Genomic DNA, 288,358 nt, shown 5'->3' on the forward strand with positions numbered 1-288,358 from the left:
GTGTTCTCTGCCACGTTATTTCTTAACACCAGTCATAGTGATTCTACTTCCTGATCTTTAAAGCCAAGATTCTTTCTTATTACTGTCCTGATGTCATCCTTTATTATAAAGGCTACCCCCTCCTCCCCTCCTTTTCCATTCTACCTGTCTTTTCTGAATGTCAAGTACCCTGGAATATTCAGTTCCCAGTCTTGGTCACCTTGCAACCACATCTCTGTAATGGTTATTAAATCAAAGCCATTTATCTTTAATTGTACCACAAATTCATCCACCTTGTTATGAATGTTTTGTGCATTCAGATAAAGACCCTTTAATTTTAATTTTTTACCATTATTCCCTGTTTTCACCTTATTCACTGATGCACTTTTACTGTTAAACTCTCTGGGCAAGATTTTCCACTTTTTTTGCCCACTTAACGCCCATTTTACCGCTGAAATGACGTATAACGCCCAGATATCGCCCATTTAGCCACAAAATGGAAACTGAAGGGCAGTTTTCGGACGCTTATCGCCGAGCGTTACTTTCCACATGTGCGTAACTCCGGAAAAAATATTACCGCCCGCCCACTTTTTTTGGGTGGAATCATCAGAATGGGCGAAACCAACGGCCATAATATCACCCAGCGTTACTTTCCGCACGGAATTAACGCCAAGATTCAATAATACTGACCGCCCACTTTATTTTGTTGTAAAGATCACATTTGCCGAAACTAACGCCCAAGAGATCGCCCAGCGTCACTTTCACCACCTCGCATACATCTCGCCCACAATATCGCTCGCCCAAAAAACGCCCAGAAAAAATGGAACTGTTCTGAACTAAAGCCAGCAGTGTGGCTGCCATTTTTAAAATCGCAGGTCACTTCATCCAAAAGGCTACTTCAACTTCGGGGGAGTTTGGATTGACTCTGGAGTTCTTCTCAGGTGAAGTGACCATCTCAACAGACATATTTTCAGACTCTGGACTATTGGGGCTTTACTCTAGGTGTATTTTCGTGAGGAACTTATTGCTTCTGATCAATCGCTATTATTCTTTGATTGCAAAGGGGCCAGCCATTTCTCAGCCTGCATCGATTAATACGCAGATGCTGCAGAGTGCAGATGGCTCAATGTGTGATGCACATCATTATGTCCCCAATTTAAGACGTGCAAGAATGAGGAGGAGGGCCAGACCATACACACCCTGCACGTACATGGAAAAGAGGTCTTACCTCGACGTGTCTGACCACACCTGCCTTCGAAGACTGCAATTCCACAAGTTGGTGATCAATGTGAGCTCATCAGGTCACATATGCAGCCTGCCATCAGGACATCAGTGTTGGTCGAGGTCAAGATCACTGCTGCACTGTCTTTCTAAGTGTCCGGTTCCTTTCGGGCCTCTGTGGTCGAGGTTTCCCCTCTGTCTCACCATACCACCCATCGCTGCATTAGATAGATCACGGAGGCCCTGTACGCGCGAAGGATGGACTTTATCAGCTTCCCCTTGACCACGGAGGCTCAGACTGACAGGGCTGGAGCATTCTAGCGCATTGCTAAGTTCCCCAGGGTGCAGGGAGCTATACAGTGCACTCACATCACCATGCGAGCACCTTCTCAGGACCCAGAGCTTTTTCGTAACAGAAAAGGATTTCACTCCCTGAAGGTCCAACTAGTTGTCGACCACAACCAGATCATACTGGCAGTGAATGCCAAATGTCCGGGCACCTTCGACGAGGCTCACATCCTGTGTGAGAGCGCTGTCTCTGACATGTTTAACAGTCAGCCACAAGGACAATGCTGGATGCTTGGTGATAACCGATGTGACTTAGTCACCTGGCTGATGACCCTCCTGCGTGACACCCACACCGAGGTCGAGAAGCGATACAACCAGAGCCACAGAGATACACGCAATGTGGTCCAGAAAACAATAACTGTGCTTAAGCAGCACTTCAGATGTCTGGGGCACTCAGGAGGGGAGCTACAATACAACTCTGAGCAAATAGGTAAATTCATGATCGTGTGCTCCATGCTGCACAATCTGGCTATCAGGAGGGGACAAGAATTGCCAGAAGGCACTGATGCTCCACCTCAGGAAAGAGAGGAAGAGGACGACGAGGGGCTGGACGCTGATCGAGGGCCACACAATCAGGCTCCAGACCGCAGGAAAGGGCCCGTGGTGGCTACATAGCTGCAAGAATCTTAAGTGAGGAACTGATATCTGAACGATTTGCCTGAAAGAACATTGCTGTGAGTGGCAATGCTGTATGTGTGCAGCTCAGACATCAATGGTGCCCATCATCTTGGTGCCAGTTAAAGTTTACGTTGATTGAAGTTAAGTTTTATTTAACCCTTTCATGTTAAGGAATCACCAGTGTGTAACGGTCCAGCTATCTGAGACAATACGCAACAAGGTTATGTTCAATAAAAAAAAAATTATACCAACATTGGTCTGAAATCATAAGTATCATGGGCAAAAACACCCAACCCCCACCCGCACCCCACTTTTTCCACCGTTGACATCAATCAAATGTTCAACATGGCCAGCAACACAGAATACAAATGCAAAGCAGGAGGGTGGTCCCCTCCCCCCATACATTACAGCAAATTGCATACACCCAGATGGAGATATAACACAGCCATCACCTGCGGACATGCATCTCACTTTCCTTCCCCCTCCTTCTTCTCCCCACCTCTACCCCTTCCCCTCCTCGCTCCACGGCACCTGGCCGAAGAGCTCCTCAGGTGGTGCCTCATTGGGGGGGGATGAAGACAGAGGCGGTGGTTGTACGGGTACAGGAGTGAGGGGTGCCGAGGGGGGAACATTCTCTGATGCAGAAGCAGGATCTTGGTCCTGCCTCTCATCTGTCGTTCACAGTGGTGGGGCGGAACCTGGGGTGGAGTGCCACGCTCTGGGACCACTGGGAGGCCTGTGCCAGCAGTGTTCCTGGCTATCGCATCCAGGGACTCCACCATCCGCGAATGTACTCAGTCATGGTGGCCAGCTGTTGGGATATGCCCCCCAATGCTTCAATGAGCTGGCCACCAATGTCTACAGTCCTCCTGGACAACTGTACCATCTCTCCGCGCTCATGTCGCGCTCGTGGGCCAGACCTGCCGCGTCCATGAAACCTCCGCAGGGTCAACGCTATTCTGGGGACAAATGGGGTGCACTGTGGCGAGGTGCTTGGGGCCAGTACCTCCAGAGTGGAGGCGGGAATGACCGGAGGAGCACCAGATGGCCTTAGGATGGAAAGGCTTCTGGAGCGTGGCGATGCAGGTTCCTCGAAGTCCGTGCTCTCATCCGTCGAGAACAGACCCATCGGAGCTCCTCAACACCAGATGTAGGATCGTCCGGAGAGTCGGGCCCCACGCCCCCACCTTCTGGCCTCTGTGGCCTTGCCTGGGACCGCGCTGCTGGCTGAGCTGCAAAACACAAATGAGGTTATTAGAGGGGAAGGGGGTGCTAGGGTCACAAGGTGAGTCCAGCGCTACACACAGCATATGCACGACAAAAGCAGCACCGCTCTCAAAATCATCACATTTCATGACCATCAACACATTCTGCATTGCTGCAATGATTTTCATTAGGCCAGCATTATTTCAAGACAATTTTAGAAATCATCTATCATATATACAACTGTTCAGATATGAGTGGATGTGGCATCTATAGACTTTACATGACGCAATGGTGTAAGCTTTACTCACGTGGCATCACTTCAGGGTCTGCAGATGCATCCGTGGCTGTCCGGAGGTGCTTCTCCACGAGTGTGAGCACCCGCTCCTCCATGTCAGTGATGTCATTGGGGACTGGTGGCCCCCCACCCGTTCACCTCTGCACGGACCTCATCGTCGATAGTTTCTTCTGTAAAAGGTACCAGCACGACATGGCATGAGATCATTGCGTGATATCATTGCTAGGTACTGTCATAGACAGTGATACAAGACATAACCGACAGATGTAATCATAATTATTATGATAATTATCATTCTTTACCTAAAGACGTAAACCATGACCGCAGGCTTTGAGTACATCACTCCCGGTAAAAGTGAAAGACCTCACATCTGATGATAGTCACTCATGGTTCTTACAAATCAAATTATATAAATACATAAGTACATGTAAATAAATGTAATACTCTTACGGATCCCACAAGGTCGTTCCATCGTTTGCGGCATTGGTTGCCCTCACACACCTCGTCGGTCACCGACAAGACCACCTCTGCTATCTCGGTCCATATCTTCCTGTAGGTCTTCGGGGTGGGCTTCCCATGCCCTCCCTGTGTCAAATCATCCCAGCGTAACACGACCTCCTGCAGGAGGGAGGCATTTGCCTCGTCCGAGAACCTCCTGGCTCTTTTGCGCCCTCCAATGTGCTCCTCTCCCACCTCACTGCTCTCTCCAGCGTCAGTCTCCACAGTGTGCTGTGATGCCTCCTCCTCTCCCTCCATTATAGGCCAAATATGTGGCTGGCAACAGCTAATTTTTGTTTCCCTATTTGCTCTAAAGCTCTAAACTCTCCCTCCTTTCTCCCAAAGCAACCACACCACACCCACACATGCCTTCAGTCCCTCTCAGCTCCCTCTCTCTCTGTCTCCTCTTCTGCACATGTCATGATGACCCATGACCTCCTGAATCGCGGGAATCGAGCGTTGCCATGCCATTGCTAAGGACAGTGACACTTTATGGCAGAAGGTCAGCGAGATTTAATGCTACCGCCCATTTCATATCGCTACACGCCCAATTTCAAAAATGGAGAGTAGGAGCTTTGAGAATGGGCGAGAAGCCGGCAATCTCAAAACCCATTTTTACCGCCCACACTGGAAATAACGCCCATTTTTGGGTGATCTGCACAAAAGTGTAAAATCTAGCCCATGCCCCTTGCTGGCACACTCTGTTTATTTCTACCCAAATCGCTACACTGCTCCATTGCTTTGGATTATCACTCACCTGACCCTAACCCCCTTTTTAGTTTAAAGTCCTCTCTGCAGCCCAAGTTATTCAATTCGCCAGGACACTGGTCCCAGCCCGGGTTAAGTGGAGATTGCCGCAATAGAACAGTTCCCTCTTTCTCCAGTACTGGTGCCAGTGTCTCATGAATTGAAGCCCTTTACTCCCACACCACACTTTGAGCCACGTATTTCACTTTCTGATCTGCTTGTCCCTATGATAATTTGCACCTGGCCCAGGTAACAATCCAGAGATTATTACCTTTGAGGTTCTGCTTTTCAATTTGGACCCTAGCTTCTCAAACTCTCTCAGCAGAATCTCATTCCTAGTTCTCCCTATGTCGTTGGTTCCTGCATGGACCACGACAACTGGATCTTTCCTTTCCTACTCCAAATTCTTCTCCAGCCGCAAGGAGATATCCTTAATCCTGGCACCGGGCAAGCAACACAGCCTTCAGAACTCCCGATCGCAGCTGCAAAGAACAGTTTCTAGCCCCTGACTATACTATACTGTTCCCCTACCACTACAACATGCCTCCCACTTGAATAGCCTCCTGCACCATGATGCCGTGGTCAGTTTACAAAAGTGGTGAATGTGTGAGGGTGAGGTGAGGTGAGGTGAGGGTGAGTCGTGTTTGATAGAGTTTGTTGGTAGGTGAGTGATTAGAGTGTGGTGCATCGAGCAGTTGTGAGACTAGTGGTGCAGATGGTGGTATGTGGCAATTGAAGATGACTACTCATGTGAGGTCATTAAACTTCTTGACTACTCGTGTGAGGTCATTAAAGTTCTTCCTGCACTGCATCCACGTCCTCGGGGCAACACTGCTGGAATTCACCACATTGGCTATCTGCTCCCATTGTACTTTTGTCTGTTGCCTGGAGGGCCTCCTGGCCCCCTGTGGAAAGATGACTCTTTCCTCAAATTGATCTCCTGCACCAAGGCCTCCAGTGCTGCTTCGGAGAACCTCGGTGAATGCCCTCTCCCCTGTTGTGCCATCATGATTTGAGATTTTGCACTCTCTTCCTCAGCCAGTTGAATGATGATCTGCAGGTAGAATGTACCTCCCTTTAAGAGATGCAGACTGCCTTTAAGTAGTGCAGGCTAGCTTTAATTGCTATTAGCCTCGCATGCTGAGCATTTAGCCACTCAGCAGCCCGTTCAGTGTTGGCCACAAACATGCGAACGAGAAGGCAGCACGAAGTTCCCATGCTGCCTGCAGTCCTCCGAATGGGCATGGATTGCGAGTGCATTGTGATCCCCGCACCCGTTTTCAGGCACTAACGAATTTCAAGGCCAAGGTGTTTTTTGATTCGCCACCATTACCAGCAGCATTGAAAGCAACTGAGTCGGCATTGCTCAGATACCATCTTACACATGGCAATTAAACATCTCAATCTGAATCGTTCTCTATCCCTTCCCCCTTTCCCCACCCGAGTATAAATAGATAGTAATTGTAATCTCTTTGCAGACTGTAGTGTTCCTGCTGCTGCATCCGGATTGGGAGTGGATTATAATTTGTGCAAATAGCAACCATTGTTATATGATTCACTTATAATGCTATTTGTACTCTTGAAATCAATCAATATATACCAATATAAGGTTGTGTAATATGAATATAACATAGGAGATATAATATAATTGAGGAAATAAATGGGCAATAAATACAAATGTTTACAAACCTAACATAACAATTCAATTTAGTCATATATAAATCGGATGTGTGCAAGCACTTTTTTAACCAGATTGCATCTTATTCTGGAACTGATTAACAATAGAATAGCTGGCACTATTATTCATATTGAATTAGAAAGAAAGAAATAAAGCTGTGGAAGCTGGGACATTGAATAAATTTAAGACAGAAATAGACAGTTTCTTAAACGATAAGGGGATAAGGGGTTATAGGGAGCAGGCGGGGAAGTGGAGCTGAGTCCATGATTAGATCAGCCGTGATCTTATTAAATGGCGGAGCAGGCTCGAGGGGCCGAGTGGCCTAATCCTGCTCCTATTTCTTATGTTCTTATGTTAAGAAAGACTTGCATTTAAATAATATCTTTCATGACCTCAGCTTACAATCAATGAAGTACCTTTTTTGAAATTTAGTCGCTGTTTCAATGTAGGAAACGCAGCAGCCAATTTGCACACAGCAAGTTCCCTCAAACAGCAATGGGATAAATAAAAATTTAGGGCTAATACTGTATCACAAAATTCTTCTTCACACAAAGAATAAATAAGATGTGGAATAAATTTCCAGATAGAGTTGGGGGGATGAAATTCCTGGGATCATTTAAGAAACAATTGAACCCTATAATGGGGGGCTTTCAGGTGTTTCTGGAGGAGTGAATTAAGATGGTCCGAATATCATTCCGCTCCAGAATCATTGTCCGATCTTGTAATCTGTGCTGTTGTTGATGGTTCATCCTCTGATCCTTTTTCTTTCAACTCAGGGCTTCCTCAGAGCATTGTCTTCTCACCCACTCTTCCTTCAGCTGCGGACTGCAGGAAGATATCAATCAATTGGTCAGGTGGACAGAACAGTGGCAAATGGAATTTAATCCAGAGAAATGTGAGGTAATGCATTTGGGGAGGGCTAATCAGGCAAGGGAATACACATTAAATGGTAGGATACTGAGAAGTGTAGATGGACAAAGGGACCTGGCAGTACATGTCCACAGATCCCTGAAGGTAGCAGGCCAGCTAGATAAGGTGGTTAAGAATGCATACGGAAATCTTTGCCTTTATTAGCCGAGGCATAGAATGCAAGAGCAAGGAGGATATGCTTGAACTGAATAAAACACTAGATGGCCCACAGCTGGAGTACTGCATGCAGTTCTGGTCACCACATTACAGGAAGGAAGTGATTGCACTGGAGAGGGTACAGAAGAGATTTACAAGGATGTTGCCAGGAATGGAGAATCTTAGCTATGAGGACAGATTGGATAGGCTGGGTTTGTTTTCCTTGGAACAGAGTAAGCTGAGGAGAGACCTCATTGAGGTGTATAAAATTATGAGGGGCCTAGATATAGTGGATAGAAAGGGCCTATTTCCCTTAGCAGAGGGGCATAAATTTAAAGTAATTGGTAGAAGTTTTAGAGGGGATTTGAGGGGAAATGTCTTCATGCAGAGGGTTGTGGGGGTTTGGAACTCACTGTCTGAAAGGATGGTAGAGGCAGAAACCCTCACCACATTTAAAAAGTGGATGTGAACTTGAAATGCCGTAACCTACAGGATTACAGACCTAGAGCTGGAAAGTGGATTAGGCTGGATAGCCTCTTGGTCGGCCGGCGTGGACACAATGGGCCAAAATGGCCTCCTTCCATGCTGTAAATGTCTGTAATTCCATGATTCACATCAGTGATCTGCTTCACCTATCATCCAGCACTATTGACTGCTTACCAATGAATCAATCTACATTAAACACGTGCTTTCAGATCACAACCTCCAGTCCTCTCACAATGCAATGGCTGAATCACAACAGCTTCATCTCCTCCATGCCTTCAATGGGTTGAGAATCCTAACGCTCAGACCTCTTACTCTCTGCTTACACCTCCATCACCTGCAGCATATCTACTCACAATACTCCGCTCCCTTCACTCTCCTCAAATCACCGCACCACACTTCACTCCACCTCCTTCTCACACACTCTGCACTATTGCAAGATTCATTTCCCCACACCTCACATCTTACATACAACACACAAGCTATTTGACCATGACAGACATATTCTCCAAACAAGGATGTCACAACATGCAGTAGGAGGCTGTGATCAGAGGAGGTGGAGCCCGCTCACACATACAATCATACAATCAGAGAATTTTACAGCATGGAAGGAGGCCATTTCGGCCCATCGTGTTTGTGCCGGCTGACCAAGAGCTACCCAGCCTAATCCCACTTTTCAGTTCTCGGTCCGTAACCCTGTAGGTTACAGCACTTCAGGTGCACATCCAAGTACTTTTTAACTGTGGTGAGGGTTTCTGCCTCTGCCACCCTTTCAGGCAGTGAGTTCCAGACCCCCACCACCCTCTGGGTGAAGACATCTCCCCTCAAATCCCCTCTAAACCTCTTACCACTTACTTTAAATCTATGCTCGCTGGTTATTGATCCCTTTGCTAAGGGAAATAGGTCCTTCCTATCCACGTTATCCAGGCTCCTCATAATTTTATACACCGCAATAAGGTTGCCCCTCAGCTTCCTCTGTTCCAAAGAAAATAACTCCAGCCAATGCAATTATTTCTCATAGCTAAAATTCTCCAGTCCAGGCAACATCCTCGTAAATCTCCTCTGTAGCCTCTCTAGTGCAATCACATCCTTCCTGCAATGCGGTGACCAGAACTGCACACAGTACTCCAGCTGTGGCCTATCTAGTGTTTTATACAGTTCAAGCATAACCTTCCTGCTCTTATATTCTATGCCTTGGCTAATAAAGGCAAGTATCCCGTATGCCTTCTTAACCACCTTATCTACCTGCCCTGCCACCTTCAGGGATCTGTAGACTTGCACTCCAAGGTCCCTTTGTTCCTCTACACTTTTCAGTGTCCTACCATTTAGTGTGTATTCCCTTGCCTTGTTATCCCTCCCCAAATTCATTACTTTACACTTTTACAGATTGAATTCCATTTGCCATGGTTCTGCCCATCTGACCAGTTGATTGATATCTTCCTGCAGTCTATAGCTTTCTTCTTCATTATCAACCACACAACCAATTTTTGTATCATCTACAAACTTCTTAATTATATCCCCTACATTCAAGTCCAAATTATTGATATATAACCACAGAAAGCAAGGGACTGAGTACTGAGCTCTACGGAACCCCATCGGAATCAGCCTTCCAGTCACAAAAACACCCATCGACCATTACCCTTTGCTTCCTACCTCTGAGCCAATTTTGGATCCAACTTGCCACTTTGCCCTGAATCCCATTGGCTTTTACTTTCGTGACCAGTCTGCCATGTGGGAGCTTATCCAAAGCTAACTTGCTAAAGTTAGATACACTTCATCAAATGGACTACCCTCATCAACCCGCCTTGTTACCTCCTCAAAAAATTCAATCAATTTGGTCAGACACGACCTTCCCTTAACAAATCCATGCTGACTGTCCCTGATTACTCCATGTCTTTCTAAATGAAGATTTATTCTGTCCCTCAGAATTTTTTCTAATTTTTTTTCTCCACAACAGGCTGACTGGCCTGTAGTTACTCGGTCTATCACCTTCTCCTTCTTTAAACAGCGGTACAATGTTAGCAGTCCTTCAGTCCTCTGGCACCACACCTGTAGCCAGAGAGGATTATAAAATGATGGTCAGAGCCTCTGCTAGTTCCTCTGATGCTTCTCTTAACAGCTTGGGTTACATTTCATCTGGGTCTGGGTATTTATCCACTTTCAAAGATGCTAAACCACTTCATATTTCCTTTCTCACTCTGTTTATTTCATCTAATATTTTGCACTCCTCTTCCCTGATTGCAATATCTGCATCGTTCCTCTCTTTTGTGAAAACAAATGCAAAGTATTCATTAAAAAGCATACCCACGTCTACTGCGTCCACACCAGGTTACCCTCATTGTCCCTAATAAGCCTTATTCTTTCTTTTGTTATCCTCTTGCTCTTAATGTATTTATAAAACATCTTTGGGTTTTCCTTGATTTTACTTGCCAATATTTTTTCATGAGCTCTCTTTGCTTTCCTAATTTCCTTTTTTATTTTCACCTCTGCACTTTCTAACTCCTCCAGGGTTTCTGCAGGATTGAGCCCTCGGTATCTGTCATAAGCCTCCCTTTTTTTCTTTATCCTACCCTATATGCCGCTTGACATCCAGGGGGTTCTAGATTTGTTAGTCCCATCCTTTTTCTTTAAGGAAACATATTTGCTCTGGACCCTCAGGATCTCCTCCTTGAATGTCTCCCACTGCTCTGACATTGATTTACCTTCAAGTAGCTGTTTCCAGTCCACTATGGCTAAATCTAATCTCCGCTTAGTAAAATTAGCTTTTCCTCATTTGAGAACTTTTATTCCTCGTCTATCTTTGTCCTTTTCTATAACTACCCTAAATCTAACTGAATTATGATCACTAGAACCAAAATGCTCTCCCACTGACACCCCTTCCACCTGCCCAGCTTAATTTCCTAAAACTAAGTCCAGAATCGCCCCCTCCCTTGTTGGGCTTGCTATGTACTGTCTAAAAAAGTTCCCCTGAATGTATTTTAGGAATTCTGCACCCTCTATGCCTTTCACACTAATTCTATCCAAGTTAATATTAGGATAGTTGAAATCCCCTAATATTAATACCCTATAGTTTTTGCACTTCTCAGAAATGTGCCTACATATTTGCTCTTCTATCTCACTCTGACTGATTGGGGATCTATAGTCCACTCCCAGCAGTGTGATCGTCCCGTGGTTCTTCTTCAATTCAACACATATGGCCTCATTTGATGATCCTTCCAACATATCATCCCTCCTCACAGGTGTAATTGTTCCTTTAATCGATATTGCGACCCCCCCTCTCTATCTCGTCTTAAAACCCTGTAACCAGAAATATTGAGCTGCCATTCCTGCCCTTCTTTCAGACATGTCTCTGTAATAACTATATCATACTCCTACAAGTCTATCTGTGCCCTCAGCTCATCTGTCTTATTCCCTAGACTCCTTGCATTGAAGTATATAACATTAAGCACTGCCAAACTCCCTTGTTGTCTATTTTCTAGCCTTTGTTTCCTCTGCCTTCCAAACTCGCAAACTAATTTTCTGCCTTCCAATTCCAGCTTTACTCCCCTCCCTACTAAACCTATTCTCAGGTTCCTATCCCCCTGCCAAGCTAGTTTAAACCCTCCCCAACAGCACTAGCAAAAGCAAGGATATTGGTCCTGGCCCTATTGAGGTGCAACCCGTCCGGCTTGTACAGGTCCTACCTCCCCCAGAAACGGTCCCAATGCCTCAGGAATCTAAAGCCCTCCCTCCTGCACCATCTCTCCAGCCATGCATTCATCTGCTCTATCCTTCTATTTCTATACTAACTAGCATGTAGCACCAGGAGATTACTACCTTTGAGGTCCTGCTTTTTAATCTCTTTCTTAGTGCCCTAAAATCTGCCTGCAGGACCTCATCCCTCCTTCTACCTATATCAGTGGTGCCAATATTGACCACGACCTCTGGCTGTTCACCCTCCCCCCTCAGAATGCCCTGCAGCCGTTCAGTGATATCCTTGACCCTGGCACCAGGGAGGCAACATACAATCCTGGAGTCATGTCTGCTGCCACAGAAACGCCTGTCTGTTCCCCTAACTATCGAATCCCCTACTACTATAGCTCTTCCATTCTTCTTCCTGCCCCCTGTGGAGCTGAGCCACCCGTGGTGCTGTGGACTTGGCTCTGGCTGCACTCTCAGAGGAACCATCGCCCTCACCGATATCCAGAACTGAAAACCGGTTAGCGAGCGAGATGCACTCGGGGGACCCCTGCCCTACCTGTCTGGTCCTCCTTGTCTGTATGGCAGTCACCCATTCCTTCTCTGGCGGTCACCCATTCTCTCTCTGGTTGCACACTCTTAAGCTGTGGAATGACCACCCCCTGAAGTGTGCTATCCACAAAGTTCTCAGCCTCGCGGATGCACTGCAGTGAGGCCAGCCACTGCTCAAGCTCCGAAACCCGGAGCTCGAGCGACTCTAGCTGGCGACACTTCCCGCACACGTGATCGTCCAGGCCACAGGAAGTGTCTAGGCCTTCCCACATGGCACAGGATGTGCATTCCACAGGACTGAGCTGTCCTGCCATGCCTCTATTTATTAGATTAACTAAAGTTTTTAGTATACCTCTCTGCCCTAACTTAGAGAGAAGAAATGCGACAGTGACACTCACCAACCAATCACTTCCCTGCTGTTCTGTGACATCCCTCCTTGATTTTTTTTGTTGCTCTATCTCCCCGCTCTTGGGCATCTACTGGTCCTTATACCCACGTCCTCTCGCTGCTCTCACAATCAGCTCCTTCCCTGGTTGTGACTTCACTTTAGCTGTTTTGCAGTTGTTGCTTTTGTTGTTGTTGTTTTCCTTTTATCCCCACCGCTGGTCCTGCTCTCGCTGTGTTCCTATTTTTTTTTCATTACCCTCTCCCCGTGGAACAATGGCTTGGAAATTCCAGCCTCCCGGGCCCGTACGGCGTGTGTATGGACCCGGGAAGACATTGGAAAAGCCGGTTTTCAGCGCACAATGCTTGACAGATCCAGTGCATATCGGGAATGAGGACATTTGTACGGGCAGGATTGCAGGATTTAAGCATATCTTGCCCAGCAAATGTCCTCAAAATTCTTGCGCCTGAAAAAGCAGGTGTATAGCCCACTTTTACAAGCGCAAGTGTTTAAAAACATACATAAACAAAACAAAATAAAATTTAACAAACGCATTTTATTGTTAAAAACCCTGTCCACTTTGGTAAGTTTATTTAAAACCAAAATTTAAAAAACTTTTTTAAAAATCGGATAAATATATATTTTTTATAAGACATTAATAACTTTTATTTAAATGAATCTTAAATATGTCGTGTATATTTTCTATTTGTCATTAGTGTTTGGGTGTTTGGGGGGAGGGTTGTCAATCATAATAATGGGAGGTCCAACTTACGGAGTTCCTATTATTATGAATGAGAAAATACTGTACCTTGATTGGCTGTCCAGAGCCATGTGATTCCAGCTCCAGCTTACGGGCGTCTCTAAGTGCACACGCTGCGACGCACAGGGAGTGAAGGCCTCAGGATCGAGATCTCGATCGGGGGCAGCAGCTTCAGGTAAGTGCGCACTTTTTTTCCATTTTTCAGTCATTTGCCCACGGGAAGACTCGACCGAGATTTCTAGCCCAATATGTGCTGAGCATCACGGGCGGGGGAGAGTTACGGCCGTGGAGAGCAGCAACGCTAGAGGAGATGTCGCACACCCTCATCCTTACTTCTATCTCACTCTACGCATGCTGCATGACAAACTACAACTGCTTTCACCAGCCACTCATCTCTCTCTGCTCTCCCTTCATACTAAAAGATAACCCTTGTTTGTCTCTTTCATTTCAGGTGCTGAAAATGTGGTCACCCCTCTGCCATTTCAGCCTTCCTGAAGATGCTCCATCACTCGATCTGACACTGGCACCACGTGTACTTTACAGGCTATAGTAGAGGAAGGGTCTTCCCATGGTGAATCGTCGCTCACAAGTGTGCAGGAGCTAGGGCAGGGAATAGAATACCACAAGTGCCCGTGCACCAGAGGATGGAATCACATACTCGCTCTGCTGCAGAGGACGCAGACTCGATACCCAATAAGGGGTGTACTGCAAAGTTCCTCCTTCCCGATCCAGGCAGCAGCAGAGATGCTTGAGCATCCTGTCTGCTCGATGGCATTTCTGGTAGCGGCATGGCTATCGTTGTGGGCCAGTTCTGCAGTTGTTTCAGCCGTGGCTCAGTGCTAGCACTTTTATCACTGAGTCACATGGTTATGGGTTCAAGTGCATCTCCAATGGCTTGAGCACAATATCTAGGCTAATCACCAAATTCAGTACTGAAGGAGTGCTGAATGGTTTGAAATGCTGCCTTACGCATGGGATGTTAAACCCAGATATCTGCCCTCTCAGCTCGACATTAAAGATCCCATGGTATTATTTTAAAGAAGAGCAGGGGAGTTCCTGGCTAATATTTATCCCTCACCTAACATAATAATCATTTCCCGCACCTCTGCTCTCACCGCTTCCCCTCCCTCTCAGAACCACGACAGGGCTCCCCTTGTCCTCACCTCTCACCCCACCAGCCTCCACGTTCAACGGATCATCCTCCACCATTTCTGCCACCTCCAGCGTGATCCCACCACCAATCATATCTTCCCCTCCCCTCAGCATTCCGAAGGGACCACTCCCTCCGCGACACCCTGGTCCATTCCGCAGTCACCCCCAGCACTCCCTTCCCTTCCCACGGCACCTTCCCGTGTAAGCGCAGGAGATGCAACACCTGCCCTTTTACCTTCTCCCTTCCCAATGTCCAGGGCCCCAAACACTCCTTCCAGGTGAAACAGCGATTTACTTGTACTTCTTTCAATTTAGTACACTGCTCACGATGTGGTCTCCTCTACATTGGGGAGACCAAGCGTAGATTGGGTAACCGCTTTGTGGAACACCTCTGTTCAATCCGTAAGCGTGACCCCGAGCTTCCGGTCGCCTGTCACTTTCATTCCCCGCTCCACTCCCACTCTGACCTCTCCGTCCTCGGCCTCCTGCACTGTTCCAATGAAGCTTAACGCAAGCTCGAGGAACAGCACCTCATCTTTCGTTTAGGCATTTACAGCCTTCTGGACTCAACATCGAGTTCAAAAATTTCAGACCATAACCTCTGCCCAATTTTGGCTCCCTCCCTCCACACCCACCCGACCTTATGTTTTTTTTCTCTCTGTCTCCAATGGCCGCTGATCATTATCCCACTATTCACACCCTATCTAGACTAATCTTTTCTAACTTCTGTCATTACCATCTCAATTCGGTCCATCATCCCCTTTGTCTCTCTAATCTCTCCTGCCTTCCACCCTATCACAGACCTTCCCTTTTGTTCATTCCTCCCCTCCCCCTTTCAGTGCTCCTCAAGAATCTGTTCTTTTCGAACATTCACCAGTTCTGACGAAGGGTCACAGACCTGAAACATTAACTCTGTATTTCTCCCCACAGACGCTGCCTGACCCGCTGAGATTTCCAGCACTCTCTGTTTCTATTTCAGATTCCAGCATCTGCAGTATTTTGCTTTTGTAATAAATTAATTATCTGGTCATTATCAAATTGCTGTTTGTGGGACCTTGTAATTTGCAAATTGGATGCTGCAGTTGCTACATTACAACAATGACAGCACTTCAAAAGTACTTAATTGACTATAAAGAGGTTTGGGACATTCTGAGGTCATGAAAGGTCCTTGAGTAATGTCTGAAGGGGATACCCCGTGTGGCCTAGTAGCCAACCTTTGATCTGATAGCCTAGTTTGAATAAAGGCACATTGTGGATGATGCAGATGAATGAATCAAGACTGCTGTGAGGAAACCGGGTACTGACCTGTATGATGCGCTGTGGTCACAAACAAGTTGGACATTGCGGGAGTGCCATTCCTTTTTATTGATAAAGATGCCAGAATGCTGATAGGGAGCACCCAAAACAGTATTTGTGCAGTCGATGGCACTTTTGATCTTAGAGAAGCCGACAAGAAAATCCTGCTTTGCTCTGTTCACTGGGAAAGTAATGTAGATGTTTTTCTAGGTGTACAGAGCCTCAGTCACCTCCCTGATACAACAGTAAGCAACAAACTGGGAGATGTCGCTGATGTCACCTCCCACACCCTGAATCAGCCCGTAGCATAAAGGTTAAGAGCCACAGTGACCTTAACAGTCACATGCCGTGCTGTCCATGCTCTGGTTTGAGGCTCGATTGCAGCTGAAGCAAGTGACATAGTTCAGTGATAGCCTCCTTGGTGGAGCAAAGGTGCCTGAGATACACCGTTCCAACCAAACTCAACGCAAGCTCGAGGAACAGAACCTTATCTTTCGTTTAGGCACTTTACTGTCTTCTGGACTCAAAATCCAAGTTCAACAGTTTCATAACGTAACCACTGCCAATCTTTGGCTCCCCTTTCCCTCCGTCCACCCTCCCCTCCCACCCCCCCCCCCTCGAGCCTGTACCTTTTCTCTCCTTGTCTCTAATGGCGGCTGGTTATTATCCTGCCATTCACACCCAATCTTGACTAATATTTTTCTGACACCTGCCATTATCATTTCAATTTGGTCCATCATCCCATTTGTCTCTCTAATCTCTCCTGCCTTCCACCCTATCACAGACCTTCCCTTTTGTTCTCTCCTCCCCTCCCCCTCTCAGTGCTTGTTAAGAATCTGTTCTTTCCGGACACTCTTCAGTTCTGTCGAAGGGTCATCGACCCGAAACGTTAACTCTGCTTCCTCTCCACAGACGTTGCCTGACCCGCTGAGATTTCCAGCATTTTATTCCAGATTCCAGCATCCACTTTTGTGTTGCCTGAGATATTGCTCTGGAGTGAAGCTCATACAGGAGAAGTGCTTCCTGAATAACAGCATGGTCTCCTGTGCAGTATTCTCCTCCTCCCTCTTTCCCAGCTGCTCCTGCTCCCTCCTCATTTCTTGATGGCTCCCCCTTGTCCTACAGCCCCAAAGGCAGACCTACCAGACCACCCGTGACTAAAATAAAAGTGTTTTGAAAGAAGATAAAAGCAGTCAGCACCAGCAAGATGTTATTAGCAAAAGTCACAGAGCAGCAGAAAATAAGCAAAGAAACTCCCAGAGGTTAACTAGCAGCAAAAAGGACCATCTATCATCGAAGCTGTGTGTAGTGAATGTGTCCTTTAAATGGCACTGGCGGAGGGTCTATGCTGCCTGTTAGCACAGAGTGTTGCTGGACAACTATGATTTATCCTACAACATGTGTACGATCCTTATTGTAAATTATAATAAGCATTTTAATACTTGTGGTGCATGCCCTGGACACCTCTGGAGGAGCGGGTTCCGAGACTGTGGGTGGTGCCCTTCCTTCACGGAATGAGCACGTGCACACCACCCATCGCATTGGGCCATTGGATAAAATGTGCACTGAATTTCTAGGTCCATGATGATAACCTGCTGAGAGAGTATTCCAGGGGAGCCCAATCAAATAACTCCTTCCACCTTCCACCCAAACAAAAACAAGACGCAGAAAAGGCAGGTGTTCAGCTCCAGTCCAGGAGTGATCAGCAGACCCAAGCATATTCCCTGCTCCCAGAAGAGAAGCTGCAGATGAACATTTCCAGTTTAAAAGGAGAGTCACCCTAGGCTGATTTATTAGCCCTAAACAACTATTTAGAATTTTACAGCAGAGTACAGGTCATGTGGCCCAACGGGTCCATGCCAGTGTTCATGTTCCACATGAACCTCCTCCCACCTTACTTCATCTAAACCCAGTAATATCTCCCTCATGTGATTCTCTAACCTCCCTTTAAATGCATCTACGCTATTTGCCTCCACTATACCTTATGGCAGCGAGTTCCATTCCATCCACTCTCGAACCACTCTCCTGAACCTTTACTAGATTTATTAATGATTCACTTATATTTATAGCTCCGAGTTTTGGTCTCCCGCACAAATGGAAACATCTTCTCTACGTCTGCCCTATCGAGCCCACTCATAAGTTTAAAGATTTCTATCAGATCACCTCTCCGTCTTCTCTTTTCCAGAGCCTCAGCCTGTTCAGTTTTTCCTCATAGTTGGACCCTCGCAGTTCTGATATCATTCTTGTAAATCTTTTTCCAATCTTCTCCAGTGCTTCTTTATCCTTTTTATAAAATGGAGACCAGAACTGTAAGTATGGTCTATCCAACGCTCTATACAAGTTTAACAGAACCTCTCTGCTTTTCAATTCTATTCTGCTAGAAATGAACCTCAGTGCTTTGTTTTCATTTTATGGCATTATTAACCTGCGTCACTACTTTTATTGATTTGTGAATCTCTACCCCGAGATCCTTTTGCACCTCTACCCCATTAAGGAACATAGAAACAGAAATTTACAGCGCAGAAGGCCATTTCAGCCCATTGTGTCCGCGCGGCCGACAAAGAGATGCACGGCCTTTGGTCAGCAGCCCTAAAGGTTGCATATAAACCTATGAACAATGATGGAAAGGCAAAGAGCACCCAGCCCAACCAGTCTACCTCACACAACTGCAACACCCTTTATACTGAAAGATTCTACACTCCACCCCAACCAGAGCCATGTGATCTCCTGGGAGAGGCAAAAACCAGAAAAAACCCAGGCTAATTTAGGGAGAAAAAATCTGGGAAAATTCCTCTCCTACCCATCCAGGCGATCAAAACTAGTCCAGGAGATCACCCTGGCCGTATTCTATTCCCTGCAGTACTTACCATTATATCTGTGCCATCCAATTACCACTTCAAGTGCCCATCCAACCATCTCTTAAAAGTAGTGAGGGTTTCTGCATCCACCACTCTTCCAGGCAGCGAGTTTCAGATCCCCACAACCCTCTGCGTAAAGAAGCCCCCCGTCATATCCCCTCTAAACCTTCCACCAACCACCTTAAAACTATGCCCCCTCGTAATAGACCCCTCCACCAATGGAATTATACCCTTAGTATCCACTATGTCCAGGCCCCTCAATATTTTGTACACCTCAATGAGGTCTCCTCTCAACCTCCTCTGTTCCAATGAGACCAAACCCAGCCTATCCAATCTGTCCTCATAACTAAGATTCTCCATTCCAGGCAGCGTCCTAGTAAATCTCCTCTGTACCCTCTCTAGTGCAATCATGTCCTTCCTATTATACGGTGGCCAGAACTGCACGCAGTACTCCAGCTGTGGCCTAACCAAAGTATTATACAATTTAACCATAACCTCCCTGCTCTTATATTCTATGCCTCAGCCAATAAAGGCAAGCATTCTGTATGCCTTCTTAACCACCTTATCCACCTGGCCTGCTCCTTTCAGGGATCTGTGGACAAGCACTCCAAGGTTCCTTTGTTCATCTACACTATTAAGTGACCTACCGCTTAATGTGTATACCCTTTCCTTATTAGCCCTCCCAAAGTGCATCACCTCACACTTCTCTGAATTAAATTCCATTTGCCAGTGCTCTGCCCACCTGACCAGTAGATTGATATCCTCCTGTAGCCCATGTCTTTCCTCTTCATTATCAACCACACAGCCAATATTAGTGTCATCTGCAAACTTCTTAATCATACTCCCTATATTCAAATCTAAATCGTTGATATATACCGCAAAAAATAGGGGCCCAGTAACTGAGCCTTGCGGGACCCCACTGGAAACATCCTTTCAGTTACAAAAATATCCATCAACCAGTACCCTTTGCTTCCTATCTCTAAGCCAATTTTGGATCCAACTTGCCACTTTGCCCTGGATCCCATGGGCTTTAACCTTTATGGCCAGTCTACCATGTGGGACCTTCTGAAAAGCCTTGCTAAAGTCCATATATACTACATCGTACGCACTACCCTCAACAACCCTCTTGGTTACCTCCTCAAAAAAGTCAATCAGGTTAGTCAAACACAATGTTCCCTTTACAAATCGGTGCTGACTGTCCCTAATTAATCCTTGCCTTTCCAAATGCAGATTTATCCTGTCTTTCAGGATTTTTTCCAATAATTTTCCCACCACTGACGTTAGGCTGACAGGCCTGTAATTACTCGGTCTATCCCTTTTTCCTTTCTTAAACAAGGGTACTACATTAGCAGTCCTCCAATCCTCTGTCACCATGCCCAGATCCAAAGAGGACTGGAAAATGATGGTCAAGGCCTCTGCTATTTCCTCTTTTACTTCACTCAACAGCCTGGGATGCATTTTATCTGGGCCTGGGGACTTATCTACTTTCAAAGCTGTTAAACCCCTAAATACTTCCTCTCTCACTATATTTATTTCATCCAGACTATCACACTCCTCCTCCATAGCAGAATCTGCATTACCTCTTTCCTTTGTGAAAACAGATGCAAAGTATTCATTAAGAACCCTACCAACATCTTCCGCCTCCACACAAAGATTACCCTCATGGTCTCTCATAGGCCCTAGCCTTTCTTTAGTTACCCTTTTACTCTTAATATATTTATAGGACATCTTAGGGTTTTCCTTAATTTTACTGGCCAAGAATTTCTCGTGCTCTCTCTCAGCATTCCTAATATCCATTTTAATTTTGCCTCTTAACTTTCTATGTTCCTCTAAACATTCTATAGTATTTAGCCTTTGGTATAAGCATCCCTTTTTTTCTTAAATTCTTATTTTCCAAGGAGCATATGGCCTCCTTATTTCTGTTTCCAAAATGCTACCTCTCACTTACCGATAATAACATTCATTTGCCAGCTACACATCCATTCTACAAGTTTATTAATGTCTTCTTGTATTTTGTCGCAGTCTTCCACAGTATTAACTACACCCACCTATTTAATGTCATCCCCAAATTTTAATATTCTACTTCCAATTCCCGAGTCCAAATCATTTATATAAATAGTGAACAACAGTGGTTCCAGCACCGATCCCTGTGGAACATTACTTCTGACCTTTTTGCCGGTCTTCCTTCCGTATCCTTTCTAAATATGTTGTATCTTGCAATATTTAACTGCCAATCCTGTTCTTTAAGCAGTCATGTTTCAGTTAAGCCAGCCACTTCCAGCACCTAATCCAGCCAGAATGCATCACTCCTTTAAGTGGTGCAGGCTGGCTTTAAGTAGTGCAGGATAGCTTTAAGTGGTGCTAGCCTCACACGAACTTCGTCCCCCTTCTGAGGCTCTCTGGTTCCTCGCTATGAATTATTGCCTACAGGTCCCCTGTTTTCTTTAGGATGCTGTGTACATTGCTGTACAGGCAAGTTAATTTGTTTCTGTTAGTTTTTCCTCTTGATTTATTTTTAAGTTGTTTTATACTCATATTTAATCATTTTATCTGTTCCCTGACCATTTATATTACCCTTATTCCTTTCCTTGGTCTGACCTTTACTCTCATCAATTTCTTTTACCTTTAGGCTACTGCTAGTTCTACCAGATCCCTCCCCCACCTTACTGATTTAAAGTCTTGTCTACAGCCCTCTTTATCCTTTCCGCTGGGATCTAGGTCCCATACCGGTTAGGTGGAGCCTGTCCCAACGGTACAATGCCTTCCTGTTCCAGTACTGATGCAAGTGTCCCATGACCAGACTTTCAGCCACACATGTATCTTCTTGATCTGCCAATTAACATGAGGCTCGGGTAGTAATCCTGAGATTGCCACCTATAGGATCTCAGTCGTTGACTATATTCAAAGCTGAGATCAGTAGATTTTTGAACAAAAAGGGAATCAAGGGATATGGGGATTGGGCGAGAAAGTGGAGTTGAGGATGAAGATCAACCATGATCTTATTAAATGGCGGAGCAGGCTCGAAGAGCAGTATGGCCTACTCCTCCTCTTATTTCTTATGTCCTGCTTTTTAGATTAATTCCTAGCTCCTGCTCCTGTCTTAGCAGGACCTCTCTGTTCTTCCCTATGTCATTAACCCCAACAATTGGATCTGCCCCCTCAATTTCCAAGTTCCTCTTCAGTTGCTCCGAGATATCCTATACCCAGGCACCAGGTAAGTAACACATTCTCCGCGACTCTCAGTCGTAACTGCAGAGTGCCTATTCATCCCCTAATTATCCAAACTCGTAAGACTACAACCTTTCTGTTTCTATTTTGACCTCCCTCCCCGCTTTGGACTGCTTCTTGTTCCACGTTGCCATGTTTAGCATTCTAGCCATCCTCTCTGCAGCCTTCATCCTTATCCCCACAGGTAGCAAGTACATCATCCATGGTGATTGTGCACTGACTTCTCTGCTGCCCCAAGGTTCCCCTTACCCTACTGACTGACAGTCCCACACCCTTACAGGCAAAAGATTCCGACTACCCCATTAGGGATGAAATATGAGCTGTCAACATTGCAATGCATGCAAGAGAATTCACCATTACTTTACAGCATTTGGCTGGTGCAAATATTTAAACTTATCTGGTGTGGAGAATTAAGATTAATGCGCTAACAATATCATGTGTTGCCAAAAGTTACACAATAAAATATTCTGAAGTGGATGCAACAGGTGTCAAATCGTTTCTTTTCCTACTGAAGTCTAACATCCTGTTTGAGGTTGTTTAACCACTTCTCTAAATCCTTTCTATTTTCAAGATTTATTTCAATGTTTTGACAAAGCCTTTTCAAAGGAATGTATGTTTCCTTGTAGTCCAGGATATTCATACTACCCAGAGCAAACAAATCCAGTTACACAACAGCTGGAGAGTACGCAGGGCTCCAGGGAGGGGTCAGGCCAACCTATGCCATGACGTTTATTTGTGTTTATTTTCATTAATATCTAAAAATGAAAAGGGCATTGAAATAAATACAGAATCTTTATGACAAAGCTGTTAAGAAATTTATTTATGTAGGTTGCGTTCCAGAAGAACTTTATCACACTGCCCTTTCACCATGAGAATCAGATTTGAATCCCATCCAAACTTTTTCTTCTGCCAGTTGTAAGGGAGTAAAGGGAAATGTCTCAACTCAGTTCCCAGGGAGCAACAGACTCCAGCACAAAACGATCCATAATTCGGCCTGAAATTGGCAATTTCATTCATCGTAGATGTAGGAAATGCAAATTTCATTGTCGTCCGAGTGCAATGCTTCTCTGAAGCACATTATTGAGTACCTAACCCATGCTGTACCTGCCCTGGGAGTGTTTGATGGGGCAGTGTAGAGAGAGCATTACTCTGTATCTAACCCGTGCTGTATCTGCCCTGGGAGTGTTTGATGGGGCAGTGTAGAGGGAGCTTTACTCTGTATCTAGCCCGTGCTGTACCTGCCCTGGGAGTGTTTGATGGGAAAGTACAGAGGGAGCTTTACTCTGTATCTAGCCCGTTCTGTACCTGCCCTGGGAGTGTTTGATGGGGCAGTGTAGAGAGAGCATTACTCTGTATCTAACCCGTGCTGTACATGCCCTGGGAGTGTTTGATGGGGCAGTGTAGAGGGAGCTTTACTCTGTATCTACCCCGTGCTGTACCTGTCCTGGGAGTGTTTGATGGAGCAGTGGAGAGGGAGCTTTACTCTGTATCTAACCCGTGCTGTACCTGCCCTGGGAGTGTTTGATGGGACAGTGTAGGGGGAGCTTTACTCTCTATTTAACCCGTGCTGCACCGGACCTGGGAGTGTTTGATGGGACAGTGTAGAGGGAGCTGTACTCTCTATCTAACCTGTGTTGTACCTGCCCTGGGAGTGTTTGATGGAAAAGTGTAGAGGGAGCTTTACTCCCTCTGTATGTAAACCGTCCTATACCTGCCCTGGGAGTGTTTGATGGGACAGTGTAGAGGGGAGCTTTAGTCTATATCTAACCCATACTGTATCTGCCCTGGGAGTGTGTGATGGGAAGTGTAGAGGAGCTTTAGTCTGTATCTAACCCGTACTGTACCTGCCCTGGGAGTGTTTGATGGGAAGTGTCGAGGGAGCTTTACTTTGTATTTAACCCATGCTGTACCTGCCCTGGGAGTGTTTGATGGGACAGTGTCGGGGGAGCTTTACTCTTTATCTAACCCGGGTTGTACCTTCCCTGGGAGTGTTTGATGTGACAGTGTAGGGGGAGCTTTACTCTGTATCTAACCCGTGTTGAACCTGCCCTGGGAGTGTTTGATGGGACAGTGTAGGGGGAGCTTTACTCTGCATATAACCCGTGCTGTACCTGCCATGGAAGTGTTTAACGGGGTAGTGTAGGGGGGGCTTTACACTGTATCCAACCCATGTTGTACCTGCTCTGGGTGTGTATCATGGGATAGAGTAGAGGGAACGTTACTCTGTATCTAACCATTGCTGTACCTGCCCTGGGAGTGTTTAACGGGGTCGTGTAGAGAGAGCTTTACTCTGTATCTAACCCGTGCTGTACCTGCCCTGGGAGTGTTTGATGGGACAGTGTAGAGGGAGCTTTATTCTGTATCTAACCCCGTGTTGTACCTGCCCTGGTAGGGTTTGATGGGACAGTGTAGAGGGAGCTTTACTCTGTATCTAACCCGTGCTGTGCCTGCCTTGGGAGTGTTTAATGGGACAGTGTACAGGGAGCTTTAATCTGTATCTAACCCGTACTGCACCTATCCTGTGTGTGTTTGATGGGACAGTGTAGAGGGAACTTTACTCTGTATCTAGCCTGAGCTGCACCTGCCCTGGATGTGTTTGATGGGACAGTGCATAGGTAGCTTTACGCTGTCACTAACCCGTGCTGTAACAGCCCTAGGAGTGTTTGATGGGACTGTATAGAGGGAGTTTACTCTGCATCTCTCCCGTGCCATACCTGCCCTGGGAGTGTTTGATGCGATAGTGTAGAGGGAGCGTTACTCTGTATCTAACCTGTGCTGTAGCTGCCGTGTGTGTGTTTGATGGGACGGTGCAGAGAAAGCTTTACTCTGTAATTAAACCATGCTGTACCTGCCCTGGAAGTGTATGGTGGGGCAGTGTAGAGGGCGCTTTACTCTGTATATAACCCGTATTGTACCTGCCCTGGGAGTGTTTGATAGGACAATGTAGAGGGAGCTTTACTCTGTATCTAACCTGAGCTGTACCTGCCCTGGGAGTGTTTGCTGGGACAGTGTAGAGGGAGCTTTACTCTGTATCTAACCTATACTACACCTGCCCTGGGAGTGTTTGATGGGACAGTGTTGGGGGAGCTTTACTTTGTATCTAACCTGTGCTGTACGTGCCCTGGGAGTGTTTGATGGGACAGTGTAGGGGGAGCTTTACTCTGTATCTAACACGTGCTGAACCTGCCCAGGAAGTATTTACCGATTCGTGTAGAGAGAGCTTTACTCTGTATCTAACCCGTGCTGTAATGCCCTGGGAGAGTTTGATGGGGCAGTTGTGAGGCAGCTTTACTCTGTATGTAACCCGTGCTGATCCTGCTCTGGGAGTGTTTGATGGAAAAATGTAGAGGGAGCTTTACTCCGTATCTAACCCCGTGCTGTACCTGCCCTGGGAGTGTTTGATGGGGCAGTGTAGAGCGAGCTTTACTCTGTATCTAACCCCGTGCTGTACCTCTCCTGGGAGTGTTTGTTGGGGCAGTGTAGAGGGAGCTTTACTCCGTATCTAACCCGTGCTGTACCTGTCCTGGGAGTGTTTGTTGGGGCAGTGTAGAGGGAGCTTTACTCCGTATCTAACCCGTGCTGTACCTGTCCTGGGAGTGTTTGATGCGATAGTGTAGAGGGAGCGTTACTCTGTATCTAACCTGTGCTGTAGCTGCCGTGCGTGTGTTTGATGGGACGGTGCAGAGAAAGCTTTACTCTGTAATTAAACCATGCTGTAACTGCCCTGGAAGTGTTTGGCGGGGCAGTGTAGAGGGCGCTTTACTCTGTATATAACCCGTATTGTACCTGCCCTGGGAGTGTTTGATGGGACAGTGTAGAGGGAGCTTTACTCCGTATCTAACCCCGTGCTGTACCTGTCCTGGGAGTGTTTGATGGGACAGTGTAGAGGGAGGTTTACTCTGTATCTAACCCGTGCTGTATCTGCCACTGGAGTGATTGATGGGGCAGTGGAGAGGGAGCTTTACTCTGTATCTAACCCGTGCTGTACCTGCCCTGGGAGTGTTTGATGGGACAGTGTAGGGGGAGCTTTACTTTGTATCTAACCCGTGCTGTACCTGCCCTGGAAGTGTTTGATGGGACAGTGTAGAGGGAGCTTTACTCTGTATCTAACACGTGCTGTACCTGCCCTGGGAGTGTTTGATGGGACAGTGTTGGGGGAGCTTGTCTTTTTATCTGACCCGTGCTGTACCTGCTCTGGAAGTGTTTGATGGGACAGTGTAGCGGGAGCTTTACTCTGTATCTAATCCGTGTTGTACTTGCTCTGGAAGTGTTTGATGGGACAGTGTAGCGGGAGCTTTACTCTGTATCTAATCCGTGTTGTACTTGCTCTGGAAGTGTTTGATGGGACAGTGTAGAGGGAGCTTTACTCCGTATATAACCCGTGCTGTACCTGCCCTGCGAGCGTTTGATGGGACAGTGTAGAGGGAGTTTTACTCTGTGTCTAACGTGTACTGCACCTGGCCTAAGAGTGTATGATCGAACAGTGTAGAGGGAGCTACTCTGTATCTAACCCCATGTTGTACCTGCCCTGGGAGTGTTTGATGGGGCAGTATCGAGGGAACTATTGTGTTCCTAACATAGCTGAGGTTGCACACAGGGAGGTTAAAGTAACAGTGACCTCAGTCTTTATTAAGACACCCCAGAGTGAGGAACAGGCCTTAGGTCGGCTTATATACAGTGCTCCCAAGGGATGCTGGGATCCCTTGGGACTTCAGGGGATGCGCTCCCTGGTGGTGGAATTTGGTAGTGCATGCTTTACAGATACACAACATCACTCCCCCGGCTCAAAGTCAAAGTGAAAACTATTCACAAGGTGAGGCGGTCGGGAGCCTTTCTTTCCCTGGTGGACCGCCTCGGTACAAATGTCCGTTGTGGTGTGTTGGCTGTGCCCTCGCTGTTGTTGGCCCTGCAGGGCTGCTGGGTGAGCCTGGCCTTGCTGGGCTGTTGGGCATGATGGGTTTGATTTCCTGGTCTGGCTAGGTGTCGTTGATCCTTTGGGTGTGTGTTGTGGGCTCGAAAAAGGTGGTGTCTGCTGTGGGTTGTTCAGGGCAGTCTGAACCGCAGCCTTGTTTGATCCAGGTGTTTTCTGCAAATTTGTCCATTGTCTAGTTTGACTACAAACATCCTATTCCCTTCTTTAGCTATCACCGTGCCTGCAATCCACTTGGGACCATGTCCATAGTTTAGCACATACACAGGGTCATTCAGATCAATTTCTCGTGACACAGTGGCGCGGCCATCGTTTACATTTTGTTGCTACTGCCTGCTCTCTACCTGATCATGCAGGTTGGGGTAAACCAGCGAGAATCTGGTTTCAAGTTTCCTTTTCATGAGTAGCTCAGCCGGGGGCACCCCTGTGAGCGAGTGGGGTCTCGTGTGATAGCTGAGCAGTACTCGGGACAGGCGGGTTTGGAGTGAGCCTTCTGTGACTCATTTGATGGTTTGTACTGCCCGCTCTGCCTGCCCATTGGAGGCTGGTTTAAACAGGGCCGAGGTGACAAGTTTGATCCCATTGCGGGTCATGAATTCTTTAAATTCAGCACTGGTGAAACATGGCCCGTTGTCACTGACCAGTACGTCAGGCAGGCCGTGGGTGGCAAACATGGCCCTCAGGCTTTCAATGGTGGCGGTGGCGGTGCTTCCCGACATTATTTCATATTCGATCCATTTTGAAATAGCATCCACCACCACCAGGAACATTTTACCGAGATACGGGCCCACATAGTCGACATGGATCCTCGACCATGGTCTGGAGGGCCAGGACCACAAACTTAGTGGTACCTCTTTGGGCGCGTTGCTTAACTGAGCACACACGCTGCATTGCCGTATACAGGTCTCTAAGTCGGAGTCGATACCCAGCCACCACACATTACTCTACCCGGGTTTGTGCTGTGGAGATCTGAGATGAACGTCTCCCTGCACTTTTTTGGTAGCACTACGTGGTTACCATACAACAGGTAGTCTGCCTGAATGGACAGCTTGTCCTTTCGCCGCTAGAACGGCTTGATTAGCTCTTGCATTTCAACGGGGATGCTGGTCCAGTTTTTTACTAGGGACAGCAGAGGATCTTGGCTGGTCCAAGTCCTAATCTCGCAGGCCATGACAGGTGATTTATCATTTTCAAACGCTTCCATGACCATCAACAAGTCTGTGGGCTGCACCATCATCAACAAGTTTGCAGGCTGCGCCATTTCCACCACCGTGGTGGGCAATGGTAGCCGACACAGAGCATCTGCACAGTTCTCAGTGCCTGGCCTGTGGCGGATGGTATAGTTATACGCTGATAGCGTGAGTACCCATCTATGTATGCGGACTAAGGCATTAGTATTTATCCGCTTGTTTTCAGCGAACAGGGATGTGAGGGGCTTGTGATCGGTTTCCAGCTCAAATTTGAGGCCAAACAGGTATTGATGCATTTTCTTTACCCCGAACACACACGCTAATGCCTCTTTTTCAATCATGCTGTAGGCCCTCTCGGCCTTAGACAAGCTCCTGGAAGCATAAGTGAAAGGTTGCAACTTCCCCGCAACGTTAGCTTGTTGTAATACACACCCGACTCCATACAACAACGCGTCACATACTAGCACAAGTCTTTTACACGGGTTATACAATACAAGCAGCTTGTTGGAGCATAAAATGTTTCTGGCTTTCTCAAAAGCAATTACTTGTTTTTTTCCCAATACCCAGTTCTCACCTTTGTGCAATAACACATGTAGGGGCTCTAAAAGGGTGCTTAACCCGGTAGGAAGTTACCAAAATAGTTGAGGAGTCCCAGGAACGACCGCAGCTCCGTGACGTTCTGTGGCCTGGGCGCGTTCCTGATAGCCTCTGTCTTGGCATCTGTGGGCCAAATGCCGTCCGCCGTGATCTTTCTCCCCAAAACTCCACTTCTGTTGCCATGAAGACGCATTTCGACCTCTTCAGCTGCAGCCCTACGCGATCCAGTCGCTGGAGGACCTCCTCCAGGTTTTGTAGGTGCTCGGCGGTGTCCCGACCCGTGACCAATATGTCATCCTGAAAGACCACCATGCGTGGTACCGCCTTGAGTAGGCTCTCCATGTTTCTCTGGAAGATCGTTGCAGCCGACCAAATTCCAAACGGGCATCTGTTGTAGATGAACAGTTCCTTGTGCGTGTATCTAACCCGCGCTGTACCTGCCCTGGGAGTGTCTGATGTGGCAGTGTAGGGGGAGCTTTGCTCTGTATCTAACCCATTCTGTACCTGTCCTGGAAGTGTTTAACGGGGCAATGTAGAGAAACATAGAAACATAGAAAATAGGTGCAGGAGTAGGCCATTCGGCCCTTCGAGCCTGCACCGCCATTCAATAAGATCATGGCTGATCATTCAACCTCAGTACCCCTTTCCTGCTTTCTCTCCATGCCCCTTGATCCCTTTGGCCGTAAGGGCCATATCTAACTCCCTTTTGAATATATCTAATGAACTGGCCTCAACAACTTTTGGCGACAGAGAATTCCACAGGTTAACCACTCTCTGTGTGAAAAAGTTTCTCCTCATCTCGGTCCTAAATGGCTTACCCCTTATTCTTAGACTGTGACCACTGGTTCGGGAACTCCCCAGCAACAGGAACATTCTTCCTGCCTCTAACCTGTTCAATCCCGTCAGAATTTCATATGTCGCTATGAGATCCCCTCTCATTCTTCTAAACTCCAGTGGATACAAGCCCAGTTGATTCAGTTTCTCCTCATATGTCAGTCCTGCCATCCCAGGAATCAGTCTGGTGAACCTTCGCTGCACTCCCTCAATAGCAAGAACGTCCTTCCTCAGATTACAGGACCAAAACTAAGCACAATACTCAAGGTGTGGCCTCACCAAGGCTCTGTACAACTGCAGTAAGACCTCCCTGCTCCTGTACTCAAATCCTCTAGTTATGAAGGCCAACATGCCACTTGCCTTCTTCACCACCTGCTGTGCCTGCATGCCAAACTTCAATGACTGATGTACCATGACACCCAGGTCTCGTTGCACCTCCCCTTTTCCTAATCTGTCACCATTCAGATAATATTCTGTCTTCCAGTTTTTGCCACTAAAGTGGATAACCTCACATTTGTCCACATTATACTGCATCTGCCATGCATTTGCCCACTCACCGAACCTGTCCAAGTCACCCTGCAGTCTATTAGCATCCTCCTCACAGCTCACACCGCCACCCAGCTTAGTGTCATCTGCAAACTTGGAGATATTACATTTATTTCCTTCATCTAAATCATTGATGTATATTGTAAATAGCTGGGGTACCAGCACTGAACCCTGCGGCACCCCACTAGTCACTGCCTGTCATTCTGAAAAGGACCCGTTTATTCCGACTCTCTGATTCCTGTCTGCCAACCAGTTCTCTATCCACGTCAGTACATTACCCGCAATACCATGTGTTTTAAGTTTGCATACCAATCTCTTGTGTGGGACCTTGTCACAAGCCTTTTGAAAATCCAAATACACCATGTCCACTCTACTAGTTACATCCTCAAAAAATTCTAGAAGATTGGTCAAGTATGATTTCCCTTTCATAAATCTATGCTGACTTGGACCGATCCTGTCACCGCTTTCCAAATGCGCTGCTATTTCGTCTTTAATAATTGATTCCAACATTTTCCCCACTACTGATGTCAGGCTAACCGGTCTATAATACCCCGTTTTCTCTCTCCCTTCTTTTTAAAAAAGTGGTGTGACATTAGCTATCCATAAAAACTGATCCAGAGTCAATAGAAGGTTGGAAAATGATCACCAAAGCATCCACTATATCTAGGGCCACTTCCTTAAGTACTCTGGGATGTAGCCTATCAGACCCTGGGGATTTATCGCCCTTCAATCCCATCAATTTCCCGAACACAATTACCTGACAAATAAGGATTTCCTTCAGTTCCTCCTTTCCCCAAACCCTCGAACCCCTAGTATTTCCGAAAGGTTATTTGTGTCTTCCTTAGAAAGAGCTTTACTCTGTATATAACCCGTGCTATACCTGCCTTGGGAGTGTTTGATGGGACAGTGTACAGGAAGCTTTATTCCATATCTAACCTGTACTGTACCTGCCCCAGGAGTATTTGATGGAACAGTGTAGAGGGAGCTTTACTCTGTATCTAACCCCGTGCTGTACCTGCCCTGGGAGTGTTTGATGGTACCGTGTAGAGGCAGCTTTACTCTATCTAATCCGTGCTCTACCTGTCCTGGGAGTGTTTGATGCGACAGTGTAGAAAGAGCATTACTTTGTATCTAACCCGTGTTGTACCTGCCCTGGGAGTGTTTGATGTGACAGTGTAGAGGGAACTTAACTCTGTATCTAGCCAGTGCTGCACCTGCTCTGGGAGTGTTTGATGGGACAATGTAGAGGGAACTTTACTCTGTATCTAGCCTGAGCTGTACCTCAACTGGGTGTGTTTGATGGGACAGTGTAGAGGTAGCTTTACTCTGTATTTAACCCGTGCTGTACCTGCCCTGGGAGTGTTTGATGAGATCGTGTTGAGGGAGCGTTACTCTGTATCTAACCTGTGATGTAGCTGTCGTGTGCGTGTTTGATGGGATGGTGCAGAGAAAGGTTTACTCTGTAATTAAAAACCATGCTGTACTTACCCTGGAAGTGTTTGGCAGGGTTGTGTAGAGGGAGCTTTACCCTGTCTATAACTCATGCTGTACCTGCTCTGGGAGTGCTTTACGGGGCAGTGTCGAGGATGATTTACTCTGTATCTAACTCATGCTGTACCTGCTCTGGGAGTGTTTGATGGGATAGTGTAGAGGGAGGTTTACTCTGTATCTAACCCGTGCTGTATCTGCCCTGGGAGTGTTTGACGGGACAGTGTAGGGGGACCTTTACTATTTATCTAACCCGTGTTGTATCTGCCCTGGGAGTGTTTGATGGGACAGTGTAGAGGGAGCTTAACTCTGTATCTAACCCGTGCTGTACCTGCCCTGGGAGTGTTTGATGGGACAGTGTTTAGGGAGCGTTACTCTGTATCTAACCCGTACTGTACCTGCCCTGGGAGTGTTTGATGGGACAGTGTTTAGGGAGCATTACTCTGTATCTAACCCATACTGTACCTGCCCTGGGAGTGTTTGATGGGACAGTGTTTAGGGAGCGTTACTCTGTATCTAACCTGTGCTGTAGCTGCCGAGCGCGTGTTTGATGGGACGGTGCAGAGAAAGGTTTACTCTGTAATTAAACCGTGCTGTACCTACCGTGGAAGTGTTTGGTGGGGCTGTGCAGAGGGAGCTTTACTCTGTATCTAACATGTGCTGTACCTGCCGCAGGAGTGTTCATGGGACAGTGTAGAGGGTGCTTAACTCTGTATCTAACCTGTGTTGTACCTGTCCTGGGAGTGTTTGATGGGACAGTGTAGACGGAGCTTAACTCTGTATCTAACCTGTGTTGTGCCTGCCCTGGGAGTGATTGATCGGACAGTGTTTAGGGAGCGTTACTCTGTATCTAACCTGTGCTGTAGCTGCCGCAGGAGTGTTCATGGGACAGTGTAGAGGGTGCTTAACTCTGTATCTAATCGTGTTGTACCTGTCCTGGGAGTGTTTGATGGGGCAGTGTAGAGGGAGCTTAACTCTGTATCTAACCCGTGTTGCACCTGCCCTGGGAGTGTTTGATGGGACAGTGTAGAGGGAGCTTAACTCTGTATCTAACCTGTGTTGTGCCTGCCCTGGGAGTGATTGATCGGACAGTGTGGAGGGAGCTTTACTCTGTATCTAACCCGTGCTGTGCCTCCCCTGGGAGTGTTTAATGGGACAGAGTAGACAGAGCTTTACTCTGTATCTAACCCCTTGCTAAAAACTGCACTGGAATTTTCGATGCGACAGTGTAGAGGGAGCTTTACGCTGTAACTAACCCCTGCTGTACCTGCCCTGCGAGTGTTTGACGGGGCAGTTTAGAGGGAGCGTTTCTCTGTATCGAACCCGTGCTGTACCTTCCCTGGGAGTGTTTGATAGGACAGTGTAGAGAGAGCTTTACTCTGTATCTAACCCATACTGTACCTGCCCTGGGAGGGTTGGATGGGACAGTGTAGAGGGAGCTTTACTCTGTATCTAACCCATACTGTATGTGCCCTGGGAGTGTTGATGGGACACTGCACAGGGAGCTTTACTGTATATCTAACCTCTTGCTATACCTGCACTGGGAGTTTTTGATGGGACAGTGCAGAGGGAGCTTTACTCTGTATCTAACCCATGCTGTACCTGCCCTGGGCGTGTTTGACGAGGCAGCGGAGGGGGAAATTTACTCTGTATCTAACCAATGCTGTACCTGCCCTGGAAATGTTTAATGGGGCAGTATAGAACATAAGAACATAAGAACATACGAATTAGGAACAGGGAGTAGGCCATCTCGCCCCTCGAGGCTGCTCCACCATTCAACAAGATCATGGCTGATCTGGCCGTGGACTCAGCTCCACTTACCTGCCCGCTCCCCGTAACCCTTAATTCCCTTATTGGTTAAAAATCTATCTATCTGTAATTTGAGCCCATTGAATGAGCTTGCCTCAACTGCTTCCTTGGGCAGAGAATTCCACAGATTCACAACCCTCTGGGAGAAGAAATCCCTTCTCAACTCAGTTTTAAATTGGCTCCCCCGTATTTTGAGGCTGTGCCTCCTAGTTCTAGTCTCCCCGACCAGTGGAAACAACCTCTCTGCCTCTATTTGTCTATCCCTTTCATTATTTTAAATGTTTCTATAAGATCACCCCTCATCCTTCTGAACTCCAACGAGTAAAGACCCAGTCTACTCAATGTATCATCATAAGGTAACCCCCTCATCTCCGGAATCAGCCGAGTGAATCGTCTCTGTACCCCCTCCAAAGCTAGTATATCCTTCCTAAAAAAAGGTGACCAAAACTCCACTCCAGGTGTGGCCTCACCAATACCCTATAAAGTTGCAGCAGGACCTCCTTGCTTTTGTACTCCATCCCTCTTACAATGAAGGCCAACATTCCATTCGCCTTCCTGATTACCTGCTGCACCTGCAAACTAACTTTTTGGGATTCATGCACAAGGACCCCCAGGTCCCTTTGCACCGCAGCATGTTGTAATTTCTCCCCATTCAAACAATATTCCCTTTTACTGTTTTTTTTTCCAAGGTGGATGACCTCACATTTTCCAACATTGTATTCCATCTGCCAAACCTTAGCCCATTTGCTTAACATATCTAAATCTCTTTGCAACCTCTCTGTGTCCTCTACACAACCCGCTTTCCCACTAATCTTTGTGTCATCTGCAAATTTTTTTACACTACACTCTGTCCCCTTTTACAGGTCATCTATGTATATTGTAAACAGTTGTGGTCCCAGCACCGATCTCTGTGGCACACCACTAACCACTGATTTCCAACCCGAAAAGGACACATTTATCCCGACTCTCTGCTTTCTGTTAGCTAGCCAATTCTCTATCCATGCTAATACATTTCCTTTGACTCTGCGTACCTTCATCTTCTGCAGTAACCTCTTGTGTGGCACCTTATCGAATGCCTTTTGGAAATCTAAAGACACCACATCCATCGGTACACCTCTATCCACCATGCTCGTTAGATCCTCAAAGAATTCCAGTAAATTAGTTAAACCTGATTTCCCCTTCATGAATCCATGTTGCGTCTGCTTGATTGCACTATTCCTATCTAGATGTCTCGCTATTTCTTCCTTAATGATAGTTTCAAGCATTTTCCCCACTACAGATGTTAAACTAACCGGCCTATAGTTACCTGTCTTTTGTCTGCCCCTTTTTTAAACAGAGGCGTTACATTAGCTGCTTTCCAATCCGCTGGTACCTCCCCAGAGTCCAGAGAATTTTGGTAGATTATAACGAATGCATCTGCTGTAACTTCCGCCATCTCTTTTAATACCCTAGGATGCATTTCATCAGGACCAGGGGACTTGTCTACCATGAGTCCCATTAGCCTGTCCAGCACTACCCCGCTAGTGATATTGATTATCTCAAGGTCCTCCCTTCCCACATTCTCGTGACCAGCAATTTTTGGCATGGTTTTTGTGTCTTCCACTGTGAAGACCGAAGCAAAATAATTGTTTAAGATCTCAGCCATTTCCACATTTCCCATTATTAAATCCCCCTTCTCATCTTCTCAGGGACCAACATTTACTTTAGTCACTCTCTTCCGTTTTATGTATCGGTAAAAGCTTTTACTATCTGTTTTTATGTTTTGCGCAAGTTTACTTTCGTAATCTATCTTTCCTTTCTTTATTGCTTTCTTAGTCATTCTTTGCTGTCGTTTAAAATTTTCCCAATCTTCTCGTTTCCCACTAACCTTGGCCACCTTATACGCATTGGTTTTTAATTTGATACTCTCCTTTATTTCCTTGGTTATCCACGGCTGGTTATATCTTCTCTTACCGCCCGTCTTTTTCACTGTAATATATTTTTGTTGAGCACTATGAAAGAGCTCCTTAAAAGTCCTCCACTGTTCCTCAATTGTGTTTCCAGTCTACTGTGTTTCCAGTCTACTTTAGCCAAATTTGCCCTCATCCCACTGTCGTCCCCTTTGTTTAAGCATAGTACGCTCATTTGAGACACTACTTCCTACTACTAGTAGAGAGATCTTTACGCTGTATCTAACCCGTGCTGTACCTGCCCTGGAAGAGTTTGACGGGATAGTGTAGAGGGAGCTTTACTCTGTATCTAACCCCGTGATGTACGTGTCCTGGGTGTGTTTGATGGGATAGTGTGGAGGTTGCGTTACTCTGTATCTAAACCTAGCTGTACCAGCCGTGGCAGAGTTTGATGGGACGGTATTGAGAAAGCGTTACTCTGTAACTAAACCGTGCTGTACCTGCCCTGGAAGTGTTTGACGGGGCAGTTTAGAGGGAACTTTACTCTGTATCTAACCCGTGCTGTACCTGCCCTGGGAATGTTTGATGGGATAGTGTAGAGGGAGCTTTACTCTGTATCTAACCCGTGCTGTACCTGCCCTGGGAATGTTTGATGGGACAATGTAGAGGGAGCTTTACTCTGTATCTAACCCGTGCTGTACCTGCCGTGGGAGTGTTCATGGGACAGTGTAGGGGGAGTTTTACTTTGTTTCTAACTCGTGCTGTACCTGCCCTGGGAGTGTTTGATGGGACAGTGAAAAGGGAGCTTTACTCTGTATCTAACTGCGCGCTGTACCTGCCCTGGGAGTGTTGGATGGGACTTCGTCGAGGGAGCTTTACTCTGTATCTAACCCGTGCTGGACGTGCCTAGGGAGTGTTTGATGAGATAGTGTAGAGGGAGCTTTACTCTGTATCTAACCCAGGCTGTACCTGCCCTGGGCGTGTTTGACGAGGCAGTGTAGAGGGAACTTTACTCTGTCTCTAACCCATGCTGTTCCTGCCCTAGGAATGTTTGATGGGATAGTGTAGAAGGTGCTTTACTCTGTGTCTAAACAATGCTGTATCTGCCCTTGGAGTGTTTGATGGGGCAGTGTAGAAGTAGCTTTACTCTGTATCTAACCTGTACTGTACCTGCCCTGGGAGTATTTGATGGGGCAGTGTAGAGGGGGCTTCACTCTGTATCTAACCCATGCTGTATCTGCCCTTGGAGTGTTTGATGGGGCAGTGTAGAGGGAGCTTTAATCTGTATCGAAGCCGTGCTGTATCTGCCCTGGGAGTGTTTGATGGGGCAGTGTAGAGAGAGCTTTACTCTGTATCTAACCAGTGTTGTACCTGTTAAGTCCTGACTCTAATATACTGATTTACACAAGACACACGCTGAAGTCAAGGTCACTCAGGACCTGCACCTTTAGTTCCAGCTCTCCAGTGCTGCACTTGCCTGAGACCTCCCTTTATATACCACAGTGGGACAGGTATGGAGTGTCTCCTGCAAGTGCACCCCTGGTGGCAAGGTCTGCTTATTGTTACAGGTCATATCCAGTTACAGTCATGTATGGCATGGTAAGATACAGTTTTATACAGTAACGTGAGATACATGACATCACCCTCCCCCAAGGTCTTATTGCCTTTATAGATTCAGTCTCTCAGGTGGTCTGCGCTCTCGCGTGGAGCGTCTTAGTTGTGGTTCAGTTGTTTGCCTTGGTGCCTGTTTTTCGTTCAGTGTGATTGCTGGTATCTCGCCTGGGCTGTCTGTTTCGTTCAGTATGATTGCTGGTATCTCACCTAGGCTGTCTGTTGAGACTGCCCTTTCCTCAGGTTGTTCCACCTGTCTGTCCACCAGGTGTGGTGTGAGTTCCACATTGTAGTCTGCCTCTGGTTCTTCAGTGTTATCAGGGAATCTACTTTTTACTTGGTCTACGTGCCTCCAGCAGGTTTGGCCATTGTCCATTTGTACAACCAGTAGCCTGTTTCCCTCTTTGTCTGTTACTGTCCCTGCAAGCCATTTGGGACCCCTGCCATAGTTTAGCACAAACACTTTGTCCCCTATCTCATTCCACCTCCCCCTCGAATTTCAGTCATGGTACTCAGTTAGCTTTTGATGCTTAGCCTCAACAATTTCATGCATGTCTGGGAGGATTAATGAGAGCCTGGTCTTTAAGGTTCGTTTCATCAATAGTTGCACAGGGGGAACCCCAGTCAATGAATGCAGACGAGATCTGTATGCCAGCAGCAGTCGCGACAGGCGGCCCTGCAGCGCGGGACCTTGGATTCTGAGCATGCCTTGTTTAATGATCTGCACTGCTCGCTCCGCCTGGCCATTGGAGGCCGGCTTGAAAGGTGCCGCCTTAACGTGATTTATACTGTGAAATTGTGAAATTCTGCGCGGGTGAAGCATGGACCATTATCACTGACCAATATGTCAGGAATGCCGTGCGTTGCAAACATGGTTCTAAGGCTCTCCACAGTGGTGGAGGTGGTGCTCGAGTTTAAAATGGTGCACTCGATCCATTTTCAAAATGCATCAACGACTACGAGGAACATTTTGCCCATGAATGGGCCTGCATAGTCTACATGCACCCGCGACCACGGTTTGGTGGGCCAGGGCCAGGGGCTTAGGCAGGCCTCCCTGGGGGCATTACTGAGTTGGGCACAAATGGTGCAGCGACGGACGCAGAGCTCCAAGTCCGCGTCAATGCCAGGCCACCAGACATGAGATCTGGCTATGGCCTTCATAAGGTCGATCCCCGAGTGCTCGCGATGGAGCTCCCAGACAAACGCTTCCCTGCCTCGTAAGGGCATAACCACTCGGCTGCCCCACATCAGGCAGTCTGCCTATAGTGAGAGTTCAAGCATGCGCCTATGTAAGGGTTTGACTCCCTCGGGGCAGGCATCCTGAGCCTCTGCCCAGTCACCGGTTAAAACGCATCTTTTAACTAGAGATAACGTGGGGTCGCTGGTCGTCCAGGCTCTGATTTGGCGAGCTGTCATGGGCGAATCTGTGGAGTCAAAGGCTTTGATTGCCATGACCATCTCACAGTCCTGTTCGTCGGACCCTTCTGTGGTCGCCAGGGGTAGCCTGCTAAGCGCAGTGGCACAGTTGTCTGTGCCTGGTCTGTGCCTTATCGTGTAGTTGTAAACCGCCAGCATGAGTGCCCACCGCTGAATGCGCGGCGAGGCGTTGCCATTGATTGCCTTGCACTCAGATAGTAGGGACTTGAGGGGTTTGTGGTCGGTTTCTAACGCAAACGTGGCCCAGAAAAGGTATTGGTGCATCTTTTTGACACCGTACACGCACGCAAGCGCCTCCTTCTCTACCATACCGTACCCGCGCTCCGCCCGCGAAAGTGACCTAGAGGCATAAGCAACGGGCTGCAATTTACCCGCATCATTGACTTGCTGTAAAACGCACCCGACCCCGTACGCTGACGCATCACACGTAAGGATTAACTTTTTACCTGGGTCAAAAAAGCCTAAATCATTCTTGGAACACAGAGGTTGCGTGCCTTATTGAAGGCGCGTTCTTGGGTGTCCCCCCAAAACCAATCGCACCCCTTTCTGAGTAGCACATGGAGAGGCTCCAGCAGCGTGCTCAAGTTCTGCATAAAGTTCCCAAAGTAATTGAGAAGCCCGAGAAAGGCGCGCAGTTCCGAGACATTCCGGGGCCTGGGTGCCAGGCGAATCGCTTCGGTTTTGGATTCGGTTCGGCAGATTCCATCAGCGGCAATCCTTCTGCCCAAAAATTCAACCTCAGGCGCGAGAAACAGACATTTGGATTTCTTAACTCTTAGGCCTACCCAATCCAATCGACTTAGTACTTCCTCAAGATTGCGGAGATGAGAGTCGGTGTCCCTGCCCGTGCTGAGTATGTCATCTTGAAACACAACCGTTCCCGGGATGGACTTGAGCAGACTCTCCATGTTGCGCTGGAATATAGCAGCTGCTGACCTGATGCCGAATGTGCATCGATTGTACACAAAAAGGCCTCGATTGTGAGTTTTGGTCTGTTGCTTTTGTGCGGTCACAGCTGTTCAAATTGTTGAACGCTCATGAGGGATTGACTGGCCCCCGTGTCCAGTTCCATGTTATCCCGTTGAGTAGAACCCTCATCATAATTGGAGGCGTCTTGGTGTAAGAACAGTAGACATTGATCGTGTTAACCCGCTGTACCTCGGCGTCCCGTGCACTGTTCAAACCATCTTCTGGTCCAATTTCCGACCCTTCCGATTCGTACACCAGCCGAACTGCTGTTTTTCTGCACATGCAAGCCAGATGCCCTGTGTCGTTGCAGTTTCTGCAAACGGCATGCTGAAATCGACACACCCTGGTTGAGTGCCTTCCCCCACATCTCCAACACAGACCGTTTCCATTGTTTCCGAAGGATGAGCTGCGTCTGGCTGATCTCCCTTGAGCTTCTCTCAATCTGTTGTTGTGGGTTGATGAGGTGTGATCGGCTGTTCATGTGGCCCTTGATTTTGATGGCTTCTGGCGCCACTGTCTGCTGTTGAAGGCCTGCTCTCCTGCCTTTGTCTGTGTGTGGGGGTAACGGTTTGTTTCACAATGTGAACCCCTTGTTCCGATGCCTCGTTGGTTGTCGTACCCGAAGTATAGATCAGCCTCATTTCTTCTTCGCCTGCCAAGAACGTCTGTGCGACCAGTGCTGCTGCCTTTAGAGTCACGATCTTAGACTCTATAAGCTTTCGGAATAAGCCTGCGTGGCCTATTCCTTCAATAAAAAAGTCTCTCAGTACTTCTCTCCTTAGTTCATCGGAGAACTCACATAAACTAGCCAGCCTCCGAAGTTCCGCCACGATGTCGGGTATGCTTTGGCCCACACAGCGTCTGTAGTTGTAGAACCTGTGTCTGGCCATGTGTAGGCTGCTCGCTGGCTTCAGGTGGTCTCTCACCAGTGTGCTCATCTCCTCAAACAACTTGCTTGCTGGTTTCTCGGGTGCCAGCAGGTCTTTCAGTAAAGCGTATGTTTTCGAGCCACTGCTGGTCAAGAGATGGGCTCTTCTCTTGTCTGCCTTATCGTCGCCTAACCAGTCTTTGGTCACAAAGCTTTGCTGGAGCCTTTCTATAAAGTCATCCCAATTGTCTCCAGCATTGTATTTCTCATTTGAGCTGTTGGTAGCCATTCTGTGGATTCTGTGATCATAAGAACGTAAGAACATAAGAATTAGGAACAGGAGCAGGCTATCTAGCCCCTCGAGCCTGTTCCGCCATTCAACAAGATCATGGCTGATCTGGCCGTGGACTCAGCTCCACTTACCAGCCCGTTCCCCATAACCCTTAATTCCCTTATTGGTTAAAAATCTATCTATCTGTGATTTGAATACATTCAATGAGCTAGCCTCAACTGCTTCCTTGGGCAGAGAATTCCACAGATTCACAACCCTCTGGGAGAAGAAATTCCTTCTCAACTCGGTTTTAAATTGGCTCCCCCGTATTTTGAAGCTGTGCCCCCTAGTTCTAGTCTCTCCGACCATTGGAAACAACATCTCTGCCTCTATCTTGCCTATCCCTTTCATTATTTTAAATGTTTCGATGAGATCACCCCTCATCCTTCTGAACTCCAACGAGCAAAGACCCAGTCTACTCAATCTATCATCATAAGGTAACCCCCTCATCTCCGGAATCAGCCTAGTGAATCGTCTCTGTACCCCCTCCAAAGCTAGTATATCCTTCCTTAAGTAAGGTGACCAAAATTGCACGTAGTACTCCAGGTGCGGCCTCACCAATACCCTGTACAGTTGCAGCAGGACCTCCCTGCTTCTGTATTCCATCCCTCTCGTAATGAAGGCCAACATTCCATTCGCCTTCCTGATTACCTGCTGCACCTGCAAACTAACTTTTTGGGATTCATGCACAAGGACCCCCAGGTCCCTCTGCACCGCAGCATGTTGTAATTTCTCCCCATTCAAATAATATTCCCTTTTACTGTTTTTTTTTCCAAGGTGGATGACCTCACATTTTCCGATATTGTATTCTATCTGCCAAACCTTAGCCCATTTGCTTAACCTATCTAAATCTCTTTGCAACCTCTCTGTGTCCTCTACACAACCCGCTTTCCCACTAATCTTTGTGTCATCTGCAAATTTTTTTACACTACACTCTGTCCCCTTTTACAGGTCATCTATGTATATTGTAAACAGTTGTGGTCCTAGCACTGATCCCTGTGGCATAACACTAACCACCGATTTCCAACCCGAAAAGGACACATTTATCCCGACTCTCTGCTTTCTGTAAGCCAGCCAATTCTCTATCCATGCTAATACATTTCCTCTGACTCCACGTACCCTTATCTTCTACAGTAACCTTTTGTGTGGCACCTTATCGAATGCCTTTTAGAAATTGAAATACACCACATCCATCGGTACACCTCTATCCACCATGCTCGTTATATCCTCAAAGAATTCCAGTAAATTAGTTAAACATGATTTCCCCTTCATGAATCCATGTTGCGTCTGCTTGATTGCACTATTCCTATCTAGATGTCCCACTATTTCTTCCTTAATGATAGCTTCAATCATTTTCCCCACTACAGATGTTAAACTAACCGGCCTTTGGTACCTGCCTTTTGTCTGCCCCCTTTTTTAAACAGAGGCATTACATTAGCTGCTTTCCAATCCGCTGGTACCTCCCCAGAGTCCAGAGACTTTTGGTAGATTATAACGAATGCATCTACTATAACCTCCGCCATCTCTTTTAATACCCTGTGATCAAGACATCCTTGACCCTTGCACCAGGGAGGCAACATACCATCCTGGAGTCTCGGTTGCAGCCGCAGAAACGCCTATCTATTCCCCTTACAATTGAATCCCCATCACACTTTTTCCTGCCCTTCTGTGCAGCAGAGCCAGCCACGGTGCCATGAACTTGGCTGCTGCTGCCCTCCCCTGATGAGTCATCCCCCTCAACAGTACTCAAAGCAGTGTATCTGTTTTGCAGGGGGATGACCGCAGGGGACCCCTGCACTACCTTCCTTGCACTGCTCTTCCTGCTGGTCTTCCATTCCCTAGCTGGCTGTGGACCCTTCACCTGCGGTAAGACCAACTCGCTACATGTGCTACTCACATCATTCTCAGCATCATGGATGCTCCAGAGTGAATCCACCCTCAGCTCCAATTCCGCAACGATGACCGTCAGGAGCTGGAGGCGGATACACTTCCTGCACACGTCATCGTCAGGTACACCGGAAGTGTCCCTGAGTTCCCACCTGGTACAGGAGGAGCATATCATGTGACCGAGCTCTCCTGCCATGACTTAACCCTTAGATACACTTAAATTGCTAAAGTTTACTCACTGTTATCGAAGAGACAAAAGAAAAACTACTCACCAATCACCAGCCAATCACTTACTCCCTTGGCTGTGATGTCACCTTTCTATTTCTTTCTACTTCTTTTTTGCCTTCTCCCTGTAGCTGCATAAGTTGGGCCTTTATAGGCCTCTCGCCGACCCCGGACTCACGCCTCAGCGACGCACCTCCCGACCTCGCAGCCTTTTATTGGCCTCTCCACGCACCTCCTCGACGCTGCTCCCGACTCAGCGACGCACCTCCCGACCTCGCAGCCTTTTATTGGCCTCTCCACGCAGCTCCGACGCTGCTCCTGACTCAGCGCGCAACTCGTCGCCACTGTTAAGCCCTGACTCTAATGTACTGACTTACACGAGACACATGCTGAAGTCAAGGTCACTCAGGACCTGCACCTTTAATTCCAGCTTTCCAGTGCTGCACTTGCCTGAGACCTCCCTTTATATACCTCAGTGGGACGGTGTGGAGTGTCTCCTGCAAGTGCACCCCAAGTGGTAAGATATGCTTATTGTTACAAGTCATATCCAGTTACAGTCATGTGTAGCATGGTAAGATACAGTTATATACAGTAATGTGAGAACATGACAGTACCTGCTCTGGGAGTGTTGATGGGACAGTGTAGGGTGAGCTTTACTCTGTATCTAACCCGTGTTATACCTGCCCTGGGAGTGTTTTATTGTGTTCCTAACACAGATGAGACTGCACGCAGGGAGGTTAAAGTAACAGTGATCTCATTCTTTATTAAGACACTCCAGAGTGAAGAACAGGCCTTATGTACAGTGCTCCCATGGGAGGCTGGGATCCCTTGGGACTTCAGGGGATGCGCTCCCTGGTGGCGGAACATGGGAGTGCATGCTTTACAGATACACAACATTACTCCCCGCCAAAGTCAAAGTGAAAACTATTTACAAGGTGAGGCGGTCGGGAGCCTTTCTTTCCCTGGTGGACCGCCTCGGTACAAATGTCTGTTCTGGTGTGTTGGCTGTGCCTTCGCTGGGCTGGCGTGTTGTTGGCCCTGCAGGGCTGCTGGGTGAGCCTGGCCTTGCTGGGCTGTTGGGCATGATGGGTTTGATTTCCTGGTCCGGCATGGTGTCGTTGATCCTTTGGGTGTGTGTTGTGGGCTCAAAAAAGGTGGTGTTTGCTGTGGGTTGTTCAGGGCAGTCTGTGAACCGCAGCCTTGTTTGGTCCAGGTGCTTTCTGCAAATTTGTCCATTGTCTAGTTTGACTACAAACACCCTACTCCCCTCTTTAGCTATCACCGTGCCTGCAATCCACTTGGGACCATGTCCATAGTTTAGCACTTACACAGGGTCATTCAGATCAATTTCCCGTGACACAGTGGCGCGACCATCGTTTACATTTTGTTGCTGCCGCCTGCTCTCTACCTGATCATGCAGGTTGGGGTGAACCAGCGAGGGTCTGGTTTTAAGTGTCCTTTTCATGAGTAGCTCAGCCGGGGGCACCCCTGTGAGCGAGTGAGGTCTTGTGTGGTAGCTGAGCAGTACTCAGGACAGACGGGTTTGGAGTGAGCCTTCTGCGACTCGTTTGAGGCTCTGTTCGATTGTTTGTACTGCCCGCTCTGCCTGCCCATTGGAGGCTGGTTTAAATGGGGCCGAGGTGACATGTTTGATCCCATTGCGGGTCATGAATTCTTTAAATTCAGCACTGGTGAAACATGGCCCGTTGTCACTGACCAGTATGTCAGGCAGGCCATGGGTGGCAAACATGGCCCTCAGGCTTTCAATGGTGGTGGTGGCGGTGCTTCCCGACATTATTTCACATTCAATCCATTTTGAAAAAGCATCCACCACCACTAGGAACATTTTACCGAGAAACGGGCCCGCATAGTCGACATGGATCCTTGACCGTGGTCTGGAGGCCAGGACCACAAACTTAGTGGTACCTCTCTGGGCGCGTTGCTCAACTGAGCACACATGCTGCATTGCCGTACACAGGACTCTAAGTCAGAGTCGATACCGGGCCACCACACGTGGGATCTGGCCATCGCTTTCATCATTACGATACCCAGGTGTGTGCTGTGGAGATCCGAGATGAACGTATCCCTGCCATCTTTGGGTAGCACTACACGGTTACCTGACAACAGGCAGTCTGCCTGAATGGACAGCTTGTCCTTTCGCCGCTGGAACGGCTTGATTAGCTCTTGCATTTCAACGGGGATGCTGGACCAGCTCCCATGCAGTACAGTTTTTTACTAGGGACAGCAGTGGATCTTGGTTGGTCCAAGTCCTAATCTGGCGGGCCATGACAGGTGAGTTATCATTTTCAAACGCTTCCATGAGTATCAACAAGTCTGCGGGCTGCGCCACCATCAACAAGTTTGCAGGCTGCGCCATTTCCACCCCCGTGGTGGGCAATGGTAGCCGACTGAGAGCATCTGGACAGTTCTCGGTGTCTGGCCTGTTGCGGATGGTGTAGTTATACGCTGATAGCGCAAGTGCCAACCTTTGTATGCGGGCTGAGGCATTAGTATTTATCCCCTTGTTTTCAGCGAACAGGGATGTGAGGGGCTTGTGATCGGTTTCCAGCTCAAATTTGAGGCCAAACAGGTACTGTTGCATTTTCTTTACCCTGAACACACACGCTATTGCCTTTTTCTCAATCATGCTGTAGGCCCTCTCGGCCTTCGACAAGCTCCTGGAGCCATAGGCGACAGGTTGCAACTTCCCCGCAACGTTAGCTTGTTGTAATACACACCTGACTCCGTACGACGATGCATCACATGCTAGCACAAGTCTTTTACATGGGTTATACAATACAAGCAGCTTGTTGGAGCATAAAATGTTTCTGGCTTTCTCAAAAGCAATTACTTGGTTCTTTCCCCATACCCAGTTCTCACCTATACACAATAACATATGTAGGGGCTCTACAAGGGGGCTTAACCCCGGTAGGAAGTTACCAAAATAGTTCAGGAGTCCCAGGAACGACCGCAGCTCCATGACGTTCTGTGGTCTGGGCGCATTCCTGATCGCCTCTGTCTTGGCGTCTGTGGACCGAATGCCATCCGCCGCGATCTTTCTCCCCAAAAAACTCCACTTCTGTTGCTATGAAGCCGCATTTCGACCTCTTCAGCCACAGCCCTACGCGATCCAGTCGCTGGAGGACCTCCCATCGATCCATGACCAATATGTCATCCTGAAAAACCACCGTGCGTGGTACCGACTTGAGCAGGCTCTCCATGTTTCTCTGGAAGATCGCTGCAGCCGGCCGAATTCCAAACGGGCATCTGTTGTAGATGAACAGTCCCTTGTGCGTGTTGATGCAGGTGAAGCCCTTCGAAGGCTCCTCCAGCTCCTGTGTCATGTAGGCTGAAGTCAGGTCGAGCTTGGTGAACGTCTTGCCTCCTGCCAGCGTCGCAAATAGGTCGTCTGCCTCAGGTAGCGGGTATTGGTCCTGTAACGAGAAACGATTAATAGTTACTTTATAATCGCCGCAAATCCTGACCGTGTAATCACTTTTGAGTACTGGAACAATCGGGCTGGTTCACTTGCTGAATTCCATTGGGGAGATGATGCCCTCGCGTTGCAGCCTGTCCAGCTCGATTTCCACTCTCTCCCTCATCATGTGAAGTACCGCTCGCGTTTTGTGGTGAATGGGTCATGCCTCTGGGACCAAGTGGATCTGCACCTTTGCCCCGGAAAAGTTTCCAATGCCTGGCTCAAAAAGGGAAGGAAATTTGTTAAGAACCTGGGTACATGAGGCCTCATCGACATGTGATAGCGCTTGGGTGTCATCCCAGTTCCAGCGGATTTTGCCCAGCCAGCTCCTTCTAAGCAGTGTGGGACCATCGCCCGGGACAATCCAGAGTGGCAGTTCATGCACCGTGCCCTCGTAGGTGACCTTGACCATGGCGCTGCCCAGGACAGTAATAAGCTCTTTGGTGTATGTTCTCAGTTTCTTGTGGATGGGGCTCAGGGCTGGTTTGAGTGCCTTGTTGCACCATAGTCTCTAAAACATCTTTTTACTCATGATGGATTGGCTAGCGCCAGTGTCCAGTTCCATGGCTACGGGTAAACCATTCAATTTTACATTTAGCATTATAGGTGGACATTTCGTCGAGAATGTGTGCACTCCATGTACTTCAGCATCTGCCTCCTCTCTCTGAGGCTAGAAATTGCTTTGATCCACCATGGCCCGATCTTCCTCTGCCACATGGTGGTTAGCAGGTTTTGCAGAGCTTGCAGCTCGTCTGCAAGCTCGTTGGAGGTGCCCCATTGTTCCACAACTCATGCAAACATACTCTTTGAAGCGGCATGAATAGGCTGAATGGAAGCCTTCACAACGCCAACAATAATTGCCTTGTCTTGCATTCATCCTTTGTTGCAGACTCTGAGTCATCTGGGTCACCTGAGGACTGCTGGCAGTTGCAGACCCGTGGTTTCTGCCCTGTACATTTCTGCTCGCAAACACTATTCCAGTTAATTTATGAACATTGCTAGCACTTGTGTGCTGAGAGATTTGTTTGGTGTTATCACTGGTGGACATAAATGCCTGTGCTATCGCAATGTCCTTGCTGAGGGTCGGTGTCTCTACAGTCAAAAGTTTTCATAGGATGGTCTCATGGCCAATGCCCAGTACAAAGAAGTCTCTGAGTATTTGCTCCAGGTAGCCATCAAACTCACATTGTCCTGCAAGTCCTGGGTGTCATGGTACATCAGTCATTGAAGGTTGGCATGCAGGTACAGCAGGCGGTTAAGAAAGCAAATGGCATGTTGGCCTTCATAGCGAGGGGATTTGAGTACAAGGGCAGGGAGGTGTTGCTACAATTGTACAGGGCCTTGGTGAGGCCACACCTGGAGTATTGTGTACAGTTTTGGTCTCCTAACCTGAGGAAGGACATTCTTGCTATTGAGGGAGTGCAGCGAAGGTTCACCAGACTGATTCCCGGGATGGCGGGACTGACCTATCAAGAAAGACTGGATCAACTGGGCTTGTATTCACTGGAGTTCAGAAGAATGAGAGGGGACCTCATAGAAACGTTTAAAATTCTGACGGGGTTAGACAGGTTAGATGCAGGAAGAATGTTCCCAATGTTGGGGAAGTCCAGAACCAGGGGACACAGTCTAAGGATAAGGGGGAAGCCATTTAGGACCGAGATGAGGAGGAATTTCTTCACCCAGAGAGTGGTGAACCTGTGGAATTCTCTACCACAGAAAGTTGTTGAGGCCAATTCACTAAATATATTCAAAAAGGAGTTAGATGAAGTCCTTACTACTAGGGGAATCAAGGGGTATGGTGAGAAAGCAGGAATGGGGTACTGAAGTTGCATGTTCAGCCATGAACTCATTGAATGGCGGTGCAGGCTAGAAGGGCCGAATGGCCTACTCCTGCACCTATTTTCTATGTTTCTATGTTTCTAAGTCACCTTAGCTCGGCGACGTAGCTTGCCACTTCCTGACCTCCAGATTGCTGGCACGTGTAGAACCGATACCTCGCCATCAGCACGCTCTCCCTCGGGTTAAGATGCTCCCGAACCAGTGTACACAGCTCCTCATACGACTTATCTGTGGGTTTCACCGGAGCCAGAAGATTCTTCATGAGGCTGTAGGTCGGTACCCCACAGACCGTGAGGAGGACCGCTCTCCTTTTTGCAGCGCTTCCTTCTCCGTCCAGCTCGTTGGCTACAAAGTACTGGTCTAGCCATTCGACATAGGTTTCCCAGTCCTCACCCTCCGATAACTTCTCCAGGATGCCCACAGTTTGCTGCATCTTTGCGTTGGATTCGTAAACTCGTCGCCAGTTGTTGTGTTCCTGACACAGATGAGACTGCACACAGGGAGGTTGAAGTAACAGTGACCTCAATCTTTATTAAGACACTCCAGAGTGAGGAACAGGCCTTAGGGGCCGGCTTATATACAGTGCTCCCAAGGGATGCTGGGATCCCTTGGGACTTCAGGGGATGCACTCCCTGGTGGCAGAACATGGGAGTGCATGCTTTACAAATACACAACATGTTCAAACATATAAAACTTAACGCCCCAAACACAGTGCTGCTGAATTTCGCCCCCAACCTCTCTTTTTCCACCGTGTTCAACTATTTTCTGCCTCCGACTCCATTGAAGCCACTCAAGTCTAGCTTTATAGGTATCTTAACTGCCCTCTGAAATGGCCTAGCAAGCTACTCAGTTATAACAAACCGCTACAACAAACAAAAATAAGAATAAAACCGGACGGACCACCCGGCATTGATCTCGACAACGGCTTCGGACACAACAACAGCACACCCAGCCCAGTCGACCCTGCCAAGTCCTCCTCACCAACATCTGGGGACTTGTGCCAAAATTGGAAGAGCCGTCCCCCAGGCTAGTCAAACAACAGCCTGACATAGTCATATTCACAGAATCATACCTTTCAGCCAATGTCCCAGACTCCTCCATCACCATCTTTGCCAATGTCCTGTCCCACCGATAGGACAGACCCACCAGGGGTGGAGGCACAATGGTATACTGTCGGGAGGGAGTGGCCCTGGGAGTCCTGAACATTGACACCAGATCCCATGAAGTCTCACGGCTTCAGGTCGAGCATGGGCAAGGAACGCTCCTGCTGATTACCACTTAGTGCCCTCCCTCAGCTGATGAATCAGTCCTCCTCCATGTTGAACACCACTTGGAAGAAGCACTGAGGGCAGCAAGGGCACAGAATGTACTCTGGGTGGGGGACTTCAATATCCATCATCAAGAGTGGCTCGGTAGCACCACTACTGACTCAGCTGGCCAAGTCCTGAAGGACATTGCTGCCAGACTGGGCCTGCGGCAGGTGGTGAGTGAACCAGCTCGAGGGAAAAAACTACCTGACCCTGTCCTCACCAATCTGCCCATGACAGCATGGGTCGCAGTGATCACTGCACAGTTGATAGAGAATTCAAACAGGCTGCATACAGCAGTCTGTGAGAATTCACAGACCCCCAGTCAGAGCTGCTACGTGAGTGGGAACATGTTGCATTAAGTCATCAATCAACTTGACATTTTAGGACCTTTGGCAGCGAGCCAGTTAAAGGTTAACAGAATAGCAATTGAGCCAATAAGGTCAAAGAAGGCACGTTCTTTTCTGTAAACTGATCAGGTATAAGAACAGCCATTTTGGCCATGCGTTCTCAGAAAGACAAAGGACTGGCAACCAGCCAGAAGCTTGTTGCTGCTGCCAGAATAAAAGTTATGTTAAAAATACAACCGGAGTTCGCATTTCATTGAAAATGAAGAGATCTAACAATTTTGGCGTCACGATCAGGATCGCTGAAGGAAGAAACTGAATTTTGGACATCGGACCTACATACTGAGGTAAGGACTCCTCTTTATAAAAGTCCTCGGTCAAAAGTCTAAATTCGCCTCTCCTTCTACGCGATTCCGAAAGCCTCCGGTTTGCAAACCCTCCGGTTGGTAATTGGCTCGAGCTCCCATAGACGTCTAACTTCGGCGGTGTGTTAGTTAATTAATCACCGAGCCACTGATCAGCTGGAAAGCCTATGACTCGAGACACCAGTAAAGAAATCAGTATTATGGCAGCAGGAGATAAGAGCAAAGAATTGCCTACAACTGTTAAAGGCGGGCGGGCACCACCTGAGGTTTCAATAGATGAAATCCTCCAACAGTTGAAAGAATATAGAGCAACAATTCGACTTATCTAAAACCTGTATTAAGATCGAACAAAAGTACGGAACCTCCAAAGGACAATGGTCCTTGGACGAGATTAAAAAGGTCTGGGGAAAAACGACCCGTATGAAAAATAAAGGGCGAATCAGATGGTCCCTAGCCGTTATGGGACAGATCCGACATGTTCCCAATATGATAGGGACCTGACCAGTACAAAGGACCAATTGCAAGCTGTTTGTGCACAGCTGCGACAGAAAAGACTTGACCTTGAAAAGTCGGAGGCGGAAGTTAAAGATCTTAAAGGTGAAATTAAAGAATGGAAAAAATCATTAGGTCAAGAGACAGTAATAGGAAAAGGAAAATGTATCGGTCAATTCCCAGGGTACCCATGTTTGGATAAATTAAAAGTGCAAACCCGAGGACACGACCGAGGAATAGATACGGATTCTGAATCCTCTGATGATATAGGATAGGAAGATGAAGAATTAGGGGTGCGCTTTGCCCCGTTTAAAAAAAGACGAGTTGTAGTCAAATCAGAAGAGACTGCGGATGAGGACGGAACCAAAACAATGAAGAAAAGGGTGTATGCAAAATATTTAGTTCATGATCCGGCAGACCCAGAGAAAATTGATAAATGGTCCAAGGAGTTGCCCAATCCAAAGAAAGGGGGAGTGAAAACGTGGGACCAATTGGATCGCTTAAGAAATCTATATCAACTTCATCCCTGGGACGGAGTGCAAATTTTGACCATAATGGTGCCAAAAACCCAAAGAAGAAAATTGCACGACAAGGTAGAAGAAGCTTTGGGGCAGGATAGAATAAAAGGAAAAGGAGGTGGGGTAGCATTGCTGGTTAAAGAGGAGATTAATGCAATAGTTAGGAAAGACAATAGCTTGGATGATGTGGAATCTATATGGGTAGAGCTGCAGAACACTAAAGGGCAAAAATCGTTAGTGGGAATTGTGTACAGACCTCAAAACAGTAGTAGTGATGTTGGGGAGGGCATCAAACAGGAAATTAGGAGTGCATGCAATAAAGGTGCAGCAGTTATAATGGGTGACTTTAATATGCACATAGATTGGGCTAGCCAAACTGGAAGCAATACGGTGGAGGAGGATTTCCTGGAATGCATAAGGGATGGTTTTCTAGACCAATATGTCGAGGAACCAACTAGGGGGGAGGCCATCTTAGACTGGGTGTTGTGTAATGAGAGAGGATTAATTAGCAATCTCATTGTGCGAGGCCCCTTGGGGAAGAGTGACCATAATATGGTGGAATTCTGCATTAGGATGGAGAATGAAACAGTTAATTCAGAGACCATGGTCCAGAACTTAAAGAAGGGTAACTTTGAAGGTATGAGGCATGAATTGGCTAAGATAGATTGGCTAATGATACTTAAGGGGTTGACTGTGGATGGGCAATGGCAGACATTTAGAGACCGCATGGATGAATTACAACAATTGTACATTCCTGTCTGGCATAAAAATAAAAAAGGGAAGGTGGCTCAACCGTGGCTATCGAGGGAAATCAGGGATAGTATTAAAGCCAAGGAAATGGCATACAAATTGGCCAGAAATAGCAGCGAACCTGGGGACTGGGAGAAATTTAGAACTCAGCAGAGGAGGACAAAGGGTTTGATTAGGGCAGGGAAAATGGAGTACGAGAAGAAGCTTGCAGGGAACATTAAGGCGGATTGCAAAAGTTTCTATAGGTATGTAAAGAGAAAAAGGTTAGTAAAGACAAACGTAGGTCCCCTGCAGTCAGAATCAGGGGAAGTCATAACGGGGAACAAAGAAATGGCAGACCAATTGAACAAGTACTTTGGTTCAGTATTCACTAAGGAGGACACAAACAACCTTCCGGATATAAAAGTGGTCAGAGGGTCTATTTAAGGAGGAGGAACTGAGGGAAATCTTTATTAGTCGGGAAATTGTGTTGGGGAAATTGATGGGATTGAAGGCCGATAAATCCCCAGGGCCTGATGGACTGCATCCCAGAGTACTTAAGGAGGTGGCCTTGGAAATAGCGGATACTTGACAGTCATTTTCCAACATTCCATTGACTCTGGATCAGTTCCTATGGAGTGGAGGGTAGCCAATGTAACCCCACTTTTTAAAAAAGGAGGGAAGAGAGAAAACAGGGAATTATAGAGCGGTCAGCCTGACCTCAGTAGTGGGTAAAATGATGGAATCAATTATTAAGGATGTCATAGCAGCGCATTTGGAAAATGGTGACATGATAGGTCCAAGTCAGCATGGATTTGTGAAAGGGAGATCATGCTTGACAAATCTTCTGGAATTTTTTGAGGATGTTTCCAATAAAGTGGACAAAGGAGTACCAGTTGATGTGGTATATTTGGACTTTCAGAAGGCTTTCGACAAGGTCCCACACAGGAGATTAATGTGCAAAGTTAAAGCACATGGGATTGGGGGTAGTGTGCTGACGTGGATTGAGAACTGGTTGTCAGACAGGAAGCAAAGAGTAGGAGTAAATGGGTACTTTTCGGAATGGCAGGCAGTGACTAGTGGGGTACCGCAGGGTTCTGTGCTGGGGCCCCAGCTGTTTACATTGTACATTAATGATTTAGACGAGGGGATTAAATGTAGTATCTCCAAATTTGCGGATGACACTAAGTTGGGTGGCAGTGTGAGCTGCGAGGAGGATGCTATGAGGCTACAGAGTGACTTGGATAGGTTAGGTGAGTGGGCAAATGCGTGGCAGATGAAGTATAATGTGGATAAATGTGAGGTTATCCACTTTGGTGGTAAAAACAGAGAGACAGACTATTATCTGAATGGTGACAGATTAGGAAAAGGGAAGGTGCAACGAGACCTGGGTGTCATGGTACATCAGTCATTGAAGGTTGGCATGCAGGTACAGCAGGCGGTTAAGAAAGCAAATGGCATGTTGGCCTTCATAGCAAGGGGATTTGAGTACAGGGGCAGGGAGGTGTTGCTACAGTTGTACAGGGCCTTGGTGAGGCCACACCTGGAGTATTGTGTACAGTTTTGGTCTCCTAACTTGAGGAAGGACATTCTTGCTATTGAGGGAGTGCAGCGAAGATTCACCAGACTGATTCCCGGGATGGTGGGACTGACCTATCAAGAAAGACTGGATCAACTGGGCTTGTATTCACTGGAGTTCAGAAGAGTGAGAGGGGACCTCATAGAAACGTTTAAAATTCTGACAGGTTTGGACAGGTTGGATGCAGGAAGAATGTTCCCAATGTTGGGGAAGTCCAGAACCAGGGGTCACAGTCTAAGGATAAGGGGTAAGCCATTTAGGACCGAGATAAGGAGAAACTTCTTCACCCAGAGAGTGGTGAACCTGTGGAATTCTCTACCACAGGAAGTAGTTGAGGCCAATTCACTAAATATATTCAAAAGGGAGTTAGATGAAGTCCTTACTACTCGGGGGATCAAGGGGTATGGCGTGAAAGCAGGAAGTGGGTACTGAAGTTTCATGTTCAGCCATGAACTCATTGAATGGCGGTGCAGGCTAGAAGGGCTGAATGGCCTGCTCCTGCACCTATTTTCTATGTTTCTATGTTTCTATGAGCAAGAATTAGACGCAGGGTGGGAGGCGATTTAAACACTGGCTGCAAGCCTTCAGTCCAGCTAAGACAGACTGGGGAAAAATTGCAGCCTGCCAACAGAAAGGAACAGAGGAGGTCCTGGAGTATGACGAGCGGTTTAGATGCACGTGGCTAGAACATTCGGGTATGAATAATACGGATGAGGAAATGGATGAACAAGTGTTTGGACCCCTGAAAGTAGCTTTCGTAGCAGGTCAAAGCCGGAACTGTCCAAAATGCTTAAGGTAGTGTTACTGGACTGGGAAGGGAGAGGAACTACCTTTGCTGCATTGGTGGATCGATGTAAACAATTAGATCGGGATATGGGAGCTAAAGTTCGAGCTGTACAGGCTATTCCAATAAACAGTCATTCGGAAAATTACCCGGAAAATGTCATTATTTGGGAAAGAAGGTCACTGGGCCAAGACGTGCAGGGCAAAACAGCAAGGTCACGGCCGGGGAAGAGGACGCAGCCAGGGATACAATTCAGCCAACAAACCAGGCTTGTCACAAGATAATGACCTCATCGAAGCATTTAAGCGACTGACAATACAACAACAGAAGGAATTACTTGGGATAGCAAAAAACGATAAGAGCCCACCCTGGCCCCCCTCCTCGCACTAATACAACAAAGGGGAGATGGTCTATATATAACTGTGAGAGTGGGCGAAAAGGATGTGGACTGTCTTTTAGACACAGGGGCGGAATTAACATGCTTACCCCTACAATATGGAGACTTTTTGCTGTTGGATGGTAGGGCACGTACAGCCTGTGGAGTTGGGGGCCATAAAATGGAAATTAAAAGGACAACAGCGGTACTTATAGGGCTGGGTCCACATGAACTAACCACGCCAGTCTGGATAGGCCCAATAGATCAACCCCTTTTGGGAATGGACGTTCTAATCCAAGTAGATTCATCGTTGCATTTCGAGAATGGTCGGATGACATGGTCAATTAGAACTTTGAAGAAAGAAGAATTGAAGGAACACCCGATATGGGCTAAAGATAAGAACGATTGTGGCCTACTCCAGATGGAGCCTGCGGCATTTACCGGGACCAAGCCTCCATGCACTAAACAGTATCCCATCAGTCCAACTGCCATCGCGGAATCTTACCGGTTATTCAGCAATTGGAGAAACAAGGGGTGCTTATTAAAACGCATAGCTCCTCCAATAGCCCCGTGTGGCCGGTACAGAAATCTAATGAGACTTGGCGTTTGACTGTCGATTATAGGAAAGCTAACCAGTGTATTGATCAAAAAGCTCCTTTGGTCGCAGATCCCTCCACCATTTTTAATGCCCTCAAACCGGAACATAAATATTTCTCGGTTATAGATATGACCAACGGATTTTGGCATCGGAGGTTCGACAGTGGTTTGCTTTCACGGTCCAAGGACAACAGTATACTTGGACCCGGTTACCGCAGGGTTTCCACAACAGCCCTACGGTATTCCACATGGCTTTACAAAGCCATTTGCGAGAATGATCTGCCCTGTCATCCACAGTCATCCAATATGTAGACGATATCCTGCTAGCTTCAAACACGGAAGAACAGCACGAACAAGATTTACGAGCTTTGCTGGACCACCTTCGGCTGAAAGGACATAAAGCCAGCATCGACAAAGCACAAATATCCCAAGAAGAGGTTGTATACCTGGGACAAAAGATTTCACAAGGAAAGAGAGAACTTACCCAGGATAGAACTGCAGCCATTCGGGCTGCTAAAAAACCCACCAGGTCAGGAACTCAGGTCTTTTTTGTGATTGTGTAACTTTAACAGAAACTGGATTGACTCCTTCACACAGCTTGCTCAGCCATTGAATGATATTTTAAAGGGGAAACGTGCCTCTAAAGAAACCATCACCCTCACTAAGGAACAGCAAGAGGCCTTCCTGAGTTTGAAAACGGCTTTGTGTTCGGCACCGGCTCTGGGAATCCCCGTCAGTGGTAAGCCATTTACCCTGTTTGTCCATAAGGAAGAAGGATATATGACAGCTATACTGACACAAGAACATGGGGATCGGCAAAGACCTATTGGCTATTATTCGGCAAAACTGGACGTGGTAACCCTCGGAGGGGAAGTTGCCTAAGGGCCATGGAAGCTACATGTCGAGCGGTAATGATCACTGCGGGTCTAGTCCTCAACCAAAGGCTGATTGTCAAGTGTCCCCACACCGTACACGCTTTGCTGTCTATGAATAGAATGTCTCAGGTGACGGATGCTAGATGGACCAGCTGGACAGCAGTTTTGGAAGCTCCTAATCTCCATATCGCCTGGGCCAGCCCGGTTAATCCCGCAACTATGCTCCCGATGTCAGAATCGTGGGAACAAGAGGGGGGAGAATGTGAAGAGCATGACTGCGTGGAGATTTTAAAAGAAACAGAAGAAGCAGCCTTAGCAGCAGAGGAGCCTCTGCACAACCCAGACCTCATCCTGTTTACAGATGGTTCCTCCTTTGTTGACAATGGTACCAGAAAAGCAGGTTGGGCAGTTACAACCTTATATGAGATAGTGGCAAAAGTATTTTTACCCTCAGGAACGTCAGCACAACAGGCCGGGTTACGGGCCCTGTCAGAAGCATGTCGAATAGCAGAAGGACAGACAGCTAATGTCTACACAGATTCACATTATGTTTTTGGAGTCGCTCACGACTTTGGTCTGTTATGGCGGAAAAGAGGATTCCTCACTGCTGCTGGTACACCTATCCGAAATGGAAAAGAAATCCGAGACTTACTAGAGGCCATACAATTACCTAGCCGACCAGGCAGCTAAAGATGCCGCCTCACAGGGCGCTCCCCCAGAAGAACCAACACAGATGTGCAGATTGAAAGCACTCAGGACTCTGACACGGGACCTTCAAACAATGCAAGGCGAGTGCTCCCGAGAGGAAAAATGGACATGGATTGAGGCAGGAATTAAGCTATGTGAAGATGGTGTCTGGAGACAAAGAGTTACCGACAAGCCAGTCGCACCACAAGCGCTTATGCCTTTTTTAGCCCAACAGATCCACTCGTGGGGACACTTGGCCTCACAACAGATGACGGCACGGTTCCAGAAAAGCTGGTGGGGTCGGTGATTTAAAAAACATGCCCAGCTGGTAGCAGACCGCTGTGTGGTCTGCCAGAAAAATAATTCTGGACCCATCACGGTAATGCCCGAACTGAGGCCCCCTGCCCCTGTCGGACCATTCCAGCATCTGCAGGTTGATTATATATCTCTTCCTTCATGCCAAGGATACACTAACATTCTTGTCATGGTCGACAGATTCTCTAGATGGGTAGAAGCTGTCCCAACTAAAAGAGCCACAGCCAATCACACTGCAAAGGTCTTGTGTAAGGATTACATTCCCCGATGGGGAGTCCCGAGTAGCATTGACTCAGATCAGGGAACACACTTCACAGGTGCTGTCTGCCAAGAAGTCTGTAGGTTACTGAAAATTTACACTGTCCTTATCATCCACAATCATCAGGACAAGTAGAGCGAATGAATCGAACTATGAAACAACGGCTTGCCAAATATCACCAAGAAGGAACATCATGGCCCCAGGCATTACCAATAGTGCTATGTAGTATTAGGGCAATCCCAAACAGAACTACAGGTCTAAGCCCATTTGAAATTATAACAGGAAGACCCATGTCGCTGCCAGGAACTATCGATTTACGGAAAGCTGATGTTCACTTAATGAGTGACACTTTGTTATCATACTGTCAGAACCTAACCAATGCTATTAGTACTGTTTCCCAACAGGTATCGGCAGCTTGGAATAATCCACCCGAAGGAGGACATGACATCATCCCGGGAGTCTGGGTGTATGTGAAAAAGTTGTATAAAGAACCTTTGGGTGCCAAGTGGGAGGGACCTTATCAAGTGTTATTGACCACCCAGGCAGCAGTTAAAGTCCAAGGAAAGAAAGCCTGGATCCACGCCTCACACATTAAATGAGCATCCATAACTGAAGCTGAAATCTAGTAAGGACAATTACTTTTGCCAAAATGTATAAATTTACTGTATTACTGACTGTAGGTATTCTAGGCATTTGCCTACTTCTTACTAGCCGACCCTCTGCACGGAAGGAAAATAGTAGAGTAGCAAGGGAATTACATGTAAATACCTTTTTATATATGTCATACATTTATGCCAAACAAGGTAACATTTCTAGTTGTTGGGTGTGTACGCATATTCCTATTCGCTCAAAGGGAGGGATTCCCTTGAGGCCAGTTCCCTTGAATATCTCGGAAATGGCTGAGTGGACAATTAATCAAAACAAAACAGGCACTGCGTTTCAGGATACGGAAAACTTGGCACGTAAATGGAAGTCAGCAGGTTACAATCTGACTACCTTTGAAGGGGGATACCAACCGTGGTACAATAATTTGAAACGGCCCCCATTTTTTGTTATCACTAATACAACGGGAATAGGAAGACCAGGGGAATCGGTCTGTCTGATTAGAAACATCAAAGGAGGCCAAAATATGGGGTAATGTAATTGCTCCCGGAATTATAATGTAATCAAGCCACGGAACCGTCCAAACTGGGCCAATGTGGGAATTTTTAACGTAACGGGGATTCTGAATAAAACAGATGGAAAAGCCTGTTGACAAAGAAACAGCTGACATTCATTGCCTATAATGGCACCTATTGGGTGTGTGGCCACAAGGCCTACCCTTGGCTGCCCAGAATTGGACGGGATCCTGCTATTTATACTACATTGTGCCTTATATGTATCATAGAAAGTCACTGTCAGAACATTTACACTGTTCTAAGAGAGCTATCACAGAAACAGAGAGGTTCTTTGCCATTCTGATCCCCAGGTATGGGACCGCCAGACTGGCAAGGGAATCCATTAACATGGCATCCGTTGTGGAACGGGTAGCCAATGATACCTCAGAGGCCCTAGTTAAAATCAATGCAGAAATGGTAGCAATCCGCACAGTCGCCCTACAGAATAGACTGGCCCTTCATTACATCCTGGCTGAAAAGGGAGGTACTTGCGCCCTACTTGGAACTGAGTGTTGCACATATATCCCAGATAGCTCCGAAGAAATTATCCACTTAGCGGTGCATATCCAAAAGGAGGTAGAAAAACTTAAGCAGCCCCCATCATTCACTTTGTGGAGCGGAGCCACTGAATGGCTAGGTTCAATAGGAACTTCATTGGTGGAAGGTTTAATTCTATTTGTTGTAATTATTTTACTTTTATATTATTTGTTTATGTTTATTAAATGTTGTTGCGACCAGGCGGCTGTAGCTGCTGTCCCGCAGGTGAGACATCTTGCAGGTCCCAGCAGACCGTTTGTACATGGCACAGGTGTATGTTATACTTAAGAGAAGGTTGGTTTGCTGGTTGAATTAAGATACTGATTTGGATTAAATTGGAATAAGGTTAATTAACCTACTAAAACCAGACTTCCATTGTGGCCACGATGGAATTCGGGTTGGTGTACATTTGTGTGGAAGCTACTACTCCGGACATGTGGCGAAACACATCAACAAATTTTAGAAGGAAACTCTATTAACATGTTTGAAATTATTTTGCAGAATGTTTAACCAGTGATACCTGATGTTTTATGATTCAGTTTGTGAAAGAATCAAAGGGGGGATTGATAGAGAATTCAAACAGGCTGCATACAGCAGTCTGTGAGAATTCACAGACCCCCAGCCAGAGCTTCTACGCGAGTGGGAGCATGTTGCATTAAGTCATCAATCAACTTGACATTTTAGGACCTTTGGCAGCGAGCCAGTTAAAGATTAACAGAATAGCAATTGAGCCAATAAGGTCAAAGAAGGCGCGTTCTTTTCTGTAAACTGATCACGTATAAGAACAGCCATTTTGGCCATGCATTCTCAGAAAGACAAAGGAACTGGCAATAAGCCAGAAGCTTGTTGCTGCTGCCAGAATAAAAGTTATGTTAAAACTACAATCGGAGTTCGCATTTCATTGACAATTAAGAAATCTAACAACAGTCTAACGGGGTGGCCCAGTCACTCCTATCAGTCTTCACTGAAACTGTTTTTCTCCAACTTATCTCCTGCTCCATATTGAGTGTTTGTGATGTCTCTTCGTCTACCTCCATATTAAATCCTTTTGAATATTTCCTCCTCCATATTTAGACTTTAATAATGTCTCCTGCTCCATATCCAGCCTATGTGATGTCTCCTGCTTCATTTCAGCCTAAATGATTTCTCCTCCTCTTCCATATTGAGCGTTTACAAACATACAAACAATGACGGACAGGTAAAGATCATCTGGTCCCACACAATTGTGATATCTTGTGTATCACAACTTATACATTTCATCCCACGCCAAACCAGGTGACCATGTGATCTCCTGGGAGAGGCAAAAAAACAGATTGAAAAACCCGCGCCAACTTGGGGAAAAACATATGGGAAATTCCTCTCCGACCTATCTAGGCGACCGAAACTAGTCCAGGAGATCACTCTGGCCATTAAATTCCCTGTAGTACCTATCTTCTCTGTTAAGTATGTAAACTTTACTAGTATGTAAGACTTGCCACCAGGGTTGCAGCTGTTGGAGACCCAGGATCACCTGCACACCCCGGGCAAGCAGGTATAAAAGGCAATCCACCATGCTGCTTCCTCACTCTGGAGTTACATTAAAGCGACCAAGGTCACAACAGTTTGAGCATACAGTATACAGTCTTTTGGCGTTATTCTGAACATAACAATTGGCGATGAGTAACAGATCACGAACTTTCACGCGGTTATGGCTGCCATTGGTATTCTTGAGAGATTTGTTGAGGGTGATGATTGGGAAGCCTTCATTGAGCGTCTTGACCAGTACTTCGTGGCCAACAGAAGATACCGCGGTCAAGCGCAGGGCGATTTTCCTCACCCTTTGTGGGTCCACGATATATGACCTCGTCAAAAATCTGCTAGCACCGACGAAACCAATGGACAAGACATAAGCAGAGTTGTGCACGCTGGTTTGGGAACATCTCAAGCCGAAGGAGGGCATCTTAATGGCCAGGTATCGCTTTTACATGCACCATCGATTCGAGGGCCAGAATGTGGCAAGACATCACCGACGTAAGAGGCCTTGCGGGACCGTGCGAATTTGCTGGATTTTTGGGGGAAATGTTGCGGGACTTTTTCGTGCTTGGAATTGGCCACAAGGTCATTCTTCGCAAACTGCTGTCTGCCGTATCCCCAGATCTGAGCAAGGCCATCACAATAGCCCAGGCTTTCACAAACTAAACAGATATCTTTGCAGCATCGAAGCTCACTGGCAAGTACTGTGCATAAAAAAACACCTTCAGCAGGCAGAACTGTACATGGCAGGGCCTACATGCCGCAGAGGCCAGGCCTAGGATGACTCTGAGTCCACTGTGGGGTGTGAATGCGAATCCATTAACATGTTGACGCTGCAGGAGCAATCATAGAGCCCATCAATGTCGATTCAAGCACTACGTGTGCAAGGGCTGTGGAACAATGGGGCATCTCCAGTGAAAGTGCAAACGTACTGCGACTCACCACGTGCCAGAGTCAGTAGGAGATGACTGATCCGGCATGGATCACGCTGAACAAGTAAGAGAAGCAACTCAATCCAAGGCTGAAGAGGAAGTGTATAGGGTACATACCTTCACCACCAAAAGCCCTCCGGTAATGTTGAAATTCAAATTAAACTGTATTCCAGTTTCCATGGAATTGGACATGGGGGCGAGTCAGTCAATTATGAGCTAGAAGGCTTTTGAGAAACTGTGGGGCAACAAGGCACAAAGGCCAAAACTAAGCCCAATTCACACAAAGCTGAGCACTTACACAAAAGAGCTCATACCAGTCATTGGTAGTGCGGCAGTGAAGGTATCGTACGATGTGCATGATTTATCACGATGGATTGTACCAGGCGATGGCCCAACGCTGTTCGGCAGAAGCAGGCTAGGCAAGATCTGATGAAACTGGGACGACACCAAAGCACTCTCTTCGATGGATGACGCCACGTGCGCCCAAGTGCTAAACAAATTCCCGTCGTTATTTGAGCCAGGCATTGGCAACTTCACAGGCGCCAAAGTGCAGATCCATTTAGTTCCTGATGCATGGCCCGTTCATCACAAGGCCTGAGCGGTTCCATATATGATGCGAGAGAAAGACGAGAAAAAGCAGCAAACCTGAAGACTGGGAGGTAGACTAAGTTGCTGTGTTACACAAATAGACTAAGTTGCAATGTTACACGGATAGACTAAGTTACATTGTTACACGGATAGACTAAGTTGCAGTGTTACACGGATAGACTAAGTTGCAGTGTTACACGGATAGACTAAGTTGCAGTGTTACACGATCCGTGCAAGTTACAGTGTTACACGGAACGACTATGTTGCAGTGTTACATGGATAGACTAAGTTACATTATTACACGGATAGACTAAGTTACAGTGTTACATGGATAGAATAAGTTACAGTGTTACACGGATAGTCTAAGTTGCAGTGTTACACGGATAGACTAAGTTGCAGTGTTACACGGATAGACTAAGTTACAGTGTGACATGGATAGACTAAGTTGCAGTGTTACACGGATAGCCTAAGTTACATTGTTACATGGATAGACTAAGTTACAGTGTTACGAGGATAGACTAAGTTGCAGTGTTACACGGATAGACGAAGTTACAGTGTTACACGGATTGACTAAGTTGCATTGTTACACGGATAAACTAAGTTACAGTGTTACATGGATAGACTAAGTTGCATTGTTACACGGATAGACTAAGTTACAGTGTTACATGGATAGAATAAGTTACAGTGTTACACGGATAGACTAAGTTGCAGTGTTACACGGATCGACTAAGTTGCTGTGTTACACGGATAGACAAAGTTACAGTGTTACATGGATAGAATAAGTTACAGTGTGACACGGATCGACTAAGTTGCAGTGTTACATGGATAGACTAAGTTACAGTGTTACATGGATCGACTAAGTTACAGTGTTACACGATCCGTGCAAATTACAGTGTTACACGGAACGACTATGTTGCAGTGTCACATGGATAAACTAAGTTACATTGTTACACGGATAGACAAAGTTACAGTGTTACATGGATAGATTAAGTTACAGTGTTACACGGATAGACTAAGTTGCAGTGTTACATGGATAGACTAACTACAGTGTTACACGGATAGACTAAGTTGCAGTGTTACACGGATAGACTAAGTTGCAGTGTTACATGGATAGACTAAGTTACATTGTTACACGGATGGACTAAGTTGCTGTTTTACACAGATCGACTCAGTTGCAGTGTGAGACAGATAGACTAGTTTGCAGTGTTGCACGGATAGACTAAGATGCAGTGTTACATGGATAGACTAAGTTGCAGTGTTACATGGATAGACTAAGTTTCTGTTTTACACAGATCGACTAAGTTGCAGTGTTACACGGATTGACTAAACTGCAGTGTTACACGGATCGACTAAATTGCAGTGCAACATGGATAGACTAAGTTTCATATTACACAGATAGACTAAGTTGCTGTGTTACACGGATAGACTGAGTTACATTGTTACACGGATAGACTAAGTTACAGTGTTATACGGATAGACTAAGTTTCTGTGTTACACGGATAGACGAAGTTACATTGTCACACGGAGAGACTAAGTTGCTGTTTTACACGGATAGACTAAGTTACAGTGTTACATGGATCGAATAAGTTGCAGTGTTACACGGATAGACTAAGTTGCATGTTACACGGATAGACTAAGTTCTGTGTTACACAGATAGACGAAGTTACATTGTTACACGGATAGACTAAGTTGCTGTTTTACACGGATAGACTAGGTTGCAGTGTTACATGGATAGACGAGGATGCAGTGTTACATGGATTGACTAAGTTACAGTGTTACACGGATAGACTAAGTTACAGTGTTACATGGATAGAATAAGTTACAGTGTTACACGGATAGACTAAGTTGCAGTGTTACACGGATCGACTAAGTTGCTGTGTTACACGGATAGACAAAGTTACAGTGTTACATGGATAGCATAAGTTACAGTGTGACACGGATCGACTAAGTTGCAGTGTTACATGGATAGACTAAGTTACATTGTTACACGGATCGACTAAGTTACAGTGTTACATGGATAGATTAAGTTACAGTGTTACACGCATAGACTAAGTTGCAGTGTTACATGGATAGACTAACTACAGTGTTACACGGATAGACTAAGTTGCAGTGTTACACGGATAGACTAAGTTGCAGTGTTACATGGATAGACTAAGTTACATTGTTACACGGATGGACTAAGTTGCTGTTTTACACAGATCGGCTAAGTTGCAGTGTGAGACGGATAGACTAGTTTGCAGTGTTGCACGGATAGACTAAGATGCAGTGTTACATGGATAGACTAAGTTGCAGTGTTACACGGATAGCCTAAGTTACATTGTTACATGGATAGACTAAGTTACAGTGTTACGAGGATAGACTAAGTTGCAGTGTTACACGGATAGACGAAGTTACAGTGTTACACGGATTGACTAAGTTGCATTGTTACACGGATAAACTAAGTTGCAGTGTTACATGGATAGACTAAGTTGCATTGTTACACGGATAGACTAAGTTACAGTGTTACATGGATAGAATAAGTTACAGTGTTACACGGATAGACTAAGTTGCAGTGTTACACGGATCGACTAAGTTGCTGTGTTACACGGATAGACAAAGTTACAGTGTTACATGGATAGAATAAGTTACAGTGTGACACGGATCGACTAAGTTGCAGTGTTACATGGATAGACTAAGTTACAGTGTTACATGGATCGACTAAGTTACAGTGTTACACGATCCGTGCAAATTACAGTGTTACACGGAACGACTATGTTGCAGTGTCACATGGATAAACTAAGTTACATTGTTACACGGATAGACAAAGTTACAGTGTTACATGGATAGATTAAGTTACAGTGTTACACGGATAGACTAAGTTGCAGTGTTACATGGATAGACTAACTACAGTGTTACACGGATAGACTAAGTTGCAGTGTTACACGGATAGACTAAGTTGCAGTGTTACATGGATAGACTAAGTTACATTGTTACACGGATGGACTAAGTTGCTGTTTTACACAGATCGACTCAGTTGCAGTGTGAGACAGATAGACTAGTTTGCAGTGTTGCACGGATAGACTAAGATGCAGTGTTACATGGATAGACTAAGTTGCAGTGTTACATGGATAGACTAAGTTTCTGTTTTACACAGATCGACTAAGTTGCAGTGTTACACGGATTGACTAAACTGCAGTGTTACACGGATCGACTAAATTGCAGTGCAACATGGATAGACTAAGTTTCATATTACACAGATAGACTAAGTTGCTGTGTTACACGGATAGACTGAGTTACATTGTTACACGGATAGACTAAGTTACAGTGTTATACGGATAGACTAAGTTTCTGTGTTACACGGATAGACGAAGTTACATTGTCACACGGAGAGACTAAGTTGCTGTTTTACACGGATAGACTAAGTTACAGTGTTACATGGATCGAATAAGTTGCAGTGTTACACGGATAGACTAAGTTGCATGTTACACGGATAGACTAAGTTCTGTGTTACACAGATAGACGAAGTTACATTGTTACACGGATAGACTAAGTTGCTGTTTTACACGGATAGACTAGGTTGCAGTGTTACATGGATAGACGAGGATGCAGTGTTACATGGATTGACTAAGTTACAGTGTTACATGGATAGACTAAGTTGCATTGTTACACGGATAGACTAAGTTACAGTGTTACATGGATAGAATAAGTTACAGTGTTACACGGATAGACTAAGTTGCAGTGTTACACGGATCGACTAAGTTGCTGTGTTACACGGATAGACAAAGTTACAGTGTTACATGGATAGCATAAGTTACAGTGTGACACGGATCGACTAAGTTGCAGTGTTACATGGATAGACTAAGTTACATTGTTACACGGATCGACTAAGTTACAGTGTTACATGGATAGATTAAGTTACAGTGTTACACGCATAGACTAAGTTGCAGTGTTACATGGATAGACTAACTACAGTGTTACACGGATAGACTAAGTTGCAGTGTTACACGGATAGACTAAGTTGCAGTGTTACATGGATAGACTAAGTTACATTGTTACACGGATGGACTAAGTTGCTGTTTTACACAGATCGGCTAAGTTGCAGTGTGAGACGGATAGACTAGTTTGCAGTGTTGCACGGATAGACTAAGATGCAGTGTTACATGGATAGACTAAGTTGCAGTGTTACATGGATAGACTAAGTTTCTGTTTTACACAGATCGACTAAGTTGCAGTGTTACACGGATTGACTAATTGCAGTGTTACACGGATCGACTAAATTGCAGTGTAACATGGATAGACTAAGTTTCATATTACACAGACAGACTAAGTTGCTGTGTTACACGGATAGACTAAGTTACATTGTTACACGGATAGACTAAGTTACAGTGTTATACGGATAGACTAAGTTTCTGTGTTACACGGATAGACGAAGTTGCATTGTCACACGGAGAGACTAAGTTGCTGTTTTACACGGATAGACTAAGTTACAGTGTTACATGGATCGAATAAGTTGCAGTGTTACATGGATAGACTAAGTTGCATGTTACACGGATAGACTAAGTTCTGTGTTACACGGATAGATGAAGTTACATTGTTACACGGATAGACTAAGTTGCTGTTTTACACGGATAGACTAGGTTGCAGTGTTACATGGATAGACGAGGATGCAGTGTTACACAGATTGACTAAGTTACAGTGTTACATGGATAGAATAAGTTGCAGTATTACACGGATAGAATAAGTTGCAGTGTTACACGGATCTACTAAGTTGCAGTGTCACACGGATAGACTAAGTTGCAATGTTACATGGATAGACTAAGTTGCAATGTTACACGATCCGTGCAAGTTACAGTGTTACACGGAACGACTATGCTGCAGTGTTAATGGATAGACTAAGTTACATTGTTACATGGATAGATAAGTTACACTGTTACATGGATAGACTAAGTTGATGTTACACGGATAGACTATGTTGCTGTATTGCACGGATAGACTAAGTTACATTGTTACATGGATAGACTAAGTTACAGTGTTACATGGATCGAATAAGTTGCAGTGTTACATGGATAGAATAAGTTGCAGTGTTACATGGATAGAATAAGTTGCAGTGTTACACGGATAGACTAAGTTGCTGTTTTACACAGATCGACTAAGTTGTAGTGTTACACGAATAGACTAGTTTGCAGTGTTGCACGGATAGACTAAGATGCAGTGTTACATAGATAGAATAAGTTGCTGTGTTACATGGATAGAATAAGTTACAGTGTTACACGGATAGACTTAGAAGAAGTGTTACGTGGATAGACTAAGTTACATTATTACACGGATAGACTTAAGTTACAGTGTTACATGGATAGAATAAGTTACAGTGTTACACGGATAGTCTAAGTTGCTGTGCTGCATGGATAGACTAAGTTGCAGTGTTACACGGATAGACTAAGTTGCAGTATTAAACGGATAGACTAAGTTGCAGTGTTACACGGATAGCCTAAGTTACATTGTTACATGGATAGACTAAGTTAGTGTTACACAGATAGACTAAGTTGCAGTGTTACACGGATCGACTAAGTTGCAGTGTTACACGGATCAACAAAGTTACAGTGTTACATGGATAGAATAAGTTACAGTGTTACACGGATAGTCTAAGTTGCATTGCTCCACGGATAGACTAAGTTACAGTGTTACATGGATAGACTAACTTACAGTGTTACACGGATAGACTAAGTTGTAGTGTTACACGGATTGACTAAGTTGCATTGTTACACGGATAGACTAAGTTACAGTGTTACATGGATAGACTAAGTTGCATTGTTACATGGATAGACTAAGTTACAGTGTTACATGGATAGAATAAGTTACAGTGTTACACGGATAGACTAAGTTGCAGTGTTACACGGATCGACTAAGTTGCAGTGTTACACGGATCGACAAAGTTACAGTGTTACATGGATAGAATAAGTTGCAGTGTTACACGGATAGACTAAGTTGCATTGTTACACGGATAGACTAAGTTACAGTGTTACACGGATAGACTAACTTACAGTGTTACACGGATCGACTAAGTTACAGTGTTACACGATCCGTGCAAATTACAGTGTTACACGGAACGACTATGTTGCAGTGTCACATGGGTAGACTAAGTTACATTGTTACACGGATAGACTAAGTTACAGTGTTACATGGATAGAATAAGTTACAGTGTTACACGGATCGACTAAGTTGCAGTGTTACACGGATAGACTAAGTTGCAGTGTTACATGGATAGACTAAGTTACATTGTTACACGGATGGACTAAGTTGCTGTTTTACACAGATCGACTAAGTTGCAGTGTGAGACGGATAGACTAGTTTGCAGTGTTGCACAGATAGACTAAGGTGCAGTGTTACATGGATAGACTAAGTTGCAGTGTTACATGGATAGACTAAGTTACATTGTTACACGGATGGACTAAGTTGCTGTTTTGCACAGATCGACTAAGTTGCAGTGTGAGACGGATAGACTAGTTTGCAGTGTTGCACGGATAGACTAAGTTGTAGTGTTACATGGATTGACTAAGTTGCATTGTTACACGGATAGACTAAGTTACAGTGTTACATGGATAGACTAAGTTGCATTGTTACATGGATAGACTAAGTTACAGTGTTACATGGATAGAATAAGTTACAGTGTTACACGGATAGACTAAGTTGCAGTGTTACACGGATCGACTAAGTTGCAGTGTTACACGGATCGACAAAGTTACAGTGTTACATGGATAGAACAAGTTACAGTGTTACACGGATAGACTAAGTTGCATTGTTACACGGATAGACTAAGTTACAGTGTTACACGGATAGACTAACTTACAGTGTTACACGGATCGACTAAGTTACAGTGTTACACGATCCGTGCAAATTACAGTGTTACACGGAACGACTATGTTGCAGTGTCACATGGATAGACTAAGTTACAGTGTTATACAGATAGACTACGTTTCTGTGTTACACGGATCGACAAAGTTACATTGTTACACGAAGAGACTAAGTTGCTGTTTTACACGGATAGACTAAGTTACAGTGTTACATAGATCGAATAAGTTGCAGTGTTACACGGATAGACTAAGTTGCATGTTACACGGATAGACTAAGTTCTGTGTTGCACGGATAGACGAAGTTACATTGTTACACGGATAGACTAAGTTGCTGTTTTACACGGATAGACTAGGTTGCAGTGTTACATGGATAGACGAGGATGCAGTGTTACACAGATAGACTAAGTTGCAGTGTTGCACGGATAGCCTAAGTTACATTGTTACACGGATTGACTAAGTTACAGTGTTACACGGATAGACTAAGTTTTTGTGTTACACGGATAGACTAGGTTGCAGTTTTACACGTACAGACTACGTTACAGTGTTACACGGATACACTAAGATGCAGTGTTACACAGATAGACTAACTTACAGTGCAGCACGGATAGACTACGTTTCAGTGTTACACAGACAGACTAAGTTGCAGTGTTACATGGGTAGATAACGTTACAGTGTTACACGGATAGACTAAGTTACATTGTTACATGGATAGACTAAGCCGCAGTGTTACACAGATAGACTAAGTTACAGTGTTACACGGATAGACTAAGTTGCAGTGTTACACGGATAGACTAAGATTCTGTGTTACATGGATAGACTAAGTTGCAGTGTTACACGGATTGACTAAGTTACAGTGTTACATGGATAGAATAAGTTACAGTGTTACACGGATTGACTAAGTTGCAGTGTTACACGGATAGAATAAGTTGCAGTGTTACGCGGATAGAATAAGTTACAGTGTTACACGGATTGACTAAGTTGCAGTGTTACATGGACAGACTAAGTTACATTGTTACACGGATAGACTAAGTTGCTGTTTTGCACAGATCGACTAAGTTGCAGTGTTAAACGGATAGACTAGTTTGCAGTGTTACACGGATAGACTAAGTTACAGTGTTACATGGATAGAATAAGTTACAGTGTTACACGGATAGACTAAGTTGCAGTGTTACATGGATAGACTAAGTTACATTGTTACATGGATAGACTAAGTTACAGTGTTACACGGATAGAATAAGTTACAGTGTTGCACGGATAGACTAAGTTACAGTTACACGGATAGACTTAGTTGCAGTGTTACATGGATAAACTAAGTTGCAGTGTTACACGGATAGACTAAGTTGCAGTGTTACACAGCATAGAATAAGTTGTAGTGTTATACGGATAGATAAAGTTACCGTGTTACATGGATAGAATAATTTGCAGTGTTACACGAATAGAATAAGTTGCAGTGTTACACGGATCTACTAAGTTGCAGTGTTACACGGATAGACTAAGTTGCAATGTTACACGGATAGACTAAGTTGCAGTGTTACACGATCCGTGCAAGTTACAGTGTTACACAAAACGACTATGTTGCAGTGTTACATGGATAGAATAAGTTGCAGTGTTACATGTATAGACTAAGTTACATTGTTACATGGATAGAATAAGTTACAGTGTTACACGGATAGACTAAGTTGCATTGTTGCACGGATAGACTAAGTTACAGTGTTACACGGATAGACTAACTTACAGTGTTACACGATCCGTGCGAATTACAGTGTTACACGGAACGACTATGTTGCAGTGTTACATGGATAGACTAAGTTACATTGTTACACGGATAGACTAAGTTACAGTGTTACACGGATCGACTAAGTTGTAGTGTTACTCGGATAGACTAAGATGCAGTGTTACACGAATAGTCTAAGTTATAGTGTTACTCAGATAGACTAAGTTGCAGTGTTACACGGATAGACTAAGTTGCTGAGTTAAATGGATACACTAAGTTGCAGTGTTACACAGCATAGATTAAGTTGCAGTGTTACATGGAGATACTGAGTTCTAGTGTTACACGGATAGACCAAGTTATAGTGTTACACGGATAGACTAAGTTGCTGTGTTACATGGATAGACCAAATTGCAATGTTACATGGATTGACTAAGTTGCACTATTACACAGATAGGCTAAGGAGCAGTGTTGCACGGATAGCCGAAGTTACATTGTTACATGGATTGACTAAGTTTCTGTGTTACACGGATAGACTAGGTTGCAGTTTTACACGTACAGACTACGTTAGTGTTACACGGATAGACAAAGATGCAGTGTTACACAGATAGACTAAGTTGCAGTGCAGCACGGATAGACTACGATTCAGTGTTACACAGACAGACTAAGTTGCAGTGTTACATGGGTAGATTACGTTACAGTGTTACACGGATAGACTAAGTTACATTGTTACATGAATAGACTAAGCCGCAGTGTTACACAGATAGACTAAGTTACAGTGTTACACGGATAGACTAAGTTGCAGTGTTACACGGATAGACTAATGATCTGTGTTACACGGATAGACTAGGTTGCAGTGTTACACGGATTGACTAAGTTACAGTGTTACATGGATAGAATAAGTTGCAGTGTTACACGGATAGACTAGGTTGCAGTGTTACACGGATTGACTAAGTTACATTGTTACATGGATAGACAAAGTTACAGTGTTACATGGATAGAATAAGTTGCAGTGTTACACGGATAGAATAATTTGCAGTGTTACACAGCATAGATTAAGTTGCAGTGTTACAAAGAGTGAGTAAGTTCTTGTGTTACACATATAGACCAAGTTACAGTGTTACACGGATAGACTAAGTTGCTGTGTTACATGGATAGACCAAATTGCAATGTTACATGGATTGACTAAGTTGCACGTTTACACAGATAGACTAAGTTGCAGCGTTGCACGGATAGACTAAGTTGAAGTATTACACGGATAGACTAAGTTGCAGTGTTACATGGAGAAACTGAGTTCTAGTGATACACAGATAGACCAAGTTACAGTGTTACACGGATAGACTAAGTTGCTGTGTTACATGGATAGACCAAATTGCAATGTTACATGGATTGACTAAGTTGCACTGTTACACGGATAGACTATGTTGCTGTATTGCACGGATAGACTAAGTTACATTGTTAGACAGATAGACTAAGTTACAGTGTTACATGGGTGGAATAAGTTGCAGTGTTACACGGATAGACTAAGTTACAGTGTGACACGGATCGACTAAGTTGCAGTGTTACATGGATAGACTAAGTTACAGTGTTACACGGATCGACTAAGTTACAGTGTTACACGATCTATGCGAATTACAGTGTTACACGGAACGACTATGTTGCAGTGTTACATGGATAGACTAAGTTACATTGTTGCATGGATAGACTAAGTTACAGTGTTACATGGATAGAATAAGTTACAGTGTTACACGGATAGAATAAGTTGCAGTGTTACACGGATAGACTAAGTTGCTGTTTTACACAGATAGACTAACTTGCAGTGTTACATGGATAGACTAAGTTACATTGTTACACGGATAGACAAAGTTGTTGTTTTACACAGATCGACTAAGTCGCAGTGATACACGGATAGACTAGTTTGCAGCGTTGCACGGATAGACTAAGATGCAGTGTTACATGGATAGAATAAGTTGCTGTGTTACATGGATAGAATAAGTTACAGTGTTACACGGATAGACTTAGAAGCAGTGTTCCAGGGATAGACTAAGCTACAATGTTACACGGATAGACTAAGTTACAGTGTAACATGGATAGACTAAGTTGCTGAGTTACATGGATACACTAAGTTGCAGTGTTACACTGATAGAATAAGTTGTAGTGTTCCACGGATAGATAAAGTTACCGTGTTACACGGATAGACTTAGTTGCAGTGTTACACGGATAGACTAAGTTTCAGTGTTCCAGGGATAGACTAAGTTGCAGTGTTACACAGCATAGATTAAGTTGCAGTGTTACATGGAGATACTGAGTTCTAGTGTTACACGGATAGACCAAGTTGCAGTGTTGCACGGATAGACTAAGTTGCTGTTTTACATGGATAGACCAAATTGCAATGTTACATGGATTGACTAAGTTGCACTGTTACACAGATAGGCTAAGTTGCAGTGTTGCACGGATAGCCTAAGTTACATTGTTGCACGGATTGACTAAGTTACAGTGTTACACGGAACGGCTATGTTGCAGTGTTACATGGATAGACTACGTTACATTGTTACACGGATAGACTAAGTTACAGTGTTACACGGATCGACTAAGTTGTAGTGTTACATGGATAGACTAAGATGCAGTGTTACACGGATAGACTAAGTTACATTGTTGCACGAATAGTCTAAGTTATAGTGTTACTCGGATAGACTAAGTTGCAGTGTTACACGGATAGACTAAGTTGCTGTGTTACATGGATAGACCAAATTGCAATGTTACATGGATTGACTAAGTTGCACTATTACACAGATAGGCTAAGGAGCAGTGTTGCACGGATAGTCGAAGTTACATTGTTACATGGATTGACTAAGTTTATGTGTTACACGGATAGACTAGGTTGCAGTTTTACACGTACAGACTAAGTTACAGTGTTACACAGGATTGACTAAGTTACAGTGTTACATGGATAGACTAAGTTACAGTGTTGCACGGATAGACTAAGTTACAGTGTTGCACAGGATAGATTAAGTTACATTGTTACATGGATAGACTAAGTTGCAGTGTTACACGGATAGACTAAGTTACATTGTTACATGGATAGACTAAGCCGCAGTGTTACACAGATAGACTAAGTTACAGTGTTACACGGATAGACTAAGTTGCAGTGTTACACGGATAGACTAATGTTCTGTGTTACATGGATAGACTAAGTTACAGTGTTACATGGATAGACTAAGTTCCAGTGTTACACGGATATACTAAGTTGCAGTGTTACACGGATAGAATAATTTGCAGTGTTACACAGCATAGATTAAGTTGCAGTGTTACAAAGAGTGAGTAAGTTCTTGTGTTACACATATAGACCAAGTTACAGTGTTACACGGATAGACTAAGTTGCTGTGTTACATGGATAGACCAAATTGCAATGTTACATGGATTGACTAAGTTGCACTTTTACACAGATAGACTAAGTTGCAGCGTTGCACGGATAGACTAAGTTGAAGTATTACACGGATCGACTAAGTTGCAGTGTAACATGGAGAAACTGAGTTCTAGTGATACACAGATAGACCAAGTTACAGTGTTACACGGATAGACTAAGTTGCTGTGTTACATGGATAGACCAAATTGCAATGTTACATGGATTGACTAAGTTGCACTGTTACACGGATAGACTATGTTGCTGTATTGCACGGATAGACTAAGTTACATTGTTAGACGGATAGACTACGTTACAGTGTTACATGGGTGGAATAAGTTGCAGTGTTACACGGATAGACTAAGTTACAGTGTGACACGGATCGACTAAGTTGCAGTGTTACATGGATAGACTAAGTTACAGTGTTACACGGATCGACTAAGTTACAGTGTTACACGATCTATGCGAATTACAGTGTTACACGGAACGACTATGTTGCAGTGTTACATGGATAGACATATTACATTGTTGCATGGATAGACTAAGTTACAGTGTTACATGGATAGAATAAGTTACAGTGTTACACGGATAGAATAAGCTGCAGTGTTACACGGATAGACTAAGTTGTTGTTTTACACAGATAGACTAACTTGCAGTGTTACATGGATAGACTAAGTTACATTGTTACACGGATAGACAAAGTTGTTGTTTTACACAGATCGACTAAGTCGCAGTGATACACGGATAGACTAGTTTGCAGCGTTGCACGGATAGACTAAGATGCAGTGTTACATGGATAGAATAAGTTGCTGTGTTACATGGATAGAATAAGTTACAGTGTTATACGGATATACTTAGAAGCAGTGTTCCAGGGATAGACTAAGTTACAATGTTACACGGATAGACTAAGTTACAGTGTAACATGGATAGACTAAGTTGCATATTACACAGATAGACTAAGTTGCCGTGTTACACGGATAGACTAAGTTACATTGTAACACGAATAATCTAAGGTATAATGTTACTCGGATAGACTAAGTTGCAGTGTTACACGGATAGACTAAGTTGCTGAGTTACATGGATACACTAAGTTGCAGTGTTACACTGATAGAATAAGTTGTAGTGTTCCACGGATAGATAAAGTTACCGTGTTACACGGATAGACTTAGTTGCAGTGTTACACGGATAGACTAAGTTTCAATGTTACATGGATAGACTAAGTTGCAGTGTTACACAGCATAGATTAAGTTGCAGTGTTACATGGAGATACTGAGTTCTAGTGTTACACGGATAGACCAAGTTGCAGTGTTACACGGATAGACTAAGTTGCTGTTTTACATGGATAGACCAAATTGCAATGTTACATGGATTGACTAAGTTGCACTGTTACACAGATAGGCTAAGTTGCAGTGTTGCACGGATAGCCTAAGTTACATTGTTGCACGGATTGAATAAGTTACAGTGTTACACGGATAGACTAAGTTGCTGTTTTACACTGATAGACTAACTTGCAGTGTTACATGGATAGACTAAGTTACATTGTTACACGGATAGACAAAGTTGTTGTTTTACACAGATCGACTAAGTCGCAGTGATACACGGATAGTTTAGTTTGCAGCGTTGCACGGATAGACTATGATGCAGTGTTACATGGATAGAATAAGTTGCTGTGTTACATGGATAGAATAAGTTACAGTGTTACACGGATAGACTAAGTTGCAGTGTTACACGGATAGAATAAGTTGCAGTGTTACACGGATAGACTAAGTTGCTGTTTTACACAGATAGACTAACTTGCAGTGTTCCAGGGATAGACTAAGTTACAATGTTACACGGATAGACTAAGTTACAGTGTAACATGGATAGACTAAGTTGCATATTACACAGATAGACTAAGTTGCCGTGTTACACGGATAGACTAAGTTACATTGTTACACGGATAGATGAAGTTACAGTGTTACACGGATCGACTAAGTTGTAGTGTTCCATGGATAGACTAAGATGCAGTGTTACACGGATAGACTAAGTTACATTGTAACACGAATAATCTAAGTTATAGTGTTACTCGGATAGACTAAGTTGCAGTGTTACATGGATAGACTAAGTTGCTGAGTTACATGGATACATTAAGTTGCACTGTTACACAGATAGACTAAGTTGCAGTGTTGCACGGATAGCCTAAGTTACATTGTTGCACGGATTGACTAAGTTACAGTGTTACACGGATAGACTAAGTTGGTGTTTTACACAGATAGACTAACTTGCAGTGTTACATGGATAGACTAAGTTACAGTGTTACACGGATAGACTTAGAAGCAGTGTTCCAGGGATAGACTAAGTTGCAGTGTTACACAGCATAGATTAAGTTGCAGTGTTACATGGAGATACTGAGTTCTAGTGTTACACGGATAGACCAAGTTGCAGTGTTACACGGATAGACTAAGTTGCTGTTTTACATGGATAGACCAAATTGCAATGTTACATGGATTGACTAAGTTGCACTGTTACACAGATAGGCTAAGTTGCAGTGTTGCATGGATAGCCTAAGTTACATTGTTACACGGATTGACTAAGTTACAGTGTTACACGGATAGACTAAGTTTCTGTGTTACACGGATAGACTAGGTTGCAGTTTTACACGTACAGACTACGTTACAATGTTACACGGATAGACTAAGATGCAGTGTTACACAGATAGACTAAGTTACACTGCAGCATGGATAGACTACGTTTCAGTGTTACACAGACAGACTAAGTTGCAGTGTTACATGGGTAGATTACATTACAGTGTTACATGGATAGATTACGTTACAGTGTTACACGGATAGACTAAGTTGCAGTGTTACACGGATAGACTAAGGTTCTGTGTTACACGGATAGACTAGGTGGCAGTTTTACACGGATTGACTAAGTTACACTGTTACATGGATAGAATAAGTTGCAGTGTTACACAGATAGACTAGGTTGCAGTGTTACATGGATTGACTAAGTTACATTGTTACATGGAGAGACGAAGTTACAGTGTTACATGGATAGAATAAGTTGCAGTGTTACACGGATAGAATAGGTTCCAGTGTTACACGGATATAATAAGTTGCAGTGTTACACGGATAGAATAATTTGCAGTGTTACACAGCATAGATTAAGTTGCAGTGTTACAAGGAGTGAGTAAATTCTTGTGTTACACAGATAGACCAAGTTACAAAGTTACACGGATAGACTAAGTTGAAGTATTACACGGATCGACTAAGTTGCAGTGTTACATGGAGAAACTGAGTTCTAGTGATACACAGATAGAACAAGTTACAGTGTTACACGGATAGACTAAGTTGCTGTGTTACATGGATAGACCAAATTGCAATGTTACATGGATTGACTAAGTTGCACTGTTACACAGATAGACTAAGTTGCAGTGTTGCACGGATAGACTAAGTTGCAGTGTTAAATGGATAGACTAAGTTACATTGTTACATGGATGGACTAAGATGCAGTTTTACACGGCTAGACTAAGTTACAGCCTTACACGGAAAGACTAAGTTACAGTGTTACACGGATAGACTAAGTTACATTGTTACATGGATAGACTAAGTTACAGTGTTACACGGATATACTAAGTTGCAGTGTTACACGGATAGACTAAGTTACAGTGTTACACGGATAGACTAAGTTGTAGTGTTACACGGATAGACTTCGTTGCAGTGTTACATGGATAGACTAAGTTGCAGTGTTACGCAGGATAGACAAAGTTGTTGTTTTACACAGATCGACTAAGTCACATTGATACACGGAAAGACTAGTTTGCAGCGTTGCACGGATAGACTAAGATGCAGTGTTACATGGATAGAATAAGTTGCTGTGTTACATGGATAGATTAAGTTACAGTGTTACACGGATAGACTTAGAAGCAGTGTTCCAGGGATAGACTAAGTTACAATGTTACACGGATAGACTAAGTTACAGTGTAACATGGATAGACTAAGTTGCATATTACACAGATAGACTAAGTTGCCGTGTTACACGGATAGACTAAGTTACATTGTAACACGAATAATCTAAGGTATAATGTTACTCGGATAGACTATGTTGCTGTATTGCACGGATAGACTAAGTTACATTGTTAGACGGATAGACTACGTTACAGTGTTACATGGGTGGAATAAGTTGCAGTGTTACACGGATAGACTAAGTTACAGTGTGACACGGATCAACTAAGTTGCAGTGTTACATGGATAGACTAAGTTACAGTGTTACACGGATCGACTAAGTTACAGTGTTACACGATCTATGCGAATTACAGTGTTACACGGAACGACTATGTTGCAGTGTTACATGGATAGACTAAGTTACATTGTTGCATGGATAGACTAAGTTACAGTGTTACATGGATAGAATAAGTTACAGTGTTACACGGATAGAATAAGTTGCAGTGTTACACGGATAGACTAAGTTGCTGTTTTACACAGATAGACTAACTTGCAGTGTTACATGGATAGACTAAGTTACATTGTTACACGGATAGACAAAGTTGTTGTTTTACACAGATCGACTAAGTCGCAGTGATACACGGATAGACTAGTTTGCAGCGTTGCACGGATAGACTAAGATGCAGTGTTACATGGATAGAATAAGTTGCTGTGTTACATGGATAGAATAAGTTACAGTGTTACACGGATAGACTTAGAAGCAGTGTTCCAGGGATAGACTAAGCTACAATGTTACACGGATAGACTAAGTTACAGTGTAACATGGATAGACTAAGTTGCTGAGTTACATGGATACACTAAGTTGCAGTGTTACACTGATAGAATAAGTTGTAGTGTTCCACGGATAGATAAAGTTACCGTGTTACACGGATAGACTTAGTTGCAGTGTTACACGGATAGACTAAGTTTCAGTGTTCCAGGGATAGACTAAGTTGCAGTGTTACACAGCATAGATTAAGTTGCAGTGTTACATGGAGATACTGAGTTCTAGTGTTACACGGATAGACCAAGTTGCAGTGTTGCACGGATAGACTAAGTTGCTGTTTTACATGGATAGACCAAATTGCAATGTTACATGGATTGACTAAGTTGCACTGTTACACAGATAGGCTAAGTTGCAGTGTTGCACGGATAGCCTAAGTTACATTGTTGCACGGATTGACTAAGTTACAGTGTTACACGGAACGGCTATGTTGCAGTGTTACATGGATAGACTACGTTACATTGTTACACGGATAGACTAAGTTACAGTGTTACACGGATCGACTAAGTTGTAGTGTTACATGGATAGACTAAGATGCAGTGTTACACGGATAGACTAAGTTACATTGTTGCACGAATAGTCTAAGTTATAGTGTTACTCGGATAGACTAAGTTGCAGTGTTACACGGATAGACTAAGTTGCTGTGTTACATGGATAGACCAAATTGCAATGTTACATGGATTGACTAAGTTGCACTATTACACAGATAGGCTAAGGAGCAGTGTTGCACGGATAGTCGAAGTTACATTGTTACATGGATTGACTAAGTTTATGTGTTACACGGATAGACTAGGTTGCAGTTTTACACGTACAGACTAAGTTACAGTGTTACACAGGATTGACTAAGTTACAGTGTTACATGGATAGACTAAGTTACAGTGTTGCACGGATAGACTAAGTTACAGTGTTGCACAGGATAGATTAAGTTACATTGTTACATGGATAGACTAAGTTGCAGTGTTACACGGATAGACTAAGTTACATTGTTACATGGATAGACTAAGCCGCAGTGTTACACAGATAGACTAAGTTACAGTGTTACACGGATAGACTAAGTTGCAGTGTTACACGGATAGACTAATGTTCTGTGTTACATGGATAGACTAAGTTACAGTGTTACACGGATAGACTAAGTTCCAGTGTTACACGGATATACTAAGTTGCAGTGTTACACGGATAGAATAATTTGCAGTGTTACACAGCATAGATTAAGTTGCAGTGTTACAAAGAGTGAGTAAGTTCTTGTGTTACACATATAGACCAAGTTACAGTGTTACACGGATAGACTAAGTTGCTGTGTTACATGGATAGACCAAATTGCAATGTTACATGGATTGACTAAGTTGCACTTTTACACAGATAGACTAAGTTGCAGCGTTGCACGGATAGACTAAGTTGAAGTATTACACGGATCGACTAAGTTGCAGTGTAACATGGAGAAACTGAGTTCTAGTGATACACAGATAGACCAAGTTACAGTGTTACACGGATAGACTAAGTTGCTGTGTTACATGGATAGACCAAATTGCAATGTTACATGGATTGACTAAGTTGCACTGTTACACGGATAGACTATGTTGCTGTATTGCACGGATAGACTAAGTTACATTGTTAGACGGATAGACTACGTTACAGTGTTACATGGGTGGAATAAGTTGCAGTGTTACACGGATAGACTAAGTTACAGTGTGACACGGATCGACTAAGTTGCAGTGTTACATGGATAGACTAAGTTACAGTGTTACACGGATCGACTAAGTTACAGTGTTACACGATCTATGCGAATTACAGTGTTACACGGAACGACTATGTTGCAGTGTTACATGGATAGACATATTACATTGTTGCATGGATAGACTAAGTTACAGTGTTACATGGATAGAATAAGTTACAGTGTTACACGGATAGAATAAGCTGCAGTGTTACACGGATAGACTAAGTTGTTGTTTTACACAGATAGACTAACTTGCAGTGTTACATGGATAGACTAAGTTACATTGTTACACGGATAGACAAAGTTGTTGTTTTACACAGATCGACTAAGTCGCAGTGATACACGGATAGACTAGTTTGCAGCGTTGCACGGATAGACTAAGATGCAGTGTTACATGGATAGAATAAGTTGCTGTGTTACATGGATAGAATAAGTTACAGTGTTATACGGATAGACTTAGAAGCAGTGTTCCAGGGATAGACTAAGTTACAATGTTACACGGATAGACTAAGTTACAGTGTAACATGGATAGACTAAGTTGCATATTACACAGATAGACTAAGTTGCCGTGTTACACGGATAGACTAAGTTACATTGTAACACGAATAATCTAAGGTATAATGTTACTCGGATAGACTAAGTTGCAGTGTTACACGGATAGACTAAGTTGCTGAGTTACATGGATACACTAAGTTGCAGTGTTACACTGATAGAATAAGTTGTAGTGTTCCACGGATAGATAAAGTTACCGTGTTACACGGATAGACTTAGTTGCAGTGTTACACGGATAGACTAAGTTTCAATGTTACATGGATAGACTAAGTTGCAGTGTTACACAGCATAGATTAAGTTGCAGTGTTACATGGAGATACTGAGTTCTAGTGTTACACGGATAGACCAAGTTGCAGTGTTACACGGATAGACTAAGTTGCTGTTTTACATGGATAGACCAAATTGCAATGTTACATGGATTGACTAAGTTGCACTGTTACACAGATAGGCTAAGTTGCAGTGTTGCACGGATAGCCTAAGTTACATTGTTGCACGGATTGAATAAGTTACAGTGTTACACGGATAGACTAAGTTGCTGTTTTACACTGATAGACTAACTTGCAGTGTTACATGGATAGACTAAGTTACATTGTTACACGGATAGACAAAGTTGTTGTTTTACACAGATCGACTAAGTCACAGTGATACACGGATAGTTTAGTTTGCAGCGTTGCACGGATAGACTATGATGCAGTGTTACATGGATAGAATAAGTTGCTGTGTTACATGGATAGAATAAGTTACAGTGTTACACAGATAGACTAAGTTGCAGTGTTACACGGATAGAATAAGTTGCAGTGTTACACGGATAGACTAAGTTGCTGTTTTACACAGATAGACTAACTTGCAGTGTTCCAGGGATAGACTAAGTTACAATGTTACACGGATAGACTAAGTTACAGTGTAACATGGATAGACTAAGTTGCATATTACACAGATAGACTAAGTTGCCGTGTTACACGGATAGACTAAGTTACATTGTTACACGGATAGATGAAGTTACAGTGTTACACGGATCGACTAAGTTGTAGTGTTCCATGGATAGACTAAGATGCAGTGTTACACGGATAGACTAAGTTACATTGTAACACGAATAATCTAAGTTATAGTGTTACTCGGATAGACTAAGTTGCAGTGTTACATGGATAGACTAAGTTGCTGAGTTACATGGATACACTAAGTTGCACTGTTACACAGATAGACTAAGTTGCAGTGTTGCACGGATAGCCTAAGTTACATTGTTGCACGGATTGACTAAGTTACAGTGTTACACGGATAGACTAAGTTGGTGTTTTACACAGATAGACTAACTTGCAGTGTTACATGGATAGACTAAGTTACAGTGTTACACGGATAGACTTAGAAGCAGTGTTCCAGGGATAGACTAAGTTGCAGTGTTACACAGCATAGATTAAGTTGCAGTGTTACATGGAGATACTGAGTTCTAGTGTTACACGGATAGACCAAGTTGCAGTGTTACACGGATAGACTAAGTTGCTGTTTTACATGGATAGACCAAATTGCAATGTTATATGGATTGACTAAGTTGCACTGTTACACAGATAGGCTAAGTTGCAGTGTTGCACGGATAGCCTAAGTTACATTGTTACACGGATTGACTAAGTTACAGTGTTACACGGATAGACTAAGTTTCTGTGTTACACGGATAGACTAGGTTGCAGTTTTACACGTACAGACTACGTTACAATGTTACACGGATAGACTAAGATGCAGTGTTACACAGATAGACTAAGTTACACTGCAGCATGGATAGACTACGTTTCAGTGTTACACAGACAGACTAAGTTGCAGTGTTACATGGGTAGATTACATTACAGTGTTACATGGATAGATTACGTTACAGTGTTACACGGATAGACTAAGTTGCAGTGTTACACGGATAGACTAAGGTTCTGTGTTACACGGATAGACTAGGTGGCAGTTTTACACGGATTGACTAAGTTACACTGTTACATGGATAGAATAAGTTGCAGTGTTACACAGATAGACTAGGTTGCAGTGTTACACGGATTGACTAAGTTACATTGTTACATGGAGAGACGAAGTTACAGTGTTACATGGATAGAATAAGTTGCAGTGTTACACGGATAGAATAGGTTCCAGTGTTACACGGATATAATAAGTTGCAGTGTTACACGGATAGAATAATTTGCAGTGTTACACAGCATAGATTAAGTTGCAGTGTTACAAGGAGTGAGTAAATTCTTGTGTTACACAGATAGACCAAGTTACAAAGTTACACGGATAGACTAAGTTGAAGTATTACACGGATCGACTAAATTGCAGTGTTACATGGAGAAACTGAGTTCTAGTGATACACAGATAGAACAAGTTACAGTGTTACACGGATAGACTAAGTTGCTGTGTTACATGGATAGACCAAATTGCAATGTTACATGGATTGACTAAGTTGCACTGTTACACAGATAGACTAAGTTGCAGTGTTGCACGGATAGACTAAGTTGCAGTGTTAAATGGATAGACTAAGTTACATTGTTACATGGATGGACTAAGATGCAGTTTTACACGGCTAGACTAAGTTACAGCCTTACACGGAAAGACTAAGTTACAGTGTTACACGGATAGACTAAGTTACATTGTTACATGGATAGACTAAGTTACAGTGTTACACGGATATACTAAGTTGCAGTGTTACACGGATAGACTAAGTTACAGTGTTACACGGATAGACTAAGTTGTAGTGTTACACGGATAGACTTCGTTGCAGTGTTACATGGATAGACTAAGTTGCAGTGTTACGCAGGATAGACAAAGTTGTTGTTTTACACAGATCGACTAAGTCACATTGATACACGGATAGACTAGTTTGCAGCGTTGCACGGATAGACTAAGATGCAGTGTTACATGGATAGAATAAGTTGCTGTGTTACATGGATAGATTAAGTTACAGTGTTACACGGATAGACTTAGAAGCAGTGTTCCAGGGATAGACTAAGTTACAATGTTACACGGATAGACTAAGTTACAGTGTAACATGGATAGACTAAGTTGCATATTACACAGATAGACTAAGTTGCCGTGTTACACGGATAGACTAAGTTACATTGTAACACGAATAATCTAAGGTATAATGTTACTCGGATAGACTAAGTTGCAGTGTTACACGGATAGACTAAGTTGCTGAGTTACATGGATACACTAAGTTGCAGTGTTACACTGATAGAATAAGTTGTAGTGTTCCACGGATAGATAAAGTTACCGTGTTACACGGATAGACTTAGTTGCAGTGTTACACGGATAGACTAAGTTTCAATGTTACATGGATAGACTAAGTTGCAGTGTTACACAGTATAGATTAAGTTGCAGTGTTACATGGAGATACTGAGTTCTAGTGTTACACGGATAGACCAAGTTGCAGTGTTACACGGATAGACTAAGTTGCTGTTTTACATGGATAGACCAAATTGCAATGTTACATGGATTGACTAAGTTGCACTGTTACACAGATAGGCTAAGTTGCAGTGTTGCACGGATAGCCTAAGTTACATTGTTGCACGGATTGAATAAGTTACAGTGTTACACGGATAGACTAAGTTGCTGTTTTACACTGATAGACTAACTTGCAGTGTTACATGGATAGACTAAGTTACATTGTTACACGGATAGACAAAGTTGTTGTTTTACACAGATCGACTAAGTCGCAGTGATACACGGATAGTTTAGTTTGCAGCGTTGCACGGATAGACTATGATGCAGTGTTACATGGATAGAATAAGTTGCTGTGTTACATGGATAGAATAAGTTACAGTGTTACACGGATAGACTAAGTTGCAGTGTTACACGGATAGAATAAGTTGCAGTGTTACACGGATAGACTAAGTTGCTGTTTTACACAGATAGACTAACTTGCAGTGTTCCAGGGATAGACTAAGTTACAATGTTACACGGATAGACTAAGTTACAGTGTAACATGGATAGACTAAGTTGCATATTACACAGATAGACTAAGTTGCCGTGTTACACGGATAGACTAAGTTACATTGTTACACGGATAGATGAAGTTACAGTGTTACACGGATCGACTAAGTTGTAGTGTTCCATGGATAGACTAAGATGCAGTGTTACACGGATAGACTAAGTTACATTGTAACACGAATAATCTAAGTTATAGTGTTACTCGGATAGACTAAGTTGCAGTGTTACATGGATAGACTAAGTTGCTGAGTTACATGGATACACTAAGTTGCACTGTTACACCGATAGACTAAGTTGCAGTGTTGCACGGATAGCCTAAGTTACATTGTTGCACGGATTGACTAAGTTACAGTGTTACACGGATAGACTAAGTTGGTGTTTTACACAGATAGACTAACTTGCAGTGTTACATGGATAGACTAAGTTACAGTGTTACACGGATAGACTTAGAAGCAGTGTTCCAGGGATAGACTAAGTTGCAGTGTTACACAGCATAGATTAAGTTGCAGTGTTACATGGAGATACTGAGTTCTAGTGTTACACGGATAGACCAAGTTGCAGTGTTACACGGATAGACTAAGTTGCTGTTTTACATGGATAGACCAAATTGCAATGTTACATGGATTGACTAAGTTGCACTGTTACACAGATAGGCTAAGTTGCAGTGTTGCATGGATAGCCTAAGTTACATTGTTACACGGATTGACTAAGTTACAGTGTTACACGGATAGACTAAGTTTCTGTGTTACACGGATAGACTAGGTTGCAGTTTTACACGTACAGACTACGTTACAATGTTACACGGATAGACTAAGATGCAGTGTTACACAGATAGACTAAGTTACACTGCAGCATGGATAGACTACGTTTCAGTGTTACACAGACAGACTAAGTTGCAGTGTTACATGGGTAGATTACATTACAGTGTTACATGGATAGATTACGTTACAGTGTTACACGGATAGACTAAGTTGCAGTGTTACACGGATAGACTAAGGTTCTGTGTTACACGGATAGACTAGGTGGCAGTTTTACACGGATTGACTAAGTTACACTGTTACATGGATAGAATAAGTTGCAGTGTTACACAGATAGACTAGGTTGCAGTGTTACACGGATTGACTAAGTTACATTGTTACATGGAGAGACGAAGTTACAGTGTTACATGGATAGAATAAGTTGCAGTGTTACACGGATAGACTAAGTTCCAGTGTTACACGGATATAATAAGTTGCAGTGTTACACGGATAGAATAATTTGCAGTGTTACACAGCATAGATTAAGTTGCAGTGTTACAAGGAGTGAGTAAATTCTTGTGTTACACAGATAGACCAAGTTACAAAGTTACACGGATAGACTAAGTTGAAGTATTACACGGATCGACTAAGTTGCAGTGTTACATGGAGAAACTGAGTTCTAGTGATACACAGATAGAACAAGTTACAGTGTTACACGGATAGACTAAGTTGCTGTGTTACATGGATAGACCAAATTGCAATGTTACATGGATTGACTAAGTTGCACTGTTACACAGATAGACTAAGTTGCAGTGTTGCACGGATAGACTAAGTTGCAGTGTTAAATGGATAGACTAAGTTACATTGTTACATGGATGGACTAAGATGCAGTTTTACACGGCTAGACTAAGTTACAGCCTTACACGGAAAGACTAAGTTACAGTGTTACACGGATAGACTAAGTTACATTGTTACATGGATAGACTAAGTTACAGTGTTACACGGATATACTAAGTTGCAGTGTTACACGGATAGACTAAGTTACAGTGTTACACGGATAGACTAAGTTGTAGTGTTACACGGATAGACTCAGTTGCTGTGTTACACAGATTGACTAAGTTACATTGTTACATGGATAGACTAAGTTACAGTGTTACAGGGATAGAATAAGTTGCAGTGTTACACGATAGACTAAGTTACAGTGTTACACAGATAGACGAAGTGGCAGTGTTACACGGATAGACTAATTTGCTGTGTTACATGGAAAGACCAAATTGCAATGTTACATGGATTGACTAAGTTGCACAGTTACACAGATAGACTAAGTTGCAGTGTTGCAAGGATAGACTAAGTTACAGTGTTACACGGATAGACTAAGTTACAGTGTTACACGGATAGACTGAGTTGGAGTGTTACATGGATAGACTATGTTACAGTGTTACTCGGATAGACTAAGTTGCTGTGTTACTCGGATAGACTAAGTTGCAGTGATACACGGATAGACTAAGTTACAGTGTTACACTGATAGACTAAGTTACCGTGTTGCATGGATAGACTAAGTTACAGTGTTACACAGGATAGATTAAGATACATTGTTACATGGATAGACTAAGTTACCGTGTTACACGGATAGACTAAGTTGCAGTGTTACACGGACAGACTAAGTTACAGTGTTACTCGGATAGACTAAGTTACAGTGTTACTCAGATAGACTAAGTTGCAGTGATACACGGATAGACTAAGTTACAGTGTTACACGGATAGACTAAGTTAGAGTGTTACACGGATAGACTGAGTTGGAGTGTTACATGGATAGACTATGTTACAGTGTTACTCGGATAGACTAAGTTGCTGTGTTACTCAGATAGACTAAGTTACAGTGTTACACAGGATAGACTAAGTTGCAGTGTTACACGGATAGACTAAGTTACAGTGTTACTCAGATAGACTAAGTTGCAGTGATACACGGATAGACTAAGTTACAGTGTTACACTGATAGACTAAGTTGCTGTGTTGCACAGGATAGACTAAGTTACAGTGTTACACAGGATTGAGTAAGTTACAGTGTTACATGGATAGACTAAGTTACAGTGTTGCACGGATAGACTAAGTTACAGTGTTACACAGATAGACTAAGTTACAGTGTTACTCGGATAGACTAAGTTGCTGTGTTACACAGGATAGATTAAGATACATTGTTACATGGATAGACTAAGTTACAGTGTTACACGGATAGACTAAGTTGCAGTGTTACACGGATAGACTAAGTTGCAGTGATACACGGATAGACTAAGTTACAGTGTTACACTGATAGACTAAGTTGCTGTGTTGCAGAGGATAGACTAAGTTACAGTGTTACACAGGATTGACTAAGTTACAGTGTTACATGGATAGACTAAGTTACAGTGTTGCACGGATAGACTAAGTTACAGTGTTACACAGGATAGATTAAGTTACATTGTTACATGGATAGACTAAGTTGCAGTGTTACATGGATAGACTAAGTTGCAGTGTTACACAGATAGACTAAGTTACAGTGTTAACTGGATAGACTAAGTTACAGTGTTACACGGATAGACTAAGTAACAGTGTTACACAGATAGACTTAGTTGCAGTGTTACACAGGATAGACTAAGTTGCAGTGTTACACGGATAGACTAAGTTACAGTGTTAACTGGAAAGACTAAGTTACAGTGTTACACGGATAGACTAAGTAACAGTGTTACACGGATAGACTTAGTTGCAGTGTTACACAGGATAGACTAAGTTGCAGTGTTACACGGATAGACTTAGTTGCAGTGTTACATGGATAGACTAAGTTGCAGTGTTACGCAGGATAGACAAAGTTGTTGTTTTACACAGATCGACTAAGTCGCAGTGATACACGGATAGACTAGTTTGCAGCGTTGCACGGATAGACTAAGATGCAGTGTTACATGGATAGAATAAGTTGCTGTGTTACATGGATAGATTAAGTTACAGTGTTACACGGATAGACTTAGAAGCAGTGTTCCAGGGATAGACTAAGTTACAATGTTACACAGATAGACTAAGTTACAGTGTAACATGGATAGACTAAGTTGCATATTACACAGATAGACTAAGTTGCCGTGTTACACGGATAAACTAAGTTACATTGTTACACGGATAGACGAAGTTACAGTGTTACACGGATCGACTAAGTTGTAGTGTTACATGGATAGACTAAGATGCAGTGTTACACGGATAGACTAAGTTACATTGTAACACGAATAATCTAAGTTATAGTGTTACTCGGATAGACTAAGTTGCAGTGTTACACGGATAGACTAAGTTGCTGAGTTACATGGATACACTAAGTTGCAGTGTTACACTGATAGAATAAGTTGTAGTGTTCCACGGATAGATAAAGTTACCGTGTTACACGGATAGACTTAGTTGCAGTGTTACACGGATAGACTAAGTTTCAGTGTTACACGGATAGACTAAGTTGCTGTGTTGCACAGGATAGACTAAGTTACAGTGTTACACAGGATTGACTAAGTTACAGTGTTACATGGATAGACTAAGTTACAGTGTTGCACGGATAGACTAAGTTACAGTGTTACACAGGATAGATTAAGTTACATTGTTACATGGATAGACTAAGTTGCAGTGTTACACGGATAGACTAAGTTGCAGTGTTACACAGATAGACTAAGTTACACTGCAGCATGGATAGACTACGTTTCAGTGTTACACAGACAGACTAAGTTGCAGTGTTACATGGGTAGATTACGTTACAGTGTTACACGGATAGACTAAGTTGCAGTGTTACACGGATAGACTAAGGTTCTGTGTTACACGGATAGACTAGGTGGCAGTTTTACACGGATTGACTAAGTTACAGTGTTACATGGATAGAATAAGTTGCAGTGTTACACGGATAGACTAGGTTGCAGTGTTACACGGATTGACTAAGTTACATTGTTACATGGAGAGACGAAGTTACAGTGTTACATGGATAGAATAAGTTGCAGTGTTACACGGATAGACTAAGTTCCAGTGTTACACGGATATACTAAGTTGCAGTGTTACACGGATAGAATAATTTGCAGTGTTACACAGCATAGATTAAGTTGCAGTGTTACAAGGAGTGAGTAAATTCTTGTGTTACACAGATAGACCAAGTTACAAAGTTACACGGATAGACTAAGTTGAAGTATTACACGGATCGACTAAGTTGCAGTGTTACATGGAGAAACTGAGTTCTAGTGATACACAGATAGAACAAGTTACAGTGTTACACGGATAGACTAAGTTGCTGTGTTACATGGATAGACCAAATTGCAATGTTACATGGATTGACTAAGTTGCACTGTTACACAGATAGACTAAGTTGCAGTGTTGCACGGATAGACTAAGTTGCAGTGTTAAATGGATAGACTAAGTTACAGCCTTACACGGAAAGACTAAATTACAGTGTTACACGGATAGACTAAGTTACATTGTTACATGGATAGACTAAGTTACAGTGTTACACGGATATACTAAGTTGCAGTGTTACACGGATAGACTAAGTTACAGTGTTACACGGATAGACTAAGTTGTAGTGTTACACGGATAGATTCAGTTGCTGTGTTACACAGATTGACTAAGTTACATTGTTACATGGATAGACTAAGTTACAGTGTTACAGGGATAGAATAAGTTGCAGTGTTACACGGATAGACTAAGTTACAGTGTTACACAGGATAGACTAAGTTCCAGTATTACACCGGATAGACTAAGTTACAGTGTTACACAGGATAGCCTAAGTTTCGTTGTTACATGGATGGACTAAGTTGTAGTGGACACGGATAGACTAACTTTCTGGGTTACATGGATAGACTTAGTTACAGTGTTAGACGGATAGACTCAGTTGCAGTGTTACACAGGATAGACTAAGTTGCAGTGTTACACGGCTAGACTAAGTTGTAGTGGACACGGATAGACTAAGTTGCAGTGTTACACGGATAGACTAACTTGCGGTGTTACATGGATCGACTAAGTTGCTGTGTTACACGGATAGACTAAGTTACATTGTTACACGAATAGTCTAAGTTACGGTGTTACATGGATAGACTAAGCTGCAGTGTTACACGGTTAGACTAAGTTACAGTGTTACACGGATAAACTAAGTTGCAGTGTTACACGGATTGACTAAGTTACAGTATTACACGGATAGACTAAGTTATAGTGTTACACGGATAGGCTAAGTTACAATGTTACACGGATAGACTATGTTGCAGTGTTACACGGATAGACTGAGTTACAGTGTTACACAGATAGACTAAGTTACAGTGTTACTCAGGATAGACTAAGTTGCAGTGTTCCACGGATAGATAAAGTTACAGTGTTACACGGATAGATAAAGTTACAGTGTTACATGGATAGACTAACTTGCAGTGTTACATGGATAGACTAAGTTACATTGTTACACGAATAGTCTAAGTTACAGTGTTACACGGATAGACTAAGTTTCAGTGTTGCACGGATAGACTAAGTTGCAGTGTTACACGGATAGACTAAGTTACAGTGTTACACAGATAGACTAACTTGCAGTGTTACATGGATAGTCTAAGTTGCCATGTTACACGGATAGACTAAGTTACATTGTTACACGGATAGACGAAGTTACAGTGTTACACGGATCGACTAAGTTGTAGTGTTCCATGGATAGACTAAGATGCAGTGTTACACGGATAGACTAAGTTACATTGTAACACGAATAATCTAAGTTATAGTGTTACTCGGATAGACTAAGTTGCAGTGTTACACGGAATGACTAAGTTGCTGAGTTATATGGATACACTAAGTTGCACTGTTACACAGATAGGCTAAGTTGCAGTGTTGCAAGGATAGCCTAAGTTACATTGTTGCACGGATTGACTAAGTTACAGTGTTACACGGATAGACTAAGTTGCTGTTTTACACAGATAGACTAACTTGCAGTGTTACATGGATAGACTAAGTTACATTGTTACACGGATAGACAAAGTTGTTGTTTTACACAGATCGACTAAGTCGCAGTGATACACGGATAGACTAGTTTGCAGCGTTGCACGGATAGACTAAGATGCAGTGTTACATGGATAGAATAATTTGCTGTGTTACATGGATAGAATAAGTTACAGTGTTACACGGATAGACTTAGAAGCAGTGTTCCAGGGATAGACTAAGTTGCAGTGTTACACAGCATAGATTAAGTTGCAGTGTTACATGGAGATACTGAGTTCTAGTGTTACACGGATAGACTTAGAAGCAGTGTTCCAGGGATAGACTAAGTTGCAGTGTTACACAGCATAGATTAAGTTGCAGTGTTACATGGAGATACTGAGTTCTAGTGTTACACGGATAGACCAAGTTGCAGTGTTACACGGATAGACTAAGTTGCTGTTTTACATGGATAGACCAAATTGCAATGTTATATGGATTGACTAAGTTGCACTGTTACACAGATAGGCTAAGTTGCAGTGTTGCACGGATAGCCTAAGTTACATTGTTACACGGATTGACTAAGTTACAGTGTTACACGGATAGACTAAGTTTCTGTGTTACACGGATAGACTAGGTTGCAGTTTTACACATACAGACTACGTTACAATGTTACACGGATAGACTAAGATGCAGTGTTACACAGATAGACTAAGTTACACTGCAGCATGGATAGACTACGTTTCAGTGTTACACAGACAGACTAAGTTGCAGTGTTACATGGGTAGATTACGTTACATTGTTACATGGATAGACTAAGTTACAGTGTTACACGGATATACTAAGTTGCAGTGTTACACGGATAGACTAAGTTACAGTGTTACACGGATAGACTAAGTTGTAGTGTTACACGGATAGATTCAGTTGCTGTGTTACACAGATTGACTAAGTTACATTGTTACATGGATAGACTAAGTTACAGTGTTACAGGGATAGAATAAGTTGCAGTGTTACACGGATAGACTAAGTTACAGTGTTACACAGGATAGACTAAGTTCCAGTATTACACCGGATAGACTAAGTTACAGTGTTACACAGGATAGCCTAAGTTTCGTTGTTACATGGATGGACTAAGTTGTAGTGGACACGGATAGACTAACTTTCTGGGTTACATGGATAGACTTAGTTACAGTGTTAGACGGATAGACTCAGTTGCAGTGTTACACAGGATAGACTAAGTTGCAGTGTTACACGGCTAGACTAAGTTGTAGTGGACACGGATAGACTAAGTTGCAGTGTTACACGGATAGACTAACTTGCGGTGTTACATGGATCGACTAAGTTGCTGTGTTACACGCATAGACTAAGTTACATTGTTACACGAATAGTCTAAGTTACGGTGTTACATGGATAGACTAAGCTGCAGTGTTACACGGTTAGACTAAGTTACAGTGTTACACGGATAAACTAAGTTGCAGTGTTACACGGATTGACTAAGTTACAGTATTACACGGATAGACTAAGTTATAGTGTTACACGGATAGGCTAAGTTACAGTGTTACACGGATAGACTATGTTGCAGTGTTACACGGATAGACTGAGTTACAGTGTTACACAGATAGACTAAGTTACAGTGTTACTCAGGATAGACTAAGTTGCAGTGTTCCACGGATAGATAAAGTTACAGTGTTACACGGATAGATAAAGTTACAGTGTTACATGGATAGACTAACTTGCAGTGTTACATGGATAGACTAAGTTACATTGTTACACGAATAGTCTAAGTTACAGTGTTACACGGATAGACTAAGTTTCAGTGTTGCACGGATAGACTAAGTTGCAGTGTTACACGGATAGACTAAGTTACAGTGTTACACAGATAGACTAACTTGCAGTGTTACATGGATAGTCTAAGTTGCCATGTTACACGGATAGACTAAGTTACATTGTTACACGGATAGACGAAGTTACAGTGTTACACAGATAGACTAACTTGCAGTGTTACATGGATAGACTAAGTTACATTGTTACACGGATAGACAAAGTTGTTGTTTTACACAGATCGACTAAGTCGCAGTGATACACGGATAGACTAGTTTGCAGCGTTGCACGGATAGACTAAGATGCAGTGTTACATGGATAGAATAATTTGCTGTGTTACATGGATAGAATAAGTTACAGTGTTACACGGATAGACTTAGAAGCAGTGTTCCAGGGATAGACTAAGTTGCAGTGTTACACAGCATAGATTAAGTTGCAGTGTTACATGGAGATACTGAGTTCTAGTGTTACACGGATAGACTTAGAAGCAGTGTTCCAGGGATAGACTAAGTTGCAGTGTTACACAGCATAGATTAAGTTGCAGTGTTACATGGAGATACTGAGTTCTAGTGTTACACGGATAGACCAAGTTGCAGTGTTATATGGATTGACTAAGTTGCACTGTTACACAGATAGGCTAAGTTGCAGTGTTGCACGGATAGCCTAAGTTACATTGTTACACGGATTGACTAAGTTACAGTGTTACACGGATAGACTAAGTTTCTGTGTTACACGGATAGACTAGGTTGCAGTTTTACACGTACAGACTACGTTACAATGTTACACGGATAGACTAAGATGCAGTGTTACACAGATAGACTAAGTTACACTGCAGCATGGATAGACTACGTTTCAGTGTTACACAGACAGACTAAGTTGCAGTGTTACATGGGTAGATTACGTTACAGTGTTACATGGATAGACTAAGTTGCAGTGTTACACGGATAGACTAAGGTTCTGTGTTACACGGATAGACTAGGTGGCAGTTTTACACGGATTGACTAAGTTACACTGTTACATGGATGGAATAAGTTGCAGTGTTACACGGATATACTAGGTTGCAGTGTTACACGGATTGACTAAGTTACATTGTTACATGGAGAGACGAAGTTACAGTGTTACATGGATAGAATAAGTTGCAGTGTTACACGGATAGACTAAGTTCCAGTGTTATACGGATATACTAAGTTGCAGTGTTACACGGATAGAATAATTTGCAGTGTTACACAGCATAGATTAAGTTGCAGTGTTACAAGGAGTGAGTAAATTCTTGTGTTACACAGATAGACCAAGTTACAAAGTTACACGGATAGACTAAGTTGAAGTATTACACGGATCGACTAAGTTGCAGTGTTACATGGAGAAACTGAGTTCTAGTGATACACAGATAGAACAAGTTACAGTGTTACACGGATAGACTAAGTTGCTGTGTTACATGGATAGACCAAATTGCAATGTTACATGGATTGACTAAGTTGCACTGTTACACAGATAGACTAAGTTGCAGTGTTGCACGGATAGACTAAGTTGCAGTGTTAAATGGATAGACTAAGTTACATTGTTACATGGATGGACTAAGATGCAGTTTTACATGGCTAGACTAAGTTACAGCCTTACACGGAAAGACTAAGTTACAGTGTTACACGGATAGACTAAGTTACATTGTTACATGGATAGACTAAGTTACAGTGTTGCACGGATATACTAAGTTGCAGTGTTACACGGATAGACTAAGTTACAGTGTTACACGGATAGACTAAGTTGTAGTGTTACACGGATAGACTCAGTTGCTGTGTTACACAGATTGACTAAGTTACATTGTTACATGGATAGACTAAGTTACAGTGTTACAGGGATAGAATAAGTTGCAGTGTTACATGGATAGACTAAGTTACAGTGTTACACAGGATAGACTAAGTTCCAGTATTACACCGGATAGACTAAGTTACAGTGTTACACAGGATAGCCTAAGTTTCATTGTTACATGGATAGACTAAGTTGTAGTGGACACGGATAGACTAACTTTCTGGGTTACATGGATAGACTAAGTTACAGTGTTACACGGATAGACTAAGTTGTAGTGTTACACGGATAGACTCAGTCGCTGTGTTACACAGATTGACTAAGTTACATTGTTACATGGATAGACTAAGTTACAGTGTTACAGGGATAGAATAAGTTGCAGTGTTACACAGGATAGACTAAGTTGCAGTGTTACACGGATAAACTAAGTTGCAGTGTTACACGGATAGAATAATTTGCAGTGTTACACAGCATAGATTAAGTTGCAGTGTTACAAGGAGTGAGTAAATTCTTGTGTTACACAGATAGACCAAGTTACAAAGTTACACGGATAGACTAAGTTTAAGTATTACACGGATCGACTAAGTTGCAGTGTTACATGGAGAAACTGAGTTCTAGTGATACACAGATAGAACAAGTTACAGTGTTACACGGATAGACTAAGTTGCTGTGTTACATGGATAGACCAAATTGCAATGTTACATGGATTGACTAAGTTGCACTGTTACACAGATAGACTAAGTTGCAGTGTTGCACGGATAGACTAAGTTGCAGTGTTAAATGGATAGACTAAGTTACATTGTTACATGGATGGACTAAGATGCAGTTTTACACGGCTAGTCTAAGTTACAGCCTTACACGGAAAGACTAAGTTACAGTGTTACACGGATAGACTAAGTTACATTGTTACATGGATAGACTAAGTTACAGTGTTACACGGATATACTAAGTTGCAGTGTTACACGGATAGACTAAGTTACAGTGTTACACGGATAGACTAAGTTGTAGTGTTACACGGATAGACTCAGTTGCTGTGTTACACAGATTGACTAAGTTACATTGTTACATGGATAGACTAAGTTACAGTGTTACAGGGATAGAATAAGTTGCAGTGTTACACGGATAGACTAAGTTACAGTGTTACACAGGATAGACTAAGTTCCAGTATTACACCGGATAGACTAAGTTACAGTGTTACACAGGATAGCCTAAGTTTCATTGTTACATGGATAGACTAAGTTGTAGTGCACACGGATAGACTAACTTTCTGGGTTACATGGATAGACTAAGTTACAGTGTTAGACGGATAGACTCAGTTGCAGTGTTACACAGGATAGACTAAGTTGCAGTGTTACACGGATAGACTAACTTGCAGTGTTACATGGATAGACTAAGTTGCTGTGTTACGCAGGATAAACTAAGTTACAGTGTTACACAGGATTGCCTAAATTACATTGTTACATGGATAGACTAAGTTGCAGTGTTACACGGATAGACTAACTTGCGGTGTTACATGGATCGACTAAGTTGCTGTGTTACACGGATAGACTAAGTTACATTGTTACACGAATAGTCTAAGTTACGGTGTTACATGGATAGACTAAGCTGCAGTGTTACACGGTTAGACTAAGTTACAGTGTTAAACGGATAAACTAAGTTGCAGTGTTACACGGATTGACTAAGTTACAGTATTACATGGATAGACTAAGTTATAGTGTTACACGGATAGGCTAAGTTACAGTGTTACACGGATAGACTATGTTGCAGTGTTACACGGATAGACTGAGTTACAGTGTTACACAGATAGACTAAGTTACAGTGTTACTCAGGATAGACTAAGTTGCAGTGTTACATGGATAGATAAAGTTACAGTGTTACATGGATAGACTAACTTGCAGTGTTACATGGATAGACTAAGTTATAGTGTTACACGGATAGGCTAAGTTACAGTGTTACACGGATAGACTATGTTGCAGTGTTACACGGATAGACTGAGTTACAGTGTTACACAGATAGACTAAGTTACAGTGTTACTCAGGATAGACTAAGTTGCAGTGTTACATGGATAGATAAAGTTACAGTGTTACATGGATAGACTAACTTGCAGTGTTACACGGATAGACTAAGTTACATTGTTACACGAATAGTCTAAGTTACAGTGTTACACGGATAGACTAAGTTTCAGTGTTGCACGGATAGACTAAGTTGCAGTGTTACACGGATAGACTAAGTTATAGTGTTACACAGATAGACTAACTTGCAGTGTTACATGGATAGACTAAGTTGCTGTGTTACGCAGGATACACTAAGTTACAGTGTGACACAGGATAGACTAAGTTACAGTGTTACACGGATCGACAAAGTTGCAGTGTTACACGAATAGTCTAAGTTACAGTGTTACATGGATAGACAAAGTTACACTGTTACACTGATAGACTAAGTTGCTGTGTTACGCTGAATAGACTAAGTTACAGTGTGACACAGGAGAGACTAAATTGCAGTGTTACACGGATAGACTAAGTTAGTGTTACACGGATAGACTAAGTTGCAGTGTTACATGGATTGACTAAGTTGCTGTGTTACACGGATAGACTAAGTTGTAGTGTTACACGGATAGACTAAGTTACAGTGTTACACGGATAGCCTAAGTTGCAGTGTTACACGGATAGACTAACTTGCGGTGTTGCATTGATCGACTAAGTTGCTGTGTTACATGGATAAACTAATTTGCAGTGTTACACGCATAGACTAATTTACATTGTTACACAGATAAACTAAGTTGCAGTGTTACACGGATAGACTAAGTTACAGCGTTACACGGATAGACTAAGTTACAGTGTTACATGGATAGACTAAGTTACAGTGTTACACTGATAGACTAAGTTACAGTATTACACCGGATAGACTAAGTTACAGTGTTACACAGGATAGCCTAAGTTACATTGTTTCATGGATAGACTCAGTTGCAGTGTTACACGGCTAGAGTAAGTTGTAGTGGACACGGAGAGACTAATTTTCTGGGTTACATGGATAGACTAAGTTACAGTTTTACATGGAAAGACTAGGTTGCAGTGCTACACGGATAGACTAAGTTACAGTGTTACATGGATAGACTAAATTACAGTGTTACACGGATAGACTGGTTGTAGTGTTACACGGATAGACTAAGTTACAGTGTTACACGGATGGACTAAATTACAGTGTTGCACGGATAGACTAGGTTGTAGTGTTACACGGAGAGACTAGGTTGCAGTGTTACACGGATAGACTAAGTTGCAGTTTAACACGGATAGACTAAGTTGCAGTGTTACACAGGATAGCCTAAGTTACATTGTTTCATGGATAGACTCAGTTGCAGTGTTACACGGCTAGAGTAAGTTGTAGTGGACACGGAGAGACTAATTTTCTGGGTTACATGGATAGACTAAGTTACAGTTTTACATGGAAAGACTAGGTTGCAGTGCTACACGGATAGACTAAGTTACAGTGTTACACGGATAGACTAAATTACAGTGTTACACGGATAGACTGGTTGTAGTGTTACACGGATAGACTAAGTTACAGTGTTACACGGATGGACTAAATTACAGTGTTGCACGGATAGACTAGGTTGTAGTGTTACACGGAGAGACTAGGTTGCAGTGTTACACGGATAGACTAAGTTGCAGTTTAACACGGATAGACTAAGTTGCAGTGTTACACAGGTAGACTAAGTTGCAGTGTTACATGGATAGACTAAATTACAGACTAAGTTGCAGTGTTACACGGATAGACTAACTTGCGGTGTTACATGGATCGACTAAGTTGCTGTATTACATGGATAGACTAAATTACATTGTTACACGAATAGTCTAAGTTACAGTGTTACATGGATAGACTAAGCTGCAGTGTTACAGGGATAGACTAAGTTGCTGTGTTACACGGATTGACTAAGTTACAGTGTTACACGGATAGGCTAAGTTACAGTGTCACACGGATAGACTAAGTTGCAGTGTTACACGGATAGACTAAGTTACAGTGTTACACGGATAGCCTAAATTGCAGTGTTACACGGATTGACTAACTTGCAGTGTTACATGGATCGACTAAGTTGCTGTGTTACATGGATAGACTGAGTTACATTGTTACACGAATAGTCTAAGTTACAGTGTTACATGGATAGACTAAGTTACAGTGTTACATGGATAAACTAAGTTGCAGTGTTACACGGATAAACTAAGTTACAGTATTACACGGATAGACTAAGTTACAGTGTTGCACGGATAGACTAAGTTGCAGTGTTGCACGGATAGACTAAATTACAGTGTTACACTGATAGACTAAGTTGCTGTGTTACGCAGGATAGACTAAGTTACAGTGTTACACAGATAGACTAAGTTGCAGTGTTACACGAATTGTCAAAGTTACAGTATTACATGGATAGACTAAGTTACATTGTTACACGAATAGTCTAAGTTACAGTGTTACATGGCTAGACTAAGTTACAGTGTTACACTGATGGACTAAGTTGCTGTGTTACGCAGGATAGACTGAGTTACAGTGTGACACAGAAGAGACTAAGTTACAGTGTTACACAGGATAGACTAAGTTACAGTGTTATACGATTATACTAAGTTACAGTGTTACACGGGATAAACTAAGTTACAGTATTACACCGGATAGACTAATTACAGTGTTACACAGGATAGCCTAAGTTACATTGTTACATGGATAGACTCAGTTGCAGTGTTACACGGCTAGATTAAGTTGTAGTGGACACGGAGAGACTAATTTTCTGGGTTACATGGATAGACTAAGTTACAGTGTTACATGGATAGACTAAGTTACATTGTTACACGAATAGTCTAAGTTACAGTGTTACATGGCTAGACTAAGTTACAGTGTTAGACTGATAGTCTAGGTTGTAGTGTTACACGGATAGACTAAGTTACAGTGTTACACGGATGGACTAAATTACAGTGTTGCACGGATAGACTAGGTTGTAGTGTTACATGGATAGACTAGGTTGCAGTGTTACACGGATAGACTAGATTGCAGTGTTACACGGATAAACTAAGTTGCAGTGTTACACGGATAGACTAAGTTGCAGTGTTACATGGATAGACTAATTTACAGTGTTACACGGATAGACTAGGTTGCAGTGTTACACGGATAGACTAAGTTGCAGTGTCACATGGATAGACTAAATTACAGTGTTACACGGATAGACTAGGCTGTAGTGTTACACGGATAGACTAGGTTGCATTGTTACACGGATAGACTAAGTTGCAGTGTTACACGGATAGACTAGGTTGCAGTGTTACATGGATAGAATAAGTTACAGTGTTACACGGATAGACAAAGTTGCAGCGAAACATGGATAGACTGAGTTGCTGTGTTACACGGCAAGACTAAGTTGCTGTGTTACATGGATAGACTAACTTACAGTGTTACACAGGATAGACTAAGTTTTAGTGTTACACAGATAGACTAAGTTACATTGTTACACGGATAAACTAAGTTGCAGCGATACATGGATAGACTAAGTTACAGTGTTATACCATTGGACTAAGTTGCTGTGATACACGGATAGACTGAGTTGCCATATTACATGGATAGACTATGTTGCAGAGTTACATGCCCCTCAGAATATGTCACAATGATTGTGGTCGGAGTCTTACCGCGAGTGGATGCCTCCAACCTGTAAAATTTCTGCTAATTTACCTGGTTTAGCGGGAGGTTTGGAGATTTATGGTCCTGGGCCTCTCCGCGAAGGCATGAGTAGAGACCCACATATTCCAAGGATATAGGTGCTTCGCGCGCATCCCTGGGATCATGTGGTCCGGCCCAACCAATCAAAAAAGGGGTAGTTACATTCATTATGTTGAGTTCCGTATCACCATAAGTATGAAAGAGATTACCACCCAAAACACACAAACACTTAAAATAGATTTTTTTGAACATCACCTATTGATCAAATTAATCAAAATGGACATTAATTAATTGTTTAAAACAAAAATTTTATTTTTTTAAAAATAAATTTACATATTTTAAAGGGTGTAAAAATAAACTTGTGTTATTTAGTAGGATTTTAAATGTTTAAATTATTGCCTGCTTTTATCAGTCGGAAGAATTTCGAGGGCATTCGATGGGCAGAAGTTGGGCAAGTAGACCAACTCTCCACCCGCTGCACTTCCGGGCGTATGCACTCTGTCAATCTTGACAGATCGCACGTTCTAGTGTAGCCAGACGTGCTTCACATATCTAAACTGGGAACTTGCAGGGCCCGCAGGCATGTGTGCACCATGTAGGTGCCTGTAGAGGCTGTAAATTCAGGACCATCGTCGCAGTTTCAAGTTGATAACTAAGTTAGTGTTACATGAATTATCTTTATCACTGAGTTACATGGACAGACTATGTCACAACATTACGTAGATCATCATCATCATAAGGCAGTCCCTCGGAATAGAGGAAGACTTGCTTCCACTCCTGAAGTGAGTTCTTTGGTGGCTGAACAGTCCAATATGAGAGCCACAGTCTCTGTGTCACAGATGGGACAGATAGTCGTTGAGGGAAAGGGTAGGTGGGACTGATTTGCCGCGCGCTCTTTCCGCTGTCAGCGCTTGATTTCTGCATGCTCTCGGCGTTGAGACTCGAAGTGCTCAGCGCCCTCCCGGATGCACTTCCTCCACTTAGGGCGGTCTCTAAGCCAGTGACGCCCAGGTGTCAGTGGGGATGTCGCACTTTATCAGGGAGGCTTTGAGGGTGTCCTTGTAGAGTTTCCGCTGCCCATCTTTGGCTCGTTTGCCATGAGGGAGCTTTGGAAGTCTCGTGTCTAGCATGCGGACTATGTGGCCTACCCAGCGGAGCTGATCAAGTGTGGTCAGTGCTTCAATGCTGGGAATGTTGGCCTGAATGAGATCGCTGATGTTGGTGCGTCCGTCCTCCCAGGGGATTTGTAGGATCTTGCAGAGACATCATTGGTGATATTTCTCCAGCAACTTGAGGTGTCTACTGTACATGGTCCATGTCTCTGAGCCATACAGGAGGCCAGGTATTACTACAGCCCTGTAGACCATGAGCTTGGTGGCAGTTTTGAGGGCCTGGTCTTCAAACACTCTTTTCCTCAGGCAGCCGAAGGTGTCCAGGGCCGCGCCATGGATCTTGATGACTGGGAGCAAGTGCTGTGCAGTGAGGACAGGCTGGTGAAGGACCTTTGTCTTGTGGATGTTTAGCATAAGGCCCATGCGTTCGGATGCCTTAGTAAATATGTCGACTATGTCCTGGAGTGCAGCCTCTGTATGTGCGCAAACGCAGACATCGTCCGCGTACTGTAGCTCGACGACAGAGGTTGGGGTGTAGCCTGGAGATGGCGCAGGTTGAACAGGTTCCCACTGGTTCTGTAGTTTAGTTCCACTGCAGCGGGGAGCTTGTTGACTGTGAGGTGGAGCATGGCGGTGAGAAAGATTGAGAAGAGGGTTGGGGCGATGATGCATCCCTGTTTGACCCCGGTCCAGACGTGGTGGATCCATTGATATGGTTCACGGCCTGCATGTCGTTGTGGCTCAGGCGGAGGATGGTGACGAACTTTTGGGGGCATCCGAAACGGAGGAGGTATTAAGTTGCAGGACTACATGGTTGGATTGCATTGCAGTTACATGCGTAAAGTGCAACATCCCCACTGACAACCTGGGAGTCCCTGGCCAAAGACTGCCCTAAGTGGAGGAAGAGCATCCGGGAGGGCACTAAGCAACTCGTCGCCGAGAGCATGCAGAAATCAAGTGCAGGCAGCAGAAAGAGCGTGCGGCAAACCAGTCCCACCCACCCCTTCGCTCAACGACTATCTGTCCCACCTGTGACACAGAGACTGTGGCTCTCGTATTGGACTGTTCAGTCACCTAAGAACTCATGTTAAGAGTGGAAGCAAGTCTTCCTCGATTCCGTGGGATGATAATATCACATTGTTACAGCATTATTTGGGTGCACCATGTTTTGACTGCATTATTTTTGGGCAGACGATATCGCAGCATTATTCTGGTACATTGCGTCTCAGCGATATATGGATAGTCTCTGCGATCGGGCTGTAAATGCAGGAGTCCAGGATGTGCTAAACAGAGAGTCACTGCAACAGATGCAGAATGCACAGATTTTCGCGATAAGATCCACCCACTGTATTGGAAGCAGTCATTCATGTACATTGAAAGTACGTATAGATAACATCCCCTTTCCAACCACACCTCATAATAAATTTTATGGCCCTGAACAAATGGTTTAAAAGGTGCGATTTCTGTTGAGGTGAGCTTGCAGTTTTAGCCATCATTGGATCCGGTCAACCATGGGACCGTGGAGCATAATTATATGGATACTTAGCTGGGCTGCTTCATATACGTTCTGTGTGGAAATCAAACATGGTGAGCTTGAACGATTTGAAAAATGTACTCTTTCGGAGGGCAGCAATAATCTGTTTAATTTAGCAGTGTAGACATTGGGTTTATAAAAGATGAGGAGTAGACAGTGATATGCAAAGATTCATGGAAAATGAGGGAAGAGTTTTATTTTACTGATCTCATTGTGTGTATTGAGAGTGCAAATTGCAGCTATTTCTCAGTCTGAGTTTTTCTACATGATTGCTCAATGTTAAACTTTGTATTTTGCAGCCAGACTACCGAACCACAGAGATCATGTCTGCAGCACCTGGGGAAACAATCACTTCAAGACCTTCGATGGGGATGTTTATAAGTTTCCTGGAACTTGTGACTATAACTTTGTGTCTGACTGTAATGAGCAGTATGAAGATTTCTCCATTCAAATTAAGCGCACCGTCACCAAGGGGCATCCCAAACTACATTCCATCACAGCAACAATCAAGGATATTGAGATTTATATGACACCCAAAATTGTGGTCATCAATGAAGCTATGTAAGTGAGATAGTAAAATATTTTGAACTGAATATATATTTAATGTCAGTGCCTGGGCAGTACATAGTCACAGATGGCCTGTGTTACCCACAGTTTGACCCCAGCTATAACCTACTCAACAAATTTCTACTTTTAAAAACCTTTTCTCTCTCTCCCTTATGCTCCTCCTATCCTGAAATCGCTAGGGTAGATTTTTTTTGCCAATTTATGTTTCAATGGGATGAAATTTGCACAGGTTCTATTTTGGGTGTGTGACCAGATTACTGCCCATACGGTGATGATCAAAATTCATCTCGTTGCCTCCTTGCTGGGTACAGTTCTGTGGACCCAGTAACTGCTCCCAAATGGCCACTGTTCTGTGTGAGCCAAGACATGAATGCCAGCAGGCTACCTGACCAACAGGCATCAGAGTGAGCCTAATCCAGCTGAGATTAGCTAACTCAGCACGGACCAGATATGACATTTCGCAACTAGTCCGTGTGGCTCAGTTGCTCACTGCGACACCAGAAAAGCCCACAAACAAAAGCCTAATGTTTAATGTTCAAATAATGATTCACTCTGTCTTTCACACAATATCTTGTGTTTCCAAACTTAAAATGTAAAACAAGTACTGCTAAAGGCTATGTTACTCCTGTTACTCCCGGGTTTTGCTTTACTCTGTATCTAACCCCGTGCTGTACCAGCCCTGGGAGTGTTTGATGGGACAGTGTAGAGGGAGATTTACTCTGTATCTAACCTGTACTGTACCTGCCCTGGGAGTGTTTGATGGGACAGTGTAGAGGAAGATTTACTCTGCATCTAACCCATGCTGTACCTGCCCTGGGAGTGTTTGATGGGACACTGTAGAGGGAGATTTACTCTGTATCTAACCTGTGCTGTACCTGCCCTGGGAGTTTTTGATGGGGCAGTGTAGAGGGAGATTTACTCTGTATATATCCTGCGCTATGCAACTTCAGCGATAGGGCTAGGGAAACCCCACAAAAACATACATGCTGTTTACTCCATTCTTGTGGGAGCCATTTTCCCATAAATGGTAAATCTCACTCTTCTCTACTCCAACATTATATTTTATTGTCTTTCTGAGCAGCACTGCTGCCTCTGACTAGCAAGTGCCTCTCTAAGTGAGGGAGCTAATTTAGTTTAATATTTAGATCTTATACTGCATGTATATGTACTATGTAAACAATGATAGGGCCCAAATTTCCCCAGGAGTTTCTGGAATATCTTTATAGTTGCAAGTCTGGCTATTTAATTTGCGCCAGTGTAAATGAATTAGTTAGGTTTTTTTTTAAGGTTTTTTTTCAAAAGGAGGCGTTACCAGCCACTTACATTTGTTTTGGTCATTGAAGCAAGTTTGGCCAGCTAAAAGTTGGCCAAACTAACTTAGGCCAGCGTAAGTGGGCACTCTTGTACGTTCAGAAAAACCTTGCGGTGACTTAAGAAATCAGCGCAGGCAGCCAGAGATAGGAGGGGGAAGGGGACCTTGCAAAGCACTAACCACCTTCACAACAACATTAAAGATGCATAAATACATTTAAAGTACAAAGCACTAAACAAAGCAGCACATTTGCATCAAGCACAAAACAAAGCACAAAAAGTAATAAGCAATTAATTAACAAATAAAAAATAGAAGTAACCCTGCACCTAAAGCACCAAGACCAAAGTAATAAGCAATCAATCAAGGGAGTCCATTCAGCCAGGGCTAGGGACGGTGTGCTTCGGGCCCCTCCCACACAGCCTGCAGCGCACACTCACAGATTCGGCCTGCCAGGAGCTACTGGCACATGTGCACAGACTCTAGCGCGCATGTGCAGAGGTCCCGGCACTGTTTTCAGCGCCGGGACATGGCTCCGCCCCCAATCCACTGGGCCACGCTACACCACCACCGAGGTAGAGGCTGGGGAGCGGCCAGAATCGGGAGGAAGATTTTCAGCGCGCTTGGAGACGGACAAAAGCGGCGCACCTCAGGTGAGGACACCAGAAAAAGGGGTTGGGGAAATTTGAGCTCATAAACACTGAAGCAGCTGGTTAGACTTCCCACATCTTGTTCTCTGATAGAATCAGTATATTTGTGAAATATTTCAATACATTTCTCATTATCATCCTAAAGAGGAATATCTGTAGATAAGCAGCTAGTAATCAATGTTAGCATTAGTGTTAACAAATTATTCAATGACCTTAGGCTTGCCTACTGCTTAATCAGCACATTTATTAATGAATCTCAATATGACTTTACAACATTGTGTAAAAATGCACATCTGCAGATCCTGTCACACTCAGTGATGCTCTAATGGCTGTGACTGCAGCACTAAAATACAAGTAGCGACCTATTGGTGCCAACTACACTGATACCTGGGTTGAGACTACCCAGCCTTGTTTCACTTCAGACTATTTTAGGCAGCAACAGAGGAGCCTTTCATCTCATCATTCCGAACTGAATTTGGTCTTGGACCTGGGAGGTGAAAAGTCAACGTGCTAAACTGTCACATCACCTTGTACCCTGGCAGAAGTTGTTTCTGAAGGACAGGTAGAAACATAGAAAATAGGAGCAGTAGTAGGCTATTCGGCCCTTCGAGCCTGCACCACCATTCAATAAGATCATGGTTGATCCTCTATCTCAATACCATATTCTCGCTTTTCCCCCATACACCTTGGTGCCTTTTGCAACTAGAAATCTATCTCCTTCTTAAATATATTCAGTGACTTGGCCTCCACAGCCTTCTGTGGTAGAGAATTCCAAAGGTTCACCACCCTCTGAGTGAAAAAATTTCTCCTTATCTCAGTCCTAAATTTCCTACCCCATATCCTGAGACTGTGACCTCTTGTTCTAGACTACCCAGCCAGGGGAAACATCCTCCCCGCATCCAGTCTGTCCAACCCCATCAGAATTTTATATTAGGTATTACAGTAGACTTTGGGCCTTAGCAATTGTCTCTAGTTTCAGATCTCCATCGGTCAGCATCATGCAGGAAGTCTAGTCATACGTCTTTAACTGATGTTTTTCAGAGTCTCGCTCCCTTACTTTGGACCTGGTCTGTATGTAGAACGAAATGCTCAGTACACTAAGCTCTATGGAAAATTTGGGTTGACTCTGATGTGGAACAGAGAGGATGCTCTTATGGTAAGTTCAAACATTGGAGAAAGTTTTAAAACGAATTCCATTACTGTAATGAGTTGCACAAATTTGTACAGTGACAGATGTGAGTAACCTGCAGGCAGGGGGAACACATAGAAACATAGAAAATAGGTGCAGGAGTAGGCCATTCGGTCCTTCGAGCCTGCACCACCATTCATGGCTGATCATGCAACTTCAGTACCCCATTCCTGCTTTCTCTCCATACCCCTTGGTCCCTTTAGCCATAAGGGCCACATCTAACTCCCTCTTGAATATATCTAACGAACTGGCCTCAACAACTTTCTGTGGTAGAGAATTCCATAGGTTCACAATTCTCTGAGTGAAGAGGTTTCTCCTCATCTCGGTCCTAAATGGCTTACCCCTTATTCTTAGACTGTGACCCCTGGTTCTGGACTTCCCTAACATCGGGAACATTCTTCCTGCATCTAACCTGTCCAATCCCATCAGAATTATATATGTTTCTATGAGATCCCCTCTCGTTCTTCTAAATTCCAGTGAATATAAGCCTAGTCGATTCAGTCTTTCTTCATATGTCAGTTCTGCCATCTTGGGAATCAGTCTGGTGAACCTTTGCTGCACTCCCTCAATAGCAAGAATGTCCTTCCTCAGATTAGAGACCAAAAATGCACACAATACTCAAGGTGTGGTCTCACCAAGGTCCTGTACAACTGCAGTAAGACCTCCCTGCTCCGATACTCAAATCTCCTCGCTATGAAGGCCAGCATGCAATTTGCTTTTTTTACTGCCTGCTGTACCTGCATGCCTACCTTCAATGACTGATGTACCATGACACCCAGGTCTCGTTGCACCTCCCCTTTTACTAATCTGTCACCATTCAGATAATAATCTGCTTTCCTGTTTTTGCCACCAAAGTGGATAACCTCACACTTATCCACATTATATTTGCATGTGCCATGCATTTGCCCATTCATCTAACCTGTCCAAGTCCCCTTGCAGCCTCTTAGCATCCTCCTCACAGCTCACACTGCCACCCAGCTTAGTGTCATCTGCAAACTTGGAGATATTACATTCAATTCCTTCGTCTAAATCATTAATGTATATTGTAAATAGCTGGGGTCCCAGCACTGAACCTTGCATGACCCCACTAGTCACTGTCTGCCATTCTGAGAAGGATCCGTTTAATCCCACTCTCTGCTTCCAATCTGCCAACGAGTTCTCTATCGACATCAGTACATTAACCCCAATACCATGTGCCTTAATTTTGCACACTAATCTCTTGTGTGGGACCTTGTTAAAAGCTTTTTGAAAGTCCAAATATGCCACATCCACTGGTTCTCCCTTGTCCACTCTAGGAACATAGAAAATCGGTGCGGGAGTAGGCCACTCGGCCCTTCGAGTCTGCAACACCATTCAATAAGATCATGGCTGATCATTCCCTCAGTACCCCTTTCCTTTTTTCTCTGCATACCCCTTGATCCCTTTGGCCGTAAGGGCCATATCTAACTCTCTCTTGAATATATCCAATGAACTGGCATCAACAACTCTCTGCGGTAGGGAATTCCACAGGTTAACAACTCTCTGAGTGAAGAAGTTTCTCCTCATCTCGGTCCTAAATGGCCTACCCCTTATCCTAAGACTGTGTTCCCTGGTTCTGGACTTCCCCAACATCGGGAACATTCTTCCCGCATCTAACCTGTCCAGTCCCGTCAGAATTTTATAGGTTTCTATGAGATCCCCTCTCATCCTTCTAAACTCCAGTGTATAAAGGCCCAGTTGATTCAGTCTCTCCTCAGATGTCAGTCCAGCCATCCCGGGAATTAGTCGAGTGAACCTTCGCTGCACTCCCTCAATAGCAAGAACGTGCTTCCTCAGATTAGGAGACCAAAACTGAACACAATATTCCAGGTGAGGCCTCACCAAGGCCCTGTACACTGCAGTAAGACCTCCCTGCTTCTATACTCAAATCCCCTAGCTATGAAGGCCTTTTTCACTGCCTGCTGTACCTGCATGCCAACTTTCAATGACTGATGAACCATGCCACCCAGGTCTCATTGCACCTCCCCTTTGCCTAATCTGCCACCATTCAGATAATATTCTGCCTTCCTGTTTTTGCCACCAAAGTGGATAACCTCACATTTATCCACATTATACTGCATCTGCCATGTATTTGCCCAAATCACCTTACCTGTGCAAGTCACCCTGCAGCCTCTTAGCGTCCTCCTCACAGCTCACACCGCCACCCAGTTTAGTGTCATCTGCAAACTTGGAGATATTACACTCAATTCCTTCATCTAAATAATTAATGTATATTGTAAAGAGCTGGAGTCCCAAGCACTGAGCCTTGCGGCACCCCACTAGTCACTGCCTGCCATTCTGAAAAGAATCCGTATATCCCGGGTCTCTGCGTCCTGTCTGCCAACCAGTTCTCATCCATGTCAGTACATTTTCCCCAATACCATGTGCTTTGATTTTGCACACCAATCTCTTGTGTGGAACCTTGTCAAAAGCCTTTTGAAAGTTCAAATACACCACATCCAATGGTTCTCCCTTGTCCATTCTACTAGTTACATCCTCAAAAAATTCCAGAAGATTTGTCAAGCATGATTTCCCTTTTATAAATCCATGCTGACTCGGACTGATCCTGTCACTGCTTTCCAAATGCGCTGTTATTTCATCTTTAATAATTGATTCCAACATTTTCCCCACTACTGATGTCAGGCTAACTGGTCTATAATTAGCCGTTTTCTCTCTCCCTCATTTTTTAAAAAGTGGTGTTACATTAGCTATTCTCCAGTACATAGGAACTGATCTAGAGTCGATAGATTGTTGGAAAATTATCATCAATGCATCCACTATTTCTATGGCCACTTCCTTAAGTACTCTGGGATGCAGACTATCAGGCCCCGGGGATTTATCGGCCTTCAATCCCATCAATTTTTCTAACACAATTTCCTGCCTGATAAGGATATCCTTCAGTTCCTCCTTCTCATTAGACCCTCGGTCCCTTAGTACTTCCGGAAAGTTATTTGTGTCTTCCTTCATGAAGACAGAACCAAAGTATTTGTTCAACTGGTCTGCAATTTCTTTGTTCCCCATTATAAATTCACCTGAATGTGACTGCAAGGGACCTACGTTTGTCTTCACTAATCTTTTTCTCTTCACATATCTATAGAAGCTTTTGCAGTCAGTTTTTATGTTCCTGGCAAGCTTCCTCTTATACTCTATTTCCCCCCTCCTAATTAAACCCTTTGTCCTCCTCTGCTGAATTCTAAATTTCTCCCACTCCTCAGGTTTGCTGCTTTTTCTGGCCAATTTATATGTCTCTTCCTTGGATTTATCCTTAATTTCCCTTGTTAGCCACGGTTGAGCCACCTTCCCCAGACAGGGATGTACAATTGTTGAAGTTCATCCATGTGATCTTTAAATGTTTGCCATTGCCTATCCACCGTCAACCCTTTAAGTATCATTTGCCAGTCTATTCTAGCCTATTCATGCCTCATACCATCAAAGTTACCTTTACTTAAGTTCAGGACCCTAGTCTCTGAATTAACTGGGTCACCCTCCATCTTAATGAAGAATTCTACCATATTTTGGTCACTCTTCCCCAAGGGGCCTTGCACAACAAGATTGCTAATTCGTCCTTTCTCATTACACAACACCCAGTCTAGGATGGTCAGCCCTTTAGTTGGTTCCGCGACATATTACTACTAGTTACATTCTCAAAAAACTCTGTTTGAAGATTTGTCAAGCATCATTTCCCTTTCATAAATCCATGCTGACTTGGACATTACTTGTGTCATAAATTTTAAAAACTATACAAGGCGAGACCTCTATGGTTATTATGAGCTCACCATACAGTGTTTGGACTGAGGATCAATCCGAGGTATGCCATAATCCTGTGGAGCCAGTACATTGTGTAACTGTGAGAATATTTTTATAGTATATACAGTGTCTGTAATATACACAGGCCTGCTATTATGTATAATATACACTGGGTCTGTTTTTCTCTATAAATAACAGTGTCTGCTATGCTGGATACTATAAATAACACACTATTATTGTAATAGGTTTGCCATTCTCTACAATATACACATGCTCTGCTGTTTTGTGTAGTACAGAGGATATGATCGTTCTCTGGAATGCATATAGGAGTTGCTATATGTTGTGTTTATTATGTGGTTGTGCTTTTGCTATGAAGCAATGCACAGGAAATGTCCTCCCTTGTGATTAGTGAAAGAGTGTAGTTACTTCTCTATAAATTGGAGTGCTGGATTACACAGGGCTCACTCTGTACTTCAATCCAAAGGATGTGGGCAGACAAAAAACATCCTACATACGACAAGTGTATCATTCCTACTCTCATGTGTAAGGAGACTCTGAAAGGTACCTTCTGACTGCCTTTGGTGGTCATCAAAGCCAGCCCGCAGAGGATGAAACCACTGGTTTATTTGAGACAGTAAACTAACTAAGGGCGTACAGACAAGATTGGAAAGTGCAAGGGCAGGAAGAGCATCCAATCATTGTGCTTCATGTGGGAGCCAATAATGTCAGTAAAGACAGGCCTGAATTTAGGAGATTAAGAAACAAACTTCAAAGAACAGGACTTCATGGGTGCTAAACTCAATTACCTCCCCATCTGTGCACTCGCATGGGGAATGACCGGAAAATTAGGTAAATTATTGTAGGGCAAAAGGCGAGGTGTCAGGAAGAGGGAGTCCATTTTGTTTGGCATTGGCATCAATTCTGTGACAAATGGGAGCTATTCCATAAGTACGAGCTACATCTGAGTAGGTTTCTCCAGGGGTCCTGCACAACAGCCAGTCTGATTGACAGGCTACTTGCTTGTCGGGCGGGGAATCCTGTGGCACAAGGCCATAGCCTTGGAGCAGGTAGGTGTAGTTGTGGTGGGGGGGTGGAACTCACGGAGAGAGGGGGATGGCACAGAGAGATTGTGGGTGGGGGGTAACAGAGAACGTGGTGCTGGGGTGTGGAGCTCATGGGGGAAGCACAGCGAGATTGTGGGTGAGGGGTAACAGAGAACGTGGTGCTGGGGTGTGGAGCTCATGGGGGAAGCACAGAGAGATCGTGGGTGAGGGGTAACGGAGATCGTGATGGTGGGGATGGGTGGAGATCATGGGGGGGGGCGCAGAGAGATCGTGGGTGGGGGGGTAACAGAGATCGTGGTGTTGGGGCATGGAGCTCATGGGGGAAGCACAGAGAGATCGTGGGTGAGGGGTAACAAAGAACATAGTGGTGGGGTTGTGGGGGGGTGAGAGATAGTAGGTGAGGGAGTAACGGAGAGATCGAGTTAAATGGGCAAGTGACAAGATTTTTAAACTAGGATGGAAGGGGAGCTGAGTTAAAAAAAACAAGCAGAACCAGATGCCAGAAAAGGGGGAAATCGATGTGAATAACAATCATGCAGAAAACAATTTAGCAAGAGTGATATGGAGTAGAGGAATAAAATCAAATAGAATAGATATAAACAGGGAAAAGACTGGTGAAGATAGGGGCTAGCTTGGACAAAAAAAAGCACAGAAAAAGGAGTCGTGTTCAAAAAGAAGCAAAATAATAAATATAAAAATACATGTATTGCAATGCACAGAGTGAGATAACTAAACTGGAGGCCTGGAAACAATTATTTTACAGGAAGATCTGCATCTAATCGCATTAACTGAAACCTGGCTGCAAACTAGGCAAGTTTATAATATAAACTATATAACAGATTTAGGAGGGATAGATAAAATAAGGAGGAGATGGCAATATTGTTTAAAGAGGGAATACAGAAAGGGTTGATGTCGACAAAGAAGGAGTATAACAACAACAACAACAACAACAACGTGTACTTATATAGCGCCTTTAACATAGTAAAATGTCCCAAGACGTTCCCAGGAGCATTATAAGAGAAAAAATTTGACACCGAGGAGAAATTAGGGCAGGAGACCAAAAGCTTGGTCAAAGAGGTAGGTTTTAAGGAGCGTCTTAAAGGAGGAAAGATAGGTAGAGAGGTTTAGACAGGGAGTTCCAGAGCTTAGGACCTAGGCAACAGAAGGCACAGCCACCAATATTGAGCGTTTATAACCAGGGATGCTCAAGAGGACAGAATTAGAGGAGCGCAGACATCTCGGGAGTTGTAGAGCTGAAAGCGATTACAGAGATAGAGATGGATTTGAAAATAAGGATGAGAATTTTGAAATTGAGGCGTTGCTTAACCGGGAGCCAATGTAGGTCAGTGAGCACAGGGGTGATGAGTGAATGGGACTTGGTGTGAGTTAGGACAAACGCAGCCGAGTTTTGGATCACCTCTAGTTTACGTAGGGTAGAATATGGGAGGTTAGTGTAAGCGGTTTTGATCCAAGCCCAATTGCTAGACAGACAGTTCGAATCGCCCCAGCCTTACGAAAGTTCTAGACCTGGGAACTGTTATTCAGAGTGTAAATGAAATGAATCACGGACAGGAATGCTTTGGTGAAAAATCCCCTGATTTTACGTTTTAAAACCCCAGAACTGTAACCCTTGCTGCGTGTCACAGTTCTCTTCTACAGAGACAAGACATCAGTGAAAATGGCTTGTTAATACATGGTTGGGTTCCACTTCACGAGACGTTACAAAAAAATACCGCGCACATTGCACCGTACAGCACTGACATGTGGTAACATATTACAAAAATCACAAGAGCACATATCACGCAATACAGAGTGTGAAACTCTAACCAGAATATACAATACACTTGCTTACAGAACTTTGCTATATTACAAATTTTAGCAGGGAGAAACCATCATCAACATACATCAATTACACCTCTCTGGGTCGATCTCACACCCTTTGCCACTGCGCTTGGAACATCTGGCTCCGTCGCTTGCAGCTGATGTAAAACAAGTAGCCTACAAGCAACAATTGTATGATAACAAAAGCATGGGAACAGACGCGGATCCAGGGAGAAATCTCTCCACGCAGACCAATGTCCCACCACGGTGGCGAGACAATCCGCTTGATCTCCTCCCCCAGTTCTACTGTCTTTTGCTCTAAAGTGTAAAAATGTTTCTGGGAGAGCTCAACGGTCTTTATTAACTCAGTGAGGTGTTCCGGTAGAAAAGGGATCGGGTACTCGAAATGCTCCACATAGTCCTGGAGATGCGTAAAGGTTTTGTTCACAGTGAGGTGAATGGTCGAGGGTTTGCTCTTGTGCCACTTGAACCTCAGCCTTGAAACAAAAGCTGCTGTCGCTCACTGGACACCACATGCCTTGGCTGTACCGGTAGTGGAGCGCACTTGTGGTGACACAGTATGTCCCACTCCCCACGTATGCTACCTTTGGAGGTACGTGATCTGATGCCATCACTTCCATGGTGCAATTGATAGGTTCTGCTCCTGCAGAAGCAAATCCACATTCTGATCGAGCAAAAGCATTCAAGTGCTGGGGACACAGTATTACATGTGCACACTGGCTCTGGCATCAGTGCCTGTCATAGCAAGCTCCCACTTTATAACATACAGCGGGACCGCTTTAAAACGAACACGCACTCTTCCACAAATGACTCCGATATTCCCAACCCTGTATAACGGTGCTGGCTGGGGTGACCGCCCATTACCGGCATCCATACTACAATTCTCATCGCTGCATGGTTAGACCGCCCACAATCTACAGGGTAGGCTTCAGAGTCTAAACGAAGCTGGCACAAGCTCAATGAATTGCTATACGGGTGCAGCGCGGCGAGATGCTTGTTGCTTAACCATGAAGGGACGCAACCTTGCCTCAGGTCCCTCAGGTTACTGCGGCCCTCGCCCAGCAACCATGCTCCATACAACATACATACCTCATTCCGTGCAGCCTGCTCCGAGGCGTTCCTGTCCTCCCGTATCAAATCATTAACAGTTTTAGCATGCCTCTCCAGCTCCGCAATGACCTCCTTTAAATGAACGGTCATTGCCTGGTCCTCATGAATTTCTGAACCCACCACTGTGTTCTCTTCCCCAGAATCTTATGCAGTTCATTCTTTAACCCAGTGATCTGCATCTGGAGTTTTACATTATCCATACTATTAACAATACCCATTCCTGTACTGAACGCCGTGGCTACATCGTTCCAGGTCCCTCTTCTCTTCCTCCCAGACCCCACACTATTCCCAACATTCAGATCATAAAGCTGGTCTTTATCTACATTTCCATAGTCCAGTTCATAAAACTCCTGAAACATCACTTTTAACAGAGCTTCATAAAGCTTCTCCCTCTTCTTTGGGCACCACACAGGCAGGTGGACTTCAGTCAGGTTCAGGATCACGGATGCCACGGAGTAGTGGACATTCTGAAACAAAACTTTGTCAGTAGGGATTAACACCAACCCATTCCCCGGACCCCTGGTGGTGGTGGGACACCTATCTACAGTCGTCTGTACCATCGGGGCTCTGGGCGGGGGCTATCTGGTGTATGAGATGAGCTCTATGACATTGATTGTGTTCGGGGGATTTGGGATCACACAGACATTGGGACTCAAACCCACACAGACAAACAATGTAGGCTGGGCTTCAAACCCACGCAGACAAGACATTGGGCCTTGAACCCACACAGACGCTGGGCCTGAAACCCACACAGACAAGACATTGGGCCTTGAACCCACACAGACACTGGGCTTCAAACCCATACAGACAAGACATTGGGCCTCGAACCCACACAGACACTGGGCTTCAAACCCATACAGACAAGACATTGGGCCTCGAACCCACACAGACACTGGGCTTCAAACCCATACAGACAAGACATTGGGCCTCGAACCCACACAGACACTGGGCTTCAAACCCATACAGACAAGACATTGGGCCTTGAACCCACACAGACACTGGGCCTCAAACCCATGCAGACAAGACATTACATGGTTCCCTTGTTTCTCCTTCCACCACTTCTCCCAACACACTCTCGTATCTTTGGCTCGATTCACTCCTATTAAGACAAAAAAAATGAAAGAAAAATCTTTTGCTCTATTGGGGCCACCCCCTCACAGGTCCTTCTCCAGTTATTCACATATTTTTCATCTTTAAATCAATTTAGCTAAGTCAAATTTTTAATTTCACAAAACCCAAGTCCAGCCTTTGTGATCTAAATTACTGGAGTTCACACAGCACTGCCCCATACAGGTTCAAGTTCAGCTACTCCTTGAGGTCATTTCCATATAAATCAATTACACCTCTCCAGTAATTGCCTGCTTGAAAGTAAAAGAAAAGAACATCCATTGTGGCCTTTCTGTCCGCCCAATGGATTAATTCATCCAGCTGATTTTCCCTTACGGTTACTGAGGGAAAACATCCACTCAAATATAACTTCAAATTTTACAAATGCTGGAATAAATATTTCACTCTTGACAAGGTGTTGCTTTCTGCTTGTACAGAGTGTTACCCTTTTTTTTAAAGTTTGACAAACACGCATACTAATGCATGGTAACACGCATACCAATAGCTTACACATTACAATGGTTCTCTCTTTCATACATAATAGCAGCACACAGCCTTTTCCACTGGTCACATTCTTGAATTGGTCGGAAATGTTTTATTTTAAAAATACCAAATATATGTGATTGCCTCATGTCCAGAACTAGAGGTTTTTCACACAATTTAAACCAATCAAAGTTCCACCAAGGCCATAATGAAAGTTTGGGTTTCCCAGGTTAATTAACCTCAATAATTCCAAATTAATTCAAACCAATGTCAAACTAACCAGTGCCAGGTGAAAAAACCTATACAGACACACACACACTTAAAGACAAGTTACAAACCATCCACATGCTTTTAACTTTACCATTCACACTGAAACATCAGAGGTTTTTGGTCCAGCATTCCTCCACCCGTGCCCATAACCTGCTGTAAAAGGTCACTAACATTTATACTGGGCCGTTGGCTGCCTTCCTTTTTGGCTCCGTTTTGCCTCAGCACCCTCGTAACCTGGCTTCCCTCCTTTCAGGAGCCTACAATTCCTGCTCCAGTATCCCAAATTCCCACATTTATAGCACTCTTGGGATTGACCCGCATTACCTTCGTCTTGTCTCCATTCTTTCTTTTGTCTAACCTCTTCTTTAACTTCGTGCACTCTACTGCCCCTGCGTCTGACTGTGCCTCGGATTCCCTGAGTTCTGCCTCTAACTTACCAACCTGCTCATCTAGCAGTTGGACTTGTCTTTGTAGACAGACGAGCCATATCACCTTTTCAATGTTGCACTTATGCTCCTTGCCCTCCGTCCATTCTGCCGCTGTGTCCACTGGACGCTCAACACGCAACAAGCCGAGCATCCATTTCTTAGTGATGTTAATGTTTTTAAATACATATGAAGAAATCCCTTCCTCCATTTGGGATCATTTGCCAGAAGCACTGTCCATGACTGATTTACACTCCTTTAACCCGGGTCCTGCCGCGGTCGCTAGAGATGTAAGCGGTTTTGATCCTAGCCCAAGTGCTAGACGAACAGTTCGAATCGCCCCCGCCTTACGAAAGTTCTAGACCCAGGAATTATTATTCAGAGTGTAAATGAAAATGAGTCACGGACAGGAATGCTTCTGTGAAAAATTGTACTTATATTTATTTGGTCTAACATACACTGGCTAAAACATGCACTACTAAACGAAATCACTGTCTCGGTAGAGAATAAAATCCAGGTTACAAACAACATACATACAGTACAGAAATGAGACCTAGTAACATGCAGTAATTCCCTGGTGGATTCTAACTCTACCCCGAACAATCGAAGCTTCCTTCCCAGAATAGCCCTGAAAAGCTTCACTTCTGAGAAAACTCTGAGCTTTTAGTCTCACCCGGCTTGGGACACTCACGATCATGCTCACCACTACACACACAGTTGGTTTCCTCGATCAGCTCAGCCGTGGGAAGTCACTGCCTGCTTTTCAGTCTCGCGGCTTCTTCTGCAGAACTGCGGCTTCCTCCTGGTACATCGATCTTAGTGGAGCGAGAGTGAGAGGGAGAGAGAGCTCTCTGTCGATACAAGCTGCAAGCTAAAAATACAGTGGAAACGGTCTGTTTTTATGTGAGTCGTGCCATCCCCTATCTTTCCCACAAATCTTTAAAATTCTTTTATTTGGAAAGCATTGACAGGATCAGTCCAAGTCAGCATGGAATTATGAAAGGGAAATCAAGCTTGACAAATCTTCTGGAATTTTTTGAGGATGTAACTAGTAGAGTGGACAAGGGAGAACCAGTGGATGTGGTGTATTTGGGCTTTCAAAAGGCTTTTGACAAGGTCCCACATAAGAGATTGGTGTGCAAAATTAAAGCACATGGTATTGGGGGTAATGTACTGACGTGGATAGAGAACTAGTTGGCAGACAGGAAGCAGAGAGTCGGGATAAACGGGTTCTTTTCAGAATGGCAGGCAGTGACTAGTGGGGTGCCGCAGGGTTCGGTGCTGGGACCCCAGCTATTTACAATATACATCAATGATTTAGATGAAGGAATTGAGTGTAATATCTCCAAGTTTGCAGATGACACTAAGCTGGGGGGCGGTGTGAGCTGTGAGGAGGATGCTAAGAGGCTGCAGGGTGACATGGACAGGTTAGGTGAGTGGGCAAATACATGGCAGATGCAGTATAATGTGGATAAGTGTGAGGTTATCCACTTTGGTGGCAAAAACAGGAAGGCAGATTATTATCTGAATGGTGACAGATTAGTAAAAGGGGAGGTGCAACGAGACCTGGGTGTCATGGTACATCAGTCATTGAAAGTTGGCATGTAGGTGGTGAAGAAGGCAAATGGCATGTTGACCTTCATAGCTGGGGGATTTGAGTATAGCAGCAGGGATGGCTTACTGCAGTTGCACAGGGCCTTTGGTGAGGCCTCACCTGGAATATTGTGTTCAGTTTTGGTCTCCTAATCTGAGGAAGGAAGTTCTTGCCATTGAGGGAGTGCAGCGAAGGTTCACCAGACTGATTCCCGGGATGGCAGGACTGACATATGAGGGGCCTGTATTCACTGGAGTTTAGAAGGATGAGAGGGGATCTCATAGAAACATATAAAATTCTGACGGGATTGGACAGATTAGATGCAGGGAGAATGTTCCCGATGTTGGGGAAGTCCAGAACTAGGGGTCACAGTCTAAGGATAAGGGGTAAGCCATTTAGGACTGAGATGAGGAGAAACTTCTTCACTCTGAGAGTTGTGAACCTGTGGAATTCTCTACCGCAGAAAGTTGTTGAGGCCAGATATATTCGATATATTCAAGAGGGAGTTAGATATGGCCCTTACGGCTAAAGGGCTCAAGGGGTATGGAGAGAAAGCAGGAAAGGGGTACTGAGGTGAATGATCAGCCATGATCTTATTGAATAGTGGTGCAGGCTCGAAGGGCCGAATGGCCGACTCCTGCACCTATTTTCTATGTTTCTAAGCATGGGTACTTAGTCAGTGATGGGCCATCCAACCCATGTGTATTGGACTGATGGCCCTTAGTCTGGGCATTTCTCTCAATCTTTGTGTTGGGAAAGATCTGGCTCCTCTTTAGCTGGCCAGGCTAGTGGGTTCATTGTTCTGCTCTTCTTCTGAGGCGGAGGTGAGAGGTTCTTTTGCATATTAGAGTGGCTTTGTCAGTGGCCCCCCTTCCTGGCCGACAGCTCTTTTGTCAATAGATCACTGACAGGTCTTTTGTCACAGCTAACTCCCATGCGGTCTCTGGAGTTTTAACAAAAAACAGCTTTTTCACTTATCGGCACAGGGTGACCCCAGCACAGGGAAAATACCCTCAGAAAAAAAAATAAAATCCACGAAATATTCTCAACTAAGTCCATTCTTTAAACAGAAACTTTCACCAGCCAATAATGTGTTTGAATAGCCAAATCTAGAGGTAACAAAGGCATGGATGAGGGCTTCAGCAGTGGATGAGCTGAGGCAAGGGAGGAGGCAGGTGATGTTACGGAGGTGGAAATAGGCGGTCTTAGTTATGCTGCGGATATGACACCAAGGTTGTGAACAGTCTGGTTCAGCCTCAGACAGAAGTTGAGGAGAGGCATGGAGTCAGTGTCTAGGCAACGGAGTTTGTGGCAGGGACCGAAAACAATGGCTGCGCTCCTCCAAATATTCAATTGGAGAAAATTTCTGCTCAACCAGAACTGAATGTCGGACAAGCAGTCTGACAATTTAGAGACTGTGGAGGGGTCGAGAGAAGTGGTAGTGAGGTAGAGCTGGGTGTCATCAGCGTACATGTCGAAACTGATGCTGTGATTTCGGATTAGGGCATATGAAATTAGGGGGAGGATCGCAAACTGAAAACAGAGGGTAGGAGCTCAGGGTAGTTATCAGAGCGATTGGAAATGAATAATGGTGCACCTCAGGGTTCAGTCCTGGAGAGACTTTTGATCACTGTGTATAGCAATGATTTGGATGCAGGCCGAGAGGGGGAGTGGTGTTAAAATGTGTAGATAATTGGAGGAATGGCTCATTCTTTAGAAGGCCAAAGGAACTGCAAAGCAATATTGATAAGATGGGGGCATAAGACAGCAAATGAAATTCAATATAAGTGTGAAGTGATTCATTTTGGTAAAAGGAATTAACAGCAGTTAAATATACTCTGAATTGAAGTTGGCTCATTGCTGTGGAAGAGCAAAGAGATTTGGAGGGACAGGCTCACAGAATATTAAAGACAGCACCTCAAGTTGATAAGGCTGTAAAAAGTAAAGCGAATAGAATTCCTGGTTTTATCTCAAGAGGTAGAGAATATAAAAGCCAAGTAGTAATGATGAACCCATATAATACCTTAATAAGTGTCCAGCTAAAGTATTGTATTCTGCATTGGACTCCACATTATAGGACGAATATTGAGGCTTGAGAGAGGGTACAATACAGATTCACGTGGATGTGGCCTGGTGTGATGAAATACAAATGGAAGAAAGACTTGAAAATTGGAGCTTTTTCATTAGAACAATGTAGATGATGGGGTGATATTATCGAATTGTTTAAAATTATGAAAGGATGGGACAGGGTAAATAAAAGTAGACTGTTCCAAAAGTTGAGGGATTATAACGAAGGGTCATGGTTACAAAACGAAATGTAAGGGATTTAGAATAGACAAGAAGAAGAATATCTTTACACAAAGACTTGTGAGGCTGTGGCATTCACTTCCAGGGTTAGTGGTTGAGGCAACATCTGCTCTGTTGGAGGGTAAACATCAAAACAGACTAGTTGAGCCGAATGGACTGTTTCTGTGTTGCCATTACTATGTATTTCTATAATTAACTCTTGTGTTTTAAAGACACATCCCAATTTTCTGGTTGGACAAATAAAACGATTTCTCCCAAATACAGTGTATTGATTGGAAATCGGATCCGGGTATAAGGAAGCTTAGTCTCAGACAGTTCATTGCATGTCTAGCAACATTATAACGCTGATAGCCATGTTTGAAGTGTTTGCACCTGCAGCAAAAGGCAATATAAAGTCAGAAATAATCAGCGTGGAAACCCTGAGGCTGTCCCATCAAATTAGGTATTCGCCAAATGTCAATCAATTTATTATTCCATTATTTTAGGTTGAGCTTGATGTAAAATTTCACAATAGGACTTGTGGGCTCTGTGGAGATTATAACGGCATCCCTTTATACAACGAATTCATTGCAGATGGTAAGTCAAGAACTCTTAACTTTTTGAAACTTTGGGGGAAAATAACCTCATAAACTAAATAGTTTTAAACTTTAATTGTTGTGTTTTCATAAATTGCAGGACGGCAAATTACACCCATTCATTTTGGAAACCTGCAGAAAATTCATCAGCCTAATGAGAGATGTCAAGATGTAGATGAGCACGAGATAGAAAGCAGTGCTTTGTGTGGACAATACGTAAGTTTCCATTGATTTGTTTGAAGGTATTGAATGTTGTATCTTTGGCTAGGAAAGTCCCTGGAGCTGCTTCCACTCTGCCGAAGTTACTTCACTAGAAATGCAGCAAAAATCTTGTTTACTGGAAATGTTGCATCTGTGTGTAAATGTTGTCTAAGGCAAGGAATAGATTCAGTTGAGATGCCTGCTAAAGTTGAATAGTTAATTAACACTCACTATCTCGGCTTACACATGATCGTCATCATAGGCAGTCCCTCGTATCGAGGATGACTTGCTTCCACGCCAAAAAGGGATGAGTTCACAGGTGTTTCAATGAAGGACCTAATATTCCAGGTCCCGAACTACATGTTGAAGGGTGGAAGATGCCTGTGTATAGAATTTTTTAACGTGTGGTGGCCATTGCACACCAGCCACCACACGGGCTTGACAGAGCTAGGTCTTGGTCCAGTGGCAAGCATTACCCAGGACAACTGGAGACCTGCTCTGCTGCACGGACCTAGTGCACACATATCGCAGTGTGGACTGGGCCGTGCTGCCACTGGGCCCTCGCCTCTTCTCAGCCCCGAACTCACGCCTGTTGGCACCTTTGTGACCATACCCTTATCCTGAAAAGATGCCTTTAGGGCAGGAAGAGTAAGCAGAGAACATTTTACATTTTAAAAGAAAATACTTCTGTGAAATGTCTAAGGGAATAATTTGTAAAATATTCTCCTGTGATTATTTAATTACGGATCGGAACAGACAAACTCATACATACTCACATTCGCACTCACAAACCTCATATATACTCATACTCGAACTCACATACACACTCACAGACTCAGCGGAATTTTAACCCAAAAAAGGGTGGGTTTGGGTAGGGTGGGACGTTAAAGTTTTAAAATCCTGACCAGAACCCACCATCAACCCACCCACCTGCGGTTTTAATGGAGGCAGGACAGAGGACAGACTGCCAACCCACTCCCAGGCGGCCGGTCACCCATGTAAATATTATAATGAAGCTGGCATGCCTCAGAGTTAACCTCCATTTTAAATATAACTCTAGCTTTTCGGGTTTTGCAGGCCTTGTGAAACCCACCAGCTATAGTAAAGCGACAACTGGTGGATCCAAGAGATAACTTCTTTACAGTTACCTCCTAGATACAGCATCCCTGCCTCATCCACCCCCCATAATCGGAGAACCTCCGCAAGGCCACCAAATCCCACTCCCCAGGCCTCCGATCCCCACCATAAGGCCTCCCCGCCTCCAATGCTGCTCCAAGGCGCCCATGCTGCTCCCAGCCCTCCAACGCTCACCCTCCCCCCCCCCTCGCACACCCCCACACCTCCGGCCCTCCCATGCGCATCTGCCTCCCCTCTCCCCCCAGCTCCTCTGGCCCCTGATCGTTCCCGCTTCTGCTCCCAACCAATCTCGAGCCCCCGCAACCTGCTCCTACGGCCCCGATCAGCTGCTTCGGCCCTCCAAAGTTCCTGACCGTGCCCCCCTACACCTCAAGCCCCTGCTCGTTCTTGCTCTGCCGCTCCGATTGTTCCAGAACCCCCTCCCTCCCCCACTCCTCTGATCCACCACGTGCTCCTCCGGCCAAACCTTGGCCCCCACGTGATCCCTCCCTCCCTCCTCTCTGCGGCCTTCTGCCGCAGGCCTACCCACCCACAGCCATCCAGCCAGCCTCTCAATCTGGATGGCTGTAGGTGGGAAACAGAGGCTTCCCTTGCTACTAAAGTCGGCAAGGCCTCCATGAAACCCATCCTCCCAGGTTTCCCGACTGCTTCCGAAACCAGCCCCACTCCCAACCTGTCTCCCGATTAAAATTCAGGCCATCATCCTCATCATAGGTAGTCCCTCGGAAAATGAGTCCTTAGGTAACTGAACAATCCAATGCGAGAACTACGGTCCCTGTCACAGGTGGGACAGATAGTCGCTGAGGGAAGGGGTGGGTGGGACTGGTTTGCCGCACACTCCTTCCGCTGCCTGCACTTGGTTTCTGCATGTTCTCGGCGATGAGACTCAAGGTGCTCAGCGCCCTCCCAAATGCACTTCCTCCACTTCGGGTGGTCTTTGGCCAGGAACTCCCAGGTGTCGGTGGGGATGCTGCACTTTATCAGGGAGGCTTTGAGAGTGTCCTTGTAACGTTCCCTCTGCCCACCTTTGGCTCGTTTGCTGTGAAGGAGTTCCGAGTAGAGCACTTGCTTTGGTAGTCTCGTGTCTAGCATATGGACAATGTGGCCTGCCCAGCGGGGCTAATCAAATGTGGTCAGTGCTTCAATGCTGGGGATGTTGGCCTGGTCGAGGATACTAATGTTAGTGTGTCTGTCCTCCCCAGGGGATTTGTAGGATCTTGCGGAGACATCAGGCCATATACTCACATACACACATTCAACAGCACACACAAAGCTCATATATACATCATTTTTAATGTAGCTACTGTATTTTTCACAATAAAGTTCTGTATATTACATTCATGTTTTTCAGAGAGAGACCTGTGAAGCTGTCCTCTCAAGAAGCACATTCGCAGATTGTACATCTCGCTTAAATACTGAACATTATATTCAGGCCTGCATGCAGGACATGTGCAGCTGTAACAAAATTTTAGACTCATTCTGCCTGTGCAGCACAGTTTCCGAGTATTCCAGGCAATGCTCCCATGCTGGGGGAAAGCCAGAAAACTGGAGGACAGAGACATTTTGTCGTAAGTATAATATCAAGCAAGTGATCCAGTATGCAAGTTAGTGCAAGCAAACTGCTCACTGTGTAAAAAGAGGGAGGGGAAAATTAAACATTAAGAAGTTTGGAGTAAGAATGCGCATCAGTTAACAGAGAAGACCATGGAAGCAGGATTAGTATGAAGAGTTTCAAGAGCGAACCAATGAGATAATTCTATGGTTCTGCTCCCAGCGCGGAACCATGCTCAAAATGAGAGATTCGGGGCTTTCCCTGACCTGTGCTTCCTCTCCCACAGGAAGCATGCAATTAGCTCTTAATTGTGTTTCTGGAGAAAGAAGAGCTTGAGGGACATGGTGACAATTGCTTTGACATGCAGGGATGGGCTTGTTGGACCTGAAGAATCACCGAATGATACAACACAGAAGGAGGCCATTCAGCCCATCGTGTCTGTGCCAGCTCCTTGAAAGAGCGATCCAATTAATCCCACTCCCCCGCTCTTTCCCCATATCCAGCAAGTTTTTTTCCCTTCAAGTATTTATCCAGTTCTGTTTTGAAAGTTATTATTGAATCTGCTTTCACCACCCTTTCAGGCAGTGCATTCCAGATCATAACAACTTGCTGAGTAAAAAATTGTTTCCTCATCTCGCCTCTGCTTCTTTTGTCAATCACCTTAAATCTGTGTCCTCTGATTATCGACCCTTCTGCCACTGGAAACTGTTTCTCCTTATTTATTCTATCCAAACTCTTCATGATTTTGAACATCTCTATCAAATCTCCCTTAACCTTCTCTTCTCTAAGTTTCTCTGGTGTCTCTACGTAACTGAAGTCCCTCAACCCTGGTATCATTCCAGTAAATCTCCTGTACATCCTATACATTCTCGAAGGCCTTGACGTCATTCCTAAAGTGTGGTGCCCAAAATTGGCCACAATACTCTAGCTGGAGCCTAACTAGTGTTTCATAAAGGTTTAGCATAACCTCCTTGCTTTTGTACTCTCTGCCTTTATTTATAAAGCTAAGTATGCTTTTTTAACAACCTTCTCAACTTGTCATGTCACCTTCAAAGTCTTGCATACATACACCTCCAGGTCTCTCTGTTCCTGAACCCCCTTTAAAATTAAACCATTTAGCTAATATTGCATCTTCTCATTCTTCCTGCCAAAATGAATCACTTCACACTTCTCTGCATTAAATTTCATCTGCCATCTGCCCGCCCATGTCATCAGTCTTTGTCCTCCTATCTGCCTCACTGTTTACTACATTTCTGAGTTTATAAAGTGCCCTTCTGATCCAATATATTACTCAACAATCTGCCAGATGAGTCTGTATCAATTGGTCAGACATGTTTGAAATAGAAAGCAGCCCACACACCTGATTGATCCGCTGGATCTAACCCAGCTCAGGAAGCTATCACTGGTTGTCTTGGAATGATTTCTTGTCAGATATATCTATGAGTTAATTGTATTTACAATGTAGCAGAATAGTTACTGTTTCAGGTGAGTAGCAGATAAAACGAATAGCCACCATTCATTTTCCTAATGCTTACCGTCTCAAATTATGTTATTATGATATGTACTAAAAGTCAGAAAAATAAGAACAGGAGGCTGATCTGGTGTGATTATAGAAACTTTGAAAATGATTCTGTAAGGCATAATTTTGGATTTGTACTTGATTTGATTTTGAGAAAAACATTATAATGTAAAAACAAGAAACAATATGCCAACCCATTCAGCTCAGCCCTCCTCCAATGGACAGCTCACCACGCCAGCCAGCTGACCCCATTACCCTGCGCCGCCCCCCCATAGATTAACTCACCCCTGTTGCTTGGCGCCTTCCTCTGGAGAACCTTTTGTCTCCCTCAGACACAACTCCCTTTACTCTCTTGCAAATCAAGAATCTGTGTAGTTCCTTCTCAACAGAGTCCATGTTCACAGAATCAGCATGTTCCAGAAGTCAATAAACGCATTGGACAACGCTTACCAAATACAAAGTTATATCCCAAAACTGTACCTTCAAGTACAAAATATGTTCTGCTTCGAATCACAATTTCAATTTCAGCCTAATTGCTTCATTAACATATTTAGTGTTCATATCACAAAATGCATTTCAAGCCACATGAGATTTTGAATATTTTCAGTGATCACATGGGAACAGCTCAAAAACTGTAACATCCTTTTCCATTAAGTTAATAATTATTTAGTATAAAGCGGTTGCTCCTTGAAGTGGAAGATGAGTCTAAGTCTGGTTCTTTTTTATAAATGGCACCCGCATTTTACAGGAAAAATGAATAGGGCTGATTCTACTCATCCATGCTCCCAGGGAAAGTTCAGTTCCCGGGCTGCAAAGGTTATAACAAAAGGTTCACACCTCAAATCTGGGCCTTTGTTGGAGGTCCCAGCTTTGCCTAAGCGCAGGCTAAACGAGATGGGAGGAGCTTTCCATGGTTCTCACCTCATTTTCTATATGAAATGCTTGCTGGAAGCCCAGTGCCTAGAAAAGATGGTGCTGTGGGCTACCCAAAACCCTGCCGACCAGCAGAGCACTGAGGTCCCAGGGGCAGGATGAGGAATTACAGAGTTACAGGTAGGCCATCAGGGTTTATGTTACCCTTTGCCACCCCTACGGCCCCAGAATCCTGAACCCAAGAACGAATTTCAAACTGCTGATTTCCATCAGCAATTGGAAAATCTCAATTACCCAGGCCAGACTCACTGGTGCATGCCTGGGAGGCCTGTAGCTACTCTTTACTATTCTGACAATAAGCCCGACCAGAGTAGCTGCAGCAGTGCCCTCTGGCCGTGTAAATGGTTGGGGGCAGGAAATCCGGGCAACCTCGGGCTGAGCAGGAAGTCTGCTGGGCCAGAGGAGGTCCAGATATATTGGCCCTAATATGCCTCACACAACATTTTCTGCTTCTCTAACCTCCAGCCCTGTGTCTTCGGATCAGTTGTCAGGCTAGATAAAAGTCCTGGCCCCTGTTGTTGCTGATGGAACCACTCCAGGACACACAAGGAAAATTCTGTGATGCCACCGGGGTGATCTAGCGCAGAGGGAAACTGAATAAGCGTCATAAAATTTGAATTTTTACAAAACCGTCAAAGGAAATTTGAGTGTTTATATTGTTTCTCTCCATATAAAATGGGGAGAATATTCTCCCAAGATTTATGTACCCCACTCGGTTGCAGTAAGACTCTGGCTCCTTAAAATCACAGCTATATTCATTTTCAATGAAATACTTCAGAATATATCTCTGTTTAACAATCTAACCTTATTGTGTGTGTTATTTGCAGCAAAGAAATGTCCTTTCAATATGATCTACAAGGAAAGTGGCTCTCCCTGTATGAACACTTGTTCTCACTTCGACACTAGCAGTTTGTGTGAGGAGCACTATATGGACGGCTGCTTTTGCCCAGAAGGTATGCAATGGTGTCACAGCCTCTCAAACAAAATATCTCTCACTTACCTGCTTCCCTCCCTCACAAATAAGTCTGCACCAACCTCAGAATCTTCTCACTTACTGAATGGTAATATCGATAACGGCTGCAAAAGGGAATGTCAAATCCACAACCAGATTACTGCTTAGCTGATTGGTTTCTTCCATGTATAGATTTGTAAAACAAATCATCTTACAGATGGGCAATCCACCTCCATGTGGGCCCTGGGCATTTGGCATAAACCAGCCTGTAATGCAGTGCAGATTAACAATTTCTCTCAGAGACACCATAAGTTGATATTACATTAACAGATTATCTGGTCATTATCACATTGCTGTTTGTGGGATCGTGCTGTGCGCAAATTGGCTGCCACGTTTCCCACATTACAACAGTAACTACACTCCAAAAGTACTCCATTGGCTGTAAAGTGCTTTGAGATGCCCAGTGGTCATGAAAGGTGCTATACAAATGCAAGTTTTTCTTTTTTTAGCACATAGTGGGTATTTGTCTGAAGTTGGTGTGAAGGTAAATTCTTGTCACAGGTTATATAACCTCTATATAACCTGTGATACATATACTTATCTATCTAATCGTAGCCAGAGAATCACCTGCAAAGTGCTTCTCTTCCCGCCCCCGCATCATTACCTCTGGTGTCCCCCAAGGATCTATCCTTGGTCCCCTCCTATTTCTCATCTACATGTTGCCCCTTGGTGGCATCATTCGAAAGGGACATCAGTGTCAGTTTCCAGATGTATGCTGATGACACCCAGCTCTACCTGACTACCACTTCTCTCAACCCCTCCACAGTCTCTAAATTGTCAGACTGCTTGTACAACATCCAGTTCTGGATGAGCAGAAATTTTCCCAAATTGAATATTGGGAAGACCGAAGCCATTGTTTTCAGTCCATGCCACAAACTCCGTTCCCGAGCCATTGACTCCAACCCTCTCCCCAACTTCTGTCTGAGGCTGACCAGACTGTTCACATCCTTGGTGCCATATTTGACCCTGAAATGAGTTTTTGATCACATATCTAAGACCGCCTAGTTCCACCTCCGTAACATCACCCATTTACGCACTTGCCTCAGCTCATCCACTGCTGAAACCCTCATCCATGCCTTTGTTACCTCTAGACTTGACTCTTCCAACGCACTCCTGGCTGGCCTCCCACATTCTACCCGATGTAAACTTGACGTCATCCAAAACTCAGCTGCCCGTGTCCTAACTCCACCAAGTCCCACTCACCCATCATCCCTGTGCTCGCTGACCTACATTGGCTCCCGGTTAAGCAACGCCTCGAATTCAAAATTCTCATCCTTGTTTTCAAACCTCTCCATGGCCTCGCCGCTCCCTATCTCTGTAATCTCCTCCAGCCCCACAACCCCCCGCCCCCCTCCCGAGATGTCTGCGCTCCTCTAATTCTGCCCTCTTGAGCATCCCTGATTACAATCGCTCAACCATTGGTGGCCTAGCTCTGAATTCCCTGCCTAAACCTCTCCACCTCTCTTTCCCCCTTCAAGATACTCATTAAAATATACCTCTTTGACCAAGCCTGCATGAATTTCTACTTTTGCAGCTCAGTGTCAAATTTAGTTATCTCATAATTCTCCTGTGAAACACCTTGGGATGTTTCATGATGTTAAAGGCACGATAGAAATACAAGTTGTTGTTGTTGTTGTACACCTACCTTCAGTACTCAATAATTGAAGGAGTAACAAAGTGTTCCATTTTTCACCTGCAAGACCCCTAAGCTTGACAATCACATAAGATTTACAACACATTTTAAGTATCTTCCCTCCATTACAAAATAAGCTAGGGGCAAAACTGCTCCCTTTTTAAGGCCCCATTAGCGCCTCCGGAGAGCGCTAACAGGGCGGAGGAGACTTTTTGTCCGGGAAGGGGGTGGTCGATTCCTCCTCCCGGGAAGTTGCCTGAGAGTTTGCGGAGTAGCTGCCATGGCATGGCCACACCCCGTGGTTAGCGGCCCGGGCCGACGCACAACTGCCGATGACATCATCGCCATGCGCAGCGACCCCTCACCGCCCCACGGGGGAAATTGCCCTGTGGGCCATGAGTGAATGTCAACACCAGCTTTGCAGGAGAGGGACGTGGAAGCGTGTCACCGCTTCCCTCACTGCCCCAGTAGAGCCCTGGTAGCTGCCACCAAAGAAAGTGGAGCGTGCGAGATTGCTCTCCGCTCTCTTTGAGGGGCGGTACGCCGAATTCTGCGGCGGGGGCGGGGCTTCTGCGCCGGGTGCAGAAAGTCCCACACCCAGATGGTTACCGCCCACAATTGAGGCGCAGGGCAATTTCACCCCCTAGAAGTCCATAGCATTAATTACAGACGTGCTTCCTATTTTTCAGGAATGGTGATTGATGATTACTCTGGTAATGGGTGCATCAATGTGAAGGATTGCAAATGTACAATGAAGGGCAAAAATTACAATCCAGGCACCCTGATTTCAACAGAATGCGAAGAATGGTATCGTCAACCTTAATTCTGCTTCTATAAAAAACTTGGATTAAACTTTATTGTAACTCCATCCAGCTTTTAATGAATGTACTAAATTGTTGTCCCTTGTCATTCAAGTGTCTGCAATGGAGGTAGATGGCTTTGTAAAAACTTACCTTGTCCAGGTCTCTGCTCATTCGAGGGGGGAGCACATGTCTCCACTTTTGATGGCATGAAATACACATTTCATGGTGACTGCTATTACATTCTCGCCAAGGTAATATGATCTTTTAAATACTTATTTCTGTTACATGTCCAATAATGTGTATTCAGTAATATTCTGACGTATTTGTGTCTGTTTCTCGTGGCGATCTGTAGGATATTACACCAATTGTACTACATTTCTATTTTTGGTACTGTTCCTACTTTCTATTTTACTTTTTCTGCTGGGGGAGGTGGGGGAACCAGATATTATTCTATGACTGAAAGGGTTGGTAGGAGACCTGACAATAAAACTACTGAAATGGCTGTTAAGGGGAAATTGGGACCAAGACCCTTGTTTTTCATTCCATGGTTCCATATATTAATGCATCAATGTGCTTCACCACTGAACTGTGCTCCAAAGCCACAAACATTCTAATAGTTGTTATCACATACTTCTTCTTAGTAATGCTCCTTCTGTAGTTCTGTAGTTGGACCAACATTTCAGTTTTTCTTTGCACAGTCTCTATGCTATCTTACAAAAATATAACAATGGTTTAAACAGCTCCAGAATTAATCTTGTGATGTTGCTGCTAATGTGATATAATTGGGGGTTGACTTACGAAGATATGTTGAGTAGGTTGGGCCTATACACATTGGAGTTCAGAAGAATGAGAGGTGATCTTATCAAAACATATAAGATAATGAGGGGGCTCGACAAGGTGGATGCAGAGAGGATATTTCCACACATAGGGGAAACTAAAACTAGGGGACATAGTCTCAGAATAAGGGGTCGCCCATTTAAAACTGAGATGAGGAGGAATTTCTTCTCTCAGAGGGTTGTAAATCTATGGCATTTTCTGCCCCAGAGAGAGCTGTGGAGGCTTTGTCAGTGAATATATTTAAGGTGGAGATAGGCAGATTTTTGAGCGATAAGGGAGTAAAGGATTATGGGGAGTGGGCAGGGAAGTGGAGCTGAGTCCATGATCAGATCAACCATGATCTTATTAAATGGCGGAGCAGGCTCGATGGGCCGAATGGCCTAATCCTGCTCCTAATTCTTACATTCTTATGTTCTTATAATTCCTATATATCATGTTAGTCAGGAGTATGCAATATTCACTTGAAGCCCAATGTTCATATAGCAGTTCCTTGAAGCCCTGAAGTACAGAACAACACCCTTTAGATGTCAACTTAGAAGAAGATTGGAGTTGAGAGAAAGCAACCTTTTCATAACTAATTTTGGTATGACAATATTGAGTAAGAAACAAGAATGTGTAATCTACATAGAAGTCTTGTCTGATACATGTTCATCGTCCTCCAGGTATGTTACATATGCAAAACAATCTTAGAAAGATGACCTGGAACCTGAAACTTACAAAACATGTACTGATGTCTAATTGACCTTGGCTACAAGCAGCCATAATGGCATAAATTCCCCACAGGGATATTTGAGCAAAAGTAAGCTCGAGACACCTGAGAATCCATGAGCTATGCCACAGGAGAGGCACTTGTTTGTTATTAATTTTCTCAAGCATCACCACTAATCGGTACAGAATTGTTGCTGATTTTGTTGTGTGGAGTAGGGGGCAATGGCACCACATGTGCCTGCTGGGACTGGTGGGGATATAACCAATGAATGCAGAGTGGAGGATAGAATTCAGAAGCAAGTGAAGTAGGTCAGAAAGCAGCACACTATGACAAAAATCAATAGGACTTATTTCACTGGTGCATGTGCTATTTGATAACCTCAGAGAACAGAGCATGAAGAAGCTGTTTGCTCCATCGAGTCTACTTTTAGCACATGCATTCTGCAGTTTCATGGATTCTGTCCAACTTACTTTATCTTCTGAGGGAGGTAAAAACTTTCAAAAAAAGAAAACTTTCTGAAGTGCATCCTTTTGCCCTTAGCACCTGTCGAAAAGCCAGCGTTCCAGCTCCTCATCACTATTCACTGGCTCCTGCTTAAAAGTGCATGTATGTAAATGTTAGGTGGGGACAGGATTGAACTCAGCTGTGATGCCTTGCCCCAGATGAACAACAACAACAACAACTTTTATTCATATAGTGCCTTTAACGTAACAAAACATCCCAAGGCGCTTCGCAATAGTGATATAACATTTGACACCGAGCCACAGAAGAATAAATTGCAGCAGATGACCAAAGCTTGGTCAAAGAGGTAGGTTTTAAGGAGCGTCGTAAAGAAGGAAAGAGAGGCAGAGGTGTTTCGGGAGGGAGTTCCAGAGCTTAGGGCCCAAGCAGCTGAAGGCACGGCCACCAATGGTTGAGTAGTTATAATCAGGGATGCTCAAGAGGGCAGAATTTGAGGAGCGCAGATATCTCGTAGGGTTGTGAGGTTGAAAGATATTACAGAAATAGGGAGGGACGAGGCCATGGAGGGATTTGTAATCAAGGATGTGAATTTTGAAATCAGGCGTTGCTTAATCGGGAGCCAATATAAGTCTACGAGCACAGGGGTGATGGATGAGCAGGACTTGGTGCGAGTTAGGACATGGGCTGCTGAGTTTCGGATGACCTCAAATTTATGTAGTGTAGAATGTGGGACTTTTTCTTATGGGGTTGAATCAAAAGTGGATCAACTATGCTTACTGCAATCTATTCCATGTATCTAGCACTGTTTTGTTTTAGGCATTGCTGTTTCTGAACCTCAACTGATGGATAATAACCATCTTCATGTTTTTCTGCTAACAGGACTGTGATAAGCAGCAGTACACAGTACTGGGAGAGATAGTTCCATGCGGAATAATACCAACAGAAACCTGCTTAAAAACTGTGGTGTTATCAACTGACCACAAGCACAATGTAAGTTCCTTAAAATACCAAGACTAACCAATGGCTAGCACTACAACCTTTGATGGCTCCACTCTTAGTCCTACTTAATTTATTGCCATTCTTGGCCTTTATATGTCTTCTGGTCTCAAATGGAACTCTCACATCACCTCCATCACTAGAGTTGCCCCAAGAAGCCTGTTTTTTTCATTCAAGTCAAACATTTTTTTCCTGTCAAGTTACTTTTACTCTCTACAAAGCCCAAGTCCATGCAAAGCTAGAATATAATTCTCATTATATTCTAGCTCTTCTAATAGATCTCTCATTCGCCTGAATTGGATACAAGAGAAGGCAACCCCTCTGTCATCTATAGCTTCATACATCTCCATCTATCCTGGTCTCTTTCTCTGCTTTACTTATACTACTATGGTCAGTGTAGCTCTGATCCTTCCTCTCTTACACTCTCCTCCACCTCCCTGAAGGGATGACTCATCGCACAACTCTAACTCTATGGGCCCAAGTTTCCACACGATAAAAAACGGGCACCCCTCCGAGCTGGGCGCCCATTTTTCGCACCGAAAACGGCGCCGGAAAACAAACACGCGATTCTGGAGCGCCCTGCAGCTCCATGTCTGCTTGGCGTGGTGCCCAGGGGGACGGAGCCTACACTCGCGCCGATTTTGTAAGTGGGAGGGGGCGGGTACCATTTAAATTAGTTCTTTTCCTGCCGGCAACCCTGCGCGTGCGCGTTGGAGCGTTCGCGCACGCGCAGTGTGAAGAAAACATTGGCACGCGGCCATTTTTGTAGTTCTTGTAGCTGTTTAATTTTTGAACATTTTTTAATAAAAGCACATTGCCCTTCCATGATCAGCACTGAGGCTTCTTGCAGCAGTGAGAAGGCTGCAGGAAGCCTCAGAAGTTGAGGCAGCCGTTTCCCGACGGCCTCCCCCTCTGCCGTCGGGAATGGCTGCTCAATTTCTGAGGCTTCCTGCAGCCTTCTCACTGTCTCCTTCCCCCCCCCCGCCCGCCGTCGGGAACGGCTTCCTCCCCCCACCCCCGCTGCGTTCGGTCAGTCGGTCGGTCGGTCGGGCCCTCCCTCCCTCCCTCCCCCCGCCCGCCGTCTGGAACGGCTTCTTCCCCCCCCCCACTGTGTTCGGTCGGTCGGGCTCTCCCTCCCTCCCGCCGTCTGGAACGGCTTCCTCCCCCCCTCCGCTGTGTTCGGTCGGTCGGGCTCTCCCTCCCTCCCGCCGTCTGGAACGGCTTCCTCCCCCCCTGCTGCGTTCGGTCGGTCGGGCTCTCCCTCCCTCCCGCCGTCTGGAACGGCTTCCTCCCCCCCTCCGCTGTGTTCGGTCGGTCGGGCTCTCCCTCCCTCCCGCCGTCTGGAACGGCTTCCTCCCCCCCTCCGCTGCGTTCGGTCGGTCGGTCGGGCCCGCACTCCCTCCCTCCCCCCCCCGCCCGCCCGTCGTCGGGAACAGCTTCCTCCTCCCCCCCTGCCGTCGGGAACGAACGGCTGCCTCAACTTGTGAGGCTTCCTGCAGAATTCTCCCTGGCTGAAGCACTTTCACACAGGTAGGAAGATGGTTTATTTAATCTTTTCTTTGCTTATAAATTTTTATTCAGGTTGGATTTATTTGTATAATATTTGTATAAGTATAAATAAGGATTTATTATACAATTTAATGACTTCCCTTCCCCCCCTCCCCCTCCCCACCTCGTTCTGGATGCCTAATTTGTAACCTGCGCCTGATTTTTTAATGTGTAGACAAGGTTTTTTCAGTTCTATAAAAATCTTCATTTGCTCCATTCTAAGTTAGTTTGGAGTACGTTTTCACTGTGGAATCAGGCGTCAGTGGCCAGACACGCCTCCTTTTGAAGAAAAAATTCTGTTCCAAAGTGAAACTGTTCTAACTGACTAGAACTGCAGAAAAAAAAATGTGGAGAATTGCGATTTCTATGATAGTCCGCTCTCCACCAGTTGCTCCTAAAAATCAGGCGCAAATCATGTGGAAACTTGGGCCCATTGTTTCCACAACATCCCAAAATTGTGGCACTCCTTCAGTTTTTCTCCCTTCTACAATCATCACACACTAAAAATGCAATCTTGTCAGCACCTAATCATTATTGCCCGATGGGTCACATCTTCTCTCTTACTCTTTTCAAACTTGGTGAACTCTGCATTATGTCCTTTGGCCTTTCAACTCAGTTCCTTGGTGAGAAAAGGACACGTGCCTCAAGAATGAAAGATTGTATTGTTTCTTCATTTAAATCTTAAATTTGTATGGTGCTGCATTTATCTAAAGTTATTGGTTTCATTTTCAGGTTCTTGTTTTTAAAGATAACGGAAATGTTCTTATTAACGGAGTAAAAGTGACATTACCACTGGTAACAGGTAGGAGCCAGCCCCTATCAAACCTGCTGCAGACACCTTGCTACTGATTTAAAGGAGAGCTATCGGTATTTTGGGGACTCAGAATACATCTGCTAATGAATTCAGTGAATCTTCAGGACTTACTTATATCACCAAACAGCATCACATAGACAAGTTTGGCAAAATGTCTGTCAAGAAAGTATTCGTATTAGATCTTAAGATGCAAGAGTCATGTAATTCAACATGTTCTGCTGATAGTCTGATAATGATTGTTTTGACTAACATCTTGAAGTATGAACACAAGGAATAAAAAGATTAATTCACAATACATTGCAAAGATGGCCTGTGACATTTGTCCTAGTTTCACATGATGATTCCCCAGACATTACAGTTTATGGAATGGGAATCACTTTAAATTGAAGTTCTACTAAGAGAGTGGGAAGTGTTTTGACAAGCAAAGAGAATGTTATTATTTAGAACACAATGAATGCATTATAGCAGTTGCAGTGCTATTTATTTTACCTTATATGCTGTGGGCTGTTCTACAGTTTCATCAACTGATGGTCCCTGTTACAAAGTTCATGGGTATGCCCTAGTATTCCCTCAGTGTCACTGCTTACTCCCAAAAGCTGACCTTGTGTGCCTATGATTTAGGTCACTGCTCAATGACTATTCAAATAATAGCATGACCTGTGGATCAAAGCATTGACCCTTTAAAGATTACAGTGGATCCCATGATCTTGCACATGGTGCCACTTGCAGTGTAGTGTCTTGTCTTTACAAAGGCAGATTGAAAAGCATTATATTGAGATGAGTTATGATTATAAACCAACAAACATTTTTTTTACATGAATGAACAGAATACAGTTTTCCAGTGAGATGCATCTATTTCCTACCACTCTTCGTAACATAAAGTAATTAATGTTTGTGACTCTACCAATATGCCAGCCAAGATAACTATTAAGCTTGCCATTACTAAGCTAAATGGCCCTAACTTCCTGTTACAGTATGTATGCATTCATATCTCAGCCTTAAGTCGGGCCTCTCTGACTAATTCATGTTGACTGTATCTCTCTTTCCAGAGGGAAGGAACATAAAGGCAGTTTTACAAAGTCCTCTTCAACTTTGTGGGTCGAGGATTAGCTGAGCTAGCATAAAGAGTTACCATCTTGAATGAAAAACATAATATTTACGTAGGAGCTTGCAGCATCTTTATGTCCTGTTCAGACAATATTCCTGATGGGCATACTGAATAAAAATAAAAATGCCAGAAAATACTTAAGTATCAACCTAACGTATTTCATTGTCTGAAAGCTAATGAGAGATGTTTGGCCGGAAGCCATTCTAATCAATATTCTAAATGATTTTAAATATTAAGTCAAAAACTGTACCTCTGGGAGTTAACCCTTTGTAAGCTAAATCTAATCTTTATAGGTCTATAATAACATGAATTGAAACAAAATCCCTTAAGCCACATCGGTAAAAATTCTCCAGTTGCATCGGAAAATGTATAGGTTTGAAGACAAGTAACACAACACAAAATATGCCTTAGAAATAATAGCTAGATAGTATGGTGCAGAGCCAAAGACTAGCCAGGTACCAGCTCAGGAGCAGTAATGGAAGGGAGGTCAAGTATTTTCTCACAGCTAACGTGATACCATGGTGGGGCAGGGAGGGGTGGGATAGGGACAGGAAGGTTATGGGTAACCTGTCACGATTGTTACAGCAGACAGAAACTGTATAAATATTGAGCCATATTTGTTTTTTTTCCAGCAAATTATACTGTTTTCAAACCATCGACATTCCACATCCTATTAGAGACACACTTTGGCCTGCAACTGCAGGTCCAGTTGGTTCCACTGATGCAAGTCTACATAACAGTGGAGCAATCATACAAGGGGAAGACATGCGGTAGGTATTATACACTAGGATCTGTCATTGTTGCAAGTCACCTCCAGTCACAGGCGCGTCAAGCAAAAGCAATTCCTGGTTCCAAATAAATCTTTATAGGATCCCAATCAACCCAATCCTTCCCGTTAAGCCATTTTTGTTCTACGCAAATCTGTTCTTCCTGTTGCATTTTTGCCCAGCATCACCTACTCCAATGCCACACTCCTACTCTATGTTTCTGATTTTCTCTTTTTAAGTAAGTATAAAAAGACACTGGGTCTGAAATTCAGTCCCGCTGGAAAGCTGGTGCTCCCCCAAATTTTTGTGGCCATTAGCGTGGAAAATTTTCATGTCTGGGCCTCCCCATATTCAGCTCCAACAGTGAACAAATGGGTTCCAGCACTAATGAACCCTTCCAAAGTGGATTTTTCAGCAGTGTGGCTGCCTTAATTTGAGCGTTATCACCACGGAGAAATTCAGCATCCAGGTAAGGGTTTCTAATGAGCCAGCTGCTCCCTGGCCATTTTAAAGACCCGGGTTTACAGCAAGGCCCTGAGGGCGACGGAGTTTGGAAGGATGTCTGATGTAAGAGTTGCAATGAGAGCCAATAGGTTCACTGATATGGAGCTGGAGACACTGATGGACGGTTTGGAGGATAGAAGAATAGTGTTTCATGAGGTGGGGAGACTTGACAGACTGCCAGTACATAATGCATGGAGGGAGATTGCAGGGGAGATGTCAGGCACCTCCATTTATGTGAGGACGCACCATCCTTGGAGGGTGCTGGTCAATCTGCACCCGGCCCTTCCAGGGTGGCAATGGGTCGACGCCTCCTAGCACTGGGGCAACAGAGATCCTCCTCCTCCTCCTCAGGTGGTACTGCTGACTCGACCTCCAGCGGCTGTCCCCTCATGATGGCCAGGTTGCCTTGCAGTACCCATTGAGGAGGGTACTGCAAGGTTACACCAGAGCGATCCAGGCACCGGAACCTCTGCTTAAGGACGCCAATGCACTGCTCGATGATACACCTAGTGGCACAATGAGCGCCATTGTATGCATGCTCTGGCGCTGTCCTGGGGTTCCGCAGTGGAGTGAGCAGCCAAGTGGATGGGGGATATCCCTTGTCCCCAAGCAACCAATCGCAATCCTGATTTGGGCCGGTGAAGACGGCGGGCACATTGGTCTGGCACAGAATGAACGAATCATGGCTGCTGCCTCCCTTGCCCGCTGCCTGTCTGGACAGTGCTGATGGCAACACCTTCTTATGCGTGCCGCCCTGCTTATGACCAGGTGTACGCCTCCTACACTCCTCCCATCCTCAGCGTGAACCCTGCCAAGCAGTTCTCTAAAGCCCACAGGCCTCCACTAAAGAGTCAGACCTGAAAGTTGTACAAAAGTACAGGGGTATGTGCAAACCTCTGAGCAGCACTCCGCAGGTTTAATGGAGACAAAACAATTAATAAAACTATATGAAAAGCTAAATACTGCCGATGATGGAATCTGACATAGAAACACTAATAAATAATAAAACTATATGAAATTCTAAATACTGCAGATGATGGAATCTGAACTAAAACACTAAAATTAATAAAACTATTTCCCTACCACAGGGCCCCGATCGCGGCAAAACTCCAGCGGTGTCGCGTTCAAGCACCGACTCGAATGCCTCGCGGGGGCACTGCCTGAAGAAGTCCTACCTTTTTGTTGGCGAACATCCCTGTCCTGGCCGCTTTTCAGCGGCCCACACACTGCTGAAGTTAACGCTGGAAACCTACTGTTTCCAACGTAAGTGCGCACCATTCAAATCCCCCCCCCCTCCCCGAGCTGAATGTGGCTCGGGGAGGGAAAAACACCCAACCGCAGCGGCTGATCGTTTTTTTGGTCGGCCACCCAAACCCCGCGATAGCCATCCCTTCAGGGTCGGTGAATTTTAGCTCAATTAAGTTTAACATGCTCCTATTTTATTTCTCCTAGGTTTCTGTGGGAATTTTAATGACATTCTGTATGATGATTTCAAGGCAAGTACTGGCATAGTTGAGGGAACAGCTGCATCCTTTGCAAACACATGGAAAGCCCAGCAGAGCTGCCCGGTAAAATCAGATCGTCTGGAAAACCCCTGCGCTATCAGTGTTGAAAACAGTAAGAGCAAAAGGAAACATCTTTGGGCTAGGTTGGCAGGGGTAATTTCAAGTCAAAACTTTAAACTTCTGCCCTCTATCAAACAAATTTCTTGGCCTTTCTACATACGGAGAAAAAGCATCTGAAATATTCTGCAAACTATAAATCTATTCCCAGGGAACAGAAAGCTACTTCAATCTGAGGTAAATTTCAGTATTTATGTCCCTGCCAAGAACTAATCACCCTCATGATTGTATGATCTGTAAATCTGTGAGGCCTACTTATATGCTGGCTTGAGTAACATTCAGCTGTTCAGGGTATGTGACGTTTATATCAATGTGAGTGGTGCAGTGACATGTACCAATATTTACAGCAGGGTACTCTTCTGTATGGGACTCAGGAAACATTCTAACATATGTCCAAAATTCTATTCCAGAAAACTATGCTGAATACTGGTGCTCCCTTTTAAAAGAGCCAGAAGGAGATTTTTCTTCCTGTCATTCCACGATTGATCCAACTGAGTACTTCAAGGTTGGTTGATAATGTTTTATTTCTGCTTCCAGTGTTTTTTTCAATCATTGCATTTCTTCTCAGGATACATAAAAATTGTCTTCCATACTTAAAAGTAGTTAGATGCTCTAATTTTTCAGTTGCTATGTAACACCACCACCCAGTTCTTCAATGGGCATCCCTGGCCTATGCATCAGTAGGTGGATTAAGTTAACCACTGCTGGACGGTAGGATTTACTGTGTGCTCCAGGTTGTGCCCCATGTTCACATCAATGTGACAAGAAAAAAAATGAATGAATAATCATTTTCAAAAACACTGTTGTAACATGTTGATTTGGAACCCCCCTGAAGTCGGGTATTCACGCAGAAGTGAAGATGAAGCAGTGTCTCCAGGTGGCTTTATACCTGGAGAAGGATAGAATAAAAGGAAAAGGAGGTGGGGTAGCATTGCTGGTTAAGGAGGAGATTAAGGCAATAGTTAGGAAGGACATTAGCTTGGATGATGTGGAATCTATATGGGTAGAGCTGCAGAACACCAAAGGGCAAAAAACGTTAGTGGGAGTTGTGTACAGACCTCCAAACAGTAGTAGTGATGTTGGGGAGGGCATCAAACAGGAAATTAGGGGTGCGTGCAATAAAGGTGCAGCAGTTATAATGGGTGACTTTAATATGCACATAGATTGGGCTAACCAAACTGGAAGCAATACGGTGGAGGAGGATTTTCTGGAGTGCATAAGGGATGGTTTTTTAGACCAATATGTCGAGGAACCAACTAGGGGGGAGGCCATCTTAGACTGGGTGTTATGTAATGAGAAAGGATTAATTAGCAATCTCGTTGTGCGAGGCCCCTTGGGGAAGAGTGACCATAATATGGTGGAATTCTGCATTAGGATGGAGAATGAAACAGTTAATTCAGAGACCATGGTCCAGAACTTAAAGAAGGCTAACTTTGAAGGTATGAGGCGTGAATTGGCTGAGGTGGATTGGCGAATGATACTTAAGGGGTTGACAGTGGATGGGCAATGGCAGACATTTAGAGACCGTATGGATGAATTACAACAATTGTACATTCCTGTCTGGCATAGAAATAAAAAAGGGAAAGTGGCTCAACCGTGGCTATCAAGGGAAATCAGGGATAGTATTAAAGCCAAGGAAGTGGCATACAAATTGGCCAGAAATAGCAGCGAACCTGGGGACTGGGAGAAATTTAGAACTCAGCAGAGGAGGACAAAGGGTTTGATTAGGGCAGGGAAAATGGAGTATGAGAAGAAGCTTGCAGGGAACATTAAGACGGATTGCAAAAGTTTCTATAGATATGTAAAGAGAAAAAGGTTAGTAAAGACAAATGTAGGTCCCCTGCAGTCAGAATCAGGGGAAGTCATAACGGGGAACAAAGAAATGGCGGACCAATTGAACAAGTACTTTGGTTCGGTATTCACGAAGGAGGACACGAACAACCTTCCGGTTATAAAAGGGGTCGGGGGGTCTAGTAAGGAGGAGGAACTGAGGGAAATCCTTATTAGCCGGGAAATTGTGTTGGGGAAATTGATGGGATTGAAGGCCGATAAATCCCCAGGGCCTGATGGACTGCATCCCAGAGTACTTAAGGAGGTGGCCTTGGAAATAGTGGATGCGTTGACAGTCATTTTCCAACATTCCATTGACTCTGGATCAGTTCCTATGGAGTGGAGGGTAGCCAATGTAACCCCACTTTTTAAAAAAGGAGGGAGAGAGAAAACAGGGAATTATAGACCGGTCAGCCTGACATCGGTAGTGGGTAAAATGATGGAATCAATTATTAAGGATGTCATAGCAGTGCATTTGGAAAGAGGTGACATGATAGGTCCAAGTCAGCATGGATTTGTGAAAGGGAAATCATGCTTGACAAATCTTCTGGAATTTTTTGAGGATGTTTCCAGTAGAGTGGATAAGGGAGAACCAGTTGATGTGGTATATTTGGACTTTCAGAAGGCGTTCGACAAGGTCCCACACAAGAGATTGATGTGCAAAGTTAGAGCACATGGGATTGGGGGTAGTGTACTGACATGGATTGAGAACTGGTTGTCAGACAGGAAGCAAAGAGTAGGAGTAAATGGGTACTTTTCAGAATGGCAGGCAGTGACTAGTGGGGTACCGCAAGGTTCTGTGCTGGGGCCCCAGCTGTTTACACTGTACATTAATGATTTAGATGAGAGGATTAAATGTAGTATCTCCAAATTTGCGGATGACACTAAGTTGGGTGGCAGTGTGAGCTGCGAGGAGGATGCTGTGAGGCTGCAGAGCGACTTGGATAGGTTAGGTGAGTGGGCAAATGCATGGCAGATGAAGTATAATGTGGATAAATGTGAGGTTATCCACTTTGGTGGTAAAAACAGAGAGACAGACTATTATCTGAATGGTGACAGATTAGGAAAAGGGGAGGTGCAAAGAGACCTGGGTGTCATGGTACATCAGTCATTGAAGGTTGGCATGCAGGTGCAGCAGGCGGTTAAGAAAGCAAATGGCATGTTGGCCTTCATAGCAAGGGGATTTGAGTACAGGGGCAGGGAGGTGTTGCTACAGTTGTACAGGGCATTGGTGAGGCCACACCTGGAGTATTGTGTACAGTTTTGGTCTCCTAACCTGAGGAAGGACATTCTTGCTATTGAGGGAGTGCAGCGAAGGTTCACCAGACTGATTCCCGGGATGGCGGGACTGACCTATCAAGAAAGACTGGATCAACTGGGCTTGTATTCACTGGAGTTCAGAAGAATGAGAGGGGACCTCATAGAAACATATAAAATTCTGACGGGGTTAGACAGGTTAGATGCAGGAAGAATGTTCCCAATGTTGGGGAAGTCCAGAACCAGGGGTCACAGTCTAAGGATAAGGGGTAAGCCATTTAGGACCGAGATGCGGAGGAACTTCTTCACCCAGAGAGTGGTGAACCTGTGGAATTCTCTACCACAGAAAGTTGTTGAGGCCAATTCACTAAATATATTCAAAAAGGAGTTAGATGAGGTCCTTACTGCTAGGGGGATCAAGGGGTATGGCGAGAAAGCAGGAATGGGGTACTGAAGTTGAATGTTCAGCCATGAACTCATTGAATGGCGGTGCAGGCTAGAAGGGCCGAATGGCCTACTCCTGCACCTATTTTTTATGTTTCTATGTTTCTATGTTTATCTCCACTCCTCACTCCAACTAATCTAGTCTTTGAAAGACTACAGTGGGATGAGGGCAGAGTTGGCTAAAGTAGACTGGAAACACAGACTAAACGGTGGCACAATTGAGGAACAGTGGAGGACTTTTAAGGAGCTCTTTCATAGTGCTCAACAAAAATATATTCCAGTGAAAAATTGGGCGGTAAGAGAAGGGATAACCAGCCGTGGATAACCAAGGAAATAAAGGAGAGTATCAAATTAAAAACCAATGCGTATAAGGTGGCCAAGTTTAGTGGGAAAATAGAAGATTGGGAAAATTTTAAACGATAGCAAAGAATGACTAAGAAAGCAATAAAGAAAGGAAAGATAGATTACGAAGGTAAACTTGCGCAAAACATAAAAACGGATAGTAAAAGCTTTTACAGATATATAAAACGGAAAAGAGTGACTAAAGTAAATGTTGCTCCCTTAGAAGATGAGAAGGGGGATTTAATAATGGGAAATGTGGAAATGGCTGAGACCTTGAACAATTATTTTGCTTTGGTCTTCACAGTGGAAGACACAAAAACCATGCCAAAAATTGCTGGTCACAGGAATGTAGGAAGGGAGGACCTTGAGACAATCACTATCACTAGTGGGGTAGTGCTGGACAGGCTAATGGGACTCAAGGTAGACAAGTCCCCTGGTCCTGAAGAAATGCATCCCAGGGTATTAAAAGAGATGGCGGAAGTTATAGCAGATGCATTCGTTATAATCTACCAAAAGTCTCTGGACTCTGGGGAGGTACCACCTGATTGGAAAGCAGCTAATGTAACGCCTCTGTTTAAAAAAGGGGGCAGACAAAAGGCAGGTAACTATAGGCCGGTTAGTTTAACATCTGTAGTGGGGAAAATGCTTGAAGCTATCATTAAGGAAGAAATAGCGGGACATCTAGATAGGAATAGTGCAATCAAGCAGACGCAGCATGGATTCATGAAGGGGAAATCATGTTTAACAAATTTACTGGAATTCTTTGAGGATATAACGAGCATGGTGGATAGAGGTGTACCGATGAATGTGGTGTATTTAGATTTCCAAAAGGCATTCGATAAGGTGCCACACAAAAGGTTACTGCAGAAGATAAGGATACGCGGAGTCAGAGGAAATGTATTAGCATGGATAGAGAATTGGCTGGCGAAGAGAAAGCAGAGAGTCGGCATAAATGGGTCCTTTTCGGGTTGGAAATCGGTGGTTAGTGGTGTGCCACAGGGATCGGTGCTGGGGCCACAACTGTTTACAATATACATAGATGACCTGGAAGAGGGGACAGAGTGTAGTGTAACAAAATTTGCAGATGACACAAAGATTAGTGGGAAAGCGGGTTGTGTAGAGGACACAGAAAGGCTGCAAAGAGATTTAGATAGGTTAAGCGAATGGGTTAAGATTTGGCAGATGGAATACAATGTCGGAAAGTGTGAGGTCATCCACCTTGGGAAAAAAAACAGTAAAAGGGAATATTATTTGAATGGGGAGAATTTACAACATGCTGTGGTGCAGAGGGACCTGGGGGTCCTTGTGCATGAATCCCAAAAAGTTAGTTTGCAGATGCAGCAGGTAATCAGGAAGGCAAATGGAATGTTGGCCTTCATTGCGAGAGGGATGGAGTACAAAAGCAGAGAGGACCTTCTGCAACTGTATAGGGTATTGGTGAGGCCGCACCTGGAGTACTGCGTGCAGTTTTGGTCACCTTCCTTAAGGAAGGATATACCAGCTTTGGAGGGGGTACAGAGACGATTCACAAGGCTGATTCCGGAGATGAGGGGGTTATCTTAAGATGATAGATTGAGTAGACCGGGTCTTTACTCGTTGGAGTTCAGAAGGATGAGGGGTGATCTTATAGAAACATTTAAAATAATGAAAGGGATAGACAAGATAGAGGCAGAGAGGTTGTTTCCACTGGTCGGGGAGACTAGAACTAGGGGGCACAACCTCAAAATACGGGGGAGCCAATTTAAAACCGAGTTGAGAAGGAATTTCTTCTCCCAGAGGGTTGTGAATCTGTGGAATTCTCTGCCCAAGGAAGCAGTTGAGGCTAGCTCATTGAATGTATTTAAGTCACAGATAGATAGATTTTTAACCAATAAGGTAATTAAGGGTTACAGGGAGCGGGCGGGTAAGTGGAGCTGAGTCCACGGCCAGATCAGCTGTGATCTTGTTGAATGGCGGAGCAGGCTCGAGGGACTAGATGGCCTACTCCTGTTCCTAATTCTTATGTTCTTATATAAAGTAGTCATTTGCTTTTTTTCCCCTTTTATATAGAAATGTACATATGATAGCTGCAACTGTGATAATAACGAGGACTGCATGTGCGCTGCTCTCTATTCATATGTTCGAGCTTGCGCAAGCAAAGGTGTCCTGTTGACCAACTGGCGTGCAAAAGCGTGCAGTAAGTAAGCTTTTGTTATTTTCACAATAGCTTAGTGAAGCCAGAGGCAACCATGAAGCCAGAGGCAACCATAACAAGCACATTCGTCTTACAATTTTGAATCTGGTGCAAAACTGTACTGGGTTGGCAAGTGGCAACGAGTAACAGCTAACTCTGAGTTTGAACATCTCCGCACAACAATGGCCATGTGCCCAGAAAGGGAAGCATCACTGTTTGTAATCTATTTGTATATAGGTGTTTTTAAATAGTTCAGGAACTATTTAAAAGGAGTTTGACAGAAGATCTTCGCATATGAGAGCATCACCATTGACATGAGAATGCATTCATTACTTCATTGATCTAGTCGTATTTCCACTACAACAACAACTTGAATTTATATAGCACCTTTAACATGGTAAAACATCCCAATGCACTGCACCGGAGCGTTATCAAGTAAAGTCTGACACCGGTACACATGAAGAGATATTAGGACAGGTGATAGGTAGTAAGCAGCACCTTAAAGGGGAGAATGAAGTAGATAGGTGGAGAGGGTTAGGGAGGGCTGAGGGCTTTGGCAGCTGAAAGCATGGCCGCCAATGGTGCAGTGATTAAAATCAAGATTACAGGGGATATACGACACAGAAACAGGGCATTCGGCCTAACCAGTCCATTCCAGTGTTTATGCTCCACTCGAGCCTCCTCCCAGCTTTCTTCATCTAAATATCTCAGCATAACCCTCTATTCCCTTCTCCCTCATATGTTTGTCTAACCACTCCTTAAGTGCTTCTTTACTATACGTTTCAACCACTCCCTGTGGTGACGAGTTCCACATTCTCATCACTCACTGGGCGAAGACGTTCCTTCTGAATTCCCTACTGGATTTCTTGGTGACTATCTTATATTGATGGCCTCTAGTTTTTCTCTTCCCCATAAGTGGAAATACTCTCTCTGTATCCATTCTATCGAAACCTTTCATAATTTTAAAGGCCTCTATTAAGTCACTCCTCAGCCTTCACTTTTCAAGAGAAAAGAGACCCAGCCTGTTCATCCTTTCCTGATATGTATACCTTCGCATTTCTGGTATCATCCTTATAAATCTTCTCTGCACCCTCTCCAGTGCCTGTCGATCCTTTTTATAATATGGCGACCAGAATTGTACGCGATACTCCAAATTGGTCTAGCTAAGGTTCGATACAAGTTTAGCATAACTTCTCTACTTTTGAATTCAATCCCTCTAGAGATAAACCCTAGTGCTTGCTTTGCTTTTTTGATGGGCTTGTTAACCTGTGAGGCTACTTTCAGAGATTTGTGTATTTGTACTCCGAGATCCCTTTGCTCTTCTACCCCACCTAGATGCGTATTTTCCAACATGTGCCTCTCTATTTTTCTTACCAAAATATAATGTTTACACATTTACCTGTGTTGAATTTCATTTGCCAATTATATACCCGTTCCTCAAGTTTATTAATGTCCTCCTGTAATTTGTTGCAGTCTCTTCAGTATTGACTATCTCCCCAATTTGGTGTCATCTGCAAATTTAGAAATTGTGTTTTTGATTCCAAAGTCTAAATCATTAATATAAATTGGTTAACAACAGTTTTCCCAGCACTGATCCTTCTGGAACACCACTACCCATCTTCTGCCACTGTGAATAGCTTCCCTTTACTCCTACTCTCTGCTTTCTGTCTTGAAGCCGGCTAGCGATCCATTCTGGTATTGTCCCCTGACTCTGCATTCTCTGACCTTGTTCATCAATCTATTATGGGGTACCTTATCGAAGGCCTTTCGAAAATCTATATAAATTGCATCTATTGCATTATCATTGTCTACTTTCTTTGTTACCTCTTCAGGAGGCAGGAATTGGAGGAGTACAGAGATCTTAGAGTGTTGTATGGCTGGAGGAGGTTACAGAGATGGGAGGGGCGAGGCCATTGAGGGATTTGAAAGCAAGGATGAGAATTTTAAAATTGAAGCATTGCTGGACTGGGAACCAATGTAGGCCAGTGAGCACAGTACTAGTCTACTAGTCTCTATTTAGCATAGAGCTGATGTACATTTTGAGCTGGAATAATAATAATCTGAATTAAAACCAGTTGTTTCTGATTATAAAAGTACTGAGGCATCAGGATCTTTTCACACACCGGCTTGTTGAGCGAAGGTCTATCATTAACTGTCAGCGTTAATTAGTAGATATTACAGCAAGTTGTTTTGCCATACTAGCCTTTCCTCATCCTTGACTTTTCTTATCTGCTTTAACTAACTTGTTACAGACTCTTACATAAAGACCTGCCCCGAGACACTAACATACAGTTATGATATGAAGAGCTGCAGGCGCACTTGTCATTCTCTGAGTGAGAAAGATATCTCATGCGGAATACAACATGTGCCGGTGGATGGATGTGGCTGCGCTGAGGGAATGTACATGGATGACAAAGGCAGATGTGTGCCCTCATCCAAATGCCCATGCCTCTATCAGGGCACCCTCTTAAATCCTGGAGAGATGATTCATCAAGGAGATACACATTGGTAAATTAAAGTGCCACTGTAGTGATTTTGCCCAATAATAGAAATATTATGGTACTTATACAATTTGATCTTATCCTTCTCTAAATATCTGTTACAGTGTGTGTCAAGATGGAAAAGTGCAGTGCAGTATATCACTATATAGAATGGAGAGTAAGTCTTACTGTCCAGTTTAACATACATTTGTTAACAAATGTCTTGTTAATCTAAACAATAATCAAATATCTGACATGACCTTATAAACATTTTGTGTTGTACAGAGTGTTTCCCACCTAAGATCTATTTCAGCTGCAATACTACCGAGCCAGGAATAACAGGAGCAGAGTGTCACAGGAGTTGTGGAAAGCAGAGTCAGCACTGTGTGGGTACCTTGAGATTCATTTTCATAGTAAAGTATTATAATTGTACGATTGTACATCTATATCCATATTTTCACTATTCTAGTTGGGTCCACAATACAGGGCTGTTTAAAATCAGTCTTATGAGTTAGCATTAACAATGTTTGCGATGCCACTTTGAAATATTCTGTTCTTATGTTCTTCTGTTCCTAGTTAAAAGTCTAAGGGAATGAAATTGGGTGTCGCCCGCTTGGGGCACGAACTCTTAAAATTTAGAAGAATTAGTGCCAGGCGTTAATCACTTTAAACTTTAAACATTTGCGCTGCAAGAAGGAAGTGTCGTACTACATCAAGCGTTCCACTTCCTCCTTGTAGTATAATGGGCAGCAGGCAGTGTAAGGGGTAGTGAGTTCAGCAGCGCTGCACACTGGGCCGTGCAGTGCTGCCGTGATTAAAGGGAAGGGCCATCACAGCAGGCTCTGCAAAGTAAAACCAGCCAACGGCAACCGCAATCCCACGCCATCAGCCCGGCACTCGAGCAGAGTGCTGGGTTGATCGATCGCAGGTTGGAACTTGTGAAAAAAGCTGCAAGAGAAGGTACATTTTTTTTAACTTAACTCGGCCACCTTTAACCATCGCCCCCAAAGTAGCCGGCCACCCGATGCATGCCTCCTCCAGCTGTCGGTGTTTTTACCCTGGAGTTGCTGCAGGCGACAGAAGGCAATTTCGGGTCCAGGGTGCTGCCGGGGCGATGGCACGATCTCCGGGCGAAGGAGATGGGGGGCTCAACGGTGTCGCACTGCCACAAAACTCCTGCTGAATATGGCGGGAGTCAAGGTTATCGCCGCGCCCGATTGTAAAGCCATTTGCGCCCCGTTAGCGCCCCCCCTCCCCCCGGAAGCAGTAACGGGAGGTGCAAAGGCACCCAATTCCACCCCCTAAGTTTGAGTACATCCTCAAGTAACTAATTACCATCCAGTCACAGAGTTTAAGGATGGTTCACGTCAAAGAGATTTTCCTCATCCTTCCCACCAAGGTGGAGGTGCCATATCCCTGCCCGATTCCTCTACCAGACTGACCATATGGATAAGATAAGTAAATTAATGTGATTGTGCACTGTAGAAATGAGACCATCTCCTGTTACTTCATGGCATTAGAATTTCTTGGTCCATTGCTAAGCTGGATTTTTAAAAATGCAAATGAAATACTTAAGGGATTATTTTCCCCATTGTAGCACCGGTAGTTTAAGAGGAGTAAGATGAGGAAGAAGTGGAGGAGCTTGAGGAGGAGATGGAGGACTTGAGGAGGATGAGGAGTAAGACGAGGAGGAAATAGAGGACTTGAGGAGGAGGAGGAAGATGAGGGGGAGATGGAGGATTTGAGGAGAAGGAGGAAGAAGACAAGGGGGAGGTGGAGGACTTGAGGAGAAGGAGGAGGAAGACGAGGGGGAGGTGGAGGACTTGAGGAGAAGGAGGAGGAAGATGAGGGGGAGGTGGAGGAGTTTGAGGAGGAAGATGAGGGGAGGTGGAGGACTTGAGGAGGAGGAGGAGGAAAACGAGGGGGAGGTGGAGGAGGAGGAAGATGAGGGAGACCAGGGAAGCACCAGATGGTGCCACCAGATGGCCCACACCCGGGAGAGACTCTCGCCGCCATCTAAAAGACCAGGTTTGAGTGACATCCTCCACCATCAGACTTTGAAGCACTGTTGCCATATGCCTTACCTTCCACAATTGAGGATTCTTCAATAAGGTCCCCGTCTGCACTCAATCCTTTCAACCATTTCCCCATGAAGAACACAATAAAAAGACCACCAATTCCAGCACTATCTAATTACCATAATTACTCTTTGCCTGGAGCAAAAACAAGCAATGAAAACAAGACACAGCTAACAGCACTTACAAATATTAATCTATTCCCCCCAGTGCTTATCCTTAGTGACACTCCTATAAATGCCTACTGTGGTGCATCTGCAAAGTGTAACCTGAGTGGCAACAGCAGGCGAGATGGACAGCAGCTGAGAATCTGCAGAGGGTTCAGATGTCCTCCTGTGACATCCTCGAGAGACTGTGGGCTGTGATGGACCTGCCTCAGACAGCCCTGTCTCATCATGTGCTTGAACTGTCTGGGCCACCTGCCTGACAAGCAACTTCAAGGGCAATGGTGGAGTGACGAGGGAGGAGCAGGAAATCATCCGGAGCGAGACCAGTAGGTTCCTGCTCCATGATTCCTTACCACTACCTTGAGGCATCTGTTCAGCCAGTGATCTGCTGGAGGACAGAGCTCTGGGCAGCTGAGATACTCTACAAACCTCTTTCAACCGAGGAATCTCTAGCCAACATGGCAGCCACCTAAGTTTCCATGGCAGCACTTTACCATTCCATGTAAGGTGCAATGACTGCATTGGATGCTGTCTGTCATTCCACGGAAGCTGCTATGACTGCAGTGGAAGCTGCGACCTCAGTCATCAGGCGCTGCTTGAAGTTGGGCTCCACAGATTGCTGGATGGAATTGGCCGGTCTCTCCAAGCTGGAGAGGCTGGGGTCCAGGCTCTGTGTTCAGCCCTGAGCCAAGCTAGAAGTGGACTCGTCCATCCTCCTAGCCACGACCCGTAAACTTACATACAGGCTGTCCATTACACCAAGCATTTAGTTTGTCAAACCCATCAGCCTTCTTCTGAATCTTGGCCCTGCTAGGTTCTCATCAGATGCCTCTACAGCAGGGCTAGTATGTGATCTTGTTCCCTGCAAAGGTGGCACCTGTGATGTCTCTACCATCCGGCATAGCTGCTGTCCACAAGTGCTTGGTGTGTGCCACTGTGAGGACCCTTGTTCTCCCCTGACCTCTAAGTTACGCGCGGTACCGGTCTCTGTGTTCATGCCTATGACAGTGGTATCAATTGACACAGTGCCTTCTTCCTCATTCTCCTCCTCCTCCTCTTCCTTCAGGCAACAAGGTGGCTTGTCCTCCTTTTCCAGTTCCTCTTGGGGGGGTGGGGGGGGGGGGGGGCAGGTGGATCTTGCTCCTGGACGCCTGCAATGATAAAACTGGAAGGGTTAGGGTGCAAAGCGTGCGGCCACTATAAGATGATGTGTGTGATGAGACCATATGGAGCTTGTGTGTGAGGATAGGTTTAGGGAAATTAGAGATCAGGAATAGCTGTGGATTTGTAAGGAAGCTGCAGTGACCCCATATATCTAGGCGATATGTCCCCTGTACTGCTTGTGGCCACGCCGTCTACCACTTCCCACCCGATTATGACCAGCACTGCCTCAAGTCAAGTGATCTCACTGGGTCCTGCTTCCCCTCTCCTGGTCAAGTCCTGCTGCCGCCTGCTATCTTGTCCTGGAAGAGAAAATGTGGTGATTGTGAATGAGTGTATCTTGCTAGGTGTGCTGGTGTGTGTGCATGACGCCCCACATGGGTGAAGAGCTGTGAGATGTGTGTGAGGTGCGAGTAGTGCCAGTGAAGGATGCAATGGTGTGGGTTGTGTGAATGTCAGTGTATAGTTAGAGGGTGGGTGCAGTGTGTTGAGGTTGTGATGCTGCTTGTGCTGCATTTATTGAGCAGTTGTTTATGTGAGATGGGATCTTACTGTGGCCCCTTGTGTCAAATAGTTACATTTGTGGGTCACTGAAACAGTCCTAGGCTGTGACCACCTCAGCAATCTCCTCCCGCATCCGCCACATTATTTGCCCTGTGGCCTCCTTCCCTCCTGCGGGTACAGGACATCCCTCCTCTGCTGTATCTCCTCCACCAGGACCTCTAGTGCCAGCTCTGAGAACCTGTGAGCCCTCTCCCTCCGTCCCTGAGCCATCCTGATACGTGCCGTTGTCTGTCAGCCAGCGCTCTCCATATCTTCAGTGTAATATACGGCTCCAGGAAAATTGCTCCTAATCAGCGCTTGAGTACTAAACGTGCCGGCCTCTGGTTTAGTGCCTCCAGGCATGGTTAAATCACGGTAATCACCAATTGGCCCCAAAATTACAGGCTAAAACCAGGGTTTCATACAGGCGAGTCTTACTACAGCACCCACTTAGCACCTGTTTTCACCTTTTCCCCCAAATAACCCCCATAGTTTTATTAGAAGGAATGTCGGCGTAGACTTTAATTTTTGGGTGGCTCGCTGGTGGAGTGGGTCAGTCTCCTACCCGTGCAGAACCAGTGAGCTGTCCAACCCAAATGGGTGCCCTAGTGTGGCTCACCGGATACGAGTGGTGTAATATTGAGAGATCTGGAGAAGGCCTGGCCAGCAGCAAGGTAAGTCCTGGGGGCTGGGGTGGTTCCTGTTCGGCAGGGGAAGCCCAGGGCAGCAGTGGCCCAGATTATTTTTGTGAGGAATTGAGTGAGGAGCAGTAATTTTAAACTTACCGTTTTGGGGCACAGCACAAACTTTGCCCAGTTGTCTCCCAAAAAGGCAAGCTGGGTATCATAAAACCCTGATTTGCAGTAAAAGTGACTAATGCCTGATATAGGCAGGCTCTTCTGCCTCCCAGTGGTAGGGCCCTTTAAAAGTGGCGATGTCCGGAGCGTCGGGGTGAATAGGACATTAGATCCTCTAACCTCATTTTGAGGCCATTAGCTCCTCGTTAATACCAATTTGGCCAAATAAAGATTGGCCCCAAAAGAGTGAAAATCTACAGAATTTGTTATGTAAGGATTTGGTTACACCCCATCTATAGTACAGTGCACCATTTTGGTCATCTGATCACAGAAAGGACATTATTGGGTTTGAGAGAGTAAAGAGGTCAGCAATAAAGATGATCCCAGGTGTCAGGAATTTAATGTTAAGAAAGTTGGCTTGTCTTTTTTCAAAAAGAAACTACAAGGTCATCCAACTGAGGTTTTCGCAATCATGAAAGGTGTGGTGTATGTAGCACACAAATCACTGACTCCACACGGTCTGCTGTGACCTTCGTCCTTTATTGTTCAGCTCCAGAGTGCCTCCCAGGTGTGGTGGTCAGCCTTATATAGTCCTTGTTATAGGTACTACCAGGGTTTCCCACCACAGCGCCCTCTGTGGTGTGGCATAGTACTTACATTACATTTAAGGTACTGGGACGATACACACATCATTATATAACATCACCTTCCCCCCCCGCACCCCCCCCACCTGGACGCAGGACAACGATAGACACATCATTACATAACATCACACTTGTCCAACAGAAGGCAGGTGGGCATAGACAGTGCGTTAGTATGATACATATTATCTGGTTATTGACTGGTAGTAGATCCTTGATTTCCTTGTTAGCCGTTATCATTAATTGTACTTCATCCATTATTTTACACAAATACAGTGGCCATTCAGCATAAAAAAGTAATTATTATTATAAATTCACTAGCTCACATTAATATTGCTAATTTTAGACTCGCTCTGCCAAACAGAAGTCCTTTGTGAGGACCACCTCTTTGTAAGGCCCTTTTAAGACTCCCAGGTGCATTTCCTCTTTAAGGCGCCATCTTTGATGCAGGAGGATTCCACGAGGCTTCTCCTTGGGCGCCGCCATCTTTGATGCTCTGCAGCTCCGACACGATGCCGCCGCCATCTTCTTCTCCGCCGCTCCGAATGCCCTCCGTCGTCACAGCCTCCGCTCCCCTCTGACTTGCCGCCTCTCCTGCGGCCGCACTTGCCGCGTCCCCCGCGGCCTCCGTAGCGGCCTCCCCTGCGGCTGCCATGGCCGCCCGACGCTACCAGCTCCTCGGCGGGGCCTGCCCAACAGCCTCTTCCTCTGTGGGGCCCTTCCGAACCGCCGGTCCCTGGATCCCTCAGCACCCCGCCCGCAGCGCCCCGCCGGCTCAACCCCCCGCCGCCACTTGGCCCCTCTGTGCAGGGCTGCTTGCCTGTGGGGGCTGGGGCTGCTGGGTCTCTGTGTGAGGTCCGGGGCTGGGACTTGCCTGTGGGGGCTGGGGCTGCAGGGTCTCTGTGTGAGATCCGGGCCTGGGACTTGCCTGTGGGGGCTGGGGCTGCAGGATCTCTGTGTGAGGTCCGGGCCTGGGACTTGCCTGTAGGGATTAAGGCTGCAGGGTCTCTGTGTGAGGTCCGGGGCTGGGACTTGCCTGTGGGTGGATTGAGGCTGCAGCTCCAGCTCGGTCGGCGCTGCTCTCTGGGGACCCGGGGCACGGCAGCACCCCGGGGAGCAGCAGCCTGTGGAGGAATGAAGTCTTCCCAGCTCCCACGGACCTTCCCCATCCACCTCCGGCCGAGGAGTGTCGGCCCATCGCCTGCAATGACACATAAAGGTAAAGCGTGCGTCTCGTCCCCCTGGGATACCTGCACCATCGTTCTGCCGAGAACAGGTATTAGTTCCCTGGTGTAGGTACGCAGCTTCGCCGTGACCGGGACCAGCTTGGGTCGTGCAGCTGGGTTAATCCACAGTTTATCAAAAGTTCTCCAACTCATCAACGACGGACCCGAGCCTGTGTCCACTTCCATACTCACTGGGACTCCGTTGATTTTTACTTCACTTATCACTGGGGGCGAATCGTCGGTGCACGTATACAGTCCAAGCATCTCATCTTCTTCTACCTGCTCCTCGCTGAACAGTGGATCATCCCCCATCTCCTCAGCCACATGGTGAGTCTGATTTATTTTACACATACGCTGAAGGTGGCCTTTAACATGGCAGGTATTGCACGTGTACCCCGCAAACCTGCACCGGTGAGCCCCATGTCTTCCTCCACAACGCCAGCATGGTGCTGCTTGATTGGCCCCCCAGGATCCTGAGGTCAGTGCTCTCTGCCCCGGGCAGAGCCACGTTCTGCAGTTTTGTCCGTGGTGGGCGCTATCCTGTGGACAGTGCCTGCTGGGTTTGAGACTGTGTGGATTATTTGCTTGGTGCTGCAAGTTGAGGTCATATATGCCCGGCTGATGGCGATGGCCTTTGTCAGAGTGACTGTGGGTTCCGTGGCCAGCAGCTTGTGAAGGAGGCCCTCGTGGCCAATCCCCATAACGAAAACGTCCCGCAAAGGTGTGCCCCAAAATCACACGGCACCGCGAGTCTCCTGAGGTCTGCAGCATATTTGGTGACATCCTGGCCCTCAGATCTGCAGTGATGGTAAAATTTGTATCTGGCCATGAGGATGCTCTCCTTCGGTTTCAACTGGTCACGAATGAGTTCAGTCAGCTCCTCGTATGACTTGTCCCTGGCGCTCTCAGGTGCCAGCAAATTCCTGACGAGACAGTAAACCTCGTCTCCACAACTGGAGAGCAATATCGCCTTACGCTTCTCTCTCATTGTGTATGTGTCCTCCGTCAGGTCATTTGCTGTGAAGTAGTACTTGAGCCTTTCCGTAAAGGCCTCCCAATCATTGCCCACGGTAAAATCCTTTAGCGAGCCCAGAGTAGCCATGGTTGCGTGGAGTTCGTCCGCTTCCTCATTGCCAATGTGGTGTATGTAGCACATAAATCACTGACTCCACACGGTCTGATGTAAGTCTAACTGCTGTGACCTTCGTCCTTTATTGTTCAGCTCCCGAGTGCCTTATATAGCCTTTGTTACAGGTACTACCAGGGTTTCCCACCGCAGCGCCCTCTGTGGTGTGGCATAGTACTTGCATTACATTTAAGGTACTGGGACGATACACACATCATTACATAACAAAAGGAATTGACAAAAGTGATATTAGCAACTTTTTTCAATGATGACAGGTTCAGGTCGCAAGAGACACAAGTTAAAATTTTGGATGTTAGGACTAAGAAGGGAAGTGAAGGGAACTTTTTCACCCAAAGAGTAATAGAGTTGTGAGATAAATTCCCAGGGAACAGACAGTATAAGTGGGTTGAAGTGGTACAATTCTGGAGAAAGGAGGATACATTAAGAAGTTGAGGTTATTTCATAAAGAAAAAAGATGGATTTTTTTCACCTTCCTTAAACTATTGTTCTTAATGCACTAGTGATAAGCAAAGACATGACGTGTGCCTTACTCAGTTTGATTCAAGATGTATTTCTATGTAAATACAGCAAAGAGAAAACTACTAGAATAAGAATGCATTTAAGTCCTAAAAATAGTTTTGGAAAAGAGAGAGGTAATTTTAACTTTTGGCAATGGCATAAAATGAGGGATATCGGATCAGCTGCTTGTTATACACCCGCTTGATTTTCCTTTACACCGGGTGCATAGCGGGCAGCCCATTTGATATCACCTGCCTTACATCACAGTCAGACTAAGCTGAAATACAATCATGATCTGAGGCAAGAATTGTCCTTCCTCTGCTGTTAATTTTAATCCTAAAATCTATCTGTTTCTTGGTTTCTACAGTACAGTGAAAAGTGCGTATCGGGCTGCATTTGTCCTGAGGGAATGGTGGAGAATACAAATGGAAGTTGTGTTATTGAGGACGCGTGCTCCTGTATGCACAATGGTTTTCCTTACACAGCTGGAAGCAGAATCACAGTCGGCTGTAACACTTGGTAATTTTGTAACTGCAACATAAATCACTAAATGATAAATATATCATTATGTTAAACTATATGTATCTGAACATTTAAAAAACCTGAGCTATCAAAATTGTGCAGTAATTCTTTGCTTATACACTGCGATATGTGTGTGCATGAGGTCCGTGCAGCAGAGCAGGTCTCCAGTCGTCCTGGTAAACCCTTGCCACTGGATAAAGGCCTAGCTCTCTCAAGCCCATGTGGTGGCTGGTGTGCAATGGTCACCGCACGTTAAAAAAAATCCAAGCACAGGCATCTTCCACCCCTGGAGTTCAGGACTGGAATATCGGAACATTTGTGAACTCATTCCTTTTGATGTGGAAGCAAGTCATCCTCATTCGAGGGACCGCCTATGATGATGGGAGTTAACAATAAGTATTACATTTTAAAACTGTATATATTCTATTCCAATCCCTTTACTCCTACCCTACATATTATGTTTACCCATGTTTATTTCACTGAAATGACATCATGATGCTTTATATATTATCTGCAGTTCACTTCTTCTGAAAAATCACGAGGGCCAGAATGTGCCGAAAAAATAATGGCGTGTAAATGATGCTCGCTGTTATTAATGTGCAAATCAGCCAGCAACTTGTGGCGAGGTAGAAATACCCTGTGAATTGCAAATCACAAGTTGTTGGAGGATTTGCTCAGCTGTTAGCTACGCCCTTAACCTCCCCACGAGTTTCATAAAGTTGCTGTATTTGCACATTAATTGCTCATTAAACGCAACACAGAAATTTAAGTCTAGTAATTACAAGTTTAAGTACCCATTTAACACTGTGATAATTGTTAATGACTGCCAATCAAACTCTGTTGCCCAGAAAGGGAACAATTAAAAGTGTGGAGTCACACTCCTTCGTGTAGTGAATTGTTGTTGGAGATTTTAAAAATGTCCAATTCTAAATTTTTATATATTTTTTCGTACTTTTCCTTTCTGTCTCTCTTTTCTTTATCATTTTCCATCCTTTCTTTCCCTTTACATTTCATATCCTGTACCTGATTTGATATTGAAGTCACCCACTCTAATGCACCCTCCTTCTCAGTCCTCCCTCTGTTTATTTCTCAATCTTTGAATCTCATTGTTCAAAAGATACACATTGTTCACCAAGGTCCCAGATGCCCTGTATCCTTGCCATGCCGTTATGAGCTCACACCTCTGACAACTTACAGGGCAAAACATTTTTGAGCTGAAGGGTGCAGGAAAAAGTTTAACTGAACGGGTAAGCCACAAGATGCCCCGCTCCAGCAAATTCCGGCCCCAAGACTAGTGGGGGGAAAAAGGCACCACATTTTAACAAACTGCTCAAAGTTATGAGACAGGAAGCCATTTGAGGTTAAGAATATACCAGGTTTTTGATATCATAGTTCAATGTGTGCTTTATTACCTGGTAAAAAGACTTTGATGTTTCCTGTATATTACTCTCAAACTATTTTGCTTCATTTAGTGCTTGCCAGAATGGCATTTGGGTCTGCACAACTAATTCCTGCTTTGGAGTATGTAGAATATATGGGAGTGGTCATTACATCACATTTGATGGCAAGCGTTACAACTTTGAAGGGAACTGTGAATATGCTGCCGCCCAGGTAAGGCTTTTTCTACCTTTCTTTAGGATGGCACAAAACCCTAAACAACAATAACTTGCATTTATATAGCACCTTTAACATAGTGAAACATCCCACGGCGCTTCACAGGAGTATTATGAGATAAAAAATTTGACACCAAGCCACATAACGAGAAATTAGCGCAGGTGACAAAAAGCTTGGTCATAGAGGTAGGTTTTAAGGAGCGTCTTGAAGGAGGAAAGAAAGGTAGAGAGGTGGAGAGGTTTAGGGAGGGAGTTCCAGAGCTTGGGTCCCAGGCAACAGAAGACATGGCCACTGATGGTTGAGCGATTATAATGCTTAAGAGGGCAGAATTAGAGAAGCGCAGATATCTCGGGGATTGTGGGGCTGGAGGAGATAACAGAGGTAGGAAGGGGCGAGGCCATGGAGGGATTTGACAATAAGGATGAGAATATTGAAACCGAGGCGTTGCTTAACCGGAAGCTAATGTAGGTCAGCGAGCACAGGGGTGATGGGTGAGCGGGACTTGATGCGAGTTAGGACACGGGCAGCCGAGTTTTGGATCACCTCTAGTTTACATAGGGTAGAATGTGGGACGCCAGTCAGGAATGCGTTGGAATAGTCAAGTCTTGAGGTAACAAAGGCATGGATGAGGGCTTCAGTAGCAGATGAGCTGAGGGAAGGAAATAGGTGATCTTACTTATTGCTGCGGATATGTGGTCGAAAGTTCATTTCAGGGTCAAATATGACACTAAGGTTGCAAACAGTCTGGTTCAGCCTCAGACAGGAGTTGGGGAGAGGGATGGAGTCAGTGGCTAGGGAACGCAGTTTGTGGCGGGGACAGAAAACAATGGCTTCAATCTTCCCAATATTCAACTGGAGAAAATTCCTGCTAATGCAGAAGTGGATGTTGGACAAGCAGTCTGACAATTTAGAGACTGTGGAGGGCTCGAGAGAAGTGGTGGTGAGGTATCTTTCTATTGTTCTAAGATACTGGGGGCCAGTCATTTTATTTCCAGGTGTTTATTATGCAGCAATAAATCAATCCTGAGGGAACTCTCCTGCTGATTTTCTTTCTCCTTCCCAAGGTGAGGAAGTGCTTGGCCTTTGCTCAAATCTTCCCCTTCTCCACCCCACCCAAATGTGGCTGAGATCTGGAAAGCAGTGGCAGTGGGCACCAGCCGCATTAAATTACCTGCCACTCTTTATGACATTAATGTTGGCCCCATGAGAATCTTTTAAGGCAACAAGTTGCTTTATTAGTGCAATAATTTATTGCGGCAGCTACATTATTTATTACACGCTCTGAATTTGCAGGACTACTGTGGAGATGATCTTACCAACGGCACCTTCAGCGTAATCACAGAAAACGTCCCCTGTGGAACAACTGGAACAACATGTTCTAAATCAATCAAACTTGTTTTTGAGGTAACGTGTATCAGTGCAATTTCTCACTGACGCTTGATTCATTTCAGATTCATTCTGTTTGCATTTGTTTATGATACTGAATTCCTGTTATATCCTGCCCAGAATTTTGAACTGAAGCTTGCTGAAGGGAAACATGAAGTGATACAGCGGAATGAGAACAAAGAGATCCCTTTCATTATCCGCACGCTTGGCCTTTATCTGACAGTGGAAGCTAACAATGGGTTGATTCTGTTATGGGACAAAAAGACTGCTATTTTTATTAAGTTGAGCCCTTCTTACAAGGTATGAGTAAACTTGAGTCATCATCTACCCCAATATTTCTAAAGTATTAGCAAATATACATGTGCTTTAAAAAAAAAACCAAAGTAGACTTATTTCAATAAATGCATCATTATTACTCTATGATTCCAGGGTAAAATTTGTGGCTTATGTGGTAATTTCGATGGAAACGCCAACAATGACATCATGACAAGAAGCCGGTCTGTTGTCACAGAAGTAACTGAGTTTGGAAATAGCTGGAAGCTGTCTGCGAATTGCCCGAATGCTGTGCCTGATGTCGACCCTTGTAATGAGAAACCACACCGCAGAGGCTGGGCACAGAAGCAGTGCTCAATAATTAAAAGTGACATCTTTACAAATTGTCACAAAATGGTTGTACCACTTTCTTAATTTTTAAATGTCTTAATTTGCTATATTTATTTTAAAATCCTACTAGAGTTATTAATCTGTTTCATCATCAGGTTGACCCAACTCCATTTTATGAGGCTTGTGTCCATGACTCCTGCTCTTGCGACAGTGGTGGAGACTGTGAATGTTTTTGCACAGCTGTAGCTGCCTATGCTTTCGCCTGCCTTGAAAATGGGGCATGCATTAATTGGAGGACCCCTGAAATCTGTCGTAAGTATCATGATCATTGGCGATCCCTCGAACAAGGATGACTTGCTTCCACAACAGTTCACAGATGTTTCAATGAAGGACCTGATATTCCAGTCCTGAATTCCAATTGAGAGGGTGGAAGATGCCTGTGTGTGGATTTTTTTAACGTGTGGTGACTGTTGCACATCAGGCACCACACGGGGCTCATAAGCATATTGCAGCATTAACATACATAGTCTACAAACCTTGGTACCAAGACAGTATGTAGTTTTTTTTACAGCTCTTGTTTGATTACAGCATAGGCCGGTGGTCTGAAAGCCTCCACTCTCTGCCCTAATGGTCTTAGCTTAAATGTAAGCATTGAACCCAAGATGTTCCAGGTCCAATCTGGAAATGCTTGGTGCTAACTGTTTGGTGGTCACAAATTTTCATTTATAACAGTGACATTGTATGAAAAGTAAAAAGATGATGCGAAACAAAAAAAGGAAATGCACAGAATGCAAATCTTTTTATTCTTGCGAATGGATAATCAAATTCTCTAAATCATTTATTTCTCAAAAACATATTTCAGAACAACACCAGATAAAAATATATTTTGTATTTGCCACAGAGAATTAATTATTTTTGTATTACAATAACCAATTCTCAAATTGCAGGATTAGATCACAAATAAGCTGAATCTCTGCTACTTATAATTATATCTGCATGTCTATTATCATAAACAAGACATAAGGAAAAAAAAAAAGACATACTGATTAATTGCCAGTGAATATTATCAATAAAATGGGATGGTCAGTGAACACAGGGATAGAAAGATACTGAGGGATGGTCAGTGAAAACAGGTGTAGGAAGATACTGAGAGATTGTCAGTGAACATAGGGACAGAGCAACTTAACTGAGAGATGGTCAGTGAACACAGAATAGAGCAACGATACTGAGAGATGGTCAGTGAACACAGGGACAGAGCAACTATACTGACAGATATTCAGTGAACACAGGATAGAATGAAAATGAGAAATGGTCAGTGAACACAGGGATAGAAAGATACTGAGAGATGGTCAGTGAACACAGGATAAAGCAACGATACTGAGAGATGGTCAATGAACACAGGGATAGAGCATCTATACTGAGAGATGGTCAGTGAACACAGGATAGAAAGATACTGAGAGTTGGTCAGTGAACATAGGGATAGAGCAACAATACTGAGGGATGGTCAGTGAACACAGGATAGAGCAACTATACTGAGAGATGGTCAGTGAACACAGGATAGAAAGATACTGAGAGATGGTCAGAGAACACAGGATAGAAAGATACTGAGAGATGGTCAGTGAACACAGGATAGAAAGATAATGAGTGATGGTCAGTGAACACAGGATAGAAAGATACTCAGAAATGGTCAGTGAACGCAGGATAGAGCAACTAGACTGAGAGATGGTCAGTGAACAGAGGATAGAAAGATACTGGGAGATGGTCAGTGAACACAGGATAGAAAGATACTGAGAGATGGTCAGTGATCACAGAATGGAGCAACTAGACTGAGAGATGGTCAGTGAACACAGGGAGAGAAAGATAATGAGAGAGGGTCAGTGAACACAGGATAAAGCAACTATACTGAGAGATGATCAGTGCACACAGGATAGAAAGATACTGAGAGACGGTCAGTGAACACAGGATAGATAGATAGTGAGAGATGGTCAGAGAACAAAGGATAGAGCAAGTATACTGAGAGATGGTCAGTGAACACAGGATAGAAAGATACTGAGTGATGGTCAGTGAACACAGGATAGAAAGATACTGAGAGATGGGCAGTGAACACAGTGATAGAAAGCTACTGAGAGATGGTCAGTGAACACAGGGATGGAGCAAATATATTGAGGGATGGTCAGTGAATACAGGAGAGAAAGATACTGAGAGATCATCAGTGAACACAGGGATAGAGCAAATATATTGAGGGATGGTCAGTTAACACAGGATAGAAAGATACTGAGAGATTGTCAGTGAACACAGGATAGAGCAACTAGACTGAGAGATGGTCAATGAACACAGGATCGAAAGATACTGAGAGATGGTCAGTGAACACAGGATAGAAAGATACTGAGAGATGGTCAGTGAACACAGGATAGAGCAACTAGACTGAGAGATGGTCAGTGAACACAGGGATAGAAAGATACTGAGAGATGGTCAGTGAACACAGGATAAAGCAACGAGACTGACAGATGGTCAGTGAACACAGGGATAGGGCAACGAGACTGAGAGATGGTCAGTGAACACAGGATAGAAAGATACTGAGAGATGGTCAGTGAACACAGGATAAAGCAACGAGACTGACAGATGGTCAATGAACACAGGGGTAGAGCAACAAGATTGAGAGATGGTCAGTGAACACAGGATAGAAAGATACTGAGAGATGGTCAGTGAACACAGGATAGAAAGATACTGAGAGATGGTCAGTGAACACAGGATAGAAAGATACTGAGTGATGGTCAGTGAACACAGGATAGAAAGATACTGAGAAATGGTCAGTGAACACAGGATAGAGCAACTAAACTGAGAGATGGTCAGTGAACACAGGATAGAAAGATACTGAGAGATGGTCAGAGAACACAGGATAGAGCAACTATACTGAGAGATGGTCAGTGAACACAGGATAGAAAGATACTGAGAGATGGTCAGTGAACACAGGATAGAAAGAGACTGAGAGATGGTCAGTAAACACAGGATAGAGCAACTATACTGAGAGATGGTCAGTGAACACAGGATAGAAAGATACTGAGGGATGGTCAGTGAACACAGAATAGAAAGATACTGAGAGATGGTCAGTGAACACAGGAGAGAGCAACTAGACTGAGAGATGGTCAGTGAACACAGGGATAGAGCAACTATACTGAGAGATGTCAGTGAACACAGGATAGAACGATAATGAGAGATGGTCAGTGAACACAGGATAGAAAGATACTGAGAGATGGTCAGTGAACACAGGATGGAGCAACTAGACTGAGAGATGGTCAGTGAACACAGGGAGAGAAAGATACTGAGAGATGGTCAGTGAACACAGGATAAAGCAACGATACTGAGAGATGGTCAGTGAACACAGGGATAGGGCAACTGTACTGAGAGATGATCAGTGAACACAGGATAGAAAGATAGTGAGAGATGGTCAGAGAACAAAGGATAGAGCAAGTATACTGAGAGATGGTCAGTGAACACAGGATAGAAAGATACTGAGTGATGGTCAGTGAACACAGGATAGAAAGATACTGAGAGATGGGCAGTGAACACAGTGATAGAAAGCTGCTGAGAGATGGTCAGTGAACACAGGATAGAGCAACTATACTGAGAGATGGTCAGTGAACACAGGGATGGAGCAAATATATTGAGGGATGGTCAGTGAATACAGGAGAGAAAGATACTGAGAGATCATCAGTGAACACAGGGATAGAGCAAATATATTGAGGGATGGTCAGTGAACACAGGATAGAAAGATACTGAGAGATGGTCAGTGAACACAGGATAGAGCAACTAGACTGAGAGATGGTCAGCGAACACAGGGATAGAGCAACTATACTGAGAGATGGTCAGTGAACACAGGATCGAAAGATACTGAGAGATGGTCAGTGAACACAGGATAGAGCAACTAGACTGAGAGATGGTCAGCGAACACAGGGATAGAGCAACTATACTGTGAGATGGTCAGTGAACACAGGATCGAAAGATACTGAGAGATGGTCAGTGAACACAGGATAGAAAGATACTGAGAGATGGTCAGTGAACACAGGATAGAAAGATACTGAGAGATGGTCAGTGAACACAGGATAGAAAGATACTGAGTGATGGTCACTGAACACAGGATAGAAAGATACTGAGAGATGGTCAGTGAACACAGGATAGAAAGATACTGAGAGTTGGTCAGTGAACACAGGGATAGAGCAACTAGACTGAGAGATGGTCAGTGAACACAGGGATAGAGCAAATATATTGAGGGATGGTCAGTGAACACAGGAGAGAAAGATACTGAGAGATCATCAGTGAACACAGGATCGAGCAACTAGACTGAGAGATGGTCAGTGAACACAGGATAGAAAGATACTGAGAGATGGTCAGTGAACACAGGATAGAGCAACTATACTGAGAAATGGTCAGTGAACACAGGATAGAAAGATACTGAGAGATGGTCAGTGAACACAGGATAGAGCAACTCGACTGAGAGATGGTCAGTGAACACAGGATAGAAAGATACTGAGAGATGGTCAGTGAACACAAGGATATAAAGATACTGAGAGATGGTCAGTGAACACAGGATAGAAAGATACTGGGAGATGGTCAGTGAACACAGGATAGAGCAACTATACTGAGAGATGGTCAGTGAACAGAGGATAGAAAGATACTGAGAGATGGTCAGTGAACACAGGATAGAAAGATACTGAGTGATGGTAAGTGAACACAGGATAGAAAGATACTGAGAGATGGTCAGTGAACACAGGATAGAGCAACTATACTGAGAGTTGGTCAGTGAACACAGGGATAGAGCAACTATCCTGAGAGATGGTCAGCGAACACAGGGATGGAGCAAATATATTGAGGGATGGTCAGTGAACACAGGAGAGAAATATACTGAGAGATCATCAGTGAACACAGGATCGAGCAACTAGACTGAGAGATGGTCAGTGAACACAGGATAGAAAGATACTGAGAGATGGTCAGTGAACACAGGATAGAGCAACTATACTGAGAGATTGTCAGTGAACACAGGATAGAAAGATACTGAGGGATGGTCAGTGAACACAGGATATAAAGATACTGAGAGATGGTCAGTGAACACAGATATAGAGCATCTATACTGAGAGATGGTCAGTGAACACAGGATAGAAAGATACTGAGAGATGGTCAGTGAACACAGTATAGAGCAACTAGACTGAGAGATGGTCAGTGAACACAGGGATAGAGCATCTATACTGAGAGATGGTCAGTGAACACAGGATAGAAAGATACTGAGAGATGGTCAGTGAACACAGGATAGAGCAACTGTACTGAGAGATGCTCAGTGAACACAGGGATAGAGCAACTAGATTGAGAGATGGTCAGTGAACACAGGATAGAAAGATACTGAGTGATGGTCAGTGAACACAGGATAGAAAGATACTGAGTGATGGTCAGTGAACACAGGATAGAAAGATACTGAGAGATGGTCAGTGAACACAGGATAGAAAGACACTGAGAGATAGTCAGTGAACACAGGATAGAAAGATACTGAGAGATGGTCAGAGAACACAGGATAGAGCAAGTAGACTGAGAGATGGTCAGTGAACACAGGATAGAAAGATACTGAGAGATGGTCAGTGAACACAGGATAGAAAGATACTGAGAGATGGTCAGTGAACACATGATTGACAGATACTGAGTGCTGGTCAGTGAACACAGGATAGAAAGATACTGAGAGTTGGTCAGTGAACATAGGGATAGAGCAACAATACTGAGGGATGGTCAGTGAACACAGGATAGAGCAACTATACTGAGAGATGGTCAGTGAACACAGGATAGAAAGATACTGAGAGATGGTCAGAGAACACAGGATAGAAAGATACTGAGAGATGGTCAGTGAACACAGGATAGAAAGATAATGAGTGATGGTCAGTGAACACAGGATAGAAAGATACTCAGAAATGGTCAGTGAACGCAGGATAGAGCAACTAGACTGAGAGATGGTCAGTGAACAGAGGATAGAAAGATACTGGGAGATGGTCAGTGAACACAGGATAGAAAGATACTGAGAGATGGTCAGTGATCACAGGATGGAGCAACTAGACTGAGAGATGGTCAGTGAACACAGGGAGAGAAAGATAATGAGAGAGGGTCAGTGAACACAGGATAAAGCAACTATACTGAGAGATGATCAGTGCACACAGGATAGAAAGATACTGAGAGACGGTCAGTGAACACAGGATAGATAGATAGTGAGAGATGGTCAGAGAACAAAGGATAGAGCAAGTATACTGAGAGATGGTCAGTGAACACAGGATAGAAAGATACTGAGTGATGGTCAGTGAACACAGGATAGAAAGATACTGAGAGATGGGCAGTGAACACAGTGATAGAAAGCTACTGAGAGATGGTCAGTGAACACAGGGATGGAGCAAATATATTGAGGGATGGTCAGTGAATACAGGAGAGAAAGATACTGAGAGATCATCAGTGAACACAGGGATAGAGCAAATATATTGAGGGATGGTCAGTTAACACAGGATAGAAAGATACTGAGAGATTGTCAGTGAACACAGGATAGAGCAACTAGACTGAGAGATGGTCAATGAACACAGGATCGAAAGATACTGAGAGATGGTCAGTGAACACAGGATAGAAAGATACTGAGAGATGGTCAGTGAACACAGGATAGAGCAACTAGACTGAGAGATGGTCAGTGAACACAGGGATAGAAAGATACTGAGAGATGGTCAGTGAACACAGGATAAAGCAACGAGACTGACAGATGGTCAGTGAACACAGGGATAGGGCAACGAGACTGAGAGATGGTCAGTGAACACAGGATAGAAAGATACTGAGAGATGGTCAGTGAACACAGGATAAAGCAACGAGACTGACAGATGGTCAATGAACACAGGGGTAGAGCAACAAGATTGAGAGATGGTCAGTGAACACAGGATAGAAAGATACTGAGAGATGGTCAGTGAACACAGGATAGAAAGATACTGAGAGATGGTCAGTGAACACAGGATAGAAAGATACTGAGTGATGGTCAGTGAACACAGGATAGAAAGATACTGAGAAATGGTCAGTGAACACAGGATAGAGCAACTAAACTGAGAGATGGTCAGTGAACACAGGATAGAAAGATACTGAGAGATGGTCAGAGAACACAGGATAGAGCAACTATACTGAGAGATGGTCAGTGAACACAGGATAGAAAGATACTGAGAGATGGTCAGTGAACACAGGATAGAAAGAGACTGAGAGATGGTCAGTAAACACAGGATAGAGCAACTATACTGAGAGATGGTCAGTGAACACAGGATAGAAAGATACTGAGGGATGGTCAGTGAACACAGAATAGAAAGATACTGAGAGATGGTCAGTGAACACAGGAGAGAGCAACTAGACTGAGAGATGGTCAGTGAACACAGGGATAGAGCAACTATACTGAGAGATGTCAGTGAACACAGGATAGAACGATAATGAGAGATGGTCAGTGAACACAGGATAGAAAGATACTGAGAGATGGTCAGTGAACACAGGATGGAGCAACTAGACTGAGAGATGGTCAGTGAACACAGGGAGAGAAAGATACTGAGAGATGGTCAGTGAACACAGGATAAAGCAACGATACTGAGAGATGGTCAGTGAACACAGGGATAGGGAAACTGTACTGAGAGATGATCAGTGAACACAGGATAGAAAGATAGTGAGAGATGGTCAGAGAACAAAGGATAGAGCAAGTATACTGAGAGATGGTCAGTGAACACAGGATAGAAAGATACTGAGTGATGGTCAGTGAACACAGGATAGAAAGATACTGAGAGATGGGCAGTGAACACAGTGATAGAAAGCTGCTGAGAGATGGTCAGTGAACACAGGATAGAGCAACTATACTGAGAGATGGTCAGTGAACACAGGGATGGAGCAAATATATTGAGGGATGGTCAGTGAATACAGGAGAGAAAGATACTGAGAGATCATCAGTGAACACAGGGATAGAGCAAATATATTGAGGGATGGTCAGTGAACACAGGATAGAAAGATACTGAGAGATGGTCAGTGAACACAGGATAGAGCAACTAGACTGAGAGATGGTCAGCGAACACAGGGATAGAGCAACTATACTGAGAGATGGTCAGTGAACACAGGATCGAAAGATACTGAGAGATGGTCAGTGAACACAGGATAGAGCAACTAGACTGAGAGATGGTCAGCGAACACAGGGATAGAGCAACTATACTGTGAGATGGTCAGTGAACACAGGATCGAAAGATACTGAGAGATGGTCAGTGAACACAGGATAGAAAGATACTGAGAGATGGTCAGTGAACACAGGATAGAAAGATACTGAGAGATGGTCAGTGAACACAGGATAGAAAGATACTGAGTGATGGTCACTGAACACAGGATAGAAAGATACTGAGAGATGGTCAGTGAACACAGGATAGAAAGATACTGAGAGTTGGTCAGTGAACACAGGGATAGAGCAACTAGACTGAGAGATGGTCAGTGAACACAGGGATAGAGCAAATATATTGAGGGATGGTCAGTGAACACAGGAGAGAAAGATACTGAGAGATCATCAGTGAACACAGGATCGAGCAACTAGACTGAGAGATGGTCAGTGAACACAGGATAGAAAGATACTGAGAGATGGTCAGTGAACACAGGATAGAGCAACTATACTGAGAAATGGTCAGTGAACACAGGATAGAAAGATACTGAGAGATGGTCAGTGAACACAGGATAGAGCAACTCGACTGAGAGATGGTCAGTGAACACAGGATAGAAAGATACTGAGAGATGGTCAGTGAACACAAGGATATAAAGATACTGAGAGATGGTCAGTGAACACAGGATAGAAAGATACTGGGAGATGGTCAGTGAACACAGGATAGAGCAACTATACTGAGAGATGGTCAGTGAACAGAGGATAGAAAGATACTGAGAGATGGTCAGTGAACACAGGATAGAAAGATACTGAGTGATGGTAAGTGAACACAGGATAGAAAGATACTGAGAGATGGTCAGTGAACACAGGATAGAGCAACTATACTGAGAGTTGGTCAGTGAACACAGGGATAGAGCAACTATCCTGAGAGATGGTCAGCGAACACAGGGATGGAGCAAATATATTGAGGGATGGTCAGTGAACACAGGAGAGAAATATACTGAGAGATCATCAGTGAACACAGGATCGAGCAACTAGACTGAGAGATGGTCAGTGAACACAGGATAGAAAGATACTGAGAGATGGTCAGTGAACACAGGATAGAGCAACTATACTGAGAGATTGTCAGTGAACACAGGATAGAAAGATACTGAGGGATGGTCAGTGAACACAGGATATAAAGATACTGAGAGATGGTCAGTGAACACAGATATAGAGCATCTATACTGAGAGATGGTCAGTGAACACAGGATAGAAAGATACTGAGAGATGGTCAGTGAACACAGTATAGAGCAACTAGACTGAGAGATGGTCAGTGAACACAGGGATAGAGCATCTATACTGAGAGATGGTCAGTGAACACAGGATAGAAAGATACTGAGAGATGGTCAGTGAACACAGGATAGAGCAACTGTACTGAGAGATGCTCAGTGAACACAGGGATAGAGCAACTAGATTGAGAGATGGTCAGTGAACACAGGATAGAAAGAAACTGAGAGATGGTCAGTGAACACAAGGATATAAAGATACTGAGAGATGGTCAGTGAACACAGGATAGAAAGATACTGGGAGATGGTCAGTGAACACAGGATAGAGCAGCTATACTGAGAGAATGTCAGTGAACACAGGGATAGAGCAACTAGACTGAGGAAGGGTCAGTGAACACAGGATAGAAAGATACTGAGAGATGGTCAGTGAACACAGGATAGAGCAACTATACTGAGAGTTGGTGAGTGAACACAGGATAGAAAGTTACTGAGAGATGGTCAGTGAACACAGGATAGAGCAACAATACTGAGAGATGGTCAGTGAACACAGGATAGAAAGAAACTGAGAGATGGTCAGTGAACACAGGATAGAAAGATACTGAGAGATGGTCAGTGAACACAGGATAGAGCAACAATACTGAGAGATGGTCAATGAACACAGGAGAGAAAGATACTGAGTGATGGTCAGTGAACACAGGATAGAAAGATACTGAGAGATGGTCAGTGAACACAGGATAGAGCAACTATACTGAGAGTTGGTCAGTGAACACAGGGATAGAGCAACTATACCGAGAGATGGTCAGTGAACACAGGGATAGAGCAAATATATTGAGGGATGGTCAGTGAACACAGGAGAGAAAGATACTGAGAGATCATCTGTGAACACAGGATCGAGCAACTAGACTGAGAGATGGTCAGTGAACACAGGATAGAAAGATACTGAGAGATGGTCAGTGAACACAGGGATAGAGCATCTGTACTGAGAGATGCTCAGTGAACACAGGATAGAAAGTTACTGAGAGATGGTCAGTGAACACAGGATAGAAAGATACTGGGAGATGGTCAGTGAACACAGGATAGAGCAACTATACTGAGAGATGGTCAGTGAACAGAGGATAGAAAGATACTGAGAAATGGTCAGTGAACACAGGATAGAAATATACTGAGAGATGGTCAGTGAACACGGGATAAAAGTTACTGAGAGATGGTCAGTGAACACAGGGATAGAAAGATACTGAGAGATGGTCAGTGAACACAGGATAGAAAGATACTGGGAGATGGTCAGTGAACACAGGATAGAGCAACTATACTGAGAGATGGTCAGTGAACACAGGATAGAAAGATACTGAGAGATGGTCAGTGAACACAGGATAGGAAGTTACTGAGAGATGGTCAGTGAACACAGGGTAGAAAGATACTGAGAGATGGTCAGTGAACACAGGATAGAAAGATACTGAGAGATGGTCAGTGAACACAGGATAGAGCAACTATACTGAGAGATGGTCAGTGAATCCCAACAGAGGAAAAAGATAGAGAGAGATTTCCAGTGAATACAAGAAATAGAAAAATTATGTTGAGGAATGAAGAAGAGAGAAAAATAAACACTGAAGGAAAGACAAGAGTAAACAGTGACAAAAAGAGATAATTGGTTGATTAAAAGAGACGGAAATGAGGTCCTAAAGGAGTAACAAAAGATACCAATAATACAAAATAGTCTGATCGGTCGGTAAAATTATGATGTATCTGGTAAACGTTTAAAATCAGGTCGTAAGTAATGCATATCATTTTCAGCCATGTACTGCAGTTACTACAATCCTTCTCCTGAATTATGTGAATGGCACTATCGCCCTTGTGGAGTCATCGGCTTCGAATCTTGTGAACACCCGCATGATTCCCTCAATATCACACACCAGTTGGAAGGTAAACGTCCTTTTGATTTTTAATAGAAACCTTCATACAGGACAGGGATATGTTCATAGAAGCATAGAATCATAGACAGTTATGGCATAGCAGGAGACCATTCACACTTGAGGACTGCTAAAGTTATACCTTTGTTTAAAAAGGGAGAAAGGGATAGATCAAGTAATTACAGGCGTGTCAGCGTAACCTCAGTTGTTTAGCAAATTATTGTAAAAAATTCCGAGGCACATAATGTATCATTGTTTAGAAAGGCACGGATTAATCAAGGACCGTCAGCATGGATTTGTTAAGGGAAGGTCATGTCTAACTAATTTGATTGAGGTAGCAAGGAGGGTTGATGAAGGTAGCGTGTTTGATGGAGTCTACATGGATTTTAGCAAGGCTTTTGACAAGGCTTTTGACAAGGTCCCACATTGCAGAAAAATAAAAACCCATGGGATCCAAGGAAAAGTAGGATCTAAAATTGGCTCACTAGCAGGAAGGGAGTGGTGTGGCCAGTGCTGAACGAATGTTTCCTGACTTCAAGGTTTCTGCACTAACCACTTGCTGATAGACATGGATGCACTAGTAGGGCTTCCCCTTGGAATCGAGCATGATTGGGAGAATGAGCAGAGGCCACACAGAGCAGGACAAGCTGCTGGAAGAGGGAGGAGGAGTGGGAGGAGAAGGGCTCTCAGGAGGAGGCCATATCTGCCCAGGGTATTCCGCGAGCAATTCACCCACCTGAACCTCAGCGAGGAACAGTGTGTGAAATGTCTGGGCTTCAGTAAGGACGTCCTCATTGAAATCTGCCAGCTGCTGCAGCCACAACTGCAGTCTCAGAGCAGGGCAAGGACCGCATTGGCAGTGCTGGGAGGGTGGCCTTGGCTATTAACCTTTATGTGCCTGGTTCTTCCCTGGAGCTGGAGATACGAGCAACATCTCGCAGGTTGCTATCCACAGCTGTGTATGGGAGATCTCAGGCTCATTATCCAAAGAGAGCTCACTGCATTTCCTCCTCTCTTGCCAGAGAGCAGCAGGTGGGGAAGCACGTGGCTTTGCCGGGATTGCAGGCCTCCCCATGGTGTAAGGTGCCATCCACTGCAAGCGTGTCGCTTTACGGGCACCACATGTCGGGGCCAAAATTCCGGGTCCATATAAGGCCCGTTTCCGCCATTTTGCGGCCATGCGGCAGAATCGAGTGGCCGCCGTGCTACAATCCATTGGCCGCCCCGACCCAAATTCAGGACCCCACTTCCGCCCCACTGCTGCCGACTGATGCAAGCGGGTCATCAAAGCGCGCACCGCCGCTATCCCGCACCTCCATTTTAATCCGTCCCAAATTTAGGTTAAAAAATCCACGAGCCGCTGGACGGTGCCCCCGACAGCTCTCTCTGTCGGTGCACCTTCGACCGACTGTGTGCGCATGGCCCGGCAGCGCAGCGGCCCTTCAAGGGGAGGGCCCACTGCCACGGCCGCCATGTTGTAATTTTTGCCGGCCAACTTCCCGATTGGCCGGCCAATTATTTCCCCAGGTTTGGCGGGCCACCAACAGGTAGCCTGGCACTCCCTCTTGCATGCCAGGCCGCTGGCCCGGCCGAAACCCTCCCTGATGGTCCAGTGGCCAAAGCTAAAAAATCCCAAAATCTCTCCCCTTTAACGGAGGGGAGAGAGCGTGGTGACATACACGAGCTGTGACATCACCACCACTCCGCCGATGAGTGACAGCGGCGGAGTCTTGATCCCGCCCCAACTTCTGCCCCTCGGCATGATTACTGCCGCACTTCCGCCCCCACTATGACTGACTTTCGGTCCAAGACACACAAAAAATTTAAAAGTGCCTAAAATCGATCCAAAGTCTGCCTCATCATTCCTGGCAGATAAAACCAGGCAAGAAATCGTTGGTGTGCCAGCTTTCTGGCATGCCTGAATTTCGGCCCCATCAACTCTGACATGTACCAGAACCGAAAGCTGGTGTGCAACCATAGGCAGCAAATCATGCAGGTCAATGGCTGGTATCCTGGCAGCAGTCACGATGCCTTCATTCAGCGGCAGTCCGCTGTGCCCGCTCCATTTGAGTCACCACGACAAACCAAGGGTTGGTTACTAGGGGGAAATGCATAAATGCATACAATGAAAGCCATGCTGCCACGCGAAATGTGATAGAGCAGACCGTTGGCGTGCATGAAACACGCTTCTAATCTGGAGAAGCCTTGCAGTACTCAGCAGAGCGGTTGTCAAGAGCATGGTGGTCTGTTGCATGCTGCACAACCTCAGCATCATCAGGGCACAGCCCACGCCACCAGCTGTATGATGAGCTGCTCAATAGCAGGAGGAGCAGGAGGAGAAGGAAGATGCAGGAAGGAGGCAACCTAGCTCCTATCTCGTTGGGCTCTCCGTGGACAACTTATCCAAGTGCGATACTAGTAAACGCAACCCCAGTTCCCCATTCGCCAGCAGTTCCACACCTTATCTTCCCTCTGTTATTGACCATCGCAGCCACGTCCACTTGGTTATAATGCAAAAATAAAAGCCAACACAAAATAAACATTTCAAACCAAATTTATAAAGGAAATCATGCCATGTTGCATACAAGTGTAAGCGAATCGCCCTTGTGCATTCCCTTAGTGCCTGTGTACCGTGTGCTTTGCCTGTCCTAGCTCATGGTAATAAGCAGGCAGCACAAAGTTGCTGTGCACCCTGCATCATATTGAGCGGGCGCGGGGTAATTATGCATCATGATCCCCGCACCTGTTTTCAGGGGCCATCGGATTTAGCCCTCCCTGGTGTGTTTCTCTGCACCAATGTCAGTCCGTATGGCAGTGATGCAGTCTGCCTCAGTCCTGCTCCCTCTTTATGTATGTAATTTGTGTTTCCTCCGCGCTTCTGACCAAGTAATGCTGGTGGAAGGGGAGCAGCCATGAGGAATTTCCCGGCATATATCACTGTCAAACTGTGCACTATTGCTGCCTGTCTTATCACAGGTTTTACACTTTGGCTAATTGCACTTGGGCTAAGTTACAGATTTTGTGTTTCTGCCCAGATATCTTGTCTGCTGTTCAAGTATATCAGGAAATTGTAGGCAGTATACCTGTGATATGTGTTATAATGACAGCCACATGAACATCAGATATGCCATAGAGCAAGCAACAGGCATGCTGAAGATATGTGCTTCAGATGCCTTGACAGACCATGAGGAGCCCTTCAGTATGCATCAGTCAGGGTCTTGAGAATCATCGTAATTTGCTTGGTGCTGCACAACATAGTGCAGCAGCAAGGGTTGGAGCTACAGGAAGAGCAAGGTGCAGAGTGCACAGCTTTGTCGTTGGAGGAGGAGGAATAACAGGTGAAAGATGATGAGGAGGAGGAAACTGAGGCGGAGATGGCACCAGCAGTAGCATACATTGCTGCCTGGGAGGCTCAGGAAAGCCTCATAATAGACAGATTTACTTAACTTACTCCAATGTACCCATATGGCTGCCATATGCTGTACGAAGTCGCCCCGCCAACAACACCATAAAGCAGCCCGACAATGACCAAGTCATTTCTCTCACCCAAAGCCCCATTGCTCAAGGTTAAGTAATGTCTCCCCATTCACTCCAAGTAACAGCAAAAATGGACAAGACCGGAAAATGGTGCAAAGACATACATTTATCTGTGTCATAAATATAACTGAAATTATCACTAATATTTGTTGATTGACCCTTGTGCATCTAGGATTGTATCTTTTTTCTTTTCTGTGTGCTTCTACGAGGTAGAAGCAGGATGCTCATTTTCCTGCTTACACATTTGGCGGATGTCCTGTGGGTTTTGGAGCCTGGGAGGACCCTGCTAAAGACCACCAAAGACTGCCCTTCCTGTGACTGCAGAGGCAGACTTGGCCATCGAGATCTGAGGAAGCATGGGCTCTGACTGAGGGGGAGGAAATGGGGGAGAAGTGCGAGCGCTTTGAGAAGAGCCCCCACTTGTATGTCCCCTCTCAACCTCATCCCTCTCATTGCCACCCGCACTTCCTTGCTAGCAAGGAGCTGGAGAGCAGTTTGCTGCACGTCAGTAGGGCAATGAATATCCAAGTCTACCTTTATATTCCTCCTCGAGATGTGGCCAATGAGCATCTGCCATCTGTTGTCCACAGCAAGCATGTTATTGGGTGACGGGCGCATTTGCTGTTTTTATGCAGGTGGCCTCCTTTCCATGGAACAGCACATGGTCACCATCACCTGCGAGATTGTGGTGCTCATGTTGGAGATGGACTCCTCCATTCTCTGAACAGTTGCAGACATCGCAACTGCAAAAGATGCCAGAGCCTCAGCAATTGTTGCTGCCCCTCTGAGATAAACCTCTTTCTCGAGGTTCAGCATCTGCATGCATCTCAGCAGAGCTTGGAGCGTCCTGCCCCCTCCGGTGAGGCGTCTCCCTGCTGTCCCTGTCAACATCATCTTCACTTGCTCATTTGTGATGTGAGAGATACCAGGTGACAACACTACTCTGTCTCGCACAGGAACCACCGAGGAATGCATTTGGTCTGCTGACCGTGCACCCTCCGAGGCTAGAGGTTCCTCGGAGGAGTCATCTTCCTCCTCCAGTTGGACAGTGGGAAGGGAGTGGGGGGGCACTGGATGGAGCTGTCGGAGAGTAAAGAGATGAATTAGCAGTATAAGACTAAGACTGGGTAACGATACAATTATGCACATGATGACATTTCACTGGCTGCTGACATCAGTCACCATGTGAGTGTGCCGTGTGCCACGTGGCTGTATGAGATGTGATTCTGTCACCAGGTTGCCAGGAGGTCCCCTCTCTCTTTCTCCCACCACCAGCAGCTCTGCAACTCCAGAGATCTCCAAGTCCCCTCTGCTGGAGTCAATTGACTGAAGGCTGGAGGGCCACCGCTGGTTCTCTGCCACTCCCTATTGTGGGCTCTCTTCTCCTGGAAGGAGGGAATGAAGAGAACTTTGAGTGAGAGTGATGGAATGAGTGTAAGGGATGGATGGGCTACATCTGTAGAGAAATAGAGGTATTGGTGCTCATTTTCCAACATTCCATGGGCTCTGGATCAGTTCCTATGGATTAGAAGGTAGCTAATATAACTCCACTTTTTAAAAAAGGAGGGAGAGAAAACAGGGAATTATAGACCGGTTAGCCTGACATCAATGGTGCGGAAAATGCTGGAATCAATTATTAAAGATGTAATCGCAGCGCATTTGGAAAGCAGTGACAGGATCGGTCCAAGTCAGCATGGATTTATGAAAGGGAAATCATGCTTGACAAATCTTCTAGAATTTTTTGAGGATGTAACTAGTACAATGGACAAGGGAGAACCAGTGGATGTGGTGTATTTGGACTTTCAAAAGGCTTTTGACAAGGTCCCACACAAGAGAATAGTGTGCAAGATTAAGGCACATGGTATTGGGGGTAATGTATTGAAATGGATAGAGAACTGGTTGGCAGACAGGAAGCAAAGAATGGGAATAAACGGGTCCTTTTCCGAATAGCAGGCAGTGACCAGTGGGGTGCCGCAAGGTTCATTGCTGGGACCCAGCTATTTACAATATACATCAATGATTTAGATGAAGGAATTGAATGTAATATTTCCAAGTTTGCAGATGACACTAAGCTGGGTGGCATTGCGAGTTGCAAGGAGGATGCTAGGAGGCTGCAGGTTAGGTGAATGGGCAAATGCATGGCAGATGCAGTATAATGTGGATAAGTGTGAGGTTATCCACTTTGGTGGCAAAAACAGGAAGCAGGTTATTATTTATCTGAATGGTGACAGATTAGTAAAAGGGGAGGTGGAATGAAAGCTGGGTGTCATGGTACATCAGTCATTGAAGGTAGGCATGCAGGTACAGCAGGCGGTAAATAAAGGAAATGGTATGCTGGCCTTCATAGCGAGGGGATTTGAGTATAGGAGCAGGGAGGTCTTACTGCAGTTGTACAGGACCTTGGTGAGACCATACCTTGAGTGTTGTGTGCAGTTTTGGTCTCCTAATCTGAGGAAGGATGTTCTTGCTGTTGAGGGAGTGCAGCGAAGGTTCACCAGACTGATTCCCGGGATGGCAGGACTGTCATATGAAGAAAGACTGGATCGACTGGAATTTTGAAGAATGAGAGGGGATTGCATAGAAACATGTAAAATTCTGACAGGATTTGACAGGAAGAATATTCCTGATGTTGGGGATGTCCAGAACCAGGCGTCATAGTCTAAGGATAACGGGTAAGCCATTTAGGACCGAGATGAGGAGAAACCTCTTCACTCAGAGAATTGTGAACCTGTGGAATTCTTTACCACAGAAAGTTGTTGAGGCCAGTTCGTTAGATATATTCAAAAGGGAGTTAGATGTGGCCCTTACAGCTAAAGGGATCAAGGGGTATGGAGAGAAAGCAGGAATGGGGCACTGAAGTTGCATGATCAGCCATGAACTCATTGAATGGTGGTGCAGGCTCGAAAGGCCGAATGGCCTACTCCTGCAACTCCTGTTTCTATGATTATTATATAGTGATGTGACATTGCCAAATGGCCACCTTCTGTGGCGTTATTTGCTGTAATTGCATTCGGATGATAGTGAGTGTCAGTGGTGGTTAGTCAGATGGGGATGTGAGTAGGTACATAGAGAGAGGGGGATGGGTGGACCTGCAAGGTATGCTGGTGTGAGGAGTGATGTGCAGGAGTAGGCTTGTGAAGGCACAGTGATGGGGTTGTGGTGCTAGTCACGTCAGGATGTAGTGTGGCATTGCACTCACCTTTCCTGACCTCATGAGATCATTGAAACTTTTCCGTCACTGGATCCACATCCTCTTCACCACATCCCTGCTACTGACCTCCTCTGCGATCTCCAGCCATGCCCTTTTAATGACTCTGGGTTATCGTTTGCGTCGATCACTCAGAATGATGATCTCCCTCCGTGCTCTTACTGCCTGAACTAGAACCTCGAGGGAGGTATCATTGAATCTTGGTGTGGCCCTCTGCATTGTCTCCATGACCCACAGTTTTATCATGTTATTCAGAACTCTGGAAACCAACTAGTGCACTCCTACATCAACCCTCAAATGAGATGTGTGCAAGACTGCTTTAAATATCCGTGCTGCAAACAAATCATCGACAGTGCAATCAGACCAGCTCTATTTAATTGGGCCAGGAAACCTTAATGACTATTTGAATTGGAGCCATTCAGTAAAACTTGCACTGCAGAACGCGCTGTTCACATCTTCGGAATGCTGTTCTGATCCATGATAAGCAAGCACGCAACCTGACTCCAAGGTAAAGAGTTCAGCCGATGGGAAAAGATCGAGTTCCGAGCAGGTAAGTAAGCTGCTCGGCTTTAAATTCCCACCAGCGGGCTGGGTTAAAATCAACCTCAACGACTTTGCTCAGAGTGACATGTTGCACAAATCCAGCGACTACACATACATGTTGCTAGCAGGTAATGTGTGCAATCTTGCATTGAACAGCCAATGAAACTGTCATGAATAACACAAATCACTTCAGGTACATTGTTCCAAATTCAATATAATCATGTTTAAGCAACAACTTGCATTTAGTCAGTCTGAAACCGTTAACAGTGCCAATTTTGATTTATTGTTCAATGGCCTCAAAACACTTGTTTACTTGTTTTTGTGTTGATTTTTTTTCTCAGGTTGTTACCCCAAATGTCCAAAGGAAACACCCATCTTCGATGAACATACCAAGCAGTGTGTTGCTCAGTGCGGCTGCTATGTTAATGGGAAGCATTATGAAATTAATGAAACTATTGTAACCACCAACAACTGTGAGAAATGGTACAAATTGATCTCTTATTTGTGCTTCGAATAAAATAAGGAAATAGATTGTACAATGTGACACAGGTATTTCATTATAAAGTTTCTTTCAGTAGCACTTTCATCTCTGAGTCAGAAGAATTGTGAGTGCATGTCAAATTCCAGCCCTTGATCTCGGCTAACACTTCAGTGTAGTACTGAAGTTCCATGTAAAATATTCTGTGGCATTATTTGAGCAGTGAGTTCTCCTGATGTCATAGCCAACATTTGGTGGCTAGCACCACTGAAAAAAGATTAACTGGACATTAATCTCACTTGCTGTTTGTGAAATCTTGTTGTGCGCAAACTGGTTGCAGGATTTGCATGCATAACAACAGTAACTGCACTACAAAATAATTTATTAGTTGCAAAATGCTTTAGGACTTCCAAAGGATATGGTATGTGCCACATAAATTACAATTGCAAATTATTTTCTTCACCATCATGATGTTAAGCTCTTATTTCTGATTCATTTTTTTCAGCTGGTGCACAACTGAGGGCAAGACATGCATGTATGACAGTAGTGGCAAGTATTAGTTTAATTTGTTTATTATGAAGTAAATTAATTACATATTTTAGGACAAAATTATGAATCTCAATTCTCACATCATCCTGTGATTTTTCTTTACAGCTTGTGTCTGTATATACAATGGCACAGTGTTCCATCCAGATGAAGTTATATACAACATAACAGATGGCCTAGGAGATTGTATAATAGCATATTGTGCTGAAAATGGAACAATTTATAGAAACATAACTCCTTGTGCAACAACTATTACACCCACAACAACACCACTGACTGTTACTTCATCTTCAATCACAGCTACTACAGGTAATATTTTTGTATCACTGTATTTCTTCTTTACTGATCGAACTGCTCAAAGAAGATAGAACTAGGATGTAGGTGCATGTCTCTTTGAGGTTAGAATGCTCTGCTTTCTTGAAATAAAGGATAGATTCACTAACAGGCCATGTTATAGATCAAAACCCTGGATTTGTGTGATTGATAGATCAATGGACAAGTTTGAACGTATAAAGTGCACAAATGATTTAACCATTCATAGCCAGATCTAGCTAGATCACACCAAGCACTCAGACCACTCCTCTGCCAAAACTGCTCACTACTCCCGGATAATCCTGGAATGCAAAGATAACCACCGGCTTCTTTTCTCCACTATCAACTGTCTCCTTAAACCACTCTATCTTTCCTCCCCTACCCTCACCTCCAAAAACTAGTGCAAGGAGCTCAGGGACTTCTTTGTCACTAAGATTGAGACCATCCATTCAGCAGCCTCTGTCACTTCCCCCCCTTCCTCTTGTCCACTAAGCCAAACTTCCTCCAAGATTCCCTCAAGCTCTCACCCTGAATTTGCATCTTTTCCAGTTTCTCTCCAATCTCGCCTCATGCCCTTCCCAAGCTCAATTGTCCATGAGACCCACCTCCTGCTCTCTTGACCCTATTCCCATTAAACTGCTGAAGACCAACTTTCCTTCCTGGCCCCCATACTACCTGATATTGTAAACAGTTCGCTCCCTCAGCTGCAGCTCCTCTCCCTTTCACATCTGCCGTTATCACACCCTCCTAAAAAATCCACCCTTGATCCATCTGTCCTTGCAAATTACTGCTCCATTGCAATCCTCGCTCCTTAAACATATTGTCACCTCCCAAATCCGTGGCCATCTTTCCCACAACTCCATGTTTGAATCTCTCCAATTTGATTTTTGCACTGCCAAAACACTGAAACGGCCTTAAGCAAAGTCAGAAATGACATCCTCTGTGACTGTGACCATAGTGCACTAAAGCTCTTCATACTTCTCAATCTCGCTACAGCATTTCACATGGTTAACACCATCCTACTCCAATACCTCTCCTCCACTGACCAGCTCAGTGGGACTGCCCTTGCCTCATTCCACACATACTTATGCAGTTGTAGCCAGAAAATCTCCTGCAATGCCTTCCCTCCCATATCCATACCGTAATCTCAGGTGTCCCCCGAGGATCTATTCTTGGCCCCCTCCTATTTCTCATCTACATGTTGCCCTTCTGCGACATCATCCAAAGTCATGACGCAGGTTGTACATGCACAATGATGACACACAGCTCTACCCCACAATCACCTCTCTCGTCCCCTCCACTGCATATGTGCCGTTGAATTGTTTTTTCTGATATACAGTCCTTAATTAGCCATGCTTTTCTCCAATTCAACATTGGGATGACTAAGCCATTGTCTTCGGCACCACCATATACTCCATCCTTAGCTACTGATTCCATCCCTGGCCGGTGCCGCAATCTGAATCAGATTGTTCCCAACTTCGGGTTTATATTTGACCCTGAGCTGAGCTTCCAGCTCAACAACAATGGCAACTATTTGCATTTATATAATGCCTTTAACATAGTAAAAACATTCCAAGGCACTTCACAGGAGCGTTATCAGACAAAGTTTGACACCGAGCCACATAAAAAGATATTAGAATAGATGCCCAAAAGTTTGGTCAGAGAAGTAGGTATTAAGGAGCGACTTAAAGGTGGAGCTAGAGGTAGAGAGGTAGAGAGATTTAGGGAGGAAATTCCAGAACTTATGGCAGCTGAAGGCACGGCAGCCAATGATGGAGTGATGAAAACTAGATCTCGGAGGATTGTAAGGCTGGAGGAGGTTACAGGGGGCGAGACCATGGAAGGATATGAACACAAGATTGAAAATGTTAAAATCGAGGCGTTGCCGGACTGGTGGCCAATGTAGGTCAGATCAGGGGTAATGAGTGAACAGGACTTGGTGCGAGTTAGAACACAGGCAGTGGAGTCTTGAATGAGCTCAAGTTTACGGAGAGTGGAAAATGGGATGATGTCAGCCAGGAGAGCATTGGAATAGTTGAGTCTGGAGGAAATAAATACACCAATGAGGATTTCAGCAGCAGATGAGCTGAGGCAGGAGTGAAAGTGGGCAGTATTATGCAGGTGGATATACTCTGCCAAGGTGGCAGGTAGATGGCATGTTCTCAAGTATCTGTCAATGTTGCTCTTGGACCAGATACCTGAAGTCCATGAGAGTAGGCAGATTTCTCCCACCTTCTAATTACTCTCTGCCACCACCATATATATTGGCACTCTGGTTATCAGGACATTACCAAGTGGGGAATTAAAAATGGCGCAGGATCCATAAGTACCTGTAATTTGTGGCATCGTCCCAGCAGGCCATCAATATACATTTTAATTAAAACAGTTCATGCCATTTTATATGATCATAATATAATACATTATTATACAACCCCCATTTTTCAAAGATGTTTTTAACACTACTTTTGTAAAAAAAACGGATAGTATTTGTGCATTTTGAGATGTGTATTTTGCTTTTTCTTCAGTGATTATGACATCTACTTCAACTGTTCCTACAACCAGCAAAACACAGCCTAGTAAGTAACTTTAAACATAAATAACAAGGTGAACTATTTTAAATTACTTATAAAATAGATCTATCACTGCAAACTTGTTAATGCCAAACTATCTTGAACAGTATATTTTTTGCCCCTGTTTCATGAGGAAACAGACCCAAAAGCACAAGGTCGCAATTTTATTACATTGATATTATCAAGTGCTAATAATGTAATCCCACATTTTAACACACTTTATCATTTTATAATTTATATAAAAATAATTAACAAGAGACTTTATGAATATGTTTTGTGCACAGGGTTCCCCTTTAATAGCAGGGCTTGGTTAAAGAGAGCATTTGCTTATGGAAGGATAATTCTCCTTAAATGATACAGTCGCAGCTTAGTGGTAATGGTTATATAAACATTTGCATCTGTACTGATCCTTCTCATTAAATACTGACAGAACTGAACATAAATGTTAGATTTCAACTGCAATGTAAAACCATTATAACTGTAATATTAAATCTTTCAATGCCCCACAGCTACTTGTGTGACAGTGGAACAATGTGCATGGACCAAATGGATAAGTGTGAGCAAACCTAACTCAGGTTATGGGGAAGGTGATGATGAAACATATGATAAAATTAGGGAACATGGACATGCAATCTGTGATGCTCCAAGCAAGATTGCGTGTAGAGCCATACATGCACCAAACGTAGACCTCGAAGACATTTACCAAACAGTGCAGTGTAACGTCACTTTTGGGCTCATATGCAAAAACAAGGATCAACATTACAACAAAAGATGCTACAACTATGAAATACAGGTGCTGTGTTGCAATATCATATGTCAACCTGCTATAACTACGACCATCATACCTCCAACCAAAACAACAACCCCACATTCAACCACAGCTCCACCTTCAACCACAACCAGAGCGCCACCATCAACCACAACCCCAACTTCAACCACAGCGCCACCTTCAACCACAACCACAACCCGACCTTCAACCACAGCACCACCTTCAACCACAACCACAACTCCACCTTCAACCACAACCACAACCCCACCTTCAACCACAGCTCCACCTTCAACCACAGCTCCACCTTCAACCACAGGAACACCTTCAACCATAATTCCACCTCCAACTACAACCACATTTTCAACCACAGCCCCACCCACAATTCCACCTTCAACCACAGCCCCACCATCAACCACAATCACGTCCTCAACCACAGGAACACCTTCAACCACACCCCCACCCCCACCTTCAACCACAGCGCCACCTTCAACCACAACCACAGCCCCATCTTCAACCACAGGAACACCTTCAACCACTGCCCCACCATCAACCACAGGAACACCTTCAACCACAACCACAGCCCCACCTTCAACCACAACCACAATTCCACCTCCAACTACAACCACATTTTCAACCACAGCCCTACCTTCAACCACAGGAACACCTTCAACCACAGCCCTACCATCAACCACAGGGACACCTTCAACCACAGGAACACCTACAACCACTGTCCCACCATCAACCACAACCAAATCCTCAACCACAGCGCCACCAACAACCACAACCACATTTTCAACCACAGCCCCACCATCAACCACAGGCCCAACTTCAACCACAGGAACACCTTCAATCACAACCACAACCACAGCCCCACCTTCAACCACAGGAACACCTTCAACCATATCTCCTCCTCCAACGACATTTTCAACCACAGCCCCACCTACAACCACAACCACAATACCACCTCCAACTACAACCACATTTTCAACCACAGCCCCACCATCAACCACAACCACATCTTCAACCACAACCCCACCGTCAACCACAATCAGGTCCTCAATAAATACCACACCTTCATCTATATACACAACCACAACAACTACTATTTGCACAACTGAACCAGCGGAAACTACTGAAACAGAAGAAACACCAACTACAACAACACCTCAAATGCCAACCACAGCCCCACCTTCAACAACAATTCCTCCCCCAACGACATCTTCAACCATGATCCCACCTTCAACCACAATTCCACCTCCAACTACAACCACATTTTCAACGACAGCCCCACCTTCAACTATAGGAACACCTTCAACCACAGCCCCACCATCAACCACAACCACATCTTCAACCACAACCCCACCTTCAACCACAATCACGTCCTCAATAAAAACCACACCTTCATCTATATACACAACCACAACAACTACTATTTGCACAACTGAACCAGCGGAAACTACTGAAACAGAGGAAACACCAACTACAACAACACCTCAAATGCCAACCACAGCCCCACCTTCAACAACAATGACATCCTCAACCACAGCCCCACCTTCAACCACAATTCCACCTCCAACTACGACAACATTTTCAACCACAGCCCCACCTTCAACCACAAGAACACCTTCAACCACAGGAACACCTTCAAACACTGCCCCACCATCAACCACAACCAAATCCTCAACCACAGCGCCCCCAACCACAACCACATTTTCAACCACAGTCCCACCATCAACCACAGGAACACTTTCAACCACAGGAACACCTTCAACCATATCTCCTTCTCCAACGACATCTTCAACCACAGGAACACCTTCAACCACAGGAACACCTTCAACCTCAGGAACACCTTCAACCACAACCACAATTCCACCTTCAACCACAATTCCACCTCCAACTACAACCACATTTTCAACCACAGCCCCACCTTCAACCACAGGGACACCTTCAACCACAGGGACACCTTCAACCACAGGGACACCTTCAACCACAGGGACACCATCAACCACAACCAAATCCTCAACCACAGCGCCACCAACAACCACAACCACATTTTCAACCACAGGAACACCTTCAACCACAGGAACGCCTTCAACCACAACCACAACCCCACCTTCAACCACAGCCCCACCATCAACCACAGCCCCACCTTCAACCACAACCACAACCACAATTCCACCTTCAACCACAGCCCCACCTTCAACCACAACCACATTTTCAACCAAAGCCCCATCAACCACAGGAACACTTTCAACCACAGGAACACCTTCAACCACAGGAACACCTTCAACCATATCTCCTCCTCCAACGACATCTTCAACCACAGCCCCACCTTCAACCACAACCACAGTCCCACCTTCAACCACAATTCCACCTTCAACCACAATTCCACCTCCAACTACAACCACATTTTCAACCACAGCCCCACCTTCAACCACAACCACAATTCCACCTTCAACCACAGCCCCACCATCAACCACAGCCCCACCATCAACCACAGCCCCACCTTCAACCACAACCACAACCACAACCCCACCTTCAACCACAATTCCACCTTCAACCACAATCACATTTTCAACCACAGCCCCGCCATCAACAACAGGAACACCTTCAACCACAACCAGAACCACAGCCCCACCTTCAACCACAATTTCACCTTCAACCACAATTCCACCTCCAACTACAACCACATTTTCAACCACAGCCCTACCTTCAACCACAACCACAACCACAACCCCACCTTCAACCACAATTCCACCTTCAACCACAATTCCACCTCCAACTACGACCACATTTTCAACCACAGCCCCACCTTCAACCACAGCCCCACCTTCAACCACAACCACAACCCCACCTTCAACCACAATTCCACCTCCAACCACAACCACAATTTCAACCACAGCTCCACCATCAACCACAGGAACACCTTCAACCACTGTCCCACCATCAACCACAACCAAATCCTCAACCACAGCACCATCAACAACCACAACCACATTTTCAACCACAGTCCCACCATCAACCATAGGAACACCTTCAACCACAGGAACACCTTCAACCACAGCCCCACCATCAACCACAACCACATCTTCAACCACAACCCCACCTTCAACCACAATCACGTCCTCAATAAAAACCACACCTTCATCTATATACACAACCACAACAACTACTATTTGCACAACTGAACCAGCGGAAACTACTGAAACAGAAGAAACACCAACTACAACAACACCTCAAATGCCAACCACAGCCCCACCTTCAACCACAACCACAATTCCACCTTCAACCACAACCACATTTTCAACCACAGCCTCACCATCAACCACAGGAACACCTTCAACCACAGGAACGCCTTCAACCACAACCACAACCACAGCCCCACCTTCAACCACAATTCCACCATCAACCACAGGAACACCATCAACCACAGCCCCACCTTCAACCACAACCACAATTCCACCTCCAACCACAACCACAATTCCACCTCCAACCACAACCACAATTCCACCTCCAACCACAGCCCCACCATCAACAACAGGAACAACTTCAACCACCGGAACACCTTCAACCACAACCACAGCCCCACCTTCAACCACAATTTCACCTTCAACCACAATTCCACCTCCAACTACAACCACATTTTCAACCACAGCCTCACCATCAACCACAGGAACACCTTCAACCACAGGAACGCCTTCAACCACAACCACAACCACAGCCCCACCTTCAACCACAATTCCACCATCAACCACAGGAACACCATCAACCACAGCCCCACCTTCAACCACAACCACAATTCCACCTTCAACCACAGTTCCACCATCAATCACAACCACATCTTCAACCACAACCCCACCTTCAACCACAACCCCACCTTCAACCACAATCACGTCCTCAATAAAAACCACACCTTCATCTATATACACAACCACAACAACTACTATTTGCACAACTGAACCAGCGGAAACTACTGAAATAGGAGAAACACCAACTACAACAACACCTCAAATGCCAACCACAGCCCCACCTTCAACAACAATGACATCCTCAACCACAGCCCCACCTTCAACCACAATTCCACCTTCAACCACAATTCCACCTTCAACCACAACCACATTTTCAACCACAGTCTCATCATCAACCACAGGAACATCTTTAACCACAGGAACATCTTCAACCACAATCACAGCCTCACCTTCAACCACAGCCCCACCATCAACCACAGGAACACCTTCAACCACAGGAACGCCTTCAACCACAGGAACGCCTTCAACCACAACCACAGCCCCACCTTCAACCACAATTTCACCATCAACCACAGGAACACCATCAACCACAGCCCCACCTCCAACCACAACCACATTTTCAACCACAGGCCCACCATCAACAACAGGAACAACTTCAACCACAGGAACATCTTCAACCACAACCACAGCCCCACCTTCAACCACAATTCCACCTTCAACCACAATCCAACCTCCAACCACAACGACATTTTCAACCAAAGCCCCACCATCAACCACAGGAACACCTTCAACCACAGGAACACCATCAACCATATCTCCTCCTCCAACGACATCTTCAACCACAGCCCCACCTTCAACCACAACCCCACCTTCAACCACAATTCCACCTTCAACCACAATTCCACCTCCAACTACAACCACATTTTCAACCACAGCCCCACCTTCAACCACAACCACAACCACAATTCTACCTTCAACCACAGCCCCATCTTCAACCACAACCACATTTTCAACCACAACCCCACCTTCAACCACAATCACGTCCTCAATAAAAACAACATCTTCATCTATATACACAACCACAAAAACTACTACTTGCACAACTGAACCAGCGGAAACTACTGAAACAGAAGAAACACTAACTACAACAACACCTCAAATGCCAACCACAGCCCCACCTTCAACCACAATTCCACCTTCAACCACAGGAACACCATCAACCACAACCACAACCACAATTCCACCTCCAACCACAACCACATTTTCAACAACAGCCCCACCATCAACAACAGCAACAACTTCAACCACAGGAACACCTTCAACCGCAACCACAGCCCCAACTTCAACCACAATTTCACCTTCAACCACAATTCCATCTCCAACTACAATGACATTTTCAACCAAAGCCCCACCATCAACCACAGGAACACCTTCAACCACAGGAACATCTTCAACCATATCTCCTCCTCCAACGACTTCTTCAACCACAGCCCCACCATCAACCACAACCACAACCACAATTCCACCTTCAACCACAGCCCCACCATCAACCACAGCCTCACCTTCAACCACAACCACAGCCCCACCTTCAACCACAATTTCACCTTCAACCACAATTCCACCTCCAACTACAACCACATTTTCAACCACAGCCCCACCTTCAACCACAACCACAATCACAATTCCACCTTCAACCACAGCCCCACCATCAACCACATCTTCAACCACAGCCCCACCATCAACCACATCTTCAACCACAGCCCGACCTTCAACAACAATGACATCCTCAACCACAGCCCCAACTTCAACCACAATTCCACCTTCAACCACAATTCCACCTTCAACCACAATTCCACCTCCAACCACAACGACATTTTCAACCAAAGCCCCACCTTCAACCACAGGAACACCTTCAACCATATCTCCTCCTCCAACGACATCTTCAACCACAGCCCCACCTTCAACCACAAGCACAGCCTCCCCTTCAACCACAATTCCACCTCCAACTACAACCACATTTTCAACCACAGCCCCGCCTTCAACCACAACCACAATTCCACCTCCAACGACAACCACATTTTCAACCACAGCCCCACCATCAACCACAGCCCCACCTTCAACCACAACCACAGCCCCACCTTCATCCACAATTCCACCTTCAACCACAATTCCACCTTCAACCACAGCTCCACCATCAACCACAACCACATCTTCAACCACAACCCCACCTTCAACCACAATCAGGTCCTCAATAAAAACCACACCTTCATCTATATACACAACCACAACAACTACTATTTGCACAACTGAACCAGCGGAAACTACTGAAACAGAAGAAACACCAACTACAACAACACCTCAAATGCCAACCACAGCCCCACCTTCAACAACAATGACATCCTCAACCACAGCCCCACCTTCAACCGCAGCCACAACCACAATTCCACCTTCAACCACAATTCCACCTCCAACCACAACCACATTTTCAACCACAGCCCCGCCATCAACAGGAACACCTTCAACCACAACCAGAACCACAGCCCCACCTTCAACCACAATTTCACCTTCAACCACAATTCCACCTCCAACTACAACCACATTTTCAACCACAGCCCCACCTTCAACCACTACCACAACCACAATTCCACCTTCAACCACAGCCCCACCTTCAACCACAACCACATTTTCAACCACAGCCCCACCTTCAACCACAGGAACACCTTCAACCACAGGAATGCCTTCAACCATATCTCCTCCTCCAACGACATCTTCAACCACAGCCCCACCTTCAACCACAATTCCACCTCCAACTACAACCACATTTCCAACCACAGCCCCACCTTCAACCACAACCACAACCACAATTCCACCTTCAACCACAACCACATTTTCAACCAAAGCCCCACCATCAACCACAGGAACACCTTCAACCACAGAAACATCTTCAACCACAGGAACATCTTCAACCACAGGAACATCTTCAACCATATCTCCTCCTCCAACGACATCTTCAACCACAACCACAACCACAGCCCCACCTTCAACCACAATTCCACCTTCAACCACAACCACATCTTCAACCACAACCACGCCTTCAACCACAATCACGTCCTCAATAAAAACCACACCTTCATCTATATACACAACCACAACAACAACTATTTGCACAACTGAACCAGCGGAAACTACTGAAACAGAAGAAACACCAACTACAACAACACCTCAAATGCCAACCACAGCCCCACCTTCAACCACAACCACAATTCCACCTTCAACCACAACCACATTTTCAACCACAGCCTCACCATCAACCACAGGAACACCTTCAACCACAGGAACGCCTTCAACCACAACCACAGCCCCACCTTCAACCACAATTCCACCATCAACCACAGGAACACCATCAACCACAGCCCCACCTTCAACCACAACCACAATTCCACCTCCAACCACAACCACAATTCCACCTCCAACCACAACCACAATTCCACCTCCAACCACAGCCCCACCATCAACAACAGGAACAACTTCAACCACCGGAACACCTTCAACCACAACCACAGCCCCACCTTCAACCACAATTTCACCTTCAACCACAATTCCACCTCCAACTACAACCACATTTTCAACCACAGCCTCACCATCAACCACAGGAACACCTTCAACCACAGGAACGCTTTCAACCACAACCACAACCACAGCCCCACCTTCAACAACAATTCCACCATCAACCACAGGAACACCATCAACCACAGCCCCACCTTCAACCACAACCACAATTCCACCTCCAACTACAACCACATTTTCAACCACAGCCCCACCTTCAACCACAACCACAATCACAATTCCACCTTCAACCACAGCCCCACCATCAACCACATCTTCAACCACAGCCCCACCATCAACCACATCTTCAACCACAGCCCGACCTTCAACAACAATGACATCCTCAACCACAGCCCCAACTTCAACCACAATTCCACCTTCAACCACAATTCCACCTTCAACCACAATTCCACCTTCAACCACAATTCCACCTCCAACCACAACGACATTTTCAACCAAAGCCCCACCTTCAACCACAGGAACACCTTCAACCATATCTCCTCTTCCAACGACATCTTCAACCACAGCCCCACCTTCAACCACAAGCACAGCCTCCCCTTCAACCACAATTCCACCTCCAACTACAACCACATTTTCAACCACAGCCCCGCCTTCAACCACAACCACAATTCCACCTCCAACGACAACCACATTTTCAACCACAGCCCCACCATCAACCACAGCCCCACCTTCAACCACAACCACAGCCCCACCTTCAACCACAATTTCATCTTCAACCACAATTCCACCTCCAACTACAACCACATTTTCAACCACAGCCCCACCTTCAACCACAACCACAACCACAATTCTACCTTCAACCACAGCCCCATCTTCAACCACAACCACATTTTCAACCACAACCCCACCTTCAACCACAATCACGTCCTCAATAAAAACAACACCATCTATATACACAACCACAAAAACTACTATTTGCACAACTGAACCAGCGGAAACTACTGAAACAGAAGAAACACTAACTACAACAACACCTCAAATGCCAACCACAGCCCCACCTTCAACGACAATGACATCCTCAACCACAGCCCCACCTTCAACCACAATTCCACCTCCAACTACAACCACATTTTCAACCACAGCCCCACCTTCAACCACAACCACAGCCCCACCTTCAACCACAACCACAACCACAATTCCACCTTCAACCACAATTCCACCTTCAACTACAACCACATTTTCAACCACTGCCCCACCTTCAACCACAACCACAACCACAATTCCACCTTCAACCACAGCCCCACCATCAACTACAATTCCACCTTCAACCACAACCACATTTTCAACCACAGCCTCACCACCAACCACAGGAACACCTTCAACCACAGGAACGCCTTCAACCACAACCACAACCACAGCACCACCTTCAACCACAATTCCACCTTCAACCACAGGAACACCATCAACCACAGCCCCACCATCAACCACAACCACAACCACAATTCCACCTCCAACCACAACCACATTTTCAACAACAGCCCCACCATCAACAACAGCAACAACTTTAACCACAGGAACACCTTCAACCGCAACCACAGCCCCAACTTCAACCACAATTTCACCTTCAACCACAATTCCACCTCCAACCACAATGACATTTTCAACCAAAGCCCCACCATCAACCACAGGAACACCTTCAACCACAGGAACATCTTCAACCATATCTCCTCCTCCAACGACTTCTTCAACCACAGCCCCACCTTCAACCACAACCACAACCACAATTCCACCTTCAACCACAGCCCCACCATCAACCACAGCCCCACCTTCAACCACAACCACAGCCCCACCTTCAACCACAATTTCACCTTCAACCACAATTCCACCTCCAACTACAACCACATTTTCAACCACAGCCCCACCTTCAACCACAACCACAATCACAATTCCACCTTCAACCACAGCCCCACCATCAACCACATCTACAACCACAGCCCGACCTTCAACAACAATGACATCCTCAACCACAGCCCCAACTTCAACCACAATTCCACCTTCAACCACAGCCCCACCATCAACTACAATTCCACCTTCAACCACAACCACATTTTCAACCACAGCCTCACCACCAACCACAGGAACACCTTCAACCACAGGAACGCCTTCAACCACAACCACAACCACAGCACCACCTTCAACCACAATTCCACCTTCAACCACAGGAACACCATCAACCACAGCCCCACCATCAACCACAACCACAACCACAATTCCACCTCCAACCACAACCACATTTTCAACAACAGCCCCACCATCAACAACAGCAACAACTTCAACCACAGGAACACCTTCAACCGCAACCACAGCCCCAACTTCAACCACAATTTCACCTTCAACCACAATTCCACCTCCAACCACAATGACATTTTCAACCAAAGCCCCACCATCAACCACAGGAACACCTTCAACCACAGGAACATCTTCAACCATATCTCCTCCTCCAACGACTTCTTCAACCACAGCCCCACCTTCAACCACAACCACAACCACAATTCCACCTTCAACCACAGCCCCACCATCAACCACAGCCCCACCTTCAACCACAACCACAGCCCCACCTTCATCCACAATTCCACCTTCAACCACAATTCCACCTCCAACCACAACGACATTTTCAACCAAAGCCCCACCTTCAACCACAGGAACACCTTCAACCATATCTCCTCCTCCAACGACATCTTCAACCACAGCCCCACCTTCAACCACAACCACAGCCCCACCTTCAACCACAATTCCACCTTCAACCACAATTCCACCTTCAACCACAGCTCCACCATCAACCACAACCACATCTTCAACCACAACCCCACCTTCAACCACAATCAGGTCCTCAATAAAAACCACACCTTCATCTATATACACAACCACAACAACTACTATTTGCACAACTGAACCAGCGGAAACTACTGAAACAGAAGAAACACCAACTACAACAACACCTCAAATGCCAACCACAGCCCCACCTTCAACAACAATGACATCCTCAACCACAGCCCCACCTTCAACCGCAGCCACAACCACAATTCCACCTCCAACCACAACCACATTTTCAACCACAGCCCCGCCATCAACAGGAACACCTTCAACCACAACCAGAACCACAGCCCCACCTTCAACCACAATTTCACCTTCAACCACAATTCCACCTCCAACTACAACCACATTTTCAACCACAGCCCCACCTTCAACCACAACCACAACCACAATTCCACCTTCAACCACAGCCCCACCTTCAACCACAACCACATTTTCAACCACAGCCCCACCTTCAACCACAGGAACACCTTCAACCACAGGAACGCCTTCAACCATATCTCCTCCTCCAACGACATCTTCAACCACAGTCCCACCTTCAACCACAATTCCACCTCCAACTACAACCACATTTCCAACCACAGCCCCACCTTCAACCACAACCACAACCACAATTCCACCTTCAACCACAACCACATTTTCAACCAAAGCCCCACCATCAACCACAGGAACACCTTCAACCACAGGAACATCTTCAACCACAGGAACATCTTCAACCACAGGAACATCTTCAACCATATCTCCTCCTCCAACGACATCTTCAACCACAACCACAACCACAGCCCCACCTTCAACCACAATTCCACCTTCAACCACAACCACATCTTCAACCACAACCACACCTTCAACCACAATCACGTCCTCAATAAAAACCACACCTTCATCTATATACACAACCACAACAACTACTATTTGCACAACTGAACCAGCGGAAACTACTGAAACAGAAGAAACACCAACTACAACAACACCTCAAATGCCAACCACAGCCCCACCTTCAACCACAACCACAATTCCACCTTCAACCACAACCACATTTTCAACCACAGCCTCACCATCAACCACAGGAACACCTTCAACCACAGGAACGCCTTCAACCACAACCACAGCCCCACCTTCAACCACAATTCCACCATCAACCACAGCCCCACCTTCAACCACAACCACAACCACAGCCCCACCTTCAACCACAGTTCCACCATCAACCACAACCACATCTTCAACCACAACCCCACCTTCAACCACAATCACGTCCTCAATAAAAACCACACCTTCATCTATATACACAACCACAACAACTACTATTTGCACAACTGAACCAGCGGAAACTACTGAAATAGGAGAAACACCAACTACAACAACACCTCAAATGCCAACCACAGCCCCACCTTCAACAACAATGACATCCTCAACCACAGCCCCACCTTCAACCACAATTCCACCTTCAACCACAATTCCACCTTCAACCACAGCCCCACCATCAACCACAATTCCACCTTCAACCACAACCACATTTTCAACCACAGTCTCATCATCAACCACAGGAACATCTTCAAGCACAGGAACACCTTCAACCACAATCACATCTTCAACCACAGCCCCACCTTCAACCACAGCCCCACCATCAACCACAGGAACACCTTCAACCACAGGAATGCCTTCAACCACAACCACAACCACAGCCCCACCTTCAACCACAATTCCACCATCAACCACAGGAACACCATCAACCACAGGAACACCATCAACCACAGCCCCACCTTCAACCACAACCACAATTCCACCTCCAACCACAACCACATTTTCAACCACAGGCCCACCATCAACAACAGGAACAACTTCAACCACAGGAACATCTTCAACCACAACCACAGCCCCACCTTCAACCACAATTCCACCTTCAACCACAACGACATTTTCAACCACAGGAACACCTTCAACCACAGGAACACCTTCAACCACAGGAACACCTTCAACCACAACCACAACCACAGCACCACCTTCAACCACAATTCCACCTTCAACCACAGGAACACCATCAACCACAGCCCCACCATCAACCACAACCACAACCACAATTCCACCTCCAACCACAACCACATTTTCAACAACAGCCCCACCATCAACAACAGCAACAACTTCAACCACAGGAACACCTTCAACCGCAACCACAGCCCCAACTTCAACCACAATTTCACCTTCAACCACAATGACATTTTCAACCAAAGCCCCACCATCAACCACAGGAACACCTTCAACCACAGGAACACCTTCAACCATATCTCCTCCTCCAACGACTTCTTCAACCACAGCCCCACCTTCAACCACAACCACAATTCCACCTTCAACCACAGCCCCACCATCAACCACAACCACAGCCCCACCTTCAACCACAATTTCACCTTCAACCACAATTCCACCTCCAACTACAACCACATTTTCAACCACAGCCCCACCATCAACCACAACCACAGCCCCACCTTCAACCACAGGAACACCTTCAACAACAGGAACATCTTCAACCACAATTCCACCTCCAACCACAACGACATTTTCAACCACAGCCCCACCATCAACCACAACCACAGCCCCACCTTCAACCACAGGAACACCTTCAACCACAGGAACAGCTTCAACCATATCTCCTCCTCCAACGACATCTTCAACTACAGCCCCACCTTCAACCACAATTCCACCTTCAACCACAATTCCACCTTCAACCACAATTCCACCTTCAACCACAATTCCAACTCCAACTACAACCACATTTTCAACCACAGCCCCACCTTCAACCACAACCACAACCACAATTCCACCTTCAACCACAGCCCCACCATCAACCACAGCCCCACCTTCAACCACAACCACAGCCCCACCTTCAACCGCAATTTCACCTTCAACCACAATTCCACCTCCAACTACAACCACATTTTCAACCACAGCCCCACCATCAACCACAACCACAGCCCCACCTTCAACCACAGGAACACCTTCAACAACAGGAACATCTTCAACCACAATTCCACCTCCAACCACAACGACATTTTCAACCACAGCCCCACCATCAACCACAACCACAGCCCCACCTTCAACCACAGGAACACCTTCAACCACAGGAACAGCTTCAACCATATCTCCTCCTCCAACGACATCTTCAACTACAGCCCCACCTTCAACCACAATTCCACCTTCAACCACAATTCCACCTTCAACCACAATTCCACCTTCAACCACAATTCCAATTCCAACTACAACCACATTTTCAACCACAGCCCCACCTTCAACCACAACCACAACCACAATTCCACCTTCAACCACAGCCCCACCATCAACCACAACCACATCTTCAACCACAACCACACCTTCAACCACAATCACGTCCTCAATAAAAACCACACCTTCATCTATATACACAACCACAACAACTACTATTTGCACAACTGAACCAGCGGAAACTACTGAAACAGAAGAAACACCAACTACAACACCTCAAATGCCAACCACAGCCGCACCTTCAACAACAATGACATCCTCAACCACAGCCCCACCTTCAACCACAGGAACACCTTCAACCACAACCACAGCCCCACATTCAACCACAATTCCACCTCCAACTACAACCACATTTTCAACCACAGCCCCACCTTCAACCACAACCACAATTCCACCTTCAACCACAATTCCAACTCCAACTACAACCACATTTTCAACCACAGCCCCACCATCAACCACAACCACAGCCCCACCATCAACCACAAGAACACCTTTAACCACATCTCCTCCTCCAATTCCACTTTCAACCACGGCCCCACCTCCAACCACAGCCCCACCTCCAACCACAGCCGTGCCTTCAACCACAATTCCTCCTCCAACGACATCTTCAACCATGATCCCACCTTCAACCACAATTCCATCTTCAACCACAGCCCCACCTCCAACTACAACCACATCTTCATTCACAGCCCCACCTTCAACCACAACCACAATTCCACTTTCAAGCACAGCCGCATCTTCAACCACAGCCCCACCATCAACCACAACCACATCCTCAACCACAGCAACACCTTCAACCACAGGAGCACCTTCAACCATATCTCCTCCTCCAATGACATCTTCAACCACAATTCCACCTTCATCCACAGCCCCACCTTCAACCACAACCACATCCTCAAACCCACCTTCAACCACAAGCACAACCATAACAACTACTAATTGCACAACTGAACCAATGGAAACTACTGAACCAACAATTCCCACGGCATCTCCTACCTTGACACCTGTTTCAACAGTAACATCAAGTATAATGACACCTCAAACGCCAACCACTCCTTCCCCTTCTACCACATCCACAGGAATCACAGCAACAGCATCTGCAACTCCCACAAGTACAACCCACCGTCCACCTCCAACTACAGCAACATCACCCACAACATTGACCACAACCCCACCTTCAAGTATACCTACCATCACATCCACAACAGTATCTACATATACCACACCTGTGACATTACCTACAGCCCATACTAGCACTTTGAAATCATCTACGACTACTCCTATTTCTACGATCATCAACGTAAATCAGTCTTCCAGCACTGCCACCAAATGGACTACAACTACTGCAGTCACTGTTTCAGTAACAAGATCAGCATCGACAAATGCTATATCTGCAACTACGATCAAGATGCCCTCAACCACTTCTCAAGCAACTCCGACTGGTTTCACAAAGTATTCTACCCCAAGCTATTCATCTCCTACCACAGAATGTTTCTGCATTGTGAATGGAACCATGTATTCCCCAGGTAATTTATTTTTGTTTGTTGTTCACACAGACTATTGTTGTGTTCTATCGGTTAATCCAATTGTTTCTGAAACAATTCTATCAGTTTTGCCTCCATTATACTTAGAAAGAAGCTGGATTTACTGAATCATTTATTCATTGGTGTAGATAGTTATTTATTGAAACAGTTTTAATTAACAAGACTGACAATTAACAAATTGCTTGGGGAAATTGTTAAATGTGAATGGTGTAACAAATGATTTAAACATAAATACTATTGTAAATAATTTAAGCTTCAAGGTGTTGTAAATAGCTTAATGTGAATAGCATTACAAGAAATTTCACATGAATGGTATTTCAAGTGGTAAAGTAGAAATGATCTCAGAAATTGGTTAAGACAACTTCGGAAGAGAGAGAGAGAGAGCAGGAGAGAAAAACAGAATAGAGAGAAACAGAAACAAATGAGACAAACTTGAAGGACAGAGAGAGAAAAGTATAACAATGAAGCAGGAGGCAGAAGCAGAAGAGTACAAGGAGAGAAAGGGAAGCAGAGCGGAAACACGAAAGGAGACAAGGCTATAGAAATGTTGACTTGGGTGGCAGCGTATCCATACAGCCAGCAGTTATGTTTCCCACCTGATATCCTCATTTAAGGTCAATTGAATAGGATAAGAGTGAGAGACACCCACACCAAAGAGGAAGAGGTGAAAAAAAACCACATAGATAAGAAGAAACGGGCAGGAAGAAAGAGACCAAAGGTAAGGAAGTGCAAGTGATAGACTGAAGAGAAAGAGCTGTGATGGGAGCCAGAAGGGAAGCTGCTGTGTATGTGTGAGAAAGAAAAGATAAAGGTGATGTTCACCCTAAACAAGGCCATAAGCACTGTGGGAGCATGCAGGTCTGGAAAACCTGTGTCGAGAGTTCATATTTTCCCAGCTTCCAGATGGATTTGGCATAGAGTTATTAGAGGTACAACTGGTATACCGGCCAACCAATAGCTGAATTGGGTCCTACATGAGGGTCCAGGAAGAGTTCACGGCATGAATCCACGAAGAGGAACTTTAAAAAAAATGGTTCATCACAACAATGAGAAATTAGCAGGAAAGAATAAACTGTACAAATCCCACAGTGCAGAAGATGAGCAAGTCCACTGGGATGGATGTAAGAATATTTAAGAATATATTAAGAGACAGTCACTTAGACAGAGAGGAACCCAGCAAATCAGCAACTACAAGCCAGTCAGTTTAACCTCGGTAGTGGTGAGGCTTTTAGAAACGATAATCAGGGACAAAATTAACAGAAATTTGGACAAGTGTGCCTCGATTAAGGAAAGTCAGCACAGATTTTTTAAAGGCAAATTGTGTTTAACTAACTTGAATAATTTTTTAGATGAAGTGACAGAGACGGTTGATGAGGGCAATGCAGTTGATGTAGGATGCATTGACTTCCAAAGGCATTTGATAAAGTGCCACATAATAGGCTTGTCAACAAAGTTGAAGCCCATGGAATAAAAGGGACAGTGGCAGCCTGGATACGAAATTGGCTAAGTGACAGGAAACAGAGAGTAGAGGTGAACGGTTGTTTTTTGGACTGGAGGAAGGTATATAGTGGTGTTCCCCAGGGGTCGGTACTAGGACCACTGCATTTCTTGATTATATATATTAATGACTTGGACTTGGGTGTACCGGGCACAATTTCAAATTTTCCAGACGACGCAAAACTTGGAAGTATAGTGAACACCATCAGCACAGAACCACAGCGCAGTTTTAAACAGGCGCGGCCCCGGCCTGCAAGACCATCAACAGGCTGGGGCCATTAGAGGGAGCAGCATGCGACGGCGTGCTACTGCAGGGAGCAGCACGTGTTGCTGCAGGAGGGCGATGGCTGCGAAGCCAGGTCGCTGATTGCAGTGTGGGCAGGTGCAGGTGGACTGGCAAGGTCAGGGCGAAGGAGTGGCAAGAGTTTGTAGAGGGACGTGGTCAGGGCCCAGGAGAGGCGCGAGTTCCGGGCCAGAAGAGGCGACGGCCCTGGGGCAGCACAGGCCAGCCCACACTGCAATATGTGTGCGCACTAAGTCCGTGCAGCAGAGCAGGTCTCCAGTCATCCTGGTTAACCCTTGCCACTGGACCAAGTCCGAGCTCTGTCAAGCCCGTGTGGTGGCTGGTGTGCAACGGCCACCACACGTTAAAAAAATCCACACACAAGCATCTTCCACCCTTCAAGATGTAGTTCAGGACCTGGAATATTACGTCCTTCATTGAAACACCTGTGAACTCATTCCTTTTTGGCGTGGAAGCAAGTCGTCCTCACTTCAAGGGACTGCCTATGATGATGAGTGATAGACTTCAAGAGGACATAGACAGGCTGGTGGAATGGGCGGACATGTGGCAGATGAAGTTTAACGCAGAAAAGTGCGAAGTGATACATTTTGGTGGAAGAACAAGGAGAGGCAATATAAATTAAAGGGTACAATTCCAAAGTGGGTGCATGAACAGAGAGACCTGGGGGGCATTTGTGCACAAATCGTTGAAGGTGGCAGGGCATGTTGAGAAAGTGGTTAAAAAAGCTTACGAGATCTTGGGCTTCATAAATAGAGGCATAGAGTACAAAAGCAACAAAGTTAGAATGAACCTTTATAAAACACTGGTTCGGCCTCAACTGGAGTATTGTGTCCAATTCTGGGCACTTTAGGAAGGGTGTGAAGGCCTTAGATAGGATGCAGAAAAGATTTACAAGAATAGTTCCAGGGATAAGGGACTTCAGTTACTTTGATAGACAAGCTGGGGTTGTTCTCCTCAGAGCAGAGAAGATTGAGAGGAGATTTGATAGAGGTGTTTAAAATCATGAGGGGTCTGGACAGAGTCGATAGAGTGAAACTGTTCCCATTGGTGGAAGGGTCGAGAACCAGAGGATACAGATGTAAGGTGATTGGCAGAAGAACCAAAGGCAACATGAGGAAAAACCTTTTTACACAGCGAGTGGTTAAGATCTGGAATGTACGGCCTGAAAGGGCGGTGGAGGCAGATTCAATTGTGGCTTTCAAAAGAGAATTGGATAAGTACCTGAAGGAAAAGTAATTGCAGGGCTACGGGGAAAGGGCAGGGGAGTGGGACTCACTGAAGCGCTCTTAGTCTCCTACTGTGATGTAACCATTCTGTGATTCCATAAATTGGGAAATTTGAATGTAGCCCACAGGGGCCTTCTAAAGGCAGGTCACAGATGTTTCTGGAGAGTATTTGGTGCCCAACCCCATCAGAACCTCTTTGGTTGGAGTGACCTGCCTCTTCAGTATGTGAGCACATGCCCTAGATATACCCATATGTGGTGGCTGCTCATCATACAAAATATATGGGGGGGCTAGCCCTGAAAACGGGCGTGGGATTGCAATGCTTGATTAACCCGCGCCCATTGATTGCAATGCGGGCAACACGCCAACTTCGTGCTCCCTGCTCATTATAATGACTTTAATGTGCACCCCTCGCTACCACCTCTCAAGATGATCTTTGTGCGTCAGAGCCTTTCTTTGCTGCCGGAGATCAGCAGCCAGATTATCTTGAGTCAGCTGCCCAAATATCAGGTTCAAGGCCTATATAAGAGGTGAGCCTGTGTGGCACTACACTTGGGGCATGTAAATGAACTGGAGGAATTTGCGTGCTTGTAGAGGAAAATTAGCCCTAAGACATATGCTGATACCGACCTGATGCATTGCACATTGTTACCTGCAGATAATATTTTGATATCAAAGTACACTTTTCAGAAGGACTTGAAACAACATGATTGTTGCAATATATGGCAGTTCTTTTCTGAGTTTCTGATTGTTGGTAGATATGTAGCAGTGGTCTCAGGGACAATAAAGAAAAGATTTCAGAATTCCAATAAATTGGATCAGCAACAATTTGTGTTCAGATTTAAAACATATTTAAATTTTCAATAACTGGTTTCACACAATAATTAAGTTTGCATTGCTAATCTGATTCAAAATTGGACCATAATACTTAATACTTTCACTTAAAATGATGAAATTCTACATTATCATTAAGTAGAGTTTCGTTATTCAGATTTACATTTCTCCATTAATTTTGGTGTTTAGATAAATTTTACACTTATTATTGCCTTTCATTTCATAGAATTTCAGAATGGATCATCATGAAGACTAAGCACCATCTATAACATTGCTATGCTGATCTTCACAGTGTAATATTGTTGTTCCGCATTATGTACCGTTGTTTCGTGATTTCTTTTCTATTATGTCCTTGAATAATTACCCGTTCGCAACTCACAAGTGCGCCTATGAGACTGATGAATTTTGGTAAACCCAATTCAAAAACTGACCTTGTGCCTCAGCTTGCTTGCTGAGAATATGGGTTTCCTTTCCATAAGAAGTTGCTGTAATATTATGTTGGTAAAATATCAATAATCTTCTGAAAACTCCCACAGAATAATAATTGTATCCTGAGAATGCATTTGATCAGTTGCGACTTTCATGGAAAGCCCTTTCTGAATCTCCTATCACTATCTATGTATGCTATTAAAAACTGAATTGCTGCAACATTCGAATGATATTGCACCTGTAAAAGTCATGTTATGTGACCCATTAAGTACAGTGGGCCTCCCCAGTGTTCTAACCCAGTAGAATATTATGACCTGTTGATCTGTTCCTCCCGTCTCTTTTGCACTATAGTTGACAGGTAGATTCAGAGAGGATATTTTCTTTACTTGAAACTTCATTCCTAGTCCTATTACGTTGCCCAAATATTGCTTTGCTCTGTGGCTTTCCTCCCCCCCCAACCTCACCTTAAGTCACTTGCCTGTAACCCTCCCCAACTGAGGCAACTTGCAGCCCTGACCTCCCCTCTGCAATGCCTCTCCCCCCTCCCCCATAAAGCCTCTTTGCCCCCAGTCTTTGGATAGTTTCTGACCCAAAACCAACCCACCCTCTTCTCTCCTTTAACCCTCCATTGCTTCCCCATCCCCTCTTCTACCCTCCCCTCCTTACACTTTCCCACCTGTCCTGCTCTTACTTTTCCCTTTTCTCCCCTTATCATCCATCCGCCTTCCTTCCCCTTGTCACTGCCTCCATCTCTCTACTTTCACTCCCACCCCTGTCCTCTTTTTTCAATCCTATTATCCTTTCTTTTTCCCCTCTTCCTCCCTCCTGTGCTCTCCCCTCCCTCTTCTAGATCTAGCGTGATGGAAATTTACCATGTCACTAAATTCAAAACTTCTAGAAGTATTTCTGTTGATGCTAATATTTATTTCCTTGGCTTGCCTCTGTGATGCACCTTGGGACATCCTTTCTATGCTAAAGATACTGTAATTTGATGTTAATATTTCTTCTACTAAATTTATTTCAAAACAAAAGTTACCTTATGAATCTTCCTTTGTTTACAATTTAGGTGCAATTATATATAACTACACTGATAAAGCTGGAATTTGCATTTTTGCAAAATGCAATGACACTTGTAATATTGAAAAACATATCTGGCCTTGTGGAAGCACGGTATCTACTCCTACAAGTGTACCTACAAGTAATGCCAGCTATACAACAGTACCATCTGAAGCTACCACAACAAAAGTAGCGTGTCCAGATTTCAATCCTCCAAGAGAGGCAAGTATATGTGTTATATTATAGACTCACTTCTTTGGCAATAAGACAAAGTCAATTTTATTATGCAGTGAGTAATCAAACACCACAACTGCCTACAGTTCAAACTCTGCACATCTGGCCTGTTTGACAACTAAGATAATATGACAGTAATGACACAATATTGTGTTAATTTTGTTACGTGTATGATTACAGTATGTGAAATTAAATCAGTTGTGCCATATCGTAGTTAACATGTCCAGCCAGTGACAATGTTGGGTAGGATGCCTCCAACCTAAGGAGTCAAAAATTCAAACTCTAGGTGTGTCCAACATTCATGGTCAGGTTATCCTAGGTTCTGAATGAGCTACTTGATGGAGCATTATGCAGTAGTAAAATTGCAATAGAAAAGAAAACAGTAAAGGTAGAAGCTAATCCATCTCTCCTCATGCTGCTTAAGGTGTAAAGGTAGTTGTTGAAAATTAGCAGTAACCATCCAATAAAAACTGGATGCACTATAAATGAAATCTTGATGCAAACTCATCATTATATGGGGTCAGGACGAGATAGAGATAGGGATAATGAACACAATTGGTAACTTAACCAACAATCGGTGACAATACATACTTGCTAAGAACAAATGTTTAAATATAATTTGGTAATGACTATATTAGTACCATGCATACATGTTCGAGAAACCTCTAAAATGTTTTTCTACTCACTGCAGTATAATGAGACATGGCTGCTCTGTGACTGTTTGATGGCGAAATGTATAGAAAAAAATATTGTTTCTATAACACCTGTGGTGTGTCCCGCTGTTGAACCTATCGAATGTGCCAATGGCCATCAATCTGTCAAAGTGTATGATAAAAGTGGTTGTTGCTACCATTACGAATGTGACTGTAAGTACCTCTGAACTGCATGGATTTTTATATCAACTCTATTTTTATTAGCTGCTTTTACTGTTATAGTTCGTGTTTTTCAAACTGAAATTTCACTTCTTTTTGTCTGTCATGGTAAAATGTTTTGGATGCGATATTTAACATTACTGAATATATGAACAATCAATATTTTGCTGATTTGTTGTGCAAAAACATGATTTGTTGTGCAAATATCACTTAATATTTAATATGCCATTGATTATGTTTTATAAGGACAGCATGCTAATCATAATCATTATTTCATCACAGACACGAGGCACAGTTTTAGAAGATAAAAATGTCAAATTGTCATATGTCTTTATATCATATCTTGTTGATTCTCACACTATCCCCAATTTTCACGTTGGGCAGATCATGCTGAATTAACACTCAAATGCAGTTTTCAGGTTGGAAGGAATGGAAAACTCAGTGGCTCCACTAAGGTGCCGAGCTCGGTTCAATGAAAAAATGGGGGCGAAGTTAGAGAGACAGGCAGTCACAACTGTGGCAGGTGTGAAGGGGCAGCAGCGGGCAAGAAAGTTTTTGTGGCGACAAGAGAAGCATTCAGGACAATGTTCTCTTCAATGCTTTTGGGGTGCGCTGCCTGTTTCAGGGGCTGTGCGGTACATTCAAATACTGCGCATGCACGTTTTTTCCTATATAACAGCTGATGAGCCGGCTGTGTGGATGCCCTTTACACTCTCTCACCTTGGTCCTCAGAATCCCACCATGATCAGCCCCAACACCAGCAGCACCAACAACAACACCAACCTTCTCAGCAATCAACTGAGGCTGCACAGGACACAGGGCCTCAGCAGCCGAGCACATTGCTGCCTGGGAGGCCAGAGATGCACTGCACCCAGGTCCTCTTGACCACATCCATTCTTGTGCTCTCCTCTGCAATGTGCAATCAGGCTGTTCTGATTTCCTGGGGAGCTCTCTTCCGTCCATGGGAGGGGAAGAGGACCTCGCTGTGTGCTGCAACTCCCTCCATAAGCATATGGAGAGAGTCATGAGAGAGCCTGGGTGTAGCCCAGTGATTGTCAGTGTCAATGTTTGCAGCACCTCAATGCTGTAGAACATTGACAGCACAGATGTCAAAATAAAGTTGATCATAATCGCAGTCAGCAAAATCGCACCTTATTTCTTTGTTATTACTGTGATTAAATTTGCACTAATCCAATTTATTCTCCACACAGGCTATTGCAATGGATGGGGAGGCTCACATTTTGTTACATTTGATGGGCAAGATTACAGCTATGAAGGAAATTGCACCTACATCCTCGTGGAAGAAATAAGCGCATCACCTAACAATTTTGGTATTTACATTGACAACAACCGCTGTGATGCACAAGACAGCGTTTCCTGTCCACGTGCTATTATAGTGAAATTTAAAAACCTGAACGTACAGATCACTACAAATGGAATTCAGTATTTGGTAACTATTATTATTTTGCATTTATTCCTTGGGAGCACTTTACTATGTGTTGAGTGAAGTCATGTGAGCAGCTAACATAAAAGGGAATCCAAAAATCTTTTATAAACACATAAATATAAAAGGTTGGTCAAAGGAAGCGTGGGGCCGATTAAGGGCCAAAAAGGAGATCTTCTTGTGGAGGCAGTGGGCATAGCTGAGATACTAAATGAGTACTGTGCATCTGTCTTCACTCGAGAAGTAGATTAGGGTTAGGGTTAGGGTTAGGGGTAGGGTTAGGTTTAGGTGAATGAAGCAGTAAAGGAGAAGGTAGTTGCAATAATAAATACAATAAAAATGGATAAAGAGGAGATACTTAAAAGGTTGGCGGTACTCAAAGTAGAAAAGTCACGCACTCCAGATGAATCCTAGGTTACTAAGGAAAGTAAGGGTGGAAATTGCAGAAACTCTGGCTACAATCTTCCAATTCTCCTTGGATATGGGAGTGGTGCCAGAGGATTGGAGGATTGGAAAAGTTGCACCTGATGAAAAAAGGGGAGAGGGATAATCATCATCATAGGCAGTCCCTCGAAATGAGGTTGACTTACTTCCACACCAAAAAGGGATGAGTTCACAGGTGTTTCAATGAAGGACCTAATATTCCAGATCCTGAACTACGTAGAGTAGGGTGGAAGATGCCTGTGTGTGGATTTTTTAAACGTGTGGTGACCGTTGCACACCAGCCACCACAAGGGCTTGACACAGCTAGATCTTGGTCCAGTGGTAAGGATTACCCAAGACGACCGGAGACCTGCTCTGCTGATAAACCCAGCAATTATCGTCCAGTCAGCCTAACGTCAGTGATAGGAAACCTTTTAGAGATAATCCAGGATAAAATGAATTTGCACTTGGAAAAGTATGGGTTAATAAATGAAAGTTAGCACAGATTTGTTAAAGGCGAATTGTGTTTAACTAATATGATTGAGCTCTTTGATGAAGTAACAGAGAGGGTTGATGAGTCTAGTGTGGCTATTGTTGACTTTCAAAAGGCATTTGATAAAGCACCACATAATAGACTTGTTAGTAAAATTAAATCCCAAAATAAAGGGGCAGTGGCAGCATGGATACAGAATTAGCTAAGGGACAGAAAGCAAAGAATAGTGGTGAATGGTTGTTTTTCAGACTTGAGGGAAGACTACAGTGGCATTCACCATGCATCGGTCTTAGGACCACTGCTCATTTTGGTATATACTAATGACCTGGACTTTGGCAAGCAGGGCATAATTTCAAAGTTTACAGATGTTATAAAACTCAAATGTAGTAAACAATGAGGTGGCTAGTAACAGACTTCAGGAGGACTTGACAGACTGGTGAAATGGTTAGGGTTAGGGTTAGGCAGATACAGTTGTTGTGATCTTGAATGCACTGCCTGAAGGGTGATGGAAGTTGATTTAATAGTAACTTTCAAAAGGGAATTGGATAAATACTTGAAGGGAAAAAATTCACAGGTCTATATGGAAAAAGCAGGGAACTGGGATTCATTCGATAGCTCTACCAAAGGGGTCTGATGGGCCAAATGGCCTCCATTTATGCTGTACCATTCTATGGACTGGATTTTCTGGGGGGTCAACGGGCACGATCGGTAACAGGTCGGGTGGGAAATAGTTTTTTCCCCCAGCGTGTCAGGTCCTCGCTGTGAACCCACCACCATGCACCTTTGCCCGATGTTGGGTCTGTCAGCGCTGAGCAGACCTGACACGCAGCGGCAGGGGACCCAATTCAGTTCATTATGACTTTGTTTAGAGATGATTAAAAAACATTTGAGCTCACCTTTTGATTTTACGTCCTCGCCCACGGGGTCCTCATTGCTCAGGGAACACGTCTGTTAAGCTGAGGTGGGAGTTCAGTGGTCATTGAATCAGTTGTTGAGTTAACAGCTTCAAATGTAAAGTAAAAGCTCCCACCTTACAGAGATATCTTCCCTCAGCCATAAGCTCTACCACACTGCATTTCCACAACAGATTCACCATGCTGCAACTCTTTACACAAGTCTCTATCCAGTCTGGCCTCATTAGCCCTCTCACTATTGACAGATCACTTCTGTCATCTCTACTTCACCTGCCATCTATTCCATCACCATGGGCGCCCTTTATACTCTCTCACCTTGGCCCTCAGAATCCCACCAGGATCAGCCCCAACACCAACATTACCAAGCACACCAGCCGCACCAACAACATCAACCTTCTCCGTAATCAACTGATCACAGGACACGTCATCAGCACCTGAGCACATTGCTGCCCAGGAGGGCCGGGGTGGCCTCACCATGGTCAGATTTACTTCACTTGACACTGTACACTTGGCTGCCACATGATGCTCCAGGTTGACACCACTCCACACCAACGCTATAAAACATCCCTATAATGCCAAGCCATTCCTTTCACACTCATCACCATTGTGAGGTTACCATTATGCCTCACCATTCACTGCAACTCACTAAGCCACTTCCAAAGGTGCACACAAATCTGTCCAAAAATGCAAAGTGTTGAAAATAAAGGTTTCAATGTTTGACACTCCATTAACAGAAAATTTACATGAACATTGCATAAAACACCCATGTTAGTTGCTATGATTGCACTAGAATGAGGGTGAGTGTGAGGAGTGGCTAGTGAGATGGGGTTGTGATAATGTAGATAGAGAGGGATGGGTGGAGGTGCAAGGTAGGGAAGGGTAGGGAAGGCAGAGTGAAGAGGATGTGATGAGAGGCACAGTTGGATGAGGTTGAATGTGGCTTTGTACTAATGTTTCCTAATCTACTGAGATCATTGAAAGGTTTGCGGCACTGCACTCAGGTCCTCCTGACCACATCCCTTCTTGTGCCCTTCTCTGCAATGTGCAACCAGTCTGTTCTGGCCTCCTGGGGGGGGGGGTCTCTTCCGCCCATGGGAGGTGAAGAGGACCTCCCTGCATGCTGTGATTCCTTTCATAAGTATATGGAGGGAGTCATGGGAGAACTTGGTACAGCCCTGTACCTGTGTGCAGTGTTTGTCAGTGTGTTTGCAGCACCTCAATGCTGTAGAATACTGACAGCACAAATATCAAAATAATGTTGGCCATGGTCCCTTTAAGGAAATCGGCTGATGACGCGTGAACAAATGACGTCATTAATCTCGCTTCCTCTAATTGGCCCAGGAAACGTGCTGGGTGGGTAAGCCCAATCAAGGTAAATTAATTTCAGACAGCAGGATGGAACCAGTTGCGGGGTCGGGACCTGCCACCGACATCGCCTGCCATGGATCCACTGAGGTCTACAAAATTGCAGCCTATGATTCTATTTAAAGTCACATTGCTATTTCGAAAATTCATGATGGTTTGTCTTATTATTCAGGTAACTGTTGATGACAGTATTGTGTCACTACCATATTTGAGAGATGGCGTGAAGATCTCCAGCTCAGGCGTGAACGTGATGCTTGCAATTCCTGAACTAAAGGCACTAATTGCCTACAGTGGTTTCGCTTTTGCAATCAGCCTTCCAAGTGAAATATTTGGAAATAATACACAGGGGCAGTGTGGTAAGGATGCAGATTTTTTTTCAAACTCTTTAAAATAAGGCATTTAGAAGTCTGACGATAATATAAAATATTAATGTTGGTATGCGTACAGCAAAGACAGTTTCAGATTAGGGTCCAGGTTCAACAATTTTTACGAATACATAAGTTCATGAGGGAAAATCTAAGTAACTACATTGTAATATGTATTTTATTTTGTATTTATATCTTATTTCTAAATACATCTGAAAGTACATACAGAGTGAACCAGGAATAAAAAGCCAGTTGGCCACAGTTCCTTATTCTATGAGCTGCCAGCTGAAGCTGTATTGTCAAGAGGAGGGTGCCAATTTTCTCAGTGGTAAGGAGGAAAATTCAAAGACAAACCAATTTGGGCTGCTCTTACGCACCTCACAGATCGCTGCAGAACGATGTTGGCAGAGGTTTACGATGAAGTAAATTGTCTGCCTCGAATCTGCTGAATGATGTGTGGCACCAAGGTGGTTGATGCTGCTTACACTATCTAGCTAAAGTCAGGTTTCATTATAAATACATTCTGTTACACTAGACCTCTTTGCAAAAAAATATTATGGCTCTGGGTGAACTTCCTCACAGCATGGACAGTCCCAGGACACAATTTGACAGGGGGCTGGATATCATCTGGGCTTGATCCTTAACACTGTGTACCGCAAAGCTGTTTGATTGCAGGGGTTATCACATCTGAATCTGAACTTGTCCTTGCCCAAAGTGGATATATGCAATCTTTAATCAGGGTTTGCTGGATAGTCATTAGTCGCAGTAATCCTGGATGATATTCCCCCTCCGTAAACCACGACCACTGCAGCCAACTCTAGTCACTACAGCTGTGATCAGCTAACTCAGTACTCACCAGAGATGAAACATACGATTATTCTGATCTGTATGGTTCAGTTACTCACTGAATAAACTCAGTGAGATATCGGGCAGCCAAATGTATATTTTTTCACTAGAAAAAAAAGATTGAAAGAATATATGATTCATTTTTAAAAAATGATGATATAGACATAGAAGATTACTTAGATTAGGCTATAAGTGCAGAACTAGAATTAACAAGCCTCAAGCAAGCCTTGAGATGGGAAGGGTGGTTCCCCTGTAGATGACTGGATATGTTGAATATATTCTCAGGCATAACAGAAATGAAAATACACCCACATCTTGCATGGTGTATGAAATGTCATGGTTTCTGAGCTATTGGGACAATGTATAGTACAGGTTGTAATCTTATATAGAAATATATAGGTATACTTGTTCCTTCCAAAATTGTTTTACTGCTCAAACCTGAAGTTTTCTGATTGCAGTCTGAGGTTGATGTTTGACTGTATGGTATCTGTTGTACATTGCTTACTAGTTTGCTTGGAATTTCTTTGTTTACAACTTTAATCAATTTATTGACCCATTTATTTTAAACCAGTTGGTAGTGCATTAAAACAGTAGAGGACTTTCATGCAAATATGTTAACCAATGTATTAGAAATATTTCAGTGGAATTTCAACCCCGTTTTATTTTTAACCCCAAAAACTCATGTAATTCCTATAGCTGATTTCACCAGTTATTTTTACTAGGATTGAGGAAGAAAAATGTTTAAATCAGAATGCCCATAAGGTTTGACTACAAATTGCAAAGTAAAAATCAAATTGAGAGATATTCTCTTAAATGCTAGATAGAGCTAGAGCTGTCTGCAGAAACATAATTGGGTTCTCATGCCACCAATTAATTTGTACTTTGGCAAAATTGAATCCAAATTAATAAAAAGATCAAAAATATGTTGCTATGGCAGATCCACATCACTGTGAATTTTTGAGCAAAATGGAAGAAATGTTTATGGAGCAAGCTATTCCTGAATAGACCATGAAGTTTTCTGTAATTCTCCAATGCATAACAGCATCTCCTTTAACAGACCAAAGGAAATCTATACAATAGTATTAATAAATTGCCATACTGTAATGATCTGTCTTCTCAGGAACATGTAATAACGTTCAGAATGATGACTGTATGCTGCCCAGTGGAAAGCCTGGATCCTCCTGTTCAGAAATGGCTGCATACTGGCTAGTCAAAGATTCCAGCAAGCCGAACTGCAATGGACAATCCACATCACCAACTACTCCAAGACCTCAAGTCACACTCAGTCCCCCAACAGCGCAACAGCCTTGTAGCTCGAATTCTCTTTGCAAGCTCATTACAAGCGAGTAAGACATTTTACTGCATATACATTATCTGAGGTTTTCTAAGGTTGAGTAACTCTGAATTTTTGATTAGTCAGCAAACTAAATAACTTATCAAAATAAGTATGTGCAAATCTGTTGCGAATATCTCATGGGACTTACTAATTCCTCATTACAGTTTTCACTAGTCATGACATCTTTTCTTCAAAAATGAAGCATTGAACAGGTATTTTTAAGTGGTAACGAATCCAGATTTTTGTGAACGTTTTGCAAAAATTGTAATGACAATTTTAAATCAGAATGAACCGTGACAAAATTAGAATATTTCGAGGCCTGGATGGCATAACTGTCTAGGTCAGTGAGCTTTTTGTTCTGCCTGATAGCTTGAAAATTAAACAAGATTGGTGGCGTGAAACTCTCTTTAGCTAATAGAATAAAACGGACAATAATTGGTGCTAAACATAATTCTATTGCTAATTTACTTAGATGATTACAATAATAACTTGCATTTGTATAGCACCTTGAGAGTATAAAATACATCCCAAGGTGCTTAATAGTGACGCGAGGGGAAAAAATGGATGCTGAGCCAAAATAGGAGATATTCGGAGGGTTAACTGGTGGATTTTAATGAGACGGTGGCAAGAGTAAGGAGTTTGTAGTGGTGGCCAAAGATGATGGCTTCAATCTTTCCAATGTTTAGCTGAAGGAAATTGCAGCTCATCCAAATCTGAATGTCAGACAAGCAGTCTGACAGTACTGAGACAGTGGAGGAGTCGAGAGTCTTGGTGGCAAGGTACAGCTGGCTGTGATTAGTGTACATGTGGAAACTGACCCTATGGCTTTGGATGATGTTTCCAGTGTGCAGCATGTAGTTGAGGAAAGAAGGGGTCCAAGGATAGATCCTTGGTTGACTTTTGAGGTGTCACGCTAGTTAGGAAAAGAAGCCATTGGTGGAGCTGCTATGGCTACCAATGGATTAGTAAGAGTGCAATCAAACAAGGGCAGTCCTGGACAATGGAAGCATGACATTGGAGGAGGATGGTGTGGTTCACCATGTTAAGGCTGCAGAGGGATTGAGGAACAATAACATACTAATGTTACGGTTACAGCAAGAGTTGTATGTGATTTTGGTTAGGGTCATTTTGGTGCTGTGGGAGTTGTGGGAGGGGTAGAAACTCGATTGGAGGGATTCAAACTGCTGACAAGATGGACAGGATTTGGGACATAACAAAATGTTTAAGGACTTTGAAAAAGAAAGAGATATTGGAGATCCAGTGACAGTTTGCAAAGACAAAGGGGTGAAGAAAGGGAGAGGGACAGTGCCTGAGCAGAGGGAATAATTTACAATATCAGCTCACATGGAGACCAGGAAAGGAAGATGGGTGGTCAGCAGTTTAGTGGGAATGGAGTCCAGGGAGCAGGAGGTGGGTCTCATGGATGAGTGTATAAAATGGAAATAACACATTTGTGCAATGAGGGTAGGATAGTGTGGAAGATCCCTTAATTTTCATTTAACCCATTCTGAACCTGACCAGGCAATTCTTAATGGGGCAGTGTAGAGCGAGCTTTACTCTGCACCTATACCATGCTTTGTATCAAAAATTAAAGTTTTTAATCACAGTTTCTCAGAAAATTTAATGAGCTATAATGTTTCCAGATTATTTGCAAGATGTCATGAGCATATTTCACCGGACTTCCATTACCAGGCATGTGTGCAAGATGAATGTCGAATGCCAAGTACCTCAGTGGTGTGCTCGAGTTTACAAACCTTTGCAACTGTGTGCATGTTGCACGGTGTCTGCATTGATTGGAGAAATTATACAAAAGGAGAATGCTGTAAGTATTACATAGTTACATAGTATTACAACACAGAAACATACCATTTGGCCCAACAGGTCAATGCAGGTGTTTATATTCCACACAAGCCTCCTCCCACCCTTCTTCTTCTAACCCACCCACAAGTCCTTCTATTCCTTTCACCCTCCTGTATTTATCCAGCTTCCCCTTAAATGCATCTATGCCAGTCACCTCAACTACTTCTTGCGAGTTCAACATTTTAACCAGTCTCTGGGTAAAGAAGCTTCTCCTGAATTCCCTATTGGATTTAATAGTGACTCTCTTATATTTAACGAATGATTTAATTGTTTGTCAGTTCTGACGAATGTTCATCGAGCTGAAAAGTTAAATATGTTTCTCGCTCTACAGATGATGCCTGACCCGCTGAGTATTTCCAGCTTTTTCTGTTTTTATTTCAGATTTCCAGCATCCGCAGTGTTTTGCTTTTGATTTAATTGTTTGTACTTTGTTGGACCTGACCATTTCCAGCACTATGGATACATTTACTTATCCAACTACCAATAGACTTTGATAGAATTCAACCAATTTAATCATCAGCAGAGCCCTACTGTGCCTCATGTAAAAAAATAAGTTGAAAGATAGGGAGAAGGCATTCACAGAAGGTAGAGCAGAATTAGTGTTTCATGCTTTAATTAAAGTCATGTGTTAAATAATTGTTTTAGTAGTTTAGCTAATTTTACAACAATAAATTTGACTACCATGTCAGCATCTTTATAGTGTTATATGCTAGTATAATATTAACATACTGCTATATATAGTAGTATTAGAGCAGCTTGGTGCAATATGTCATAATTTCCTCCAGTTAAACATTGGGAAAACTGAAGTCATTGTCTTTGGCTCCCGACACAAACACCATACTCTTGCCACAATTCCATCCCTCTTCCCAGCCACTGTCTCAGATTGAATCAGGCTGTTCACAACTTCAGCATCCTATTTGATCCCGAGCTGAGCTTCCATAAGCTGAGCAACATAAGCGCTCCATCACAACAACCGCCTATTGCCAATTCTAATGCATTGTTTGCCTCTACTTCTGCCTCAGCCCACCTGCTGCTGAAACTCTCATCTATGCCCTGCACGTGCATTTAAACAGAAACTGTCTTTTAACTTATCTTTTAGCTTTGGTGCACTGAGAGCAGGATATTTTTTTTAAGTAGAGCAGTCCCATGAGGCCAATGAGTGCTGCATTGAGCATAATCCCTAAACCAGTCTGTTGAGTGGGAACGCATCTGATTGACATATGCTTTCTAATTCTAAAAGCATTTGTTTACCTCGACAATCCTTTTTTAAAATGTATTCATTCACAGCATCACCAGCAAGGCCAGCATTTATTGCCCATCCCCAATTGCCCGAGAGAAGGAGGAACTGAGTGGCTTGCTCGACTACTTCAGAGGGCAATTAAGAGTCAATCACATTGCTGTGGGTCTGGAGTCACACATAGGCCAGACCGGGTAAGGGCAGCAGATTTCCTTCCCTAAGAACATTAGTGAACCAGATGGGTTTTTATGACAATCCTGTAGTTTTATGGTCACCATGACTGATACAAGCTTTTTAGTCCAGATTTATTTATTAACTGAATTTAAATTCCCTAGTTGCTATGGTGGGATTTGAACTTGTATCTCTGGATCATTGCTACCTCAGGATTACTAGGCCAGTGATATAAACACGATGCCATTGTACCCTAATAATCTTTACATCTGAAAATGCAACAGATGACGCTGAACTTTCAGAATAAAAAAAACACACAGCAGCGCGATATAAGTGCCCCTTTCCAGTCATAGCCCTCCGATTCCTAGGGCTGGTCCTGATTGTAGGGGGAACAGCTGTGGAAGGGGGAGGCATTCATCTGTCACATGTCGTTGTGTTCAGCAAACCAACGCTATCTAATTAACCAATGTTTAATTCCCCATTGGCAGAGCAGCTGCTTTTGCCTGCGGTGTATTTGGAAGTTGTTAAAATTTGCAAAGGAATGTAAACTTCTGATTGTGACTCCGAATTGAGCAAATATCTACCCGTCTGATATTCTACACAGAATTTTTGGATTGATACAAAATGCTGAGGTATAGTTGCAACAGTTCATGTTCCTAGCATGAACACAAAGGTCTGGCTTAAGCACTAATCTTTATTTGGCTGTTTTCAAAACCATGACATGTGCTGCTTCAAATTTTTTTTTAATCCTTCAATCTTTAAGAAGTTCTATTAAAATGTAGATCTGTAACATTGTTGGTAGTCTGATAAGACCGTTAATTCTTTTCTTTTTCAATACAGCTTTTAATTGTCCTTTAAACAAGGTTTACAAAGCATGTGAGATCTTTGAAAAAGAGCCTACTTGCACTTCAAGGTTAGTTATGATGAGCAGGAAAAAGAATATCACATTGTTTCCAAAAAAAAACAAATATATTGGCAATTAAAATAGTTTTAATGCATTTAAAATTACTTTTACCTATCAGTCATGATTAATATACAGTACTACCCTGTAATATACATGTATTCTTTTTAAAGCAATTCAGATTTGACTGATCTTAACTTACCAGAAGGATGCTTCTGTTCAGAGGGTACCACCCTTTTCAGCCCTGACACTGACCTATGCGTTGAAAAATGTGGTAAATATTCTGGCTTATCATTTTTTCTTTATTTTAGCACTTCTTTGAATGTCTTCCCTCATTACTTGTGTCCCTTCTGTAATTTTTCAGCCACAAAGGATGTAAAAAAAAAAAATCTATACATATATATGTTTTTTTTTGCAGGATGCATTGGGCCTGATGGATCACACAAAGAGGTATGCATTGAATAAACATATACTGTCACTAAAACATATCTATTTGATTATTTGCCCAAGTATACTTATTTTACTACTTGAATGGGGATAACAGGCAATTTATAACCCCATTTATTGTTATATATTGGATGATATACATATGCCTGTAATATTACATGCTAGTATCATTGCTATTCGGTGTCAGTTTTGGCACAGTGGTAGCATTCTCACCTTAAGTCAGTGTGGTATTGAAGGAGTGCTGCACTGTCAGAGGTGCTGTCTTTTAGGTAAGATGTTAAAACAAGGCCCTGTCTACTCTTGCAGGTGGACATAAAAGATCCCAGAGCACTTTACAAAGTGTTCTAGCCAACATTTATCCCTCAATCAAGATCACAAAAACATTATATGATCATTGCTGTTTGTGGGATCTTGCTGTGTTTCTCTACATTACAACAGTGACGACACTTCATAAGTGCTTCATTGTTGTAAAGCACTTTGGGATTTCCTGAGGTCGCAAAGTTCTTTCTTTCTATTGCAATGTAAATAATATTGATAAAAGACATGAAATAATAAGTTTACTTCAGTTGTGGTGCAAGTGTATGTAAATTGTGTTATTGTGCACAGATTAAGGGCTGTATTCTGAAAGTACAGGCTAACTAGATTATTCAGCAGGTTAAGGTAAATTCAATAATGATGTACTCCCAGCAGGTCAGAGAATGAGCACTATAACATTGATTTGCTCTCCCTTTGAATATGGCCTCCCACTGGGATTTGAGTTTGAAAGAAGCTCAGTGTGATCAATCAAAATCCCTTCTCTCTACCACGTGCATGGACCCTATGTGAAATGAGTTTGGAAAGTCACAGTCCATTTTCGATGAATAGAAATCAATAGTTCATTTACGAGGACAAGAAGTTAAAAATTAGGAAGTTAAGAGTAAAAAGGGAAGTCAAATTTTTCACATAAAAGATATTAAACCTGTGGTGTAAATTAACAGGGTGAGTTACTGAAATTGACAGTATAAATAGATTCAAGATACTATTCGACACATCTGGGGTGAGGAAACGTGGTACAAGTTTTGGGTTTGCTTTAGATGGCAGATGAGAATAAAGGTCAGCCAAGGTAAGGAACATGGGTAACATAAATGGTCAGGAAACAAATACAATCATAAAACAGAAGGATAAAAGGACTTTTAAAAATAAAAGGAACAATTATTAAAGACAAATTAAACTGCCTGTACAGCAATGTACACAGCATCCAAAATAAAACAGGGCAACTGGAAGCAATAATTTGTAGCGAGGAACCAGATGTAATGAAATAATGGGGAACCAAGGGTCTTTAGAGAAAGAGGAACTTAAAGAAATCAGTATAAGACACAGTACTAGAGAAATTAATGGGACTAAGTGACAACGAATCCCTTGGACCCGACGACCTGCATCCTAGGGTTTTAAGAGGTAGCTGCAGAGATGGTGGATGCAATGGTGGGCCGCACCAACCTGTGTGAGAACACCACCGCAGGGGCTATAAATAGAGCTGGAGCGCTGGGCCCTGGAACATCGTGGCGGAGGTGCGGCAAATGAGGGTACGGGGCCCAGAAGAGCCGAAGGCCCAGGGGCAGCACGGGCCTGCCCACACTGCAATATGTGCGCGCACTAGGTCCGTGCAGCAGAGCAGGTCTCCAATCATCCTGGTTAATCTTTGCCACTGGATAAAGGCCTAGTTCTGTCAAGCCCGTGTAGTGGCTGATGTGTAACGGTCACCACGCGTTAAAAAAAATCCACGCACAGGCATTTTCCACCCTCTCAACTGGAGTTCAGGACTGGAACATCGGGTCCTTCATTGAAACATCTGTGAACTCTCGTGGAAACAAGTCATCCTCGTTCGAGGGGCCGCCTATGATTGATTGATTGGGATGCACAGGTATTAATCTTCCAGAATTCCCTAGATTCTAAAACAGTCCCCAAGGATTGGAAGGTAGCAATAACATAACCCCGCTATTTAAGAAAGGACGTAGAGAAAAAAACAGGGAACTATCGGCCAGTTAGCCTGACATCAGTAGTAGGTAAAATGCTAGAATCTATTATTAAGGACATGGTATCACTTAGAAAATCATAGTATGATTAGGCAGAATTAACATGGTTTTATGAAAAGGAAATCGTGTTTGACAAATCTGTTAAGAGTTTTTTGAAGATGTAACTAGTAGGATGGATAAGGGGGAACCAGTGGATGTTGTGTATTTGGATTTTCAAAAAGCATTTGATAAGGTGCCACACAAGAAGTTATTACACAAAATTAGGACTCATGGGATAGGAGGTAATATATGGCATGGATTGAGGATTAGTTAATGGACAGAAAGCAGAGAGTAGGAATAAACGGGACTTTTTCGGCTTGACAGACTGTAACTAGTGGGGTACCGCAAGGGTCAGTGCTTGGGCCTCAGGTTTTTACAATATATATTAATGACTTAGATGAAGGGACTGATGATACAAATTTAGATGGGAAAGTAAGTTGTGAGGAGGTCACAAAGAGGCTGCAGAGAGATTGAAACAGGTTGACTGAGTGGCCAAGAACATGGCAAATGGAATATAATGAGTGGATGTGTGAAGTTATCCACTTAGGTAGGAAAAACAAAAAAGCAGAACATTTTTTGAATGGCGAGAGACTAGGAAATGTTTGCATTCAGAGGGACCTGGGTGTCCTTGTACATGAATCACAGAAAGTTAACATGCAGGTACAGCAAGCAATTGGGAAAGCAAATGGTATGTTCACCTTTGTTTCAAAGGGGTTAGAGTATAAAAGTAAAGGGGGCCGAAATTGACCACTGCTGAAAACAGGGAGCGCCTACCCTGTTTCTCGTGGTTTTACCAGCGCGATGGATGTGGTGGCCTCTTGAGCGAAATTCCGCTCTTGCCTTTTTTTTTCCGGCGGACCGGAAGTCGGTCATAATGGGGGCGGAAGTGCCGGCAGTGAGCACACTAGCAGGGCGGAAGTTGGGGGTGGACGAAGTGGCCGCCGCTGTCAGTCATCAGAATAGCGCTGATGATGTCATCACGGCACCGCATCACCATGGCTCTCCCCTTCACTTAACACTTCAACAGGGGGTGCCAGACTGCCTATTGGTGGCCCTGTCGAACCTGGGGGCATAATTGTCGGTTCGACATGGCAGTTGGCTGACAAAAAAAGAAACATGGCGGCAGTGGGGAGAGATAGGGCAATTTGGGTTGCTGTTAACTGTTAGCTAGGAGGCAGCGATGAGTGCCTCGGTGGGCCAAGAGAGGCACTGAGGGAAGCTGTGGAATTGTTTAGGAGGGAGTCAAGCCTTGAGCAGCAGCAGGAGAATGGGAGAGATGATGAGTAGTGGAAAGTAGAGGTTGATGGGGGTAGAAAACTGCTCACAAATTCAGGATTGCATATGGCTTGTTCTACAATTGATGTTTTAGGGTCTACTGCTGTACAAATTGTAAAATATCCCTTTCCCAGCATGGTCATCTTGTCTGATAAGTGCACAGAAATCACAATGTACCTGATCTAATGGTCAATCACTATTCTCTTATTGTCTTTTTTTCAATAGTTTGATAAACCATTTAAGTTCAACTGCCAGGACTGCATCTGTGACAAGACAACACATCGTGCCATCTGTCAGGCACACAATTGTCCTAATATCCCCACGATGCCCTGTGAAGGAGAAGGATTTATCAATTCGACTATCAAATTGCAAGATGATGATTGTTGCACAAAAACTGTGTGCAGTAAGTTGATTGTTACTTTGTTATATGGAATGTAATTGGATGATAACCTGGACCATGCACATAATGAGATGCAATCTAAGTGGGAAGAACTCAATGTATATTTTTCTCCTCTGTCTGCCATCCTTTAGTATGAGTATTTTTTCCAACAGCCAATCTGAAAGTGGATGAGACTTTTCCAATTCAGACTCGTAAATTTAAAGTCAGTGGGATAGATTTTCAACTTTCCACCCGGGGCATAAAACTGACATTGCAAATCAGCCTCCCGTTGTCGAAAGCACCCGGTTTTCATTTCTGTTGAAATGAAATAAAAATCAGACGGTTTCTATAACAGGGGCCGATCCACGATGCCAGTTTCACACCTAAGCGGCAAATTAAAAATCTACCCCAATAACTCAAGGGGATTGATCTTCACTTTTGGGTGGCTGACTGGTGGAACGCATTGGCCACATGCCCATCAAGTTGGTGGGGGGTCATGAGCCATTTTGAGCTCGGGCCTCATTTACTTCTCGCTGGTGAGATGCAAGCCCCGAATAGGTGTCGTACTGTAGCTCGCTGGCTCTGTCAGCAGCTCGGAAGTGGAGCTGGCCCTCAGGTAAGTCGCAGAATTATGTATGGTAAAGAGCTTACCGCCTGAAATAGGTGGGCACTCTGGCCACATAGAGTGGGCCACTTTATAATTGTCATTGGCAGCAATGTTGACGTTAATGGGGCACTAAGTCTACTAACACTATTTTGAGACTGTTCCTGCCCTGACATCATCAGTTTGGCGCAGTTAAAATCAGCCTCAAGCAATTCAACTACAACTGCTTACATTTTCTGCAATATAATGCTGCAGCTACCAGTACTCCAGTGAGTGCATGCCAATATTCTCAAAATCAGACTACCATCCCATAAATATAGATTTTAATGCTTCAGCCTTGCAGTTACATTTTTTGATAATTGTTAAAATAATATACATTGTGTTTTTTGAAAGTTAGTTTAAATTATGCCATTTTATTCATCATCATTATAGGCGGTCCCTCGAACGAGGATGACTTGCTTCCACATGGGTTCACAGATGTTTCAATGAAGGGCCCGATGTTCCAGTCCTGAACTCCAATTGAGAGGGTAGAAGATGCCTGTGCGTGGATTTTCTTTAACGTGCGGTGACCATTGCACACCAGCCACCACACGGGCTTGACAGAGCTAGGCCTTTATCCAGTGGCAAGGGTTAACCAGGATGACTGGAGACCTACTCTGATGCACGGACCTAGTGCGCACACATATCGCAGTATGGGCTGGCCAGTGCTGCCCCTGGGCCCTCGGCTCTTCTGGGCCCCGTACTCTCATTCGCTGCACCTCTGCCATGATATCTCATCACTCCATGCCACAAGGGGCTTATCTATGGTGCCTGCTGGCTGAAGAATGTCATGGTGGGGGTGGGCTGTCAGATTACACCCCCCCAAAAAAACATCCCTTAGCTGCCTTCTGTCGGCCTCCAAGGGGGCTACAATGATGCCTTTTCTTTTGACCTCAGTTGTCGCCAGACCAGGCATACGTCTAACAGTCCTATGATGTGTGCCACTGATGCCACAACTCCCAACTTAAGGAATCCCCATCCCAGCTCCCCTCCCTCCGCATCATTGTTTGGGATGGACAAAGACTTCAGCTCCCACAAGGCTATCCTGGATATTCAGTCTTAACTTGGCATATCCGGGTTGCAGTCTGATTTGTAGCCCTTCCGATGTACTTCTGCAAAATTTAGGGCATGGATTTATGGCCCATTGTTGGGCAGATTACAGGGAGCTTTAATCTGCACCTGACCTTTGTTATACCTTAGTTGTGGGTACTCCAGAGAGCTTTTAATTGATACTGTACTAAATTTGGGAGTGCTTCATGGAGCACTGCAAAGAGAGCTTCACTCTGCAGCTATCACACTTTGCACCTAACCTGGAGTACCTGATGGGGCAATGATTTACAATGATTTGATTTGACTCATGTATATCTTCTGATTTATCTAGAGTGCAACAGCAACCTTTGTTCTCCAATTAAATCTGACTGTGAACTTGGATTTAAAATAGTGTCAAAGATTCCAGATGGGCACTGTTGTCCAGTTCATACATGTGGTAAGTTAACACAGCACTCTACATGGTTTTTAATACATGCAAATCATATTGAGAAAAGAATGATGAAGAAATACCATCATACCCATCAGTGCAACTCCTTCCAGTCAACAGTGCAATCTTGCATGTTGTCGATCCCACCCCCTTACTAATGCTACCTCCTGGAAGAGGTAAAAAATCCAGAAAATAACATGCAGATAATTCAGGATAATGTTTGGGAAATCTCTCTCTGACTGCCGAAGCCCAATCAAGCAAGCTCCAGGAGATCGGAGTTGTCCATGATTCAGCTCAGATTGATTTAATTAGTAGCTCATCCACGATTGCTGGATATGCCCTCTTCACTCAAAATCTTCTCAACTTCCATTCCAAGGACTGTAGTGATGCTCCACTCATCACGTGGCTGAAATTCAGGCCCGCCAGAAACCTGGTGCACTCACTGCGTTTTAAGTGTTTTCACCGCCGGGTAGGTTGAGGTCGACTCTTGCTCTTTGTCCTTTTTTTTTTTGAAGTGGCCAAGAAGTCGGTCATAATGGGGGGGGGGGGGAGAGCGGCGGTAAGTGCTGGCGAGGGGAGGAAGTGGAGGCGGGACGGATTCTCCGCTGCTGTCTATCCCACCTCTTCTTTAAAGGGGAGAGAATCGGTGATTATTGAAGTTCGGCCACTGGGCTACCAGGGAGGGTTTCAGCCAGGCCAGCGGCCGGGTACCCAAGAACCATTTGTTACAGACTCCTTGTGAAAATAAATACTTCCTGGTATCTAACCACGTTGTCCCCAGATTTTATCAGCATGACCTCCAAGCATCCATCCATCTCAATTAACTATCCATTGATCTGATCCAATTCCCTCATCATAAAAGCTAAAATCCTTTCCCTTCAAAGCCGATATTTCTTCAAAGATTCTGGGATTTAATCCTCATAACTACGAGCTCTAGGATTTGAATTTAATCTGCACCTTCTCTGGAGTCTCATGGGAATATATTTTCCTTAAATCATTGTTAGCAAAGAAATCCAGAGGAGTAAAAACAAGTGAATTTTTCACTAACATCGGCAAACAAGGAAAAATATACCGATTGGTGTTTATTTTAAGGATTTCATAGAATCATTGAATGATACAACACAGAAGGACCATAGAAGGAACCACCCAATTAGTCCAACTCCCCCGCTCTTTCCTCATAGCCCTGCAATTGTTTCTACCATCAAGTTTTTATCCAATTTTCCTTTGAAAGTTATTATTGAATCTGCTTCCATCACCCTTTCTGGCTGTGCATTCCAGATCACAACAACCTGCTGCATAAAAAATGTTTCCTCTGGTTCTTTTGCCAATTACCTTAAATCTGTGTTCTCTGGTTACTGACAATTTTGCCAGTGAAACAGTTTCTCCTTATTTACTCTATCAAATCCCTTCAAGATTTTGAACACTTCTATCAAATCCTCCTTTAACCTGCTCTTCTTTAAGGAGAATAACCCCAGTTTCTCTCGGCTCGCTACATAACTGAAGTCTTTCATCCCTTGTACCATTCTAGTAAATCTCCTCTGCACCCTGTCTAAGGCCTTGACATCCTTCTCAAAGTCTTGTACCCAAATTTGCAACAATAATCAGTGTTTTATAAAGGTTTAGCATAACTTCCTTGCTTTTGTACTCTATGGGGTAGAATTTCGCCGACTTTGTGACCGGGTTTTTGCTGCGATTTGACCCTCCCCAACAAAAACCTGGTCGGTGGGATCTTCGGGCACCTTTCTGCGGCAGCGCTTCCACGTACCGCTGGGGGGAGGAGCACCGACGTGCAATGCCACGGATTGCGTTACCATTGTAATTTCGGCACTCTCTGCCACGCTCAGAGTACCGACAGGGTCAAACCTGCGGGGCAGCCCAGCCAGCAGCGGTAACTATGAAGACCTGATGGAAGCAGATTCAATAATAACTTTCAAAGGAAAATTGGATAAAAACTTGATGGTAGAAACAATTGCAGGGCTATGGGGAAAGAGCGGGGGAGTTGGACTAATTGGGTGGTTCCTTCTATGGTCCTTCTGTGTTGTATCATTCAATGATTCTATGAAATCCTTAAAATAAACACCAATCGGTAAGTTAAAGTTTTTATTTTTAAATTATTTTTCAGTGATTTAGTAGGTAAGGGTTTTGTGAATGTTTTGTGCAATTGTTTTTTGCTTTGTTTCTCCCCCCTCCCAAGGCCTCTCTCGCAGCGTTACCGGCCTCGGACTAAAGTTCCGAAATTCGCGGTTTGCGCCGCTAATCCTCATGCAACGCCGAGTTTACCAATAAGTAAAGACTGAAATTTAGGCCTAAAAATGGTACCGCAACGAAAACGGTAATTTTGGCGTAAAATCTAGCCCTATATCTTTATTTATAAAACCAAGGATCCCGTATGTCTTTTTAACGGCTTTCTCAACTTGTCTGGCCACCTTCAAAGACTTGTCTATGTACACCCCCAGGTCTCTCTGTTCCTGGCACTCCCTTTAAAATTGTCCCATTCTGCCTCTCCACATTCTTCCTACTAAAATGAATCACGTCACACTTCTCTGCGTTAAATTTCATTGCCCATTCTACCAATCTGTCTATATCTTCCTAAGTTTGTTACTATTCTCCTCGTTGTTTATTTAATTTCTGAGTTTTGAGTCATCAGCAAACTTTGAAATTATGCCCTGTATACCCAAATCCAGGTCAGTATCTAAAAGAGCAGTAGTCCTACGAACAATCCTGTGGAACACCACTGTGTACTTCCCTCCAGTCTGAAAAGCAACCGTTACATAAGAACATAAGAATTAGGAACAGGAGTAGGCCATCTAGCCCCTCGAGCCTGCTCCGCCATTCAATAAGGTCATGGCTGATCTGGTCGTGGACTCAGCTCTACTTACCCGCCCTCTCCCCGTAACCCTTATTGCTTAAAAATCTATCTATCTTTGACTTGAAAACATTCAATGAGCCAGCCTCAACTGCTTCCTTGGGCAGAGAATTCCACAAATTCACAACCCTCTGGGAGAAGAAATTCTTTCTCAACTCGGTTTTAAATTGGCTCCTCTGTATTTTGAGGCTGTGCCCCCTAGTTCTAGTCTCCCCCACCAATGGAAACAACCTCTCTGCCTCTATCTTGTCTATCTCTTTCATGATTTTAAATGTTTCTCTAAGATCACCCCTCATCCTTCTGAACTCCAAGGAGTAAAGACCCAGTCTACTCAATCTATCATCATAAGGTAACCCTCTCATTTCTCGAATCAGCCTAGTGAATCGTCTCTGTACCCCTTCCAAAGCTAGTATATCCTTCCTTAAGTAAGGTGACCAAAACTGCACGCAGTACTCCAGGTGCGGCCTTACCAATATCTTATACAGTTGCAGCAACACCTCCCTGCTTTTGTACTCCATCCCTTTCACAATGAAGGCCAACATTCCATTTGCCTTCCTGATTACCTGCTGCACCTGCAAACTAACCTTTTGGGATTCATGCACAAGGACCCCCAGGTCCCTCTGCACCACAGCATGTTGTAATTTCTCCCCATTCAAATAATGTTCCCTTTTACTGTTTTTTTTCCCCAAGGTGGATGACCTCACACTTTCTGACATTGTATTCCATCTGCCAAACCTTAGCCCATTCGCTTAACCTATCCAAATCTCCTTGCAGCCTCTCTGAGTCCTCTACACAACCCGCTTTCCCACTAATCTTAGTGTCATCTGCAAATTTTGTTGCACTACACTCTGTCCCCTCTTCTAGGTCATCTATGTATATTGTAAACAGTTGTGGTCCCAGTACTGATCCCTGTGGCACACCACTAACCACTGATTTCCAACCGGAAAAGGACCCATTTATCCCGACTCTCTGTTTTCTGTTCGCCAGCCAATTCTCTATCCATGCTAATACATTTCCTCTGACTCCGCGTACCTTTATCTTCTGCAGTAACCTTTTGTGTGGCACCTTATCGAATGCCTTTTGGAAATCTAAATACACCACATCCATCGGTACACCTCTATCCACCATGCTCGTTATATCCTCAAAGAATTCCAGTAAGTTAGTTAAACATGAGTTCACCACTACTCTCTGCTTTCTGTCCCTCAGCCTATTTTGTTTCCATGCAGCCACTGTCCCTTTAATCCCTGCAATTTTTCCAACAAATCTATTATGTGGTACTTAACCAAACGCCTTTTGAAAGTCCATATACACAACATTAACTGCACTACCCTCATCTACTATAGAATCATAGAATCTTAGAACTTTCCGGCGCAGAAAGAGGCCCATCGTGACCGTGGCAGCCGACAAAAAGGTATCCAGCCTAATCCCACTTGCCAGCTCGTGGTCCGTTACCTTGCAGGTCACGGCACTTCAAGTGCATATCCAGATTCTTTTTAAATGTGATGAGCGTTTCTGGCTCTATCGCCCTTTCCGGCAGTGAGTTCCAAATCCCCACCACCCTCTGGTTGAAAAAAAGTTCTCTTCAACTCCTCTCTAATCATTCTACCAATTACTTTAATACTGGTTATTGACCTCTCTGCTAGGGGAAATAAGTCCTTCCTATCCAATCAGTCTAGGCCCCTCATCATTTTATACACCTCAATCAAGTCTCTCCACAGCCTCCTCTGTTCCAAAGAAAATAACCACAACCTATCCAATCTTTCCTCATAGCGAAAATTCTCCAGTCCTTGCAACATCCTCGTAAATCTCCTCTGTATCCTCTCTAGTGCAAGCCCTGTAATGTGGTGACCAGAACTGTGCACAGTACTCTAGCTGTGGCCTAACTAGTGTTTTATATAGTTCAAGCTCTCTTGCTCTTACATTCAGTTTCATATATTAACCCATATTTTTCCAAGTACCAATTAATTTTGTCCCACATTATTATCTCTAACAGTTGCCCCACCACCAACTGGTTTGTAATTGGCATGCTTATCCCTCTCCTTTGTTTGAACAGGAGTGTAAAATTTGCAATCCTTCAGTCCTTGGGCACCACTCCCATTTCTAAGGAGGAATGGAAGATTGCAGCCAAAGCCTCCGCAATTTCCACGCTTATTAACTCCGGTAACCTAGGATGCATCTCATCCGGACAAAATGATTTTTCCACTTTGAGCACTGCCAATCTTTCAAGTACCCCCTCTTTATCTATTTTTATCCTATCCAATTCCTCTGCTACCTCGTCCTTGAAATGGAATTTTATTTTGTGACTCTAAACATGTAAAAAAAAGACACACACCTAATAATAATCATTCAGACATCCATTTTAGTTATATTGGGTACTCTTTGACCAGGTGTCATGAGACTCAATGCGCTAGTATTAATCTCCAATTGACACACATACTCCCTGTTGAGTCACTATACTGATATTATTCAATTAATGAGATTAATCACATTGATTCAATGTTTACGATTAATCAGACACAACGGGCTTGATTTCAACATGCCCACCTCCACACCTGACAACCAAGGGAGTGGCTGGGGCGGGTTAAAATATCAGGATCGAGCAACATGATCCCTATTGCGTCTGTCGTAATATAAACGCTGCGATTCAGGCCCTGATTGAGGCTCCCGCTAAAAGCAGGCATATGCAAAAGTCACGGCCTCATAGAATCATATAGTACAGCACAGAAGGTGGCCATTTGGCTCATCGAGTCTGTGTGGCTCTTTCGAAGAGCAATCCAGTTAGTCCCACTCTTTCCCTATATTCCAGCAAGTTTTTCTCCTTCCAGTATTTATCCAATTTCCTTTTGAAGGCTGCTATTGAATCCGTTTCCACTATCCTATTAGGCAGTGTATTCCAAAGCCTAATCACTCGGTGCGTAAAAAGGTTTTTCTTCATGCTTCGGGTTCTTTTCCCAATCACCTTAAATCTGTGCCCTCTCGTTATTGCCTGACAGCAGCAGCAGGGAGTTGATTGGCAAGTTTGGCAAGTTTTAAAACTTTACCTGTTTTTAAGCTCCTTGTAGGGTGGAAACAGGAGTACTCCACCCAGGCCTCACCAGGAAGCCTTTGGCCTCCCCAGCCCCGATCATAGCCTTGATCTCTGTAATGTTGTAATGTTGCCCCCTCACGATTGAAGCCCAAGCTTTTTATGCTCTATCCGCCTTCGAGCCTTCTCCCTACCATTGACTGCCAGGGACCATTCCCACGGGTCCTCAGCTGTAGTCCTCTGCCACTAATTTGCGCTCCCACTGACCAGCCAGGAAGTCAATCTAGTTGGATGTCAGAAGGGAGTCTGCGTTGATTTATTTAAATGAGACCTAGTCATTCGGTCCGGTAGGGCCTCCACAGCCCGTCCTTGCCAGGTTCTTCGCCAGCTATCAGACTTCCCCGCTACTGGGCTACCCCACACCCTTCCCACCCTCCCATTAATATTGGGGCCAATGTGCCAATATATTACACTTAAAAAGAAAAAGAAAGGACTTACATTGGTATAGCACCTTTCACGTCCTAAGGCCATCTCAAAGCATGTTTCAGCCAATTAAATACTTCTGAAGTTGTATGCAGGAAATGTGACAGACAAATTATGCACAATAAGCTCCCACAAAAAACAACGTGATAATGACCAGATGTTAGTTGAGGGAGAAATATTGGCTAGAACATCAGTGAGCCTGCTCTTCTCGGAATAGTGCTATGAGTTTTTTACATCCACCTGAGAGGGCAGACAGGGCCTCGGTCTAATGCCTCATCTGAAAGGCAGCAGCTTCAACAGTGCTGCCTCAGTACTGCACTGGAGTGTCAGCCTTCATCTTGTACTCAAGTTTCTGTTAATGTAATGTCAAACATTGAAACCTTTATTTTCAACACATTCCGTTCTGGGACAGACGTTTGTGCACTTTTGGAAGTGGCTTAGTGAATTAGTGAATGATGAGACATAATGGTATCTTCCCCCTCACCCCCCCCCCCCCCCCCCACACCACCACCACCACCACCACCCCACTGCCCCCACAATGGTCATGAGTGTGAAAGGAATGGTTTGGACATTGTAGGGATGCTTAATGGTGTTGGTGTGGGTGGTGCCAACAGTGTACAGCATCAAGTGAAGTAAATCTGGCCATGGTGAGGCCATCCCTCGCCTTCCGGGCACCAATGTGCTCAGGTGCTAATGCCCTGTGCTGTGCAGCATCAAGTGATTTCAGAGAAGGTTGGTGTGGTTGTTGGTGCTGCTAGTGTGCCTGGTGCTGCTGGTGTTGGGTTTGATCGTAGTCCAACTCTGAGGACCAAGGTGAGACAGTATAAAGGACCGCATGTTGATGGAATAGATGGCAGGTGATGTACAGATGACAGAAGCATTCTGTCAATGGCGAGAGAGTTCTTCCAATGAGGTGACACTGGATGGAGAGTGGAAAGTAGAAAGTCTGCAGAATCTGTGCTGGAAATGGACTGAGCAACAGCTTTTGGCTGAGGAAAGTGAAGATTTGTCAGGTGGGACCTTTCATGGACATTTGAAGCTGTCAAGGAATCAGCTGGAGCAATGGCCATTGAACTCCCACCTCAGGTTGACAGCTGTGGTCCCTGAACTGCATAGGTCCCGTAGCAATGAAGTTAAAGTGAAATGGTATATTTAAAAAAGCCTGCTAATCTGTCAACAAGGCAATAATGAGCTTAATTGAGTTGCCCGTTGGGTCAGGTCAGTGCTGACAGATCCGACACTGGGAAAGGCACGTGGCGGTGGGTTGATAGCGGGTTCCTGACATGCTGTAAAAAAAACACTTTCCCATCCGACCCCCTGGAAAATCCGGCCAATGTACTTCTGTTAATTGCTTTCTAATTCATTTTGCTGGTACTTGTCACGCACATACTCAGTGTACAGACAACAATACTCATAGACCCAGCGCACTAGAAGTGCAATGAATTTGACTTTGGTATTAGTTTTCACATCAGTGTTTCATACTTGTCTTACTAAAAAATAATTGTGGCACTGATTAGGATTAATTAGACATTTTATTTTAAAGCAATATATGTTTAACTTTTGTCTGCTGCCATTAACTTGATGGTGCTTGTTATATTTCTCTTATAGAGCCATTGGGTGTTTGTGTATTTGAAGGGGCAGAGTACCGTGTAAGTTGGTTATTTTGAAAGTGGCCTTTTCTTTCAATTTATTAGTTGATTTCAATAATGATAAAAACAAATTGACTAATTTTCTCCTGTCCATACAGCCTGGAGCAATTATTCCTATTTCCCTCTGTGAAAGGTGTACTTGCAACAACGACACAGATGCAGTAACTCAGTTGAACACCATGACATGTCGAACGGTTAAATGCAACAGGGAATGTGGACAAGTAAGAATTTATATATTTGATTATCTGAGAATGGTCAATCATTTTGGAGTAATTAAATGGAGAATATTCATTGAGGGTTGGTGATTACAGAAAGGAAACCACTAAATAGTGCTGGCTGTGTAACTCACAAGTACCACAGGCGGCATGCATGTTGTCCTCAGTCCTCTGCCAGACAACCCCTAACAGCAGTTGAGATACAACGGCAGTAGAAACTTGGGAGCAGTTTGACCATGACTGATCTATGTCCTATCAGAGGAAACAGTGTTAAAGTCATTCACAGGATGTGAGTGGAGCGGGCAAGACCAGCATTTATTGCCCATCCTTAATTGCCCTCGAGCAGCTTGTTGGGGGCAGTTAAGAGTCAACCACATTGCTGTGGGTCTGGAGTCACATATAGGCCAGACTGGGTAAGGACGGCAGATTGCCTTCCCTAAAGGACATTAGTGAACCAGATGGATTTTTACGACAATTGGTAGTTGCATGGTCACCATTACTGATACTAACTTTTTATTCCAGATTTATTTAACTGAATTTAAATTCCCCAGCTGCCATCATGGGATTTGAACTCTTGTCTCTGGATTATTAGTAACATTACCACTATGCTATCATTCCCTCAGAGGCCAAGTACAATCAAGTATTGAAACTAAACATTTAGAAATTAAAAACAAGTTACAATTTTACCTCTTAAGTATTTTGCACAAACACTTTGGGCCCAAGTTTCCACATGATTTGCGCCTGATTTTTAGGAGCAACTGGTGGAGAACGGACTATCTTAGAAATCACAATTCTCCACATTTTTTTTTCTGCAGTTCTAGTCAGGTAGAACAGTTCTAGTTTAGAACAGAATTTTTTCTTCAAAAGGGGGTGTGTCCGGCCACTGACGCCTGATTTCAAAGTTTCCACAGTGAAAACGTACTCCAAACTAACTTAGAATGGAGCAAGTGAAGATTTTTGTAGAACTGAAAAAACCTTGTCTGCACATTAAAAAAATCAGACGCAGGTTACAAATTAGGCGTCCAGAACGAGGTGGGGGGGGGAAGGGAAGTCATTAAATTCTATAATAGATCCTTATTTATACTTATACAAATATTATACAAATAAATCCAACCTGAATAAAAATTTATAAGCAAAGAAAAGATTAAATAAACCATCTTCCTACCTGTGTGAAAGTGCTTCAGCCAGGGAGAATGCTGCAGGAAGCCTCACAAGTTGAGGCAGCCGTTCGTTCCCGACGGCAGGGGGGGAGGAGGAAGCTGTTCCCGACGACGGGCGGGCGGGGGGGGGAGGGAGGGAGTGCAGGCCCGACCGACCGACCGAACGCAGCAGGGGGGAAGGAAGCCGTTCCAGACGGACGGAGGGAGGGAGGGAGGGAGGGCCCGACCGACTGACCGAACGCAGCGGGGGTGGGGGGAGGAAGCCGTTCCCGACGGCGGGCGGGGGGGGGGGAAGGAGACAGTGAGAAGGCTGCAGGAAGCCTCAGAAATTGAGCAGCCATTCCCGACGGCAGGGGTGGGGGAGGCCGTCGGGAAACGGCTGCCTCAACTTCTGAGGCTTCCTGCAGCCTTCTCACTGCTGCAAGAAGCCTCAGTGCTGATCATGGAAGGGCAATGTGCTTTTATTAAAAAATGTTCAAAAATTAAACAGCTACAAAGAACTACAAAAATGGCCGAGTGCCAATGTTTCCTTCACACTGCGCGTGCGTAAACGCTCCAACGCGCACGGTTTCCGGCAGGAAAAAAACTAATTTAAATGGTACCCGCCCCCTCCCACTTACAAAATCGGCGTGAGTGGTAGGCTCCGCCCCCCTGGGCGCCGCGCCAAGCAGACATGGAGCTGCAGGGCGCTCCAGAATCGCGCGTTTTTTTTCCGGCGCCGTTTTTGGCGCGTAAAACAGGCGCCCAGCTCAGAGGGGCGCCCGTTTTTTATCGTGTGGAAACTTGGGCTCTTTAAATCTAGGTTTTTTTGTGGGAGTAACCAATGTATTTTGCAACAGGGATTTGAGTACCAAGCGGTGATTGGAGAATGTTGTGGTAAATGTGTCCAGACTAACTGCGTGATACATCTGGGAGACCAATCGGTCCATCTACTGCCGGTTTGTATAATTATTATTTTAAAATAAATAATTGATTCTCTGCTACTTTATTTTGTGCCAATAAATCAGTAATTATTACGAGTTGATAATGAACACATACTGGAGAATATGATCACTTCCTTACCTGTCTCCATGCCTTCCTGCTGCTTTTCGCTCTCTCTCTCTCTCACTCTCTGATTCCTGTTCTGCTATCGGTTCTCTTTTCTTCACTTCTCTCTCATTTACTCTTTTGCCACTCTCTGTGTCATCTTCGGCTTCTTGCTGTCTTTTTCTTCTTTTCTTTCGGGTGGGAGGTGATGGATGAGGAAAAAAGCTCAAAACGGAGGTGAAAGTTGTGTGTAAAATGTGACCCTCAGAGGCTGCTTTCTTATTGCCTGCCCCAGGTTCTCCTGCTTCCCCCACTCCTTGCTCCCACCACATACCATACTCCTTCACCTTCCTATCATTGCATCCATACTACCACTAGCCTACCTTTTAACTACCCACTCAACACCTATATCTTTCCTTCCCTCTTGCTCTGCTTTTATTCACCCTACTGTTAACCCTCCATGCACTCTTCCCCAGTCCCACTTGCTCCCCACAAGTCTACCCTCCCTACTTGTCTGTTTCCATCAAAGAGGCTTTCTTTGCTTCCAAAGGTCAGCTTTTAAAAAATAAATCGAATTAGAATGAGGAGACAAATTGTCTGTCTGTATATTTGAGTCTTCCTCTTTGTCTCTCTCTCTCTCTCACTTTCTTTCTCTTTATCTCAAAGGTGCTAGAAGTTTAAATCTCTGTCCCAAAGATGTAATTAACATTTGAGTTTTTTCCGCTGTAAACATAGTAGCCATGAGTCACCATTCAGCTCCTCAAGTCTGATCAGCCATTTAATTAGATTTTGGCTGATCTCTACCTCAACTCTATGTATGTGCCTTTCTTCCATATCCCTTGATACCCTTCATTGACAAAAAATCTATTGATCTCAGTCTAGAAACTTTCAATTGATCTAGCATCCAGTTTTTTGGTGGTGTGGGGTATTTCATTTGAAAAAGTGCTTCCTGATTTCACTCCTAAATGGTCTAACTCTAATTTTAACAATATGCTTCCTTGTTCTAGACTGCCCCACTCGAGATTATAATGCATTTGTAGCTACCCTACTAAGTCCCTTAATCATTTAAATACCTCCATTAGATCATCCCTCAACATTCTAAACTCAAGAGAAGACAAGCCAAGTTTATGCAAACTGTATTCATAAATTAACCCTTGAAGTCTGTGATGTACTCCCTCCCAGGTCAATAGATCTTTCCTGAGGGTCAGTATTCAAAACTGGGCACAGTAATCAAGACGGGTCTAACCAAAGCTCTATACAGTCAAGCATCATTTCCTTACTTTTGATATCCAATCTTCTTGATATAAGGATCAATATTAGTTTTGCCTTTATTGATTCCTTTTTTCACCTATGCACTAGCTTTTAGTGATTTTTGTACATGAACACCTTTGCATCTCCACACCTCCGAGTTTCTTACCATTAAAAAAACAAAACATGGGAGAAATAGTCAGTTGGTTTCAAAATTAAACTGCTCTTTTCCTGAAAATTGAAAAAACATTAAATGAAGAAAGACACATTGTAACTCTCCCTAACCTCTGTCTCTGATCCCAGTCTATCTCTCTTCCTCAATGTTCTTCCTCTCTCACCTCTCTCTCTTACTCTAGTTTCTTTCTCTCATAGGCAAACGATTATGACATCTTCTAACTGTCCAAAAAGCAAAAATGAGTTGCCTTCAAAATTCAATTGCTTTTAAAATAAAATGAACTAACATTATTTCTCTCGCTCTCCCCTCCCATCAGCACGATACATCTTCTAATCATTATAGAACATAAAGCAAAAGTTGAGTAGGCTGGATCTTTACTCGTTGGAGTTCAGAAGGATGAGGGGTGATCTTATAGAAACATTCAAAATAATGAAAGGGATAGACAAGATAGAGGCAGAGAGGTTGTTTCCACTGGTTGGGGAGACTAGAACTAGGGGGCATAGCCTCAAAATACGGGGGAGACAATTTAAAACCGAGTTGAGAAGGAATTTCTTCTCCCAGAGGGTTGTGAATCTGTGGAATTCTCTGCCCAAGGAAGCAGTTGAGGCTAGCTCATTGAATGTATTCAAATCCCAGTAAGATAGATTTTTAACCAATAAGGGAATTAAGGGTTATGGGGAGCGGGCGGGTAAGTGGAGCTGAGTCCAAGGCCAGATCAGCTATGATTTTGTTAAATGGCGGAGCAGGCTCGAGGGGCTAGATGGCCTACTCCTGTTCCTAATTCTTATGTTCTTATGTATGTAACAGGTGTTTAATCACAGTGCATTGCTTCACTTTGTCCCACATACAAACACCCTCAAACAGCGTCTCCGTTTATTTAGGGTACATTATATTTATTTATTTAGGGTAGATGGTGGTAAAGTACAGATCAGCTATGATCTAATTGAATGGTGGAACAGACTCGAAGGGCTGAATAGCCTACACCTGTTCCCATGTCCTAGGTTTCAAAATAGACTCAATATTAATTTTACCTGAAAGATTTGAAATTTGTCCTTCTGCTTTTCAAAATTATTTGAAGATAAGCGACTGTGCAGCAACTGCTGGAAACTAAAACCAAATTCACTGATACAGCTGATTGAATGGTACTAATAGACTCTGAAGTGATGTACACTGTACAGTGTACAGTGGATGTGGTGTATTTGGATTTTCAGAAGGCATTCGATAAGGTGCCAGACAAGAGGTTATTGAACAAAATTAGGGTTCATGGGATTGCGGGTAATATACTAGCATGGATTGAGGATTGGTTAACGAACAGAAAACAGAGAGTAGGAATAAACCAGTCATTTTCGGGTTGGCAGGCTGTAACTAGTGGGGTGCCGCAAGGATCGGTGCTTGGGCCCCAGCTATTCACAATCTATATCAATGATTTGAATGAGGGGACCAAATGTAATATAATCCAAGTTTACTGATGATACAAAGCTAGGTGGGAATGTAAGCTGTGAGGAGGACGCAAAGAGACTTCAAGGGGATATAGACAGGTTAAATGAGTGGGCAAGAACATGGCAAATGGAATATAATGTGGGGAAATGTGAAGTTATCCACTTTGGTAGGAAAAATAGAAAAGCAGTGTATTTTTTAAATGGTGAGAGATTGGGAAATGTTGGTGTTCAGAGGGACCTCGGTGTCCTTGTACACAAATCACTGAAAGTTAACATGCAGGTACAGCAAGTAATTAAGAAAGCAAATAGAATGTTGCCCTTTATTATAAGAGTAAAGACATCTTATTGCAATTATAGAGGGCCATGGTGAGACCACACCTGAATTACTGGTCTCCTTACCTAAGGAAGGATATACTTGCCATTGAGGGAGTGCAACGAAGGCTCACCAGACTGATTCCTGGGATGGGGGGGATTGTCCTATGAGGAGAGATTGAGTAGACTAGGCCTATATTCCATAGAGTTTCGAAGAATGAGAGGTGATCTCATTGAAACATACAAAATTCTTACAAGGCTAGACAGGGTAGATGCAGGAAGGATGTTTCCTCTGGCTGGGGAGTCGAGAACCAAGGGTCACAGTCTCAGAATAAGGAATCGGTCATTTAGGACTGAGATGAGGAGAAACTTCTTCACTCAGGGGGTGATGAATCTTTGGAATTCTCTACCCCAGAGGGCTGTGGAGGCTCAGTCTTTGAGTATGTTCAAGACAGAGATCGATAGATTTTTGGATATTAAGGGAATCAAGATTTAAATGTAACCTTTAGGGCTGCTGACCAAGGGCCGTGCGGCTCTTTGTCGGCCGGCGGGGACATGATGGGCCGAAATGGCCTCCATCTGCGCTGTAAGTTTGTATGTTTCTATGTTTCTATATAGGGACAATGCAGGAAAGAAGAGTTGAGGTAGAAGATCAGTCATGATCTTATTGATCGAGGGGCCAAATGACCTACTCCTGCTCCTAATTCTTATGTTCTTATATTCTACCTGCCCAAATTGCATAATTCAAATTCATCTCACAGAGTCAGAGTTCTGGGCAACAATACCAAGTCCAAGCTTAGGTTTTTGAGGAAGGTGAGGCCCTCAAGTAAAAAACTTTAATGAAGGGATTAATACAAAAGATATTTGGTGTATACATTTTATCATGTTACTGTGGAGTATGATTTTTTTGCTTTGGTTAAATTCTTGTTCTGAACATTATAAATTTCAGTTGCTGAGAATAAATGGCAATGAAAAAAGATCAAAACTATTTTGAGTGATTTATGGAAATCTGGTAGGCAGACTGCAATAATGGGATGATATACAGTCACTGTAAAATAACAGCTATTTTGTGTCACACACTGTGACGCGTTCAACATCGAAAATACTTATTACAACATTATCTAAAGATAAAACAAGAACTACGGGTACTTTTAATGAGTTTTTGATGAAACACACACGCCACATACCAAATTTAATACAGAATAAATTAGTAATACTTTTTGAACTCACTGTTATCTTCTTTTTTCATACTGGTTTAGCCTGGGAAGATGTGGCCTTCACCTTATGACAACTGTACAGTTTATGAATGCATAGAATTGAATTACGGCTTAATATCTACCAGTTCCAAGGTTGTTTGCCCTGGTTTTAATCCCGACGAATGTGAACCAGTGAGTATGCACACGTTACATGAAATACTTAATGGAACTGTAACTTTGTATTAATTTATAAATGAGCTGCATTGTTTAAAATTAGGCCAAAAATGGAAATCTATTAAAATTATTCTAACATTGCCTTCCAGTGTTAATACATAGCAATTAAAATAAAATACAAAAAAAGCCTTTACTGAGTTCGCATTCAAAAATTCGAATTGGTACAAACTGTACTTGGTGCAAGTCGCACTGCAAGAATTTACAGTGCTTCTCTGCTGTTACTTGCATCCTCAGACTCACAGGGGACGGAGGAAGCTTGTTGGGGAAAATTATTTCAAGCAGATCTCAAAAAGAATATGGGAATGTTAATTATTATTGACTCAAGTTACAGATGACAAATGTTAATTTGAATGATGAATAAGAATCCTGTGTCAACATGTTGCTAGTTCTTGATCCTCCCACTTACTATCTATTTACAAAATATACAACTCACCATAACATAATCTTTAACATTATTTGAGATTTTACATTTATAACTTTGTTTGATGCTGCAGGACAAGATTACTACAACTGAAAATGGCTGTTGTAAGACATGTAAGTATTGAAAATGTGTTACTCGTTCTTTAAACCACTCAATAGAAAAAATCTTCCATTTATTCATCTGGCTTTATGATGAATGAAAAAATACCCAAGGCTAAAAGATTCATTACAGTACTCAGTGACCGCGATTTTTCTGGCGCTCAGCAAACCCGATTTTTGGCAGGTCAGCTGTGAAACTTTAAATGATTGACAGCGGGAACCCGCTGTCAAAATATACACACCTGTATTTCCCGATGTCGGGTCCATCAGCACTGAGCAGACCTAACAGGCAGTGGCGGGTACCCAATTCAAATCAGGTGTGGCTTGTTTAAAGCCACCAAACAATGCTTTTTTCCCCAACTTTTTAACTTTCACAGGCCTCCCAGCGGTTGCCTGCTGTGCCTAGACCTTGGCAGTGAAGCTGAGGCAGGTCAGTGGCCATTCAATTAGCTGATGAGTTGACAGCTTCACATGTCGGCTCAAAGCTCCCAGCTGATTCAGATACCTTCCCTTAAGATCTAGCATCTGGAACCTATATTTCCACTACAGATTCCGGATGCTGCAAGTCTTTACACAAGTCTCCATGCAGTCTGACCTCGTTACCTCTCCCATCATTGACAGATCGCTTCTGCCATCTTTACTTCAATTGCCATCTATTCCATCTGCACTTTATACTCCCTCACCTTGGTCCTCAGAATCTGACCAGGATCAGCCCCAACACCAGCATTACCAGGCACACCAACCATACCAACCTTCGCTGCAATCACTTGATGCTGTGCAGGACAGAGGGCATCAGCACCCAACCACATTGCTGCCCGGGATGACCTCACCATGGCCACATTTACTTCACGATGCTGTACACCCTGGCTGACACATGATGTGCCTGGTTACACCACCCCACACCAACACCATAAAGCATCCCTACAATGCTCAAACCATTCCTTTCACACTCATCAGCATTGCAGGGGGTACCATTATGTCTCACCATTCACTGCAACTCACTAAGCCACTTCACAAATCTGTCCTCCTGACCATATCCCTGTTTGTGCTATCCTCTGCAATGTGTAACCAGGCTGCGTTGGTTTCCTGGGGACATCTCTTCTGCCCACTGGAAGGGAAAGGAACCTTCCTACATGTTGTGACTCCCTCCATGCTTATGGAGGGAGTCATGGGAGAGCCTAGGTGCAGCCGTGCCCCTCTGTGCAGTGTCTGTCAGTGTTTACAGCACCTCAATGCTGCAGAACACTGATAGCACAACAGTCAAAAGAAAGTTGGCCATGGTCCCTTTAAGGAAACTGGCTGATGATGAGTCATCAAATGATGTCACCAGCCCCATTTCCACTAATTGGCCGGGAATCGCACTGGGCGAGGTTCAGGCTCAATTAGGGAAAATTAATTTCAGAGGCCAGGATGGAGACAGCAGCAGAGTCGGGATCCATCACCGATGTTGCCCGCCACGGACCCGCTGAGATTTGTAAAGTCGCGGCCCATGTGTGCCAATGTTACACAAACTGAGATGCCACTTGCTAAAGATTAAGACATTCATTGCAATGCCACTTGGTGTAAAACGTTTAATAGTTTTATTCATCTTTTTGCTCAGTGAAAATAACACTAACTTATATTAAAATATCAACATTTAAATAATAGATCCACAAAAATATGAGTAGGATACGCTCACCTCCAACTGTTGAAATAGAAAATTTGGATCTGTTTCATTAACCCCAATTTTCATAAGCCATTTTAGCTATCAAACCGGTGCTATTAGTTAGCTAGTGTTGTTTTCTTTTCATATTGGAAGTCCTATACTCAGTTTCTAAATGATTAAATTTACAATCATAACACAGGTCAAGAGAAACAGAGTTGTAAGCGTACAAAGGTGATGGTCCAGATTGAGCACGATGGCTGTATTTCATTGGACAAAGTGGAAATGACAGCATGTGAAGGAATGTGTGGTACTTACTCCATGTAAGTGACAATTGTTTTATTTGATGTTTTATTATTATGAAAGAGGGCTTTGGCTCATGTTTTCTCATGTTTCAATTCTCTTATACTATAGTTATTCTTCGGAAGCAAATTCAATGGAGCACAAATGTATTTGTTGTCAAGAGGTGAAGACCCACCAAAAAGAAACGATCTTTTTGTGCCCTGATGGAAATACTGTTCAATACCCATACATCTATGTGGATGCATGTGATTGCGTAGATAATAACTGCGAGGAATCAACCAACCCACCTCTTAACAGCACAGTGTACAAAACTCGAGCAAAACGCAGTGCAGACGGGAACAATGAGTCTGAAGACAAGCCGAGCTCGATCAATTCAGAAAGAGAGACGGACATCACAAGCATCAACAAAGCAAATGAATCCAACAAAGGTCAAGTGGAAGGAAACCTAGAAATGAACCTTCAAGAAAACCTACCTAAGGGAAGAAAGCAAAGGCACAGTAGACGAGCAAATGCCAAGAAGCTTATAAACCACATATAAAAGAAATTTATGAAAGCAAATCTAATTCATTCTATTTGAAAATCTAACAGCTTTTTAGTTCCAAAGCTTACACTGTTGATGTTTGTCAGCTTTATTCTTTTGTTCAAATTATTTTCTAATGAAACAATTTTATGCTGAAAAAGATGAACATTTCTATTTATTGTCCTGTGTGATATGCCAATAAAATGTCTTACTGTGTGCAAAAGGTAGATATCTGTCAATAATTCTAATAAATAAATAAACTATATATACACATTTATCTATCATGTCAAAGCTTTTGTTTTTTGTACTGGGGGCCGAGATTGCCCCTTTTTATAGCCCCAGCAGGCACTAACTGGGCACTAACTTTTTATCACCTGAGCACGGTGGCCAGAGCGCCGCCGCCGCCCCCCCCCCCCCCCCCGGAATTGCCCCTGGGATTCTGCGGGCGAAAACGGGGTTTGCGCCGTGCCCCGTAGTTTTCGCCCTGGCCGGGGCGCACATGGCGATGAGAAATAAGTGATGAAAAGACAGATGCTTTACTCACAGAAACATAGCACCATAGAAAATAGGTGCAGGAATAGGCCATTTGGCCATTCGAGCTTGCACCACCATTCAATATGATCATGGCTGATCATGCAACTTCAGTACCCCAATCCTGCTTTCTCTCCATACCCGTTGATCCCTTTAGCCATAAGGACCACATATAACTCCCTTCTGAATATATCTAACGAACTGGCCTCAACACTTTCTGTGGTAGAGAATTCCACAGGTTCACAATTCTGTGAGTGAAGTCGTTTCTCCTCATCTCGGTCCTAAATGGCTTACCCCTTATCCTTAGACTGTGACCCCCTGGTTCTGGACTTCCCCAACATCAGGAACATTCATCCTGCATCTAACCTGTCCAATCCCATCAGAATTTTATATGTTTCTATGAGATCCCCTCTCATTCTTCTAAATTCCAGTGAATATAAGCCGAGTCGATCCACTCGTTCTTCATATGTCAGTCCTGCCATCCCAGGAATCAGTCTGATTAACCTTCGCTGCACTCCCTCAATAGCAAGAATGTCCTTCCTCAGATTAGGAGACCAAAACTGTACATAATTTTCAAGGTGTGGCCTCACCAAGGCCCTGTACAACTGCAGTAAGACCTCCCTGCTCCTATACTCAAATCCTCTCGCTATGAAGGCCAACATGCAATTTCCCTTCTTCACTGCCTGCTGTACCTGCATGCCAACTTTCAATGACTGATGTACTATCACACCCAGGTCTCGTTGCACCGCCCCTTTTCCTAATCTGTGACCATTCAGATAATATTCTGCCTTCCTGTTTTTGCCATCAAAGTGGATAACCTCACATTTATCTACAATATACTGCATCTGCCATGCATTTGCCCACACATCTAACCTGTTGTAGGGGGTGGTGTGTGGGGTCAGGTTCACCTCTGACCTTCTGAGCGGTTCGAATCGCTCCCACTCCCTGGGTTCTAGACTTTGGATTTATTTGGGGGACATGACAAAGTGCAAGAAACAACTGAGTTGGTGCAAAGAACTTTGATTTTATTCAGGACAAGAAAATACAATGTCAAACTTGAAATCATTCAAATAAAGAACACGACATCACACATTCAAAGGGATTACAGAAAATAATACACCTCCCACCTCCCAAAGCCTAACTATGACTAGGTTAATCTCCAGGGCAAACAGGGTCTATGCTCACCAATCCTTGACTGGTAGTTGGCGGTGGTTCGCAATTTCGGGGTTCGCTGGATTCTGTAAGTTCTGCTTGCCGTACCCCGAATGTAGTAGAAGACTTCTTACTGCGCAATCTTCAGTTGGATGGTGTCCACTGATGCGGTAGGGAGCGTTTTTGACTGATGGAGTAAGTACCCACTTTCTTTCGTTAGAAATATGTTTCAAAGTCTCTTTAGGTAATGTTGGTAGTCAGGCCTGGATTGTAGAGTGGAAACTTTCGAATCTTAGGTTCCTTCTTTGAGGAGTTTTGTTTTGGAGTTGTTCGATCACAGTGTTTTCGATGGTACCACTTTGGCCGTGGTTGGTTGCTGCCGTGATGGTGATGTTCTTCCTTCCTTTTCGATAGCAGGGCAATGTGGCCCCTGTAGTGTCGTTGAGGATGGAGAGGCTTGTTACGACTGCTGCGGTGGTCTCTCTCTCTTCCCTTCTTGATGCTCTATGATGCTGATACTGTCCTCTCAAGCAAAAGCATACCTTCATTAAAACAGGGCCCCAGTTATACTTTTGGAGCTGTTCTAATCTTCACGCCAAATCAGTCCTGATTCTTTGTTTAATTTTTGGCGGGCTTGATATCTCTGTCATATTTTGGAGGGCTCATTAAATATTAACCCGTATCAGATGGGTCGATTTTTTAAATCTGTTTTTTGATGGAAAAAATTAGCTTTGATATTTGCAATCTCTGCCTAGATTTTGGTCTGGATGTGCCATTGTCATTATGCATGTGCTGGAATGGATTTTTTGCTCACGGTGATGGCTGGCTATCTCTGGGTTGATTGTTGCTATGTTAATGTCTCCTGGGGAGAAGGGTTTTCGAGTTTACACAATTTCCCCAGACAATTTGTTTTAGCTTCAATACCCCAAACAGTTTCAATACTCAAAACTGGTTTCTTTTGAAGGATAGTTCCCCTTTAGTTCTTAGCCCTTCCCACACGGACTCAATCTGCCTTGTAAAATCCCAAATTCGATTAAAACTCGTAGTTCCTTCCATGTGCACTTTAGGATCTCAAACTTTCTGGTAGATAGTTCCAAATTAAATTTCCTTTCCAATGAGGACAAACACTGGGGGTGGGGTTCCACAAATTTTGCAACCCTACAGTCCCCCCGTGACACTCTCCATGCTGGAGTGTCATGCTAGGTGAGCAAAATTCCTGATCTCCCGAGAGTCAACCTTCCCTGTATTTACCTAGCTAAAACTTAAACGTGCATCCCCCTTTGAACTGTAATGCAGTTTACAGGCAAATACAGTCATTTCAATTATGTTACAGCATAGAAGGGGTCCAATGCCCCTCCATTACCCGTTTTACAGAAAATAAAGGTACATAGTCAAACACATTTTATGTAACATTCTTACAACACTCGATCTCTGCGTTTTTACAAATGAAAACAAATCAAACATGGTAATGTAAGATATATGACATCACCCTCCCCCAAGGTCTTATTGTCTTTATAAGTTCAGTCTCTCAGGTGGTCTACGCTCTCGCATGGAGCGTCTGAGTTGTGGTTCAGTTGTTTGCCTTGGTGTCTGTTTTTCTTTGGGTGTGGTTGCTGGTATCTCGCCTGGGCTGTCTGTTTCGATTGGTGTGATTGTTGTTGACTCGCCTGGGCTGTCTGTTGGGATTGCCCTTTCCTCAGGTTGTTCCCTCTGTCTGTCCACCAGGTGTGGTGCGAGTTCCACATTGTAGTCTGCCTCTGGTTCCACAGTGTTGTTGGTAAATCTGCTTTTGACTTGGTCTACATGCCTCCGGCAGGTTTTGCCATTGTCCATTTGTACTACCAGTAACCTGTTTACTTCCTTGCCCGTTACTGTCCCTGCAAGCCATTTGGGACCCCTGCCATAGTTTAGTACAAACACTTTGTCCCCTATCTCATTCCATCTCCCCCTCGAATTTCTGTCATGGTACTCAGTCAGCTTACGCCATTTTGCCTCAATGATTTTGTGCATGTCTGGGAGGATTAATGAGAGCCTTGTCTTTAAAGTTCTTTTCATCAACAATTGCGCGGGGGGATCCCAGTCAGTGAGTGCGGACGAGATCTGTATGCCAGCAGCAGTTGCGACAGGCGACCCTGCAGCGTGGGACCTTGGATTTTAAGCATGCCTTGTTTCATGATTTGCACTGCTGTCTCCGCCTGGCCGTTGGAGGCCGGCTTGAACGGTGCCGTCTTGACATGATTTATGCCGTGGTCAATTATAAAGTCTTGGAATTCTGCGCTGGTGAAGCACGGACCATTGTCACTGACCAATATGTCAGGGATTCCATGCGTTGCAAACATGGTTGCGAGGCTCTCCACAGTGGTGGAGGTTGTGCTCGAGTTTAAAATGGTGCATTCGATCCACTTTGAAAATGCATCTACAACTACGAGGAACATTTTGCCCATGAATGGGCCCACATAGTCTACGTGCACCCGCGACCACGGTTTGGTAGGCCAGGGCCAGGGGCTCAGTGGAGCTTCCCTGGGGGCATTGCTGAGTTGGGCATAAATGGTGCACCTTCTGACGCAGAGCTCCAAGTAAGCGTCAATAACAGGCCACCAGCCGTGGGATCTGGCTATGGCCTTCATGAGAACGATCCCCGGGTGCTCGCGGTGGAGCTCCCGGACAAATGCCTCTCTGCCTCGCAGAGGCATGACTACTCGGCTGCCCCACATCAGGCAGTCTGCTTGTAGTGATAGCTCATGCATGCGCCTGTGAAAGGGTTTTAATTCCTCGGGGCAGACATTGCGAGCCTCTGCCCAGTCACCTGTTAGGACACATCTTTTTACTAAGGATAACGTGGGGTCGCTGGCCGTCCAGGCTCTGATTTGGTGAGCTGTCATGGGCGAACCTGTGGACTCAAAGGCATTGATTGCCATGACTATCTCACAGTCCTTTTCGTCAGACCCTTCCGTTGTCTGTGCCTTATGGTATAGTTGTAGGGCGCCAGCATGAGTGCCCACCGTTGAATTCGCGCCGAGGCGTTGCCGTTTATTGCCTTGCTCTCGGATAGGAGGGACGTGAGGGGCTTGTGGTCGGTTTCTAATGCGAACTTGGCCCCAAAAAGGTATTGGTGCATCTTTTTGACACCGTACACGCACGCGAGCGCCTCCTTCTCTACCATTCCGTACCCGCGCTCCGCCCGCGAAAGTGACCTGGAGGCATAAGCTACGGGTTGTAATTTGCCCGCACTATTGACAGGTTGCAAAACGCATCCGACCCCATACGCTGACGCATCGCTTGTGAGAACTAGCTTTTTACCTGGGTCAAAGAAAGTCAAAACACAGTTGGAACACAGAAGGTTGCGTGCCTTATTGAAGGCGCGTTCCTGGGCGTCCCCCCAAAACCAATCGCACCCCTTCCTGAGTAGCACGTGGAGAGGCTCCAGCAGCGTGCTTAAGTTCTGCATAAAGTTCCCAAAGTAATTGAGTAGCCCGAGAAAGACGCGCTGTTCTGAGACATTCCGGGGCCTGGGTGCCAGGCGAATTGCTTCTGTTTTGGACTCTGTTGGGCGGATTCCATCAGCGCAATCCTTCTGCCCAAAAATTCAACCTCGGGTGCGAGAAACAGGCACTTGGATTTCTTGACTCGTAGGCCTACCCGATCCAACCGCTTTAGTACTTCCTCCAAATTACGGAGATGGGAGTCGGTGTCCCTGACCGTGATAAGTATGTCGTCTTGAGCAGACTCTCCATGTTGCGCTGGAATATGGCAGCTGCCGACCTGATGCCGAATGGGCATCGATTGTATATGAAAAGTCCTCGATGTGTGTTGAAGGTGGTGAGTAGCTTGGATTCCTCGGTCAATTCTTGCGTCATATACGCAGATGTGAGGTCTAATTTTGAGAAAAATTTACCTCCAGCCAATGTGGCAAATAAATCCTCCGCTCTGGGGAGCGGGTACTGGTCCTGTAGGGAGACTCTGTTTATGGTAGATTTGTAGTCCCCACAGATTCGTATGGATCCATCAGGCTTCATGACTGGGACGATGGGATTTGCCCAGTCACTAAATTCCACAGGTGATATAATGCCTTCCCGCAGAAGCCTGTCTAGTTCGTGTTCAATCTTTTCCCTCATCACATAGGGTACAGCTCTGGCCTTGTGATGGACCGGTCTAGCATCCTGTGATGTAGATTTTGACTTTAGCCCCTTTGAAAGTGCCCATACCTGGCTGAAAGAGATGTTCAAATCGCTTTATAACTGTTGAGCAGGCGGTCCGTTCCTCTAATGACATGGCATGGACATCAATCCATTTCCAATTTAGTTTTGCCAGCCAGCTTCTCCCCAGCAGCGCTGGGGGGTCTCCGGGGACAATCCATAGGGGAAGTCGGTTCACCGTCCCTTTGTGTGTGACAGACAGCACAGCGCTGCCAAGAACTGGTACGATTTCTTTGGTATAGGTCCTTAGTTTGGTGTCGACCCTTGAGTTTTGGTCTCTTTTATGCGGCCACAGTTGTTCAAATTGTTGAGCGCCCATGAGAGATTGACTCTCTCCCGTACCCAGCTCCATGTTGACAGATATCCCGTTGAGTAGGACCCTCATCATTATAGGACGCGTTCTGTTGCAGGAGCAGCGCCTATTGATCGTGTTGACCCGCTGTATATCGGTGTCCCGGGTACTGTCCCCACCACCTTCTGGTCCCGCTTTCCGACCCATCCGATTCGTATACCAGCCGAGCTGCCGTTTTTTTTGCACATGCGGGCCAAATGCCCTGTATATTCACAATTTCTGCAAACAGCCTGCTGAAATCGACATCCCCTTGACGAGTGCCCACCCCCACACCTCATGCACAGACCTGTTCCATTGTTCAAAGTGTTCCCAAAGAATGAGCTGCATCTGGCTGATCTCTCTTGAGCTTCTCTCAGTTTGTAGTTGATTGCTTGCATTGTGGGTTGATGAGGTGTGAACGGGCGTTCCTGTGGCCCTTGATGGCTTCTGCCTGCTGTCGAGAGCCTGTTCTCCCGGTTTTGCCTGTGTGTGGGGGTAGCAGCTTGTTTAGTGCTGTGAACTTCTTGTTCCGATATTTCGTTAGTTGTCGTACCTGCACTGTAAATCAACCTCGTTGTTTCTTCTTCCCCTATCAAGAATGTCTGTGCAACCAATTCTGCTGCCTCTAAGGTCAGGTTCTTGGGCCCCAAGTGTCGCCATGATTTGCTCCTGATTTTTCGGAGCAACTGGTGTAGAACGGAGTATCTTAGAAATCGGAATTCTCGCCATTTAGTTTGCTCCAGTTCTAGTCAGTTCGAACAGTTTCACTTTGGAACAGAATTTTTTTTCAAAAGGGGGCGTGTCCGGCCACTTACGCCTGTTTTCAAAGTTACGTCAGTGAAAACTTACTCCAAACTAACTTAGAATGGAGTAAGTGAAGATTTTTGTACGCTCGAAAAAACCTTGTCTACACTTTAGAAAATCAGGCGTAGGTTACAAATTAGGCGTAGGGAACGAGGTGGGGGGAGGGGAGGGGGGGGGGGGAAGGGAAGTCATTAAATTCTACAATCAATCCTTAGTTATACTTATACAAATATTATACAAATAAATCCAACCTGAATAAAAATTTATAAGCAAAGAAAAGATTAAATAAACCATGTTCCTACCTGTGTGAAATAGCAGCAGCCTTCGAGCTGCTGTGCTTCAGGCAGGCCTTTCATGTTCGAGACAGGCAGGGGTGTGGCATCAGTGTCTCGACGGCAGCGGCAGCAAGCTTCGAGCTGAGCTGCAGTGCTTGAGGCAGGCCTTCATTCTCTTCGTGGCTGGCCGCGAAGATGCAACATCCGGACGGACTTGAGGCCATTCGGCCATGGGATAGCAGTGGTTTCAGTGGCTGGCCGGCAGCCAGCCGAAGAATCAGCAGGAGACCGACGCGAGGCCATTCGGCCATGAGATAGCAGCGGCATCAGTGGCTGGCCGGCAGCCAAAGAATCAGCAGCGGACGGACGTGAGGCCATTCAGCCATAGGATATCAGCGGCGTCAGTGGCTGGCCGGCAGCCGAAGAATCAACACCTGACACACGCAGCTCTTTATGGTGCTTGAGGCCATTCGGCCACGCTTTAGGGGCGGCGTCAGTGGCTCAACGGCAGCCGAAGATACAGCAGCAGCCTTCGAGCTGTGAGGGGGACTGAGGCCATTTGGACAGGGAGAGGCAGCCATATCGACAGTTTTATATTTAAATTTGCAGAATGGGTGCTGCATTGTCAACACCACGTATTATGCAATGGTGGACGTTGATCCATTGCAAAGTTGAATTGGCACTCTTATTTCTCCAAACACACAGTCCTTAATTTGCATGCACCAATGCAGCACCGGTTCTGCAAGTTTAGCAGTGAAAAGCTGAACTCACTGATTTCAGCAGGTGATTTATTCAGCAGTGCTGCTAAAAGCACTCCCTCACACACAGAAATATAAAAAAAATTAAATTACAAGCCTTTGCAGGGGTCCAAGAAACAAATCTTCACTTTTTCTGCAGTCCTTTTAAAAATGGCCGAGTGCCAATGTTTGTTTGAGACTGCGCATGCGCGCACGCTCCAATGCGTACGCGCAGGGTTGCCGGCACCACGAAGGCTAATTTAAATTGTACCCGCCCCCTGCTACTTAGAAAATCGGTGCGAGTGTTAGGCTCTGCCCCCTGCTGCGAAGAGCGCGCCGCGCCAAGCAGACATCGAGCTCCAAGGAGCAAGTGCAACCCTGGTGGTAAGGTATGCTGGTGGTTACAGGTCATATCTTATTACAGTCATGTATAGCATGTTAGGATACAGTTATATATAATAATGTAAGATACATGACAGTTCTTTGGGCCATTTATCTGCATTTGCAGTTCTATATCATCTCGGCTATTTATCACAGAGTATCCTGTATTATATGCAGTAAAAATGTCGTTCAAGGTTCCCCTTCTCAGTCTCCCCGTGCCCATGGTGTCCCTAGTGTGTAGGGTGTATAAATCTGCTTTGTCTACATTCCCAAAGTCTAACTTGTAAAATTTCTTGAACATTTCTCTGAGTAGGGCCTGGTGTAGCTGTTCTGTTTCCTTCGGGCACCATGCAGGTAAGTGCACCTCGGTAAGGTTTAAAATAACTGAAGCTACTGCATAGTGTACCCCCTGGTATAACACCTTTTTGGTCGGTACCAATACTAATCCATTCCCTGGTCCCTTGGTGGTGATCGGACAACTTTCTATTATTGCTCGCACTGGCGGGGTCGTGGGCAAGGGTTTCTTAATGTGTGCTCTAAGTTTGATGGCGTTAGGAGTTGGGAGTGTGGGACCGTACACCCGTGTCGGCTGGAATCCCAACCCATCCCTTCCCCGTCATCTTGCCATTGCCTGGCGAAGGCGATTGATATGCCTGCGGGACAAATCTCCTCTGACCCCCACATGCAGACGTAAATTCCCTGTTCAGACTTCCACCACTTGTTCCAACACACCTTCACTCCTCCCCGTGTCCCCGTGATGGTACGGTGCGTGTTATTACCGAGTCTTTCCCAGTCAGATTCCTGGTTCCCCGTGTCCTTGCTCAGCTTCCTGAGCCACCACCATCTACCCAGGGGAATCTGTCGTTTACAAGTCAAACACACACATTTCCCTTCCGTAACACTGACCCGCGCAGCAACGACCCGTATCCTGGGGCATGGAACGGAAGCCTCCACATAGGTAAACCCTTCCTGGCTGGAGTAGCGGGTGGAATTAGACCCCAGCCACCCTGGCCACCTCCCTTCGTGGGCATGAACGGCGAGCTCTTCCACACCTGATGTGCTACCCCCTGCAATCACTATCGGTGCTCTCTCTCCCAAGTACCCATAAATGAGGGATTCTTCCACCTTTCCTCAGCCGCCGCTGCTCATCCTTATCAAGCAGGAACAGGACCCTTCTCATGTTGTTCTCCTTCCTGTAGGGGCACATAAAACAGATTGTCCAGCCCTGAGAAAATCTCTCTGGCCTGACAAAAGGTAATCGAGTCCCAATTTAGGCTCATTTCTTCTCGGAGAACACAATTAAGTCTTTCATCAACTGGCTGTCTTTTCCAGTTCCCGTCGGAACTGATGCCTGTTTCAACTTTTGTCTCATCTTACTCTTATTGTTCTTGTAGTGCCTCTTTTACTGCCTACATGATGGGGTCTTTACTTTCCCCAAAAGCTGTTAATGGTGCTTCCTTCAAATACTACTAGGCCTATGTCACTAATTTGGCACCAGCTGGCGTCCGGAGCTCTTCTATTACATATCTATGTAAATGCTTTATCCTATTTTACTCGTTTCACTACTTCCATACGCGTGGTTTCTTTTGGTTGTGGTGAACCTAACAAAAAAAACCTTACACTCATAATCCTACGCTATGCTCGATTCTTATCATCCTAATTATGTACATCTGCCACCCGTCTCCAGGTGGCCAGGTTAACTCCTGTTCTTATCCTTTCTTCTTGGGCCTTTGGGTTTCCAGAGGGGCCGGTAGCAGGTCGGCCTGTATCGCAGGACCCGGAGTGTCCTGACTGGAGGTGGGTCTGAGTCCCACACTGTTGTAGGAATGTCCCCTCCGGTACTGCAGCACACTACCCCTTTGGGGGTGGCTGCACGGTTCATTACGTCAAATGAGGGTTCTGCCTAGTCGAGGGCTGCGGGCTGGGGATTCCCAATTGGTGGCTGGTCCACCACTATCTCTCCCGGGGGTCCCTCATCGCCCAACGCTAGCAGCTGGGGGTCCCTGCTCGCAGGCTGGTCCCTGACCTTAGGTACCCATTTGCGGCTGGTCTCTCTCCCGGGGCTGAACCACTTAAATTGGGGAGCTGGTGAGCATGGTGTCTAAGGCCGTGGCGTGCAGAGAGTCCTTCTCAAGGCTCGGATTACTGGGGGTCTGTCTGAGTCGCAAATGATTGGGGGGATAGCTCCTCCACAGTCCACCGCCCCTCTGGGTGCAGTCTGTGGGTCTGCCACGTCCCCTGTGGGATCTCCACGGTCGAGGGCTGCTGGCTGAGGATCCCTGCCTTTGGGACGGTTCACTGTTTGTGGCTGTCCCTTGAGCTTAGCCACTATCCAGGGGTTGAAATGTTTGCACTGGTTTATGTGGAACCACTTTGTACGGCGGGGCATTTTCACGGCATAGACCATGGGGCTTGCCTTGTCAACAATGTGGTATGGTCCCATGTACAGTGCTTCAAAAACCCCTACTCGAGCATAGTTCCTTACCATGACTTGGTCCCCTATCTCCCATTTGTGGTGTTTGCGGGGTTCTAGCAGCATTCGTTGCTCCGATGCAGTTTTCCCATGTTGTTAGCAGCCTGCCAGTGAATCTGTTTAAGGTGTTCAAACAGATTCCTGACAAAGCTGTCCAGGTTCACTTCCTTGAGCTGACATTCCATGAGTACCGGGGCTAATACATGGGTGGGGGTTCGCATGGCTCTGCCGGTCATGAGCTCGTATGGGGAGTACCCCGTGCTCTTTGACTGGTTGGGCCGGATCCCTATGAGGACCAGTGGTAGGACCTCTACTCACTTCTTGGGTGAGTCCCCTGTCTCTTTGCGCAGCCTTTCTTTGATAGTGTGGTTTAAACGCTCCACAGGCGGGTTGTGGGCGACATGCCATTTCCCCTCGATGCTGAGCACCTTAAGGGTCTCCTGCATCACCTGCCCGGTGAAGTGAGTCCCTTGGTCGAACTCCACGTACTGGGGTGGTCCCCATCGGGAGAACACCTCCCTGACCAGGATCCTAGCTGTCCCTAATACAGTGGCTGTTCAGCATGGGAAGGCTTCCACCCATTTGGTGAATACATCCACCAACACTAGGCAGTACTTGCAGCCTCCCTGGGCAGTGGGTAGGGGCCCGATGTAATCGACCTAGATCGACTGCCCAGGTCCCTCTACCCTCCTGACATGTCCCATAGACACCTTCCTTTTCTGGAGGTCAGGGTTGTAGGCAGCGCACACCAGACAGTTGGCGCAGAACTCGTGGACGTCTTCCCTGAGTCCCGGCCACCACCCTGCCTGTTCCACCCGTTGCCAAGTGGTCTCCGGTCCGGGTTGTCCTGCTCCTGGACCGTCGTGGGCCAGCTGGAGGAATTCTCTCCGGTGTTGTTGCGGTACCACCCATTGCTCCCCCCGAATAGCTTGTCTTCTTTAATGGCAATAACTGCAGCGCCGTACAGGCCGTCTACCTTCTGCCCTTTAGCTAGTGTGTTCAGGACAATTTTGAGGGTGGGGTCTTGGGTCTGAACCATTTTCAGGTCTGGGGACAATGCTACCCCTGCCCTCCCTGCCATTCCAATCCTGCCTCTGACTGCTGCAATGGGGCCTGGGTTTTATGGATCCCAGCACTTGCCCATGTGGGCACCTTGCTTGGCCAACATGTCAGCCTGCTGGTTTCCCTCGCTACGGGACCAGATAGCCCGGTACATCGCTTTATGTATATAAACCTTCCCTTCCTCCCCCACAGCTGTCATGATCTTTTCCAGTAAAGGCTTAATTGCCAGGGGTCTCCCGTCTGCAGATGTGTATCCACGACGGGACCAGATAGCCAGGTACTCCGTACACTAATTGCATGTGAACATACTGTCCGAGAAAATCGTGTATGGGGTGGGAATTTTTCGGGGTGTGTGACTACGTACATGACCGCAGACAGTTCAGCGTGCTGGGCGCTCATAGTACTGGGGAGTTTAATCGCCACGGCAATGCCTGTCTCAGGGTCATAAACTCCGCAGCCTGTGCGTCATTTGCCCACAGATACAGTGCTTGAACCGTCCACATGGATCACTCGGCCTGTGGGTGTACCCCGGCCAGAAAGCCTATGTTAATTTCCCATACCCCTTCTACGGAACACCGGTGGGCTGCCCCTGGATAGATCATGTTGGCTGCGAGCCTTGGCTCGCAGAGACCTTTACCCTTAGGTCCATCTGAGAGAGGAGCAGGGTCCAGCGAGCAATGCGGGCTATGCTCACCAACCCGTCCTTGATTCTCCCGTCCAGGGGCATTTGGGTGAGCGTATGGTTGGTAAGGAGTGTAATAGGGGACCCCCCTCTGAAGATCAGTGATCTTTTCACAGCCCAGTGAGTGGCTAGGAGGTGCCACTCACAGTTGGAGTATCCCTTCTCCACGTCCGTGAGTGTCTTGGAGGAGTAGACCACTGGTCTCAGCCGGCCGTGCCGCTCCTGGAGCAGTACTGCACTCAGACTGCTACTTCTAGGAAAGACTCTTTACCTCCATCGATAGCCCCTAGAGTTGGTGCGGTCTACAGGTCTTTCTTGAGTTGGATAAATGCTGCCTCGCAACCTTCATCCCAATCCACTCCCTTGTGTAGGAGACGGAGCAGAGGGACTGCTGTGGCTGCATAATCCTCAATGAAATCTCTGCAGTACCCAGTTAGCCCAAGAAAAGATCTTACTCCTGTTACTGTGTTGGGGGTTGGTAGCTTCTGCACTGCTTCCCTTCTAGCTTTGTCAATGGCTCTTTCCCTAGCGTGCACAGCCAGTCCCAGGAATTTTATTTTCTTCTGACCGATCTGTGCCTTCTTGGGATTCACTTTAAACCCTTCTTCTTTCAGCAGCTCCAGCAGCTCAGTCAGAGTGGGCAATGCTCCTCCCCCTCATCGGTGAATAGGAGCAAGTCGTCCACATATTGGCCCCAAGTTTCCATACGCGGCAAAACAGGCGCCCCTCCGAGCTGGGCGCCCGTTTTTTGCGCCGAAAACGGTGCCTGAAAAAAAACGCGCTATTCTCGAGCGCTTTGCAGCTTGATGTCAGCTTGGCGCGGCGCCCAGGGGGCGGAGCCTACCACTCGCGCCGATTTTGTAAGTAGGAGGGGGCGGGTACCATTTAAATGAGTTTTTTTCATTCCGGCAACCCTGCGCGTGCGCGTTGGAGCGTTCGCGCACGTGCAGTGTGAAGGAAACATTGGCACTCGGCCATTTTTGTAGTTCTTTGTAGCTGTTCAATTTTTAACATTTGTTAATAAAACCACATTGCCCTTCCATGATCAGCACTGAGGCTTCTTGCAGCAGGGAGAAGGCTGCAGGAAGCCTCAGAAGTTGAGGCAGCCGTTTCCCGACGGGCCCGACCGACGGCAGGGGGGCCTCCCCCCACCTGCCATCGGGAATGGCTGCCTCAACTTCTGAGGCTTCCTGCAGCCTTCTCACTGCCTCCCCCACACTGCCGTCGGGAACGGCTGCCTCCTCCCTGCCTCCCCCCCCTGCCGTCGGTCGGGCCCTTACTGCCTCCCCCCCACCGCCCCCTGCCGTCGGGAACGGCTGCTACCGTCGGTCGGGCCCTTACTGCCTTCCCCCCGCTGCCGTCGGTCGGGCCCTTACTGCCTCCCCCCCACCGCCCCCTGCCGTCGGGAACGGCTGCTACCGTCGGTCGGGCCCTTACTGCCTTCCCCCCGCTGCCGTCGGTCGGGCCCTTACTGCCTCCCCCCCACCGCCCCCTGCCGTCGGGAACGGCTGCTACCGTCGGTCGGGCCCTTACTGCCTTCCCCCCGCTGCCGTCGGTCGGGCCCTTACTGCCTCCCCCCCACCGCCCCCTGCCGTCGGGAACGGCTGCTGTCGTCGGTCAGGCCCTTACCGCCTTCCCTCCCCTGCCGTCGGGAACGGCTGCCTCAACTTGTGAGGCTTCCTGCAGCCTTCTCCCTGCCTGAAGCACTTTCACACAGGTAGGAACATGGTTTATTTAATCTTTTCTTTGCTTATAAATTTTTATTCAGGTTGGAATTATTTGTATAATATTTGTATAAGTATAACTAAGGATTTATTGTAGAAAGTAATGACTTCCCTTCCCCTTCCCCCCTCCCCCCCCACCTCGTTCCTGACGCCTAATTTGTAACCTGCGCCTGATTTTTTAATGTGCAGACAAGGTTTTTTCAGGCCTACAAAAATCTTCACTTGCTCCATTCTAAGTTAGTTTGGAGTACGCTTTCACTGTGGAAACTTTCAAATCAGGTGTCAGTAGCCGGACACGCCCCCTTTTGAAAAAAAAATTCTGTTCAAAAGTGAAACTGTTCTAACTGACTAGAACTGCAGAAAACTTAAATGTGGAGAATTGCGATTTCTAAGATACTCCGTTCTCCACCAGTTGCTCCTAAAAATCAGGAGCAAATCATGTGGAAACTTGGGGCCTTTGTACCAACTGCTGGAGTCTGCTGAAGCTCTTTAAACAGTTGGCCATACATTGGTAGAAAATGCTGGGGCTGTTGTGGAAGCCCTGAGGGGGACAGTTCCAAGTGTATTGCTGATCTTTAAATGTAAAAGCAAACTTGTACTGGTCTTCTCTGGAACCACAACTGTTTACAATATACATAGATGACCTGGAAGAGGGGACAGAGTGTAGTGTAACAGAATTTGCAGATGACACAAAGATTAGTGGGAAAGCGGGTTGTGTAGAGGACACAGAGAGGCTGCAAAGAGATGTAGATAGGTTAAGCGAATGGGCTAAGGTTTGGCAGATGGAATACAATGTTGGAAAATGTGAGGTCATCCACCTTGGAAAAAAAAACAGTAAAAGGGAATATTATTTGAATGGGGAGAAATTACAACATGCTGCGGTGCAGAGGGACCTGGGGGTCCTTATGCATGAAATTCTTTTTTTGGAGTCTACCTGTAAAACAAAAAACATTAAACCGTGCCACCCGCCCTGGATGACACAGCAGACATTTACAAGACCTTTTTTTTTTCCTTTTTTGTGGTTTTTTTTTGTGTTTTTCTTTTTTTTTGGGCACTAAAATCACATTTTTCCCCAGTGCCCCCTATAAAAAGGGAAGGGGGACACTAAAAGCACCGGCAATTAAAACAAATTAAACTTTAAAACGTAAAATCAAATTAAAATTTGGTTGCCGGGCGTGATGATGCACTCCAGTCCCTCCGGTGCCCACCTCTCGCGGAAGGCCGCGAGCGTCCTTGTGCATGAAACTCTTTTAGAGTTTATCTGTAAAACAAAACATTAAACCGTGCCACCCGAACTGGGTGACACACCAGACATTTACAAGGCCCTTTTTTTCCTTTTTTTTTGTGTTTTTCTTTTTTTTGGTTTTTTTTTTTGGGCACTAAAATCACAATTTTTCCCCAGTGCCCCCTATAAAAGGGAAGGGGGACACTAAAGCACCGGCAATTAAAACAAATTAAACTTTAAAACGTAAAATCAAATTAAAATTTGGTTGCCGGGCGTGATGATGCACTCCAGTACCTCCGGTGCCCACCTCTCGCGGAAGGCCGCGAGCGTCCTTGTGCATAAATCCCAAAAGGTTAGTTTGCAGGTGCAGCAGGTAATCAGGAAGGCAAATGGAATGTTGGCCTTCATTGCGAGAGGGATGCAGTACAAAAGCAGGGAGGTCCTTCTGCAACTGTACAGGATATTGGTGAGGCCGCACCTGGAGTACTGCGTGCAGTTTTGGTCACCTTACTTAAGGAAGGATATACTAGCCTTGGAGGGGGTACAGAGACGATTCACTAGGCTCATTCCGGAGATGAGGGGGTTACCTTATGATGATAGATTGAGTAGACTAGGTGTTTACTCGTTGGAGTTCAGAAGGATGAGGAGTGATCCTATAGAAACATTTAAAATAATGAAAGGGATAGACAAGATAGAGGCAGAGAGGTTGTTTCCACTGGTCGGGGAGACTAGAACTAGGGGGCACAGCCTCAAAATACGGGGGAGCCAATTTAAAACCGAGTTGAGAAAGAATTTCTTCTCCCAGAGGGTTGTGAATCTGTGGAATTCTCTGCCCAAGGAAGCAGTTGCGGCTAGCTCCTTGAATGTATTCAAATCACAGATAGATAGATTTTTAACCAATAAGGGAATTAAGGGCTATGGGGAGCGGGCGGGTAAGTGGAGCTGTGTCCAAGGCCAGATCAGCCATGATCTTTTTGAATGGCGGACAGGCTCGAGGGGCTAGATGGCCTACTCCTGTTCCTAATTCTTATGTTCTTATGTTCTCTTCGTAAAGGGATGGACCAAAACCGGTTGGAAATATCTAGCACCGTGAAGGTGGTCGCTGATATGTCCTTGCTATACAGTATAAATGCACACGAGGCCCATACTTGAGAGAAGGCCACTCTGTGACCAGTTACCTTTATTGCCAAGACCTCAAGTGATGAAGGTGGGTGGAGCTTCCCCTTTTATACCTGAAAGTCCAGGTTAGGAGTGTCTCCCACAAGTTCACCCCCTGTGGTCAATGTTCTCAAGGTGTATAACTTAGGTCAGCTTATACATGGGTTACAATGATAGTTGAATACATGACATCACCTCCTCCCCAAAGTCTTATTGGGATCACAGGTTAAATCTCTCTGGTGGTTTACTCTCCCTTGTAGAGCGCCTGAGTTGGGGCTCCGGTTGTTGGCCGCTGGCCTGAGTGTCTGCTGTTTGAGGTGACTCAGGCTTGTCCGGACTGCCCACAGTGACTGGGCCCGCCCACAGTGACTGGGCCCTCCCCCACTTGGTTCCAGTGTTCGGTCACCTGTGGTGGAGTAAACTCTACGTCGTGTTCTTCCTCTGCTTCTTCTCTGGGATTGCTGAACCTCCTTTTAGTTTGATCCACGTGTTTGCGGCATATTTGTCCATTGGTAAGTTTAACGACTAAAACCCTATTTTCCTCTTTGGCAATCACAGTGCCTGCAAGCCATTTGGGCCCTGCAGCGTAATTAAGGACAAAAACAGGGTCATTGACATCAATATCCTTAGACTGTGACCCCTGGTTCTGGACTTCCCCAACATTGGGAACATTCTTCCTGCATCTAATCTGTCTAAACCCGTCAGAATTTTAAACGTTTCTCTGAGATCCTGTCTCATTCTTCTGAACTCCAGTGAATACAAGCCCAGTTGATCCAGTCTTTCTTGATATGTCAAGTCCCGCTATCCCGGGAATCAGTCTGGTGAACCTTCGCTGCACTCCCTCAATAGCAAGAATGTCCTTCCTCAAGTTAGGAGACCAAAACTGTACACAATACTCCTGGTGTGGCCTCACCAAGGCCCTGTACATTGTAGTAACGCCTCCCTGCCCCTGTACTCAAATCCCCTCGATATGAAGGCCAACATGCCATTCGCTTTCTTAACTGCCTGCTGTACCTGCATGTCAACCTTCAATGACTGATGTACTATGACACCCAGGTCTCATTGCATCTCCCCTTTTCCTAATCTGTCACCATTCAGATAATAGTCTGTCTCTCTGTTTTTACCACCAAAGTGGATAACCTCACATTTATCCACATTATACTTTATCTGCCATGCATTTGCCCACTCACCTAACCTATCCAAGTCACTCTGCAGCCTCATAGCATCCTCCTCGCAGCTCACACTGCCACCCAACTTAGTGTCATCCGCAAATTTGGAGATACTACATTTAATCCCCTCGTCTAAATCATTAATGTACAATGTAAACAGCTGGGGCCCCAGCACAGAACCTTGCAGTACCCCACTAGTCGCTGCCTGCCATTCTGAAAAGTACCCATTTACTCCTACTCTTTGCTTCCTGTCTGACAACCAGTTCTCAATCCACGTCAGCACACTACCCCCAATCCCATGTGCTTTAACTTTGCACATTAATCTCGTGTGTGGGACCTTGTCGAAAGCCTTCTGAAAGTCCAAATACACCACATCAACTGGTTCTCCCTTGTCCACTCTACTGGAAACATCCTCAAAAAATTCCAGAAGATTAGTCAAGCATGTTTTCCCTTTCACAAATCCATGCGGACTTGGACCTATCATGTCACCTCTTTCCAAATGTGCTGCTATGACATCCTTAATAATTGATTCCATCATTTTACCCATTACCGATGTCAGGCTGACCGGTCTATAATTCCGTTTTCTCTCTCCCTCCTTTTTTAAAAAGTGGGGTTACATTGGCTACCCTCCACTCCATAGGAACTGATCCAGAGTCAATAGAATGTTGGAAAATGACCACAATGCATCCACTATTTCTCGGGCCACTTCCTTAAGTCCTCTGGAATGCAGACTATCAGGCCCTGGGGATTTATCGGCCTTCAATCCCATCAATTTTCCTAACACAATTTCCTGACTAATAAGGATTTCCTTCAGTTTCTCCTTTTCGCTAGACCCTCAGTCCCCTAATATTTCAGGAAGGTTATTTGTGTCTTCCTTAGGTGAAGACAGAACCAAAGTATTTGTTCAATTGGTCTGCCATTTCTTTGTTCCCCATTATTAATTCACCTGATTCTGACTGCAAGGGACCTACATTTGTCTTCACTAATCTTTTTCTCTTCACATATCTCTTGAAGCTTTTGCAGTCAGTTTTTATGTTCCCTGCAAGCTTCCTCCCATACATTATTTTCCTCCTCCTGATTAGACCCTTTGTCCTCCTCCGCTGAAATCTAAATTTCTCCCAGTCCTCAGGTTTGCTGCTTTTTCTGGCCAATTTATATGCTTCTTCCTTGGATTTAACACTATCCCTAATTTCCCTTGTTAGCCAAGATTGAGCCACCTTCCCCGTTTTATTTTTGCGCCAGACAGGGATGTACAATTGTTGAAGTTCATCCATGTGATCTTTAAATGTCTGCCATTGCCTATCCACCATCAACCCCTGAAGTATCATTCGTCAGTCTATCCTAGCCAATTCACATCTCATACCATCGAAGTTACCTTTACTTAAGTTCAGGACCCTAGTCTCTGAATTAACTGTGTCACACTTCCCCAAGGGGCCTCGCACAACAAGATTGCTAATTAATCCTCTCTCATTACACAACGCCCAGTCTAGGATGGCCAGCTCTCTCGTTGGTTCCTCGACATATTGGTCTAGAAAATCATCCCTTATACACTCCAGGAAATCCTCCTCCACCGTATTGCTACCAGTTTGGTTAGCCCAATCTATATGTAGATTAAAGTCACCCATGATAACTGCTGTACCTTTATTGCACGCATTCCTAATTTCCTGTCTGATGCCATCCCCAACCTGACTGCTATTGTTTGCTGGTCTGTACACAACTCCCACTAGCGTTTTCTGCCCTTTGGTGTTCTGCAGATCTACCCATACAGATTCCACATCATCCAAGCTTTCTTACTATTGCGTTAATCTCCTCTTTAACCAGCAACACTACCCCATCTCCTTTTCCTTTCTGTCTATCCTTCCTGAATATTGAATACCCCTGGATGTTAAGTTCCCAGCCTTAGTCACTCTGGAGCCATGTCTCCGTAATCCCAATTACATCATATCTGTTAACAGCTATCTGTGCAGTTAATTCATCCACCTTATTACGAATGCTCCTCGCATTGAGACACAGAGCCTTCAGGCTTGTTTTTAACACTCTTTGTCCTTTTAGAATTATGTCGTAATCTGGCCCTTTTTGATTTTTGCCTTTGATTTCTCTGCCCTCCACTTTTCCTTATCTCCTTTCTACTTTTTGCTTCTGCCCCCATGTTACTTCCCTCTGTCTCCCTGCATAGGTTCCCATCCCTTTGCCATATTAGTTTAACCCCTCCGAAACAGCACTAGGAAACACTCCCCCTCGGACATTGGTTCCGGTCCTGCCCAGGTGCAGACTGTCCGGTTTGTACTAGTCCCACCTCCCCCAGAACTGGTTCCAATGTCCCAGGAATTTGAATCCCTACCTCTTGCACCATTCCTCAAGCCACGCATTTATCTTAACTATCCTGCTATTTCTACTCTAATTTTCCAAACAGCTCTAGCTTCAGGAATTGTGCACTTGGATTCGACAATTGCAAACGGCACTCCATTAATTAAGAGGGGAGAGGGGAGAAACCAGGGGAGGACAGAATCGGTGGCGGGACAGCCATTAATTTAAAAATAAAAACAACCTATGGCCTCATGAAGAATCTTCTAGCTGCGGCAAAACCAACAGAGAAATCCTATGTCAACCCGCCAATACGCTACTTTCCCAAATGCCGGGTCTGTCAACACTGAACAGACCTGACACGCAGCGGTGGGAACGCAATTTAGGTCATTATGACCTTGTTAAGAGCCTATTAAAAAGAATTTGAGGTGAACTTACCATTTTATCAGGTTTTCCACGAGGCTCACGCTGCTCGGGGATCGCACCACGTAAGGACTTCATGAGTAGTGTGACCATGAATTAATTTTGTTACCTGACAGCTGCAAATGTGCCATAAAAGCTCCCATCTCACAGCTGTTCACTTTTCAAGATCAAAAGCTCTAGCTTACTACATTTGGAAGTTGCAAGTTGCAAGTCTTTGGAGCAATCTCTCTATCCAGTTTCACCTCATTGTAACTTATGTATTTAGCCGCTTGTAACCTGTATTACACTACCACCAGAGGGTCTACCTGTGGAGGCCCAACGGATATCAGCATCCCTTAGGAGTACGGTATATAAGCAGGCCACCCACGAGGTACCTGCACTCTGGAGTCTTATTAAAAGGAGCTAAGGTCACACTTGCACAATGTACACAGTACTCAGTTTCATCCTTTATTATGAGCATACCAATTGGCGACGAGGTAACGAAGAGCCACGAGAAAATGCAAAGAACAGTTGGTATCCTGGAGAAGTTCTCAGAAGGGGACAATTGGGAGGCCTTCATGGAGAGACTCGACCAATACTTTATGGCCAACGAGCTGGAAGGGGACGATAATGCTGCCAACGAAGGGCGATCCTCCTAACTGTCTGTGGGGCAACAACCTATGGCCTCATGAAGAATCTCCTAGCTGCGGCAAAACCAACACAGAAATCCTATGAAGAATTGTGTACGGTGGTCCGGGAGCACCTAAATCCTAAGGAAAGCATTTTGATGGCGAGATATCGGTTCTACACGTGTCAACATTTGGAGGGCCAGGAAGTGGTGAGCTATGTCACCGAACTAAGGTGTCTCGCAGGACATTGCAAATTTGAGGGATTCCGAGGACAAATGCTTAGAGACTTTTTTGGACTGGGCATTGGCCATGAGGCAATCCTTCACAGACTGTTGACTGTTGAAATGCCGAATCTAAGTAAAGCCATAACGATAACCCAGGCATTCATGTCCACCAGCGGCAACACCAAACAGTTTTCGCAGAGTAAAGAAGCTTCGACCAGTACTGTGCATAAAGTAACGTCGTTTTTGAGTTGAAATATACATTGCAGAACGTACACACCAGCTGCTGCTGCCCGGCCTCTGATGACCCAGAGTCCGCCATCAATCGTTAATGCGAGGCAGTTAACACCTTGTTGGCGCTGTGGAGGTGATCATCGGCCCCATCAATGCCGTTTCAAGCACTATGCGTGCAACGGTTGCAGAACAATGGGATACCTCCAGCGAATGTGCAGGCGAGCTGCAAACCCTGCAAACCACCAAGTTGCAGAGGAAAATCGATCGACTGTGGATCACGCTGAATTAGAGACTCGTACCGAGGAGGCAGAAGTGTACGGGGTACATACATTCACTACGAAAAGTCCACCAGTAATGTTGAAAGTTGAACTGAACGGAATTCCAGTGACTATGGAACTGGACACAGGTGCGAGTCAGTGCATAATCAGTAAAAAGCCTTCGATAGACTGTGGGGCAAAAAGGCACACAGGCCCAAGCTCAGCCCCATTCACACCAAACTAAGGACTTACACCAAGGAACTAATCCCTGTAATTGGCAGTGGAGAAATCAAAGTCTCCTATGATGGAGCAGTACACAAACTCTCGCTGTGGATTGTGTCAGGGGATGGCCCCACATTGTTTGGCAGAAGCTGGCTGGGAAAAATCCAGCCTCATGTGCCCAGGTTCTGAGCAAGTTCCCACTGTTGTTCAAGCCAGGTATTGGAAGCTTCTCAGGGGCGAAAGTGCAGAACCATTTAGTTCCCGGTACGCGACCCATCCACCACAAGGCACGGGCGGTACTGTACATGATGCGTGAGAAAGTGGAAATTGAGCTGGACAGGCTGCAGCGAGAAGGCATCATCGCGCCGGTGGAATTCAACGAGTGGGCTAGTCCGATTGTCCCGGTACTTAAAGAGTACGGCATGGTTAGAATTTGTGGGGACTATAAAGTAACGATTAACCGTTTTTCGCTACAGGACCAGTACCCGCTACCCAAGGCAGACGATCTATTTGCGACCATGGCTAGAGGGAAGACATGCACCAAGCTGGACCTGACCTCGTCCTACATGATGCAGGAGCTGGAGGAGTCTTCGAAAGGCCTCATCTGCATCAATACGCACAAAGGTCTGTTCTTTTATAACAGGTGCCCATTTGGGATTCGGTCGGCCGCGGCAATCTTCCAACGGAACATGGAGAGCCTGGTAAAGTCGGTTCATCGCACCATGGTTTTCCAGGACGACATACTGGTTACAAGTCGGGACACCATTGAGCAGTTGAAGAATCTGGACGAGGTTCTTAGTCGGTTGGATCGTGTGGGGCTCAGGTTGAAACGCACGAAGTGTGTTTTCTTGGCGCACGAAGTCGAGTTCTTGGGAAAAAGAATCGCAGCAGACGGCATCAGACCCACCAACGCCAAGACGGAGGCCATCAAGAACGCGCCGAGACCACAGAACGTGATGGAGTTGCGGTCGTTCCTGGGACTCCTTAACTATTTTGGTAATTTCCTATCTGGGTTAAGCACCCTGCTAGAACCCCTACATGCGCTACTGCTCAAGGGAGACGACTGGGTATGGGGGAATTCACAAGGGGCCGCCTTTAAGAAAGCCAGAAATCTGTTGTTTTCAAACAAACTGCTTGTCCTATATAATCCTTGTAAGAGATTAGTGCTAGCTTGCGATGCGTCGTCATACGGGGTCGGGTGCGTGTTACAACAGGCTAACGAATGGGGAGTTTGCAACCGGTCATTTATGCGGCCAGGAGTTTGTCCAAGGCCGAAAGAGCCGACAGCATGATTGAAAAAGAGGCTCTGGCGTGCATTTACAGGGTACAAAAAATTCACCAGTACTTATTTGGCCTCAAGTTTGAGCTTGAAACTGACCACAAGCTGCTCATATCACTGTTCTCTGAGAGCAAAGAGATTAACACCAATGCCTCAAGCCCGCATCCAAAGATGGGCGCTCATGCTGTCGACATACAACAATGTAATTCGCCACAGATCGGGCACAGAGAATTGCGCAGATGCTCTCTGTCGGCTGCCACTGCCCACCACCGGGGTGGAAATGGCACAGCGAGCGGACTTGCTCATGGTAATGGATGTATTCAAAAATGAAAAGTCGCCCGTTACAGCCCGCCAGATCAGGACCTGGACCATCCAGGATCCTTTACTGTCCTTGGTAAAAAAAACTGTGTCCTCCGTGAGAGCTGGTCCAGAGTCCCAGCGGAGATGCAGGAGGCGATTAAGCCGTTCCACAGGCGCAAAGACAAAATGTCCCTGCAGGTGGACTGTCTGTTGCGAGGCAATCGCGTGGTCTTGCCCAAGAAAGGAAGAGATGCGTTCATTTATGAACTGCACAGCACCCACCCAGGCATTGTAATGATGAAAGCCATAGCCAGATCCCATGTGTGGTGGCCCGGCATCGACTCAGATTTAGAGTCATGCATGCACAAGTGCAACACTTGGTCTCAGCTGAGCAATGCACCGAGAGAGGCACTGCTAAGTTTGTGGTTGTGGCCCTCAAAATGTGGTCGAGGATCCACATGGACTATGCGGGCCCATTCAAAATGGATTGAATGTGCGATAATGTCTGTTAGCACGTCCACGGTCACTGTTGAAAGCCTACGAGCCATGTTTGCCACGCACGGCTTGCCTGATGTCCTAGCCAGCGATAATGGGCCGTGCTTCACCAGTGCTGAATTAAAGGAATTCATGACCTGCAATGGGATCAAACACGTCACATCTGCCCCGTTCAAGCTCGCATCCAACGGCCAGACAGAACAGGCAGTTCAGACCATGAAGCAAAGTTTGAAACGTGTGTCGGAAGGCTCCCTGCAGACCTGGCTGTCCAGAGTGCTGCTCAGCTACGGCACCAGACCTCACTCACTCACTGGAGTTCCCCCAGCCGAGCTGCTCACGAAAAGGGCGCTAAAAACAAGGCTCTCTCTTGTCCACCCTGATCGCCATGATCATGTGAAGGGCAGGCGGCATCAATAAAGTGTGTACCATGACCGCACAAATTTGTCACGCGATATTGAGATCAATGATACTGTGTTTGTACTCAATTATGGACATGGTCCCAAATGGCTTGCTGGCACGGTCACAGCCAAAGAGCGGAGTAGGGTGTTTCAGGTCAAATTGGCCAATGGACAAATGTACAGAAAACATTTGGACCAAATTAAATTGCGGTTCACCAACAGCTACGAACAACCCGAAGAAGACACTACCAACTTTGACCCTCCAACACACACACAAGTGGCAACTAACATCATGGTTGACCACGAAGCCGAACTCACCATCCCCAGCAGCCCGGCAAGGCCGGCTGCCCAATAGCCCAGTGAAGAACTAACCAACTCACCCACACCCACATTTGTATCGAGACGATCAACAAGGGAGCGAAAAGCCCCCCTCGATTGTAAATAAGTGTACTATTGACTTCACGGGGGAGTGATGTTATGTATTTAACCCCTTGTAACCTGTATTACACTAGCACCAAGGGGTCTACTTGTTGGGAGTCCCAAGGGATCCCAGCATCCCTTGGGAGCATGGTATATAAGCAGGCCACCCACGAGGTACCTGCACTCTGGCGTCTTATTAAAGGAGCTAAGGTCACACTTGCTCATTGTACACAATACTCAGTTTCATCCTTTATTATGATTGTACTAGTAACAGCCTCTCGCTCCACTGTCAGATCGCTTCTGTCATCTCAAGTTCACCTGCCATCTATTACATTAGCATCGGTGCTCTTGAAACTATCTCACTTTGGTACTCAGAATCTTACCATGATCAGCCCCAACACCAGCAGAACCGAGCACACCAGCAGCACCAACAACAACACCAACCCTCTCTGCCATCACCTGATGCTGCACAGGACACAGGGTATCAGCACCTGACCACTTTGCTGCCCGGGAGGCCAGGGACAGAATCACCATGGCCAGATTTACTTTGCTTGATGCTGTACACCCTGACTGCCACACGATGTGCCAGGTTGGCACCAGTCCACAACCTATACCATATATCATTCCTACAATGTACAAGCCATTCCTTTCACAGTCATTGCCATTGCGGAGGGGGGGGGGAAAGAGAGGGGGGTACCGTTATGTCTCACCGTTCACTGCAACTCACTGAGTCACTTCCAAAGGTGCACACAAATCTGTCCAAGAATGCAAAGTATTCAAAATAAAGGTTTCAATATTTGACAGCACACAGCAACTTTACATGAGCATTGGCTAAAACACCCAAATGCCTACCCTTGTGTGTTGTTAGTTGGTATGATTGCACTAGAATGAGGGTGAGTGTGAGGAGTGACTAGTGAGATGGGGAAGTGATAATGTAGATAGAGAGAGGGATGGGTGGAGGTGCAAGGTAAATTGGTGTGAGTAAGGATGTGCAGGAGTCGGGTAGGGAAGGCAGAGTGATGGGGATGTGGTGAGTGGCGCAGCAGGATGAGGTTGAGTGTGGCTTTCCAGGAATGTTTTGTGGTCTTCCTGACCACATCCCTGCTGTGTCCTCCTGTGCAATGTGCAACCAGGCTGCGTTGATCACCCTGGGGAGGTCTCTTCCGCCCATTGGAAGGGAAGAGAACCTCCCTGCATGTTGTGACTCCCTCCATAAGCACATGGGGGAGCTGGGTGCAGCTGTGCATCTTTGTGCAGTGCTTGTCGGTGTTTGCAGCAACTCAATGCTGTAGAACACTGACAGCACAACTGTTAAAATCAATTTGCGCATAGTGCCTTTAAGGAAACCAGCTGATGACGAGTCATCAAATGACGTCATCAGACTCGCTTCCTTCAATTGGATCGGGAAACACACTGGGCGTGTTTACCAAGCCCAATTAGCGGAATTTTTTTTCTAAACAGCAGGTCGGCACAACGGACCTGGCGAGTTTGGAAAAATCGCAGCCCAGGTAACGAGAGACCGATCAGTTTATCATTAGTCTGGTGAAGTTACTGGAATCTATCATCAGGGACAGACAGAGCATTTGAACAATTATAAGTTGATCAAAGAGAGTCAGCGTGGATTTATGAAGGGTAGGTTATACATGACTAATCTAGTTAAGGTTTTTAAGGAAACTAACAAGGTGGACAGGGAAGTGTCTATGGATGTTGTCCATATGGGCTTCCTGAATGCATTTGATAAGGTGATGCACAAGCGATTAGTAGCAAAAATGAGAGCACATAGAACTGGAGGTAACCATGTGCATGGGTTGGTAATTGGTTGGGAAAGTAACATTTAGAAAGTAAGGATAAAGAGAACATGCTCTGATTGGTGGGATGTGACAAGTGGGACCTGTACAGGAGCCTCAGCTAAATTCATACAATAAATTCAGAGATTCATACAGCAGAGAAGGAGGCCATTTGACCCATTGTGCCTGTGCTGGCTCTTTGAAAGAGCAATCATACTGAGTCCCACATCACTGCTTTTCACATATATATTAATGACTTGGATGAAGAAATAGAGAGCTGTATAGCTGAGTATGCTAATAACACTAAGTTAAGAGGCACAGTAAGTTGGGTGGATGTGAGGGGGAAATTGCAAAAGGACATAGATAGACTGATAGAGAATTCAAACAGGCTGCATTTAGACAGACTGTGAAAATTCACAGACAACAAGTCAGAGATGCTATGTGAGTGGGAGCATGTTGCATTAAGTCATCAATCAACTTGACATTTTAGGACCTTGGGTAGCGAGCCAATTAAAAGGTTAAAAGACTATTAATTGAGCCAACAAGGTCAAAGAAGGCGAGTTCTTTTCTGTAAATTGAACCCGATATAAATACAGCCATTTTGACCATGTGATATCAGAAGGACAAAGATCTGGCTTAACGTCAAGAGCTTGTTGCTGTCTGCCAAAATAAAGTGACATTAAAACTACAATCGGAGTTCGTATTTCATTGGAAATTAAGAGATCTAACAATTTTGGCGTCACGAACACGACCGCTGAGGAAAGAAACTGAATTTTGGACATCGGACCTACATACTGAGGTAAGGACTCCTCTTTATAAAAGTCCTCAGTCAAAAGTCTAAATTCGCCTCTCCTTCTACGCAATTCCAAAAGCCTCCGGTTTGCAAACCCTCCGGTTGGTAGTCAGCTCGAGGTCCCATAGACATCTAAGCTTCGGCGGTGTGTTAGTTAATTAATCACCGACCTATTGATCGGCTAGAAAGCCTACGACTCGAGACCCCAGTAAAGAAATCAGTATTATGGCAGCAGGAGATAAGAGCAAAGAATTGCCTACAACTGTTAAAGGGCAAGCACCACCAGAGGTTTTGTTAGATGAGATTCTCGAACAGTTGAAAGAATACATAAAGCAACAATTCAATTTATCTAAAACCTGTATTAAGATCGAACAAAAGTATGGAACCTCCAAAGGACAATGGTCCTTGGACGAGATTAAAAGGGTCTGAGGAAAAACGACCCGTATGAAAAATAAAGAGTGAACTAGATGGTCCCTAGCCCTTATGGGAAAGATCCGAAACCAGAATGAAATTATAATGTGTTCCCAACATGATCGAGAACTGACCAGTACAAAGGACCAATTGCAAGCTGTTTGTGAACAGCTCCGACAGAAAAAACTTGAACTTGAAAAGTCGGAAGGGGAAGTTAAAGATCTTAAAGGTGAAATTAAAGAATGGAAAAAATCATTAGGTCAAGAGACAGTAATAGGAAAAGGAAAATGTATTGGTCAATTCCCAGGGTACCCATGTTTGGATAAATTAAAAGCGCAAACCCGAAGACACGACCGAGGAATAGATACGAATTCTGAATCCTCCGACGATACAGGGATGAAGAATCAAAGTGTGCGCTTTGCCCCGTTTAAAAAAAGACGAGTTGTAGTCAAATCAGAAGAGACTGCGGATGAGGCCGGAACCAAAAAAACGAAGAAAAGGCTGTATGAAAAATACTTAGTTCATGATCCGGCAGACCCAGAGAAAATTGATAAATGGTCCAAGGAATTGCCCAATCCAAAGAAAGGGGGAGTAAAAACGTGGGACCAATTGGACCGCTTAAGAAATCTATATCAACTTCATCCCTGGGACGAAGTGCAAATTTTGACCATAATGGTGCCAAAAACACAGGGAAGAAAATTGCACGACAAGGTAGAAGCTGCTTTGGGGCAGCATGAGGAAGAATTAGACGCAGGGTGGGAGGCGATTAAACACTGGCTGCAAGCCAGCTAAGACAGACTGGGGAAAAATTGCAGCCTGCCAACAGAAAGGAACAGAGGAGGTCCTGTAGTATGACGAGCGGTTTAGATGCACGTGGCTAGAACATTCGGGTATGAATAATACGGATGAGAAAATGGATGAACAAGTGTTTGGACCCCTGAAAGCAGCTTTCGTGGCAGGTCTAAAGCCAGAACTGTCCAAAATGCTTAAGGTAGTGTTACCGGACTGGGAAGGTAGAGGAACTACCTTTGCAGCATTGATGGATCGATGTAACCAATTAGATCGGGATATGGGAGCTAAAGTTCGAGCTGTACAGACTATGGGATGGAAATCCCAGGATTCCGATAAACAGTCATTCGGAAAATTACCCGGCAAATGTCATTATTGTGGGAAAGACGGTCACTGGGCCAAGACGTGCAGGGCAAAACAGCAAGGTCACGGCCGGGGAAGAGGACGCAGCCAGGGATACAATTCAGCCAACAAACCAGGCTTGTCACAAAATAATGACCTCATCGAAGCATTTAAGCGACTGACAATACAACAACAGAAGGAGTTACTTGGGATAGCAAAAAACGATTGGAGCCGTCCCTGACCCCCCTCCTCGCACTAATAAACAGAGGGGAGATGGGTTATATATAACTGTGAGGGTGGGCAATAAAGATGTGGACTGTCTTTTAGACACAGGGGCGGAATTAGCATATGGAGTCTGCAATTAACAAGTCTGCAATATGGAGACTTTTTGTCGTTGGATGGTAGGGCACGTACAGCCTATGGAGTTGGGGGCCATAAAATGGAAATTAAAAGGACAACACCAGTACTTATAGGGCTGGGTCCACATGAACTAACCAAGCCGGTCTGGATAGGCCCAGTAGATCAACCCCTTTTAGGAATGGACATTCTAATCCAAATAGATTCATCGTTGCATTTCGAGGATGGTCGGATGACATGGTCAATTAGAACTTTGAAGAAAGAAGAATTGAAGGAACACCCGATATGGGCTAAAGATAAGAACGATTGTGGCCGACTCCAGATGGAGCCTGCGTCATTTACCGGGACCAAGCCTTCATGCACTAAACAGTATCCCATCAGTCCAACTGCCATCGCGGTAATCTTACCAGTTATTCAGCAATTGGAGAAACAAGGGGTGCTTATTAAAATAGCTCTTCCAATAGCCCCGTGTGGCCGGTACAGAAATCTAATGAGACTTGGCATTTGACTGTCGATTATAGGAAAGCTAACCAGTGTATTGATCCTTTGGTCGCAGATCCCTCCACCATTTTTAATGCCCTCAAACCAGAACATAAATATTTCTCGGTTATAGATATGGCCAATGGATTTTGGTCAGTGCCTCTGGCACCGGAGCTTCGACAGTGGTTTGCTTTCACGGTCCAAGGACAACAGTATACTTGGACTCGGTTACCGCAGGGTTTCCACAACAGCCCTACGGTATTCCACATGGCTTTACAAAGCCATTTGCGAGGATTACCTCCCCTGTCATCCACAGTCATCCAATATGTAGATGATATCCTGCGAGCTTCAAACACGGAAGACCAGCATGAACAAAATTTACGAGCTTTGCTGGACCACCTTCAGCTGAAAGGACATAAAGCCAGCATCGACAAAGCACAAATATCCCAAGAAGAGATTGTATACCTGGGACAAAAGATTTCACAAGTAAACAGAGAACTTACCCAGGATAGAACTGCAGCCATTCGGGCTGCTAAAAAACCCACCACTATTCAGGAACTAAGGTCTTTTTTGTGATTGTGTAACTTTAACAGAAACTGGATTGACTCCTTCACACAGCTTGCTCAGCCATTGAATGTTATTTTAAAGGGAAACGTGCCTCTAAAGAAACCATCATCCTCACTAAAGAACAGCAAGAGGCCTTCCTGAGTTTGAAAATAGCTTTGTGTTCGGCACCAGCTCTGGGAATCCTCGACAGTGGTAAGCCATTTACCCTGCTTGTCCATGACGAAGAAAGATATATGACAGCTATATTGACACAAGAACATGGGGATCGGCAAAGACTTATTGGCTATTATTCGGCAAAACTGGATACGGTAGCCCTCGGATGGGGAAGTTGCCTTAGGGCTATGGAAGCTACATGTCGAGCGGTAATGATCACTGAGGGTCTAGTCCTCGACCAAAAGCTGATTGTCAAGTGTCCCCACACCATACATGCTTTGCTGTCTATGAATAGAATGTCTCAGGTGACGGCAGCTAGATGGACCCGCTGGACAGCAGTTATGGAAGCTCCTAATCTCCATATCGTCCGGGCCAGCCCGGTTAATCCCGCAACTATGCTCCCGATGTCAGAATCGAGGGAGCAAGAGGGGGGAGAATGTGAAGAGCATTACTGCGTGGAGATTTTAAAAGAAACAGAAGAAGCAGCCTTAGCAGCAGAGGAGCCTCTTCACAACCCAGACCTCATTCTGTTTACAGATGGTTCCTCCTTTGTTGACAATGGTACCAGAAAAGCAGGATGGGAAGTTACAACCTTATATGAGGTAGTGGCAAAAGGATGTTTACCCTCAGGAACGTCAACACAACAGGTCGAGTTACGGGCCCTGTCAGAAGCATGTCGAATAGCAGAAGGACAGACAGCTAATGTCTACACAGATTCGCGTTATGCTTTTGGAGTCGCTCACGACTTTGGTCTGTTATGGCGGAAAAGAGGATTCCTCACTGCTGCTGGTACACCTATCCGAAATGGAAAAGAAGTCCGAGACTTACTGGAGGCCATACAATTACCTCAGGAAGTGTCCATCCTGAAGTGTAAGGCCCATACCAAGGAAAATACCACAGAAGCTCAGGGAAATGCCCTAGCCGACCAGACAGCTAAAGATGCCGCCTCACAGGGCTTTCCTCCAGAAGAACCAACACAGATGTGCAGATTGAAAGCACTCAGGACTCTAACATGAGACCTTCAAACAATGCAAGGCGAGTGCTCCTGAGAGGAAAAGTGGACATGGATTGAGGCAGGAATTAAGCTATGTGAAGATGGTGTCTGGAGACAAAGAGTTACCGACAAGCCAGTCGCACCACAAGCGCTTATGCCTTTTTTAGCCCAACAGATCCACTCGTGGGGACACTTGGCCTCACAACAGATGACAGCACGGTTCCAGAAAAGCTGGTGGGGTCGGTGATTTAAAAAACATGCCCAGCTGGTAGCAGACCGCTGTGTGGTCTGCCAGAAAAATAATTCTGGACCCATCACGGTAATGTCCCAACTGAGGCCCCCTGCCCCTGTCGGACCATTCCAGCATCTGCAGGTTGATTATATATCGCTTCCTTCATGCCAAGGATACACTAACATTCTTGTCATGGTCGACAGATTCTCTAGATGGGTAGAAGCTGTCCCAACTAAAAGAGCCACAGCCAATCACACTGCAAAGGTCTTGTGTAAGGATTGCATTCCCCAATGGGGAGTCCCGAGTAGCAATGACTCAGATCAGGGAACACATTTCACAGGTGCTGTCTGCCAAGAAGTCTGTAGGTTACTGAACATTACGTGGGATTTACACTGTCCTTATCATCCACAATCATCAGGACAAGTAGAACGAATGAATCGAACTCTGAAACAACGGCTTGCCAAATATCACCAAGAAGGAACACCATGGCCCCAGGCACTACCAATAGTGCTATGTAGCATTAGGGCAACCACGAACAGAACTACAGGTCTAAGCCCATTTGAAATTATAACATGAAGACCCATGTCGCTGCCAGGAACTATCGATTTACAGAAAGCTGATGATCACTTAATGAGTGACACTTTGTTATCATACTGTCAGAACTTAACCAATGCTATTAGTTCTGTTTCCCGACAGGTATCGGCAGCTTGGAGTAATCCACCCGAAGGAGGACACGACATCATCCCGGGAGTCTGGGTGTATGTGAAAAAGTTGCATAAAGAACCTTTGGGTGCCAAGTGTTATTGACCACCCAGGCAGCTGTTAAAGTCCAAGGAAAGAAAGCCTGGATCCACACTTCACGCGTCAAACGAGCACCCGTAACTGAAGCTGAAATCTAATAAGGACAATTACTTTTTGCCAAAATGTATAAATTTACTGTATTACTGATTGTAGGTATTCTAGGCATAGGCCTACTTCTTACTAGCCGACCCTCTGCACCAAAGGGAAATAGTAGAGTAGCAAGGACATGTAAATACCTTTTTATATATGTCATACATTTATGGCAAACATTTCTAGTTGTTGGTGTGTGCGCATATTCCTATTCACTCAAAGGGAGGGATTCCCTTGAGGCCAGTTCCCTTGAATATCTCGGAAATGGCTGAGTGGATAATTAATCAAAACAAAACAGGCAATGCGTTTCAGGATACGGAAAACTGGGCACGTAAATGGAAGTCAGCAGGTTACAATCTGACTACCTTTGAAGGGGGATACCAACCGTGCTACAATAATTCCAAACGGCCCCCATTTTTTGTTATCACTAATACAACGGGAATAGGAAGACCGGGGGAATCGGTCTGTCTGATTAGAAACATCAAAGGAGGCCAAAATATGGGGTATAGTAACTGCTCCCAGAATTATAATATAATCAAGCCACGGAACCGTCCAAACTGGGCCGATGTGGGAAGTTTTAACGTAACGGGTATTCTGAATAAAACAGATGGAAAAGCCTGGACAGACCCCGGAGTGTTGCTGACAAAGAAACAACTAACATTCATTGCATATAATGGCACCTATTGGGTGTGTGGCCACAAGGCCTACCCTTGGCTGCCCCAGAATTGGACGGGATCCTGCTATTTAGCCTACATTGTGCCTTATATAAATCATATAAAGTCACTGTCGGAACATTTACACCGTCCTAAGAGAGCTAGCACAGAAACAGAGAGGTTCTTTGCCATTCTGATCCCCAGGTATGGGACCGCCAGACTGGCAAGGGAATCCATTAACATGGCATCCATTGTGGAATGGGTCGCCAATGATACCTCAGAGGCCCTAGTTAAAATCAATGCAGAAATGGTAGCAATCCGCACAGTAGCCATACAGAATAGACTGGCCCTTGATTACATCCTGGCTGAAAATGGAGGTACTTGCACCCTACTCGGAACTGAGTGTTGCACATATATCCCAGATAGCTCCAAAGAAATTACCCACTTAGCGGAGCATATCCAAAAGGAGGTAGAAAAACTTAAGCAACCCCCATCATTCACTTTGTGGAGCGGAGCCACTGAATGGCTAGGATCAATAGGAACTTCATTGGTGGAAGGTTTAATTCTATTTGTTGTAATTATTTTACTTTTATATTGTTTGTTTATGTTGATTAAATGTTGTTGCAACCAGGCGGCTGTAGCTGCTGTCCCGCATGTGAGACATCTTGCAGGTCCCAGCAGACCATCTTTATGTGGCACAAGGGTATGTTATGCTTAAGCGAAAGTTGTTTACTGATTGAATTAAGATATTGATTTGGATTAAATTGGAATAAGGTTAATTAACCTATTAAAACCAGACTTCCATTGTGGCCACGATGGAACTCGGGTTGGTGTAAGTTTGTGTGGAAGCTACTACTCCGGACATGTGGCGAATCACATCAACAAATTTTAGAAGGAAACTCTATTAACATGTATGAAATTATTTTGTAGAATGTTTAACCAGTGATACCTGATGTTTTATGATTCAGTTTGTGAAAGAATCAAAGGGGGGATTGATAGAGAATTCAAACAGGCTGCATTTAGACAGACTGTGAAAATTCACAGATAACAAGTTAGAGATGCTACGTGAGTGGGAGCATGTTGCATTAAGTCATCAATCAACTTGACATTTTAGAACCTTGGGTAGCGAGCCAATTAAAAGGTTAAAAGACTATTAATTGAGCCAATAAGGTCAAAGAAGGCGAGTTCTTTTCTGTAAATTGAACCCGGTATAAATACAGCCATTTTGACCATGTGATATCAGAAGGACAAAGACCTGGCTTAAAGCCAAGAGCTTGTTGCTGTCTGACAAAATAAAATTACATTAAAACTACAATCGGAGTTCGTATTTCATTGGAAATTAAGAGATCTAACATAGACTAAGTGAGTAGGCAAAACAATGTGGAGAAGTGTGAGGTTATCCACTTTAGATCTGAGAAAGCAAATCAGAATATTTTGTTAACGGTGAGAAACTCAGAGCTGTGGAGGAGCAAAGGGATTTAGGTGTCCATGTGCCGAAATAACATAAAGCTAGTTCACAGGTACAAAATCTAATCAAAAAGAATGACGGAATGTTGCCCTTTATCTCCGGAGAGGAAGTGATACTTCAGTTGTACAGAATCTTGGTCAGACACCATCTGCATTCAGTTTTGGGCACCGGACCTCAGGAAAGAGATATTGGCCTTGGAAGTGGTGCAGTGCTGATTCATCAGAATTATACCAAACACTGACAAGCACTGCACAGAGGTGCACGGCTGCACCCAGGGCTTAATGGGTTAAATTACAAGGACAGTTTGCATAAATGTGGCTTGTATTCGCTTGAGTTTAGGAGGCTGAGGGGTGATCTAATTGATGTGTTTAAAATGATAAAGGGAATCACTGGGGGAATCTAGTACAAGAGGGTGTAACCTGCAAATTAGAGCTAGGCCATTTAGAAGTAAAATCAGGAAATACATTTTCACACTGGAGAAATCTGGACCTTGCTCCCCCAAAAAGCCACGGATGCTGGGTCAATTGAAGTTTTCAAGACTTAGATCTAGATTTGTGTTGAGTAAAAGTATCAAGGGATATGGAACAAAGGTAGGTAAATGGAGTTGAGGTAAAGATCAGCCATGATCTACTTGAATGGCAGAACAGGATCGAGGGGCTGAATAGTTGACCCCTGTTCCTAATGTTCCTATAAACTATCAAAGTCACTGCCCTGATTGACTGCCTCTTTCACATGGGAGCATGAAGCTCCCAAATATCTGCTGCGCCCAAACTACTGCCTGTGAATGAAATGAATTAATGTCTAGCCCTTAAGGTACCAACATCTTATTATTGCATGAAATTGCATGTGCATTTGCTTATTAATTACACTCCAAACCACTAAGGAAACCAGTCAGTTTTAACCTCTTATCTTATTATTGAGACAAAATGCTGAATTCACATTGCAGAAATATTATAAACTAAATAATCCAGTTCGGGCAACACAGGTAAAGTCCAAGTCGTTATAACCATTATTATGTGACTATAAGAACATAAGAAATAGGAACAGGAGTAGGCCATATGGCCCCTCAAGCCTGCTCCGCCATTCAAAAAGACCATGGCTGATCCGATCATGGACTTAGCTCCACTTCCCTGTCCGCTCCCCATAGCCCCTTATCCCCTTATCGTTTAAGAAACTGTCTATTTCTGTCTTAAATTTATTCAATGTCCCAGCTTCCACAGCTCTCTGAGGCAGCAAATTCCACAGATTTACAATCCTCAGAGAAGAAATTTCTCCTCATCTGAGTTTTAAATGGGCGACCTCTTATTCTAAGATCATGCCCTCTAGTTCTAGTCTACCCCATCACTGGAAACATCCTCTCTACATCCACCTTGTCAAGCCCCCTCATAATCTTACACGTTTCGATAAGATCACCTCTCATTCTTCTGAATTCCAATGAGTAGAGACCCAACCTACTCAACCTTTCCTCATACGTCATCCCTGGAATCAACCTAGTGATCCTTCTCTGAACTGCCTCCAAAGCAAGTATATCCTTTTGTAAATATGGAAACCAAAACTGCATGCAGTATTCCAGGTGTGGCCTCACCAATACTCTGTATAGCAGTAGCAAGACTTCCCTGCTTTTATACTCCATCCCCTTTGCAATAAAGGCCAAGATACCATTGGCCTTCCTGATCACTTGCTGTACCTGCACACTATCCTTTTGTGTTTCATGCACAAGTACCCCCAGATCCCACTGTACTGCAGCATTTTGCAATCTTTCTCCAGTTAAATAATAACGCTCTTGATTTTTTTCAGCCAAAGTGCATGACCTCACACTTTCCAACATTATACTCCATCTGCCAAATTTTTGCCCACTCACTTAGCTTGTCTATGTCCTTTTGCAGATTTTGTGTGTCCTCCTCACACATTGCTTTTCTTCTCAGCTTTGTATCGTTAGCAAACTTGGCTACGTTACACTCAGTCCCTTCTTCCAAGTCATTAATATAGATTATAAATAGTTGGGGTCCCAGCGCTGATCCCTGTGGCACCAAACTAGTTACTGGTTGCCAACCAACCAGAGAATGAACCATTTATCCCGACTCTCTGTTAGTTAGCCAATCCTCTATCCATGCTAATATATTACCCCCAACCCTGTGAACTTTTATCTTGTGCAGGAATCTTTTACGTGGCACCTTGTCAAATGCCTTCTGGAAGTCCAAATACACCACATCCACTGGTTCCCCTTTCTCCATCCTGTTCATTACATTCTCAAAGAACTCCAGCAAATTTGTCAAACATGACTTCCCCTTCATAAATCCATGCTGAATCTGCCTGCCCGAACTATAGATCAAATGGTAAACCAATTCATGGCAGTTACTTGCATTCATCAGTATGTTAGTCACAATTAAGTCTTTTATCTCTCCTCTCTCAGATACTCTGTCATCCCAAATCCCTACCCCAACCCTTCATTACTCTTCGACCTTCCTACTCTCCTGCCGCAGTCCCAGGCTTGACTCCCTTTTAGACAAGCCTGCAGCTTCTCTCTGGGCCTCTCTTGGCATCCTCTGAAGGGCCCACTGTGGCAGTCTTCACTGTCTCCTCACGGGTAGCAACCCCAACTATCCCATCCTACTCTCTCACCGACCTTGCCGCCCAGCTTGCCCGGGGGGGGCTAACCTTGCCAATCTCCTCCCCATCCAACTCATCCGTCCAAGTGCTGACGCTGTGTATGCTCACCGGATCTCCTTGCAGAATGTCCATTCACTTGCGAACAAGGCCCTTGCCATCCATGAGCTCTCATGGATGATTGCATCGACATCATGGCCCTGACAGAAACTTGGCTGAGGGGTGATGACATCTTACCTTTAAACAAAGCCTCCCCATCCAGCTATACCTTCCACCACTTGCCCCGCTCAGACCACTGTGGTGGCAGTGTGGCTCTCATCACCAACTCACACCTTGGTCTGTCCCCCTGTTCCTCCGGCACTTTCTCCTCCTTTGTGCATCTCACCTTATTCCACCCCTCTCATTTAAAAGTCTCATTCTCTACCGCCCACCCAAATATGATAAAAATGTTATCACGGATATATCGTCACTGTTTTCCTCACTCAACCTCTGCACCGAGCGACTTCTCATCCTCAGTGATTTCAACCTCCATCTCAATTCATCATGCCCTCTCTCCTCCGAGTTCACTATCCTCCTGTCCTCGCTGAATCTCTCCCTCCATGCAAATTCCTCAACCCATATTCACGGAGATCCCTTTGACCTTGCCATCTCTCGTGGCCTCGCTCTTCCTACCGTGTCAATTACAGATAAGGCCATCTGTGACCATTTACTTGTATCGCTCTCCACCCACAGCCCCCTTCCCCAATCCAAACCTACTTCCTTCTGCATCTGCCCCTGGAAAAAACTCTCTCCAAACTCTCTTACAACTGCACTTATCAACTCCAAACTGTCCAGCCTTTGGCCCTCCATTCACCATGACATTTCTGCAGCCACCGATCTGCTCAACCACACCCTCACCACCACCTTTGCTACCCTAGTCTCTATTAAAACTATTACTCTCTCTCACCTTGGCCATTCCCTGGTACAGCCCTTATCTTCGCTCGCTCAAGTCCAAGGGGCGCAGACTTGAATGGATATGGCTCAAACACATAAAGCATTATCAGTTCCTACTCTTGTCTACAAAAACTGCTCACTATTCCAGGATTATTCTGGAATTCAAAGTTAACATCTGGCTATTATTCCCTACTGCTAACCGTCTGCTTAAAGCCTTCTCCCCTGCCACCACCATACTCACCTCCAACAACAAGCGTGAGGAGCTCATGGACTTCTCTCAAATCTTTGTCTCAAAGATTGAGACTATCCGGTCAGCTGCTTCTGCGAGTTCCCTTCCTTCCCCTAGGGCCAAACTTCCTCTGAGGATCCCCCCTGCCCTAGCCCTAAACTCACATCTTTCTCTAGTTTCTCTCTGATCTCCCTTCTTGACCTTTCCACACTCATCTTGTCCATGAGACCCACTTCCTGATCCCTTGATCCTATTCCCACTAAATACTGACCACCCAACTTCCTTTTTTGGCTCCCATGTTAGCCGACATTGATAACTGTTCTCTCTCCTTAGGTACTGTTCCCCTCTCCTTCCAATCTACGGTCATCACCACTCTCCTCAAAAAAACAACCCATGACCCCTCCGTCCTTGCAAACTACTGCCCCATCTCCAATCTCTCTTTCCTCTCCAAAAACTTGAATGTGTTGTTGCCTCCTAAATCCGTAACCATCTTTCCAGAAACTCCATGTTTAAATCGCTTCAATCTGGTTTCCACCCCTGCCACCGAAACGGCTCTCATCAAAGCTAGGTTTCACCAGCATACATCTGGAAACTGACTCCATGTTTTCGGATGATGTCGCCAAAGTGCAGCATAGAGATGAGAAATAGGAGGGGGCCCAGGATAGATCCTTGGGGGACACCAGAGGTAACGATGTGGGAGTGAGAAGAGAAGCCGTTGCAGGAGATTTTCTGGCTACGATTAGATAGATAAGAATGGAACCAGGCGCGTGCAGTCCTACTTAGCTGGACGACGGTGGAGAGGCGTTGGAGAAGGATGGAGTGGTCAACTGTGTCAAAGGCTGCAGACAGGTCCAGAAGGATGAGGCGGGATAGTTTACCTTTGTCACAGTCAGAAAAGATGTCATTTGTGACTTTGATGAGAGCTGTTTCGGTACTGTGGCAGGGGCGGAAACCAGATTGAAGGGACTCAAACATTGAATTCATGGAAAGATGTACATGGATTTGAGTGGCGACAACACGTTCCAAGTACTTTGGACAGGAAAGGACGGTTGGAGATGGGGCGATACCTAGCAAGCAAAGTGGGGTCAAGGGTTAATTTTTTTGAGTAGAGGGGTTGTCGTGTATGTACTTTTGGGATCACTAGCCACTAGATGGCATCACTGTTGGAGGCCATTGGGCTGCACGCACTTGTTTGCAGCCTAAGTATAAAAGGTCAGCCATTTTATATATTAGTCACTTTGGATCTTAATAAAGCAGAGCCAAGGTTATACCTTTTGGAGTTAAACAGTACTCAGTCTAACAGTTATTGCATACACAACATTTGGCGACGAGGCAACAAGAACCTTTGCATGCAAAAATTGGATTGTTGGAGCGATTTGTGGAAGGAGAAGATTGAGCAGATTTTGAGAGCCATTTGAGCCAGTTCTTCGTGGCCAACAAAATGGAGGTGGTCGGCGATGCAGATCAGCGTCAAGCGGTGTTCCTCACAGTTGGCAGTCCAAAAATGTATGGTCTGATAAAGAATCTACTCCTGCCTGTGAGTCCAACAGAGAAGATGTATGAAAAATTGTGTACACTGGTTCAAGACCACCTTAAGCCAGATGAAGGCATCATCATCTCGAGATACAGATTTTATACGCATGTTCGCTCAGAGGGCTAGAATGCGGCAGAATTTGTTGCCAACCTGAGACATCTAGCGGGACCGTGTAAGTTTGGGGCTGTGTTGGCCGACATGCTGCGGGACTTCTTTGTAATCGGCATCAACCACGAGGTGATCCTGCGTAAACTACTGGCGGTGGAGACGTTGGACTTGAACAGGGCCATCACGATCGCTCAGTCATACATGACGACGGATAGAAGTCTAAAGCAGATATCAGTGAAAAATCGAAACTCGGCAAGTATTGTAAATGTGATTGATTCAGCGTTCGGCAGAGCGGCGCATGGCAGGGCCTACCCAACTGTGTACGCGAAACCTGTGGCTGCCCAAAGTCCGCCAGGGAATGCATCTGATTTCCTCGTGTTGGCATTGTGGGGGAAATCACCAGCACCAGCAGTGCCAATTTAAGCAATATAGTTGCAAAGGCTGTCTGAGAGTGGGGCATCTCCAGCGCAAGTGCCGCAGATGAGCAAGCGTGCTGCGACACACCACATGGAGGATGATGGTCAGACTATTGCGGATCCGGATACGCAATCTGAGATACTAGTGGAGGAAGTGTATGGACTGTACTCATTCCGAACTAAGGGCAAACCGATAATGATCAACGTGAAATTTAATGAGGTGCCAGTATTGATGGCACTGGACACGGGGGCGAGTCAATCGATAATGAGCCAAAGGGCATTCGACAAGCTGTGGGATACTAAGGCTGTGAGGCCCAGGATGAGTCCAGTCAATGCCAAGTTGCGCACATACACCAAAGAACTCATAACAGCGATTGGCAGTCCCATAATTAAAGTGTCGTATGACGGTGCGGTTCACAAGTTACCGCTATAGATTGTCCCAGGCAATGGTCCAATGCTGTTCGGCAGGAACTGGCTTGAAAAAAATCAGATGCGACGGAATGACATCAAGGCGTTGTCGTCAGAGGAAGATACATGTGCAGAAGTATTGAGCAAGTTCCCCTCGCTGTTCAAACCAGGCATCAGCAACTTCATGGGAGCCAAGGTGCAGATCCACATGGGCTCAGATGCAAAACCCGTCCATCATAAAGCTCGGGCAGTTCCGTATATGATGAGGGAGAAGGTCGAAATCGAACTGGACAGACTCCAGCGTGAACAGATCATATCACCGGTTGAATTTAATGAATGGGCCAGCTCCATTGTTCCTGTGCTGAAAAGAATCTGTGGAGACTACAAGGTTACGATCAACAGGGTTTCGAAACAGGATCAGTACCCGTTACCGAAGGCTGATGATGTGTTTGCAATGCTAGCTAGGAGGAAGTAATTCACAAAACTGTACTTGACGTCGGCCTACATGACACAGGAGCTGGTCGAGATGTCAAAGAGAATTATGTTCATTAACACACATAAAGAACTGTTTATTTATCACAGGTGCCCTTTTGGAATCCGCTTGGCTGCAAGTAAATTTCAGAGGAACATGGAGAGTCTACTGAAGTCCGTTCCCAGAACTGTCTTGTTCCAAGATGACATCCTGATCACAGGTCGTGACTCCGAGGAACATCTGAACAACCTGGAAGAGGTTCTACATTGACTGGACAAAGTGGGACTCAGACGGAAATGCTCGAAGTTTGTCTTCATGGCACCAGAGGTCGAATTCTTGGGGAGGAAAATTGCTGCTGACGGCATCAGGTTCACGGACACGAAAACCAATGCCATCAAGAATGCATACTTAAGGGGTTGACTGTGGATGGGCAATGGCAGACATTTAGAGACCGCATGGATGAATTACAACAATTGTACATTCCTGTCTGGCGTAAAAATAAAAAAAGGGAAGGTGGCTCAACCGTGGCTATCTAGGGAAATCAGGGATAATATTAAAGCCAAGGACGTGGCATACAAATTGGCCAGAAATAGCAGCGAACCCGGGGACTGGGAGAAATTTAGAACTCAGCAGAGGAGGACAAAGGGTTTGATTAGGGCAGGGAAAATGGAGTACGAGAAGAAGCTTGCAGGGAACATTAAGGCGGATTGCAAAAGTTTCTATAGGTATGTAAAGAGAAAAAGGTTAGTAAAGACAAACGTAGGTCCACTGCAGTCAGAATCAGGGGAAGTCATAACGGGGAACAAAGAAATGGCAGACCAATTGAACAAGTACTTTGGTTCGGTATTCACTAAGGAGGACACAAACAACCTTCCGGATATAAAAGGGGTCAGAGGGTCTAGTAAGGAGGAGGAACTGAGGGAAATCTTTATTCGTCGGGAAATTGTGTTGGGGAAATTGATGGGATAAATCCCCAGGGCCTGATGGACTGCATCCCAGAGTACTTAAGGAGGTGGCCTTGGAAATAGCAGATGCATTGACAATCATTTTCCAACATTCCATTGACTCTGGATCAGTTCCTATCGAGTGGAGGGTAGCCAATGTAACCCCACTTTTTAAAAAAGGAGGGAGAGAGAAAACAGGGAATTATAGACCTCAGTAGTGGGTAAAATGATGGAATCAATTATTAAGGATGTCATAGCAGCGCATTTGGAAAATGGTGACATGATAGGTCCAAGTCAGCATGGATTTGTGAAAGGGAAATCATGCTTGACAAATCTTCTGGAAATTTTTGAGGATGTTTCCAGTAAAGTGAACAAAGGAGAACCAGTTGATGTATATTTGGACTTTCAGAAGGCTTTCGACAAGGTCCCACACAAGAGATTAATGTGCAAAGTTAAAGCACATGGGATTGGGGGTAGTGTGCTGACGTGGATTGAGAACTGGTTGGCAGACAGGAAGCAAAGAGGAGGAGTAAATGGGGACTTTTCAGAATGGCAGGCAGTGACTAGTGGGGTACCGCAAGGTTCTGTGCTGGGGCCCCAGCTGTTTACATTGTACATTAATGATTTAGACGAGGGGATTAAATGTAGTATCTCCAAATTTGCGGATGACACTAAGTTGGGTGGCAGTGTGAGCTGCGAGGAGGATGCTATGAGGCTGCAGAGTGACTTGGATAGGTTAGGTGAGTGGGCAAATGAATGGCAGATGAAGTATAATGTGGATAAATGTGAGGTTATCCACTTTGGTGGTAAAAACAGAGAGACAGACTATTATCTGAATGGTGACAGATTAGGAAAAGTGGAGGTGCAACGAGACCTGGGTGTCATGGTACATCAGTCATTGAAGGTTGGCATGCAGGTACAGCAGGCGGTTAAGAAAGCAAATGGCATGTTGGCCTTCATAGCGAGGGGATTTGAGTGCAGGGGCAGGGAGGTGTTGCTACAGTTGTACAGGGCCTTGGTGAGGCCACACCTGGAGTATTGTGTACAGTTTTGGTCTCCTAACTTGAGGAAGGACATTCTTGCTATTGAGGGAGTGCAGCGAAGATTCACCAGACTGATTCCCGGGATGGTGGGACTGACCTATCAAGAAAGACTGGATCAACTGGGCTTGTATTCACTAGAGTACAGAAGAATGAGAGGGGACCTCATAGAAACGTTTAAAATTCTGACGGGTTTAGACAGGTTAGATGCAGGAAGAATGTTCCCAATGTTGGGGAAGTCCAGAACCAGGGGTCACAGTCTAAGGATAAGGGGTAAGCCATTTAGGACCGAGATGAGGAGAAACTTCTTCACCCAGAGAGTGGTGAACCTGTGGAATTCTCTACCACAGAAAGTAGTTGAGGCCAATTCACTAAATATATTCAAAAGGGAGTTAGATGAAGTCCTTACTAGGGGGATCAAGGGGTATGGCGAGAAAGCAGGAAGGGGGTACTGAAGTTTCATGTTCAGCCATGAACTCATTGAATGGTGGTGCAGGCTAGAAGGGCTGAATGGCCTGCTCCTGCACCTATTTTCTATGTTTCTATGCATCCAAGCCGCAGAATGTGACAGAGCTGCATTCGTTCCTGGGTCTACTCAATTACTTCGGTAACTTCCTACCTAAATTGAGCACCTTATTAGAACCACTGCACATGCTGCTAAGAAAAGGCGACAACTGGGTGTGGGGTGTATCTCAAGACAGAGCTTTTGAGAAAGTCACTAATCTGCTTTGCTCTAACAAGCTGCTGGTACATTATGACCCATGTAAACATTTAGTATTGGCCTGTGATGCTTCATCATATGAAATTGGTTGCGCACTCCAACAAGCTAATGAGTCGGGTAACACTCATTAGGGGGATAGGGGAGGGGCCCAGTAAATGGGGGATAGGGGATGGGCACCAATAAATGTGGGGTAGGGGAACCAGCCCACTCTGCAATATGTGTGCGCACTAGGTCCATGCAGCAGAGCAGGTCTCCAGTCGTCCTGGTTCAAGCCTTGCCACTGGATAAAGGCCTAGCTCTGTCAAGCCCGTGTGGTGGCTGATGTGCAACAGTCACCACATGTTAAAAAAAATCCACGCACAGGCATCTTCCACCCCCTCAATTGGACTGGAACATCGGGTCCTTCATTGAAACATCTGTGAACTCATGTGGAAGCAAGTCATCCTCGTTCGAGGGACCGCCTATGATGATGAGTCGGGTAAACTTCAACCTGTCGCATATGCTTCAAAATGTTTGTCTGAAGCGGAAAGAGCCTACAGCATGGTAGAGAAAGAAGCATTAGCCTGTGTGTATGGGGTTAAACAGATGCATCAGTACCTGTTCGGTCTTTGGTTTGAACTGGAAACAGATCATAGTTCTCTGAAAACAAAGGTATCAATACCAATGCTTCATCCCGCATCCAGAGGTGGGGGCTGACATTATCCGTTTATGATTATATCATTCGCCATCGACCTGGCACCGAGAATTGTGCCAATGCTTTGAGCCGTCTGCCGTTGTGGAAGTGGAAACGCCGCAACCCGCGGATCTATTGTTTGTTATGGATGCTTTTGAGAGTGAAGAAACCCCTGTCACGGCTCAACGAGTCAAGACCTGGACCAGCCAGGACCCGATCTTATCGGTGGTGAAGAGTTGCATTCTCAAAAGTGATTGGTCTGCCATACCCAAGCAAATGTGCGAGGAGACCAAACCTTACATTCGTCGCAAAGATGAACTGTCTATTCAGTTGGATTGTATACTGTGGGGCAATCGTGTTGTTATGCCCAAGAAAGGGAGAAAGAAATTTGTACATGAGCTACACAGCACACATCCCAGCATTGTAATGATGAAAGCCATCGACAGGTCTCATGTATGGTGGCTGGAATTGACTCTGAGCTCGAATAATGTGTGCATCAGTGCAACACTTGCATGCAGCTCAGCAAAGCGCCAACAGAATCGCCGCTGAGTCTGTGGTCGTGGCCGTCCAAACCATGGTCCAGGATCCACATAGACTTTGCAGGTCCCTTCCTGGGAAAGATGTTTTTAATTGTGGTGGATGGATAGAGTGTATAATCATGTCATCCAGCACATCCACAGCTACCATTGAGAATCTCAGTGTCATGTTCGCGACACATGGTCTGCCTGACATCGTTGTTAGCGACAACGGATCGTGCTTCACCAGTCAAGAGTTTCAAGGGTTCATGAAACTCAATGGTATTAAACATGCAAGGTCAGCATCATTCAAACCTGCATCAAATGGGCAAGCAGAACGTGCTGTCTAAATCATAAAGCAGAGTATGAAGCGAGTAACCCAAGGGTCATTGCAGATCCGCCTGTCATGCATACTGCTTAGTTACAGGTCAAGATCACACATGCTTACCGGGGTCTCGCCTGCCGAACTAATGATGGAGAGGTCTTAAGATCAAGCTATCTCTTGTACACCCTGACTTGAATAATCATGTTGAACATAGAAGACAAAGTCAGCAAGGGTATCACGATCACGCAGCTGTGTTACGCGATATTTCTGTAAATGATCTTGTATATGTTCTGAATTATGGTCAGGGTCCCAAGTGGATTGCTGGTACTGTCATGGCCAAGGAGGGCAAGAGAGTATTTATTGTCAAGCTCAAAAATGGACAAACATGCAGGAAACATATGGATCAGACAAAGCTGCGGCACACAGACGAACCGGAATAAGTCGGAGGAAGAGACAATCGACAACCAACCAACCTACCCCCAGTCATCAGAGGACTCAGTGGTCATCAGTGAATTGGGACTTTCAATCATTGATATGTTCAATGAAAATGGACTTTGAATCCCTGACATGGCCATTGCCACTCCCACCAGGTCAGCCACCCAGCCACCAGTCACAACAGACTCTGAACACTCACCCAAGGCTGGAGTTGAACTGAGACAGTCAACCCGGGAGCCCAAGTATAAAAGGCCAGCAATTTTATATATAAGCACTTTGGGCCTTAATAAAGCATAGCCAAGGTCATACCTCTTGGAGTTAAACAATACTCAGTCTAACAGTTATTGCATACACAACAGGGGTGATGACAACAGATTTGAAGGAGAGGGGAATAGTACCTGAGGAGAGAGGATGGTTAACAATGTCGGCTGACATGGGAGCCAGAAAAGGAAGTTGGGTGGTCAGCAGTTTAGTGGGAATAGGGTCAAGAGAGCAGGAAGTGGGTCTCGTGGATAAGATGAGCTTGGACAGATCAAGAGGGGAGATAAGAAAAACTAAGATGTAAGTTTAGGGCTAGGGCAGGTGGGAGCCTCAATAACCAGGAGGCATAGATTTAAAGTAATTGGTAGAAGGATAAGAGGATAGTTGTGGAGAATTTATTTTACCCAGAGGGCGGTGGGGGTCTGGAACACACTGCCTGAAAGGATGGTAGCAGAAATCCTCATCATATTTAAAAAGTACTTTGATATGCACGTGTAGAGTCATAAACCGCAAGGCTACGGACCAAGAGATGGAAAGTGTGATTAGGCTGGATAGCTC

At 44.7% G+C, this 288,358-nt stretch overlaps 2 protein-coding genes across 3 annotated transcripts; both read left to right on the plus strand.

The window, feature by feature from the left end:
* Nucleotides 1-103,452: 103,452 nt before the first annotated feature.
* LOC139279612 (mucin-2-like) lies at nt 103,453-187,309 on the plus strand. The gene is made up of 32 exons (XM_070898727.1): nt 103,453-103,528; nt 103,775-104,036; nt 107,043-107,157; nt 121,643-121,733; nt 121,833-121,948; nt 124,422-124,638; nt 127,902-128,027; nt 130,409-130,526; nt 130,635-130,773; nt 133,410-133,520; nt 135,807-135,876; nt 137,629-137,766; nt 139,720-139,884; nt 140,300-140,394; nt 145,812-145,938; nt 148,188-148,443; nt 148,541-148,593; nt 148,701-148,801; nt 157,038-157,189; nt 158,665-158,803; nt 160,100-160,210; nt 160,313-160,492; nt 160,622-160,861; nt 160,951-161,107; nt 172,025-172,153; nt 179,770-179,911; nt 180,412-180,455; nt 180,561-180,761; nt 183,290-183,340; nt 183,844-186,542; nt 186,585-187,225; nt 187,297-187,309. Exons 1-32 carry the CDS (start codon nt 103,453-103,455, stop codon nt 187,307-187,309), a joined length of 7,275 nt encoding a protein of 2,424 aa, XP_070754828.1.
* Nucleotides 187,244-241,415, plus strand: LOC139279952 (mucin-2-like). Of its 2 annotated transcripts, XM_070899299.1 has the most exons (19): nt 187,244-199,092; nt 204,467-204,678; nt 205,382-205,556; nt 206,774-207,012; nt 210,374-210,557; nt 212,533-212,758; nt 214,392-214,570; nt 216,857-216,929; nt 217,091-217,191; nt 217,336-217,367; nt 220,916-221,093; nt 223,094-223,198; nt 231,172-231,212; nt 231,311-231,433; nt 233,427-233,525; nt 238,047-238,175; nt 238,712-238,751; nt 240,581-240,701; nt 240,793-241,415. In XM_070899299.1, exons 1-19 carry the CDS (start codon nt 187,344-187,346, stop codon nt 241,217-241,219), a joined length of 14,433 nt encoding a protein of 4,810 aa, XP_070755400.1. In that variant the 5' UTR covers nt 187,244-187,343; the 3' UTR covers nt 241,220-241,415. The 2 variants fall into 2 exon arrangements, with proteins under 2 accessions (XP_070755400.1, XP_070755401.1); XM_070899300.1 differs by lacking the exons at nt 231,172-231,212; nt 233,427-233,525; nt 238,047-238,175; ... (1 more) ...; nt 240,581-240,701; nt 240,793-241,415 and having other exon boundaries at nt 231,311-231,426.
* The last annotated feature ends 46,943 nt before the right edge of the window (nt 241,416-288,358 follow it).

The sequence above is a fragment of the Pristiophorus japonicus genome, chromosome 14, assembly GCF_044704955.1.
Source record: "Pristiophorus japonicus isolate sPriJap1 chromosome 14, sPriJap1.hap1, whole genome shotgun sequence".
Taxonomy (NCBI): domain Eukaryota; kingdom Metazoa; phylum Chordata; class Chondrichthyes; family Pristiophoridae; genus Pristiophorus; species Pristiophorus japonicus.

Bases quoted from the DNA above. Each gene is read 5' to 3' on its own strand.
- LOC139279952 (XM_070899299.1), top strand. From the start codon at position 187,344: ATGCCAACCACAGCCCCACCTTCAACCACAACCACAATTCCACCTTCA. The intron at 204,679-205,381 runs GCAAGTATATGT...TACTCACTGCAG, and splicing joins ATTTCAATCCTCCAAGAGAG to TATAATGAGACATGGCTGCT. The intron at 217,368-220,915 runs GTATGCATTGAA...TTTTTTCAATAG, and splicing joins CTGATGGATCACACAAAGAG to TTTGATAAACCATTTAAGTT.
- LOC139279612 (XM_070898727.1), top strand. From the start codon at position 103,453: ATGGGACCGTGGAGCATAATTATATGGATACTTAGCTGGGCTGCTTCA. The intron at 104,037-107,042 runs GTAAGTGAGATA...GATGTTTTTCAG, and splicing joins GTGGTCATCAATGAAGCTAT to AGTCTCGCTCCCTTACTTTG. The intron at 135,877-137,628 runs GTAGGAGCCAGC...TTTTTTTTCCAG, and splicing joins GACATTACCACTGGTAACAG to CAAATTATACTGTTTTCAAA.